This window comes from Cnephaeus nilssonii (assembly GCF_951640355.1).
Source record: "Cnephaeus nilssonii genome assembly, chromosome: 21".
NCBI lineage: Eukaryota > Metazoa > Chordata > Mammalia > Chiroptera > Vespertilionidae > Cnephaeus > Cnephaeus nilssonii.
The window spans coordinates 40698007-40953515 of NC_137092.1; the positions used below are offsets into that span (position 1 = coordinate 40698007).

The 255509-nt window shown below is 50.4% G+C and overlaps 4 protein-coding genes across 7 annotated transcripts; 3 read left to right on the plus strand and 1 right to left on the minus strand.

Moving 5' to 3' along the window:
- The first annotated feature begins 3337 nt into the window (after nucleotides 1-3337).
- On the plus strand, nucleotides 3338-12869 carry CREG1 (cellular repressor of E1A stimulated genes 1). The gene is made up of 4 exons (XM_079760589.1): nucleotides 3338-3762; nucleotides 7316-7435; nucleotides 9160-9348; nucleotides 12429-12869. The coding sequence occupies exons 1-3, from the start codon at nucleotides 3400-3402 to the stop codon at nucleotides 9346-9348; spliced, it is 672 nt and encodes a 223-aa protein (XP_079616715.1). The 5' UTR covers nucleotides 3338-3399; the 3' UTR covers nucleotides 12429-12869.
- A 6426-nt stretch (nucleotides 12870-19295) lies between these two features.
- CD247 (CD247 molecule) lies at nucleotides 19296-84857 on the plus strand. 2 transcript variants are annotated; one of them, XM_079761180.1, is made up of 8 exons: nucleotides 19296-19405; nucleotides 79286-79389; nucleotides 80259-80315; nucleotides 80758-80838; nucleotides 82653-82688; nucleotides 83235-83291; nucleotides 83866-83901; nucleotides 84721-84857. In XM_079761180.1, exons 1-8 carry the CDS (start codon nucleotides 19348-19350, stop codon nucleotides 84784-84786), a joined length of 495 nt encoding a protein of 164 aa, XP_079617306.1. In that variant the 5' UTR covers nucleotides 19296-19347; the 3' UTR covers nucleotides 84787-84857. The 2 variants fall into 2 exon arrangements, with proteins under 2 accessions (XP_079617306.1, XP_079617307.1); XM_079761181.1 differs by having other exon boundaries at nucleotides 82656-82688.
- A 4920-nt stretch (nucleotides 84858-89777) lies between these two features.
- On the minus strand, nucleotides 89778-222676 carry POU2F1 (POU class 2 homeobox 1). Of its 3 annotated transcripts, none has more exons than XM_079761177.1 (16): nucleotides 222596-222676; nucleotides 152646-152711; nucleotides 128524-128624; nucleotides 127583-127636; nucleotides 125765-125884; nucleotides 123422-123610; nucleotides 121081-121207; nucleotides 120001-120095; nucleotides 114805-114978; nucleotides 107680-107821; nucleotides 106194-106339; nucleotides 105148-105327; nucleotides 104189-104294; nucleotides 101893-102238; nucleotides 100815-100903; nucleotides 89778-98404 (listed from the first exon to the last, which is right to left on the minus strand). In XM_079761177.1, exons 1-16 carry the CDS (start codon nucleotides 222654-222656, stop codon nucleotides 98094-98096), a joined length of 2307 nt encoding a protein of 768 aa, XP_079617303.1. In that variant the 5' UTR covers nucleotides 222657-222676; the 3' UTR covers nucleotides 89778-98093. The 3 variants fall into 3 exon arrangements, with proteins under 3 accessions (XP_079617303.1, XP_079617305.1, XP_079617304.1); XM_079761179.1 differs by lacking the exon at nucleotides 222596-222676 and adding an exon at nucleotides 199248-200087; XM_079761178.1 differs by lacking the exon at nucleotides 222596-222676 and adding an exon at nucleotides 165120-165381.
- LOC307093247 (sterile alpha motif domain-containing protein 12-like) lies at nucleotides 134474-136019 on the plus strand. The gene has a single exon (XM_079761183.1). It carries the CDS (start codon nucleotides 134813-134815, stop codon nucleotides 135161-135163), a length of 351 nt encoding a protein of 116 aa, XP_079617309.1. The 5' UTR covers nucleotides 134474-134812; the 3' UTR covers nucleotides 135164-136019.
- Nucleotides 222677-255509: the final 32833 nt, after the last annotated feature.

The window sequence follows — 255509 nt, forward strand, 5'->3', positions numbered from 1 at the left end:
CTCTGCCGGTGGAAGTGAGGGCCAAGAGCCCGGCTTAACCGGAAGTCCCAGAACTAGACGCTCTGTGCCGGACTTCTGTTGTTTTGGCCTACAGACCTCCGGCACAGAGTGTCTAATAGGGGAGGATGAAACATTTGCGACTAGAGTCTTAGAGTTAGAGTCTAACTCCAAGACTCTAGTCGCAAATGTTTCATCCTCAGGAGCAGCAAATGTTTCATCCTCGGCATGTGGCCGCCTCAGCGCCTCAGTGCTGACACGTGTGTCATAGGTTCGCCATCACTGCACTAAATGAACATACGTGGTGAGTTCCCTGTGCGACGATTGCTGTGACAGAAACAGGCAGGACTGTCCACAGAGAGGAAGGCCTCTTAGAAAGAGTGGTCAAGGAGGCACCTCCAAGAGTGAAAACTGAGTGGAGATCTGGATGGGCATCCCTACTGAGGGAACAGCATTTTGGGCGCGGGGAATAGGCGGTGCAGACAGACCCTGAGGGGAGGTGCTTCAAACTGGGGGTTTGCAGACCTGAAACCCGACAACCTAGGGATCCCAGCTGCCTGTCACTACTTGAGCCAATTCAGCAGAGACAGGGTTGAATCATATATGAATGTTTATTCCAATTGTGGACGAAAGGAGCCACATGCTGACCTGACAAGCTCAGGGGAGGCCTGTGTGGCAGTCTTGCAAACTCAGAGACCTAAAATAACCACAAAAGATGGTTTGAAAATTAAATATTTAACTACAAACAGGTTATAGTGGGTAGTCATGTCCTAGTCTGATATTTTCCCTGACAAAGATCAACTTAGATCTTCTTTACTGAGCCCATTTGCCTTTTTGCCTCTATGATAACATATCTGTGAGATATCTGGGTAACTTGTAACTTCCTTTTTACCCCGGGCCCCTCAGGGCACAACAAATGGCACCGGGACATTCCCTCATTGTTATTGTTATCAAGTTAATTGTCAACTGTTAAAGTATCCTGTATCCATCTCTGTAAAAGAAGCACATGTCCATCATTTCACTTTTTACCCTACCCCAGAGCTCCCCCGCCCCCCCCCCCCCCCCCCCCGCTTTGCTTTGTCCCACCTCCTTAATCTGTCACCAATGAATTTCATGTAACTCACCTACGTCCCTTTTCTTTGATGGCAATGTATAAATATAGATGTAACCCTGCATTCTCAGGAGCATTATCTCAATTCATTGAGGTTCTGCTTCCCGGCATATGTCGACAGTTTGGCTCAAATAAACTCACTAAAATTCTTTACAGGTTTCAATGGTTTTTTTTCATTAACACAATCCTGCAGCAGGTCGTCCACAAAGATCTGCTCTGCGGGGGTGAGGGGTGGGGGTGGGGGGTGGGGGAGCTCCTATAAGCCAGCTTCTTACATTGGGTAGGACAAAGATTACATGGGGAAGTAGGCAAAAGGAATAAGAATGGGTATGCAAGATGGTATTACAGTGGGGAAATGGGCAGTGGGGTTGGGGCGGGACTCCATTGTTTGGGCAACAAGGTTGTTAATCTTTCCATGACAATAGGCAGTTCTTCAATGAGAATGGAAGGCATTCCAAGTTAGACTCCTGGGTCCAGGTGGGCATACAACTCCCAGCCAGGTTAGAATGTGTTTTCTTTAATCAGAACAAAACAATCCTGGATAACAGAGCATGATTAATATTTCTTATAATTATAGCTAGGTCCCAATATTCTATTTCTGCCCTCAAAAGAGTGACTTGTCCTGCTCTGATGCAGGAGAGCAAGCCCAGGCACTGTTTTGTGACGCAGCTGTAGTAGGGCCTGTTGTGGTTTTGTCCACCAGCACTAAGTGGTGCAGCAATAAACAACAAATAATAATTTTTTATGTTCTTGCAAACAAATTATTCCAACTATGAAACTTACAAAGGGCACATTAATAGAAAAATAGAATCTAGAGCCAGAAGAGATGTCAGATTGTCTAACCCAACTCCTCCTTTTACTATAGATGAAAAAACAGGCCCCAAAAGGTGAGGCGAAAGCCCCAGGGCCACCTGGCTCGACAGTGGCAGAGCGGGTTGGGACTCCAACTTTGAAATCACAGACATGTTTTTCCCTTCACAGGTTTAGGAGGAACTATTCGTCACTGGCAGGCACTCACACTATTTGGATGGAGTATTTGTTTTGAAAATGATACATCGGATTTTCCTGCTCTGAAATTTCTCCCACGTAGCATTCCATCTAGCTCGATGCTTTTCCAAATTCGGTCGTTGAAAAGGAAACCAACCTGGTGTAAGGGTTGTTCACAACCCCTTGACCTGAATGTGAAAGCTGTGGGTATGACATCCGGGCCCCCCGAGCAAATAGCTTGTTCCCGTACCCAAGTTCTGACCTGGGAACCTGGGAACCTGGGAACCTGGGCTGCTGAGAGGGAGCTGAGTGGGAGACGGGAAGTGGAGACTCTGACTCACACACCTGTGGCCCACCCTTGCTCACATGACTGGCCCCAGCAGCTGGGTGACATGACTTCACCTGTAGAACAACAGCCTCCAGGGCCAGAGCCAAAACCGCCAGCTAACAAACTCCTGCATGGCACAAGGGACAGCATTCATGACGACTAAGGTGGGATCTTGAGGCCAAAAGATTAGAACTCACTCTGAGGACGTAGGACAAAACTCACAATTATAAAGGATGTAGGTCAGGCGGTATGAGCTCAGACCATCCCAGAACATCAGAAGGAGGAGGCGCCCCTGAATGGAAAGGACCTTGTTGGGAGGAGAGAAGGAAACGGTACTTACGTGGGGTGAGGAGAGTCAGTAAGGGCAAGGCATTTGCGAAAGCATTGACCCCCAAGCCTGATGACTTAACAGGTCCCCAAATGGTTTGGATGAGTTCAAATTCGCGCACGGAAGACCGTCCGAGAGAGGCTAGGACTAGTGTATGGGCCCTAAACTTTGGGCCCTGTTCCGTATTCCTGCACCTTGCGCTTTGGTGCGGACAGTGAAGCAAACAGAAAAGGGAAACTTGTGTAGAAAATGCAGCATTTCCTCGCGGAGGCCAGAGACCCATATCCTAAGGTGCTCCAGGAAGGCGCCCGGGTCTGCGCGCGTGTGCGTGCGTGTGCGCGCGGAGAGTGTCCTTTCCCAGAGGACGACTTAGACATTTTTTTGAGCCCGGGTTTCTCGGGTGTCAAACAAAACAACTTCCCACTGGGGATCATTTCCCAATCTTTACAGATAGGCAGGCGGAGCTTGGGGAAGACTGACAGACCAAGCCCGCAGGTTGCTGGGCGACCAGGGACCCGCCCCTCCTCCCCCGGCTCCGATTGGCTCCTCTCGAAAGGGGCGTGACCTGCCCAGCGGTGGGCGTGGTCCCGACAGGGTTAACACAGGGCCCGGAGGGCGCGGGCCGGGACTGTCGCCGGAGTCTCCGCCATGGCCGGGCCAGTCCACGGTTCCGCGCGCGCGCTGCTCGCCGCCCTGCTGGCGCCGGCGCTGGTGGCCCTGGTGGCGCTGCTGGTGGCCCCGGCGCGGGGCCGAGGCGGCCGGGACCACGGGGACTGGGACGCCGCCGGGCTGGTGCCGCCGCTGCCGCCCCGCGAGGACGCGGCGCGCGTGGCCCGCTTCGTGACGCACGTCTGCGACTGGGGCGCGCTGGCCACCATCTCCACGCAGGAGGCGGTGCGCGGCTGGGCCTTCGCCGACGTCCTGTCGCTCAGCGACGGGCCCCCGGGCGCGGGCAGCGGCGTGCCCTACTTCTACCTGAGCCCCATGCAGCAGCTGGTGGGCAACCTGCAGGTGAGCGTGGGCACCGGGCCGTGGGCCAGGCTTTCCACTGTCACCTGCACCCGCCCGGGAGGGGCCGCCCCGGGCAACCACCCCTGACGCGGGGCTCCACAGGGAAAGCTATGCAGGGCGCCGAGGTTGTTGGGAGGTTAAGCACTTCCTACGGGTTTCTCTTGCCTACCCCGCCTTCGGAATTAAGAACCTTCCCTTCTGCACCAAGAAGCTGGTGTCCAACATGTGGACGGTGACAGTGGTTATAGCAACCTGTAGGCCTCCTGCGCACATTGCCACCTCGCGGAAATCCATCCCCCTCGCCCTTTGCCCACCTTTTAGGGCGGGGGACCCCTGCCCTCCCAAGAGAGGTGTCAGACCTGCAGCTGGAGCCACACAGAGTCTCCCATTGAAGCTCGATTAGGTGGAGGGTCTTTTGACAAAGATCCCAGATTTGAGGTTAACTGGGAAAAGACAACGAAGTTGGTAAAGATAAGATGAAAGAAAGTGATATTTTGATTAAAGCACCCACTATGCGCCAGGGGACCCTCACTTTCCAGTCCTTGTCTCTTGATGGCGCTTTGAGGAGGTGTTCCTGTCCTTATTTTGAGGCTTAGGCGGTTAAGGAACCCTCCCAACGCCAGTGGCCAGACAGGAATTTCACCCCAGGTCCACCCCTTTGCAGCACAGCCCACAGGCTCCGGAACTGAGTATGTCCACCAACCAGTTCTCCTTCGCCCACACAAGGTTCTGTTTTGTGTTTAAAATAAAACTGAGCTAGTTCCATCATTTAAAAATTGAGATTTCAGTTAAAAATCTAAACTTGTAACTTCTTGAAAAATTGGAAGATCGGGTGACAGTGGGAGCCGCACTGAGCAAAAACAGAAGCAGCTGCCTCCTTAGCCCAGGCACCCCCCCACCCCCACCCCCGCCACCTGCCCTTCGCCATCTTATTCCCAGCCCACTCTGCTCCGGAGCGTGTGCTCAAAGCAGGCTCATTCCACTCCGTCAGTGGGGCTCAACCTCAGCTGCAAATACAGTCACCTGGGAGGACTTTTAAACACGATGCCAAGGCATTTTTTTAAAAAATCCTCACCCGAGGATATTTTTCCATTGATTTGTAGAGAGAGTGGGAGAGGGAGAGAGAAACATTGATGTGAGAGAGACACACATCTTGATGGGGGCTCAAGATGGAGCCTGCAACCAAGATACGTGCCCTTGATCGGAGCCCTTGATCAGAATCGAGCCTGGGACCCTTCAGTCTGCGAGCCAACATTCTACAAGGCATTTTATTAAAATACATTTCACTAAAAAACAGCCCCCTCCCATCCCGATGCTTCCGATGGGGGGAGGTGTTGAGAACCACTGCTGTGCATGATATGTTTAAACTTGTGAGGAAGACAGGCTCACAGGGGCAGGAGCTCAGCCCAGGTCTGGCTGGTCTGGGAAGAGACAGACCCTGCCCAGGATTGCAGGTTTCCACGGCGGAGCGAAAAGGCAAGGCCACGTCAGAGTTAGTCTGACTCGGGTCCCATCATTAACCAGCCAGGGTTGGTTTACAGTTTCTGCCTGTCCTCCTCCTCCGACCTCTGTCTGCTCCTGTCCACCCTGCCCACCAGGTTGACACGAGCCACTTGGGATTGCCTTCTGTTCGGGAACCTTTACATCTGAAGCTTAAGATCCACCTGGGCGTTTGTTTAAAATGCATGTACCTGCTCTGGCCAGGGCAGCTCATTGGTTGGAACATCATCCTGTACACCATTTCACATCAGGGCACGTACCTAGGTTTCTTCTTTGGCCCACAGTTGGGGCTCATACAAGATGTTTCTCTCTCTCTCCATCTCTTCCTCTCTGAAATCAATAAACAGGCCCTAGCTGGTTTGGCTCAGTGGATAGAGTGTCGGCCTGCAGACGGAAGGGTCCCAGGTTCGATCCCGGTCAAGGCCATGTACCTTGGTTGCGGGCGCATCCCCAGTGGGGGGTGTGCAGGAGGCAGCTGATTGATGTTTCTAACTCTCTATCCCTCTCCCTTCCTCTCTGTAAAAAATCAATAAAATATATTTTAAAATCAATAGACATATCCTCGGGGGAGGATTTTTAAAAAAATGAACCACTCTGAAATGAAATGCAGGAACCCAAGTGGGGAAGGGAGACCAGAAATCAGCATTCTAAAAATCCCCACCCAACGCCAGCCTACAAAAGACCACCTTGACTCCTGAGCTTGGCCTTGAGCCACCCTCCCCCACCCGCTCCCCTCAGAAAGCCACTCCTTCAAGCAAGTTGGGTTTCTCACTGCTCTCAGCCAGCTCTGTCTTTGTGCAGACTCGGGTCCCTGGTTTTGAATACCTTACAAAGCTTCTGTGTCACCCCAGGCCCTACCGACGGCTCCTTACACTGAACTGGAAAACCGCTTAACTGTACTCACTTGGCAATTAGTTACGTGCTGCCTTATGATGTCTTCCGTATCTTTGTTTTGCAGTATTTAAGTTTTGTTTATGTCTGACTTTTCAACCAGACTATAAACTCACAGAAGGGGAGACCATGCCCAGTCCCCGCCCTCTCTTTCTCTGCCTTTCCTGGGTGCCTTGCCTAAGAATGTATAGAAGCAAATATTTGGCTAAGTGGTTTCAAGGAGATCTCTTCTGACTGACTGCTTTGATGGGTCACCATGACATGGCAGAATTTGCCGCACAAGACCCTTTGCCTTTAAAGAGCTCAGCAGTCGAAAATGCAGCGTGTGAACTTGGCTGTAGTCTGTCAGCAGTGCCTTTGGGGAAGCTGACTTCTAATAAGAAAGAACGAGGAATGTTGCTTGCCTCAACTTCTGAGTCCCAGCGTTCTCTTGTTTGTTTTGAAATCCCATGACCGCGTCTGCCAGCACAAGATCACCAAGAAGCATGACTCAGCCACTTTCTCGCTGAAGCTGTGGAAGTGGCTAGTTGAGCAACTGGTGTTTTTATGCACTAGTTTCACGTTAGCGTCTAACCCTTTGAGATCTGTTGACGGTATAGAGCAGCCTTGTGCTTGGGTGGTACTGTAATAATAACTTCTCTGGGGAATATGGGACAAGTTAAGGGTTTAACAAGTGTTAAAATAATTCTGAGTCAGTTTTTTTAACCCTCACCCGAGGATATTTTTCCATTGATTTTTAGAGAGAGTGGGAGAGAGAGGGAAAGACAGAAATACTGATGTGAGAGAGACACATTGGTTGGTTGCCTCTTGCACTTGCCCCAACCAGGGCCGGGGCCAGGGAGGAGCCTGCAACTCAGGTACATGCCCTCGACTGGAATTGAACCCGGGACCCTTCAGGCTCTCTATCCACTGAGCCAAACCGGCTAGGGTTCTGAGTCAGTTAAATTTAAAATGTGAGTGCCCCTCCCCCTTTTGGAGAGAGGATCAAGATTATTCTCTGTTCAAATAGACATTGTCTGGAGTGAAAGATGATGTTTCACAATCCATTGTTTTATGGAAGAACAGTGGTCGAGCTCTGGGGATGGTGTGTGAGCATGATGTCAAACTGATTGCCTCTCCAGACACAGTGTTTCACGAGAGGGTCTTCGTTTTCTCTCTCCAGGAGAATCCGTACGCTACGCTGACCATGTCTTTGGCGCAGACTAACTTCTGCAGGAAACATGGATTTGACCCCCAAAGCCCCCTCTGTGCTCACATCATCCTGTCAGGGACTGTAACCAAGGTATGTAGTTGCTGCAGGAACAGACTGGCTTTAGAAGAGCGTCATCTTGTTAACAACGAAGGAGGGACCGTTGGAAAATAAAATAAAACTGGCTTGTGATTGAGATGCAGAGTTAGAATATGTACTCATGTATGAAGTAATTTCACAAGCGCCCAAAGATTTCATTGGTTGCTTTCAAATAGGTGTTCAATCAGACACTCAAGAGCAAAAGGAAGTATTTCTTGAGGTCAAACAGATCTAATAGCTGGGAAGCCCCTAAGTAAGGAACATCTCAGCCCAGGCTCACTCTCCTGCCGTGTTCTACACTGGACAGCACGCGCCCTCCTGTCTCCACCCTGTGGCAGTGGCTTAGAGCAGAGAGCGTCCTGAGTAGGTTAGAAGGGGAGAATCCATTACTAAGTCCCGGCTGTGCATCCGGACAGTTTGCGGTGAGTGCTGGAGGGAGGAGGTTCAGTAAAACCCTGGGAAGCACAGAGGGCAAGGTGTCAGGAGCACTGACTGATGGCCCAGCCAGCAGATCGCTTCCTGACCTTGCTGACCCGGGTTTTGCGGCCCAGTTCTGTTTATGGTCTCCAAGTTCTATGTGGGGGCATCTCTGTGTCTGCGTGCCCATCACAGGCAGGAGGAGGGGCAGGCAGCAAGTGCTCCTGACTCCCTGTGTCTTCTAAAGACTCACCTTGGCATACCTGCAGCCCGTGTTTCCCACGCATTTGTCCTGGGGTGAATGAGCTAATGGGATATGTCATAGGCAACAGGCACATTTCATGCTAGTGCCTCGTGCCAGTCCTCTACCGGCTCAAAATGACCGTTTAGCAATGAAAACGGGCCCGCACTGGTCTCTCATGTCCACACCCATTCTCATCTCCATGTGAGCTCTTCATTGCTGCTGCATTATCCGAGCTTCCTTTATGCTTTCTTGTTTCCTTACATTTATGATCAGGATGTATAGTGGACCTTAAAAGGTCTCATCACAAAAAAAAAAAAAAAGAAAGAAAGAAAGAAAGAAAGAAAGAAAGAAAGAAAGAAAGAAAAAGAGAAGAGAAAAGCATTTTTGTAAGTATGTGTGCCGATGGATGCTAACCAAACTCACTGTGGTGATCATTTCACAATCTATACAGGGGCTGGCCAAAGTCACTTTACAGTCGTGAGTACTCAAAGCACAGAGTTTATTCTTGTCTTATTTTGAACTAGAGGCCCGGTGCATGGATTCATGCACTGGTGGGGTCCCTCGGCCTGGCCTGAGGGGATTAGGTCAAAACCGGCTCTCCAACAGCCCCCTAGGGGTCCCGGATTGTGATAAGGCAACGGCCAGGCCGAGGTACCACACTGGTGCATGATCAGGGCCAGAGAAGGTCCATGGGAGGGCTCTAGGGCATGTCCGGCCCATCTCACCCAGTCCTGATCGGCTGGACCTCAGCAGCAAGCTAACCTACCAGTCGGTGCATCTGCCCCCGGTGGTCAGTGCATGTTATAGCAAGCAGTTGAGCAGCCTTAGCATATTATTAGCATACTACGCTTTGATTGGTTGAATGGCCGACCGAACTACTGTACACTTAGCATATTAGGCTTTTATTATATAGAATTATATCTTAATTGAAAAAAACAGTACAAAAATCAGGATCTGTAACTAAACACTTAGGATGTGTGGAATGCTAGAATCACATTGTTAACAGACGAGAAGACAGTGTCCCCGCTGTGAGCATGGTCACTTCACTGTCTTTCAGGTGAATGAGACTGAGATGGACATTGCAAAGCAGTCGCTGTTCATTCGGCACCCCGAGATGAAAGACTGGCCTTCCAGCCACAACTGGTTCTTTGCCAAGTTGAACATCACCAACATCTGGCTCCTGGACTACTTCGGTGGACCCAAAATCGTGACGCCCGAGGAATACTATAATGCCACATTTCAGTAGGTGCGTGTTTATCCATCGCGCACCTTATTTCGAAGCCCTCGCCCGGGGTCCTAAGCCAGGAGGTGGCTCCTTTGGCAGTCTGGTAAGCCCTGTGGCCACACTCACAATAGTATTTTTGTAATGCATAAAATACATAGGATTACAAAGAAAACGACTATATTGAAGTCCATTCATAAAAATATGTCTTGTAATTGTGGTACAGTGATATGTTGGCTCTTTAATGAGCACGTTCAGTAACATGTTAAGGCACTTGCAGCAGCTCTGATGTGACAGGAAAGCATCTGTGTTTCTGTGGGTGACAGGCACAGGTACACCGTCACCAGGTGGTTTGCTGCCTGCATTCCTCATTGAAGGAGATGAGAAACTTCAGTCAGAGCTGAATGGAAAGGAGAGCTTTTCCTTCCACCCCCGTTCCCGGGCTCCCTGAACTCCGCCTACAGGCCAGACCCGTCTGAGGCTGTGCTGTGGGCTCAGGAAGAGCCAGTTCTGACCCGGGATCGCCTTTTCTCGTGAGACTCAGACTTGGGTGCCTCTGGACTGAGTGACCCCACCCAAGTCTGAGCACATGGTCCCATGCCCAGCAGCCCCCAGGCCTGGGGGTGCCTGTGGGCCGCGTGGGTCCCCCTGCCAGCCAGTGGGCACCAGAGGGGAGGAGGCCATGGGAGAGAAGCACAGGCCATGGGAGAGAAGGAGGGAGGAGAGCAGGACCTGAGGAGGTGTGGTCAGGTGCTTTACAACGAAGTCAGGGGTCAAATGAAGGAAGATAAGGGACCGATCTTTTCCCAGGTACACGGTAACCCTGGCATCCCTGCCATCCGCACGGCCTCACGGGCGGTGATGCAACCACAGTCACAACAGCACCCAGTGTGTGCTGAGCTGCTCTTACCTGCTGGGTGCAGTATGAGTTGCTTATATGTATCAGCTCATTGCTCTCACCGCGACCTATGAATTAGGTAACACAGTCCCTCATCTATGAGATGGGGAGCAGCACTGGCTTCCTACCAGGATGCTATGCTGACCCTCGGGTCGCCCCCTGGTGGCCGGCCAGCTCCTGCTCCAGTGTCACTCCTGATGCAGGGTCTCCTTGCGATGATGACATGACTGCTGTTGGCAGAGGCGAGGGTGGGGATACGAAGCTGGTAGGTGTAGCCACGTTCGGGCTTCTGCTCCCAGCACTATGTGTCCTATCTTATTCCACGTAGGCCAGGTCCACGTTGGACTGTTACATCTCACCACGATTGTACATTTCTTCACAGCAGAGCTCAGCTTTTATTTTTGATTCTTTAAAATCTTAAACACAGCCTAGGACAATGCATGGCACAGAGCAGGCATCTCGTAAATGCTGGCGATTTGCCAGCCTGATCATCTGAGACACAGATTCTCAGCTGCTTGTTTGAAAAGAGTCCACGCGCCTGGGGGAGAAGGGGCACAGGCAGGTTTGGGGCTGGTAAACCACCTCGCTTTATAGGGACACAGAGGCGCCATTACAGTGTGCCGGCCGGGCAACACAGCACCCAGGAGGACGGTCAGTAAATGACAGGCCCACTCTTCAAGGTTAAAGGGGATGTTCACAGGACATAAGGATCTCTGCAGTACAGTTATCTATATATATAAAAGCCTAAGCGACCGGCCGACCAGACAGTACCTATGATGTGCACTGACCACCAGGGGGCAGATGCTCAATGCAGGAGCTGCCGAGCTTTGGTGACTTGGCAGCTGTGGTTCTTGGGTGACACACCGGAACCAGAGAGGAGGGAGCCCGATTCCGGGGTGTGTCACCCGAGAATCACCCTCTCGCAATCTAGGACCCCTTGGGGGATGTTGGAGAGCTGGTTTTGACCCAGTGCCCACAGGCCAGGCCAAGGGACCCCACCTGTGCACGAATCCGTGCACCGGGCCTCTAGTCTTTGTATAAGTAACACGCCCAGGGGCGATGCTCACTTTAATAACAAAATGTGGATGTTTTCTCTAAGTCTCCATGCTGAGTGAGACACACCCAAGGTTCCCACTTCACTGCACAGGCGTGTGGCCTTTCTGCAGCTGAAAGATAAGATGGGGAGACCAAAGACGTGCCAGGGTGTGGCCCTTCTGAGGCAGGACGCAGAGCCTGGGAGGCCCTGCCACCATGCCGCCCACTCGGATTGCCACCAGTTCCGTCCACTAGTCCGGGGAGTGGACAGTGATACCCGTAGGGGCCGCCCGCACATTCTTAGGGACCCCTCCCAGGGGCCTGCAGGAGCTTCCGCCCCGTGGCGTCTGCCCAGATCAGACTTGGAGGATGTGACTTCTCCAAACGCCGCGAAGCCGCCTGCACCCTAGACTCTGCTGCTCTCAGAGGCGTCTTTTGAGGTGGCTCAGCACAGACGGCCCGGGTGGGGCAATGAGGGGCCTCGCGGACGTCGGTCTGCCTCACGGGGCTGCGGGGTCAGATGCCACGGGCACATCTGCACATGGAATGAAGGTCTGATGTTCACAGAGGTGCTTGCCGATGCCCTCGATGAGCAGTTCCCGTAGGATCCGCAGTTGCCTCCGCACATGGTTAAGTGTGAGCACCAGGCCTCATACCATCTCGGCTGTGCCCAGCTGGCCCTAGTGGGACAGGTAAGGAGAGGTCACGGATTACTAACCTGCCCGGCCTCCCATGCCGGGAGGTGGAGTTCCGGATAGCCGTGGTCTTGGCTGCAACAGGAAAAGGGTCCCAGCTGGACTCAGCACCATTGGGCACGGCTGGTTAGCACTCCTCTGCCCTAATGTTCAGGACCCTTCTGTCCTCAACTGTGTCTATCTTTTAAGCCTTCAGATATTCTGAGCAGAGAAGCACCCAGCCTGAAGGGCGCTGTGTCGGTGCACGTGGGCGCATCAGCCTTGCACAAGGGGGTGCTGGCTGGCGTGAAGATTGCTAGGCCCCTGGACACACAACTCCGGAATCTCAGGCGCTGCTCACCACACTGGAGTGGCGGAAGTTAGCTCAGAGTCTTAAACGGTTGGAAGTTTCTCTAGTCTTTCCCCAGAATGAATGAACTTGTAAGATGTCATCTCATTTAATGAAATAATCCTTTGTCCTCTCTCCTTCTGGTTAGGTGAAGCAGAATTTGGCGAATTTAACCACCCGGTGGAGTTCTCCGGATGTTTCCCACAGATCCGAGGCCTTCGGATTTCTCTGGAAAATGCCCCGATCAGCCTGGTTACAGCATCAAGTAGAACTGCTACTGAATTTCTTGGAAAAGGAGGTTGCTAAATTTTAGACATTTAAATTTATAGTTTTACTTATATACATGGTTTCAGAAGACGAGACGAGATCCCCCATAGAGGCGTGCCGGGAATCACTGCTGAGCCCGTCAGTGGCTCAGAGAAAGGAGTGGGGTGTACGTCATTATGTTCGAAGACAACAAATGAACTTACCTGACTGGTGAAGAAAAATGATTAGAAAAAGAAAAAGAGAAATGATTTACATTAAACTTGGTAAAACGGGTTTCTTTTTCAAAGTATCAGTAATTAAAGGCATTATTTTAATGACATGAGTTGGATTCATTTTCTTTCTTTATATATATATATATATATATATATATATATATATATATATATATATATACTAGAGGCCCGGTGCACGAAATTTGTGCACTGGGGGAGGGTGTCCCTCAGCCCAACCTGCACATTCTCCAATCTGGGACCCCTTGGGGGATGTCTGACTGCCTCTTTAGGCCCAACAGGGATCGGGCCTAAAGAGGCAGTCAGACATCCCTTTCACAATCCGGGACTGCTGGCTCCCAACTGCTCACCTGCCTGCCTGATTGCCCCTAACCACTTCTGCCTGCCAGCCTGATCACCCCCTAACCCAGTGATGGGCAACCTTTTGAGCTTAGTGTGTCAAACTTCGCCAAAAAACTGAGCATAACTCGGATAGTGTGTCACTTTGAGGAAAAAACTAACTCCAAGACTCTAGTCGCAAATGTTTCATCCTCAGGAGCAGCAAATGTTTCATCCTCGGCATGCTGCCGCGTGTCATCAGAAATGGCTACGCGTGTCAGTGCTGACACGCGTGTCATAGGTTCGCTATCACTGCCCTAACCACTCCCCTGCCAGCCTGATCGACGCCTAACTGCTCCCCTGCCAGCCAGATCATCTCCAACTGTTCTCCCCTGACAGCCCGGTCACCCCCAAATGCCCTCCCCTGCATATTCTCTCTTTATTAGATAGGGTTTTTTCTTTAACATATTGGACAGCTCTAACTGGTTTGGCTCAGTGGATGGAGTGTCGGCCTGCAGACTCAGGGTCCCAGGTTCGATTCTGGTCAAGGGCATGTACCTTGGTTAGGGGCACATACTGCAGGAGGCAGCTGATCTATGTTTCTCTCTCATAGATGTTTCTAGCCTCTATCCTTTTCCCTTCCTCTCTGTAAAAAATCAATAAAATTTATTTTAAAAAAACATATTGGACAGTGTACCTGCTGTGGTCTTGACAAAACAGTAAAAATGTAAACCCAAACTAAAAGAGTCATAAAATAAACTCCTTAAACAGGAATTTCATGAGACTTGGAAAGGTGATATCCTGTGGTTGTTTCTTCCTTTTTTTCTTCTCTTTCTTTTTCTTGATGTTTCATCTTTTGTCCTTTCTTATTTTTCTCCTTCTATTCCTTTTCTATCCTCTCTTTAAACTTTTCCTTTGGTAGAATCATCAGTACTTGACTCGCTCCCTGGGGGGCACGGGTGCCTCCCAGCCAGACACCTAGGGCTGCCTCTGGGAGGGGTTGGCGGTGTGGGGTTGAGGGCGCCTCCCATCCAGACACCCCGGGCTGCCTCCAGGAGGAGATGGCAGTGTGGGGTCCTGGGCGCCTCCTATCCAGACACCCCGGGCTGCCTCTGGGAGGCGTTGGCGGTGTGGGGTTGAGGGCGCCTCCCATCCAGACAACCCGGGCTGCCTCTGGGAGGGGATGGCAGCGTGGGGTTGAGGGCGCCTCCCATCCAGACACCCCGGGCTGCCTCCAGGAGGAGATGGCAGTGTGGGGTCCTGGGCGCCTCCTATCCAGACACCCCGGGCTGCCTCTGGGAGGCGTTGGCGGTGTGGGGTTGAGGGCGCCTCCCATCCAGACACCCCGGGCTGCCTCTGGGAGGGGATGGCAGTGTGGGGTCCTGGGCGCCTCCTATCCAGACACCCCGGGCTGCCTCTGGGAGGCGTTGGCGGTGTGGGGTCGTGGACGCCTCCCAGCCAGACACCCCGGGCTGCCTCTGGGAGGGGATGGCAGCGTGGGGTTGAGGGCGCCTACCAGCCAGACACCCCGTGCTGCCTCTGGGAGGGGATGGCAGTGTGGGGTCCTGGGCGCCTCCTATCCAGACACCCCGTGCTGCCTCTGGGAGGGGATGGCAGTGTGGGGTCCTGGGCGCCTCCCATCCAGACACCCCGGGCTGCCTCTGGGAGGGGATGGCGGTGTGGGGTTGAGGGTGCCTCCCAGCCAGACACCCCATGCTGCCTCTGGGAGGGGATGGTAATGTGGGGTCCTGGCTGCCTCCAAGAGGGGATGGCAGTGTGGGGTCCTGGGCGCCTCCTATCCAGACACCCCGTGCTGCCTCTGGGAGGGGTTGGCGGCATGGGGGTGCGGATGCCTCCCATCCAGACACCCCGTGTGGCCTCTGTGAGGGGTTGGTGGTGTGGAGTCGCGGATGCCTCCCAGCCAGACACCCCGGGCTGCCTCTGGGAGGGGATGGCGGCGTGGGGTCCTGGGCACCTCCCAGCCGGACACCCTGAGCTGCCTCTGGGAGGGGATGGCGGCGTGGGGTCCTGGGCACCTCCCATCCAGACACCCCGGGCTGCCTCTGGGAGGGGTTGGCGGCATGGGGTCGCCGGCGCCTCCCAGCCAGACACCCCGGGCTGCCTCTGGGAGGCGATGGCGGCGTGGGGTATAGACGCCTCCCAGCCTGACACCCGGGGCTGCTTCTGGGAGGGGATGGTAGCATGGGGTCCCCGGCACCTCACAGCCGGACACCCGGGCTGCCCGGGTCTCAGCGGCAGCCCTCCCTGGGACTGGGGAACTCCGGCGGGGCTGAGCGTACTGGTCACCGCCATCTTGTGGCTATGGGGGCCGCCATTTTGTCGCGGAGGTACGGTTAATTTGCATACTACTCTATTATTAGATAGGATATATTTTATTGATTTCAGAGAGGAAGTAGAGGGAGAGAGAGAGAGAAACATCAATGATAAGAGAGAATCATTGATCAGCTGCCTCCTGCACACCCCCACTGGGGATCGAGCCTGCAACTGGGGTATGTGCACTGACTGGGAATCAAACTGTGACCTCCTGGTTCATAGGTTGACGCTCAACCACTGAGCCCCGCCGGCTGGGCTGGATTCATTTTCTTAAGATGCTCCTGTTCCTTACTCTCACTGGCCACTGTCCACGCTTCGTGTCTTTATTTTAGCGTGCTGTTGAGTCAAACACTGCTTCACCGCTGCAAGGGAATCCTTCGACCCTTTCCCTTTGATGCCCAGCCCCTGGTGTCCTAGAATTGGGGCGAGGCGGAATGCAGCCTTGGTCAAGGCTCTGCCCCAGGGCCTCGGTGCTGACGTGCTTGTGGTGGAATTAGTTTGAGGCACCCATCTAGTTTTCCCCTCTACCCACTTAGTGGGAGTTCTGTCTTCACCACTTGGTGCCATGTAAAAACATACCTGTTACCACAGGAAAGACAACCACTGGGTCACAGCAGGTGGTACAGGTTGAGTGGGCAGAATATGTTCCAGTTATTGACCACCAGAGGGCACTGCAGACCACTTTTTGGGTAGCCGGCAGTTGCTTTTCACCCTGAGCTGAGGGAGACCCTGGGTGGTGACGACACTGGGGCAAAGGCAGCTCCCTGGTCTCATGTTCCCTCCCTCCATGCCACGCGCTCCGGGTCTCCCTGCACCCCACGTCCTGTAGAAGAGGGACAGAGCCCTGGCCTCAACCCGCAAGGGCATGAGTGTCTGGGACGGGGACAGCCTTTGGCCCAGAGGGCAAGGCAGGTTCTGATCAAGAAAAGAGAAAATGAAAAGTAGGAAGAGGGAGTGACCGAAGTGCCTTGTCCTGCTAACAGCCAAAGGCGACGGCTTATTCATCCCAGGTCCGTGGGGTGGAGAAACTCCCTGTGAGAGGGGGCGGGCCCAGGGAAGGCAAAGCACAGACATCCTGACCACCTCGCTCCTGCCACGCTTCCCTCAGTGACACCCACACGGAGGACCCGGTGAGGAGGACCCGGTGAGGAGGAGGGACGCTGTCCTGCGGCGGGCTGGCGTTCAGCTTTGCACTGAGAACAGAAACCACTGTGCTCTGTGTCAAGCTGGTGTGTCAGTATTTTTTAGGGAAATTCCAAACCATCACTTCAGAGCCAGGTGCTCTGAGAAGACAGTTCTAACTTAAGTCCTGTCAGGAATGAAGGGACAAATAAATCAACCAGTAAAACGTCATTTTTTCTTAGTTTTTCCTTAGTATTTATTGTAAGATGTGTGAAAAATATGGAAAATTTTGAAAGTTTAAAACATGACCACTTCACCAGCCAGCATAGCTGCTAACATTTTTATGTGTTTTCTTCCAATCTTGGCTTCCAAGAAATGTTTAAATATAACATTGAATAATAATGTTATTATTATTCGTGTATCTCACTTCTTTCACTTAGTCATAAGCTTAGGATACTGGAATCCATAGGATGGCTTGGTGGCTGCAGAATACTTCATCAGATCAGCAATGGCCTATATTAGCCCCTGTTGCTAGCGACAGAAGCCCTGGTCAAAGCCCTTTAATTCACTGACCTTACATCTTCCTTCAAAGCTCATCTTCCTGCCGTGGTCCTCTTCCCGCTGAGTTGGCTTTACTTGCAGTCAGCAACCTTAGAGCGAAGAGGTGGCATCCTCCCCAGCCTGGGAGGGAGCCATTCCTGAATGGTCACTGTGTCTGGGAGTGGGGTGCCCTCACTGGCGCAGCCCGGGTCCCGGTCCTCCCCTGCAGCTCAGGGTTCAGCTCATTCCCCGTCAGAACCATAGGGACTGGGGGAATCAGAGACGCTCCGTCAGTGGGAGGGACACGGCCAGGCCGAGCTCAGTGCTGTCACCACTCCCCGGTGTGGGGACATGAGAGTCACTTGTGATTTTTCCCTGTTGAAGAGACAGACTGTTTTATACATCAATGGTATTCTACACCCGTGTGTATTTCCTTAGAGAGAGTCCCAGCCACGGGAAAAAGCAGTTGGTACACGTTGCAAACTGCTCCTGAGAATTTCTACCGCTTAGTCCTACAAGCAGGTGTGAGAGTGCCCAGATCCGATATGTAAGAGTGGCAAGACTTTAGGTCACTGGTAACTTGGGACATTGAAAAACCCAATAAAGCCCTGGCCGGTGTGGCTCAGCTGGTGGGGCGTCATCCCGTGCACCAAAGGGGTTGCTGGTTCAATTCCCAGTTGGGGCACATGCCTGGAGGCAGCCAATCGATGTTTCCCTCTCACATCAATGTTTCTCTCTCCCTCTCTCTTCTTCTCTCTCTAAAAATCAATTTTAAAACTATTTTTAAAATAGATAACAATAAAAACCCAGTGAATACTAGTTGACTTACTTTCCTTTGCTTCAAATAGCAATTGGTAACCTATAGGTTGAGTTTTCTCAAAAATGTATACACATAGACTGTTCATCCATCTGCTGACAAATATTTTGGTGGTTTCCAGTTGGGGGCTGTTACAAACTGGAAACCACCAGTTTGAGCTGCTGTGACTCTTTTTTTTAAAAAAAATATTTTTATTAGAAGCCCGGTGCACAGATTCGGCCCGATCACCACAGGCCAGGCTGAGGGACGACCCCACCGGTGCACGAATCCATGCACAGGGCCTCTAGAGTGCATATAAGATCTTTGGTTAATCTCTTCCTGCCCTCCCCCTTTCCCCCTTCCCTCTGAGATTCATCAGTCTGTTCCATGTTTCCATGCCTGTGCATTGAGCATCTGCCCCTGGTGGTCAGTGCACATCATAGCTACTGGTAGAACGGTCACTTAGGCTTTTACATATATAAATTGATTTCAGAAAGAAAGGGAGAGAGAGTTAGAAACATCAATGATGAGAGAAAATCATTCATCAGCTGCCTCCTGCACACCTCCTACTGGGGATCGAGCCTGCAACCCAGGCATGTGCCCTTGACCAGAATCGAACCCAGGACCCTTCAGTCCGCAGGCCTACACTCTATCCACTGAGCCAAACTGGCCAGGGCTGCTGTGACTATTTATGTAAAGTCTTCCTATGGTTATATATTTCTTTTTGTCTTGCGTAGATACTTAGGAGTGGGTGGCTGGATCATACGGAGAATGTATGTTTAACTTTTTAAGAACCCGCCAAACTGTTGTCCAAGATGGCTGTGCCATTTTACACTCCCACCAGCATGTATGAAAGCTCCAAATTCAGGCCAAGTTCAGAACTGCAAGCTCACACCTACTCCATCAGTGTCCTTTATAGATAAGGACACCGAAGCCCAGAGATGTTGAGTGACTTACTCAAAGCCACACAGCAAGCAGGTAGCAGAGACGGCGTGAATGGGCAGGCAGTCTGTCTCCCCATTCAGCCTGACTCTGAAGTAGAGCCCTTGTCTCACCCACCACCATCACTTCAAGTCTAGGGAAACGGCGTGCTCCTCCATGCATCCGACCGACGTCACCAATCAAGGTAGGAATTAGATGAACATGAGACCAAAATTAGGGGGTTGGGGAAGGAAAATGAAACAATGGCTAAATGAGAGAAAGAGCAAAACTCAGGCAGGCAGGCAGGCAGGCAGGCAGGCAGCAGGCAGACACACACCCCAAACCCTCAAACCTCCAGCGCTTCCTGCCTGTGAGCCGAGGGGGTGTGAGCCTGGCTGCTGGCAGGTGCCTGCCTCTCAGAGGCCTCGTCCCCCACTTCCTGAGCAGGCCGCCCCAGTCGCCAGCACACACTCCCTTTGTCTGCGCGTCCTGCCCGGCTGCCCGGCCCCTGCATCCCAGCACATCCCGGGACGGACAGCATGAAGTGGGAGGCGCTTGTCATCGCGGCCATCCTGCAGGCCCAGCTCCCGGTGACAGGTAAGGCCGACATCGGTGGCAAGGCACTTTGAGAAAGTCTGTGACTGTGTGGGGGACCACAGGGGCTGGCGAGGACCCGGCGTCTCCTCCACACCCTGTCCTTCCGAAAACAATGGGCAGCGGAGCCGGGGGGGGGGGGGGGGCGGGGGGGAAGGGGGCCCAGCTGCCGTAGCGGCTTCACGGCTTCCACTCACACCTGCCCAAGGTGCGGACTTCTCCCGGGGTCAGGCAGGGAAGGACGCAGGGAGCCCGGTCGCAGGCCCAGCGTCGAGCCGAAGCTGGTGGCATCGGGAAGCGCCGGCCAGGCCAGGCTTCGTGCTGCGACGTGGTTCTAGTTTCTGCGTCTTCGTTGACCCCCTTGCTGGCTCGGTCCCTGTCCCTGTCCTGCTTCCTTCGCCAAACAGAGCGCATGTCGGCGGCCGGAGGCAGGGTGAGCCACCTCGACGGTCCGGGCACTAACTGGGGCTCACGGAGGAGGGACCGGCCTTCCGTGGGGCTCAGCTCTGCACCCCGCGGCCGGCGCTCCCCGTGACACCCCCACGCTAGGCTCAGGGCTCACCCCACAGGCCGCTCTCCAGCTGCGCCCGGAAGGCCAGGCCCGCGGGCAGGACGCGGGGACGGGAGGAGACATGCTCAGCCACCACCACGAGGGACAAACACCCTTGCCTCCCCCAGAGGCAGGGAGGCCTGGCACTTCCGGCTCAGGGTTTCGAGGGCTGAGCCATGGCGGGTTTTCTGTAAGATCGCAGCCCTTCTCAGAAAGGCCTGGGTGGGCATGAGTCACTCGGAGCTGCGGGTGAGGGCACCCCGGTGCGCCCGGAGCAGCCGTCCTGGCGGGCGGGGACCCAGCGCTGCTGGGAGATTCGTCACCGCTGGACTTGCCTCTCGGGCCACGGGGAGGTCGGGCAAAGGGGGCTTAGAAGGGACAAGAAAAGCTGGGGCGCTGGGGGCGCCACAAGCAGAAAACAAAGCCCCGCCCGGCACACAAGATGGGGCACGGCCCCTTGCACACCCGCCAAGCGGGAGCCGGAGGGACCTCCCCACCCTCTCTCAGTGCACCGGCCGGGGACGTGAGCGTTCAGCTCCGCACAGACACACAGACACACAGACACACAGACGGGCTCCTGGCAAAGTGCATCACGGAGCCCGAGGCCCTGCAGGAGGGACTGGAGACTCCGAGGTTCCACACCCCCTGCCGCCCGAGGGCAGGCTCCTCGCCGAATCCGACCTCAGGTCTCTCCTCTCTGCTCAGTGAAGTGACTCACCCCGACCCCCTTAAAACATCCACTTCACCAGGACCTGTCCATTTGCGTTTCCTCGGGAACGCCCAGGTCATTCGGATCAAAGAAATAATGACCCGGTCTGTACGTGAGGTCTCCCTGGTGAAAGTCCCCAAGGCCGCCCACCACCGGGTCTGCGGCCGGTGGGGACTGAAGTCACCTGCCTGTGCCAGGCACGCATGCTCGGCGCCTCTGACTGCCCGCCTCGCAGGCCCAGGCGCACGCGGGGTCTGTGCGGCTCTGTCCTTTGTCTGGGGAGGCCGTGCGGCCATGGCACAAGCCTCAGGAAACAGACTCCCAGGCTCCTGGTCGGCTCAGCTTGCAGGGAAGCAGCTGGATGGGGTGCAGAGTCAGGCCAGTCACAGTGTCTGTGCAACCTTAAGCAAGTTACTTAACCTCTCTGGGCCTCCGTTTTCTCCCCTCCAGAGTAAGGAGAACCTTCATCGCAGAGCTGTGACATGGGAAGTGACTAGCGTGCCTGATACATGATAGACAGGCAGGACGTGGAAGTTGTGCTAATTATCACCCTTGGCTGTTTCCTTGTTCTGGCACCAGGAACAGGAAGCGGAAGCCCACGGTCGGGATTTGGTGTGCTCTCGCTGTGTTGTGAAGCAGCCCCGGGCATTTGCCCATCTCCCTTGGGTTTCTGAGCGCGCTCACACCCGCACAGGGCGTGCGGCCCAGCCAGGCCCCACGGGGAACCCGGGAAAGCTCTGGCGGGTCTCAGGATGACCTCCCACTTTTATTTCTTAAGACACTTGCTCTGTAGGGATATCCCCCTAAGTGGAAACAAGCCTGAAAAAGACACACTGCATGGTTAGGGGAGGGTGTGCGAGACAAGGCCCCTGGCCCCGTTGGTCAGGGCGGGACCCAGACTTTGCAGCGGTGGCCGGGCGGGTGCGGTGCGGGTGCGGGTGCGGTGCGGTGCGGGTGCGGTGCGGTGCGGGTGCGGGTGCGGGTGCGGGTGAGGGCCTGGTGTTGAGGTGCAGTGTCTTGAGGAGCAGATCCCTGCCTTAGCTGCTTGGAGCCGGACTTGAGGGGCGCTTGTAAGCGATGCCAGGACCAGGCTTTCACCCCCGGCATTTTCGCCAGTGGTTTATTCAGCCTCCATCGCCGGGCTCTGCTTACCCGTGAGCCGCTCCATTTCCTGCCGTGGCCTAATTCTCAGGCCTGCTGGCCCCAGACCGCCCCTGCAGCCGTGATCCCCCCAGAAGCGGTCCTGGGAAGCGCCTGTTGAGTGGTGTATTTATTTTCACATTCTTTTCATCTCCGTCTTTAAAAAATAGATTTAATTTTTAAAAAATATATTTTATTGATTTTTTACAGAGAGGAAGGGAGAGGGATAGAGAGTTAGAAACATCGATGAGAGAGAAAAACATCGATCAGCTGCCTCCTGCACACCTCCCACTGGGGATGTGCCCGCAACCAAGGTAAATGCCCTTGACCGGAATCGAACCTGGGACCCTTCAGTCCGCAGGCTGATGCTCTATCCACTGAGCCAAACCGGATAGGGCAAAATAGATTTAATTTTTATTGGAAGTTCGCTTTTACTTTTAAGAGTCCCCAGGCGTTGCGCCCCCATTTCTCGGGAAGACTCAGGCGCTGCGGGAGTTTGTCCAGACGCGCTGCGGGCGTCCTGCCGCCGGCTGCCCCCGCGGGCCGCTGCTGGGCGGCACGAACAGCAGGGCGAGCTCATAATACACTTCTCGGCTTGGGCCACGGCTGGTTCTTACCAACACTGCGTGACGGCAGACGGAGTCTGTCTGAGCAAGTAGTCAGTCTGTTTGGTGAAGAAAGGACCGAGCCGGCCATCTGACTTGTTAGTTGAAACAAAATGGCCACCAAGTCCCTGCATGGCCACGGCCACGGCCACGGCCATCTCTTCCGCCTGAAGCCCCAGATTGTGCTCCTGAGGGAAGTAACGCCTCCCCCTCCTCCATGTGTCCCAGCCCGTAGCTCGGCGCCCGAGCAGAGTCAGGGCCTAAATGTCTGTGGAGTGGGTTAAAGCTGGGGGAGGAAGGAAATCGGGGGGTTTCTGTGTGATTCGATTAGCTTAAAGGCTTGTTTGGGGGGCATTGGAGTGGCGTTGTTGGGATCTAACCCTAGAGAATGGAATATCAAAGTCTGTGGTTTTTAAAGAGAAATTAAACTGGCGGAGGAGACAGCACTGAGTAAATAGAATGATTCGAAATAGTTGTAAGGATGGTTTAAGGTAAAATCCTACCTTAATGTTAATATGTTCTCCTTTGATCAGATGAAATTGCCAATATTTATTTATTCTGGACCTACAAAAATCATAATTTCATACGATTCAACTAATATATCTCAAAAATGAACAAACAAATGAAGAAAGGCGTTCATTTTTCAGACTTGGCTTTAACATGAGGGCAAAGCAGCCGGTACAGAAGGCCCGCCGAGGAGGTTGTTAACGATGAACTCATAGGCTAATGAGAGGACCCAAGGAGGAAAACAGAGTGTGTGGTTATAGTATAAATCGCATTGTTCAATTTTATCCAGTTGCTGGATTGCCTCAAAATATGGGAAGAAAAGCAACCACACGAGAGCCAAGCGTCACCTTCAGATTGGTCTGTGTCACTAAATAAATGCTCCATGTAGCACGGGTCTTTTTTCCTGTCTTAATTCGAGGAATTTTAACAAAAATACCATAAAAATCATTGGGAGGAAATTATAAACTTTTTAAGATCCATAATCTTACCACGCTAGCCCAATAACTTTTCACTTTCACTTCTTCATGTTCCATTCCATCATTCTTAACAAGTGTGTCCACACCTTTGAGGAGCTGCTGTTACAAAAATGGTCTCGTGTGCTTTTTTCTTTATATGGTGGCCTTTCCCACGTGTAGCCTTCACCGTGGCTTTAACTGCTTTGTAACCATCCATAGCTCAGCCCCGCGGTTCTCCACTCGTTCCTTCTTGTTGGACATTTGGGCTCTGTCTAATTTTTGTTACTACGGCTGACCCTGCCAGAAAAATCTCCAAGTAGGAAGCTTTGACACTTTCTTTTGAAGTGTTTCCTTGGGCTAATTTCTCCAGGACTGACAGTGAAGAGGTTGGATTCAAAGGACGTTTCTCAGTGCGCTTTAGACTTCCGTGCACAACAATCCCGCTGAGGAAAGAGCTTGTTTCTAAATCTCTGAGCCCATCGCATGGTGTCTGTCTCCTCTGGAGCAGGGGGCCTGGTGGGGGGAGAGAGGAGGCCACGGGGCCAGAAGATCGGGGTCCGAGTCCTGTTTTGTCCCCAGCCTGTCCCTGCCATGAGCAGCTCCCCCTCCCTCAGAGCCTCGGGCTTCCTCTGTCAGGTGGCGGCCCTCAGGAGAGTGCCGTGGGCTCCAGGCATTCTTGGATGTGCCTACACACAGTGCTCAAAACCCAGCAGCCATTGCCATGCGTGCCTCAGTTTCCCAACCTGCAAAAGAGAAAGATAGTCGCTTTCCCCGTGCAATGCCGTGGCAACCTGGTCCTCACCGGCTTCCTTGTTCTTCCTTTGTCACTAAATTGCAATGCGAATGTGGACAGAAACCTTCCTCGTCTGAGAGGGTGGACACCCTTCCCGCTACCAAATGGATGGCACGTGGTCTGGAAATTGCAAACTTTTAAAGGCCATTTAGGCCCCCCCCACCCCCCCCCCCCGCCCACGGCATAGGTGCCCAGCACACGGAGCGGGAGCCCCACTCCCTCCTGCAGCGCCCAGGGCTTCTCCCTGGTGTCCACCTCACCCCCTGGTTCCTACTCCCTAGCGGGGCCTCTGTGGGAAAGACACAGGACCAAGTTCCTCCTCTGCGGGCTTCTTCCTTTCGCTGTGCACGGGCTGCAGGTCTATGGAGGCCGCAGCGACTCTGTTGGTGAGCTCTGACTTGGACAGAAAGCAAGCTGTGGTCTGAAGCAGCCAAACTGCACCCTCTCCCCCCGCCGCCCCGTCCACTTCCCCAGCCTGCTGCGCTCGGTGCTACTCAGCAGCTAATTTTCAGGCTCAAGGGGGGGAAACTGGATAGAAAGCATTGGAACAAAGACGGCAGGGTCCCGGCCCAGGCCAGCCGCCCTCTCTTGGTACCGTCACCCTCCTGTTTGCCAAGCGCTGCCGACACTTCGCCGCCGTCCTATGGCCAATGGCAGAAAAGTCAGGGGTTTCTCTTCTGACAAGTGAAGAAAATGAGGCTTTGAGGCTTGTCGATGTGCCCGAGGGCAGAATGCGGCCCCACCAGTCTCTACAACCCCCGTTCAGGGTCCACGCTCTCGAGTCTTCTACGCCGCCGGCCCAGCCGGCCTCGGCCGACGTGCCGTGTCATCCACCGATGACTGTGCTCTGAGCGGACGCCTGAAGGCACTCCCGTGGTGAGCACTGATCACCACTCTCCTCTCCGTCTGGGGTGTAAGACATCATTATTTTGATGCTGAATAGCCTCATTTGCTATACATTTTCTGCCGAGTATGAAACATTTGGTGGTTCATATGGAGTTGCTTTTTCTCGCATTTTATTACAGTTCTGATCTCACATTTCCCCTAAATCTGGTAAAACGCACATTTCCCATTTTGCTGTTAATAACTATGTCTATCTGGGAGCTTTCCCTGGGGAGGAATGGGCCTCAGCTTGCAATTCGTCCGCTTCGTGTGCACCGGCGAGTGGCTGTGTTGCGGAGGCTGGCGGCGGCAGCGGGCTGGGGGGGGGGGGGGGGGCATATGTGGCTTCAGCTCAGAGCTGGGAGTGGGGCAGGTGCACAGGGGCTGCCGTGTCCCCGAGCACATCCCGGATTCTGTGCGAAGGGAGACAAGAAAGCCTCTGTCCAGACTCAAGTCTCCAGGGTCAGGGAGGTTGGGAGGCCACAGGCGCAGACGTCTCAGGCTGGGGGGCCTGGCCCCCTGGGAGCTCCCCCACATCCCAGCTGAGCCGCCGTCCTTGCCTTCCCTCTGTGGGTCTTTCTTCCTCCCAGGTCCCTCTGCTCAGGATCCGACTCTGTGCCCACGCCCACCTGTGCAGACCTGCCTACCCCTGACACTCAAGCCAGATGCGTGGGGGTCTCCCAGACCTTCTGTTGGCCTTGGTTCCGGAGTTAAGGTGGCAAAAGGAGGTGGAAAGTTATTGTTCTCAGGGTTCAGGGCTAAAAACCCAATGCAAATAGTTCCCCATGGCGAGGCCTTCTCATGGTGGAGGCCAGCACACACCTGGTTCAGCACAAAATGTTACCACCTCCCCAACCCCTACCCGGTCCCCCGACAGCGGCCATCCTTAGGGGTTGACCAGCACAGTAGCAATCCGGTCGCGTGGCTCCTGGTGACCAGCTTTGGCCATCGGGAGCCGGCATTGCCAGACCTGGAATTATCTTGAATATCTGATCATGCACAGCATCTGGTCAGCCACCCGCCTCACCGGCGAGTAAGCCAGGCCCCTGTGGTGTGCCCATCAAGCACACGGTTCTCCTGAAGGCTGGCCGCCAGCCGTGGACCAGGCCGTGGACGGCACGTGACCGAGAGCCCGGAGCCAGGACAGCCTCCCTCCCTGGCCTGGTGGGCCATGCTCCTGGGTTTTCTGAAAAAGTCTCCATTGGCTGAGAGGCTTGCCTCTTTACGGTCCGGTCTGGCTTTCATCACTTGTGAGCCCGTGCTGATTTCCACGCTGAGCTAGCCACAAAGGAGTGCCTACCGGGAGACACCGCCCAGGACGGTCTGCGTGAGGCTGGAGAGCTTCAGAGACGGCCCCTTTGATTGATTTCCTCAGATTAGAGAGACATTTTTTGCCTTTTCTCCCACGTAACTATCCACGCTTCAAAGCCCGGACCTATATAAAATACACAAATGCCGTCTGGACAAAATTAATCTTGTCCATTTCTTTGGATTCCAGTGGGAACAATAGAGATGGAGCTACAAAAGGCTGGCAAAGAGGATTATTCTTTTTCTTTCTATTAAGTGTAGAGGCTTCAAAAGAACAGCTCGGAAAGTCAAATAATTGTCCCCACCACCGCTCACCCGTCCGTCTCAGCTGACCTGGCCTGTGGCATCCCCTTCAGAAACGCGGCCGCTCCCCCTGCCCATGGCAAACAAAGCATTGTTGACCATCCCATCCACAGTTCCGGTTTAGAGAGCAGTGTTTGATTTTTACGGCAATGTCTTGATTTGGTTGGTTTGGGGAAAAACACACACACACATCTGCTGGTTTCTAGCTAGGGCTGTAAGTAAGCACAGGGGCTCAGACTAAAGCCGACCTGATCCCCGGTTCAATTTCAGGCCAGAAAATTCCCACCAGCCCTTTGGACGAGCACAGAAAGGCTTCTCCGGGCCGAGGGGGAGAGAGGATGCGGCTCTTTAGGCATCTTTAAATGGGGGGTTGAACATTTTCTAGCAGCTTTCAAGCCTGGAGTGATTTCAGTTAAAAAAAAAAAAAAAGGCAAAAGAAGAAAGAGAAAAAAGAAATCTAACCTCCCCTGATTTTGAGATGATTGCCAATTTGGAGGTTAGATTGAGTTGGTGGAGAGAGACCATGGGGTGGAAGGACCCCTGTGGGGGGGGGGGGTACCCAAGACACAGAGAGGGCCCAGCAGCCATGTCCCGGCTCCACAGGGCGGCTCTCACGCAGGTCCTCCCACGTGGGCAGCGCCCTCATCAGGAGCAGCGCTTCGGGGGGACGGGAGGGGGATGGGAGGGGCGTCTGATGCTCAGAGCTGTGTGTTCTCTCCGGGAGCCGGTCCTTCAGCCCAACGTCTTTCTCCGGCAACGCTGACCCTGTGTCATGGCCTCTCTCCCGTCACCGCGCTTCCTTCCCTTTGAGGTGTCAGCTCCTCTCGGAGGGAGGGTGCAAGTCCCAGGGAATGAACCGTCCAGTTACGCAGATTCAAAATAATGCGATACAAAAAGTGAACATGGGCTCGATTTGTGTGCGCCATTTAAAACCCGCTGAGGCTCATTGCACGTTTCCCATCACAAGTGGCCTTGGCCACCTCCTGATTAGGTGGGGTGGGGGCTGGGACGCTGCCCATGAACTTCACCTCCAGGGACAAGAATAACAGATGGAGCCTCTGGGGCCGTGGTCGGCAAACTGCGGCTCGCGAGCCACATGCGGCTCTGTGGTCCCTTGAGTGTGGCTCTTCCACAAAATACCACGGCCTGGGCGAGTCTATTTTGAAGAAGTGGCGTTAGAAGAAGTTTAAGTTTAAAAAGTTTGGCTCTCAAAAGAAATGTCAATCGTCGTACTGTTGATATTTGGCTCTGCGGACTAATGGGTTTGCTGACCACTGCGCTAGGGGATTTTCTCTGATCGACGTGGGGCTGTTAACATGTTCCAAGCTTTGCAAGCATCCTCACTGAGTGATTTTCATGAGTGTGGACTCCCAGTTATTGAATTTTCATAGAACCAACAGGACGGTTAATGTTCTGAAAGAGAGACATGCCCTGGGTGTCCTGTGGGTCGTTCACTGGCAGTGACCCCGAGGGGAACCCCAGGGCTTAGAAGGGTTTTCTTTCGTGATGCAATTCTGCCTGGGGTCCCCGCTTCCCCTGGCATCTCCTCCGTGATTGGGAGGGACAGAAAACTCAACGGCATCTCGGACGGGTCTGGTGAGATTGTCTGGGACCGTGGTGACCACAGGACAGGGACTCGCTGATCCAAACTCGCTTCCAACAATGACACCTGTCATCTAGTTGGGGAGAGAAGACTAACACCAGGGAGAGAAAATCAAGGGATTTCCCATTAGTGCAGAGCATGTGTTTTGACAATACATGTCATTGTCAGAAGCGTTAGCAGAGATAGGAGTACAATTCGGAGCGTGGCCATGCCCTCGTCGTGTGTTCTGAGCCAGCTCTGACACGGCAGGCGCTGTGCTGGGACCGGACCCAGGGGTACCCGCTGGCAGGAACCAGAGCCAGGCTTCGAACCCGGAGCCAGGCCCCACGAATCACACTACTGGGTGGGGATCAGAGCCTGGCGCTGGTCATAATCTTGGGGTGGGGTTGAGGCTTGTTTACCGTGTACAGAAGGGGGCTGGCAGAGGGCAGATCCGGTGGAGGGAGCAGGATGCCTCACCTCGGAAAACCAGGGCTCCTGGGAGCCCCACCATCCCTGGAAGCTCACTCCCCACCCTCGGCCCTCTTCTCCTCCAGGCCTGGCCCTGCCCTGCCCGTGGGCCAGCTGCTCACAGGACCTCCCTTCCCAGGTGAAAGAGGCCGCTCCCACAGGACTGGTTCTCTGCCGTTGATAACAAAGGCCCTGGGCCCCACTGATCTGCCAGACGGATTGCTGCACCCCAGAAAGAGGGCAGACATTTTGGAACACTGACTCAGGGAGGTTTTGTTTGTTGTTTCGCTGAAGGACTTCTCAGAACCGTCTCTCATTGCAATGCTGTGCAATTGGATTCTATCCCGTTTGGCACTTGTGTTTTGTGTCCCCCCCGCGCCCCCCAAAAAACACACCTACTAAATGGCCTGCAAAATACAGTCTGAGAAAGAGGCTCAGTGGAGAACTATACTGAGCGGGTCAAACGGAGAAGCTCTAAGAGAGGGGTCCTAAGAAGGCGGGCTGGAAGGGACGGGGCATCATGCGAAAAGGTGAGGATAGGTGGGAGCTAATGCAAAGCGGGGAGCCTGGGCGGGCAGCCACGTGCCACAGGCCCGGTGACGGCTGCTGCTCTGGGCGGGGACTTCTCGGCTGTGTGCCTTTTGAGCTGGGCTCCTGTTCTCCTCATGTCCCCACGGCAATCAGGACGGGCACAGGATTGGAGGTTCCTTTAGGGGCACAATGGGCAGGAGTGTCCCCCAAAACAGAGGGGTCAATGATATGGATCCTTTTCAAATAGCCCAGGTGTTCAACTCTGCAACCGAACCTCCCTGCAGCCGGGAGGATGTCGCCTCCTCTCCAGCGGAGGCCTCAGGCCTCTGTCCCCGTGGCCGTCTCTGGCCCTGCAGCCCCTCTGCCCTGGGCACCCGCAGGCTGGACGCCAGGTGGACGCCGGGGCAGAACCCGGAGCAGCTCTGTGCCTCCCGGCCGCTGCCCCGCGGTGGAGCTGCAGACGCTGGCCCGTTTCCTGGTGTTTGCCGGCACCGGGCAGCTCCGGGGAAATGGCTGGCGAGGCCCTTGATCGATTCCCCCCTTCCCTGCATCCCTCACACCCACTGTCCCCGGTTTCCTGGGGCAGCTGTGACCAAGTGCCCCTGCCTGGGAGGCTTGCAAGCAGGTCATTCTTTGCTCCAACTCTGGAGGCTGGATGTCCAAAGTCAAGGGTCAGCAGGTTTGGTTCCTTCTGCGGGACAGTGCGCGCCAGGCCTCTCCCCAGCTGCTGGGGGCTGCTGGGGGCAGGTGGGGGCTGCTAGGGGCAGCTGGGGCAGCTGGTGGCTGCGGGCAGTTTCTGGCACCCCTTGACTGGTAGAAGCATCACCCCAATCTGCACCTCATCTTCACACGGCCTCCCCGTGTGTATCTGTCTCTGTGTCCAACCTCGCCCCTTACACAAGGACACAGCAGATTGGGTGGGGCTCACCCTGAGGACCCGTCTTGCGGGATCACCTGCAAACCCTGACCCAGGGCAGGCGCCTTCGCAGGTCCTGGGCTCGGGACTCCCGTTTGTACGGGACACCATGCCACCCCAACACCTCCCGGCGCTTCCTGGGCCAGCTGCCGGGGAGCCGCCCTTGCCGCAGGGTCTGCGGCTGGAGGAGCCCAGCCTCACTCTCACAGCCGCCCCGCGGGGCACACATCCAGGTGCAGGCGCCCTGGCGCCCTGGAAAGGCTTCTCGCAGAAACCGTGCTTTGAGTCAACATTTTAATTGTTATCTAAGATCACACTCTCCACTTTCCCGGCACCATCTGGCAAAGTGGCCTCTACAGCCAGTGGCTGTTTGTTTGGTTTGCACAGTGCTGTCCCCAGGACATGGCTCGGAGACAAAAGGGAAGAGACGTGTCAGCATCAATAATGTGCTTGGCCTCATAGAGGGAGGACACTTCCAGCCAAGAGGGCATTGTTACCCAGAGCCCGGCTGCCCTGGTGCCCGGCCTGGGTGCCCTGTCCCCTCCCCGCCCTGGTGCCCGGCCTGGGTGCCCTGTCCCCTCCCCACCCTGGTGCCCGGCCTGGGCGCCCTGTCCCCTCCCCGCCCTGGTGCCCGGCCTGGGTGCCCTGTCCCCTCCCTGCCCTGGTGCCCGGCCTGGGTGCCCTGTCCCCTCCCCACCCTGGTGCCCGGCCTGGGCGCCCTGTCCCCTCCCTGCCCTGGTGCCCAGCCTGGGTGCCCTGTCCCCTCCCTGCCCTGGTGCCCGGCCTGGGCGCCCTGTCCCCTCCCCGCCCTGGTGCCCAGCCCGGGTGCCCTGTCCCCTCCTGCCCTGGTGCCCGGCCCGGGTGCCCTGTCCCCTCCCTGCTGCTGAGGGTGGAATAAGTGTATCAGCGGGAGGGCCCTCCAGCTCGGGAACACCAGGGTTGCCCTTTAGAAAATCGCCGCCAGCACATTCTGCGATCTCGAAATGAATCTGAGCGGTGATTCGCGCAGCAGGGCTGGTTCTGGGCTCAGACTGTGCCCCTGTGGGCTCCACACCCCCGTCCCCTGCTCCGCGGGCCCAGGAGCCCTGAGAAGGCAGGGCAGCAGCTCTGCGGGGCAGAGGGCCCTGTGGGGGAGGGGAAGCGGCAGCTGCTGGCCCCTCCTCCTCTGCAGTCTCCTGGGCTGGTGACGAAGAACAAGGTTTCCAGGTCACAGCTGCGGGGGGCCAGCTGAGGAGGGTGCTCCCAGGCCGGTCTGGGCTGAATGCTCCGAGCACGTTCTCCTTGCGGGGAGCACGAGGCCCTGGCACCCGGGAGCCTCTGAGACCCGGGGGCCAGCCTGGTCTTACAGAGAAAGGCCGTGTGAGTGCGTTTGCGTTCAGAATAAGTTTAATCCCTGTGGGACCTTCTTGTTTACACAACAGGTGTACAAGCCAGGACTAGGGGTGGCCTTGATGTTCTTTGCAGGTGCAAGTGTGTGTGTGTGTGTGTGTGTGTGTGTGTGTGTGTGTGTGAGAGAGAGAGAGGGGGGGGGGGGGGGACCAGGAGGCAGGAAGGGCCAGGGAGGTGTAGGAAGAGGATGTCCCTGAAAAGGATGTAATTCCCGCGGTCCCTTTGCTCCCGCAGGCGAGCTCGTGCCGTGGGAGAGGGTGGCCGTGTTGACCACAAGGCACACTGCGTCTGTCCTGCTGCTGGAAAATAGTTCTTTTGGGGAGAAGACCACCGGTATTTCCACACACGGTCCCATCTCAGAGCTCATTCAGTCTTATGCCAACCCAGTGAGGGCAGCATCAGGACTCCATTTTTGGTGGAAAACCTAAGCTCTGAGCAGGAGATTTGCCTCAGAACCTGTCACTAGTCACTGGTGCTGCCCGGGTTTGACCCAGAGTCCCTGATGCCGGTCCTCCCCGGGGCCTCGCTGTGCTGAGCCCACCAATCAGACGGCTGCAGGGAGAGGGGCTGGATCGGGGTCTCTGTGGCAGGTGGCAGGTCAGACAGCCTTGCCTCACGCCCCCCAGGACCCCAGGATCACTGCGCCCGGCAGCCGGCTCTCCTGCTGGCACCGCTGGTGCTGGTGCGTGGTGACTGGGGGCGCTCTGAGCGGCTCTGGGAGTGACTAGTCCCGGGAAGGCCTGTCCCCAGCCATGCGCCTCCCAGGGCCGGCGGCTCAGGATGCACCGGGAGGATTGTTCCCCAGGCTCTCCCTCAGCCCTGGCATTGCTCAGCCCACCTCTGCTTCACTGCCTGGGTGGCCACCCCAGCCTGCAACGCCCCCCTCAGTGAGCCCCGAGCCGGCCACCACCTCTCAGCTGACGGTGAGAGCGCGGGCTCTGGAGTCCCGTGCACGGGGCTCAGACGCCGCCTGCAGACCGTTCGGTGCCCCTGGGCAGACGGAGCTCTCTGGGCTCCTCGTCTGTCTCCTGGGTGACACCTCCCCCTGAGATGCACCAGGAGGGGTGGGCTGGGGCCCCGCGTCGGTGCCTGGTCCGCTGGCTCCTGGGATCAGTGTGTGCGTCGCTGACCCCTGACTCCCCTCGCCACCCACCTCCTGTGTAATTATTATTTAAATATGTTTTATTGATTTCAGAGAGGAAGGGAGAGGGAGAGACAGATACTAACACCAATGATGAAAGAGAATCATTGATCAGCTGCCTCCGGCACGCCCCCCGCTGGGGAGTGAGAGCACAACCCTGGCATGTGCCCTGACCAGGAATTGAACTGTGACCTCCTGGTTCATAGGTCAATGCTCAACCACCGAGCCACGCTGGCTGGGCCCATGTCTTGTATTATTAACTCATGCTCAGGTGGTCACCCCGCTTTCCTATGGGAATGCTCGAGGCCAGGACGCTGTTTCTGGTGCTCCCTCTGAGCCTTGGGACTCACCCTGGGCTCCTCCCAGGACACCAGGGTAACAGCTATCAGCTGGCCTTTCCTCCAAAGGACCAGATCGTAAACAGCTTGGTCTTTACCGGCCACAAGATCTCATTGGCAACTACCCATCTCTGCAGACTTAGCTCAAAAAATTGCTATGAGATATGAAACCGGTGAGCATGGCGAAGTTCCAATAAAACTTTACTGACAAAGCAGGCTGCCCAGCTGGGGGCCCAGGCCACCCTTCGCCAGCCCCGGGGAAGAGCAGTAGGGTCGATGCTCGGGTCCTCTCGTGCCCGAGTTCCCATCCACGTGGCTGCCCACCTCTGCCTGTTCCCGCCCACCGCCCTGGGTCACCGACGTGCCCTCCTCAGGCCCCAGGAGCAGAGAGCACAGGTGTGGAGCCTAAAACAAACATGACAGGTTTGCGGGGAGCACCGTCCAGGGTATCACCCTTCACGTCAGGGAAATGGAAAACCCAGGGTGAGTCGGCTGCCCGAGCGCCCGAGCGTCGTGATTGCGCGCTGCTTTGCTCTGTTCGTGGAGAGTTTAGTCATAGAAGTTTCTATTCTCAGGGACTCAGCACATCAACACATTGCTCATGTGTCCTCAAATGGCTGCTCCCATAACAAGCCTTTACAGCAAGAGGTGGTGGTTATGAGAAACCGCGTGTCAGGCTGCCGGGGCTTCCACATCAGCAGAGAGAAGTGAGTTCACAGCACACGGAGGTGGGCAGGCCCCTCATTCACACCAAACTCAGGGGGCCTGAGACGCGCCTTTTCTTTTTTAAGCTTTTTTTTTTTTTTTTTAATCACCCTTGACATTGTGTTGATTTGAAAGTAAAAATCCAGCATCCTGTTAGTTGAAGAAAGACAAAAACAGCCCTAGCCGGTTTGGCTCAGTGGATAGAGCGTTGGCCTGTGGACTGAAGGGTCCCAGGTTCGATGCCGGTCAAGGGCACCTGCCCGGGTTGCGGGCTTGACCCCCAATATAGGGTGTGCAGGAGGCAGCTGATCAATCATTCTCTCTCATCATTGATATTTCGATCTCTCTTTACCTCTCCCTTCCTCTCTGAAATCAATAAAAAAAAAAAAAAGAAAGAAACAAAGACAAAAACAGATGAGCACTAAGGAGCCATAAGTTGGGCTCAGTGGCAAGAAAGCTCGGGTGGCGTCGCGACCTTACCCCCTGTTAGAGGAAAGCTGTGTCACCAACATCGTCCGCTTAATCGTCATAACGGGAGGCATCGTCCCGGACGCAGTCACACCCTTTGGGCCATGAGTGACGTCAGGTGGATCTGCATTCCACTTCCCAGACGAGTATTCTCCCGTGCAGCGGGGAGACAGCGTCGCCCGGAGAAGCACGCAGAGGCCGAGGGGATGTGGGACCATCTAAGACGGGACCCCGGGCCCCACGGGGAGAAGCCCTGTGTGCGTGTGACCGCCGTCGGGGGAGCGGTTAGACCGCACTCTGTAGTCTTGCCGAGTGTTTCTATGTCAGTCACTTCTTGAGCATCACAGCCCCTGGCGATGTGTAGGTGCGGCCCCCGTTACTGGGGAGAAGGTAAAGCCCACAGGTCCGTGTTCCTCTCAAGGCCAGTTAGGCAGAGTTGGGAGTTTATTCCTTGCTTCTGGATCCCAATCGAAGCAACTGTCCTACTGTCTCAAGTGGGCAGTTGCCTACATTCCCATGGCCCGGAGGGGTGCCATGCAGCGGGGGAGCAGCCTTAGAGAAAAGAATACACTCAACTAAAATTTGCACACACGCTCCCATTATTACACATACTTTTTCATTTTCTGTTTGGTTTCCACTTAGAGGTTAAAGTTTCCATTCCTGATTTTAACCCAAAGAAAGGCTAAACTCCATGGGACGCTCTCAAACAAGGCAAACTGGAAAAACACACACACACAACGCCCAGGGCCGAGCCCAACAGGATGTGGGCAGCTTTGGTCACAGTCGACTCCTGTCTGGCCCCACCCCAGTGACAACTTCCCAGGAATAATGGCTGCTCTTTCTGGTATCTCGTTAGTCTGGAGTCGTGTCACATCCCTTTCGGTGAGTGCTTGGAGCAGGGTGCTTTGACCTCTGCCCTGTGACATGGGGTTGGATGGTCCTTTGCTGCGGGGCTGTCCTGTGCTTCGTAGCAAGTTGAGCAGCTTCCTTGACCTCCTAAGTTGTGACCACCCAACACCCTGGGGAGAAAGGCAGCCCTGGTTGAGAGCCAGGGGACGGAAGTCAGGATTTGGTTGGTCCATCACTGAGCAATGGATGAGGCCCTGCTGGACTACCCAGTCCAAGGTCACAGCGGTCATTGAGTTGACCAGCACACAGCTGATCCATTGCCAACCACGTTCCTCAACGTCATTTGACGAGATCGGGCGCTTCAGGGTGGTATGGCCGTAGTCTCAACATCATTTGAAACGACGGCCTCAGGGCTGCCCCGTGAGCCTGGCTTTTGGAATGGCTCTCGCCAAGGGGAGCAGCCGTGAACCGCAGAGGCAGCCACTCGACACCGGGTGTCCACGGTTCTGCCACGTGCCTCCTCTGCCTCCCATTACATTCCTGTCTCGATGGTGGCATTGAGGCAGGTCAGTCTCAGCAGGAAACGGAGGGAGCGTAGACTTATGGGTGACCAGACCTAACGTGGAATTCTGGCTTTATCACTACCTCGCTGTCACCTGGGGCAGGCGACAAGGCCGCCCTGGAACGCTCACCTCCTCTATAAAATGAAGGATGCTACCTGCCTCGGAGAGCTGAGGAGGAATGATAATGCGCACGAAGAGCCGATGGGCTGAGCGCGGAGCTCTGAGCCATGTGCCCTGAGGCTACGAGTCAGGAATGGCGCGGCCAGTCGCCTGCGGCTGGGCTCCAGGGACTTCTGATGACCCCTGAGGCACAGGCTCCTCTCCCGCTCTCTCGAGGGCCTCTCCCCCTGACCTCGCCCCAACATCCCCACTCCCCTGACTCGAGAGGGACCCGAGCCTTCCAGAACAGGAGGTTGGAAAGGCACGGGTTTGGGTAGGAAAAGCCAAAGCGTCGTTGCTTTTAGCAGCGGATCTGATCCGGGGAGTGAAAAGCAACCCCCGTCACTGAGCCACAGATGATGAAATACGAGCCAACCGAGGGGAGGAAGGCAGCGCTGGATCTGAGCGGCACGGGAACCTGACCTGGGCGCGGGCTGCGGAGAGGCTGAGGACAGGAGGGGTGGCAGGGAGCTGCCACCGCCCAGGACAGCCAAGGCTAAGTTCTGGGCACCCAGTGCCCATTTGTATTGGCACTCATCACCTATCTATACTGGCACCCATCACCTGTCTGTATAATGATACTGGCACCCATCACCTGTCTGAATTGGCACCCATCGCCCGCTTATATGGGCACCCATCACCTGTCTGAATTGGCACCCATTGCCCATCTGTATTGGGACCCATTGCCTGTCTGAATTGGCACCCATTGCCCATCTGTATTGGGACCCATTGCCCGTGTGAATTGGCACCCATTGCCCGTCTGTATTGGCACCCATTGCCCATCTGTATTGGCACCCATTGCCCACCTGTATGGGCACCCATCGCCCATCTGAATTGGCACCCATTGCCCACCTGTATGGGCACCCATTGCCCATCTGAATTGGCACCCATTGCCCATCTGTATTGGCACCCATCACCCACCTGTATTGGCACCCATTGCCCACCTGTATTGGCACCCATCACCCACCTGTATTGGCACCCATCGCCGCCTGTAGCAGGGTCTGTACCAGGCACCAAGAAGAATGGGCTAGATCCTCAGTCGACTATTTGGCCAGGATGATGTGGGAGGTGTCCCGGCATCACAGGTCTGGGGGTGGTAAAGGGCCTAGGAGACCCCTTTTGTCCCAGTGCCCTTATTTCACTGGTTCTGAGAAAGGAGGTGTTAGAACCCTGAGGCTAGGGCCTGAGCCAGAAGACGCTGTCGGTGGCATTCAGACTGTGGGTGGGTTCTCAGTGGAGAGTGGGTGAGTCCAATCAGCCCTGGGCTCTCTGCTGGGCCAGCCAGCGCCCTCGTCGGTCTTATTTTAGCTCCGAGTCCTGGGATAACAGGCATTTAGAGACCAGGACTGCTTTCCAACCAAAAGCCGGCAGCCTCCGCCATCCCGGGTCTTGGTTTAGCCAATGCTGCCCCTAAAAGCCGTAATTTACCCCCAAGAAGGGCTCCCTGCCGGCGAACACTAAAGAAAGTGGGAAATGAGCAAGGATGGCTGAAGCCGGCCAGCCCGCGGCATCCTGCTCGCATCGGAAACACACACCTAAGAAGATACCGTTTTTCACATTTAATGATTACAAGGTCAAAGCACACATCTTGTGGAAAACGCGGAATATAAAAAGGCAGAGAGAAGACAAAAATCACTTTTAAAAATTTCGCTGTGTGGGCGCCTCTCTCCTGGGCTTGAAGGCGCGCTTTGAGCTCAGGCTGCGTTCCCGCTCGGGTGCAGCGTGGCCACCTTCCCGGTGAAACATGTCCCTGTGTCGGGCTTCGTGCCTGCAGAGCGCCGTGCGTGAGCCCCGCTGCCTGCCGTCGGGCACTTGGACGGCTTCACGTGTTGACACGTCATGCGTATGGAGGGCGGCTGTGGGCATCCCTGGGCGTATGTCCACCAGGAGAATTGTCTCCCCTCCCCGTCCTGCCCCTGCTCCTGGGTCCGCGCTCTGGTGCCCGCGTGGCCCAAGCTTTGCACATCCTCCTCCTCGAGGAGCTTCCTAAACCCAGGCCCAGCTCCTCGGGACGGGGCTGTCCGCTCTCCGAGGACAGAGCTGAGGACTGTCGGTAGCCACGGGGGTCAAGGCCGAGCAGGGTCCTCAGAGCCTTCCTCCCGGGGGTTTATGATGGAGACAGGACAGTGGGCACTGTTCTCCTCTCAGGAGGTGCACGAGGCGCTTCGGAAGAGTCCCCCAAATGTCAGCCTCCTCAGTGGCTCAGCCCCGTTTAGACTCTGGTCCTGCCTGGTGGTGTCTCTGCTTGTCCTGCTTCCTCCTCCCACCCCTTGTCCGCCTCCCGCCCCCCTCCCCCCCAGGACAGCCTGCTGGGCCGCGGGCCTTGCTCGTGTCTCTCTCAGCCCAGCGCCTCTGCGCTGCTTCCTCCTGCCTGCCCTGCTCTGCAGAGCAGTCGCATGCCCGCGGGACGGAGCTTGCCCAGGAGGCCAGAGGGTAGGACCTCGTCGCCTTGGGACTTGGGGGCAAACGATTGCTTTTGAGCAGACCTGGAGCCAGACGGGCCCACGTGCTGACTGGGGAGGGTGGATGGATGGGGGTGGGGGGTGCACAGGGCCCCGGTGGCCCCGCCACAGCACACGCAGGCCCAGCCCAGGAGCGGCGAGCAGAGCTGGAGGTGGCCTCCCGGGCATCCCGGCGGCTCTCACCCACTGGCGTCTTGGATGGGAGGGAACCCAGGCCGCTGGGAACACTTCTGTGACCAACAACTCACCACCTGCTTTCTGCTTTAGTTCACGTCTCACCACGCACAAAAACAACAACAAGCTAAACCGGCCTCCACTGCTGTTCATTAATCTATGTCTTCAACAAATATTCACCGAGTATCTGCTATGTGTCAGTGTGACGACTCGCCTCCTCCTCCTCCTCAGCCCCGCCCGTGGCTGCCATCATTCCTGTCAAAGACCCGTGCGGTCACCACCACGATGCCCCATTGACAGGCGAAGAAACGGAGGCTCTGAGACCCACCCGGCGCAGAAGCAGCCGAGCTGGATAGAAACCAGGGCTGTCTCAGGCCGAGCCCGCAGCCCTGGCTGCGCTGGTGGGAGACGCCGCCTCGGATTGGACAGCCCTCGGGTCCGGCCCTCTCCTCGGGTCTGTCCGAGGGCAGGTCCACACGCTGCTCTGAGGACGCAGGGACCCAACCGGGAGGAACTGACCCCCGGCCCCTGGGGAAGCCGTTCGAGCCTCTGGCCGCCGACCTCTCTGCTGTAGCACAAGGCCCAGGAACGGGCATCGAACCACCGGTCCTTCTCGCTCTGGGAGCCAAAGAGCATGTGATCCCATGTGGTCACGGCCTCGCCCCTCATGCGGGGTTTGTGACGAGACCTTGACACTCAGCACTCATGTCGTAGTAACTGTTTCTCTGAAGGTAGGCATTGCTTCTCTCTTCCAAGGAACACACGACTCATTCCTGATCGTATCTGACCCTCAAACCAGCCAGTGACACGGGCGGGGTAAGGCCACAGCGCACAATACCACCGGACGATGCCCCAGACCACTGCCCGTGGTTCCCACTGGGCACCCTGCCCCACGCAGTCCCTCGTCCGACCCTCACTGCAGCCCCGAGGGGGAGGAGCTCACCTCCAAGTCCTAGATGGGCGAGTTCTCCCCGGGTCCTGCTCCCTGCCTGAAAGGCAGCCACTATGTTATTGAACTAAATCCTCCCGCCACTCAAGGTCGGCCTCTAGCATAGTCCACACACCTGGCCATGCCCCGGACCCCTTCGGAAGGACGAACCGACCCCCAATCAAGCACAGCTCTTGAGGTCTCTGATCCTGTTTTCTTCTCGGTGAGACGTGAGGTTTGGACAGCGATGGTCACAAGGCTCCTTCTCACACCGGCACTCAGCCATGCCGGAAACCCCCGCGTTCGCGTTGTGGCCGGAGCTGGGGTCCTCGGCCTTCTTCCTCGCCGTCAGTCAACTTCCTGCCTGTTCCCTGTGACACGTTGTCCTCAGAGCCCTGCCTTAGGGAAAGGAGGGCAAGGAGGGAGCTGTGGAGGGGGAGGGAGAGGAGGAGGACAACCTGCAAAAAGTACACCAACGCCGTCTCGGTCTGGGCCCAAGGTTCAAATCCTGCTCTGCCGTGGTCTAGCTGTGCGCCCTTGGACAAGTGGCTTGACCTCTCTCAGCCTCGGCATCTCCATCTGTAAAATGGGTGTAATGACACGGAGCTCACGAGGCTGTTGTGAGGCTCCAAAGATAACCTGAGGGCACCCTGCCATGGGTGGCCCTGAGAAACAGGTGCTGATCTTCCTCCGCGGGGCACAGGGGGAGAGCCAGAGGGAAGGAAAGGGGAGACAAATGAAGAAGCAGGGTGGGGGTTGGGGGCAGGCGGGAAAGGTTTGAGGGTGGCAATGGAATCCTTTTCGCCTGCCCAGAGGTGGAATGACTTGAATGGACTCCAAAAAATACCCACTCCTCCCCTGGCCTCCCTCTCTGCCCCCACAGCCCCAGGTGCTGGGAACGAAGTTATAAGCTTATAGACCGGGGGTGGGTGGGGGTGGGGGGATGGCGGGGCTGGCTCCTCCAGGCTGCTGCCATCCTGGGTGTCCCTGGACGAGGCCACCAGCTCCGCCTAGAGGGGCCCCTCGGAGACAGATCTGAGTGGTTTCCCACCTCCCACTGGGGATGCACTGTCAGTTCAAGGAGGAGGTTGGGGAGCGGGGTGCCGCCCCCTGGGGCTCACCTGGCCCGGGAGGTGTTTATGGTTCGAAGCAGAGGAGGAGGAAAGTTCCCTCCTCCTGGTGGAGGCTGCACAGCCGCCACCCGCCTCTTGCTTCCTTGTTTTGTTTTGCTTCTTTCTTTGTGCACACCAGCTTCTAAATTTCACAAGCTGCCGCCTGCCTTATCTCTGAACCAGTGAAACAACGTGGGACTCACAACAATAGGTAAAGGCCAACTGAAGAATAATAGAATAAAAAATAGAGGCCGTTTCCTCCTCCCCCCCCCCCCCCCCCCCCCCCGCTCAGAGGGGAGCCTTTCCGCGGGCCGACGCCTCTCCCAGCCCCTCGCCGCGCAGCCCGCGTCCTGCCCCACCAAGGCAGACTGTGCGCCTGTAGACAGGACACTTTTAAGGTGTGCACTTCTAAATGCCCCCCGATTTTTATTGTGGTAAAATACACATGGAATGGACCCGTCTTAACCGTTTTTAAGTGAACGTTAGTGGTACAAGCACCTCCATGTGCCTGTGCTTCCACCACCACCATCCGTCTCCAGGTTGCAAACCTGACGCTGAACCATTAAACACGAACTCCCCGCCCCGCCCCAGCCGCTGGCACCCACTCTCTGCTTCTGCCTGTGAACTTGGCTCCTCTGGGGACCTCCCAGAAGTGGAGGCATAAGGTGGTCTTTTGTAGGAGCTTCTTTCACTCAGCACAGTGTCCTCACGGTCACCCGGAGTGCAGCAGTGTCAGCATGTCCTTCTCTCTGAGGCTGAATCACGCCCATCGCATGTGTCCTCACGTCTGGCTCGCCGTCACCTGTGGGGACACGTGCTGGCTGTTGTGCACACGCTGCTGTGACCGGGTGGACACGTGTTTCCCGAGCCCCTGCTTGCGGCTCTTTGGGTCGGTTCCTGGGAGTAGACGTGCGGGATCGGGTGGTAACTTGTTTCGTGAGGAACTGCCGAAGCGTGTTCCTCGGCGGCTGCCTGTCTCACATCCCCACGGTGCGCAGGTTCCAGCGTCCCCGCGTCCTCACCAAAACTTCTTTCCTGTGGCTTTGTTTTTTTTAATAACGGCCATTTTCATGGCGTCATTTAAATTTGTTAAAGGGAAGAAATGACAAAACTAGGATTTCGGAATTTATACATGTAGAATAAAACATATGATTTTAAATGTGCAAATGTGATTTAGCGAATGGTTTTCACACACGTAAAAATATCACTGCTTGTCTGAGTTCCTTCAGAGATGTCAGAAGGAAGAGAGAGGAGAGGGGACAATGGAAAGAATGGGAGAAGGAAATTTAAGTGAAGAGGGGCAGGATGGGGGGAAACGGGGAAGAGCTTGGCGGGCATGCGGAATCACTGTTTGGAATTACGGGCCGCTGGCCCGAGGCCCGCCCCTCCCGCCCAGGTCCTGGGTACATGATATATAGTTGCTTAAGGGACGTTGACTGCTCCCTACCCTGTGTCCTGTGCTGGGGACTCAAAGACGAGAAAGCCATGGCTCCTTGCTTGGGCCGAAGGTGGGAGAGGGTGGAGACCAGGGCATTTGGCAGCTGAATGGGGCTGAGGGGCCGCCTTCTCGCTGGGCCTGGCAGGTCCGAGGCAGGGCCGGGGGCCTTCTGTCCTGTTCCGTGCATTTCAAAGCCCCTTTTGAAGAAGAAAATGCATCTCAGTCCTTCTCAGGGCGACCCTCCTGAGAAGGGGGAGCCCGGGGGGCTGCCTGGGCCTCGGGTCCAGCAAAGCCCGCCCCTCAGCCGCTGGGCTCTGGCCCTGGAGAGCCCCCTCCCAGCCCCTCCCTCGGGCCAGTCAGGCACATTTTACAGCTCCAGGGAGGCAGGCCGAGCGCCTGTCCGGTGCCACTCGGTTTGGTGCCTGCGTCTCCGAGGCACCGGCTTCCTGAGCAAACACACAGCTGTGGGGGAGCAGGGCACTTTGCTTCTCCCCCCCCCACCCCCCGGGGGTCTGACATCCATGGGATCCCGACCAAACCCGTGACTACAAAGGACATGAACAGAGCCCCCTAAGTAGACAGGGCGATGCGGCATCTCGATGCGAATGTCCCAGATCCCAAAGCAGGCAGGAAACCTCTGACTAACCGGGTCCAGACAGAAGCCGTGAGAACATCCACCCAACTGAATACACATCTTCAAAGAGGGCGATGTGGGACCACTTTTATTTTTGTTACTGGAGTGCTAATCGGACACCCCGCATGTTTTAAACTGTCCCTGCAGAGAATGGGGGCGGGGGATCCTTCTAGAAACTTCCCTTTATCTCTTGGCTTTTATTGCACAGAGACACATGCCTCTTGGGAAAACCCTGCCCCGGATTCTGACAAGGCTTGTAGCTGTCGGGTATGCAAACCTCGCACATCCGGCTGTGCTGCCCAGGGCTGACCTGCCGGCGGAGGGGCTGCTCGGGCCGGGGCTCCAGCCGCTGCCCCCTCGCTGCCTCTGGGAGGGGCCCACACCCGTCCTCCTGGGCCCGCCCGCAGTCTCGCCTCTTAACCAGGCTTCTTTCAAAATCGCCAACTCATTGTCCCTGAATAATAAATGTAACCAGTACCCAACTCGGTTCTATGTTCTTGGAACACGATTTCCTTGTCAGGAAACAATGTGTTACACATATTAAGGCCCTTTATTCATGTATTCCTAGTGTTTGAGGCACTTTCTTAGATATTAACCTAGGTTATCATTGTCCCTGGGTTTTTATTTGGAGCTTCCATACGTGGTACATGCAGAACGGAAATATTTGTTTGGTCCCATCAGAAAGGGTCTCTTTTCTTTGTATTTAAAAGACGTTGCCATTGTGTCTCCTTAGCGATAAAATCATTTTTTAAAAGATTTTGTATTGATTTCAGAGAGGAAGGGAGAGGCGGAGAGGGATAGAAGTATCAATGATGAGAGAGACTCATCGATCGGCTGCCTCCTGCACGCCTCACACTGGGGATCGAGCCCGCAACCCGGGCCTGTGCCCTGACCGGGAATCCAACCATGACCTCCTGGTTCATAGGTTGATGTTCAACCACTGAGCCACACCGGCCGGGAGATAAAATCATTCGTTAAATTCTGTTAGACTCTCTGGGAATACCGCCCGTAGCCGGGTCCCGGGGGCGCTCACAGAGCCTGCTCATGTGTCATCTTGTTCTCGAGCTTCCGAACCCTGAGAAAGGGACCGCCGTCCCCGCTGACAGACGGGCACTAAAGGCAGGGCCACAGCCAGGCGGTGACAGCGTGGGCCAGGACCACCTCGCCTAACTTCCAGGCCGGCGTTCCCCCCGTTCGGCCATGCTGCCCGTCAGGAGAAGACGCGGAGCGAGCATGTTAAGTGAGACTAGTGACCACGTGGCCAGCACCGCCAGGTGCCGTGACCGGGCTGGGCCCCGGGCTGAGCGGCCCCCGGCCTGGCAGTGGAGCCCAGGGCACCCCCTGGGGGAGGGGCATCCGAGCCGCTCGCTGGGCTGGCCCACAGCCCGGAGAGAAAGGAAGTGGTCGCGGAGCCCGGCCTCATCGCGTGGGAAACAGCTTGGGCCACGGGTGTGCCTGTCCCGTCGGACGCCCTGTCCGCAGCCCTGGTGGGTGCTGGCCGGGCCTGGGCCTGGGGCCCGGGCTCTAGTCTCAGCTCTGCCACCGATCCTTCCGTTCGTTCGGTTTTCAGTCAGCAGGTGTTCCCACGGCCCTCCTGTGGGTCCACACGCCCTGGCCCCGGCCCCCTCCGCTCAGCGCTCAGCAGCTGCGCGGCGGGTGGCCCTCGTCTGCTTTCTCACGGGGCCGGTGCAGGGACACCCCAGTCCGGCCCTGGCTGTGGTGAAGCGCGCTTTCTTTCCACTGACTTTCTGCTCTCGTTTCCGCGGCCTGGGGTGCCTCTTCCTCGCTGAGCCCAGAGCTGCGCTGCCCTGGGAGCAGGGGGTCCTCGGGGTCCTGGGGGGGGGGCGGGGGGCAGTGTGGACGGAGGGAAGGAGGCTCGGGCCATGGCCCAACACCCTGTCCTGCTCCCGCCCAGGCCCCCTGTCCGGTCCTTTTTGGTTAGTGACCTGGTTGCTCAGCTCCCAGCCAGCACCTGGCTGCTCCCCCCGCGCCCCCGCCCACCCTGGGCTGCCCTGGGCCGCCCTGGGCTCCACCGGGCTCCGCCGGGCTCCCCCGGGAGGGACGCAGCACGCCTATGGCTCCTGGGGAAGCACTAGGAGGAGCCACCAGCCGGGGCCCGGGGGGACCTGGGGCTGGAGACAGGACGAGTGGGGCGTCCGGAGCTCTGCTCCTCGTGCCCCCACCCTCTGAGGGCCTCCCCATGGGCCCGGCCCGCGCCCTGGAGTGAGCGGGGTGCCTGACGCAGGGAGCTCATGGGACTCGGGGAGGCAGGTGTATAACTGGCGCGTGTCCCCGAGTCCCCAACACTCCTCACCTTGGGCTGAGCCCCTCCTGCTGAGCGGGGAGGTGGGGGTGCAGGCAGGAAGGGGCAGGGCCAGCAGCAGCACCGGGCCCCTGACCCCTCACCACACAGGGACTCGGGCAGGGCGCCCTCCCGTCAGCACCCAGGCCCTTTGTGCCTCTGTTTCCGGGAAGCGGCAAAGGTGGGGACAGAGGCCCCACATGCTGTCGGGAGGCTCTGGCCAGAGGGCCCAGGTGGGGCCGCCTCCTCCAGGACGTCCACCCTGACCCCTGAGCCAAGGAAGGGGCTGGGGGCCGGGAGAGGCCCCTGCGTCGGAGCTGGAGTCCGTGGGGAAGGGGACCGGGCAGAGGTGGGCAGGGGCACCTGTCGCTGACGGGAGGTAACGGGATCAGGCTCTGATGACCGGTCACTCCCGGGGAACACGCAGAAAGCAGAGGGGCGGCTGCCTCTGTGCCCGCACACAGTAGGGGCGGGGGGGATGCTGGGGACAAAGCGGCGGCGGCCTGCGTGCTGACCTCCGATGTCACGTCCTAACTCTGCCGCCCAGTCCCACGCGCAGGCAGAGCTGGGACGCAGGTGCTCCTGTCCCAGCCCCACGCTCACCGGCCGGCGGGGCAGGCGGGAAGCCGCTGTCACTGTGGCCAGCCCAGGGGGCAAGCGATGCCTCGCGTCCCTCAAGAGGTGCCGAGGTGACTGTGCTGGAGGAGGGAGGGGAGCTCAGTGCAGCTCACGCCCCATTTCAGAGCCCAGGAGCGCGGCTGCCGAGCGCTGTGCGAAGGTGAAATGCGGCCATTGTCATGACTGCACATGTGTCCGCGGCGGCCGCCAGAGCCAGGCGCAGCACTGCGGTGGCACGGGCCTTGCTGCCTCACAGACAGCTCCCCTGCCTACTCGCTGTGTGACCTCGGGCAAGTAACTTAACCTCTCTGAGCCTCTTCTTCCCACCTGTGAGATGGGAGCATATGGTCCCTCTCCCTGAGCGGGCTCTGAGGATTAGATGGGATTAACATTTCTAACCAGTGCCAGGAGCACTGGGGATAGTACTAAATGCTGCAAATCCCACTCCTTGGTGGGAGGAACCAGCACGAATGGTTTAAAGCAGGAGTCCTCAAACTTTTTAAACAGGGGGCCAGTCCACTGTCCCTCAGACCGTTGGAGGGCCGGACTATAGTTTTAAAAAAACTATGAACAAATTCCTATGCACACTGCACATATCTTATTTTGAAGTAAAAAAACAAAACGGCAGAAACACCCGCATGTGGCCCGTGGGCCGTAGTTTGAGGACATGCACGGCTGGATGTGAAGCGGAGCAGGAGGGGAGGGCGCTGTTTTAGGGTCTAGCACCAAAGCCGGGAGGGGCTTGATTTCCTCCCCTGTCGTTTGTGAGCTGCTTGCAGGTACAGCGTGGGGTCAATAGGTCAGCTCGGGCAGCCCAGGAAGGGTCAAAGCCAGGAGCTGACTGAGCAGGGCTCTCTGTCCCCTGTTAAGTTAGCTCTTCAGCACCCTTGCTGCTTCCCAGGGTGGGGCAGCTCACGGCTCTCGCCCAGAACACGAGTCCGAGGATTCCTCCGGGCCACTGCGCCGCCCGGCGCTGGGGCCAGGCCTGGTCTCCGGGCTGCCGCGGCCCTGGAGCTGGTCCTCTGCGGTCTGGTCCCAGGCCCTGCTCTGAACGGCCACACCCACTTTCTCCCGGTCAGGAAAGCTTGTGGAAAGCAAATGAGCGAAAGTGATGCTAAGACAGGTGAGGCTTTGACTCCACTTTAAATGTTTAATAGAAGTGAGTTATTTATTTCCGAGTTCTTACAGGCTATTAGAACACTTTTCTCGTACCTCCTAACAGACCAGGGCCGAGAATCTCGGGCAACACCACAGCGTGCTCCCTGCCTGCCCGATGGTCAGCTTTTCCATAATCTGTGCAACGGGCTGGAGGCTAGATGTTGCTCGCATTACAGAAATTCCCGAGAATGTCTGACGAAGGCCAAGAAATCACAGCCAACCTCCAATTAAATGAATTATTCATAACTAAATAATCTCCGAAGTGAAATGACGAAGATACTTTTGTGTCTTTTATAGCAAAATAACAATCTGTTCATTGTCATTTTAAATATGTTCGTTTAACCACACATGCCGTGCTGTGTGTGCGTCTTCAGGTTCGATTGAAAGCAGGCAGGTCGAAGAGTTAAAAGGCTGACAAAGGCCCTGCACTCCCTCCTCTAGACCAGCTCTACCTTCTTTAAAATGGTCTGAGAGGCCGTTCCACCTTACCCTGGCTGATGTGCTCCGAGGCCTGCAGCCGGAGGTCTCGGGGGTTCTGGACTGAACTTGGGGAGATCTCACGTTGACTCAGGGGCTGGCTGCGCGAGAAGAGCCCTCTGGGGTGTTGGGGACAGGACTGGGGACAGGGTGGTCTCTGAAAGGTGACGTGGCTGCCACAGTCTTCGTTTGTATATAAAAACTGGTGTGACTCCTGGCAACTCTTTTCCCTTCACTTCTTATTCCGCTCGCAAAGCCGTTCCCCATGTTCATGCCCCGCCGAGACCGCCCCCTCCTCCCCAGCCGCTGCATGCTGAGCAGCTCGAACCCAACGCGGCGTGTCCAGAGGGAGCGACAAAACCGAGTTCTCTCGCTCTCTGCGGAGCCGTGTCTTCCTGGCAGGGCTACCCCGACGAGCCCCCTTCAACAGCGGGCCTCCTGTCTTTTCAGACCCCTCGACGTCTTGGCCTCTGCTGGGCCTGGGGTCAGGCCGCGGGCCGTGGCCATGGAGCAGCAGGGTCCTGCGGTGGCGTTTTGCATCAGCATGGACAGAGCTAGACGGTTGGTTTGGAGCACGGGAGACAACAGAGAAGGCGCTCAAGAGGCTTCATAATCAGGAAGCTCACACCCACGGGGGAGAGGCTCAGAGCCGTGGAGAGAGGCAAGGAGATAAATTGTGTGGGAAAAGGAATGGTGTTTGCAGGGACTGCGCAGAGCACCTCGGCCGAGGGGCAGAATGTGGATTGACAGGAGGGAGGTGGCGCCAGGTGAGGGGTGGGTGGCCGTCCAAGCACGGGAAGGGCAGTGTGGTGAGGCCGCATGGAGGTGCGCCTGGGGGGTGGGAGGGGCAGGGACAGGGGGTCCAGGTGGAAAGCTGAGTGATCAGAATATGAGACCTGAAGCCTCGTGGTGGAGGGGGTCAGCAATGTGATGCAGACGCTGCAGCTCCTGACCTGTCTGTGCCGGTGGGGACGGAGGGGGGTACGGCCGCCACGGGCTGCAGTGTGGCCCTCGGGTGGATGCACGGCCGCCACGGGCTGCAGTGTGGCCCTCGGGTGGATGCACGGCCGCCACGGGCTGCAGTGTGGCCCTCGGGCGGATGCACGGCCGCCACGGGCTGCAGTGTGGCCCTCGGGCGGATGCACGGCCGCCATGGGCTGCAGTGTGGCCCTCGGGCGGATGCACGGCCGCCACAGGCTGCAGTGTGGCCCTCGGGCGGATGCATGCTGTCACGGGCTGCAGTGTGGCGCTAGGGGGTGTGTGCATCATGTAATGGCCACCGTCCTTTAGTCACAGAATCACGGTCATGGAAACTAGGTCGGCAGGTCTCCGGGGCCTTCGAGCTAACCTAGACCGACCTCCTTTTCCTTTGATTTTTTTTTTAGTTTAGTTTGCATTCCAGTTAACCCTGTATCCTCCACTCTCAAAGTAATGATGTTTAATTTAGAAAAATTTAAAAAGTGCAGAGAGGAACAAAGAAACCAGCCAATGCTCCCCCCCCCCCCCCCCCCCCGCGCCCGCCGTCTCTGCAGAGCAGCCTCCGCCAGCGCCCTGCTCCCTCCACGCTGCGCGGCCCGCGCTGGCTCGCTGTGGTTGCTACGATGCAGTGTAAGTAACCCGACTGTCCACGCGCCTGCGCGTGAATATGGTTAGTGACGGAGCGGTTGAAATCCTGGTGGCGATCAGGATCTCACCACATTGATTCACTTACATAGAGTTGTGGAGAGTATTACAGATGTCCCCCACCCTTCCCTTAACTCCCGCCACCCAGCTCCAGCCCCCACTCACTACATTTGAAAGCAAACTATGCTTTTAAAAAATAGGTAGCATTAAAAATGTTTTTTAAAAAAATAGATACACAAAACAAATAAAAGTGTTTTTCCATTTATGAAATAATACACTTACCAAGAAAATATGCAATATTTTAAAATCTAAAAATTAAAAACATTCAAAATCCTACTGTCCAGAAATCACCTAATCTATTGTTGGTATTTTTTAAAATTTCTTCTAGTATTCTTCCCAAAAATGTGCATTGTAAACAAAGAAGCTACAATCACGCCATACAACGTGGAGCTTGCCGTCTCGGTTTAGCATCGCACAGAAGTTCCCATTTTCTGACGGCTGTGAACATGGTATTAACATTTATCGAGCACTTGGCATGAACCAGCCATTCAAAGCATTTTACATACATTAACTCATTTACTCTTCACAGCAGCCCTTGGACATGAGCACCACTTTTTATTCCCACTTCACAGACAGGAAAACGGAGGCCCAGAAAGTGGGATTTGAAGGTAAACGTTCTGACTCCAGAATCTGCACTCCTGTCCACCACACTGACTCTCCAGCGGGTCTTAGTGAAGCTTCTACTGGTCTCCTGTACACACCCACACGCTCACACACATACACACATTCACACACGTATACACACACACACACACACACACACACACACACACACACGTCCATGCCCTTTTCCATGACTCGGCCCTCTGCTATTGAGAGCATCCCTGAGGTCTCCAAGTCTTGCTTTTCCAGGCTTAACACCTCATCTCAGTCGTTCTTCACGGCTCGAAGGCCCCGCGTGCTGGCCGTCACTCAGCGGGCCGGCTCTGTAGCTGAGAGCTAGAAGCAAGCCCGGCCGGGGGAGCTGGCCCAGGACGTGTGCAGCCTCTCCGCCGTGTGCGCTGGGCAGCCGGAGGCGGGCGGGCTCCAGGTGTAACCGCTCAGGTGCAGTGAACAGACAGCTTTTCCCAAATTGCTCGCCCCTCCCAGCTCTCGGCCTGGCTCGTCCAGCCTTGTGACTGCCGGGTCCTGCAGAGCCCAGCCCACAGAAGGGACTTACTCGTCTCCAGGCCTTAGTGTGGGGGGACCCAAATGACAGCACCAGCCCTGCCCTTGTCTGGGGGGCAGGAGGGGATCAGACCAGGCAGCAGGGCTGGCAGCTGCCCAGCACCCACAGGTGACCGCCGAGCCTCAGCAGTCACAGCAGCGGGTCTGCCAGGGCCTGGGGGGCAGGAGGGGCGGTGAGGAGGGTCCCTGGGCCCGCCGGGAGGACTTCTCCTTCTCGGGGTCTGTTTGACAAGACAGGCAGCTTCATCGGCCTGTCATTGGGCGCTGACCATTTAAGGTTGGGGTCAAGGCAGGCTCCAGGTAAAATGACCAAGGTCATGGACTTTGTCCTTAATTCCTTCTCCCTTTGGGTGCCTTCTGGCCTGGCCAACCCCCTCTTCCTCCTCTCGGGGTCCTGAAGGAGGAGGAACCTGAAAACTAACTTCACGCCCAGGCAGTGGTGTGCGGGAGCTTGGTGCTGCCCGTCTGGGCGATTTCCACGTAACCAAGGCCTCTTCGGGACCAAAAGGCCTCCGTGCACAGGTATTTCCACGGAGGGAACGCTCCGCTGACCCCCAAACTCCAACGGGGTGGCCGGTGGCCTCGCCACCTGTGAGCAGGAAGAACACATACGACCGGCCCGGCAGCGGCCTTTCCCTCCCTGTGCCTCAACCTCCCCGTTTGTGAGGGGAGGGCACTGGCAGCGCGTGCCCAGAGGGTTTGCCGATAACGGATGAGGTGATGCCCACAGAGCTCGCAGAATTCGGTCAGGAGCACGGCTCGCTCCCACACGTGTGACATGACCACGTGTGTCAGCCCACATGGCACTCTTCCCGTCACGGCAGGAGCTCGCTCGCCCTCGCTCTGCGGTCGGTGCTGTTCCAGGCCCGGGGGCTACAGTGACCGCGAGGCTGACTTCTAACCCACAGGCTTTCTGCTGCAAACATATCACAGACGAGAAAATACCATAGAATGAATATACTGAAGTGAGATAATGAATATAAACTGTCATAAGATGAATTTTATAACAAAAAGTCCACACACATATATATTTTAGGATGTATAAAAAATCAGAGCTCTTTTTTTTAACATAACCACATTCCACTATCCCACATGCACAATCCTATATAATAAAAGGCTAATAATATGCAAATTGTCCCCTTAGGAGTTTGACCACTCACTATGACGTGCGCGGACCAGCAGGGGGCAGCATGGAATGAAGGAAGGCTCCGGTCAGCCACTGGCAGCTGGGGGAAGGAAGGACCCGGCTGGCAGCCAGCAGGCCCCAATCGACCCCGATTGCTGGCCAGGCCGGGACCTTACCCGTGCACAAATTTCGTGCACTGGGCCTCTCGTTTATAATAATCCCTCAATACCAGCTAATCCCTAGTCAGTGTGTACATTTCTCTAATTCTCTCTTTTTAAAAAATATATATATTTTATTGATTTTTTACAGAGAGGAAGGGAGAGGGATAGAGAGTTAGAAACATCGATGAGAGAGAAACATCGACCAGCTGCCTCCTGCACACCCCCTGCTGCAACCAAGGTACATGCCCTTGACCGGAATCGAACTGGGACCCTTCAGTCCACAGGCCGACGCTCTATCCACTGAGCCACACCGGTTAGGCCTCTCTCTTTTTCTAAACTCACTGTGTTTGTCTGAATTAGGAGCCACTGGCTCACATGCTTGTAGCTGTCGTTTCCTCCCCCGCCCCGCCCGCCCCGCCCGCCCCACCACCTCTATTTCCTTGAACCTGTTGGTGGAGGAAGCCAGACTGTGTGTCCCCCGTCGGGACTTCGCCCGTCACATGCCTGAGGTCCGTGTCGTGCTCCTCCGCCTCCTGGATCTCCACGAGGTGCGGCTGGACCTGGAGGCTGGGCGGGCCCGGATTGAGGTTGTAGGGGAAGCCGTTCCTCCTGTGGGTCCGGAGCTGAGCTGTCCCCGGGGCCTCCTCCTGTGACGTGGGACGTCTGTCGTGACCGTGGCCCGGAGCCGCTGTGAAACTAGGACTGAGCTCTTTCCCATTTGTTTGCCAGAATCTCTCTGTAAAGAGAACCCGCCTCATCCAGTACGCGGTTACCCCGATAAACACCCAGGCCCGATGCGGGTCCCTTCCCCTGCCTTACAGCCATCTGCTGTTTTCAGATCGAGGGGTGGCTGTGCGCCTGAGACCTGGCTGAACAAATCCTGGGGGAGGGTGGCCGTTGCTGAGGTCCAGGGACAGGTGTGCGGAGGTCCATCCCACTCTTGTGTGTGCTTGACATGTTTTATAACAAAAAGCAGGGTTTCCTCCCATAAAAACGTTAAGTCCTGGCGTGTTCCCTGATGTCTCAGCGGACAGCGAGGCGCTGCTGGTCTGGCTGGTGATGGGCGTGGATGGGCATTCCGCTGTGGTCTTTCCTTGCCGACGCTGTAGTGGCTCCGCCGCGGCCAGCTGTGCCTCTTGGGGCCGGCGCCGGAGTCCTGCCTGACCGGCCCGTGGCTTTGGTGGTTCCCGCTTTCAGTGACAAGGGTCCTAGTTGCGTCCTGGTTCCTGCCCAGACCTGGGCTGTCTGGAGCTAGGGGTCTCTGTTGTGCCCAATCACTGCTGCCCACGAGGCCCCGAGGCTCCAGCTAGACTCTGCCTCTGTCCATCTACTCCCCCACCCCCACCCCCAACCCCACCGCCACCTCCACCCCCACCCCCACCCCCACCCCCACCCCGAGGAACAGGTGTCTCCACCGTTGAGGAGCTGGTGGTGGGTGGAGGGGAAGGAGATTAACATCTGACTTTAGAGGCTCCCGCAGGCACTCGCTGAAGCTGGCCCCCTCCCAGCCCAGCCCAGCCCTGGAGGAGGGAGGAGGGAGGAGGGAGGAGGGAGGAGGAGGGAGGAGGCAGTGGGAGCACTCAGCATCTCTAGCCGCCTATACCTGGGCAGGTTTATCTGGCAGACAAAATCGGAGAGAAGCATTGAGGAGGAGGTGGGGGTACCTCCGTTCACAGGGCTTTATCTAATCTGCGGGGAGTGGGGTGGGGGGGGGCGGGCCTCGCAGAGCAGGCAGAGCCCTCGGGGGAGAGGAGGGTGCAGGGAGCCAGCGAGGACAGCCCTCAGCCCGGCCAGGCCACAGAGGGAGACAGAGCTGTCCTCACTCCCCAGGGCAGAGCTGGACTCGGTGCGTGTGACAAGGGGGCTGGTGCCAGCGAGACCACCCGCGCGGCATGAGGGGCTGCCACGTGACCAGGGGCCCCCTTCACAGGGGGTTCCACACAGCCCGGGAGAGGTCGTGGGGGCAGGGGCTCCAGTCTGACGGCGGGGCCCACGCTCACAGGGGGACCCGGGCCTGTGGGCACCGGAGAAAGACCGGCTCGCACAGGCCAGGCCCAGCGGCCCAGGCGCAGGGCCCCAGCCAGCCAGCCCTCGGGCCTCAGGGGCATGACCACCGGGAGGTGGGCGCCAGCCTGCACGGTGCACGCGCCTCCGAAGCGGCTCCCACACGTGCCTCTGCCCCGGGGCTTTCATTTCTTTACAGAAACTGCGAGACGTTAACACACCAGCTGCGGGGCTTTAAAGGCAGCGAAATCCTAAGAGAAGGGTAACGATGTCATCCATGATGTCATCCCCAATATGGCTCTGAAATAGCATGTCACCATAACTGAGAAATGAAAATTATTTAGAAAAGTAAAATATACAGAATTAAAAGACAAAACACAAACAGTGATCACGGCTGTGTTGTCACGGCCCCTTGAGAAACCCCACGATTTGCCTTCGCCATTTTGCTGAAGTCAGTCTTGCCCGACTCACTCCCGGGGACGCGGCGGGCGCGTCTGTGCGCACATTCAGCAATGGGTGTGATTCTGCCAACCCGGCTGCCGCTGAAACCCCGCTCACGATTTCCCTGGGAATGTTTTCAGTGCGTCATTGCACATAGTTCCTCCCAGAAAACGTAAGTGAATATATATTGGTCTCTAAATGAGGAAATATTTTCTAAGTGTAGGGTAGAAATAAAATTAACTACTTAAATTTCAATTTCTAAGTGTCTAAGACACCAAACGACAGGGCGATGACGAAGTTGGAAAATAGCCACAGAATGTGCGATGGGGAGGGTGAGCATCCCAGCAGGGACCTGCGTCTAGAAGTCACTTGTTAGGAAAGCACACCCAGACAGACAGACAAACAAAGTGAAATCCGTCCTCACCTGCTGAAGGCAGGCGATTTGAAACAAAGTGTTTTTGCAAATAGTGAGTAGAGTGGCGCACAGTATTTTCAAGATGAGAGACTCTAGGAAATGTTTTGTCTTTTCAATGTTAAAAAAGGTCGTCACCGCACGATTCATAGAGCAAGAACACGTGGTAAGGAGTGCGCATGAGCCATGCTCCACGCCACGGACGACCAAAGAAACGCACATTTTAAAACGACATTCTGTGTTTCGCTCACTGAGCAGGCTGTTTATTGGGTTTTGTTTGTTTGTTGGAGGGTTGCACCCAGTGTTGGTGAGGAAGTATTCAGAGTTTCTCCGTGCAGCCGTACACTGCCGCCATCAGAAAGACAAGTGGTCAGCCCTAAGCTTAAAGGTTTCCTTTGGGTACAAATGTCCATGTGCCTTAATTTATTTCTTAAGAAAGAAGTAGAGGGTGAAAAATATCTATGTTCAAGGATGATTCTTACAACACTGCTTCCAGCAAGGGGGGTGGCTACTTATATAAAACAATTACCTAAGAAGAGTAAAAAAAAAAAAAGGTAGCCCTAAGTAAAAACAAATAAACAAAAACATTAAGGATGTAACCCCAATTTTGAAAAAGAATGCATCAGAATAAACATTGAAAGAAAATACAGCAAAATGTTAACAGTGGGGTTGTAACTTATTTTCATGCTTTTCTATATTTTCCAATTCCTCTATTAATAACATTTTTACTCCTGAAATCACGAGTTATGCAGCACATAAAAATTCTTCCCCCAGTTTTGACCTGAAAGATCAAATCCACCCTAACTCACCCATTGGCCCCAGGAAGAGCGGGTTGGTGGGGTGAAGTCAAGAGTCCTGCTTGGGACCCATTAGAACTGAGTGGTCCATCGGACACGCGAGTGGATGCTCCAGTCTGGATTCCAGGGGACCTGGGGCTGTAGGTACGAATGTTGGGTCAACGGCAGATGGACCGTATTGTAAAGCCCTGTGAATGAATGGAGGGGTCACAACAGGATGAGGTTCAGATTAGAGAAGAATTCCAAGGCCTGAACCTTGAGTGTCTCCAAGAGACAAAGGCATCAGCAAAGGAATTGGTGTCTCGGTGACCACCACAGTGTCCCGGTGACCATCAGGGTGACCTGGTGACTATCAGGGGCCCACAGCAGGCAGTTAGTAAACAGTCTGCAAAGACTACAAACAAATGATCTCAGCATTGGTTTATTCTGAAGCCCCAGCTCACTCGCTCACTTTCCTGATCTTTCCCTCATCTATATCTATAATAATAAAAGGGTAATATGCTAATTAGACTGGACGTCCTTCCACACGTCATTCCGGATGCCTGCTGGCAGTCGGAGGAGGGAAGCCCGGGTCCCGGGTGCTGGAGGGAAGCCGGTGCCAGCAGCCAGGGAAAGGAAGGCCTACTCTTGCACGAATTTTCATGCATCGGGCCTCTATTATTGATTTCAGAGAGGAAGGGAGAAGGAGAGAGAGATAGAACATCAATGATGAGAATCATTGATCGGCTGCCTCCTGCACGCCCCCCACTGGGGATCAAGGCTGCGACCTAGACATGTTCCCTTGACTGGAATCGAACCCCGGGCCCCTTCAGTCTGCAGGCTGACGTTCTATCCACTGAGCCAAACCAGCTAGGGTTCTCCTTTCTTAAAAAAAAAAAAAAGGGTGGGGACACGCATTATTCTTAAGAATGAAATCAGGTTTGGAGAGCAAAAAGTGTCAGATTAGAAAATGCTGGCTCCCTGTTCGTGACCATCTTCCTAAGCAACAGCAACAGTGCCCACCGAGGTGAGCAGGAGGCCACGCGGCCGGGAGGACAGGCCAGCTGGGACCCCTCCTCCCGTGACCCCCAGATCTTACAGCTGAAATCAGTGGGTCTCACCCTCCAATTCAATGGCCCGTCCTGAGGACCCTTGCTTTGGATCAGCACATCTGGGCTATTGAAATGTACAAATCTTGCTTGCTGGATCTTTAAAAAAAGAGTGGTTTCCCGGAGCCCAGCTTTTCAGCGTTAGGTGCCCTGCTTTTGCCTGCAGTCGGCCTCCTCCCTGGGCCTGGGCCGCACCCTCCCTGGGGGGAAGGAGGGTATTTCACTCTGTGACACCTTCCTGCACCACAAGGAGCGGCGAAGCGGGGAGTGCTGGGCGGGGAAGTGGAGGTGTCAGGTGCGGTACGATTGTTGGTTACAATTTAGCACAAGGTAGGGCTGGGCAGGCAAAAGTGAGAGTCCGCAGCCTCGGTTTCCCCTTTGGTGGAGCAAGGCAGTGAGGGCGGAAACTCCAGCCCTTGCCCAGGGCAGCCCAGTGTGGGGTCCCGGGGACCTCCCTGGACGTGAGGGAAGGAAAGCAGCTGTGAGTGGGCCCTGCTGGGTCACCGCCCAGGTGTCACCTGGCATTCACCTGACGGCCGGCCTCCCCGTGTCGGGAGAGGTTTTGGCTCCGTGTCTGAGCTCCCCACAGACAGGCCACCGCTGTAAGAGGTTTGAAAATGGTTCGGGTGAAAACATGGACTCTGTTCAACAATAAGTTATAATAATGCTGCATATTTATGGGGCCTCCTTCCACGGAGGGAGCTCTTAGCTCTTCACGGACATTAACCCGCCTTTCTCATCGTGTCAGTCAATGTGTGTGGCGATTTCTTCCTTGTGCTGGGAGAGGAGCCCCGCTCTCAGGGGTGGTATTAATTTGGAGGCAATACATTTCCCTTTATTTTCCCCCACTGGATATCTTTTCTTCGTGGACACCACATAAGAAATTAAAAATGAACAGTGACGCCTGAACTGCGTGTGTGTGCGTTCACGTCTCTGTGGGTGAGGCATCTAGATAAATATTTAATTTTTATGGCCGAAGCCTCCAACCTTGGTTTTCATGGGCTAGAATTTATTAGCTACCAAACAATGGGCCCATTATTATTTGCTTTTGCACCTAAATGATTTAAAAGTCAATTATGAGTCGGCGAAGGGATTGGAGAGCTGTGGCATGTAATATGGCCCCAGAGATTTCTGTCTGTTACCCAATGTCTGGAGTGAGGAAGTGCCTGCTGGGAAACAGCCCGCAGGCTGACGGTGCAGACGTCGCCCGGCCAGACAGAGGCCCTGGCCCTGCCGGGTGTCCCTGGTGGGCTGGGAGTGGGCTGGGGTGGGCGGGCAGACCCGCCTCTGAGAACAGAGCGGCCCCCAAGCCCTCACTGAACACCGCACAGGGCCCCCACGAGGCTGTCACGCACTTGTCCCGCTCTGCACCCGGCGATCATTAGAGCGAGCTCAGCCGCCCAGGTCCCCGAGGGGGTGCAAACAGCGACCCCGTCCCATTTGCCTGGCTTCTGAATGGCCCAGGCAGAGGGGCAAGCTGGCGGTGGTAATAACCGATGTAACAGGGTATTTGTCGAACTGAAATTCCCCGGCTGAACACCTGTCCTCTGACTGTTCCAGTGGGAGAAGGGAGTGTCCAGGTGGTGCCGGCAGGCGGGGACAGCAAGGACAGTCCAGGTCCTGGCCTCCGCTGGGCTCCAGGAGTGGGTTTCACGCAGGTGAAGTCAGATCAGGTCCAGCCAGGAGCCGGGAGCGAGGCTTCGTTACCAAGCTGGGCGTCCACAGTGAGTGTGCAGGTGGCCACGGGAGCACCCACAGTGAGTGTGCAGGTGGCCACAGGGAGCACCCACAGGGAGTGTGCAGGTGGCCACGGGGAGCACCCACAGTGAGTGTGCAGGTGGCCACGGGGAGCACCCACAGTGAGTGTGCAGGTGGCCACGGGGAGCACCCACAGTGAGTGTGCAGGTGGCCACGGGGAGCACCCACAGGGAGTGTGCAGGTGGCCACGGGGAGCACCCACAGTGAGTGTGCAGGTGGCCACGGGGAGCACCCACAGGGAGTGTGCAGGTGGCCACGGGGAGCACCCACAGTGAGTGTGCAGGTGGCCACGGGGAGCACCCACAGTGAGTGTGCAGGTGGCCACCGGGAGCACCCACAGTGAGTGTGCAGGTGGCCACGGGGAGCACCCACAGGGAGTGTGCAGGTGGCCACGGGGAGCACCCACAGGGAGTGTGCAGGTGGCCGTGGGGAGCACTCACAGGAAGTGTGCAGGTGGCCGTGGGGAGCACCCACAGTGAGTGTGCAGGTGGCCACGGGGAGCACCCACAGTGAGTGTGCAGGTGGTCACGGGAGCACCCACAGTGAGTGTGCAGGTGGCCACGGGGAGCACCCACAGGGAGTGTGCAGGTGGCCACGGGAGCACCCACAGAGTGTGCAGGTGGCCACGGGGAGCACCCACAGGGAGTGTGCAGGTGGCCGTGGGGAGCACCCACAGTGAGTGTGCAGGTGGCCACGGGAGCACCCACAGGGAGTGTGCAGGTGGCCACGGGGAGCACCCACAGGGAGTGTGCAGGTGGCCACGGGGAGCACCCACAGGGAGTGTGCAGGTGGCCACGGGAGCACCCACAGAGTGTGCAGGTGGCCACGGGGAGCACCCACAGGGAGTGTGCAGGTGGCCACGGGGAGCACCCACAGTGAGTGTGCAGGTGGCCACGGGGAGCACCCACAGGGAGTGTGCAGGTGGCCGTGGGGAGCACTCACAGGAAGTGTGCAGGTGGCCGTGGGGAGCACCCACAGTGAGTGTGCAGGTGGCCACGGGGAGCACCCACAGTGAGTGTGCAGGTGGTCACGGGAGCACCCACAGTGAGTGTGCAGGTGGCCACGGGGAGCACCCACAGGGAGTGTGCAGGTGGCCACGGGAGCACCCACAGAGTGTGCAGGTGGCCACGGGGAGCACCCACAGGGAGTGTGCAGGTGGCCGTGGGGAGCACCCACAGTGAGTGTGCAGGTGGCCACGGGAGCACCTACAGGGAGTGTGCAGGTGGCCACGGGGAGCACCCACAGGGAGTGTGCAGGTGGCCACGGGAGCACCCACAGAGTGTGCAGGTGGCCACGGGGAGCACCCACAGGGAGTGTGCAGGTGGCCATGGGGAGCACCCACAGTGAGTGTGCAGGTGGCCACGGGGAGCACCCACAGTGAGTGTGCAGGTGGTCACGGGAGCACCCACAGTGAGTGTGCAGGTGGCCACGGGGAGCACCCACAGGGAGTGTGCAGGTGGCCACGGGAGCACCCACAGAGTGTGCAGGTGGCCACGGGGAGCACCCACAGGGAGTGTGCAGGTGGCCACGGGAGCACCCACAGTGAGTGTGCAGGTGGCCACGGGGAGCACCCACAGGGAGTGTGCAGGTGGCCACGGGAGCACCCACAGAGTGTGCAGGTGGCCACGGGGAGCACCCACAGGGAGTGTGCAGGTGGCCGTGGGGAGCACCCACAGGGAGTGTGCAGGTGGCCGTGGGGAGCACCCACAGGGAGTGTGCAGGTGGCCGTGGGGAGCACCCACAGGGAGTGTGCAGGTGGCCGTGGGGAGCACCCACAGGGAGTGTGCAGGTGGCCGTGGGGAGCACCCACAGGCAGGGTGCAGGTGGCCACGGGAGCACCCACAGGGAGTGTGCAGGTGGCCACGGGAGCACCCACAGGTAGTGTGCAGGTGGCCACGGGGAGCACCCACAGGCAGGGTGCAGGTGGCCATGGGGAGCACCCACAGGCAGGGTGCAGTTGCTCTGGGTCTGGCCAGGAAGCTGGAAAGGACGGGGCGCCTCTAGAACAAGAGCCAGCCCGGTGTCTGTGCCCCTTCACTCGCTGATCCAGGTGCCCCCGCTGAGCCCCAGCCGCCTGGTTAGTACTTACTTGACTGGTCCCACCCTTGAAAATGGAAATTCCTGGGCAGCATACATTACACACATGGTTACATGTGTGTACATGTATGTGTATACATATCCACATGTAGCTATGTGCATGTTCATATCCATATACACACATTTTTCCTCATAAATAAACTAAATTAAACTTAATTTTCAGTAGTTGGGTGATTCTCAGGGGGAAGTTGAGGTTAAAAAGGCAAGACAGGGCCATGGCTGGGTGGCTCAGTTGGTTGGAGCCTCGTCCGGTGCACCAAAGGGTTGTGGGTTCGATTCCTGGTCAGGGCATATACCTACCTAGCTGGTGGGTTCGATCCCAGGGCATGTACAGGAGGCAGCCTATTGATATTTCTCTCTCACATCAATGTTTCTCTCTCTGTCTTTCTCCTTTCCTCTCTCTAAAAAAAAATCAACATATCCTCAGGTGAGGATTAAAAAGAAGAGCCAGGCAGGGAATAATGATCCTATAGGTTGTCTCTACATGACAATTTCCCCAAAGTCATTAGTTCCAAATTCTAATATTTAAAATAAATCTAAAGTAGTCCAAAGGTAAACGTGGACTTCGCTGTAGTCCACAAAACTGCCCAGCACCTGGGGTCAGTCCAACGACCAACGCTTTTCCCCTAACGGGGGTCGGAGTTCACCTGGCAAGTGGTCAGAAAAGCGTGGGGGGCAGAGGGCTCTCTGCGTGTGAACCCTGAGCTGGAGGGACTCCTGAGCGCCGTGGTTGGGACGGTCCTGGGTCACCGGTTGGGACCCGTGCCGCGCCTCAGACCCCGAGCTGCTCCCCAGGCTCCGCGGAGGGTCACTGAGCTGCAGCCACGGGCCCCTGGCCCCGAGTGAATCTCGCGTGTGGGCAGCACGCGGGGCCGGGCAGAGCTCAGCGAGGAATCCAGGCAGCAAACAGCGCCGAGTTCCTCTCCCAGCGGCAGCTGGCGTCCACAACAAGGATGTTCCTGGCAGCGCTCGCCGTGAGGGCAGAAGAGAGGGTTATCTGCCCCTCCTCCCCCGCTGCTCCATCATCAATGATCCTGCTCCCCCCCCCCCCACACACACACTCACACACACACTCATGGCGGCCTGGAATCGCCTGGCAGCCTGGGCCCGAGAATGAATTCCTGCTGTGAGAGAAATAAGTCAGAAAGATCTCAGGGAAACCGGCCTTACAAGCAGCAGTGGGGACAGCCAGGTCAGGTCTCCGAGGGGCTCCCCACCTACGGCACTGCCCTGTGGGGGGGCGGCCACCCCAGCGAGGGTGGGCGCGGGGTTCTCCCAGGAGCTCTGATGAGGCTAATAAACGCCTGGTTCTCCGTGTGCCGTGGACAGGCCTTTGGAGGGGAGGAGGGGGGAGACGCTTGGAGAGGGAAATTGAAGATGGGAGACAAGATAAAGGCGAGAGAGCGAAATCAATCCAGGGAAATGGAAGGAAGAGGAGGGAGCGCGGGGCCAGGAGCGGGTCCCCCCTTTTCCAGGGCACGTGCTGAAGGTGAATATTACAGCCGGGGGGCTTGTCAAGGCTCTTGAAACGTCTTCCATCATTCTTCCCTCTGCTCTTTTTAACCTTAAATGCTTTGCGTTTAAAACAGAGACGATGAAGTTTCCGGTTAGCGGGGTCAGCCTTTGCCTCCAGGGGGTTCAGAGCCGGGACAACTACCAGGCAGAATTGGTCCCTTTGTCCCCGTCCCCCTTCCCTCTCCGGTTCCTACTCCCCAGCTCCTGCATCCAGGGGGGACACTGAGGCACAGAGCAAGGGCTTTCTTTTAGGGGGTCCCAGGGACTGGACCCCTAGGTGCCCAGGAGCAGCGCCCAGCCCCAGGCCGGAGGGCGCCAGCCCTGAGCGGGAGGGGCTGCTCCCAGCAGGCCCAGGGGACCCTCGGCCAGCTTTGCAGGAGGCCACCCGGGAGGTGCCAGAGCAGAACTAAACTCCTCTTGCCCGGGAGAAAGCCCGGTGAGCAAGAATCACCGCACAGCCAGTCAGAGGCAGCGAGTGGCTGTGAAAGCCAGGCTGGGCAGAGCAGAACTGCCTGCTGGGAAGTTGTAAGCGTGTTACTTCCGTTTAAGAAGGAAGCTTCTCGGAGGAAGGGAACTTAAAAACAGTTTTTATTGCCCAACGAACAGATGCTTGCCACCGGCCACAGTTGCACATTCTGGAGAAAAAAACAACACACAACCCCCCCCCCCAACACACACACACACACACACACGCACACAAACACACACACAAACACACACACAAACACACGCACGCACACAAACACACACACAAACACACACACACAAACACGCACGCACACACGCACAAACACACACACAAACACACACACACACGCACACAAACACACACACACACAAACACACACACACACGCACACAAACACACACACAAACACACACACACACACGCACACAAACACACACACACACGCACACACACACACACACACACACACACGCACAGGCAGCCGCAGGGGCTCCGTTCCGAGGCCCTTAGTAAAGGCATGCGTCAGGTGGCCAGTGCCAGGGTTTCTGGGGTGTCGGTTGTCTCATAGGATGAGGGGGCGCCTCCAGACTGCCTGGCTGCTCAGGGCTTGTTTTGAAAACAGACCAGCTTCCCTCCTTCACCATTGCCCTGCCCCCCACCGCCCCCCTCCTCCACACTCCCCGCCCCCCCCCCCCCGTCCCCCTTTTTAAGTTTGTAGGACGTCGAATTCTCAGAAAAGGAAATTCTTTAGCCAAAAGGAATCACCGGTTTTACTGTAAGTCATAATAGAGTTTGACATGCTCCTTAGTTTAATAATGTTAGGAAATAAATGTATGCAGATTCAGATCAAATCCCAGCCATTCATTTCAATGGGGTCTGTGTTTTTATAAAGTTTAAAAGTTTGATTTTGTTCCAAAGAAGGACTCTTTGAATGTGACGGTTAACTAATAAATAAGCACAATTTAGTTCCAATTCCCACTCAATTGGAGACTGACATGCAGGATCGAGAGAAAAGAGAGGCGAATTACAAACCTAGATTCTAAACATCCCACGACCAACGCCACGAAGCGGCCTTTGTGTGTGTGAATCAGTGCATGTGCTGCCCTGCCTTTCCCGGGGGTCTCCACGTCCAGAGGGAGCGGGAGGGGCCTGCTGACCGGTGTGTGAATGTAAGAGAGGAATGGGGCGCGGCCTCGGAGTCTGCCCGTGCGAGCGGCCCCTGGCCCGGGTCACAGGTCACGGGTCACGCTGCAATTCCCTGAGTGATTCCTGGGCCTGCGTGGACAGTGTGACCCCCGTGCCAGGCAGCCCAGAGCAGCTCACATATGGGGGTCACTCAGAAAAGCCACCGCAGACGTGGGGAGGGATGGCAGATGCTGGTGTCTGCCCAGCCTCCAGAGAGCTGCCTCGGGCGGCAGAGCCGTGTCCTAAGGGTCAGGCCCCGGCGACATGTCACCCAAGGCCCCTGAGGTGATGGGCCGTGCCGTCTCGGGAAGGGACGGGCAGTGCCGTCTCGGGAAGGGACGGGCAGTGCCGTATCGGGAAGGGCTGGGCAGTGCCGTCGGGGGAAGGGACGGGCAGTGCCGTCGGGGGAAGGGACGGGCAGTGCCGTCGGGGGAAGGGACGGGCAGTGCCGTTGGGGGAAGGACCGTTTGGATAAGGAGACGCTCCCGTCGCCTCCTGGCGGGAAGAGAACCGGTGGAGAGAGGACTGGCTCCACCCACGGGGCGATGACTGGCCTCACGGTGGACCTGGCTCACGACTCGCCCTGAGAGGCAGCCGCCCCGCTCGGGTTCTGCCAGGGGCGACTGGGCAGAAGCCGCCTGGACCCAGCACCCGCCCAGCTGCCTCCTCCCGCCGCCTCGCGGAGGAACGCACACGGCTTGGTCGTCCGCCATGAGAGTCAGCCGGACGGTGGGGGCCAAAACGGACGTTCACTACTTTCTCTCCATTCACAACGCTATGTTCTCATTTAACACCTTGCAGAACCGGGAAACTAGGGAAAGGCGGAAGGACTGAAATCGCCGCGGTTTCACGCAGCGGAGGTGAAGCCGCTGTCAACACTGCGGCGAGGCCTCCAGAACCTTCTCTCGAGCAGCACCCGGACCTGCTGTCCCGCTCGGAGCGCCGGGCCTGGGAGCGATAGGGATGGCGTGAGGCTTGCAGGCCTCCCTGGCCCCGGGAGGTCCTGGTGCAGCTGAGAGGGGACCCCCAGGCGCCCCGGCCCCTCCTGGGAAGGGGTGAGGCTGCTTTGGGAGCTGCACGATGGGAGGTGGCGGCCCTGCGGGCTGCTCTCACCCACCATCGCCCACGTCCCCAGCGCGTCCCCAGCGCCACAGCTGCAGGGTGGCAGGCTTGTGGGGTCTTTGATCCAAGCCAAGCAAGCACGTCACAGGCGAGTGCTCGCGGGCGTGGGCTGGGCACGCGGAGGGGTGCCGAACTGACAAACACATCTCCAGGAGAGCCGTGAGCCCCGACTCCCAACGCCCGCAGGGCGCTCGGCGAGCCCACGCCCCTCCCTCGCAGGGCTCAGAGGGAGGGGGCTTGCTGGGGGAGCTGGGCTTTCTCCGGAACCTTCCGTACCCGCGGGCAGTTACTTCTGATGCTCACTTATGTTTTCTTGAGCGTCCGAGACGTGAAGCTCCTAGTCGTAACATTATTTCTTCTTGTCAAACTTTCGGGGGATTGGGGAGAGAGGCGAGGACACAGGGGCGAGGGAGCAGCCCACGCCAGGCCCCGCCCCCAGCAGGGCCCGGGGGGGGGGGTGGGGTGGGGGGGAAAGCCCGCCTGATGCCCTTCACTCCCCATCACACCGTGTCCGGCGCTGGTGCGGGGCTGCAGAGCCCAAGAATAAGACGTGTCCCAGACCTCGCCGGGTTAGGCACAGGCCTGCCATCAAATAATTAGTGAGAAATGCATCAAGAATGATAGTGTCTGTAAAGTCTGAAATATTACTGTAAACTTATTTTTAAACAGAAAGTTAGCTACCTTTTCAAACAATATGCTCACTTATCAGCAAGTCCTCCTAAATTTAAAGCAATGCGCCCGGCTGTTTCAATGGGAAAAAGGTGTAAGAAGTGCACGCCGGAGTCCCTGGCCCCGGAAACGCAGGGAAACGCTGTGTTTCCCCAACCTTGTCTGCAAGGCCAACAACCGAATCCATCTCTCGAACGAGAGGAACCGCCCCTGACAGGCGTCTGCGGGCTGAGGGCACGTATGGAACGTGTCACGGGACAGTGGGCCCGTACTCTGCGGCGGCGAATTTCCCGCGTGGGCCCTGACCGTCGGGGCCCTGCAGGCAGACGTGGGTGCCCAGGCGGGGAGGTGAGCGGGGCCAGGCACCCAGACGCTTGCAGAGGAGGGGCCGTCGTGCTGAGCCCTGGAGAGAGAGCGTGTCTCACTGGAGCGGCGGGCGGGCGGGCCCTCCGGGAGGCGGCAGCCCGGGCTGCACGAGGCTGCGAGCTGGGTGGCCGCCCTGCTGCCCGGCCCGGCCGGAGTCAAACGCAGGACGGCGCCCGCTTAGAGCATGGGCCCCGCGTGAGAGGAGAGGCCTCCCCCCTCCGCACAGCCTCGGGGTGGCAGCGTCCCCGGCACTCACTCGTGCCCGCGCCGGGGCCGCCAGTGGGACGGCGGGGAAGGCGGAGGGCACACTTAGGAGCCCCAGGCGTGGTGACCAGTGCCCATTACGAAATCTCAGGCCATTTCTTCCCGGGGACGAGCTTGGAGGTGGTTCCTTACCGTCACCCGCGGTAGGGAGGCGAAGAAGCCAGCGTGAGGTCACGTCCCGCGCACAGACTGCGGGCAGCACTGGCGAGCCTGCCCTGAACCTGGGCCTCCGCCGGCTCTTTGGTGCGAACGGGGCACATCCATCCATCGTGCGTCGGCATTAACGACGGCGACAGGCAGTCACCGTCAGCCTGTCAACCATCCCAGCGGTTATGTGGGTACCGAGCCCGGGGCCACCCTGGGGCGTCCACGGTGGTAGCAAGAGGGACCGGAAGCCGGGTCTGCGCCCTGAGCCCCTGCAGCCAGCGGGCAGGGGGAGCCGCACTGAGGACCGGGCTCTGCGCGGGGAAGGACTGAGTCGTGGGAGGGGGAGCGCGGGCCGGAGCCAGTGCTGAAGCCGCGAGACACCCACCCGGCTCCGGCCGCCCCGCTGGCACCTCACACCGCTGTTCAGTCTCCCAGGACCCGGGCGGTGCGGCCCGCGGGCCCTGCCCAGCGAGGGCGGGATGGGAAGAAGGTGAGGCGAGGGGGGAGGAGAAGCTCCAGACGGTGCTCGTTCCCGTGTTTCACACAGAGCGGGTCCCCGTGGCCGCGTTAGGCACAGCGCGCCGTCCACGTGAGATGCCAGGCCAGGCCGACACGTGGCAATGAGCAGGGGGTGGGCTCCCGTGGGGTTTCTCTGACAGGAGGGGCGTGTGGGTGTGGGTGCGTGAAGCAGCTTTGGGGCTGCCCTGCTCCCAGGACCCAGCTGGCCGGAGGGAGTGTCCCTGAAGCCAGCGCCTGGGCACAGGGTGTGGGAAGGCCGTCTGGGCACAGGGTGTGGGAAGGCCGTCTGGGCACAGGGAGTGGGAAGGCCGCCTGGGCACAGGGAGTGGGAAGGCCGCCTGGGCACAGGGTGTGGGAAGGCCGTCTGGGCACAGGGAGTGGGAAGGCCGCCTGGGCACAGGGTGTGGGAAGGCCGTCTGGGCACAGGGTGTGGGAAGGCAGGGCCTGGGCACAGGGAGTGGGAAGGCCGTCTGGGCACAGGGTGTGGGAAGGCAGGGCCTGGGCACAGGGAGTGGGAAGGCCGCCTGGGCACAGGGTGTGGGAAGGCCGTCTGGGCACAGGGTGTGGGAAGGCAGGGCCTGGGCACAGGGTGTGGGAAGGCAGGGCCTGGGCACAGGGAGTGGGAAGGCCGTCTGGGCACAGGGAGTGGGAAGGCCGTCTGGGCACAGGGAGTGGGAAGGCCGCCTGGGCACAGGGTGTGGGAAGGCCGTCTGGGCACAGGGAGTGGGAAGGCCGTCTGGGCACAGGGTGTGGGAAGGCCGTCTGGGCACAGGGAGTGGGAAGGCCGTCTGGGCACAGGGTGTGGGAAGGCAGGGCCTGGGCACAGGGTGTGGGAAGGCAGGGCCTGGGCACAGGGTGTGGGAAGGCCGTCTGGGCACAGGGTGTGGGAAGGCAGGGCCTGGGCACAGGGTGTGGGAAGGCCGTCTGGGCACAGGGTGTGGGAAGGCAGGGCCTGGGCACAGGGAGTGGGAAGGCAGGGCCTGGGCACAGGGTGTGGGAAGGCCGTCTGGGCACAGGGTGTGGGAAGGCAGGGCCTGGGCACAGGGTGTGGGAAGGCCGTCTGGGCACAGGGAGTGGGAAGGCCGCCTGGGCACAGGGTGTGGGAAGGCCGTCTGGGCACAGGGAGTGGGAAGGCCGCCTGGGCACAGGGTGTGGGAAGGCCGTCTGGGCACAGGGAGTGGGAAGGCCGCCTGGGCACAGGGTGTGGGAAGGCAGGGCCTGGGCACAGGGTGTGGGAAGGCAGGGCCTGGGCACAGGGTGTGGGAAGGCCGTCTGGGCACAGGGTGTGGGAAGGCAGGGCCTGGGCACAGGGTGTGGGAAGGCCGTCTGGGCACAGGGAGTGGGAAGGCCGCCTGGGCACAGGGTGTGGGAAGGCCGTCTGGGCACAGGGAGTGGGAAGGCCGCCTGGGCACAGGGTGTGGGAAGGCCGTCTGGGCACAGGGAGTGGGAAGGCCGCCTGGGCACAGGGTGTGGGAAGGCAGTGCCTGGGCACAGGGTGTGGGAAGGCAGTGCCTGGGCACAGGGTGTGGGAAGGCCGTCTGGGCACAGGGAGTGGGAAGGCCGCCTGGGCACAGGGTGTGGGAAGGCCGTCTGGGCACAGGGAGTGGGAAGGCCGCCTGGGCACAGGGTGTGGGAAGGCCGTCTGGGCACAGGGTGTGGGAAGGCAGGGCCTGGGCACAGGGTGTGGGAAGGCAGGGCCTGGGCACAGGGTGTGGGAAGGCAGGGCCTGGGCACAGGGAGTGGGAAGGCCGTCTGGGCACAGGGAGTGGGAAGGCCGTCTGGGCACAGGGAGTGGGAAGGCCGCCTGGGCACAGGGTGTGGGAAGGCCGTCTGGGCACAGGGAGTGGGAAGGCCGTCTGGGCACAGGGTGTGGGAAGGCCGTCTGGGCACAGGGAGTGGGAAGGCCGTCTGGGCACAGGGTGTGGGAAGGCAGGGCCTGGGCACAGGGTGTGGGAAGGCAGGGCCTGGGCACAGGGTGTGGGAAGGCCGTCTGGGCACAGGGTGTGGGAAGGCAGGGCCTGGGCACAGGGTGTGGGAAGGCAGGGCCTGGGCACAGGGAGTGGGAAGGCCGTCTGGGCACAGGGTGTGGGAAGGCAGGGCCTGGGCACAGGGAGTGGGAAGGCCGTCTGGGCACAGGGTGTGGGAAGGCAGGGCCTGGGCACAGGGTGTGGGAAGGCAGGGCCTGGGCACAGGGTGTGGGAAGGCCATCTGGGCACAGGGAGTGGGAAGGCCGTCTGGGCACAGGGTGTGGGAAGGCCATCTGGGCACAGGGAGTGGGAAGGCCGTCTGGGCACAGGGTGTGGGAAGGCAGGGCCTGGGCACAGGGAGTGGGAAGGCCGTCTGGGCACAGGGTGTGGGAAGGCCGTCTGGGCACAGGGAGTAGGAAGGCCGTCTGGGCACAGGGTGTGGGAAGGCAGGGCCTGGGCACAGGGAGTGGGAAGGCAGGGCCTGGACACAGGGTGTGGGAAGGCAGCGCCTGGGCACAGGGTGTGGGAAGGCAGGGCCTGGGCAGCTGCTCTGGTGATGACGACACGGCCCGGCCATACCAGGGGGCCTTTCCAAGGATGTGGCCCTGCGGGCGGCCACAACCGCCCAGGGACCCCTCCACCCAGGAACCGCTCACTGGCCTTTTCTGTCCGTGTTTGCCCGTGTTGGCACAGATGCCCGGTCCTGGGCGGGCGCTCAGAGCACCAGGGAAAGCCGCAGGCCCTTCTGCCCGGCACTGCGGCCTGGTGCCCTGGCTCCTGGGCTGGCGGAGACCCCGCCTGGACACGGCCGTCCTGGGCCCGGACCCCACACAGATGCGCCCATCGGAGGGCCCGGGCCCGTGCGCCAGGAGAGCCTGAGCCGTGCTCCAGGGCCCCCCCTCCTCCGCCCAGGCTTGAAGTGAAAGCCGCAGCCTTGACGACACTTGGGGTCCCCCCGTGAGAGCAGAGGCCACCGTGCTCCCTCCCCGTGCTCTGCGGGAGGGGTGGGGGGTGGTGACCCCGCCATCAGCTTCCTGTTTCCTGGCCTCCGACGGGAGGCAGAGCCCGGCTGTCCTGCTGCGGCCACTTGCACGTGTGCCCGCGGCCCGAGCCCACGGTCTCCTGGCCACTGCCCCCCCCCCCAGGCGGCCCCGCTCTCAGGGCCCCTTGGGGAAAAGCCCCTTTGACCCCAGCCCCCACCCTGGCCGAGGATCCGTGCGGCCCCTGAGCACAGGCCCGGGCGTGAGGTTCAGGGAAGAGACCACAAGTGGGGGCGGGCGCCTGCGTGTGTGTGAGCCGTGCAGATGGGAGATCTCGGGGGACAGATAACCCCGGCCTGGATGGCAGTGTGACAGGAAACCTCGGGCGAGGAGACAGCTGTGGGCCGGAGGGCGGGGCTGTGCTCCCTGTAACCGCACGGGGGGGGGGGGGCAGTGGGAGCCTGGGGCCCACCCCGGCTGCATGGGCCCACCCGCTCCCTCCGGGGGGCTGTCCTTCCCGAATCTGCTCGGTGACGGGGAGCCTGGGTGGGCTGGAGAGCAGCGGGCAGCCCCGAGTGCACTTGGGGGCCATGGCAGGAGGGGAGCCCAAGTGGGGGGCCGAGGCAGGGGGGGCCGGAGCCCAGGGCTGCCGTGAGCCCTGCTCCCTCTGGAGAAGCGGAGCCTCCCTCTCCTTCTCCCTTTTCCGCTGGGGGGAGCCCGGGGGCCCCTTTAAAATCGGTGAGGCATCTGTGTCTGATTTAACACCCAAATGGCTCTTCCTCCCCCCAACTTTCGGGAAGCTGGTGCCCTGGGAAGGCCTCACCCTGCCGTGTCCCCGTGTCCGGGTGTCTGGGGGGTGACAGGCCCTGCACGGGCCCAGAGGTGGGAGGCATGGTCCCTGCTCCGGAGTCCCACCAGAGGGCGTCAGGCTGGAGACAGACAGGAGGATTGTGCTGGGGAGCCCCCAGGAGGTGCCTCAACAGCCTGGGGCGGGTGAAGGCTCGGGGACGGGGTGGGGACGGGACGGACGGCAGGAGGAGGGGCTCGCCGAGGAGGCATCATTCCTGATGGACCAGCTGCTCCCCAGCGGCCATGGTTCTGGGTCCATTTGCGCGAGATGTTCTGTACATTTGAGAGCCTTCCAAACCCCCGCAAGTCGTCCCAGAAACCCCTGGGTACCGCCAGGTAGGGGCGCGCGGCTGGACGGACGGGTCCCGCCCTCCACTTTCTGCCAGGCCTGAACTCTCTCACACCTGCTTCATTGATGGAGGGATTCACGCCATTCGTTTTAGCTTGGGTTGTTCAGGATGACAGAGTGATATCTTACCGGCGTTTCAGAGAGCACAAAACGGTGCCAGTGGGAAGTGAGTGAAATCCCCAGTCTCCCCCGCCTGGCTCCTCTCCAGAGTGGGTAACGTTTGCGTCTGCAGCCACCCAGGTATGGACACACACATATGTGCATTTTGGTGATAAAAACGTACATTTTAAAAAATGGGGTGGGCCTCTGGCTGCCACGTGCCTGGCCGTGGGGCTGGCTGTAGGCCTGTCCTGCCGCTCCCCGGGCATCTCAGCCAACCCAGGGGCCCAAGGCAACCGGGAGCCAAACGTGTTCCACCTGGCTTCAGTTTTCTGCTTTTACATTGTATGCATCTTTTTAACATGACGAAAGCCACGTGGATTTGTTGTAAAAAGAGAAACCCTTGCAACTGCTGCCCGTCTGGTTCAGAGGATCTAACTAATGCCCACCCCCTGGTCACCCTCTCACAGCGACTTCTAGCACCACCCCTCCCTCTGCAGCCTGGCCACGCCCACCTCCTCGCCCTGCAGACGCCAGGCCTGCTCACCACAGGCCCTTTGCACCTGCTGTCCCTCTGCCCTTTCCCCACTGATCCTCTCAGTGAGGCCTTCTGACTCCCTCTGAAAGATGCGCCCCGTCTCCTTGTCATTTTGTACTTCATTTCCCTGACCACCAGCGAGACTGTCTTTTTCTATGTTTATAAGTGGTCTGTTTATTCTCCCTCCTCAGAGAATGGCCTATTTATGTCTTTTGCTGTTTTTTCTCTTGGACTAGTTGTCTCTGCTTTCATTTTTCACAGTATTACTGACGAACTCTTAACCTGTAAAAAGCTTTAAGAATGAAGCTTTTCCCCCTAGCTGGTTTGGCTCGGTGCATAGAGCGTCAGCCCTCAGACTGAAGGGTCCCAGGTTCGATTCCAGTCAAGGGCATGTAACTTGGTTGCAGGCTCAGGGGCAAGTTGCATGGGGGAGGCAACCAATCAATGTGTCTCTCTCACATTGATGTTTCTCTCTCTGCCTCTTCCCTTCCCCTCCACTCTCTCCCTAAAAAGCAAAACAAAACAAACAAACAAACAAACAAAAATGGAAAAATATCCTCAGGTGAGGATTAACAATAAAAAAAAGAATGAAGCTTTTCATCACAGAATTATTTGCAACAGTGAAAAGTTGGAAACAAATGATCGTCAATGGTTAAATAGTGGCAAGATTATTACACAAGCATTAAGAGGGATTGTCAGCAAAACTATGAAAACAGAATATCAAATTATAATACAGTAAAGTAAAATTTGATTTTCTAGGGAAAATTTTTATGTAGCATGATTACAATTTGTAAATCAACGCCTTGCGAGGAGACAGTGGCTGTGGCTGATGTGTGGTTTTGATTTTTTTTTTCTACTTTCCTGCACTTTTATTACGAGATGATTTCCTTGGAAATAAAAGGTGACCAGAGAAAAGTTTTAAAAATGATTGCACGAACCATACAAGTTTAACAGAAATAAAAATACAAGAAGGGGAGTGTTTGCCCGTAATTCTGTTCCCCTAAGAAATCAGACAGCTCGCCTTCGTGCCGGGAACCCCTGTGAACGGGAATGTGCAGGGAGTGGTGACGGACGAGCAGCCCTGAACGAAACATGAGTATTAGAAATCCACCACCGAGGAGTGTGGGGGCCCTTCTCTGTGGAGGTGTGCGGGCTCAGGCGGGCCGCCTCCGCGGGCCCTGGCAGTGTGGGCCGGGCCTGGCCTGGGCAGCAGCCGGTCACACAGCCCCGCCCCTAGAGAGGAGGCCAGTGCAGAGTGGGGACACCGTCCGCGGTGGCTCGCTCCGGCAGAAGGAAGGACAGGTCTGGGCTCAGGCTCTGGACCTCAGCCCGTTATTGCCCCTGAGACTCAGTTTCCCCAGGCGTGAGGTCACAGGTGCTGTAAGGACTAAATGAGAAACTCCCGCGTGCTTCCTGGCAGAGATCTGCAGCGAGGGTCAGCGTCACTGTCCGGTGTCTCGCCTCTGCCTTGCCCGCTGCGGACGGAGCTGCTCAGGGAAAGGATCGCACCCGAGGGGGCGGCCGGGCCTCTGCCGCGTGGTCAGCAGGCGGCATCTCACCCGCACAGGCCCCACGGCCTCCTGGGGACACGTGACTTCCTGTTTTCTCATCCTCGTGGCGGTGGCCTCAGCTGTGGTGTCTGAGCCCGAGGGTGGGGCTGGGCAGGGTGGGACCCCAGCCTCACGGTCGGGGGCGCAGAGCTGGTCGGGGCCTGGACGCTGGCCGTCCTATCTGAACGGGGAGCTTTAGGACCCATACTGGTGCCAGGAGGCCTGCGGGCTGAGAGCAGACCGGGCGGCAAGCCCACCCCGCGCCCGTGTCCCGCCGGGAGGAGACTGTCCCACGGTCACACGCTCCTCCAGTAGCAGGGCCCGGACGGGACTCAACCGCGCTCCCTCGAAGGATTGGTTTTTGTTTTGACCCTAAAGGGCTTCCTAATCAGGGGACCCCAGAAACGGAGGAATGATGCTCTTTGTGCTTCTGGAGGCAGAATTACAACCAGCGCTGCTTTTCACAAACTAAAACCGGGAGTTCTCTGCCAGGGATTGATGGGCGGTGAGCTCCCTGTCGCCGGAGAATGCAAGCAGAAGCTCGAGGTGCCAGAGAGGAGGTTCTTACAAAAGGGGGGGCCAACCCCAAAGCACCGGGATAGAGTGCAGAGGCGGGCGGCCCACCTGCTGCTGCGGGCACCCACAGCGCCCTCTGGTGGCAAAGAGGCTGAGACCTGGGGGCCCAGCAGGCGCCGGGGCAGGGCACTTCCCCGCAGCCCCCTCCTGTCACTGTGAACACAGTCCCGGTAAGCCCCTCTTGCGGGGGGCAGGCTCAGGGAGGTGAAGAAAGTTGTCCCAAGACACAGAGCCGGGAAGAGGCAGAGGCAGAATTTGAGTCTCCGTCTTCCTGGCTCTCGGCTCTCCGTCCCCCTCTTCCCCGGTGGCCTGGGGGTGTGGCAGGTGTGGCGGGAGAAGCAAATGAAGCCAAAACCCATCCTCTGTGCTTTTGAGGTTGTGGGGGAGGGGCACTCCAGTGACAACTTCACAGGTGCCGTGACTAAGTGACCACAGCCGGCTGTGAACTTGGGGGACGGGGGAGCTCTGTGTCCTGTCCTCAAAGGTGAGGGCACCTGAGGCGCCGTGGGAAGGGACCTCCGGAGTCAGGGGACCCTGTAGGTCCATCCAGCTCCGCCGCTCTCGGGCGGGTGGCCTAGGGGAGCGCCCGTCACCCCGGCCCCCATTTCTCCTCCAACAAAGAAACCCGCAGCCCAGTCGCCGTCCCCGCCCACCTCCCGGCTCTCACGGGACTCAAACGCATCAGGCACAGGGAGGCATTTTAAATGAAGAAACTCTCACAAAAGGCGGGGCACTCTCGGGTGAGAGCAAGCCCGAAGCACTGGGATAAAGTGCAAATCGGGGTTCAAATGAGAGGCACCCTGAGCAGATGGGTGTGAGGGAGTCCGACTGGAGGCGACGGGCACCCAGGTGTCTGCAGCTCCAGGCGGACCGAGCCCCGTCCTCCCTGTGCCGGAAGCTCCCCGTCTGGCTGGAGACAGACACACAACACACTGACAGACATCTCCCGCCGGAGCCCGGCTCCGTCAGGCAGGCCTCCCCCAGGCCGCCCGGGGCCCGGGTCTTGCTGGGAGTGGTGCCGGCTCCTCTCTGGGAGATGGCCGATGGTGTGGCACAGCTCAGCTCTCTCCAATCATTTTAGACGCGATGAACCAGATGGAGACACACTGATCCTCTCTGCTCCCTGAGTCTCCTCCGGGCGCCTCCCTGATTCTGAGGCCGAAAGTAAAAACCGGGGAGAAACCAGGGAACTTTGCCCCCGAAGGTCAGGGCCTGGGCTCAACACGGAGGCTGAGCCGGGGGCAAGAAGGGTGAGCCTGGGCCTGGCTCCAGGGGCTGTGCCAGGCAGGACGAAGTTTCCACAGGGTGACGTGGGGGCTGCGGGAGAGCTGGGGCAGGACACCCCACAGATCACGCCGCGGCCGCGGCCTGCGTGCTGGCCCCACTGCGTGGCTGTCAGCTCAGGAGGCAAGCACCGCCCCGTGCTGCGCCCCATGGGGAGGGTTTCAAACAGGGGTGCTGCTGGCTGTCTTTGTGGGCTCACTCCCTCACCTGGGAGACATGGGGCTGTGGCCTGCGGGTCGTCACTGCTTACCTGCTGGGTGACAGCGGGAGTGACATCCGGGGGCTGGTAAACGGCCAGAACCCAGGTTCCCAGTTCAGCCCCCCAGATTTGTGAGGGGCATCGCAGCCAACATGCTGGCTGGTGATCTCATGGCTGTGAACCACTGTGGGTGCAGACGGGGCCCCTTCCTCCCCAGGGTGCAAACCCTGCTCCCCTGCAGGGGGCCTGAGTGTGCAAACCCCGCTCCCCTGCAGGGGGTCTGAGTGTGCAAACCCCGCTCCCCTGCAGGGGGCCTGAATGTGCAGATCCTGCTCCACTGTGGGGGCCTGAGTGTGCAGATCCTGCTCCACTGTGAGGGGCCTGAGTGTGCAAACCCCGCTCCACTGTGAGGGGCCTGAGTGTGCAAACCCCGCTCCACTGTGAGGGGCCTGAGTGTGCAGATCCTGCTCCACTGTGAGGGGCCTGAGTGTGCAGATCCTGCTCCACTGTGAGGGGCCTGAGTGTGCAAACCCCGCTCCACTGTGGGGGCCTAAGTGTGCAAACCCCACTCCACTGTGAGGGCCTGAGTGTGCAAACCCCGCTCCACCGCAGGGGGCCTGAGTGTGCAAACCCTGCTCCACTGTGGGGGCCTGAGTGTGCAAACCCCGCTCCCCTGCAGGGGGCCTGAGTGTGCAGATCCTGCTCCACTGTGAGGGGCCTGAGTGTGCAAACCCCGCTCCACTGTGAGGGGCCTGAGTGTGCAAACCCCGCTCCACTGTGGGGGGTCTGAGTGTGCAAACCCCGCTCCACTGTGAGGGCCTGAGTGTGCAAACCCTGCTCCACTGTGAGGGGCCTGAGTGTGCAGATCCTGCTCCACTGTGAGGGGCCTGAGTGTGCAGATCCTGCTCCACTGTGAGGGGCCTGAGTGTGCAAACCCCGCTCCACTGTGGGGGGCCTGAGTGTGCAGATCCTGCTCCACTGTGAGGGGCCTGAGTGTGCAGATCCTGCTCCACTGTGAGGGGCCTGAGTGTGCAGATCCTGCTCCACTGTGAGGGGCCTGAGTGTGCAAACCCCGCTCCACTGTGAGGGGCCTGAGTGTGCAGATCCTGCTCCACTGTGAGGGGCCTGAGTGTGCAGATCCTGCTCCACTGTGAGGGGCCTGAGTGTGCAAACCCCGCTCCACTGTGGGGGCCTAAGTGTGCAAACCCCACTCCACTGTGAGGGCCTGAGTGTGCAAACCCCGCTCCACCGCAGGGGGCCTGAGTGTGCAAACCCTGCTCCACTGTGGGGGCCTGAGTGTGCAAACCCCGCTCCCCTGCAGGGGGCCTGAGTGTGCAGATCCTGCTCCACTGTGAGGGGCCTGAGTGTGCAAACCCCGCTCCACTGTGGGGGCCTGAGTGTGCAAACCCCGCTCCACTGTGGGGGCCTGAGTGTGCAGGTCCAGCTCCTTGGCGGCTGCAGCCTGCTTTTTGGCGGCATCAGAGGGACATGCTTTGCCCGGGACTAAGCTGAGTCACCTGCACAGACACGCTGTGTCCGCCTGGTGTCCTCCCTGTGCCTGAGGCCTGGACCTGGGCACCCGCGAGAAGACACCTGCCCAGCAACACAGACGCTGAGTGTGCAAACGTGTCCACATCTGCCGGGTGTCTGTCCAGATGTGGGGTTCCCTTGGGGGAGGGGCTGTGCCCAGGGGGTGGGTCGCCCATTAGACCTGGGTAAGGTGGTGCGGGTGGGAAGTCGGGCCAAATGCTCTCACTTCCCTGGTTTGCTGAGTCTGCCTGGTGCAGGGGCCACCGGTGGCGGTAGAGGCCAGGTCAGAGGGGAAAGGCGGCGGGGTCAGGTCTCGTTCTGCAGCTCAGCTGGGAGCAGGGCTCTCCCGCATGAAGCGTCATCTCATTGATTCTCCCACAACCCTCAGGGTAGAAAGGATCACCTCCAATTTACAGAGGGAGAAACTGAGGCCCAGAGATGTGAGGTGATTTGCCCGACCACACAGCTACTTAGTGGGCGGGAAGGAATAGAACCCGCCTGGCACGCACCCCAGGCCTCTGTCTAACTCAGCACCCCTCCTCTCGTCACCGAGCAGAAGCTCAATAAACATTTAATTAATTATATAATTGAACTTGGCCCTGGGCCCTTCGTGGAACTTTCTGGGCCGCCCCGCCCCCCTCAGCCCATTCCTCCCAGCACAGGCACAGCTGGCCGGCAGGGAGCCCCTGCTCCCCACCCTGGGCCAAACCACACACAGCACCCTTGTCGCTGGTCATAAAACCGAGCTGCTCTTTGAAAAGAGAAAAGAAAAGCTGTCCTATTACTTACCTCTGCGGAGGCCCACAATTCCCCACCCCCTGGCGGCTCTGCACGGCACAAAGAAGCAGTCCTTCTTATGGGTTCTAAATCGACGGTCCGGTGAGCTTTCTGTTCTCATTTTGTGTGACAGGCACCCAGTGTTTCTCCCACCACCCCATAAATCACGGCCGACACCTCCTCTCCCGTCCTGAAGGGGAAACTCACCCCAGCTTTGGTGTCCTTGGCAGGGGGGGGGGGGGGGGGGGAGGGGCTGGCTCCTCTCCTGGAGCCCTTCAGACCCCACCTTTGGCCAGCGGGGGGCTTACAGCCCTGCCTGGGCCGAGGGCAGCCTGACCTTGGGCAGGACGGGCTTCCCCCCTGAAAATGCCGCCACACCCGGTGGACGGTGCCCTGGCTCTGAGGTTGGGGCTGAGGTCAAGGCAAAGGCGGAAGACGCAGCCATGGGTCGGCAGCACGTGCAGCCGGAGGGCGGACCTCCCAGCCCCGCTGAGGTGTGTGGAGCACTCCGTGGGGCCGGGCTCCTGCACGGCCTGTTCGCGGGATAAGGCGGATGTTGGGTGCCGGGTGGGGCTGGCAGTGGCGGGTGGGGAGGAAAGGGCAGGTGTGTCCCGGAGGCCGTGGTGTGGCCGTGGCAAGGCCGTGGCGAGGATTCTGGGCTTTGCCCTCGGGAATGGCCGTCAGGGCGTCTGAGCAAGGACGTGGGGGATTTTCAAGGCTACCAGCTGCCTGGGCCCTGGAGAGTCCGCATTAGGGAGGAGCCAAAGGTTTGAGGACAGAGTGACTGGGGGCTCTGGAGCCTCCTGCTCCCATGGCTCCTGGGAGAAGCCGAAGCGTCGCTCCTGCCAAGGGTGGGCAGGGCTGGGCCGGGCCCAGTGGAGGCGGCAGGGCGAGGGGGGTGCACTGCGGGGCCTCCCGGGCCGCCCCCACTTGCTGTGAGCTCTGCTAACCCTGAGGTTCTCCGGGCCTCAGTGTCCCGGGGCGCTGTGGTGAGGAGCTGACCAGCCACTGCATGAAAGCAGGTCTGGCACAGAGTAAACACGGAAACATCACGTTTCCACCCCATTTAGCAAGAGAGGCAGCTGAGCCCTGGCCGGTGTGGCTCAGTGGATAGAGGGTCGGCCTGTGGACTGAAGGGTCCCAGGTCCGATTCCGGTGAAGAGCACGTACCCAGGTTGTGGGCTCGATCCCCAGTGGGGGGCGTGCAGGAGGCAGCCGGTCAATGACTCTCTCTCATCATTGATGTTTCTATCTCTCCCTCTCCCTTCCTCTCTGAAATCAATAGAAATATATACATATATTTTTTAAAAAGAGGCAGCTGAACGAGGGTGAATAACTTGCCTCAGTCAGTCAATAGGGATAAGACACCGCTCAAGGGCACGCTAGCCACTTGCTCAGTGGCCACCAGAGGGCGCCTTGGCATTGGGACGCATCTGGCACCTCAACTCCTGAAAAACCTGGCAGGGTGGCATGCGACAGACAGACGCTGCACCCCGTGGTGCGGGGTGAGTTGCCACACACATTCCTAGTAGGAAGGACAGTGTAGGCTACAGCCCTTGCCTCCTACTCACAGCTCAATGAGCTTTCAAATAAAATCCAACTTTTATTTAACCAGAATATTCACTGTATCTCTTTCCCCAGCCCCCAGACTCCAATGCAGTGTCAGCTAAATGTGCACCCTACAGTCCGGCAAAGCTGGCGTGGGCGGGAGGCGCCTGGTAACTTGTGGTGGGAGAGGCTTGAGCAGCGGGGCCTTTGACTGCTGTGTCGCTGCCTCTGATGGTCACAGATGGCGGCTGGGTTGCAGGGACAGAAAGGGAGAGAATACAGAGAGGGAACAGCATGTGCAAAGGCACAGAGGCAAACCGTGTGGGAGAGCAAGGTGTGCCCTGGGAATGGTACATGCGGGGGTGGGGGGAGGCAGAGGAGGCGGAGGGGGCCTGAGGCCATGAACTAGGACTGGGAGCAGGAGGCTGCCAGGTTTAGGTGGCGCGGGGATCACCAGCAGCTCCTCCGTCTGCTCCTGAGGCCCCCGGGCCCAGGGGAGGGAAGCCAGCTCCGGACCCACTGTCTCCCAGTTCTAATCAAGTGAGAGGCTGCAATGCCCTCCTTCCACCGCCCGTCCTGTTCTGTCCCTGCGGCGAGGCCTCAGGGAGCCACACGGGAATTCCGATGGTGCCATCCACCCAGACATGGGCGTGTAGAGGCTGCCAGCGCGTGGCTCACACGGGGTGTGCGCACAGCTGGCTCCTGTGGCCCCAGGCTGCTGCCCTGAGCACAGTGGACAGACAGCTTCGCCGCCCCCCGCCCCCCATCTCTGCCTCCCTCCCAGCTGCCCAGGCATCGTGGCCCCACCAGGTGTCATGCCCGCTCTTGGGGTTCAAGGGGGTGTGAGGGAGGTGGGGTCAGATGGGGGACGGGGAGCAGATCCAGCGCCCTGTCATGGTCTCCTTGTCCAGTCGTGGGGCCACCCCGGGGTCGTGTCTGTCACCCGGGGCCTGGCTGACCAGTCCCATCTCTCGGCACAGAGGCACAGAGCTTCGGCTTGCTGGACCCCAAGCTCTGCTACCTGCTGGATGGGATCCTGTTCATCTACGGCATCATCATCACTGCCCTGTTCCTGCGAGCGAAGGTGGGTGTTCAGGCATGTGCGGTACCTACGGCTTGGTGTCCATGGGCAAAGCCCAGTGTGCACTTTGGGGGCGGGGCGGGGGGGGGGGCGCTGAGCCACAGAGTGGCCGGAGATCCTGGTGTAGAGCACCTTAGTCAGGAGCTCTGACCTGCGACACCCAGGTGTGGGGCGGGGGGTCAGGTGCCGCTGGCAGGAAATGGCCTTATGCTTCAGGCAGTTGGGAGCGGGGAGGTGGGGACCTGAGGTCTCCCCAGATCCGCTGTCCAGCTGCTGGTGCAGGTCCCGGCAGGAAGTGGGAGGGTGGCCCAGAGCAGGGTTTCCGCTGGGGCCTTGCAGGGCCTGGCTTTCTCGGAGGGGAGGGGGGCTGGGGTGGCCCTGGGGGGGAGGAGGAGGGGGAGGCTGCCGCCTTGTTCTCCGCAGCACCCACCTCGGGCTGTTTGGAGTCAGGACTGCGGGAACCTCTGAGACGCAGCGCGTGCCGCCTTCCTTTCCGTCTGAACAGCGCCGCCGGGTCTCGGTGGTGCCAGTCTCTGCCCGAGGCCTGGTGGGCCCTCTGGCTGAGGCGGACAGAAAGCGGGCTGTGCGCTGGCGGGGCCTCCAGACGCCAAGCCCGTGCCAGGCAGGCATTGCCCCAGGCGCACCATAAGGTGGACCTTGTGCAGCCACCGAGTCCCGGGGGCAGGGCCTGAGGATGTTCTCCGGGCCCCGAGCTGGGGAGGCACCGCCCTGACGCCGCCGGCCAGCACGGGGCTGCACGAGTCCCCACGGGAGGCGGGGACCGTCCAGCGCGGACGGCGCTCGGGGGCAGGGTGACGCTGCGGGCGGGGGTGGCCCGCTGGGCGCACACGCTCTGCTCTTCCCTCCTCCAGTTCAGCCGGAGCGCGGACGCCCCGGAGCACCTGCAGGGCCCCAGCCAGGTCTACAACGTGAGTCAGCCCCGGGCAGCCCCGTGAGGTCGGACCGGCCAGGCCCCCGGCTCCGGGTTCTACCTGGGAAACGCAGTCACTGTCCCAGCCTCGTGGGCGCTGTGAGCCCAGCTCTCAGGATTGGGTGCCTGGACAGCGCCCGCTCAGCGCACTGGCTGGTGCACAGATACAGGCCGGGGTGGGGGTGAGGAGGGGGTGGAGGTCGGGTGGGGGTGGGGCGGGATGGGGGTTGGGGTAGAGGTGGGGGTGGGAACGGGAGGATCCTCACTGGGGTGGCCCTCCCTGTGCATCAGGCTTCAGTCACTGATCACTGCCCCAGCCCGTGGTAAGGCCCCGATGTGCTCTGAGATGCTGGCGCCATGGGCCAGTTACCACCGCCACCCAGGCCCCGCTCCTTCCCCGGAGAGCCCCCACCCATCTCTGACACCTTCCGGTGTTTCAGGAGCTCAACCTGGGGAGGAGAGAGGAGTATGACCTTCTGGACAAGAGACGTGGCCGTGACCCTGAGATGGGCGGAAAACAGGTCGGACACTCCTCTTTCTGCCTGTGTGTGTCAGTGCATGTGTGTGTCAGTGCATGTGTCAGTGCATGTGTGTGTCAGTGCGTGTCAGTGCGCATGAAAGTGCATGTGTGTGTCAGTGCGTGTGTCAGTGCGCGTGAAAGTGCATGCGTGTGTCAGTGCGCGTGAAAGTGCATGTGTGTGTCAGTGCACGTGAAAGTGCATGTGTGTGCCAGTGTGTGTCAGTGCGTGTGAAAGTGCATGTGTGTGCCAGTGTGTGTGTCAGTGTGTGTGCGTCAGTGTATGTGTGTGTCAGTGCATGTCAGTGTATGTGTCAGTGTGTGTGTGTCAGTGCATGTGAGTGTGTGTGTGTCAGTGCATGTGTGGGTCAGTGTGTGTTAGCGTGTCAATGTGTGTATGTCTCTGTGTGTATCAGTGTGTGTGTGTCAGTGTGTGTGTCAATGTGTGTGTGTATATGTGTATGTGAGAATGTGTTAGAGTGTGTGGGTCAGTGTGTGTTAGTATGTCAGTGTGTGTATGTGTGTGTGTGTGTGAGAATGTGTTAGTGTGGGTCAGTGTGAGTATGTGTTAGTGTGTCAATGTGTGTCTGTGTCTGTGTGTGAGTGTGTGTGTAAGAATGTGTTAGAGTGTGTGTGTCAGTGTGAGTGTGTGTATGTGTGAGAATGTGCCAGAGTGTGTGGGTCAGTGTGTATGTGTGAGTGTGCATGTGAATCTATGTGTCAGTGTGTGTACGTGTGTGTCAGTATGTCAGTGTGTGTGTATGTGTGTCAGTGTGAGTGTATGTGTGTGTGTGAGAATGTGTCAGAGTGTGTGGGTCAGTGTGAGTGTGTGTGTGAGTGTATGTGTGTGAGTGTGCGAGTGTGTGTGTCAGAGTGTGTGTGTGTATAAGTGTGTGTGAGAATGTGTCAGATTAGGTGGGTCAGTGTGAGCAAGCGTGTGTGTCAGTATGTGTGAGTGTGTGTGAATGTGTGTGAGTGTGTGTGAGAATGTGTCAGAGTGTGTGAGTGAGTGTGAGCTGAGTGTGAGTGTGTGAATGAGTGTGAGCTGAGTGTGAGTGGGGGGCCAGGGTGGAGGAGAGGGCCCTTCAGAGCCGCACACCGCACTCCTCCTTGGCCCTCTCCCCACCTCGTGAGGGGCCTGGGAGGTGAGGAGGGGGTGGAGGTCGGGTGGGGTGGGGAGGCCAGTTTCCTGCGGCCCCTCCCTCCCCGGGGCCGTGGGTCCTGGCTGCCCTGATGTGCTCACAGCGGTGCCACCTGCCCAGGAGGACAGAGTTGGGAGGCCCGCAGGAAAGGCCCCTGGGTCCTGGGTGCCCTGTGAGCATGGCCGCCCGGCGGCTGTCACCTGTGCCGGGGGAGCAGCTGGGTGAGGCCAGGGCAGCGCTGCCTGACACCACCTGTGGCCCTTGACCTGTCGGTCACCGCTGTCCATGCAGCCCCCCACGCCCTCTGAGCTCCATGGAGGGCTGTTAGAATGAACAGGGGGTGGGGGAGACCACCTCAGCCCTCCTCCCTCCCTTCCCCTGGAGCGCAGGGCTGGGCGGGCGGGATGGGGCAGTGGGACCGGCTGAGAAGCAGCTGCCATGCTCCAAACGACCTTCCATCTTCGGCAAAAGCCCACGTGTCAGCTTGTGACCAGGGAGTGTACCTGCCAGGGACAGACAGGCCATCGGAGACACCGGGCCTGCCCGGGCAAGGCTGGCCTGAGAGGGGACATGTCCCCCAGCCCCGCTGCCAGGCCGGGGCGGAGCCCGCAGAGGGTGAGGGGGTGATGGGGTCCCCGGGGGCTGCTGCTCCACCTCTGACGCCCCTCTCTCCCAGCAGAGGAGGAAGAACCCTCAGGAGGGCCTGTACAATGTGAGTAGGGGGGCGCCTGTGCCTTGGGAAGGGGGCGGAGGAGGGGCAGAGGAGGGTCCTCCAGGCTCCCCAGGCCCTGGTCTCCGCCGGCGGGACGTCACTCCTGGGCCTGCGATGCCTGCGGCTCTGCGGCAGGAAGCCCCGGCTCCGCGGGTCCCAGGTGGGCCGGGGCCTGCAGGTCAGGCTGCAGCTCCTCTGGGGGGCACGTTCCCGGGGGCTGGAGCCTCCTGACCTTCCCCTCACGGACTGGTCAACCTCACCGTCGCGGGTGGGGTCTGGCGTTGCTGTGGGTCAGCCACGAGGGGACCCTTGCAGGGGTGACCACTTGCTCAACCACATGATTCCGGGGCCCCTGGTGAGCCTGCGTCGTCCTGCGTGGGTAGCCTTTGGCTAGAATGTCACCTCCCACCTTCCTGAGCCTCACCGACCTTCCCAGCTCGGGGCCGAGGGCTCGCCCCCAGGGGAGAGTCCCCAGGGCTGCGGGGAGGGAGGGCTGGCGCGCATGTTTCTGCCTCAGTCCGTGAGCCGTGCCCACTGCCCCTCCAGGCGCTGCAGAGGGAGAAGATGGCAGAGGCCTACAGTGAGATCGGGATGAAAGGCGAGGTGAGTGCTGGGACGGGGGCGGGGGTGGGGGGGGGGCTCCCAAGAAGGTCCTCGCGGTCTTCCCCTTGCGCCTGCCGGGGCCTCCGTCCCATCTATTCATACCACCTGCAAAAGCCACGTGGTGGCCGCAGAGGTGACGGTAACCCAGCTCCTACCCATCGGGCTGCACAGAAGATACGGACGAAGGGCCGATGCTCTTTGGGGATTAAAACCAGCCGGATCCCAGGGCAGCCAGAGCTCTGCCCGAGCAGCTCAGCCTGTCACCGTTAGCAACAGTGACGAGTGTCAGTACGGGGGACCGCGGGCGCCTTGCCACAGACAACTAAGACCTGGAACTGGGGCTGCCATGCCCGCAGCTTCCAGCCGCCCGAGTTGCAAGGGCTGCGGGGCCGTTCCTCCAGCCGCGGGCCCGGGCCCGGCACCTGTGTGGATCCGCGTGGCCAGAGCACACCCGGCCCGGAGCCAGGCCTCGCCTCACCTGCAGAGGCCCGGTCTGCCCACGGCCTGCGGCCCGAGTGGGCAGGGCCCCGGAGGCCTGCCTGACCCGGCCCTTCCCGTCTCCCCACAGAACCAGCGTCGGCGAGGCAAGGGGCCGGACGGCCTTTACCAGGTGAGTGCGATGCCCGTCTCCGCCACGCCGCCGCCCTCCTCCCCGGGCCGCCTCACCAGAGGCCCATCGGGCTCCTGTGCTCTTGCCGACACCCGGGCAGGGCGAGCCCAGGGCACCCTCGGGCCGGCCAGGCCTGCCGCGGGGCTGGGCTAGTCATCAGGCACATGACTGGGTCCCACCCGGGACAGGCGCGTCCCGGGCACTGGTGCCCGCACGGGAGCGGCTGCTGCCGCGGGCTGTGCCCCAGGACCCTCAGCCGGGGCCGCTCCTCCACGCCCGGCCCCGCAGCAGCCTCGGCCGCCTCGCTTGCACTCCTAGTGAGATGGCAGGAAGGTGGGAGACTGAGGGGACATATCAAGGGAAGGCACAAGTTTGAAAAGGAAGTGTTGCAGTCAGCAGCCTGGCTGTGGAATCAGGGGATAAGTGTGCAAAGCCAGGGCCTCCCGGCCGGCCGGCTGCCTGGCCGCTCCGGCTCCCCCCTCCACTCCCTCCACCTGCCCGGGAGTCCAGGTGATGCCCCCGGGCCCGGAGGGAGGGTGGGCCGCGTGGCGTGGCGGGGAGAGCTGTTCCCCCTGAGACAGGCTGTGAGGACAGGAGGCTGGCCGGACGCGGAGCTGCCGGGCCCAGCGCCCGGGGGCAGCGAGAGCTTCAGGAAAGGAGCCCGGCCCCACCCGCAGGGACAGAACCATCTCCCACGGGCGTGCGGGGCGGCTCCCGGGCCTCTGGGGGCGGGGCCGGCACAGGCCGTGCTGCGCACTCCGCTTGGGCTCCGGTGGCAGGGGCGGCTCCTGACCCGTCTTTTCCTTCTCCCTTCACCAGGGGCTCAGTGCGGCCACCAAAGACACCTATGACGCCCTCCACATGCAGACGCTGCCCCCTCGCTAGCAGCTCGGGACCCACCACCCACAGGGAGACCCACAGACGCCCAGATTGTAAACGACCCAGGAAAAAGCATGTACAGCCCAGTTCGCTCCTGTCCCCCCAAGTCCTCCTTCACACGGGACGCTCCATGTGGTCACATTTGGTCCCCTCCTGTCCCCAACCTCCATTCAGCGTCACCTTGCACGTGAGGGTGTGCGTCCCGGGGCCTGTCCAGTCCTCGGCTCCTGTCCGCCAGGGGCCCAGGCCCGGGCACTGTGGCTCGTACCTGGGGCAGCACACTCCTCACAGCCAAGCTGTTAGTCTGTTTTGTAAAGTCCCAAAGGAGCCCCAAACGCCAGCACCGTCCGGTAGTCTGTGCTGGGCACCTGAGCGGCTTGGCTCCTGCTGTAGATTTGGCTTCTGTTGTCAACCGTCCCCTCACTGCTCGGTGGCTCGTCACTGGGCCGGGAAGGTCCCGGCAGAGCCCCTGCGGACGGAGGCGCAGTGCGGGGCTGGGTCGGAGCTGCCTGGAAGGCTCCAGAGCCCGGAGCACAGGCCTCCCGCGGCCGGCATCCCTTCCCACGGTGTCCGGGTGCCAGACACTGGGCCTGAGAGATGGACACGCCTGTGCCTCCGAGAGCCCACACCTTACAGGGAGGCGTGTGGTGAGCAAACTGGTATAAGGCAGTGAACCGAGGCGGGCGCCCGAGCGGGGCAAGGCCATGGCTCCCTGGCACTTGTTCACGTCACACTGAGTTCAGGACAAACCCGCCACGTGAAGGCCTCGCAGGAAGACCCCGGCCACCGGGCCTGCAGAGCCCAGAGGACAGGGGCCTGGAAGGAGCCCCTCCCCGCTGGGCTTCCTCCATGCTGGTTTGCTAAAGCCTTGCTCTTTGCATAATAAACGCTTCAGTGAAAACACTGCTTTAGGCGGAGCTTTATTTCAACATCCGGGTCCTTGATGGGCATTTAGTCTCAGGAACCAGCCTGCCGCCCTCCAAGCGAGCATGGAGCATCGGTGCCCCAGGGCCCGGGAGGCTGTGGTGGGCGGGGCCTGAGCGTGGGTGCAGCGTGAGGTGACATGCAGGGGGCGGGTGGCGTGGGGACAGAGGGTGCAGGGAAGGGCCAGGCGGGCAGGGCTCAGCGTGGCTCTGACCATGGTGTGGGAGGTGAGCAGGAGAGGCCCCGGCCCTCGGCCCTCCGGCACTGGGACCGGCAGCACGTGCAGCAGAGGGAGTCTGGGACCCGTTTGTACTGATGACACGGGGTTTGGGGAGGATGGAGGACGACAGAGGACTCGATGTCAATCTCCCTCACAAAAGGTGACTGGAAATATCAATCCACCGATTTCTAAGGGGTAAAGGCTCTGGAATCAATGCCTTCACTTGTTCAAAAGAAAAGTTCGGGCCACAGCTGTTAAAGCCAGAGCATCAGGGACTCAGACAGGAATGCCAGGCACCTCTGCCAGGACACGCTGCTCAGCACGGCACACGGAGAAGGTGCTCTGCCCCTCACCTGGATGCCGGGGAACCCAACTCCCTGCGGCCAACACGCCAGCAGCAGCCACTCCGTGCCCAGCGGGTGGCAGGTACCAGGGAGGAGAAAAGAGCATGGAGTCATCCCAGTTGGGGACTTCACGTTTGGCCCCCGGTTTCAGCCACATCGTCTGAAAGGACGTAGTACGCTCTGCAGGGTCAGGGCATGGGCACGGGCAGGCGTGCGGCCAGCCAGCGCGGACGGAGGAGCCTGGCTATGGAAGGAACGCCCCGAGGGCCAGACGGTCCGCCTGTGGTGGCACCAGGCCGGGGCCGGGAAGACCCCAGCCTCACTTCGCTGCCTTTGCCGCCACTCAAGCTTGGCCGCTGCTGCAACTTCCGCTCACCCGCCTTTCAGAGGCTGACGCTGGTCATCTACCAAAGCGAGTGGACACACCCCACACCTAGGGTCAAGGTGGGCTGAGTTATGTGACCCATGGCTGGCTTGACACAAGCGTTTGACCCATTGCGTCAAGAATTTGAGTGGAGGCAAGGAGCGAGCTGGCAGTGAGCTCTGGGGCTGACATCCGGGTGTGTGTGTGTGTGTGTGTGTGTGTGTGTGAGCGCGTGCAGGATGACCACACAGAGCGGGCTGGGAGGATTGAGCTGCTGACAGACCGAGCCCCAGTGAGAACCGCCCTCGTCTTTGGAGAAAAAAGGTGGCAACAGAGTATTCAGCTCTCACTGGTGAGTCCCTCATGCCACTCGAAGTGGGTTAGAACATACCCACCTTCTGTTGATTTTTGTTAATCCTCACCTGAGGATTTTCTTCCCATTGATTTTTAGAGAGAGTGGAAGGGAGAGAGGAAGACATAGATTGGTCGCCTCCTGCATGCGCCCCGACCAGGGCTAGGGGTCAAGCCTGCGGCCCAGGTGTGTGCCCTTGACGAGGAGTTGAACCCATGCCCCTTCGGTGCACCAGCCCAGGATCTAACCACTGGGAACCTGGCCAGGGCCACACCCACCTTCTACAAAGGACAGGGAAACAGTGGAACCTGCCCTTTTTCCTCACCCCCTCGGACTGAGCAGTGGGCTTTGCCTTCTAAGGTCTTTCTCACGCTGGTGAGCACACCACTGTCTCTGCCAAATGGGATTCCTGTTAAAAACGTGAAATTGTTTTAAGGAAATAACGTCACCAACTTAAATGCAAGAAGCGGGAGGAGAAGCCTGCGCAGCGGTGAGCAGGAGCAGGCCGAGGCCAGCCCGCCTCACTGGGCTCACAGGATGGCAGCCCGTGGGAGGCACAGCTCCTTCCACCCCCACGCAGGGCAGCACAGGCCACGCCAGCCGTGCCACCTGCAGAGGCAGTAGCCCGCCCAGAGCTCCTCAGTGAGCTGGTTTCCCCAAAAGAAATCACCTTCAGGTTCAAGGTTTCCTTTCGGGGGAGAAGGGGCGCCTCTGACAGGAGAGCAGGGCCCGAGTCAGGATTGGCTTCCTCCCGAGGGGCCCCAGGGGACGTGTGTGCAGGGCAGTTTAGACGATAAAGTGGAAAAGTCAAGTTCAGTGTCAGCTCTGCAGTCCAGTCCACAGTGAAACGGGAGTCTTTGAGGAGCCTGCGTGTTTGATGGCAGCGAGCCCCGAAGTCTGGAGTCCACTGCAGCCGACGCCCGCCTGCTAACCCCCGGGGCCTGGCCAGGAGGCGGGCAGACCCTGTGCCCGGCACCTGCTCGGGGGTGACGGGCAGGGCTGTGAGCCGTCTGGGTGGGCATTTGTGTGAAGCACCCAGACACCAACACGACCCCATCAGAGAAACTCAGACAATGCGAAAACACTTGGAAAAATGGTTTAATGATGTTTTACAACAGAAATGAACTGTACAGTTACAGTTAAGTTTAATATATATATAAAAAGTTACAGCAGACAAATGCATCTACACAAAACCTAGCATTTCCTTCTGATTCAGCCGCCCACACAGCCTCTCCCAAGCCCACAGCCCGTGGGCGGCCCAGGAGGGGTCACAGGAAGGGCACTTTTAAGGAGACAGCACCACTTATGGCCCCTGACTCCTCAGGCCTCGGGAGGCATCAGCAAATCCCCCCAAATGCAAAGTCGCTTGTTTCCTGGGGGCCCAGAAAACAAGGTCCCCGTGCCATGTTATCAGCTGATTCTTATGAAATATTCCTCGGGGGGAGGGGGAGGGCTGGCTACCCAGGCGTCTGGGGCAGTAGGGCTACACAATAGCCACCCAGATCGCAAAGCCACCAGGAGAAATGGGGAAGGGGTCCCGTCGACTCCCCAGGAGTGGTCACTGCCTCGCTAGAGCTGCTGGACCATGTTGGAAAGAATCATACACCACATCTTAAGTTTCCACAAAAGAGAACTCAAACTCACATTTTAAAGTTAGGCACATAAAACAAAAATGTATGGGAGGCCAAGGGGCCAATTTCCCCTCGTGTCCCTCCCTTGACAACAGTGGAAAAACACCCCTGAATCAATATTAAAAAAGAAAAGAAAAGAAAAGAAAAGAAAAGAAAAAACAAGGTGAGGGAGTTAAAGACAGAGAGAAAGAAAATATCTTTAGAAAAACACGATCGCTGTCTCTTTAAAAGAAAACAAAGCCCCAGTGGGTGGGTCATCAGCGATAAGCACTCCAAACTGAACGGTGGGCGCTCACTACTGGACAGCATGTACACCAGAGCGTTTCATTTTTTTATTAGGAACTCCGAGGCAGTGAAAACTGTTATGTCAATACATACATAGACACACCCGAACATACAAAAATACTATTATTTCAAACTACTAAGAATAGGACAGTTCAGTTATTTTCATGCTATGACTTTACACGGAAACAAACGAGAAGTTAAACAACATTTTTTTAATATCCCAGAAATATACCAAAATATACATCTACGCTTTGGAACTGCTGAGGTTAGACGAATGCAGGTGCGGTGCGCGCACTCCGCAGTCTGTGGTGCAGGGCGGGATTCTCTTTGGTATCTGCGTCAGCCTAAGATTACTAACATTTGGGTTTTGCTTTGGGATAGAGCTTGTATGACCCTAGAACCCCCCTCCCCCCCAAGCTGAGATTAAAAAGATCCGTGTAAAAAGTTCCTTCATTTGCAACCCCCGCCCCCCAGTTAAAAAGTCACAGGCATCTACCTAGCACAGGTGTGAAACACGATGCATAGTTGCGCAGCGCGCCGCAGGAAGGAGACGGCCACAGTGGGAATGAAAGGTCCACACGCGCTCTGCACGCTCCCGCGAGGGGACAGCCGCTTCCGCGCAGTCCCAGGAAAGAGAAAGAGAAAGAAGGCTCCGAAGGGCCCTGGGCGTGCTCAGCGCCAGCCCGGAGGTTAGCACCCAGCAGAGCGGCCAGTCCTGCGCCAGTGTCTTCAGCCTCCCCACTCTGTGGAGTCCTGGGCCAGCAGCAACCCCCCTCCTCGTCCTGGGCTCAGCCCTGCCGGCCGTGACCGTGGCGTTGTGGGCGGATTATCGTGGCGATGGGTTTTGTCTGCCGTTCTGAAGAATCTGAAACGCCACTGTGCTCCACGGCATGTTCACAAGTCGGCAGGGCCAGAGCTCCAGGCCGAGTGCGCACGTGGGCACGCCCATGCGGAAGGCACACGCCTGCCCTTCCGCGGCCAGAGCCCCACCTGCCCGGCCGTGCTCTGCGCCAGCCAGGACGCCACAGACTGGATCGACGCTGAAGACTGCCCTTTTCTTTGGTTTTTTTGTTTGTTTTGAGTTTATACAATCATTAAGAAATCTTTGGTTTGGGTTGGAAATTTAAAAAGCAAAACAAAACCAAACAAAGAAACCACCCTCCCTGGCGTATCTCAGAGGAAGACCTGGCGGAGCTTCCGGGCGGAGTGGGGACCAAGGCTGGAACTACATTCAAAGAAAAGGAAACGGGCTGGGGTGCGGCTTCTGAGAGCCCACGGGACATGGGACATAAGATTGTCAACTAATAATAATAATAATAACTTAAATATTTGGATTTTTTTGGTCATGTCAAAGAACAAAAGTGAAATGTGTGTGCAGCAGTCAGCGCAAAGGGGCCTCTTTGGTGTTTTCCCTTCCACCCAAAGTCCCGGAAGCCAGCGGAGCCCGAGGCCTGGAGGGAAGGGGTGGCCTCCTGCCGCCAGGGAAAGGCAAGGACAGGGTTGGCGTGTGGCCAGCAGTCGGAAAGGTGGGGTAGGGGCTGACAGCTGGCCAGCCCCTACAGGCAGGTGTGGGGAGTGGGCCCCTGACTTGTGAAGACCTCTTGCAACAAAAGAAACAGAAGATTGCAATTTGCCCTCACTTGCAGTAGCTTTCAAGCAGCGACATTCAGAGGCGCTAGGTGGGCCCACCCCGACCCCAGATCCTGCGATGCTATAGGCCAGAGCTCGGCATGACTCACGGGAGGGAGGGCAGACTTGGCAACTCTGTAAGGTTTAGAGGAAGTTAAAGCAAGTTACTCAGTCACGAGTTAGAATGAGGTATACGACGCCCTGGCTGCGGCGGGAGAGGCCCATGCTTAGTCGCCTAGCCTCTGTTGCCACCAGAGGAAGGGACAGGCCGAGGACCTATGGTGGGAGGAGGCGTCTCCGCAGAGAGCGGGCCTCTTCCGCCAGCGGTGCGCACAGGCCCGCTCGAGCAGAGGTCAGAAGCTGGAAGCCCGCCTGTCTCCCCGACCTGGCCTCGGGACAGGTTTATATTGCAAAAAGGCCAGTTCCAATACGGCTGCAGGCCTCATGCTCACACAACGGGCGGGCACGGGGCGCCCCACGAGGCCTGAGCAGGTCACTGACCTGGCTAGCGCTGTCCGGAGCTTCTGAAAGTGCACTAATTTCCTGCCCGCAGCTCCCACTGAGATAGGTGGGAGCACAGGGCGTGTCTCTGCCTGGCTCTGTCCTTCCCTCCTGGGAGGCCCGACTGTACAGAAGCATCTGGAAGCCTCATTAAACAGCACTGTGTCCAGCCAGCTGCCTGCAGGGTCTGAAGGAAGCCTTCGGCTGCTGAGTGGCCATGAGCGCGGCAATGAGCAAGGAACTAAGAAAATCCAGGGGGCTTTGCAGCAGACCACGATGTTTTCTACAGGAAACTAGTTTTGGGGTCTGACCTATCTGATGGTGACGGAGCCCTGGCAGAGTGGGCAGACCCAGGGACCCTGCCCGCCCCGGGGAGTCCCATTCTGCACTCAAAGTGGTGTCCATAACCCTTGATCCCACAGCCTCTGCTTCGAGTGCTCTCCCTTCAGCGCCCTGAAGCCACGGCTGACACTGTCACATCCTGTCAGCACAGCTGCCATAAGCCCAGCACCCCGGCAGTTTCTGATGCAATATTGGGAGAGCAATACATTTCTTGCCCTCCCTCCCTTTCTGGGTCATCAATACCCCAAACAACGAGCTCCTCAACGCCCGGGAGCTCACGTGTACGAACACCTTGGAACGACACGGCGCCATGGGCAGAGCTTCAAGGAAGGTCTTGCTTCTCCACGTCACCTGCTCCTGAAACGCTTCTCTCCTACAAGTGGCGGGACAGTGACGGCACACCTCACTCACCTGAGCTCAGCTGCACTGCTCTACACGTGTTAGATGAAGGGGAAGAAAGAACCCTGCCCCCTCCCTCCCACCCCACGCCCCCAGCGAGTCCAAGAATGTCACAGCGACACTGAGTGGCCCATCCGTCCTACAGGCCAGCGAGTGGGACTAAAGGAGTCTCTTCCAAAGCCAGGGCAACCAACAGGCCTCCTTAGGAAGCGGGAGGGAGAGGACAGAGGGGAAGCTTTCCCAAATTTCAGCTTTTTGTTCCCATTCCCTCTGCCGGCTGAAACAGGATAAGCAAGGACGGAACAGTGTCTTTGGTATCCAAACCAGATCCCACTGAAGTTCCATGAGACAGGCGTTCCTTTAAAAACAGCCTTTCTGGACAAGTGCCTATTCTGGACTCAGGGGGCCGAGAAAGTCGGTCCCACAGTGCGGGCAGAAAGGCGCGTCCTTTTCCCAAACGTGCCCCCAAGAACAACACCCTCCTCAATCTCACCAGCCGACCAATCCCCAGAGGTCACACATCACCGAGGTGTGAGGCAAGCAGGATGGCTGTCAACTTCTTGGTTTGGTTTGCCTTCTTTTGCATTTTTGGTCTGGACAGAAGTCACCTTGGTCCGAGTGTGCTACCAGCACGTCCAACATGACCCAGGTGACAAGAAGAGCCGTTCACCAGGCCCACGCACTCACTCTGCTCTGCTCTCAACGTGGACAGGGCACTTCTGCCACCTCTCTACCCGGCATCCCACAGTCATCCTTCGCCTACGCACAGAGGTAAGAGCCGTTGGGAGAGGCTGGCAGGGTTGATCTGGGGGCACAGGCAGCCTTAGCAAGGGATGTCAATGCCCAAGGGGACGCTGAACCCATGTGTCACCTGCATGCCCCACACACTGCCCAGCAGGTCAGACCACAGAGAGGCCAACAAACCCCAAGCCCAGTCACAGGGACAATCAAGTCTCCTTTGGTAAGAGAGAGAGAAGGAAAAACAAACACACACGAGCAACGATTCCTTCTAACAGTCACCTTCTCCTCATCCCCCACCCCACCCCCCTTGAACCCCATAAACTGTAACCTATAAACAGGATCCCAATACATACAGCATTAATCATGTTTATCAATCTTAATAAACATCAGTTAACTAAATGCTACAGCTAGAATTATTTCCATATTTATAAAGTTTTTTCTTTTTATTTACTTGGTTTTTAGTTTAAAACCAGTTCTGCAACAATGCTAAACTACACTGAGGTATTTCATGAAGGGGCCAGTAGCCACCGTTACCCTCCAGCATTACCCTCACGGATTAAGGTGTCACCATTCAAAGGGAGAAGGAAGGGAGCAAAGGAGATCCAGGTTCCAGACCCACAGCTGCACCCGCGGCTCCTGCGTTTGGCCAAGGCCGAGAGGCAGAGGCAGGACGGCGCTGCTCACCGTAAGGGTGGTCGGAGCAGCAGCAGCTCACGGACCACGTGGACATCTGAACAACTCAGAAAACACCCTGCCCTCTGAGACCCTTCCACCATCTCACTGGGCGTCTCGGCATCCCATCTAATCTCTCTGGATTAAGGAAGAATGAGGCAGAACGGGACCTGCCTCCCCCTTGCCCAGGATCGCAGTCACGCGCCTGCTCTGTCCAAGCCCACATGTGCACGCCACCTCCGTAAAGCTGCCTTAGCGATTCCTGGTTCAAGGAGGGTTTCCTCCTTCTCCAAAGGCAGGGGCTGCTAAGGAAGATTTACCACTTCATAGTGTTGTCCTCAAAATGTCTCAGATTGAAAATGACCCCACAAAAGGCCAGGGCCAGCATTACTCAAAGAGGCCGCACACGGAACGCTCGTCACACACGTGCACAAAAGTGACTCATAAATGCTCGTGATCAAATTAACCCGTCAATTCACTCCCACTGGGATAAGTTTAAATTCCAGATCTTTGGTCTTTTAAAGTTTTCAGCTCTAATAAACATGGTTTGAAAAACAGAATTTTAAATTCATCAATTTTTGATGCTGATTTTCTGAGAAAGCATTTGACCAAACTCTCAAAATGAGCTGCTCGGCTCTTCTGAAACTGAAGGCTCAGAAGTGGCGCTGGGGGTGCCGGGCCCCCGCTGCTCCCCCAGCCAGGCGCCCCGGCCCTGCCTCTCCTGTCAGCACTGCTCCCTTTTCTTCCTCTCTCTCCGATTTTACTTTTTCCTCCGTAAAGGAAGTTTTGTGAGGAGGACGTGGCTGGGGAACAACTTTAGACTATGAACTACAATGAGTGTCTTCTGTAAGCCACATGTTTAGTACACACTAATTGCAATGTTCACTACTAGGATTTATAATGTTAAAAGTCGACATTAATTTCCCATATTTGCAAATGTAGTAATTTAAATAGAAAATTTAATGTTAAAGATTGGGCTGAATTTAAATATTGTGTCAAGCAAATATCTGTGCTTCTGGATAACGTAGACAAGGTTCCCCTACTTTTGCATATAAATGAAGGATAATAGGACAAAATAACATTAAAAATAAAAAAAGAGGTATAATTGTGCTTTTCCCCCCAACAATGAAGAATTATGTGGAACAAATGGTTTAAAAAAAAAATCTCACTAAAAGCCTTTTAACTAATCTTATTTTCCTTTCTAAAAAAAAAATTCTCTCTAATAATCTACCATGAAGTACAGACAGTTGTGGTCCTACACAGAGCAGCAGCCAGGGTCCTGTGGTCCCATCTCTCTGACAAGAAGCTGAGTGAATGGGGACGGTATTGATCTTTCTTATAAATAAATACAGGAAGTGTGTGACATCACATAATGGACTGCACTGCACCGTTTACATAATTCTAAAGAGCTGCCTCCACACCTTCAGAAACATTTCAGCTAATACAGTACTCAACCTATTTCTTCAATCAGGGACAACAACAGGGTTCCCGTGAGAAGCCCTTTTCTAGGTCTTTCTGCTTTGTCCCCCAGATTTACACAGGGCACACATCAAGTTCACGACCAAACTGCACTGCTTGCAATGCGTAGGGTTCCAACAGTTACATTCACCACTCCCTCGGGAGGGCCCATCGCCATAGGCAAATACAGTATCACTAAAATGCGTTAGAATGAGTCTTTGGTTTAACGTGTTAAGCAAATCCAGGGATGAAGTGAAACTTGCACAAACATTAAGGGGAAAGAAGACTGACACAATGAGTGGGATGGCCTGTCTGGCCCTTCCTCTCAGAAATGCAGAACTCGACCGACACCTCTTTTTGACCAATTGCCCCTCTTGCTTCCAGACTCCCACATAAGGAGTCGAACAGCTACATCCGAGTATCCAGCTCCAGAGATTCACTCAACTCAAAAGCATTTCTGGAGACGATAAAGATGACGAAGGACTGCAGGCTGTGCCACGAAGCAATATGGTCAGTGGGGTTCCTAGGGATGGGGCAGGGGGTCTAGTTAAGCTACCCACCCAGCAACAAGCTGTTTTAGTGTTTCTCGTACATGTATAAATGTACTTTTCATTTTGAAACTTGTTTTTACTTGTCTAAAGATTTATTTCTTTTAAATACAGGTTTTTATGCTGGTTTAATATCATAAAGTGATCCCAGGCAAAATTCCCTTATCCTAAACTGACCAGAGGATACAGACAGGGCTGGGAATGAAGACCATCACACTGGCTTGAACGTTTAGTATCCTTTTACATATTAAAGTCTATTGGTGAGTCTTACCTGGGAGAGGGAGCATCTTTGGAGCCACACAGGAAACAAACAAACCCAGTCTGTCCTGGCCCTTGCTGTTAGCCACTGGGCTGGAGTTCCTTGGGACGTGACACTTCCTTTGGGAGTCATTTTGGGAAATTAATGCTATAGCCTCTAACCCAGTATGGTGGGTATCAGCATTCCCCTCCCTGAATCTTGCCTGGAACCAGCCACTCCCAAGGGCGCAACCCATCCCCATGGCAGCTGCAGTATTATTGATAGTCCTACAATCATTAGCACAGACTAAAGTTAGAGATATCAAGTCAGGATAAAAGAATAAATTTAACTACATCAGAGAACTTGAGGGGCAGAGAGAGAAAAGTTAGTCACCGACACTGCCATTCTATTTACACACCAAACTAAATAAACTAGTTAAAAATCAAGTTCATGTCTGCCCAGAGGATAGTACAATTTACCAACATAAAAGATTAAAAGAAGCAGCAACTTTTATATAAAATTATTAAAGACAATGAAAAAGAAATTGTCAGTAGCATCTAACTCCTCAATGTGTCTGAACCGCACGATATAAACTAGTCCTTTAGTACAGCAGCTTGCTAAAAATTGACTTTGGTTCAAGCTTAGTTAAAAAAAAACAACATTAAAAAAAAACACCACACATAAAAAAGGTGGGTGGACATTTGTTAGTTTCCCTGCTTGCAGTTCACTGATTTTGGAGGGATTTTAGGGAAGGGGAAGGGTGAGGAGAGGACACCGAGGGTGGGAATTAAATACTTTGTGAAATAAAACAGGAAGACAGATGGAACAAAAGAAAAATCAACAAGGGGACGAAAATGTTTCTGGCCTTTTAACATCAATGTGCCTGTCTCCCACTTGGACGATCACAAACAGAAATGCACGACCTTCCCAAAGCCGCGGAGACATAAGTGCACAGAACCAAGCTCCCTCCAACACCAGCCGAGCAACGAAAATGACTTGTAAGCCCTCAGCCCGAAGCTCGGAAGGGGAAAGTGCAGCTGGGACAGGCAAGCTCAGCAAGCACCGGGGACAGCGGCCGGCCCTCGCCCTCAGTCAGACGGGCGGGCACAGGAGCGCACTTGCAGGGATCAGTCCAGGGGTTTTGGTATAGATACTACCATAACGAAAAGGGGATCCCATTTCCCAGTCACCTCGTTCCTCATCTACTTCTCGGGCTCATTTACACAGTCCAGAAACACTGCACACATGCTAGAAGCTCCTCCCTTCCCCAAGTACACCTGCCACCTGACCTGCCTCACAGGAGCATCACTAACCAGCCCAGGAGACACCTGAGTGAGGTGCATGCAGGTCCTGCTCAGTCCTCAGGCTCTCCAGAACCACGAAGCTAGTGCGTGCCTTCTCCACCAGGGGACAAGGCCGGTCTCGGGGTGGCGGGTGAGAGCCACCTGGGGAAAAGGAAGTCTGTGGCTAGAGAAGGTGTAGCCTCAGACTCTTCTCATCCCCCTGTTGGAGTTCAGTCACCGACGGGAGCAGTCTAGCAGGGCTCCTTTAGAGAACAGGAGGGAACATCCCACTCCCAACAAGTAAATTTGTTCTTGGCTAAGTTGAAGGAAGTTCGGATGAAAACCTTCCGCACAATGGAACAAACACACACACACACACAGCAACAATAGGAGCATTTTTCAGGAGATCAGAGTCACGAGAACCACCCAGGCAGGTGTCTGCAGTAGTCTTTGCTCTTGGAGCCAAGTCCCGCCTGCAACACGTGCGGCCCCGTGGGAGGCAAGGAGCGGTGCTGGTGCACCCCGGGACCCAGCCTCGGGTCATTCAAGGTCGGAGTGAGAGCTACAGTCCAGCAGGAATTCCTTCCTACACAAAAGTGCTCCAAAGGCACCACCTGACGGGGCGTGGGAGTGGGAGCGTCTGCGCACGCTGCCCTCAGCTTCTGCACCGAGCCTCTTGCATAAGTGGCAACAGAAAACCATTTCCTAGGACCTCTGTGAGTGTCAAGGGTAAGGAAACCAGCAAGGACATTCGCAGTGAAGGACGGGAGTTCCCGACCCCTCCCCACAGTGGGAGCTCACTGAAGCAGGATCCAGGAGCGAGACACGTCCAAACCAAATATATATAAAACATGACAACAACAATAACAGATACAGTAACGCGGGCCTGCCTAAATTGTACCAGTTAAGAAAGGAACCCCCAACACAATTGATACGATTATAAACACCTTGTTATGACTTAGTGGCCTGTACAACAGACCCATAAAAAATGATTTTTTTAAGAAAAAAAGGACTTTAGACAAACAAGAAATCCCCTTCCTACCCATATTAGAATTGGTAACCCACCTTGACTGCCACCGTGACCGCTGGAAATGATAAGTAGTCCTTTCACTTATTTTTTGTTTGTTTTTGATTTTTTTGTTTCTGCTTTTTTTTGTTTTTTTTTAAATTTTTGGTTAGAAAGTTGTCCAATCCATGAAGCAATCCTGAAAAGACAGTGTTTTATTATAAAATTAGGCAAATGATGTCCAGTCTCCATCCTTTCTTCCCGGCACGTGTCTTCCCTGCTCTCCTCTCCTTGGCCTCACACCGTGCGCAGCCGGAGGGAGCCGGGCCCCGCGCCGCCCGCTGGCCGCGCTGGAGGAGGCGGGAGGCGGCGGCACTCACTGTGCCTTGGAGGCGGCGGTGGTGGTGGAAGCAGCCCCACCGGCGGAGGCCGCAGTGAAGAGCGCGCTCTGGACGGACTCAGCGGAGGTGGAGGCGGCGTGAAGGCTGGCAACAGGCCCAGAGTTCCCCGCGGAGGCTGCGGCGGCAGAGACCAGGCTAACCGGGTTGCTGGTGAGCAGAGAGAGGTTCTGGGGGTTCAGGAACAGAGGGGCGGTCACGATGTTGGGGGCTCCTCCCGCATTGGCAAAGACCAGGTTCCCAGTTGCATCCAGTGATGTTATTGGAAGAGAGCCACTAGAAGCAAGAGCTACGGACAAACCCCCAAGACAGGTGGGAGGAGACCGTTAATACCATCCCGGAGAAGCCACGGACCACCAAATGACTCCAATCTCCCACAACCAGCTACAGAGCCTGGCCCTTCGCTGACTGTTTTTCTTAATCAGAGAGCCATCTCGTCCCACCTGAAGTTTTGTTATGATTTTGAAGGACCTAAAGCAGCGGTCACCAACCTTTCGGACCTCACCGGTTAGCGACCGCTGACCTAAAGGACTGAACGATCTAGTGAGCATGAGCAGGGCGGAGGGGCGTAAGGCCTGTCTGACCCACCAAAGCCGCATCTGCACTGGAGCTCCGCCTGACTTCAGTGCCCACCGACCTCATTAGGTAAATCCAGCGACTGTTTCTAATAAAGATCGCCAATGTCAAACCACTCCCTTCAAATGACAAACTAGCTCCAGCGATCACAGCACTGAAATATAGGCAGCTCTTACTAATCCACTGGCTATGAAAAATCTGAGCACTTTATGGCTTGATACACAAGATGAAAAGCCATCTTTCAAAAGGCTTTTGTTCTAAAATAAATTACCAAGTAAAGTGTAAGGTGTGACCAAGTGTGCCCCTCCTAACTTGTGCGGGGCATGGTGGGCGTTACAGGAGGGAGCAGAGATGTGGTGATGCCCACGTGGGCCATCGTGGATCAGGACTTGTTCTAGCACCTGAGAACTTTCTGTGATGAAGGCATCAGCAAGATTTTCTTTAAAATAAGTGGGCATTGCCGAAACCGGTTTGGCTCAATGGATAGAGCGTCGGTCTGCGGACTGAAGGGTCCCAGGTTCGATTCCGGTCAAGGGCATGTACATTGGCTGCGGGCACATCCCTGGTAGGGGGTATGCAGGAGGCAGCTGGTCGATGATTCTCTCTCATCGATGTTTCTAACTCTCTCTCCCTCTCCATTCCTCTCTGTAAAAAATCAATAAAATATAAATAAAATAAAATAAAATAAAAATAAAATAAAATAAGTGGGCATCGGCTGGCATGGCTCAGTCGTTGAGCGTCGACATGTGAACCAGGAGGTCAGGGCACATGCCTGGGTTGCAGCTCAATCCCCAGTGTGGGGTGTGCAGGCGGCAGTTGATCAGTGATTCTCTCTCATCACTGATGTTTCTATCTCTCTCTCCCTCTCTGAAATCAATTTAAAAAAACAAGTGGGCATTCTCACTTACTAAATTTTCATTATCTGACAACCCCCCAGTATCTCCCTGACCCATAAAACCACATGCAGATTAGAAGGATTCTCTAGGCTTTAAGACTTCGGTAGATTTCTCATGTAACATGTAAAGAGAGCTGGAGGGACTGAGGCGTCGTCCCTGACTTGGACACCATCACACAATGAGCACACACGGGGGCACTGGTGTGGCTGGAAGTTTTCTGAGATTCCAGGCGTAGGGCCGTGGACCTGTTCTAGATCTCCCCAGAGAGGTCTGTTCCCGCCTGCAGTGTCCAGAGAAGCACTTCGCCTCTGGAGCATCACTACCAGCCAAAGACACCTGCTGCCGAGAAAGTGGCTTCTCAGTCTTATTCCAAAAAGGAGTCCTTGGCTAACAAAAGCTTCACAGAGCTAACCACCGATTTTGCACAGCGCGAAGGTCAGGGGGAGGCCAGGCAGTCCAGCCCACGTCTGGGACTTGTTGGTGACCAGTGTTTTCTGTGGTACGTACACTGGAGGAATTATCACCCGCCTGACAGCACCTTTACCCAAGTGGCTAAGAGCTTATTTTTGGCCCCAAGAACTCTCACTTAAGCACAAACTATTTTAATTGAAAGAAAAAAACATTCTTTGATTATACAGGGATGTCTCTCAAGCAACTTCAGACAAGCCGAAGCCACATAAGGCACACCCTTCGGTAAACCCTTCAGGATTCAGACACACCTGAGACTGGGTGGCACGCGAAGGTCAAAGGGACCCACTGGCCTTGGGGAAGACAAGGATGGGGACAACAAAGGGCAGCCCAGCAAGGTGGACAGTGCTCCTGGAGTCCCCGATGTGCTCCAGGGGACTGCTCAGCCGTGCTCTCTTGGGGTGGAGATGAGGACGGGGATTTTAGTTGGTCAGGGTGCCTGGGGTAGGTCTTGGATGACTAAGTCAATAAACTTGTCAGGGATAAAGTCTGTCCCCAAGTCTATACACATAAGAAGGTCAATATCAGCATAAAAATTCTGATTTCTTACATCAAACTAGTAGGCTTCCTATTCTAACACCCAAACCACACCTATACTTCTCCACAAAGCTTTTTTACAAGACATTTTCTTGGTCCTTAAGTTAGTCAATATTATCAATTCAACTGTCTCCCCATCACCCTGACCTCTGGCAAAGTAGACTTCCTCCATTAAAAAAAAAAAAAAAAAAAGAGGTAAGTAAGGAAAGTAGCTGTACCGACCTTGAATGGTTGCCAGTGTACTGTTGCTCATCAGAGCTGGGCTGAGAGCACCGCCCAGGGTCCCTGGGTTGAGACTGAGTAAGGCACCTCTGCAAGTGAAAAGAGCAGACACAGCGGTCAGAGTGACATCACGCCCGAGGGGAAGCAGGACTCGCCGGCTGGGGAGGCAATGGAAGCAGCTGCAGCTCTTGTCCTCTCTACAGTCGACAGCCTCTGAGTCGCTGCTTTCCCTGAAGCTCACTGTGCAAACCAAACAAGACTATGACTGCACAGTGTCCAACTCGTAGTCACTGAAACTTGCTTTGCATTATCTCCTTCTCTTTTCTCAAAACAAAAGACAATGCCAGAGAAATAAATATATCTACAGTAGGTCCTCGGGTTACGTCGGAGATCCGTTCCTACGGCACGATGTAATGCAATTTTCGCCGTAAGTCGGAACCCACCTACATAAGCACCTACGTCACTCACATGGAGCACAGACACAGCAGTAATGAAGTGAAAGAGTAAAAAAATTTAAAAGAAAGATAACAATTCCTGACCATTACTTGTGGTAAATAAATAATAAAAAAACATAAAGCACATATGTACAAACGTCGAAATGACGGAACTTTTATAAATAAATGGGAGATGGTGACGTAACCATGAAACGACGTACGCTGAGTCCGACGTAACCCGAGGACTGCCTGTAGAGAGTAATTCTTACTGCTGCAGCCCCTACGCATGATTGAGAGTCAGAAAGCGGCCAGCTGCGAGGCCAGCAGGGAACAAGCAAGAACGAGAGTCGGGAGCTGTGAGCTCCCCCTGGCCCAACCCCGAGGCATGGCCAGTGTCTGCTGCTCGTGGCTCACCTGGAAATGAAGGCCTGACTGCTGCCCTTCCAGGGTGACCAGACACTTAAGTCCGCAATAATCAAGGTCCTTGAGCAGCTATAGAGCAACCCATTTCAAAGACATTAAGGCTTAAAGAGTGTTATTTTGAATTTTGCATTGAAGATGAAGATGGAAAGTCTCCCATAGAGTAAGCCCCGGGATGACCTCCTTGTGGACTCTCAGGTGGGAGCAGACGAGAAAGCCCTTACCCAGCTGCGAACTGAGACGGTGCCATCAGGCCTGGGCTCAGTCCTGCAGCGGCAGCCATGGCAGCGAGACTCGCGTTCGCCGGCAACTGCGCAGCTCCTTGGAGGGCGGCCGCGGCTGCTGTTTGCAGCCCTGACGCCGTCACCATCACCTGGCTGGTCCCGAGAGGAGAGGGCAGAGGAGTGGAGGTGGTCTGTGTTGTGCTGGTCTCACTAGCACTCGAGGCCTCAGAGGTGGAGGCTGAGGCAGTAGGGGAGGGGCTCAGCGAGGGGGAAGTGACTGCTGAGGAGGCCGGAGGCGCGGTGGAAATCACAGTCGCAGTGTTGTTGGCGGTGGTGTCTGTAGTGCCTGAAAAGAGGGCTGTGTTAGGAAGGAGCTGTGGGGAGTCTGGAGGCGGGTCTCTGTTCAGCCAAACCCAGGAACAACTGACCAATGACTCTACCAACCAGCACCTCAAAATGGGTACTTTTTACTAACCTCGTTTAGTGTGTCTAGAGACATGAACCACAAAAACAAACTCTTTAGAACCTAAGCTTAGAAAATAATGAACTAGAGGGTGTTGGGCTGGAATTGGAGACTCAGTATGGATGCATGGCTTTAATACACATGGACAGCTAGTGAAGATGAATGGTGCAGGTGTGTGAACACGTGAATGTACACACACGTGTGTATCTTACACACATTCCCGTGTTGTGTGCACACTTATTTCAGTTGAGATGCCCTAGAAGCAACAATGCATATCAGTGAGTGTATCTAATGCCTCTACTTTGGTTCCAAAGTCCTTTCCTCACTAACAGGAACTCAGAATCCTTGGAGAAATGGCTGCTTCCAGGCCTGGGCAGAGAAACGTGAAGATGAGCCTGAACATCTTGTGCCAAAAAATAAGGAACCACGTAAAGAAGGACAGGGGCATGTTAAAGGGCACAGGAGCCAGCTGAAGAGACTCCCACTGGCCAATCTGGAACAATTTAACCCTGAAATAGTGGTACAATTCTAACCTGTTGGATATAAAAGAATGTCTGAATTCATACTGATTACAGACAGATAAAGAGGGAAAAGGCAAAGTTCATCCTTAATTTAATAAATGTGAATAAAAACATTTATTCACTTTACATGCCATGGTTAGGTCATAGAGCCAAAGAGGTGTGATGAAGTTAAATATGAGTACAGAAAAATCCATTCCCCCACCTGGAGGCTAAGTCCAAGCTGCACCGTGAACCATCAGAAATCCGCCTGCCCAGTGCTTCATACCCATCATCAACCCGGCAAATAGTCGCAGAATGCCTTATACATCGTGTCACTAAGAACTGCTGGTGACAACACTGAGTTCATTTTAAGTGTATTTGAGAAATCTACTATTCAAAGGGTGGCACAGGGAAAATTTTAGTCATTCATTTTATAGTGAATGTGTCAGGCACTAAACAAGGCAGAGATTAAAAAAGAAAATCCAGGCCTTTTGAGAAGTACAAAGTATACTGGCAAAGAGAGAATAAATTATAAAACTATAATCATTTGTGACACAGGCAGGGGAAAGTTCTGTAGGGGAGCTCAACACTATTTCCAGGCGGAATGTACACCTAACCCGGAGCAGCCCCGCCACCATCAGACACGTGAGGCTGCGCCTGCTCACAGGCCCGCCAGCCTCCGTGGGCCGAGGACAGTGGATGGCGACCAGTGGAGACAAGGGCCACACTGGAAAGCGCCTTCTACAAAGCGAAGGGGCATCTGATCTGATGTTGTCTTGATGCAAAAAGTTGTAGCTAGTCAAGGTTTTTAAGAGGAGCTACTTGAAAAAAAGTGTTTTGAGAGATAATTCTGGGAGTAATAGAGAAGACAGAGTAAGGTGAAAAAGAACAAAAAAGGTGAAATCTTTGTGTGAAAGTATTATTTCTGACAAAATTAATTGTGCCTGATTTTTCTTGGAGTTCAGGTTTTCACATACAACTTTAAAAAAAGCAGTACATCCCTAGAGCTGTAATTCACAGCTTAATGGCAGATTCTCACAGGAACCTCTCATGGCTACCAGCTGCCTCACAGCTGCACAGCCTGGCTGCCGCATACCTGTACCAGAGACGTGGTTACCTGTACCAGATTACCTGTGCTAGAGAGGTGGTTATCTGTACCAGTGAAGTGGTTACCTATACTAGAGAGGTGATTATCTGTACCAGAGACGTGGTTACCTGTAACAAAGAAGTGGTTACCTATACCAGATTACCTGTACTAGAGAGGTGGGGACCTCTCCAGAGAAGTGGTTACCTTTAACAGAGAAGTGATTACCTGTACTAGAGAGGTGGTTACCTGTAACAGAGAGGTTGGTTACTGCAGCGCTGGTCAGAGGGAGGACAGGGTTGACTGTGAGGGTAGTTGCTGCACTGCTGGTCACAAGGCTTGGCGTGGTCGCCACCTAGAGGTCAGAAATGAAAATATTCAAAAGCATTAAAAAAAAAAAAACCACCTTAAAAATTCCATTTATAGACTTATTTTGCCTGTAAAAAACTTAGATTCCAGGATAGAATTTAAATACTATAGAATAAAAATAGAATAAAGTAAACGGGCCTGAGAGGAGAAGGTTTTTCATTCCTCCTGGAGCCTGGAACTGAGAAATGGGCGCCTGCTGCAAGGCTGCCGTCAAAGGCGGCTCTTCACTGGCGTGACGCATGGCTTTGCCCAGGTTTCACACAGAAATAATTTAAAAACCTCTCAATCTCAGTAATGTTGAGCCAGGTGTAATCTAAGTCAGTAGGAAGTATTATGCTAATTGTCCCCTTAACCTAAATAAGGAAACTATTCTGGAGGATCCGTGAATCGCGGCTTCTTGTTTTATTTTTGACTCTGGGGGGGGGGAAGGGGGGGGCAAGATTGTCCTGAATTTGTTTTTAATGAAATGATGTTATGGAAAAAATGTAAAATAAATTTAAAAAAACCTGAGAGTTTCTCTTTGAAACAACAAAATATGTCTACAGTTTTGTAAAATAAATAAATAAATAAATAAATAAATAATGTCTTCTTTCTAGTTCAAATAAATCCAAACACAAGTAAACAGCTGCACAGGACAAAGCTGTATCTGCCAACTGCTCCCCTGACTGCCTCTCACAGGGGATTGGAGGCCGCACCGCCCGCGCCCCCCCCGCCACCCCCCCGCCTTCCCCAAAATCACTGGGTGCTCTCACAGTAAATTCTATTATGAAATACAATGACTGAGCGGGTCACTTGTAAACTGTAAAAATGAGCCTGAGCTCTCCCGTTTTCCTCCTTACCAGTGAGGTCGGGCTGGGGAAAATTGCTTTGATAGGCGAACTGCTGGTCCCACCACTGCTGGGTGGGTTGATCCTCTTTTCCTTCTGGCGGCGGTTACAAAACCAAACTCGAATCACCTCCTTCTCCATGTTGAGCTGCTCAGCAATCATAGTGATCTCTTCCGAGGTAGGCTTTTGATTCTGAAGGGGAAAATCATCTCGTGGAATAACCTTTAGAACTACTGGCACAACCAAGCCATTATATAAACCAACAAACAGGGAGGGGCAGGCCGGGGAGTAAAGGTGGGATGTAAATGACCAACAGGCCCACCTTAACAAAATGTCTACAGACAAACATTCCAATGAACATAAGTCTATTAAATTTATTCCTGGTTAACTTAGAATAAGTTATTCTTGAATGTTTACTTTTGTTGCTGTTGTAAGCTTGTGGGGCAGGATAGGAAGTGCTTCCCAGATAAAGAGACTTCCCAGATAAAGGGACTCAGTGACTGACCAAGGACTCAGGTCCTAAGTGGCAGACGCTAGACTCCTGACTCAGTGCTCCTTCCACTATGCTCAAGCCTCTCTGAATCAGTCAGAATTTTGTTGGAAGCTTTGATTGAGATATTTCCTGGTGTAAAAACAACAACAACAACAACAAAAAAAAACACACCCAAAAGCCAAGTATCTGTTGAATTAACTTGAACTTGATAGGCTGACATTCAAGGCCCTCTGTGTCCTGGTCCCAAACTGCTAGTCTAGGCAGACACTAGAACTCAGCTAAACTGAACCACCCGTTTCCGCGCTGACCCCTCGGTTCCCCTGGACGCCTTTGCTCTCTCTTCCTTGCCCCTCCCTGTCTGGAGTCCCTGTGCCCCCTGGCAGCTGCTGCTTGTCACACGAAGGACTCCCGTGGATGTGAGCCTGTTCTCCCCTGAACCCCAGGCATGCACGCTCTGTCTAGGGTGTCTTATTTTCTCCACGATGGGATAAGCTGTGGCTGACAGACCTAATGTGAGCACCATACCAACAATCCCACGCCCACGAAAAGTAAAATCCCCACTGACCTCCAGGAAGCTCTTCTCTAAGGCCACACGGATGTTGGTCTCTATGCTGGTGCGTTTCTTCCTCCTACGGTTCAAGCCCTCGATACCCTGCCCTGGAGAATTCAAAGCACTTGGGCTGGAGAGAGCTGAATCCGATGAGAGGTTCTCTGTAAGAAAGGAGAAAACAGGAGGTCGAAGGAACAGCACACGTATTAACAACATAACAAAGCCGACCAAGACAGTTTATGCTGCAAGCGCACGAAAAGGTTTCCATACCGACATGGACATACAGCGCTCCTCGCTGCTCTAGCTGCGGTCTGAGAACGGTCGGCTGTCTGTCCCCGCTGCCCTCTGACTTGTCTGAGAAAGCACAGGGTTACTCTTTCTGCCCCGAGACTCAGCTCTACCTCTTCTGAGTTCTGTCCTTATTTTTTGATTTTGCTTGCTTATTTACTAGAGGCCCGGTGCATGAAATGTGTGCACAGGTAGGGTCCCTAGGCCTGGCCAGGGATCAGGGCTGGCCAGGGCCTCCCTTCCCTGGCTGCCGGCTGCCGGCCAGGGCCTTCCTTCGTTCCGCCCCGCCCCCTGGTGGTCAGTGCATGTCAGGGCGATCAAACTCCCGGTCTCCTGGTTGAACTCCCGAGGGGACAATTTGCATATTAGGCTTTTATATATAGAGATTAGCTCTAGGGATAAAAGAAAGCTTGTTGGAAATTATTGAACATTTAATATTTATCTCGCAAATGACTTCTCATTTTATTAGTATAATCTAGGGCAACACCTCCCCCAAAATCAAACAACAATGAAATACTTCTAAATTCTTGGTAGTTGAAACAAGCAAGGTTCTGTCAATAGTTGAATGACCCTGGGCATCTCGGAACCGGCTCTGTGATTCTTTCCACTCCATGCACACGGAGGGAAGGGCAGAGCGGTGGTTCTCACCTGTGGAGCTCAGAAAGGGTACAGGGTGTTTTTCAAAGACCTGGTTTTCCTCCCATCTAAACAGGAACTGCCGTCTAGGCAATCTGCACTTTCCTTGCAGCCCACAGACTGTGGTTCTGTGAATCAAACTTCAAATTTCCCAAAAGAAAACCTCAGTACAAAACACACAAGTTAACACTGGCCACTCAACTTCTCATGAATGTGGTCGTTTTTAGTAACAAAAGCAGAAATATCATCAAGAACAAATTTACTATAATTCATCAACAAAGAACCAATAAACTTGTTTTTCAAGTTTATGTAAATACATAGGCTTTTTTCCTCTTCCTTCAACTACCCCTAACCCTTTGGAAATGTTCTAAAACTAAAAACTGTTTTTCACTGTGTGCATTGCAATTACTATTTAAACGAATCTCTGATTTATGGAACCACAACTTATATGGATCCTCCCAAGACTGGCGTGCTTTAAGGCTCTGTAGTGCCAATAATGCAATACGAAATCTAAACCCCACTCTATACGACAGCCCCTGTAAGATTCCCACAGACAATGAGGCCATTTCTCACCCACCTGCATCATTGAGCCACTTCTCCAAAAGTGGCTTTAACTTGCACATGTTCTTAAAGCTGAGGTTCAAGGCTTCAAAGCGAGAGATGGTAGTTTGGCTGAAGTCATTTCCATACAGTTTACCCATCGCGAGCCCAACATCGCCCTGCACAGAAATACAGACAGGAGCGGGAGGACGAGCGAGAAGAGAGTCATCTCACCAACGGTGACAGCCTTCTCTCCACAGGCCCCCGTAGACGAAGGCTCAACAATGAGCCCCTTTGTAGGGTCCCATAGAAACACCCATTCCTAAGCTGGGCCCAGTGCTCCAGTGAGGAGTTAGGCCCCAATCTAACAACAATCAAAACTGTCCCATATTCTCTCCATTTTGAATCTATTCTTGCCACCTTATATAATAGTTAAGATTATCAAATATTTCTACTAAGTCCCAAAAGATGGTGTTAATATTCTAAACCAGCCCCTTAATTAATGTAACAAAGTGATTTAAGTAATCCTACAGAGTTAACACAAGTAACTGCCTGGATAACCTCAGGTATTTATGAACTAACCAACGTTTCCATAAATGACTTTAAAATCTAGAAATGATCCCTTACTTCTTTTCTCCCTGTAAATTATTTCTGGAAGCATTGAAAAAAATCTATTTTCCACCCTTAGTTTGGATTTCAAAGTTGGTTATAAAAAACAGGTATTCTAAAAGAATACTTTTATAACTGTTAGAAAGAAAGAAATTCACAGTGGAGAGGTATGACCCATTTAGTTAAACCTGCATGGACACTGCATGGTCCTCTTACAGCAATGGAACGATGACCCCTGAATATATTACACAGATGTCTTTCTCCTAAGCCTATAAGCCCTGAATGTACACAGTGCTTTCCTTCCAGCCAACTGAGTCGCCTTTAAAGCTGGAAAAAGCCACATCTTCACATTTTTTATTCAGGTAACAGAGGCTCCTGGAGTTTCAATGATTCACCCTCTCGTTCCGTCCGTTTAGTGACAGGGCACAACACTTCTGGGAAGTGCTGCAGAGCTCATCCATCGTGGGACACAAGGGACAGCTCAGGCCCAGCCACTGCCAGCAGTTACTGTGAACGGGGATCAGTCCAGTCCTTTGATTCCCCTACATGCCATCCTTGGACACTACACGTTTATTCGCACCTGTGCTAGGTTATAGTCAGGGAGAGGGAAGGATATTTTTTTAACTCCGTTTTCTCACTGGTAAGCAACTTGTGATACAACGTGTAACAGAGGAGAAAGCTGGGATGGAAGATGACATGAGGCATCGAGAGCACCAGACCTTCCCTGGGCTGTCACCCTGGCCTTCCCCAGGAGAGCCTCCAGCCCCAGGTGGCTATTTAAATGAAAATTATTCAAAACCAGTAAATTAAATCTCCAGTTCCTCAGCTCCACCAGCCACTCTGCTGCCCAGCAACAGCCACACAGGCATAGTGGCTGTCCTATGCCGACAGTGCCACTGACTGCTCTGGACACCTGTTTCCAGCACAGAAGTGACTGCTTATTGATTTCTGTTCGGTTACAGCACACAGAGACCCGGGATAGTGCAAGTGGCATAACTGCTAAGTCTATCTGTAGACAGATGTCTATCTGGATCGTTATCTCTGTCATTTAGTCAATCACAAACATTCACTAAGTGCCTGCTAGATGTCAGATACTAAACTAGGCTGTGTGTCTTGGTCACTTTACTTGTTTAGATTACAGCCTGCTAGAGAGTTGGGCCAACCCAACCTTGCAATTCTTTGCATATAGGGCCTGCTGTAGCAGGTAAGATGGAAATTGTAACTCTGACATTGTAACTCATAGCTCACTAGAAGGTTTTTCACAAACTTCTATAATATCTATGAAAAGTAACAATATTGACAAGTAAACAAAAATACCTATTCAAAAATCACATCATAATTAGAATAAATACCTTACGTTGGTGGCTATACCATCAACTAAGTAAAACTATGGCAATAAATTACAAATCGACTTAATTGAGATGTATAATACAGTCTTACTTTACGTTTAAATTATTTAATTGAATGAAAAGCAATAGGTCCTCACTTAGTTAATATACTAACGTTCATTAATTTGAGGTAAGTGTGGCTTGGTGCTTTTGTAACTCAAAACCATTGGGGTTATTCCTCACAGAAGTAAATGTTTGAAGCAGCTGACTTGTACATAATCTATATTATATCCCTTTGATATTTTTTAAAAAGCAAAAGGGAAATGGAGCAAAGATTGGGATTAGGAAATAATTAATGTGTCAAGTGAGAGGAAAGTATTACACCATGGCCTCCTAATTATGAAATGACATCTATAGTAACCCTTTCATAACCAATGATGTAGTCAGAAACAGCTAACAACATGGAGATTTCTCAAAGAGGAATTTTTTTTTGGTCTTAACTAATCACTTGAATGCTGTTTGTGTATAAATAAACTGGATACAAAGCAACCTTTGAATAACTACAACTGAGGTACATGCCTTAAACACAAAGGCTGATTTTCCCATCCTGCACCAGTAACATGTGCTTTAATCCAAATAGTCAAGGTCTGTGAAATATAGGCACTGCTATATCAGAGTCATTTTGAAAAATAAGGCACAGTTGTGCCAAATAATAGGATAAAACCATAAGCACAATACCAGATCACAGGGAAGCTCTTTGATATATAAGAGAGAGAGGCACACACACACACAACACTGGCAATATGTTGGGTCAAGTGCCACAGAAAGGCAAACCACTATCTGTGTAAAAGTTAAAGATTTTAAAGAGCCTTAACATCCTTGGCATATCGCTTAGGCAACAGTTTCCTAGGGAACCTCAGAGTATGCTGTGCTAATAGCTTAAAGCTGAAGCACTGAGGACTAGTCCAACCTGACACATATATTTAAGCGCAGTAACGTACTCTGCTCAATCTAGCTGTATCTTTCGCTTTCTTTTTAGGAATAAGCCAGATCATTCAATGTTTCCATCTTTCTTAATTGTAATTTGTTTCTTCACAATTGAAACGCCTCACAAATACATAACTGCATTGTCTCTAACATTATAGCTATTGAAAAAATCATTTTATGTTCCTAATATATAATTAGTTTCTTTGAGCAAAAATAAACTACCAAAGAAGTTAGGAATATAAGTCTGTTCATAAAAACACCAGGGCACATGCAGGGTCATCACCCTGGTGTCCGAGCAGCCTGAGCAGGTGGTACATTACTGTTCTTCCGACGCAAAGGAAATGGGACAGTACGTAAGTGGTGGCTCAGATTTCAAATAGTAATTACATTCTCTGGAAAGAAAACATCAGGTTTTTTTCTGATTCCATAAAAACACCCAATCCAATCTATACTTCAGTAATTTTTTCATCTAATGATCTTCTATTATCGATATACTATAGGCCCAGTGCATGGGTAGGGTCCCTAGCAGCTGCCGGCAGCCGGCCGGGGCCTTCCTTCCCTGGGCTGCCTGACGCCACCACTGCTGGCCAGGGCCTCCCTTCCCCCTGCTGTCTGCCCCGTCGCCGAATCCTGCCATGTTCCGTGCCGCCCCCTGGTCATCAGCGCACGTGTAACTCCCGGTCAGTCAAACTCCCGCCCGTAGGGACAATTTGCATATTAGCCTTTTATCATATACTAGAGGCCCGGTGCACAAAATTCGTGCACGGGGTGTGTGTCCCTCAGCCCAGCCTGCACCCTCTCCAATCTGGGACCCCTTGAGAGATGTCTGACTGCCCGTTTAGGCCCGATCCCAGCAGGATCGGGCCTAAACGGGCAGTCGGACATCCCTCTTACAATCCAGGACTGCTGGCTCCCAACTGCTCGCCTGCCTGCCTTCCTGATTGCCCCTAACTGCTTCTGCCTGCCAGCCTGATCACCCCCTAACCACTCCCCTGCCAGCCAGGTTGATGCCTAACTGCTCCCCTGCCAGCCTGGTCACCCCTAACTGCCGTCCCCTGCAGGCCTGGTCACCCCTAACTGCCCTCCCCTGCAGGCCTGGTCCCCCGCAACTGCCCTTCCCTGCAGGCCTGGGTCCCCCGCAACTGCCCTTCCCTGCAGGCCTAGTCGCCCCCAACTTCCCTCCTCTGCCGGCCTGGTCACCCCTAACTGCCCTCCCCTGCAGGCCTGGTCCCCCCCAACTGCCCTCCCTTGCAGGCCTGGTCCCTCCCAACTGCCCTCCCCAGCTGGCCATCTTGTGGCGGCCATCTTGTGTCCACATGGGGGCAGCCATCTTGTGTGTTGGAGTGACAGTCAATTTGCATATTACTCTTTTATTAGATAGGATAGAGGCCTGGTGCACGGGTGGGGGCCAGCTGGTTTGCCCTGAAGGGTGTTCCGGATCAGGGTGGGGGTTCCCTTGGGGCGTGGGGCCTGTGGTGGTTTGCAGGCCGGCTATGTCCCCTGGTGACCCAAGCAGAGGCCCTGGTATCTGGGATTTATTTATCTTCTATAATTGAACCTTTGTAGACTTGAGCAGAGCCAAGCCTCCTCCTTGCTCCGTGGCCACAGCCATTTTTGTTGGGATTTATTTATCTTCTATAATTGAAACTTTGTAGCCTTGAGTGGAGTCCAGGGCCTGCCAGGGTGTGCGGAAAGCTTGGCTTCCTCCATTGCCAGGGAAACTCAAGCCTCCTGTTCGCTCCGTGGCCACAGCCATCTTGGTTGGGTTAATTTGCATACTCGCTCCTGATTGGCTGGTGGGCATGGCTTGTGGGTGTAGTGGAGGTATGGTCAATTTGCATATTACTCTTTTATTAGATAGGACTAGAGACCCAGTGCACAAAATAGGTGCACTGGGGAGGGGGTGGCTCGGGGAGGGGGTCCCTCAGCGCAGGCCAGGCGGAGGGACCCCACCAGTGCATGATCGGGGCCAGGGAGGGACACAGGAGGGCTCCAGGGCATGTCTGGCTCATCTCCCTCAGTCCCAATTGGCCAGAACCCAGCAGCAAGCTAACCACCGGTCGGAGCATCTGCCCCCTGGTAATCAGTGCACCTCATAGCGACTGGTCGACTGTCTGTCCCCTGGTGGTCTGTGCACATCACAGCAAGTGGTTGAGCGACCTTAGCATATCATTAGCATGTTACGCTTTGATTGGTTGAATGGCCAACCGATGACTGGACACTTAGCATATTAAGCTTTTATTATATAGGACTAGAAGCCCAGTGCACGAATTTGTGCACCAGTGGGGTCCCTCGGCCTGGCCTGCGGGATTGGATCGAAACTGGCTCTCCGACATCCCCCAAGGGTTCTTGGATTGTGAGAGGGCGCAGGTCAGGCTGAGGGATCCCATGGTGCACAACCAGGACCAGGAAGGGTGTGGGAGGTTAGCCAGCCAGGGAAGGACCACGGGAGGGCTCCAGGGCATGTACGGCCCATCTCACTCAGTCCCAATTGGCTGGACCCCAGCAGCAAGCTAACCTACAGGTCAGAGCGTCTGTCACCTGGTGGTCAGTGCACGTCATATTGAGCGGTTGAGTGATCTTAGCATATCATTAGCATATTACGCTTTGGTTGAATGGACAACAGAACACTTAGCATATTAGGCTTTTATTATATAGGAGGTTATAAAAGCCTAAGCGACCATCCGACCATTCAACCAGTAGCTATGACACGCAATAACCACCAGGGGGCAGGTGCTCTGACCGGTAGCTATGATGCACACTGACCACCAGGGGGCAGACACTCACACAGGAGCTGCTGAGCAACAGCAACTTTGCAGAGGGCCCACTTGCACTCCGGGACTCCTCAGGGGATGTTGGACTCTTGGTTTCGGCCTGATCCCTGCACGCCAGGCCAAGGGACCCCACTTGCCGGAGGGACCCCCTCACTCGGCAGATGCCCTTTGAGCCCCGGCGCCATCCCAGGTAGGACTGGCTGGGGAGGGAACACGGGAGGTTGGCTCCAGGGTGTGTCCGGCCAGTCTCACCCAGTCCTGCCCTGCCGGCCACGTTCTAATTAATTTCCTTTCAATGTGCACAAATCCATGCACCAGGCCTCTCATTTTACATAAATGCCATTCAGTTTCCTTCCACTCCAGTATCACTTATGCGGTGAACAAGAGTAATTAAAGCAGTGCCTATAGGCCAAGTCTCCTTCCAAACCACTGGACATGTTCTACTCGAAATGCCCTGCTACCTGGCATTGAAAAAACTAATTTGGATTTTTCATCTTTGACAGATTCTTAATTCGTTTCAGTTTGGGCTTATTTTGTACGCTTCACACCCACGTGTGTGTTCATGCAAGCGCATGTCTCCACCCCCTACAAAAAACTATTTCAAACAAGCCTTTCAAACGTTCCCGTCGGCTACTCTGAGAGACTTGCAATCTTGACACACTCTACCTCACATATATAGCACTAAGGTCTAGAACCAGATGTTCTTCAAATAACTAAATCCTCAGTATAGTCATGTCATCCCCTAACACAATCTTTTACTTTCTTAGCACTATTGGTATAATTATAATTTCAGAGGCCTATGTTCTGAAAGAATCTTAAAGGTTTTTAACCTAGCATTAAATCATAAGTTTATAACCAAATATATACAACTAGTGTTCCCGTTGCAGGAAAAATCCTGCAATAGGGTTTCCTGCTGCACTCTACCCCGCCCCGCCTCCGCTCCTCCCTTGTCCCCCGCCCGCCTTCTCCGCCAGCCCGCCCCGCCTCCGCTCCTCCCTTGTCCCCCGGCCCGCCTTCTCCGCCAGCCCGCCCCGCCTCCGCTCCTCCCTTGTCCCCCGGCCCGCCTTCTCCGCCAGCCCGCCCCGCCTCCGCTCCTCCCTTGTCCCCCAGCCCCGCCTCCGCTCCTCCCTTGTCCCCCGCCCCGCCTTCTCCACCAGCCCGCCCCGCTCCGCCCTTCTCCTCCCCCCCGGCTTGCTTGCTTCTCCACAGCTTTGCTCCCTTCAGCATCTCTTGGCTTCTTTCTACGCTGTCTTGATATGCAAATTAGCCGCCATCTTTGTTGGGGTAATTTGCATACTCGTCCTGATTGGTTGGTGGGTGTGGCTTGGGCGTAGCGAAGGTGCGGTCAATTTGCATATTTGTCTATTATAAGGTAGGATAGTCTAATCTTACAGATGCAGGAAAACTAATGGACACATAAGCAGGCCGAGTAGGGAAATCCAAGTTCAAGGCGGGCTCATCTACCTGAGTGAATCCAAGTTTGATTCGTCTTTGTTTGAAGGTCTTGGCAAACTGCTCAAGCTCCTCAAGGTCACTGGGCTCCTCCAAGCTGGGAGTGTCGATTCGCTTTGGTGTTGCCTGGCTCTGTGGAAGTGTCTGAATTGGGGTTGCAGCTATTGTGCGTGTTGGGGTTGCTGGCTGTTAGAGAAGGAGAAGAACAGACATCCAAAAAGGTGTTTAGGTTGCAACTGGACCGTGCAGCAAGTAAACAACCTAAGGAAACAGCTGTATTGGGGGAGGATTATGAAGACCCTGTAACATGTAGTGTTTGTGGAGAAAAGCAGAATGTGAAATCATGTACACCAGAATCACAAGGTTAAAATGTAAGCACAAGTAAAGAACTTGTCTACCTAAAAATGAAACTCAGTATATTTGGGTTTTCAAATGGTCTGAATACATGTATTTTATGCCTTTTAATAGATTAGTCCTCATTTTTTAGACTCTACTTAATAAACATACCACTTAAACTATAAGTTTCAAAACAGCAGGGACTAATCTATCTTGTTTATCACTATCTTGTATATCTCCAACTTGTGACACAATATTATAAAAATATTACTGTAAGATTATTAAAGTATCTTAAAAGCAAACCACCTACAGTTTAAATAACTTAACAGCTTCATTTGTGTGTATTTCCTCGAATTTTCCATAGATCTATATTTCTTTTCTTTATTATCCTGTTTTTTTCCATTGATTTTTAGAGAGTGGAAGGGGGTGAGTGAGTGAAACATTAATGAGAGAGACACATCAACTGGTGGCCCCCTGCACCCCCGCTGCCGCGCCCCTTCCGGGACCAGGGATCAAACCCACAACCCAGGCACGAGCCCTTGACCGGAAATTAAACCTATAACCCTCCAGTGCCTATAGACGCTCCAACCACTGCTCAGTGGCCAGGGCAATTATGTTTTTTTTATTCCTATGGTTTTTCAGTCTTCCTAATTATCATTTTCAAAGGCTGACGGAAGCAATAGATCATAATTTATTTAACAATTTCTTCATTGCTGGACACTTCTTTGTTTTCACTAGCACAGGTGACACCACAACAAACGGTGCTGGCGTTAGTTCTCTGAGACAAACTCATGAGGCACTTTCTGTAACCAGATAAAGGGCGGCCAGAGACAATGGCGTCGCTTCTGATCCACAGCAGCATGTCGGTTCTCACCATCCAATCTCTCCCCAAAATCTGTCAGCAGTTTTCAAAATGTTCTGCTAACTCACTGTTGCCCTAATTCGTATTTCTCTTATTACACGAAGTCAAAATTTTCCCATGTGTGAATTATTATCTGTATCTCCTTTGATGTGAATTAGTTTTACATCAGAACCCATTTATATAAAGTATTAATGATCTTCTCATTCTTATCCTTAAGGAACTCATCAAATGTTACAGAATTGTGTTGCATTAATGCAAATTTTTCCTATCTGCTTTTCCTTTTATTTTTCAACATACCCAAATTTTAAATTATCAAAAGGAAAAAAAAGGAGGAAACTTTTTTTCCTTTCTAATATCATCTGTTGCTTCAAATCTGAAAAAACTTTCATTTATTTCTAACTTGGATAACTTTTTTTAATATTCTACCTGCTTCTTCTATGTATTTTAAAGTATTTAATTACTGAAATCCATCTAAAGTTTACTTGGGCACATAGGGTATAATCTTTCCTTTTTGTAGAAGAAATATAAAATGTCCTTATTATGAAAACACAGGCACTAGAAGACGTCCTTCTGAGTATCACTAGTGACAGCCAGGTGCTGCTGTGAGTGCGTCTCCATCGCTCAGCTGACCCTTCCTGGGACTGGTGCCCGGGTGGAGAGATCGCAGGCCAGGAGCACACACCAAGCCTGTGGCTGTGAGTTTTGCTCCTGTAGTTGAAATGGCTCCACCCCTTACTTGGACCTCATTAGTCATATGCTCTCTCCAGCTGAACTCACTAGCCCAGAAAACTACACAACAGGACTCACAGGCCTGCAGATGGGGTAAGCACCTCTCTGTCCTGTGCAGTGAAGACAACACTCATTTCTGACACGGTGTCACTAGGAATTTTTAACCTGGCCTTTGGGGAGGTGCCCAAAACAGCACCAGACACCTACGTGGCTGTACGCTTCCCAGTCTCAACTGTCAGACTAGTACTTCACCTCCAGGCTCGAAGTAGCTTTGCGCTCAAATAATAAAGGACCAAGCATCACTTGGGTCACCTTAGGTGGGGTGGTTATAGAGGCGTTGCTCCAGCCCCAGCAGCCTGAGGCTGGGCTGGCCCAGACCTCGAGGACAGAGTGGAATCCAGTGAGCAGGGGCAGGATAACACAACGCCACCATGTGCAGAGCAGGTGGGTCAGGAAGGAATTACTTGTGTAGGTCTTCTCAAAACTCCACCCTTACTTTTGTATTCAGCATCTTCACAATAAAATGTGCTGTTTACTGTGCAGTTTGAAGTGTTTTGACAATCACATAACTGCTACAAGTGATTCAGGATATTTCCATCACCCCCAAAGTTCTCGTGCACTCTGTGCTGTCTGACCCCACCCTGGGCCCCAGCCCTGGAGACCACTGATAGGACTTAAGCAAATGGAACGGTTCAGCAGGTGTCCTTCATGTCTGGCTTCTGGCACTTGAACGGTGCTTCTGAAATTCACACGGGTTCACTGCAGCAGAGCACATCTCTTTTTTTTTTTTTTTTGATTTTTTACAGAGAGGAAGAGAGAGGGATAGAGAGTTAGAAACACCGATGAGAGAGAAACATCGATCAGCTGCCTCCTGCAAACCTCCACTGGGGATGTGCCCGCAACCAAGGTACATGCCCTTGACTGGAATCGAACCCGGGACCTTTGAGTCCACAGGCCGACGCTCTATCCACTGAGCCAAACCGGTTTCGGCCAGAGCACATCTCTTGCTACTGCTGAGTAGCATCTGCCACGTGGCTATGCCAAATGACACCCAAGCTATTCACCAGCTGATGGGCATCTCGGTTGTCTCCAGTTTGGAATGACTATGAATAACAGTGCTTCGAACATTCACAGACAGAGTTTGGAAGAACTGCTAGGTCAGAAGGCATATAGATATTTAACTTTATAAGAAACTACCAAGCTGTTTCCTAAAGCATCTGTACTGTTTTGCAACCCTACTAGCTGTATGCAAGCTCTAGTTGCTTTACCTTCTCGCCACCCTTGGTACTGTCAGTCTTTTTCATCCTGCCCGTTCTGGCGGGTATGTGGTGATATTAGCATTCCCTCAGGACTCATGATTTGGGGCACCTCTACGTATGCTTACTGGACATTCACATATCTTCTTCAGTGAAGGATCTTCAAACATTTTGTATGCAATCCCTTTTTAGAACATCAGGTTGTCTCATGATTGAGTTGTATGAGCTCTTTATATATCCTAGGAACAAGTCTTTTATCAGATATAAGTTTTAATAATATTTTCTTCCAGCCTGTGGATTTTCTTTTTATTCTTTTACCAGAAGCTTTTACTTTTTACAAAATTCATCAATTTTTTTTCTTTGATGGTTAGGACTCTTTAGTACCATTTAAGAAATCATTACTGTGCCCAAGGACACAAAGACTATCCCTGAGTTTACTTCTAGAAGTTTATGTCTACAACCCACTTCAAACTCACCTCCGCACAGCGGGAGAACCAGGACCGAGGTCCTGTCTTCACCGTGCACGGCCCACTGGGCAGCGCCACTTGTTGAGAGACTTTTCTCTTCCCACGGAAGCCTCTGGCACCTTCGTGGGCAATCAGTTGTCTAGAGATGTGTGGTCCCACTGGACCTTCACACTTTCTATCCACATGTCAGTATCACACCGACTTCATTACTGTAGTTTACAGTAATTCTTGACATCAGGCAGCCTTTCAACTTTCTTAGTTTTCAAATTTGCCTGGCTATTCTATGTCCCCCACAATTCCATATATGTCAGTTAGAAATGGCATGTAAATTTCTAAGAAAGCCAGCTGCGTACTGATGGCATCGTGTGGGATCCATAGATCAATCTGGAGGAAACTCACATTTGAACAAACCAAGCCTTCTGCTTCATGAACATGTTAGGTCTCACCATCAACTTAGGTCTTCTTTAAATTCACTCAGCAATATTTTGTAGTTTTCAATGTAAAGGTCTTGCAAATGTTTGTTAAATTTATCCCTAGGCACTATAAATACTTTTTTCCCTTAATTTCAACTTCCAAATGATCATTGTGATTGGGAGAATACAGATTTTTTTTGTGAATCAACTTTGTATCCTACACACTTGCTAAAATCACCTATTAATTTTAGCAGCGTTTGTGTGGCTGCCTTGGAATTTTCTGCACAGGCAATCATGTCGTCTACCTATCAAGGTAGTCTTCTTTCTAATCTGCGTCCTTTCTTTCCTTTTCTTGACTTATTGTACTGCTGGAGCCTTCAGTACAATGCTGAGCAGGAAGTATTCATCTTTATGATGCTGAGTTTTTGGTGGATGCTTTTTTACAGGTTGAGAAAGTTACTCTCTATTCCTAATTTGCACGAGTTTTTATCATAAGTAGATGTTGAATTTTGTCAAATCTGGTAATGTGTGAAAACTTCCATGACTACAGACAGAGTCAGAGTGGAATGGGCCCCAGGGTCAGCAGTTTAGAACATCACCTAATTTTAGATGTGCAAATGACATGCTCAGTCACAGCTGAACTGGTCTAATACTCCCACCTCTCAGTGCCTAGACTGGTGCGTTTGTAGAGCTACTCTGGTAGAAATGAGCTAAAGCAACACCTGAAAGTTGAGAGGAGAGAAGACACAAGGGTCAGGGTCTCTGCAGCTCCCAAGAAAGGGCCAAGGGTGCTCGGGCCTTTGCTGAGGCACCAGGCCTCTAGTTCAAGGCAAGCTCTACTGCAGCGCTGGGGGAGGGTGGTCCAACAGCCAGAACTCATTACTCACTTGCCGCTAAGATTGTCATTCTTTATGAACATACATGAAAAAAAAAGGACTCCTTGAAGATTTTCAAAGACTACATCAATTTGGTAGTGGTGCTTTATCAAGCTAATAAGTCCAGCTTTGAATTTTTGGTCAGTTTTTGAATACTAGGATTTTTAAAATTAGGTTTGTGTGTGTGTGTGTGTGTTTAATTCAACGAAGTCCAAAAGCCCCTTAAAACAACAGGACAAGAAAAAGCAAACCCCATGGGAGAAGTCTGACCTGGGAGGTGAGGGTGATGCTTGGCTGCGACTGTAGGAGGTTGGCTTGGCTTTGCTGAGGTAGTTGCGTTAAAAGATTTTGCGCTTGCAGGAGACCTGTTAAAACACAACACATTATGCCAGGAACATCAGGACTACTTTGAACTCATAGCAAAAAGAATATGATCGTGAGATGGAAATTTCCAACTGATCTCCTGATAGTCTTATTGGTCTTACTAAAGTTCAATCTTGCTAATGTGACTTGGGCAAGGAGATATGAAACATTAGACTAAGATTGGTATGTCTTTAGTGTAACCTGAATGACCCTCTAATTGGCCAGTTCTTCACTTTCGGATGAAAGTGAAGTAGTCTAAATGGAAGCAGACTGACATTCCCAAGAGCTCAATCTCTCACCCAGAATCCTTCACAAACAACCAGAGAATTGTCTAGTTCATTATGCAAATGCCTGTTACCCTTTAAGTGTAACAGGCATTTGCATAACAAAAGGTTCTGGAGTGAATGGTCAAGAAAAAGGCTAAGCAACAGCAATGATAAGGAACCACAGAGAAGCACTAGCGGGCTGAAGCCTTGATACCCACCCGGACACCCTCTGCACTGATGCCATTGACCAGCTTACAAACATGATAAACTTGATTGTTGATAAAATATTCACCACTAAAAAGCGGTGAAGACAGTTTTTACATTCACAAAATGTGCACACCTTCTAATATAACACCCTCTTCTTCTCAAACCTTAAAAGAAACCAAATGATTGTTAGAAGCATATACCTGAATGCTTGGCCCACATTCTTTGAATACACTTCCAGGAAAAACTACCAAAACACCAGAAGCAATTTATCCAATTTATGTTCAGCATGTTGAGGGATTTCATTTAGACTTTTGCCAAACTCTTGGTTCCTCCTTAGTGATTATAGAAATGATGGCAGGGAAGAACTACCTTCAGTATTGTGGTACGCATGAAAAAAAGATTCTTCTTAACATGAATAGTGAGTTTAAAGGTCAATAAAATTTAAGGAAAACATTGTTCTAATGGGCAGTTTCAGGCCGCGTGCCCTGCAAGTGGACAGCTGTGACGGGCTCACCCTGCTGGCCCTGGGGCGTCTGTGAGATGATGAACTGTGCTGGCTGCAGGTTGGTGGTTGGATGTACCAGCACGAACTGCTGCAGGTTGAGATTCTGCTGCTGAAGTTGCTGTAGTTGTTGCAGATCCTAAAGCATTAGAATTAAAACATGGTTGGAGAGGGAGATAAAAGTTTGCTTATTCGTAACATTCTCAGACGAGGCGTTCTGTCCCAACCCAATCAGGCAACACTTCTCACTCCTGCATGAACACACACTCGGGTGTGTCCACAAAGCGAGAGAAAAAACGGAGCTCCTACAAGGACTATATTTGTTGGCAGATGTTGTGTCGTGACTTACAATGAGCCTAATTTTCAATGGTTATTTCCAATTCCCACAATAAATGGTTATAGTTTGTGTTTTAACATGTAGAGACCAATATGGGTTTTAAAAATCAAGTGGAGTTTAAAAATCAAATGAGAAAAGAATGTTGTTTTTAAATACTTGACTGATTTTTCTCTGAAGTAAAAATTGAAAGTGCTATCTGAATTTGCATAATCAAATTAAAAAATCTATAGTGATTTATGAAATTTGGCACCAGCTCATTGAATTCAACTGAGAAATCACTGTGAAATATTAAGTTACCCATATAAAAATCTGATCGATATCATCTTATCTTATTAAATAATGTCAACATAGGGTCTCACAGCTTAGGCACTAACATGTTTTTGGTGATGAAGGAAGTGGTCAAAATAAAAACGTCATCTTGATAAAGATTGTATATAATAGCCAAAAAAGTTAGTCTGACATGTCTTCCCTGCTCTTGTAGTTGCTTCTTTGTGCTGTCTGGTCACACTCCCGCTCCCTTTCAGTCCATTTCCAAGGCCTCCCTCGGGGATGAACACAGCTGTGCAGGACCAGGCTCATAACAATCTTCACAGACCTCACTGCCCTGACTACTCCTCTCTTCCTCTCCTTGAGACGAAGGATTTCATTCACCTCCCTCCTTGGTGGTACTGTCTATGCCTCTTAAATACATTTTTATTATCTCCGATACTTGGCTCCAAAATGTGAAAAACGAAACCAAACAATATCTTAACACAGTTCTGCCCAAGCTCCTGGGCTGCAGCAGGCGCCTCGCTGGCTCGCACATGGGCAGCACTCACTATGGCACAGGACAGAGCCAGGCTGCAGCCAGAGGCTAATGAAACGCAGTGACGTGACCAACCCCCTGCTTCAGAAATATGCCAGCTAATTATTCAAGAATTGTCACTTGATGCAGTCAGTTATTTAGAGCTCCTGTGCCTGCAAGGGCCCCACTAACAATCAGAAAGTGAATTTCCAATTAAAGGAAAGCTGCCCTTCTGATCCTCACTTCCTGTCCCAGCTCCCAGATTGTTCCTCACTTCCCACCCCGGCTCTGAGACTGTTCCTCTCCCTGCTCTGGCTCTGAGGCTCTGAGGCTGTTCCTCTCTCTGCTCTGGCTCTGAGGCTCTGAGACTGTTCCTCTCCCTGCTCTGGCTCTGAGGCTGTTCCTCTCCCTGCTCTGGCTCTGAGGCTCTGAGACTGTTCCTCTCCCTGCTCTGGCTCTGAGGCTGTTCCTCTCCCTGCTCTGGCTCTGAGGCTGTTCCTCTCCCTGCTCTGGCTCTGAGGCTCTGAGGCTGTTCCTCTCCCTGCTCTGGCTCTGAGGCTCTGAGGCTGTTCCTCTCTCTGCTCTGGCTCTGAGGCTCTGAGACTGTTCCTCTCCCTGCTCTGGCTCTGAGGCTGTTCCTCTCCCTGCTCTGGCTCTGAGGCTCTGAGGCTGTTCCTCTCCCTGCTCTGGCTCTGAGGCTCTGAGACTGTTCCTCTCCCTGCTCTGGCTCTGAGGCTCTGAGACTGTTCCTCTCTCTGCTCTGGCTCTGAGGCTCTGAGACTGTTCCTCTCCCTGCTCTGGCTCTGAGGCTCTGAGGCTGTTCCTCTCTCTGCTCTGGCTCTGAGGCTCTGAGACTGTTCCTCTCCCTGCTCTGGCTCTGAGGCTCTGAGGCTGTTCCTCTCCCTGCTCTGGCTCTGAGGCTCTGAGACTGTGCCTCTCCCTGCTCTGGCTCTGAGGCTCTGAGACTGTGCCTCTCCCTGCTCTGGCTCTGAGGCTCTGAGACTGTTCCTCTCTCGGCTCTGAGACTGTTCCTCTCTCTGCTCTGGCTCTGAGGCTCTGAGACTGTTCCTCTCTCGGCTCTGAGACTGTTCCTCTCTCTGCTCTGGCTCTGAGGCTCTGAGACTGTTCCTCTCTCTGCTCTGGCTCTGAGGCTCTGAGACTGTTCCTCTCCCTGCTCTGAGGCTCTGAGACTGTGCCTCTCCCTGGCCCAACTCTGGGAGCTACTCACTCACCTGTGCGATCTGTATGGGCTGAGACAGCGGGATCTGCGTCATGGGCGTGGCGGCGGAGGCAGAGATGGTGGCCCCGGCAGCGCTGTGCTGTTGGCTGGCAGAGTGCTGCTGCACCGCAGCAGCCAGCAGCTGTGCCTGTGCCTGTGCCTGCTGCAGGAGCAACTGCTGCTGGGCTGGCGTCAAAGTAAGCTAAACAAAATTAGGACAAACAATTGGAGAGAATTAAAGGAGAAGGGCCCCTAATTCAATCAACTGCTCTGAAGTAGGTAACTCAAGTGGTATTAGACCTTAGCTACCAACTTCACATGGTTATTTAGCATAAGGCTAAAATGTTCATCAGTGATCAAGCTACCGTTACCAGCAGAACATTTAAATGAAAATGGTGGACCTCACTCTGAACTTAAATCATTCAAGCTTGTCCAGGGCCCTAGGTTTCAAGCAAAATAGTAATTAACTAGTAAGCAAGAAGTAAGAAAAAGAATCAACGCTGACAGGCTATGAAAAGAAATGTATACCCAACAGAGCAGCAAGTGGGTATTCAGATGAATGAGGACTAAGTAAGCTGCATCTGACCATGGGAAAGGCTGATAAGGCCCAGCTGCTCCCTATTAGCACGAATCCTGCCCTAGTCCGTCATTTCCATTATGGCTGAAGATATGACTAAAGAATATGAGCTCCATTTGTTTCTTTTCCAAGTCTCCCTGCAGCCCCCTCCCTCCAACAGTCTTTTCTGTTATTGAAAGGAATGGGTCTGCAACTTTACATCCCCTTTCCCACATGTTATCTCTGTGAAAAGGTGGTGACAGCCCCTCTCTCTACATGCAAATAATTCCTGATGCCAGGTTTAATAGAGCTCCAGCCACATAAACCTGAAATCCCAAGTGTCCCTCACTATTACAGAAACTCATCACCCAAAGCAAAACTCAACCAGTAACAGAAGAAATATGTTCAGAGCATATTTAAACTTGCTTTCACAAGGCAACTTAGTTCAAGCTGCATTAAAGCAGTGTGCTCCTCCTTCCTTGTGGTGCCACGCGCTGATCAAAGGAGAAGGAAGGCTGTCATTTTCCGAGGAGCAAGGACTGCCACTCGGCGGCACACCTCCTCCTAAAGGGCGATACAACCTGTCTGTGCCTTAGAGACCGGATCCGAATCAAACGATTCAAAAGTCAGATTCCCTTCCAGCTATGTTTATAGAGGTTTCATACAATATATGAACATGTATTCATCTCTACTAATGGGATTTTGTAAACAATTTTGCAATAATTCTTAAAAGAGCCTTCTACTGCCAAAACATACTTAATGGAAATGAAGGACATACAAAATTTTGTGGGTTGATGTGATATGAATTGATTAATAAATAACTCTTCCTCACTACTCCTCAATACCCCACCTCCTCCCCCGAAAATAATGAGAAATTTTCAGCACTGGAAAAATAAATTTTTAAAAATATTTTTATTGATTTGAGAGAGAAAGGGAGAGGGAGAGAGAGAAACATTAATGATGAGAGAGAATCATTGATCCGCTGCCTCCTGCACGCCCCCAAATGGTGATTGAACCCACAACCCGGACACGTGCCCTAACCAGAATTGAACCGCGACCTCCAGGTTCATCGGCTGATCACTGAGCCATGCCGGCCAGGCTGGAAAAATATTTTAAATGGTGTCTTAGAGCAAAGACAGCTGAAAAGTTAAATGCTCAATATATTCACATAGGCCAACTTATTGCCAATAAAAATAAATGACATTAATTGAATACTATGTGCCCAGCACTGTTCTATGAGTTTTACATACAGTATTACCCTTAGTCTTTATCACAATACTGTGGCATGGGCATTAGCAACATCTGCATTTAAGCAAAGGAACACTGAGCCACAGGGAGATGGCATAATTAGCCCAGAGGGTAAACTGAGAGCCAGAATTTGAGACCAGAGGCTAAATTTTAGAACATCACACTGTAACTTAAATGTTCTTCTTTTGTAGGCATTATTCCCTTCTTTAACTTCTGCTCTGCAATGATGTCATAACGCAAATGGTCACTACTATTCATCAATGCAAGAGTCTCACCCACTGGACAATGATTCCACTGCATGACGAAGCAATAGTGGAAACGTGGGCTTAGAAACGCCGTCAGTTTGTCCCAAGCATCTGCAATTGTAGGAAAGATAGCCTGAAACGTAAGTAATTCCCTCCTCAGAGCTGCCTCCAGTGTAGAGAGTTCCCTAAAGACATAATGGTGCCAGGCCCAGGCCCGTTACTGCCTGCTACAGCAGAGTCCTAATCAACAGCTGGCCAATGGCAGTCTGACACAGAACGTCTATTACGATGCTCCCAGGAAACTTACCCCGGTTATCTGCCCTCCAGCCAGCATGAGCTGGGTCTGCGGGATGGCTGCCTGCACTGAAGGCTGCTGGGAAGGCTGGTTTGGCTGCTGGGAATCCCCCGATTCTTCATTAGATTTAGACTGAAGGTGGGAGGGGGTAAAGAGATTTCAAATTGTTCATTAAAAGAAATGCACTTATAACTCCATATTTTAAGAATTATTTAAAACATGAACTTATTCAGTCATGAGTTTTCTGGTTTCACTCTTTTCCTTTCTTATAAATCTTTGTATTTTCCTGATTTTGCATATTAAGTTTATAGATTTTTTTTTTGTTCCATTGCCAGCAAAGCTGCAATTATAATTTTTAAGAAGAAAAAATAACTTTGGTCCTCCACAAGCAGGCGGAATTCACCCTAATCCTCCCCTATGGGGAGGGGTGAGGGGAGAGCGCACTTCCCACCCCTCTCCGGGAGAGCCTCCAGTCCCACGTTCTGAAGTGCCTTTGGTGGGCAGTCTGGCCTTACTCCCACAGCAGGGAGTGGTTGCCTGGCCCATGGAACTTCCTCTAGTATCTAGAGAACTTTAATCTAGCATTGCCCATCAAGTAACACTGCAGCTTAGAGGGAAACGCTGCCCTCAGGAGGGAAAGAACTCAGTCCTGGAGGGGCACTGAGAGAACATTTTATGTTAAATTAACACTGGTTATACAGAGCATTGAAATGCTGCATAGATTTGCATATTTCCCACCACCTGTTTTGGGGACTGCAGCAAGGCTAATTAACATAGAGGCTCTGATTAATTCTGCCAGTCAGTGAGGTAATTACAGTGCAGGACTGTAAACAAGAGGCACTGGAGACACAGCCTGTTTGCCAACATCTCTCTCCAAGGGATGAAAGTTTACCATGGCAACCCAGGCGATTTTCCACCTCCTCTCCCTCACAAAGGGAGGCTGCACTATCTCCCTCTCTTTTCCCTCCTTGTTTCCATGTGTTGGTAGGCCCATATTCCACTGGGTTGCATGGAATGCTCAACCCGAGGTCTTGAGTCATTAGCAGCACTGAAACCAATCTTCCAGAAACTGTGTCCCCTCTTGGCTCTTAGTTACCTAAACATGCTAATGAAAGGAAGCAGCAGGCTGATTGAAATATTAAGGAGTCATGCCTAATACTTGAACTTGGCATGCCTTTGCCATGATTCACAGAAGCAATGTAGCCAGATTTAAGTTTTGTTTTAAACTTGTGACTGACTGAAGCACATCAATATCTATAAACAGGTTCCCTTACAACCCTCAGAATCATAACATTTCCGAGCAGAGAACAACCCTGGCAATTCTCTCAAGTTACCCACTTAAAGGCAGATCAGAAGACATGAGCCCGGAGGTTAAATGACTTGCTAAAGGTCACGCAGCTAGCAGGCACAGAATGAGAATCAAACCTAAGACCGGTTCCTCTGTACTAGAGTGTTTCTCTAAGATATGACGATGAGCAACAGAAAGACAGTTGGAAACAGAAGGACATTTAAGATGTTATTTGGCTTGGTGTTTAGGGATGCGCTACAGGTGTATAACTTGGAAACGTTTTTCCTGGACTTACACAGAAAACTTTGAGAACGGACTTTTCTTGATTGCTTTAGGTCACTCACAGTAGCAGCATACTGTAAAATCCATCTTCATTAGTGGCAATGATTACCTCTATTTGGATCTTCATGAGAATCAATAATACAAAAAGGGTACTATCCCTAAGTATTTCATATTATAAAATTATTGCCTGCTCATTCCATGAAATTGGAAAACTAGGGGAAAATGGAAAAATTGCCCCGCAAGCCCACATGCCAGCTTACCTGTACATTTAAAGACTGAGCAGCGGCCTGTAAACTTGTTCCTGCGAGCTGGACCTGCAGGTAAGTAACCATGGGCATCAGGGTCTACCTGCTGACACCATCATTAGAGCTGTCCTCAACAAGGACTTCAAGTGCCTCTACCAAGTGTGTCATTGAGCTAGAACTGAGGCTGAAAGAGGTTTACCTGCTAGGGTTAAAACTGTGCAGACAAGTTCACGGTCCCTCCACCTCCCAGGAGAAAATGCTGCTCCCACTGCTTTCTGGAGGGTGTTGCCCACACTCAGCATCACTGGGATGCCACACAGTCAGTCAGACATTCCTTACATCACATTCTGCTTGTATTCATAAACACTTAGATCTAAAAACTTAATTCATCTTCCACATTGTGTGAAAGAACACAAAAGAACAAGCTACTTACGTGCATTATTATTATAATCTATCAGAATTATCTGCTCACTCTAATTTCAAAATCTCCATATACACGGCAGAGTAAAAATCTTATTACATATGTGCACACCACAGAGTCAAGTCCTTAAGACATGATAGTCCTAGCTACAAGCTCCAGCTGAAAGGATTCTGTCCTACAAAGCGCACAGAAGGCTGTCATACTAATTCACACTCACATGTCATATGTTCAGAAATTCAAACCACAGTTACATTAAAATAAGGACCACCACTGGGACCATGATAATAATAAATGACTCAGGCAAACATCATCGATGGAGGACTAACATAATACTGACACATTCTCAGCTGTGGGGTCAATAGCTATAGTCAACTAAACTATAAGATGTGGACTAGCCATTCAGTATGGCATGATTAGATGTGATTAGCACCAGGCTCGATCACCTGAAGAAGTCCCACATCCTGAAAGACCTGCCCAGGCCCCAGCATCCAGGCCTCCATCCTTCCCTCGCTCACAGTCAAGCAGAACATTCTACCTGGTGGAGATGTCCGAAGAAAGCCTGGGCCTGGGCTGTTGAGATTGCTCCTCCAATAGGCACAGGCTGCTTCTGAAAGTCCAGACCATTCGTTTGTGTGCCTAGAAAGCAAGCAAAAGAACATAATTATGACAAACACAAGTTCAACTGAAATTAAGCACTAGACTTCAGTTACCAACATTTACCAGGCATCCTATCTAATAAGAGGGAATATGCTAATTGACTGTCATGCCCTCACAAAGATGGCGGTGCCCACAGCCAATAAGGAGGAAATGTGCTAATTGGATGCCACGCCCTCAAAGATGGCAGCTCCCAGTCCCCTCAGCCCAGCCAGAGCAGCAGGCGCGGCTGCTCTGCGCACCTGCCTCCAGAGTCCCCCAGTCCTCTCAGCCCCCCAGCCCCCCAGGTCCGGCCCAAGGCACAGGCAAGCCTCAGATAGCAGCTGCCCAGCCACCCAGGGCTGGCCCATGGTGCAGGAAGGCCTTGGATGGCGGCTGCCCAGCCGCCCAGGGCAGGCCCGAGGTGCAGGCAAGCCTCGGATGACGGCTGCCTAGCCTTCCAGGGCTGCCCAAGGCTCAGGTAACCAGTGCTGGCTGAGGCTTGCGCTGCCGGCAATGGCAGCAGCAGAGGTGTGATGGAGGCTTCGCCTTCCCCTGATTGTCTGGTCGCCTCCAGGCCCTGAGGGCTCCCGGACTGTGAGAGGGGGCAGGTCGGGCTGAGGGACCCCCCCCCGATCCAGTGCATGAATTTTCCTGCACCAGGCCTCTAGTCTATTTGTATAAGCACTTTCCAAAGTACCTCCAAGGTGGAGGAGAGATGCAAAAGAAAGAAAGTGCATTGCAATGATTTCTAAAAGCAGGACTGCAGGACAAGTACCCAAGCACAGAGAGAGCTTAGGAAACAGGAACAAAACTACAAGTAATAATTACAATCTAAGACAGTGTTGGAGAAATCAGAAGTGGATGTGGTGACTGGGAAACAGGCCCGACAAGCATGAGCGAGAGGTGCTTAGGAAGAGATTACTGTCATCTCACTGCTGTTAAGATGGTGGAGATGGAGCTGCAAGGAGGTACCGGGGTTCTCCCCTGGTCTCATCCTTCTCAGCATTTGGCTTCGACAGAAGAAATTCACTGGTGACTTTGACAAGAGCAAGACAAACTTGCTCTTAACTTAAACACATCCTATATAATAAAAGCCTAATATGCAAATTGTCCCCTTGACTGGGAGTTCAACTGCTTGCTATGACGTGCGCTGACCACGAGGGGGCATTGGCGGGCATTGGCGACGCAGTGGAGGCGCTGCTGGCCCCGATGGGCCCCGACGAGAGCAGGACCACGGTGGGATGATGGAGCAGGTGAGCGGGCATCGCCAGGCCAATGCAGGTGCAAGCAGGGGCCCAACTGCCCCGCCAATCACCCCACAGATGATGACCAGTGGCGGCGGCAGGGAGCGGGGCCACCGCCTGGCTCCCAGGCACTGAGGGAGCCAGGTGGGGGCCCAATCGCCCTGCTGATCGCCCTGCAGATGGCGACCAGCAGTAGCGGCGGGAGGGCGGGGCTGCCACCCAGCTCCCAGACGCTGAGGGAAAAAGGGCAAATAGCAATATTAAAATATTTCTTCTAAGTATTGCCCTTTCAATGTGCACAAATCTGTGCACCGGGCCACTAGTTAATAAATAACAACCTGATAGCTAAAACAGCCATTTATATGATAATCAAAATAGTTTTACTACTTTCTTCAATCCCAAAGTTTAGCTTGAGTCCTATAAGTAATTAGCAAGGGCTCTGCGATGACTGTAATTTTACAAATGTTAGAATCGGACTAACTTGTGGAAAGACATACCATCCTAATAACCAGAAGTACATCTAAGGTATTTAAGACGTGGTTTTCAATTACCATATCCACCTATTAGTTAGAACACATCAGAATACTTTACACTGAATAAAATAAAACAGACTGCAGGAACCTGAGAGAACCATCCAGACACATGATCGAGTACTGCCCTTCCACTTCCCACCACTGGAGCACCCAGCTCCTCGCCCTCACCTCTCTGTGTACACACAGCACAGCAGTTAGGAGAGTGAAGCAGTATTTCTAAAAGGTGGAATTTCTGCCATTATGTGTCCTAATTCCTAGGAAATATATCACTTTTCCTTGAGATAATTATAAAAGAAACTAGAGGCCCGGTGCACAAAATTTGAGCACTGATGGGGGGGGTGTCCTTCAGCCTGGCCTGTGCCCTCTTGCAATCTGGGACCCCTCAGGGGATGTAGCAGTGCGCCAAGTGGCAGGTGGCCAGGGAGGAGCCAGAACGGGGGCTGGGCGCCACTTGCACTCATCCCGGCCCATTGTGCCTGTTGCCGCTGCTCGGTAGTTCTGCCGCAGAGTTGGGAGAGGCTCCCGCTGCTGCAGCTGTACTCGCCAGCTGTGAGCCCAGCTTCTGGCTGAGCGGCGCTCCCCCTGTGGGAGCGCACTGACCACCAGGGGGTAGCTCCTGCATTGAGCTTCTGCCCCCTGGTGGTCAGTGGGCATCATAGTGACTAGTCAACCAGTCATTCTGGTCATTCCATCCTAATGGTCGCTTAGGCTTTTATATAGATACTAGAGGCCCAGTGTACGAAATTCATGCACGGGGGGTGGAAGAGTGTCCCTCAGCCCGGCCTGTATCCTCTCCAATATGGGACCCCTCAGGGGATGTCCAGTTGGACATCCCTCTCACAATCCAGGACTGCTGGCTCCTAACCACTCGCCTGCCTGCCTGATTTCCCCTAACTGCTCCCCTGCCGGCCTGGGTGCCCCCAACTGCCCTCCCCTGCCGGCCCGATTGCCCCCAACTGCCCTTCCCTGCAGGCCTGGTCACACCCAACTGCCCGCCCCTGCTGGCCTGATCTCGCTCCCAATTGCCCTCCTCTGCCGGCCTGATGGCCCCCAACTGCCCTCCCCTGCCAGCCTGGTTGCCCCTAACTACCCTCCCCTGCCAGCCTGGTCTGACCCGGCCTCCAGGGGAGGATAGTTGGGGGGGACCAGGCCTGCAGGGGAGGGCAGTTGGGGGAGACCAGGCCTGCAGGGGAGGGCAGTTAGGGCTGACCAGGCTGGCAGAGGAGGGCATTTGGGGGTGACCAGGCCTCCTGGGGAGGACAGTTGGGGGGGACCAGGCCTGCAGGGGAGGGCAGTTGGGGGAGACCAGGCCAGCAGGGGAGGGCAGTTAGGCGTCGATCAGGCTGGTAGGGGAGTGGTTAGGGGGTGACCAGGCTGGCAGGCAGAAGCAGTTAGGGGCAATCAGGCAGGCAGACAGGAGAGCAGTTGGGAGCCAGCAGTCCTGGATTGTGAGAAGGATCCCAGATTGGAGACATTGCAGGCTGGGCTGAGGGACATCCCCCACCCCACCCCGTGCACAAATTTCGTGCACCGGGCCTCTAGTCTTATATAATAAAAGGCTAATATGCAAATTGTCCCCTCGGGAGTTGGACTGACCAGTAGTTCGACCACTCGCTGTGATGTGCGCTGACCACCAGGGGGCAGCACAGAACGAAGGAAGGCCCCAGCCAGCATCTGGCAGCTGGGGGAAGGAAGGTTCCGGCTGGCAGCCGGAATGCCCCAATTGGCCCTGATCACCGGCCAGGTCGAGGGACCCTACCCATGCATGAATTTCGTGTACCGGGACTATAGTTAATAATATAAGAATAAACTGTGTTTTGTGTATACACAACTGTAAACTTATTTTTGCCCACTTCCTAATTCATTTTATAAGACCAGGAAAACCTTGATACCAAAATATGACAAAGACAATATGAAAAATAAAAAAACACCCAAGCCAGATTTACTCATAAATATATATATGGAAATAGCCTAAATAACAATAGCAAAAATAATCTAGAAAGATAAAATATTTTAACTAAGATGGACTTATTCCAGGAATGTAAGATTGGTTTGGAGTTTAAAAAATCAATTAATAAGATTTACCATTATCTTAAAGGAAATCCCTAAGATAAAAAATTCAATACCCACTTTTGATAAAACTTCTAGGCACGGGAATAGAAAGAAACTCCCTTAATTGGATAAGGAGCAACAAGCACTACCTTTAAGACTGAGGACAAGAGAAGGCCACCCGCTCCTGGAAGGCTTAGCCAACAAAGCAAGGCATGAAAACACAGAAGTTAGAAAAAAGAAACAAAGCTTTCTTCTCAGATGATTTGATTTTGTTTGTATATAATTATACTAAGGAATCTAATGATCTATTATTAGAATAAGAGAGTTTAACAGGTTACAGCACACAAAATTTATCTAAAAATCTATCAGACTATAGCAAGTCCTGTGAGCAAAAAATTGTAAAATTTTACTTAAAAATAATAAAGAAGACATAAATAAATGCTCATCTATATATATAAAAGCCTAAGCAACCAGACAACTGGACGGTCAGCTGGTAGCACTGACCATCAGGGGGCAGACGCTCAAGGCAGGAGCTTCCCCCTGGTGGTCAGTGCACTCCCACAACAGGAGCACCGCTTAGCTGACAGACGGGCACCAGACGCTGGGCTCGCTGCTGGTGAGCACAACTGCAGCAGCGCGAGCCTCTCCTGCAGACACTCCCCGTGCGCCCAAGCAGTGGGGACAGGAGCAGCGGGAGTGGCGCGGTGCCCTGCCCAGGCTCAGGCTCAGGCTCCTCCCCAGCCTCCTGCCACTTCATGCACTACTTCATGCTGTGCAGGATCGACGTGGACAGCAGGCTGGAGTCCGACAAGCTGGCAGGTCAGGCCAGGCTGTGGCAGCACAGAGGTCCACTGATCCCCGCAGGCCAGGCCGAGGGACCCCACCGGTGCACCAGGTCTCTAGTCCTATAAAATAAAAGTCTAATATGCTAAGTTTCTGGTTGTCCGGTTATCCGTTCAACCAATCAAAGCGTAATATTCTAATGATATACTAAGGCCGCTCAACTGCTCGCTATGACGTGCACTGACCACCAGAGGGCAGACAGTCGACATGACATGCACTGAACACCAGGAGGCAGACGCTCTGACTGTTAGGTTAGCTTGCTGCTGGGGTACGGCCGATCGGGACTGAGCGAGATGGGCCAGACATGCCCTGGAGCCCTCCCACGGTTCCTCCCCAGCTGGCCAAACTCCCGCATCCCTCCCCAGCCCCAATCGTGCACCGGTAGGGTCCCTCGGCCTGGCCTGTGCCCTCTCGCAATCCAGGACCCCTCAGGGGATGTCGGAGAGCCACTTTCGACCCAATCCTGCAGGCCAGGCCTAGGGACCCCACTGGTGCACGAATTCGTGCACTGGGCCTCTAGTTTATTATAAGACTCAACAGGGTAAAGATATAAGTTCTTCCCAAATTTATCAATGGATTCAAAGCAATTTCATGTCAAACAAGTTATTTCATCTCAAAGCAATTTCACCTCAACAAGTTATTTTCTTTCTCGTTTTTTTCTTCTATTTCTCAGGTGTGTATCAAGACAGGAAGACTGGTCACGGAGCAGTGACAGTTAGGGCCATGTGGGACTAGTACAGGGTAAATAAATGGATCAGATAGAGTCAGACACAGCCACACACATCAGGACATGGAAAACATGGTGAAGAGGCCCTGCAGGTCAGACTCGTGTAAAGCAATGGAGTTTCCCATAAATGGAAAACAAGGCATTCATATTTTTTTTTTTTTTGGGGGGGGGGGGGGGAGAGGATGAAATGAGATCAATTCATATCATACCAGGAAAGAAAATAGAAAATTTAAGGAAGACTAAAGGCCAGAAATGAAAACTTAAAGTAATATTATATGTTAGTTATCTCTTTAGAATCTAGCTATCCTATATAATAAAAGCCTAATATGCAAATAGGCCTGACGGCAGAACGACCAGTCGCTATGACATGCACTGACCATCAGGGGGCAGATACTCACCACAGGAGCTGCCCCCAGCCCACAGGTCCTGACCGGTGGCGGCGGTGGGGGGTGGGGCTGGCAAGCGGGCGGCGCCAGGTCAGCCAAGGCGGGTGCCAGCAGGGGCCCCCTGATCACCCCACTGGTTGCCCCACAGATAGGCCCTGATCGCCAGCCAGGCCTAGGGAACCTACATATGCACGAATATCGTGCACTGGGCCTCTACTATCTAAAGAAAAAGGAAAACAATCATTTTTCTAAATGGCCTCAGACTCTTTTGATAAAAGCAGGGAAATGGAGGAGGGGGATTGCACGGGGAAGGAGGAGTACCTCGGCCAAGAAAATTATGCACGCGTTAGGGAAGCTCTGAGAGAATGGCTGTGGAAGATGAGAAGCAGAAGCTTGTAGCTCCATGTGCCCTGAGGGGACCTCGGCTTTGGATAAAGCTCTCCACTGCGGTTTGAATCCACAGGGTATTGATCATCCTGCTCATGCTGAAGGCATTAAACGGCAAATTGAAGGTGAAGGTGTTGAGTCTCAACCCATTAAAAACAAACATTTCCAGAAGGTGCTTGACCAAAAAGGATCCCCCAAGCGACTGCAGGCAGAAGCTGAGATGGCTAAGTCATCTACGGTGAAGCTGTCAAAACCAGTGGCTCTGTGGACTCAGCAGGATGTCTGCAAGTGGTTGAAGAAACATTGTCCGAATCAGTATCAGATCTACAGTGAGTCATTCAAACAGCATGACATAACTGACATGTAAATCCTGTCGCACAGTTTCAGGTGATGTCCCTAGCTACTGTGGGAAAGGAGAGAGAGAACTATATAACCAGACATCCGGAGAAGAGAGACCATGGGGAGACAAACAAACAGCCTCCATAGGAAAGAAAAGCAGGCATCACCAGAAAAGGAAGTAAACGAATTAGAGGCAAGCAACCTATCAGAGAAAGAATTCAGAGAAATGCTCATAAGGTGGCTGAAAAGAATGGAAGACAAATTTGACAATATGAGTAAGAACCAAGAGGAAATGAAGAAGAATCAAGAAGAAATGAAAAATGACATCGCTGCTGTAAAGAACTCAATAGAAAGCATCAAGAGTAGACTAGAAGAAGCAGAGGACCGCATAAGTGAGCTAGAAGACAAGATGGAAAAAATACCCAAATAGAACAGCTTCTAGGAAAAAAAATTAGAAAGCATGAGGAGAGCCTAAGGCAGTGATGGGCAACCTTTTGAGCTTGGTGTGTCAAACTTCGCCAAAACACTGAGCATAACTCAGGTAGTGTGTCACTTTGAGGAAAAAACATTATTTCACAAATGTTTCATCCTCAGGAGTAGCAAATATTTCATCCTCGGCATGCGGCCACCTCAGCGGCCGCGTGTCATCGGAAATGGCTACGCGTGTCAGTGCTGACACGCGTGTCACAGGTTCGCCATCACTGGCCTAAGGGAACTTCGGGACAACACGAAACAAAACAACATTCGAATAATAGGGGTACCAGAAGGAAAGGAAACTGAGCAAGGAATAGAAAACCTGTTTGAAGAAATAATAACAGAAAACTTCCCTGATATAGGGAAGAAAAAACCCACACAAATCCAAGAAGCTCAGAGTCCCAAGCAAAATGAACCCCAAAAGACCGACGCCAAGACACATTAAACTCATCAGGCCAGAAGGGAATGGAATGAAATATACAAAGTCATGCAAAGGAAGGGTCTGAATCCAAGAATACTGTACCCAGCAAGGCTATCAATCAAAATTGAAGGTGAAATCAGGAGCTTCGCAGACAAAAAAGGACTAAGGGAGTTTATTACCACCAAACCAGCAATGCAAGAAATGCTAAAGGGTCTGCTGTAAAAAATAAGAAATAGGAAGCAAAGACGGAACACAGGGGTATAGAATAAAAATGGCGACAAATAAGTACCTATCAATAATAACTTTAAATGTAAATGGGTTGAATGCCCCAATCAAAAGACACAGGGTAACGGATTGGATAAGAAAACAAAACCCATATATCTGCTGTCTACAGGAAACCTACCTCAGAAAAAAAGACGCATACAGACTGAGAGTGAAGGGATGGAAAAGGGTTTTCCAGGCGAATGGAAATGAAAAAAAAGCTGGGGTAGCAATACTTATATATGACAAATTAGATCTCAAAGTGAAGGACATAACAAGAGATAACGAAGGCCACTTCATAATACTAAAGGGAGAAATCCAACAAGAAGAAATAACTCTGGTAAACATATATGCACCCAATACAGGAGCACCCAAATACATAAAAAAACGCCTGGAAGATATCAAAGGAGAGATTGACAGCAATACAATCATAGTAGGAGACTTTAATACCCCACTATCACCATTGGACAAATCCTCTAAACAAAAAATCAGCAAAGAAACATCAATCCTAAATGACTCACTAGACCAGATGGAATTAATTGACATCTTCAGAACATTTCACCCCAAAGCCACAGAATATACATTCTTCTCAAGTGCACATGGGTCATTTTCAAAGATGGACCATATATTAGGACATAGGCAAAGTCTCTCCAAATTCAAGAAGATAGAAATCATATCAAGTATCTTCTCAGATCACAGCGGCATAAAACTGGAAATTAACTACAATAAAAACAATCCAAAGAAATCAAACACATGGAGACTAAACAGCATGCTATTAAACAATGACTGGGTTACCAAAGACATCAAGGAAGAAATAAAAAAACATCATGGCAACAAATGACAATGAAAACACAATTCAAAATCTATGGGACACAGTGAAAGCAGTCCTGAGAGGGAAGTTCATAGCTCTACAAACCTACTGCAAAAAACAAGAAACAATGGTAATAAATTACCTAACCCAACAACTCAAAGAGTTAGAGAGAGAGCAACAAGAAAAGCCCAGTGTAAGCAGAAGGAAGGAAATAATAAAGATCAGAGCGGAGATAAACGACATAGGGACCAAAGAAACAATACAAAAGATCAACAAAACCAAGAGCTGGTTCTTTGAAAGGATAAACAAGATTGATGAACCTCTAGCCAAGCTCACCAAGAAGCAAAGAGAGAGGACCCAAATAAACAAAATCAGAAATGAAAGAGGTGAAATAACAACAGACCCCGCCGAAATACAAAGGATTGTTACAAAATACTACGAACAACTCTATTCCAACAAACTGGACAACCTGGAGGAAATGGACATATTCCTAGAAAAATATAACCTTCCAAAACTCAATCAGGAAGAATCTAAACAGTTCAACAGGCCAGTAACTATGGAAGAAATTGAAGCAGTCATCAAAAAGCTTCCGGCAAACAAAAGCCCAGGGCCAGACAGCTTCACAGGAGAGAGTTTTACCAAACATTCAAGGAAGAACTAAAATCTATCCTCCTCAGACTATTCCAAAAAATTCAAGAGGAAGGAACACTTCCAGGCTCCTTCTATGAAGCCAGCATCACCTTAATACCAAAACCAGATAAAGACAACACAATGAAAGAGAATTACAGACCAATATCCCTCATGAACATAGATGCCAAATCCTCAACAAAATTCTAGCAAATCGGCTCCAGCAGTACATCAGAAAGATCATACACCATGACCAAGTAGGATTTATCCCAGGAATGCAAGGATGGTACAATACCCGCAAATCAATAAACGTGATACATCACATAAACAAATTGAGAGATAAAAATCACATAGTCATATCAATAGATGCAGAAAAAACATTTGACAAAATCCAACACCCTTTCTTGATAAAAACTCTCAACAAGGTGGGAATAGAAGGATCATACCTCAACATAATAAAAGCTATGTATGATAAACCCACAGCAAACATCATACTCAATGGGCAAAAACTAAAACCATTTCCCCTAAGAACAGGGACAAAACAGGGATGCCCACTCTCACCACTCCTGTTTGACATAGTACTGGAAGTATTAGCTATTGCAATTAGACAAGAAGAAGAAATAACAGGCATCCAAATTGGAAAAGAAGAAGTAAAGCTGTCCTTATTTGCAGATGACATGATATTGTATATAAAAAACCCAAAAGACTCCATAAAAAAACTAATAGACTTAATAAATGAATTTGGCAATGTAGCAGGATACAAAATTAACGCCAAGAAATCTATGGCATTTCTATACACCAATAGTGAACTTACAGAGAGAGAGACTAAAAAAGCAATCCCATTTACCATCACACCAAAAAAAACTAAGATACCTAGGAATAAACTTAACTAAGGAGGTAAAAGACCTATACGCAGAAAACTACAGGACACTGAAAAAAGAGATAGCGGAAGCCGTAAACAGATGGAAGAACATACCATGTTCATGGATTGGTAGAATCAACATCATTAAAATGTCCATACTACCCAAAGCAATCTACAGATTCAATGCACTCCCATCAAAATACCAACAGCATATTTCACAGACATAGAAAGAACTCTCCAAAAATTCATCTGGAATAAAAAAAAAGACCCCGAATAGCCACAGCAATCCTGAGAAAGAAGAATAAAGTAGGAGGGATCTCAATACCAGACCTCAAGCTGTATTACAAAGCCACTGCTCTCAAAACAGCCTGGTACTGGCACAAGAACAGACATATAGATCAATGGAACAGAATAGAGAATCCAGATATCGACCCAAACCACTATGCTCAATTAATATTTGACAAAGGAGGCATGAACATACAATGGAGTCAAGACAGTCTTTTCAGTAAATGGTGTTGGGAAAATTGGACAGATTCATGTAAAAAAATGAAACTAGATCACCAACTTACAGCACACACAAAAATAAACTCAAAATGGATACAGGATTTAAACATAAGATGGGAAACCATAAAAATACCAGAGGAATCCACAGGCAACAAAATCTCAGACATATGCCAAAAGAACTTCTTCACTGACACTGCCCCTAGGGCAATAGAAGCTAAAGAGAAAATTAACAAATGGGACTACATCAAAAAAGAAAGCTTTTTTTACAGCAAAAGAAACCATCAACAAAACAACAAGAAAGCCCACTCTAAGGGAGAACATATTTGCAAATGCTATCACTGATAAAGGTTTAATCTCCAACATCTATAGGCAGCTTATGCAACTTAATCAAAGGAAGATAAATGATCCAATAAAAAAATGGGCAACGGACCTAAATAGAATCTTTTCAAAAGAAGACAGAAGGAAGGCCAATAGACACATGAAAACATGCTCAAAGTCACTAATTATCCGAGAGATGCAAATCAAAAGAACAATGCGGTACCACCTCACACCTGTCAGAATGGCTATCATCAACAAATCAACAAAGGACAAGTGTTGTTGAGGATGTGGAGAAAAAGGAATCCTCGTGCACTGCTGGTGGGAATGCAGACTGGTGCAGCCACTGTGGAGAACAGTATGGAGTTTCCTCAAAAAACTGAAAATGGAACTCCCATTTGACCCAGTAATCCCATTCCTGGGAATATATCCGAAGAAACTGGGAACACCAATAAGAAAGGATATATGCACCCCTATGTTCATAGCAGCACAATTTACAATAGCTAAGATTTGGAAACAGCCTAGGTGCCCGTCAGCAGATGACTGGATCAGAAAACTGTGGTACATCTACACAATGGAATACTATGCTGCCATAAAAAAGAAGGAATTCTCATCATTTGCAGCAACCTGGATGGAATTGGAGAACATTATGCTAAGTGAAATAAGCCAGTCAATGAAAGAAAAATACCACATGATCTCACTCATTTATGGATAATAAAGAATATTATAAACTGATGAACAAAAAGATAGATACAGAGACAGTAAAGCATCAAACAGACTGTCAAATTACAGGGGGAAGGTTAGGGAGAGGTGGGGGAGATAAGAGATCAACCGAAGGACTTGTATGCTTGCATATAAGCATAACCAATGGACGCAAAACTCTGGGGGGGTGAGGGCATGTATGGGTGTGGGGTGGGGGGGACAATGGTAAGGTATGTACACATATAATACCTTAATAAAAATTTTAAAAAAAGGCAGGGAAATGAACTTGTTTGTTCCAGTGGGTCTCACACTGAGTATCAGGATCACCCACACCACCAAACAGAGTTAAATCAGAGCAAAGAAGCTGGTTGCAGAGAACTGGGTTTAATGGAAAATATCTGTAAATATTCTGTTTCAATAGAGGATAAAAAATGATTTATTCTGAATGGTGACCTATACCCTGAATATATAGAAGGGCAAGGTGCTTCGGAGGCTACCTTGCTTTCAATGACATTGAATATCACCTGCTAATTAAACTGGGAACTTGCAGCGTATGACCTCCGACCTCTGTAAGAATCCAGCACACCTGAGACTCTATACTACCTTTGTAATTTTCAATCTATCCCAACAATGACGACTTCGACATATGACTGTAGGATTATTCAGCTCTTTCCTAAATCATTAACTTGTAAAAATACATATATATTTTATTAATTTCAGAGAGGAAGGGAGAGAGAAACATCAATGATGAGAGAGAATCATTGTTTGACTGCCTCCTGCACGCCCCCTACTGGGGAATGAGCCTGAAACCTGGGCATGTGCCCTGATGCCCTGATTGGGAATCGAACAGTGACCTCCTGCTTCAAGGTTCAACGCTCAACCACTGAACTATACCAGCCAGGCTCATTAACTTCTTAATAGGATTGGCCATCTTTACAATTCAACAGAAATTTCTCATTGAGAATGGATGCTTTTACCTTTATAGGAAATAGCTTTTGATAAACCCATTATTCCCTAGACACAAAACTTATGACTAAATAATGTATTATTTGCAGTTAGACAATTCTTTTTGCTTATGTGCATTTTCTATTTTTATATAATTATTTGGGTATTAGTAGCCCATTTGCAGGAAGAATCCTGCAAGCGGCCGCTGTGGCCGCGTGCGCTGCCGCTGCCACCGCCATTGCAGCCGCCCGCCCCGCCCCGCCCGGGCTTTCCCTCTGGCAACCATCTTGCTTTCCCCTTTTCCTCCCTCTTCCTTCTAAGTTGTCTTCAGTCTTCACTCCTCCCTCCCTCAGCGTATGCAAATTAACCGCCATATTTGTTGGGTAATTTGCATACTCGTCCTGATTGGCTGGTGGGCATGGCTTGGGCATAGCGAAGGTGCAGTCAATTTGCATATTACTGTTTTATTAGGTAGGATAAACAACAAAAAGAGAATCAGCATATATAATGTAGGAAAAGGTCCTGCTGTGGGAATAAGCGCTACACTCACATGTGTGCACAGCTCTGGCGTGTGGTGCCACAGCTGTGAAGAGGGCCCCGCAGGCCCTGCTCTCAGGTGTCCTCTGACCTGGACCTGGCCGTTCACACATTAAGGAAATACTCACTGAGCATCTATGTGGCAGGCTCTGTTCTACATGCAAGAGACATGACAGAGAAGAGGCAGAAACCACATCTTCACAGAGTTTACATCCTAGTGTGGGGAAATAGCCAACAAACGGAAAACACTGAACATTAGATGGGAAGAAATGTATGGACAATAAAGAGGAAAAGGGACAGGGAGTCCGGTGGGGTACTGCAATGGCTGGTTTTGGTTTCATAAAGAAACACACAACATGGAAAGTGCGACAACAGACCCATGTAGGGCATGAGCACAACAAAGAAAGGGGACTTTTCAGGGGAGAGAAGGCAATGCCAGTGGAAACTTCCTGGAGGTGACCTCTAACTTGAACCTAAGATGGAATTAACTAGAGATGGGGGGTGGGAGGGTCAAGCATCTGTACCAGAATCCAAACTAATGACCTGTCATGTCAGGTCCTAGGGTTACAAAGATAAACAAGTCATGTTCCCATACCACAAACTACTCAGTTGTGTGTGAATGACAGACAAGAAATAAATCACTATAACGTGGATTTATTAAGTCTATAAAAAAAAGTCATCTAGAAAAGACAGAGGAGGTGGAACAGACAAGAACAAGGAAGGCACCATCACCAACCTCAAGCACAGCAAGGCCAAATTCATGTGCTTGGAGGAAGGTGGGCAGTGCGTTGAGAGTGCCCACAGGGCCAGGAGGAGGGAGACAGGGTACAAAGGTGGCAGGGGTTGCAGAGGGAGGCCGGAGCCACTCAGGCGAGGGAAGTGGAAGCCTAATGGTTCAGATGGACACACTCTTACCACCCACTGCTCATCTCACTACAAGACTTTCTGACCACGACTGGGGGCAGCACCAGGGCACTGCTGGAGAAGAGGGAGGGTCCGTTCTGATCCTACTTCCAGAGGGAAAATGAGGACAGGGTTGCTACTTTAAAGGTAGACATTATTCAATCCATTAGGATGTCTACACCAGAAAACAAGGGAAATAAGTGCTGAAAGGGCATGGAGAAACTGGAACCCTTGTGCATTGGTTTGTAAACAAAAAATGGTTCTGCTGCTGCGAAAAGGAGTTTGGTGGCTCTTCAAAGTTATTACAAGACCCATCAATCCCATTGCTAGGAATACACTCCAAAGAGCTGAAAGCAGGTACTCAAATCCTTGGCCATGAATGTTCATAGCAGCTCTATTCATATTCACAATAATCAAAAAGTGGAAACAACCCAAATGTCCATCGACAGATGACTGGGTAAATAAATTGTGGTATATACATACTATGGAATAGTATTCAGCCATAAAAAGTAATATAGTACTGACACATGCTACAACATGGACAAACCAAAAAGAGGTATTATAGTGAAGGAAGCCAGGCACAAAATGTCACATATGTATGGCCCCACTGATCTGAAATATCCAGCACAGGTAAATCCATGGGAACAACACAGATGGTGGTTGCCAGGGGCTGGGAAGGCAACATGGACAGCAATTGCCTAATGGGTACAAGGTTTCCTTTTGGGGTGATGAAAAATTTAGAACTATATAAAACATTTCACAACATCATGAATGTACCAATGCCACTGAAATGTTCACTTTAAATGGTAAATTTTATGTTATGTGCATTTTAAAAAAATACAAGTGGCCCAGGATGAGTCTGCCAGCATAAACTTTCCTGCCCGCAGCAGCCAGCCCTGCCAGTCTCTGGCCACTTACCCCTGCTATTGGCCAAGTCACATGCGATCACCCCTGGGGGAACCATGTGTGAAAATAAAAATCACACTTCCTGAATGAGGGCCCAAGAGAGTCTCGAACATGCAGTTTGTAAAAGGTAATTTTCATCATTCAGAAGGTATATTTCGGATAATACTTTACTACATTTTCATCAGTAATAAGAAATCATAGACTCCTACTTCAATTAAACCTATGTAATAAAGAAAAACACATACAGTATTTTTTTTACAGATTTCTATTGTCAGTAAATTTAAGTCAGTCAAAGTGAAATTTACCAATAGCCTAAATTTCAGATGCTGTAAAGGAAATAATGACAATATTCCTGTGCCTGTCATTTCATCACCTTGACAAGCAAGCACAAATTCCACATGAAGTTCACAAAAAGTCAAGCAACCATGGAGCTTAACTAACATAATAACAGCTAAAAAGATGTTTAAGGAAAACTTGGCCTCTGTTCATATTTTTGTGTGTGTGTATGTGCATGCGTGCACATATGCAGTAAGCGAGTCATCATAAAATAGAAGTCTGGAATAATGGAGATCCAGAAGGAGAATCACTTTAAAAGTTCCATGTTCCTACAACAGGAAGTGTAATCAAAGTGATGCTATAAATTGTCTGCAAGATGGATGACTATTACTATCTGCTAACACTTTCCACTGCTGTTCTACTGCACACTCCTCACTCCTCAGTAATGGGACATCTACTCGCAGATGTCCCCATTGCATTCTTTCTATTTCCTGATTTCATTTTCCTATGAGTGGTTAATGCTTGCTGAATTATTTAAGTCTAGCTGGATGTGAGGTACTATTAAAACAGATTTTTATTAACTTTACTAGAGGCCCGGTGCACAAAATTCATGAACAGGTAGGGTCCCTAGACCTGGCCGGCGATCAGGGCCGATTGGGGCCTTCTGGCTGCTGGCTGAGGCCTCCCTTCCCCAGCTGCTAGCCGCTGGCCGGGGCCTTCCTTCATTCCGCGCCACCCCCTGGTGGTCAGTGCACATCATAGCAAGCAATAGAACTCTTGGTCTCTTGGTCGAAGTCCCGTGGGGACACTTTGCATATTAGCCTTTTATATATATAGACCAGAAGCCCAGTGCACGAAATTCGTGCACGTTGTCCCTCAGCCCAGCCTGTACCCTCTCCAATCTGGGACTCCTGGAGGGATGTCCGACTGCCCGTTTAGGCCCGATACTGGTGGGATCGGGCCTAAACGGGCAGTCGGACATCCCTCTCACAATCTAGGACTGCTGGCTCCCAACTGCTTGCCTGCCTGCCTTCCTGAATGCCCCTAACCGCTTCTGCCTGCCAGCCTGATCACCCCCTAACCACTCCGCTGCCAGCCTGGTTGATGCTTAACTGCTCCCCTGCCAGCCTGTTTGCCCCCAACTTCCCTCCTCTGCCAGCCTGGTCACCCCTAACTGCCCTCTCCTGCAGGGTTGATCACCTCCAACTGCCCTCCCTTGCAGGCCGGGGGCCTCCCAACTGCCCTCTCCTGCTGGCCATCTTATAATGGCCATCTTGTGTCCACATGGGGGCAGGATCTTTGGCCACATGGGAGCAGCTATATTGTGTGTTGCAGTGATGATCAATCTGTATATTACTCTTTTATTAGATAGGATAGAGGCCTGGTACAGGGGTGGGGGCCAGCTGGTTTGCCCTGAAGGGTGTCCCTGATCAGGGTGGGGTTCCCTTGGAGCGTGGGGCGGCCTGAGCGAGGGGCCTGTGGTGGTTTGCAGGCCGGCCATGCCCCCGGCAACCCAAGCGGAGGCCCTGGTATCTGGAATTTATTTTCCTTCTACAATTGAAACTTTGTAGCCTGGAGCGGAGCCAAGCCTGCTGCTCCCTCCGGGGCGGCAGCCATTTCTGTGGCAGTTAATTCACCTTCTACAATTGAAACTTTGTTGCCTTAAGCGGGTGAGCCTGGCCAGGGTGTGTGGAAAGCTTTGCTTCCCCTGTTGCCGCCGGCAACCCTGGCCTGCTCTCTCAAGCTCCATTCTGCCGCCATTTGTTTGAATTTGTTTATCTTCTATAATTGAAACTTTGTAGCTTGATAGGCCTGCAACGGCTATGGAAAGCTTGGCTTGCTCTGTTACCTGGGAAACCTTGCTTTCTGTGGCTGTAGCCATCTTGGATGGGGTTAATTTGCATACTCGCCCTAATTGGCTGGTGGGCGTGGCTTATGTAGCGGAGTGATGGTTAATTTGCATATTACCATTTTATTAGAGAGTATTCTCAACTGTAGAAAAATCAATACTGTGGCCCTGGCTGGTTTGGCTCAATGGATAGAGCGTCAGCCTGCGGACTGAGGGGTCCCAGGTTCGATTCCGGCCAAGGGCACATGCCTGGGTTGCGGGCTCGATCCCCAGTAGGGGGTGTGCAGGAGGCAGCCAACAGTGATTCTCTCTCATCATTGATGTTTCTATCTCTCTCTCTCCCTCTCCCTTCCTCTCTAAAAAATCAATAAAAAATATATTAAAAAAAAAAAAAGAAAAATCAATACTGTGACCAAGTCTTTTTCGGATCACTTAGACATGCCCCATAAAGGGAATACTGAGGACCAAGAAAGCAGAGAAAGTCCTTATTCTAAAATTTCTAACATCATATGAACATTTTTGTTGGTAAAAAAATTTTTACCAAACATTTACTCTGCTGGATCTTTCTCCTGCCCCCTCACCTAGTCAAATGCTCCTTCCTCATGTTTACCTTTAGGATATGAGCCAGTTAAATGGTGGCTGTTTCCTGCCTTTTTTAGAAACACAAACAAGTTCCTGAAAAGCTGCAGTAAAACTTCTAATCCTCTGATTTTCCCTGGTGTCAGGGTTCCTAGCTTGCACTATGACCCTTTGCTACCAATCCTGCTTGTACTGTTTATTGGTCGGATGAACTCTCTACTCTCAGATGTCCCCACTGCATTCTATTTCCTGATTTCTTTTTCCCAACACCACACAGTCACCTCTAATTGCGTCTGTTCCTAACCGTGCTTGGAGTACATTCTTCTACCTGGAAACTGACTTATCTGTATCCATTTTCTCTATCTTTAGCCCCTTCGCTCTCCCATTCCTCTGCCTTTCACCTACCAGTGCTCTGAAATGCAACACCCCTTTCTCCTTGGGACCCGATTCCTGAATCATCAGTCCTTTCTTTACCACTCCTCTCCCACTCTCACCTTCCCTTTATTTAATACTAGGGGCCCAGTGCAAGAATTCGTGCACCTTGAAAGGAACTGTGGGCCGCAAGGCTGTAATGGGCACGGGGTTGGGGGGGGGGTCTCGGCTCATCCTCCGTGCCCCCACCCGGCCGCTCCCACTGCGGCCCCCCATCCCCTGTCTGGCAGCAGATCCGCTCCCACCACCACCACTCCCATGCACTGACAGTGCTGGCCTTGCTTGCACCTGATGACAGTGCTGAGCCATTGGGGCCGGCGCCAGCAGAGGATGCGAGCAGCAGCTGCTGCCCCAATCGCCCCTCAGGAGCAAGGGGAGGTGGAAAAGCCCTGAGGGGCGATTGGGGCCGGCAACCAACACACACCCACTGACGGTGCCAAGCGACTGGCGTCAGCACCAAGCGCTGGCAGCAGGTGCAAGTGGCAGCTCTGGCACTGGCAGCAGGTGCAAGCGCCAGGCGGGACCACGGCACGTGGGAGCAAAGAATTTTCAGTAACCACCAGAGGCTTGCCCCGATGACAGCGACTGGTACCGCGCCTTGGTCTGGCACCCCCACTCACCTGCTCCACCATCCCACCACGGCTGACACCCGCCATGTCCCGAGCGCATCCCCTGGTGGTCAGCGCACATCACAGCAACTGGTTGTTCGGTTGTTCCACCATTCAGTCTATTTCCATATTAGCCTTTTATTATATAGGATTTTCTCCTCCACTTCCTAATGCTAATACTAATAAGTGCTATAACTGAGCATTGACTGAGCACCTACTCGCTTACAGAACATGTCAATTCTATGCAATGGATCATTATTATTTATTTCTCTCTTATAACTCTGAAAACTGTGGCATAGAAAGAAATAATCTGCCCAAAGTACACAGCTGCCTGAGAAAGAACCAGGCTCAGAACTTAAGTGGTTTGGTGTGTGAAAAAATTTAGAACTATATAAAACATAGTTCTTAGCCACTGTGCTATGCAGCCTCCCTTACAAGAGTCACCTGAGTTTGTCATGCCCCTTCCTCCACCACTTACTTCTCTATCCACAGCAATTTCTTTTCCTACCACTTACCTAACCCTTTCAAAGGTCCCCATAACTACTAACTCTCAAACCCACCAGTCACATTTTAAGCTTCTGTGTCCTGACTTCTCTGCAGACCTGAATACCCTGAATACTAAGGCCATAAAGTCACTGCTGGCTTCACCCTGATCTCTGTGGTACCCTTTCTTGGTCTACCTCAGCACTGTCCAATGGAAATTTCTGTGATGATGAAATGTGTTATGGATGTGCTAACCAGCATGGAAGCCACTAACCACAGGTGGCTACTGAGCACTAGCAGTGTGGCGGGCGTGACTGAATTTTGTGGCCTCCTACTGGTCAGTGCAGGCACTGCAGGGCTCCTGTGCTGGGCCCTGCAACCTTGCAGAAGAGCTCTGTCCTTGGTCCTTACTCTGCTCTTCCCAGCAGCCTATCTCCACAGAAGACCACAACCACCAACGCAGCCCAGACAGACGTCTTTCCTCAGGAACACCTCTACCTCCAATTGATCACTTCTTCACCTGCAAGCACCACTTCCTTGGCGAGTCTCCTCCCACTCAGGCAATCCCTACTCAGAGAACAGGCTGCAGGCGCTACCTCCTGCCTGGTCCAGAGGCAAAGGCAGGAATTCATTTTACATCACTCCCTTTCCTCTTTCTTTCCTCCCCCTCCCCCTCAATCACCCCTCTATGCTCTTTAAACATGACCTCTAGCTTCCACTGCCACGGCTCTAAGCCAGGATGCTATACAGTGGACCTGAGAGATTAGTGAAGTCCAGTATTTGTATGTCAAGCAACAGGTAAAGTATAACATAGCTGGAAAATTCTTTTATACTTGTCAGAAAAAAAATCACAGAAAAAGCTGCCAAAGCTGACGTCCTAAAGGGGGAGGAGGGTACAGACAATCTCACTCTGTGTGTAAGGTGGCCTTTAAATTTAAAATGAAGTGGGTACTATCTTAAAAATTCTAAATGTGTGCTCGGGTTATCTCTTGGTGAAAGGATCAGTTGCTGACTCATTCATTTATCAAAAGTATAATCTCAATTCAAGTGCCACTTAGTATTCTCATATATTTAATAATTATAGCTTCTGCCCCAAACACCTAACAAAAAATCCCACATGCACCAACGGGCAGGCAGGCAGTGCTGAGAATCTCGGAGAGGCCACACCCCTTGCTGACATCTGCCAGCCCACCAGGAACAGAGGAACCTGGTCCTCTATGCTCCCAGGCTCTCCCCAGAAGTGCTCCATGAGCCCTGGAACCACCCACTACTTAACTTCACTCAGAGGAACTCCAAGAAAACTCTGTGTTGGTATTTCACCCCTCGGGCTTGTCAGAACACTTTGGCCAGCACAGTGTAGTCCACACAGTGTAGTATGCAATAAACATAGAAATCAGGATCATACTAAAAGCAAGAGAACATTAGAAATAGTCCTTGGATAGACACAAGTTTGGAGGGAAAACAGTCCTTCTGAGTCTGAAATCGCAACTGCTCCACTGCTTTGATGAGAACTTCAGTGAAGTTCCTGAGTGAATTTCTGAGGCATCTCCTGAAAATGCAGCGATTCTATCTGGCAATGTTCTACAAGGAGGGAGCCTCAGGTCCCTGGTTCCCATGAAGAACAGCAGGAGTGCTCACTGGCACCCTGGGCTTTCATGATCCTTCTCTCACCTGGAGAAAATGATGTCTGACCCCGGCACTGATAAATCCCACAGGCAGCACCTCACTGGCTGCTAGGAACTTCTGGCAATACTAATTTTGGAATGTATGACATAAATATATATTAGGTTAATAAATTTCTTTGGCCATTTCAGTTGCCAGAAAGATCCTAATGTTATCCTGGGGGGAAATCATCTGAATGAAAAATCAAGTGCCTAGGGATGGGATAGGAGAGCCTCACTCTATCCATCATGATTCAGGTGGACAAAGGCTTACATTTCATTCACCACAAACTTAATGAATCAAAAGGTGAGTCAGTTATTTTAAAATAAGTTTTAATATTTCAAAACAATTAAATATCAGAAAAAGTAACATTTTATATTTAAAATGTAATGTCATTTTTTACCTTCATTAATAATAAAAATAATAAGTTTCCAAAAATAACACTAGTAAGTTGATGGTAGTGGTAATGGCCACCCTGAGGAAGGACTGGGATGGTCTCATGCTGAGCGTGAGTGACTGATACCAGGAGGACATCACATGACCTGGTGGGAAACCTGGAGGAACTGGAGACCATCAGGGTGGGTTTCTTCCTCCCACCTGAGCTTTCACTGACTTAGTTCTTCATGTTGAACATACATCACCCACCTCCGAGTTAAAATCCCACCCAGCTTCCAAGCGTCCGTTTACCCTCCACTACCTCCACAGCCTTCCCTGAACCTCCCAGCTAGAAACCACTTCTCCCTACACTGAACTCATGCATACTTCTTAGCAATCTTCTAGTACATTTTCACACACATGTTTTCCATAAGATAAATTTCTTATGGGGGAGTGACTCCGCCATACATTTCATGTGAAAACAGAAAGAGGGATTCATGAGCCAGTTTCAGTAGGTGCTCCAACTAGAATTTGCAGTTTTATTTTATTGCAGAGAAACCATAGGCAGCTGTAATCCTGCCTTTATTTCCTGGCTGTCTTTGTGCCTCAATTTCCGATTTCTTGAAACAATAGTAATACCTAGCTTGCAGGGCTGGCATTAAGAACTCAAACTGGCCCTAGCTGGTCTGGCTCAGTGGATAGAGCCTCGTCCTGTGGACTGAAGGGCCCCAGGTTCGATTCTGGTCAAGGGCATGTACCTCAGTTGGAGGCTCCATCCCTGGACCTGGTGGGGAGCATGTGGGAGACAACCAATTGAAGTCTCTCTCTCACATTGATGTTTCTCTATGTCTCTCTCCCTCCCTTCCACTTTCTCTAAAAATCAATGGAAAAATATCCTCGGGTGCGAATTCAAACTGCAGTCAGGTAATGCACACAGTGCCCCAGGGCAGGAGTCATACCGAGTGTTAAAGGTGTTCAGGGCACAGTAGGTCCTGACACGGCTGTTACCGTGCTGGGGTCCCAGGGGTCTGGCGCAGTGCAGGGCGCAGTGCCTGCCTCCAGTGCTCTTGTCATTCTGCGAGTTTCTCTTCCCTTGGAACGTGCCTCCTCTGCGCAGGTGTTCTGCAGGAACCGTGCCCTGCTCTCTTCCCGAGTATCTGAATGGGACCCACTGCCCTGTTTCTCTGTAACCAAGCCCCACACCTAGGCTGGGTGCCAACCCACCCGCACTGCCCGACACCAGTGCCACAAGATAATGAAAGGTGGGGCCCAAATGGGACAGAGAAACGACAGAGAGGAGGCCACTGCCAACAGTTCAGACAGTCGAATGCGGCCCTTCCGCTCTCAGAAGTGCACAGCAGGCCTCAGGGAGTCACTGAAGAGATATGTTAACACATCAGGGAGCCCACAGCTTCGTGTCACCTGGAGGGGCAGGTATACTTCAGAGACTGGAAGATTAACAAGGACCCTCAGGTTCAGGACAGTTTAAAATGAAAGCTGTGTAGGGAGGACGCTGCCATATTGGTTCAATTCATCGGCTTCAAGTGAAAAGGCTGTGTGGTCAGTGGGGGTGGGAAACAGTTCCCAAGAGTGACTCACATTCTTACTGTCTCCCGGAGAGGCACTTTTTAAAAATATTTTTATTTACTTCAGAGAGGAAGTGAGAGGGAGATAGAAAGATCAATTATGAGACAGAATCATTGATCGGCTGCCTCCTGCACGCCCCCCAGTGGGGATCGAGCCTGCAACCTGACATGTGCCCTTGACCAGAATCGAACCCAGGGCCCTTCAATCCACAGGCCGACACTCTATCCGCTGAGCCAAACCGGCCAGGGCGTGAGGCACTTTTAAATGGCGGGTCACAGAGGCAAGTCCTTGCGAGTGAAGAACCTGGCCCACTCAGAAACTGGCACTTTCTGTGCTTCCCAGCCCGTAATTCCCTATGTGGTTGAGGACTGTAATTTGTGTTTGACCAAAAACTGGGGCCAGCCCCTGTACTATCACCAGCAGATAGACAGAGTCAGATGTCTTCTGAGCCACGTATAGAGTTAAGTGTGGGCTGTGGAGACCATCTGCCCTGGATGGACAGCTTTCCTCTCTGGGGCCTCAGCTTTCTCATTTATAAAGTCACTAGAGGCCCAGTGCATGAATTCGTGCATGGGTGGGGTCCGGCCAAGCCCACCCCGATCAGGACCAATCAGGGCAGGGCCAGCGGGAGGTTGGCCGGCTGCAGTGCACATCATAGCAACCGATCGTTCCTGTCACTTGGCTTTTATATATGTAGATTTTCTCCTGCTAGAGGTTTAACCAAGTGTAATTTTTTTTAAATCACCAAATATAAGGATGTACTAAGAACAGGTGTGTGTTTTTAACTATGTTCAGACACTATCATAACTTTAACATAGTTTCTATTGAATGTGTGTGGGTAAGATTTACTATGTTGTTAACACCTGTAACAAGAGCAACTTTCTACTGAGTGTGTGGCTTGCATTGTGCTTAACACTTCCTCTTTAGTGCTCACAATGACCTCTGAAATATATAATCCCTCTTTTTGGTTGGGTCTCAAAAAGATGAGGGAAACTGCCTGACATCACAAAGCTAGTACCGTATTTTCCGGCGTATAAGACAACTGGGCGTATAGAAGATTTTCCTGGGTTAAAAAGTCGTCTTATACGCCGGAAAATACGGTAAGTGGCAAATCCATAATTCATACCCAGAACTACAGGGCCCAAAGGACAATGCTCCGAGCTGCTCTGTAGCTTCGCTAACAAACGGCAGCAAAAAGACAAGCCACGTGCAGGAGAAGTCAGGTATCTGAGGCAAAGACACCCCCATTTCTGCAGGTACTAAATTAATTTGACGGCTCAACACTCAAATCGGTCTTCATTTGCCCATATGAGTCCCGGTTAAATGGAAAACCTCCTCTTTTATCTCTACTAAGTCGAATGAAAAAGCTCGGTCCCAGAAGGGTGTCTTACCCGTGCTGCTGTCTCCACTCTCCATGGACGGTTTACCATTTTCTGGCGGGTTGTTCATTCTTGAGTCTGCAATAAATCAGAGATGAATGAAGTTTAAAAAATTGGGGGGGCAAAACTGTGGCAGAGGGAAAGGTTAAGAATATTGCCTAATGTCACAGCCCTATAGTTTGAAAAGACTGAATCAATGCTAAAATGTTGGAAATTGCAATAAAAGTTTATCTGAAAGAAATTCAAGAGTCCATCAACCTTGAAGTGATCCACAAATAAGGAGTCTTTCTAATAAATTTTAAGATTCTTACCAGAAAGACAGCAGAAATCTAACCTAAAAAGTAATAATAGGGTCTGAAATGAAAAGGGTGTAAATGCTTTGTAATATGAAGCATAAAATGTTAAAGAAACAAAGCTGGGGAAGCACCTCACCAAGGAAAACATGTTAGTGGCCAATAAAGTTTCTTTTCCCATAAGCAGAGATATTTGTTAATTATGACCAAACAACCCACTGATAATCTTGACAACAGACTGGATAGTAACTCAAAAAAATGGTACAAAGCATACCTAAGAAAAATATCTCCGAATCTACTCCTTCCCCCAAGAAACTAAGCATTTGTCAAAGTGATATGTTGAGTTCACATCTCAATCATAAGCCAGTACAAGGAGTTACCACAGGCATAACAGATACATCTAATAATGTCAAGACTGACTCACCACCACACACAACCACATCCACTTACGAATTATGCTGCCTTGACACTCCAAATGAACCCACTTCTGTGGCTCATATGTTTAGGGTTATCTTTTAATGAAGATGTCACGGTGAAAAGTTTTCATCGAGCAATGTTAGGTATCCCAGAAGACATGCAACAGATGGGACAAGAGCAAGTCTGCTTTCCTTTGACTTCTTCAGAAGTGTGAAAACTAAATATACATTAAATTAAATACAGACCTTATTCTACTTCTACAAACTCAAACTTAGCATATTTACAAATCAAATAAGTTTACTATCAAGCAAGTTCTGCCTTTTCCCCACCAGGTTAAGAACATTTAACTACTGGTTAGTAGAGAATAAACACTTTAACTATATTATATTTGATTTTTTACCAAAGAGTATATTTTGTCATATGCTTAAATATTTAAATAGGAAATCAAACCGATCAATAGAGCCCCAACCACGTTGCCACAGTGGCATTATGTACATGCACAAGGGATGAGAGAGCTTCAAACATTTCAATTCCAACCCAGAAGCTGGGACCAGCCATTCTAACACAGTTTTTTAAACACGTGCCTGTCTAATGTGCTTATACAGGTCTTTCATGTCTTTAGTTTGTTCTTCAGAAGTTCAAAGGACTCAGATTCTTATGTCTTTGGTCATAAATAAGGGTTGTTCTACAACTTCCTTTCCCACCCTGTCCAGAAAAATGTAAATGTCATCTGAAAGCACGCTAAGGTTTGAAAGAAACAGGTGTACAACTCAGTGAAAATCAGCTTTCTGAATGACTTCAACAAAAATCTTATGAAAGCCAACAAAGATCACAACAAGTGTAATAGAATATGCCATTAAGCATACACACTGCTCAATGCTTCCTTTAGACCATATTTTAAAAGGAAGTGGGGAAAATAATGAACCAGTTAACTTTCATTTTAAAAAGATAATTTTCTACCTATCATAAAAAACAAAGAAGGCACAATTCTTAACAAGTCATAAGCTCAACCTTGTACCAGACATATCCTAATTTTCCCACCCATAAATTAAAGATTATGTCACAGGTACTCTATGTGAATATTCTAACGATTTCCTATTGAATTGTCAAGAACTTCAAAGACATTTAACAAATTACTTCACGCACAATAAATAAAAATTCTGATTAATGGTACAACTATGGGAAGACTGTTTAAATATTTATTAACTAAAAATAATAGATATAATTTCTTATTCTAAAATATAATGCTAAAAATATTTCAAAAATATATTTTCCTTTCCTTTCTTAAGTTCCCAACTTCGCAAATGTAAGCTGAACTAAGTAATTTCCTTTTTGATATTTGGAGTGCTCCTGCCTGGGCACCCTGAGATGACTGTATGAGTCTAATACACATTCTGCAAGTTGCTCTTGGTGAATTCTTGGCATCAGTTTGCTGGTTCAGCCATTCACGTGGTTAACAGTGGCTTTTACGGTCTGTGCAGACATCACTACTACCCTGGGTTCAGGCCATGCTTTCTGTCTACCGACGAATTCAAACATTTTCAGAACTATCATTTTATTCTAACCTTGGAAACTGTGAAGGTGATGGGGGCAGCCTGGATTTTTCAAATGAGAAAAATGGCAAACAGGAAAAAAAAATCATTTGCAAAGATTTGTAAGATATATGAGTCCGGGAGTTCCCATCATCTGACTCTCCAGGTGACCAGAGTAACCCAAAGAGGTTTCCACAATTTTGCACACAAGCAGACAAAGCTCAACACAAAGTATGGCCACCACGGGCATCCACAGTATGTCTAAAAACCAAAGCACCTCCATCTCTTTTAAATCGTCGTCACCAAAGACATAATTTATATATTCAAGCCAGAAAGCCCCTCTCCAAAGGCTTGTTGCTCTATATAGGGATAACTCTAAAAATCTAAAAAACTCTAAAAATAGGCTTTCTAGTACTAATGACTGTTTTCTGAATAAGAAAAGCTCAATTTTTAAAATAAAAAGGCTAATATTGTCAAAATTTGGCAAGTTCAGTTTCTAAAATCTGGAAATTGATCCACAGCCCAACTGCAGTAACCAGGGCAGTCACCCAGATCTGTCCTCCTGGGAGCAACTCTGCACTGTGGCTCCCCCTGGTTTGCACTGAGTACTTTTGTTTTTTACAAGACATTTCAACTAAGTATGCAAAACATTTTTATTAACATACATATTATTTAGGTACACTTCAGACCTTGTTTCGGATCCAGAGTGTCTTTAGAACTACATGACACGCTCTCAATAGAAAATTAAAAATAAAAAATAAAAGCAAAAATGTCCTCCATTCAAGTTGAACTCAAAATCCACACTATTTACTGAAAGTCTCCTCTGAACCAGAAGAGCTAGTAGAAGTAAGGAGGGACCTACAGCAAATTCAAGTACTGGTGCTTTGCAAATGCTTCCCCCCTTCCCGGTTCCATCGGCCTCTCCTCTCCCGCAGCCGGTCGTATAGGTGATTAAGCGTTTCTGCAGAGCCAGCCCCACACCCGCTATTCCCATAGTAAAGCTGTAAGAAAGCTGTGCTGGTACCCACCTAGAATAAAGTCACTGCAGTCCAGCATTGCTGTGAAATCTTCTAGGCTCACAGTCCACAGCAAAGAAACAGGTAACGGATTGGGTGGGGTCAGAAGGTACTACTATTTCTGACAAAACGAAGGGAACTAGAGTGGGAGGTGGAAAGTGGACTGGGGGAGAAGCAGACTACAACTTCAGTTACACTATAGCCATCTTCAACTGAATAAGGAAACTTCAGTTGCTCGGAGGAGTTTTAGTCTTTCCTATCAGCTAGGACTGACATTGTCAAGGCAACTGAAGCATGAAAAGTTCCCCTTTTTGTAATAAAATAGAAACAAAGATTGCAGCTGGCAGTTTCCATAATGAAGCTTAATCAGTATGCGGGTGATTAGGGCCTTATGCAAATTTCTCCTCGTTAGCACAGCAGCCAGCACTTTGAAGTCCATGAACAATTCATTTACAGAATACACTGAGAGCCCTCCCTGCATAATTTAAATCACTGCATAAATATTTATCAGTTCATTTGCATATTAATTGGCAGTGCGTGAAGGGAAAAATTATCTCCTGAGTGCCAGCATAATAATTAGGAGGATAAAATGAGATTTCTTCCAATGGCCTGGCTTCTTGGACCTAACTTGAGATAGTGCCAGGGGAGTAGGGAGGGACAGGAGACAGAGTTCTGTTAAAATGCCACTGAAATGACACGTACAAATTAGAAACAACTCCACAGACTTAAGCACCTTTAATCTTATTCCTGCTGGCAACAATGACTTCAGTAATAAGAGGATTTGCAAAAACCTTTCTACACAATCCAAATAATCCCAAGGAAACAATTAGCAAGGTAGAAGCAGAACACAGGACCATCAAGATGGTGCTAGCCCCCTGATAGGGAAGGTTCCAGATTATTAACATGTGCCCTCAGGGGAAAGTACTGCTCACAAAAGGCAACAGTAAAAACCCAGAAGCAGGGCAGGATGGTAAAACCACAAAAGTTGGAAGTCCTGCTGGGTTAGATTAGTGGATCACCACATGATATGTGGGTAGCCTTCCCCATCAACCTCAATCAAAAGTGGAAGACAGCCCGGCTGGCATGGCTCAGTGGTTGAGCGTCAACCCATGAACCAAATAACCAGTTTGATTTCCAGTTAGGGCACAGGCCTGGTTGCCGACTCAATCCCCAGTGTGGGGTATGCAAGAGGCAGTTGATCAATGGTTCTCTCTCATCATTGAAGTTTCTCTCTCTCTCTCCCTCTCCCTTCCTCTCTTAAATATATATATTTAAGTGGAAGACAGTTTGTTACTTACAATAACAACCATCAGAAAATGGGGTGTGTAAATTGTGGAATTACCCAGTATTTCAAGTGGATTCTACTTAACAGATATGAATATATACGTGTGCATGTATAAAACCCTACTAAATAATACATCTACACAATTTAAAGTGAATTTACAAGGTAAAACATCAACTCAAACTTTTTAGGCATTATAATATGACAACATTGTATTGGAATCATTCTAGCTGGTTCAGATTTATAAAAAAAAAAAAATCACATGAAGCAGGCATTATTACCCCTTTAAAAGCAAGGACCCAGAGCCACAGAGGGCTGGAGCACTCTACACCACACCAGCAATGTGGAGTCGGGATTTAACCAGATTTCCTAACATGAAATCTGAGCTCCTGGCTCTTACACATGATGGACAAGCTGTATATTCAGGGGTGTGGCAGACGTGGGGGAAGGCTCGAGTAAGGCCAGGCTAACATAGCATGTTTCAGTGTGGCCAGGAGACCAACAATTGGTGACAAGGATTTGTGTTTAAAAGTCAAGTGTGTACAGATCCACAGGCACACGCACTGGGTGAGGAGAGTTCCCGGGGGCATTATCCCACTACTAACTGCTTTGATTTAGAACCAGTCTTTGAGCACACCAAGTGTCTGATTTTTAAAAATATGTCACTTTTGCCAATGTTAAGGTTGAAATTGAACTCAACGTGAATATGAGAAAATGAAAGACAAGGTTTTTATAAAAAATCTTTAAAAGATTTCCTTGCAAATCAGTAATAGCTAGAAACAAAACCAAGAATCTCTCTCAACTTTCAGATCAGAACTCCATTTATATTGCTAGTTTTTGTTTTATAGAATCACAAAGTGCATATGAGGAGAGGGTATGGGGAGAAATCGAACACTGCCCTGTAGTACCTGCGAGACTTAAGTGCCTTCCCCTTTTGAGCCTTACTTTTCCCATCTGTAAAATGACGCCGTTTCTCTCATGAGGTGGCTGTCAAGTAAGTGTGCTCACGCCTCTGTCAGGGCAGCTGTGCAAGGAGACATCGAGGCATGAGGCAGACATGGGACAGCTTTCAAGATCATCAATTTTATTCAATCACAATTCATAACACTGTAGTAAACAAGCAAGACTATATAGTATGGAACAGAATATAAAATTCAAATGAGTTTTAAGGCATAAGTATTGGACTATATAAGTTCTTCTTGGCGGTTAAAGATAAGACGCAATGATGAATGTGACTAGAACATAGTAGATATCAATAAATGTTTCCTTCCCTCCTCTTCTACCTTCATAAAATTTTAAATTTATTGCCTGTAATTACGAAACACCTCTGCAACTCTCCTCCTACCTCTTTGGGCCATATGTAGTAATACCCCTAAACTATTTGTCTTCTGTCTTGGAGCTACAGCCATACAATCACTGCCAACTAAGGAGTGTTTGCTGAAAGGTACCAAGTAGGGCAGGACCTCAGTAGGGTAATGAGCCTAGGGTACCACAAGGGGGGAGGAGGAGGCTTCTGAACAGCAGGGGCCTATTGCTCACTGAAGGCCAGTATTCAGAGGGGGAACCCATCCCCTCTACTGCAAAACATACCATCTTCACTCCAGGAAGAGGGAGAGGGCAAGAGAAGGACACAGCCCTGAGATGCAGCTATCCAGGGTGACAAGAAGACTCACTCTGTTTTAATAGGAAGGGGAATAAAACTCCCTTTCTGCCACCCTTGATCTAGGTACGCTGCACATTCTAGAAGGCAGGTTTCAATTCTACAAGACTGTCCAGGTCTCTCTAGATGGATTGAGGGAGGATGGCTACCATCTCTCCCCCTGCGCTGCCCCAACCATGGCACAGTCAGACCTAAAGGAAGGGAACAGAGAACTTATTTTACTCATAGTCTCAAATGTCCACTACATTTGGTCCTCTGTCTGAAATACAATAAAATGTAACCCAAAAAAGACAACCTTAAAAAAAAAAATCCAGATTTCCGGGAGGTTTGTGGGATTGTCAGTCATTCACATTTTAGCCTGAATTAATCCATTTCAATTGCTTTCATTTTATATCTAGTTTAGGAGTCCATATGTGATGTGACAGTTGTTTCCACTGGGAAAGAGAGCAATACTCTTATAATCTTACTAGAGGCCTGATGCATGCAATTCGTGTAAGAGTAGGCCTTCCTTCCCCCAGCTATTGGCACCGGCTTCCCTCTGGCACCTGGGACCCAGGCTTCCTTCACAGCCCCGGCTTCGTCTGGAAGGTCGTTTGGAAGGACAGAACGTCCGGTCTAATCAGCATATTACGCTTTTATTATTATAGATTTCATAAAAAGTAAATTGAGGCCTAAATAATGCCTCTTAGGTCATTTACTATTAAGTGGCAGAGAAAGGGGGTGGGTGGAGACAGGATAGTCAATCAAAAAGGTCAACTTAAAATAAATGCCAAAGCCCTGACCGGTTTGGCTCAGTGGATAGAGCGTCAGCTTGCGGACTGAGGGGTCCTGGGTTCGATTCCGGTCAAGGGCATGTGCCTTGGTTGCGGGCATGTCCCCAGTGGGGGGTGTGCAGGAGGCAGCTGATTGATGTTTCTCTCTTATCGATGTTTCTAACTCTCTATCTCTCTCCCTCTCTGTAAAACATCAATAAAAATAAAAAATAAAAAATAAATGCCATAAAAACACTATGTACATCATAACCATTTAATTTTAATGCAAAGTTCATAAATATACATTCATTCACCAATTTTTTGTCAGACCAAAACCTCTGCTTTCAGTTGAGTTTCCTCTTCTTCCTTGAATGACAATTATATCTTAATACATACCCTAATCTTTCCAGTTTCAATTTATTTAGCTTTGTTTTTCAGGCTTTTTCCATCTTCACATTTTATACTGTACATAATATGTATAGAATAAATATAAAGAACTCAAGGAAAGTTTCAGGAAACAATGCTACTTCTTGGATGTAATGCACTCCGATATATTTATTTTCTTTAACTGCTGTTTTCAACCTATTTAATTGACCCCATGACCCACATATTGAAAAACTGCTTTAAAAATAAGACAGGAACTTAAGACATGTGCAGCTTTCTGAGTGCAGAATCTTTTCCATTCTTTCCTTTTAGAATAACCAATCCCTAATATCATACAGCTCTCCTATTCAAGTCTAATTCAATAGCATTTTTAGTAATGACGCTTTATCACATATTTTCAATGCATTCAAGTTAAAGTTTCCACAGAAGCATCATTTTTCTTTTCCTTGGTTTATATAATCATTATTTAAATTGTATAATTAAAATAAGTGGTACAACAGACTTGGGACACAAGCAAGTCAACAACTCTTGGTCACTATACCACCTACGAGTGGAGGCAGATCTGCACAGACCACTAACGAGGAGCCCTCAGCATGCTGTGGGGCAACACAGAGCGAAGTCAGTGGCTCTAATCTGTCATTTAAATGGAGGTTTGTAGGGAAGGCCACCCCACTAGGAGGCAGCTAGTCTTAAGTGGTGTGTGCTTCTGATCCTTCTGTGGGCTGTGCTACCTTGTATCTCTGCAGCCTATGCACAGCTCATTGACTGCTCCATCTGACACTGGCATCCAGTAAACACATCATCATTACAGAATCCAACCCTGACTTCTCAGTGGTGAAAGTATGACTGTGGCATGGCTCTACTGACATTTTAGCAGTGGCTAGGAATACTGAACATTTTTTTATATACCGTATTTTCTGGCGTATAAAACGACTGGGCGTATAAGATTTTCCTGGGTTAAAAAGTCGTCTTATATGCCGGAAAATACAGTAGTCCAATATATCTAATCCATTATATCTAATCCCTTCCATATAGTCCAATATACCATATTTTCCGGCGTATAAAACAGCTTTTTAACCCAGGAAAATCTTATACGCCCAGTCGTCTTATACGCCGGAAAGTACGGTACCTACTTGCCATCCATAAGTCTTCTTTAGTGACGTGTCTATTTCTTCCTTTTGGATTTTTCTAAAAATCTCTATTTTCTAATGGGCTGTTTGTTTTCTTGTTAGGGCTAAGTTTTCAGAGTTCTTTATATGTTGTAGACAAGCGTCCTTTATCAGATAAGTGCCTTGCAAATAATTTCTGCCAGTGTGAAGCTTGTCTTTTGATTCTCTTTACAGAATTTTGATAAAGTCTAATTACTCAATTTTCAATTTTATAAACCCAGTTTCAGTGTCGTGTTTAAAATCTGTTCACCAAGCCTCACATCCTGAAGATGTCTTCTCTGTCTTTTCCCTAATGTGTGGGGTTTAGGTTAGGGTTTTATTTTTAAATCTTTTGTCAGAAAGACTACCCTTTCTCTGCTGAATGGCTCTTATTCTTTTGTCACAAATCAGCTGGCTGTACTTGTTTGGATCTATTTCTAGGTCTTCTATTTGGTTCTACTGATCATAGTGCCAATCACTCCACCAAACCCTCAGGCTTGATTCCTGCAGCTATTTACTAAGTTTTAAAATTAGAGAGACTGATTCCTCCCATTTTATTCTTCTTTTACAAAAATGTGTTAGCTATTCTAGTTCCTTTGCATTCCTATATAAATTTTAGAACCTTACCTATTAAAAAGCGTAGATTTTGATAGGAATTGCCTTACACCTGCATATCTATTTGGGGAGAACTGATACTTCCTATGTTGAGTGTTCTAATCCATAGATACAGTATGTCTCTCCACTTCTCTATATACTAGTATTCCTTGATTTCTTCCATCAGCATTTTGTCGTTTTCAGTATACAAGTCCTGAACATGTTCTGTTGGATTTAAAACTAAGTAGTTCATTTTTTAGCCATTTTGTTATGGGTAGGTCAGCTAGTGACAAAATTCTTTGTTTCATCTAAGAATGTCTTGATTTCCTCTTCATTCCTGAAGGACATTTTTTGCTGGAAATAGAATCAGGGATTTTGAGCTCTTTCTGCACTTGAAAAATGTCAAGGTAATGCCTCCATGGTTTCGATAAGAAATCTATCTCTGAAATTGTTTTCCCCATAGGCAAGGTGTCAGTTCTTTCACTACTTTCCAGATTTTTCCTTAAGGTTGGAAACTCAGTTAATTTTAAGTAAAATCTACCCGATATAAGACAATAATAGAAAATGAACTTTAAATGTGGTATTATAGGTATGTTGTCATGTTCTGTTAAAACTACCACTTTTGGCCCAACTAATGTGGCTTAGTGGTTGAGCGTCAACACATGAACCAAGAGGTCCCTGGTTCGATTCCCCATCAGGGCACATACCCCGGTTTTGACCCCCCATGGGGGGAATGCAGGAGGCAGCCAATCAATGTGTCTCTCTCATCGATGTTTCTTTCTCTATATCCCTCTCCCTTCCTCTTTAAAATAAAAAACAAAAACAAAAACAAAACAAAAACAAACTACCACTTTCGTGGCACTACTTAAGAGACCCCAAGCATCCCTAACTGGTTTGGCTCAGTGGATAGAGCTTCGGCCTGCGGACTGAAGGGTCCCAGGTTCGATTCCAGTCAAGGGCATGTACCTTGGTTGCGGGCACATCCCCAGTTGGAGGTGTGCAGGAGGCAGCTGATCGATGTTTCTCTCTCATCGATGTTTCTAACTCTCTATCCCTCTCCCTTCCTCTCTATAAAAAAATCAATAAAATATATTTTTTTAAAGAGACCCCAAGCAAAGCACTCAACATCTGTTATGAACTGAATCCCCCAAAAGATGTTACATGCCAAGCCCACAGCACCTGCACATGTGACGTTACTGGAAATACAGTCTTTCAGATGATCAAGTTGATGAGGTCATGAGGATGGGCCCCAGCCAATGCTATTGCTGTCCTTATAAGAAGGGGAAATTTGGACACAGACACATACAAAGGGAAGAGGGTGGCAGGAAATGGTTGCCCAACACCACCTGCAGAGGGACCCAATCCTGCTGACCCCATGGATCTCAGATTTCTGGCCTCCTGAGCTCTGAGACAATATATTTCTGTTCTTTGAGCTGCCCAGGTTGTGGCACTTGTTATAGCAGCCCTAGGAAGCTAACAACACCTGAACCCAAATTTTCTCACTGAAAAATTATTTGTTTTAAAAATAAAGGTTGTTTTTAAAATTAAGATGAGACTATAAGCTATTTTTAAAATAACCAGGAATTATAAAAATGATATATTATTATAATCGCTTGATAAATATTTAACAAATACAAGGTTTTTCTCCTGTTATAATAAAAAATGTTTAAGTAATGATCTTAAATATTTCTATGTTTTTTAACTAACTTTTAATTCATAGGCCAGAAAATCATCTTTACTGTAATGGTAAGATCAGAGTATTAATGTTTTAGTCCTCAAATTACATTTCTTAAGAAATTTAAAAATTCTTTTGAAAACTTTTTTTTCATTGATATTAAAGAGAAGAAGGGGAGAAAGAGGCACACATCAGTGAGAGAAAGAAACATCAATTGGTTTGCCTACCACAGTGCCCTGCTCCGACTGGGGATCAAACCCACAATCTGGGTTAAGTGCCCTGACCGGAAATCAAACAAGAAACCTTTTGGCATACAGGACAACACTCCAATTGAGCCATCAGGCCAGGGCTGAAACTTCTGTAGCCTTGGCCGGGTAGCTCAGTTGGTGAGAGCATCACCCAGACATGCCAAGGTTGCGGATCTCTCTCTCTCTAAAATCAATACATTAAATAAAATACTTCTGTGAGTGGTAAGAGTACTTTAACATAAAATCTACTTTCTTGGCAAATTTTTGGGTATATAATACAGTATTGTTAACTATAGTCTTCTGAAAACCTACAATTTGACCCCACCAAAAAAAATACCAAAATTGGCTGCCCCTCTGGCCACATGAGTACTGGATGCCACCCCAACTAGATTCAGGCACTGGGACAGTCTGCAGCACTGGCACTGCCCAAAGCACAGGACAAACAATAGGAAGGTTGACAAGCTGACAGAACAGGAAGCAAGGCACAGTTTCAGACAGAATGCTTTCTTCTCTATTCTCTACCGCCTGGACTTCCACACTTCTATGAGTATTAAAAGTGCCAGCCTGTACGAGGATGTTTCTAGCATGTGCCCAACAGGGTAGGAATTCAATAACCATGAGCCGCCCAGCCCTGCTAACTGAAGATGATGAGCAGCTGCAAGGGATGCTGGTCGTAGTCAAGCAACTTTGTAATCTCACCATAATGTCAACAGCATCAATAAGTTTCATTTCATCCGTGCAAGCTCCAGTTAGTCAGAAAGAATTTAACTAGAAAACAATGAAATCCATCAATATATCTCGCCTTTTAGAAGACCTAACATGAGTCCCCCAAACAGAAAGGTGCCAGGCATTCTAAAGTACATTACTCCTCATTTTGAATAGTATAGATTAAAATGCACACACATTACAATTTTGTGCTAGAAGATCTCCACACTGCTGGGGACAAAACATAGGATGTGAGCTACTCTAAATGTATTTTTAATATCTCATGCTCATATTCTGTGCATCCCGCCCTCTTGACCAGCCAGGTGGTAATTTAATGCAAGATTCCTGGGAAAGGTGAATTTCAATGGGTGAGTCAGGTTTTAAGGCAAAGAGTCTCCTGGTTTGGGCAAACTCTGGTATTCTGGGTATTAACAAAAGAAGAAGGAATTTCCTTTATACTCTCAACATTACAATTTCACTTAAGATGATGAGCTTTTATTTTCCCCAAGCCAGTCAGACATGTGAAATGTTTTATTAATTTTTAATAATACTCTTTGCTGTAACATCTTTTTTTCATTAAAGGTGTCTTAACTAATTTTGAAAGGTTTATTTTTAAAATATTTTGGGAGATTAATCATTGCTTGGTCAACTATAAAAGTAGAAACATGGAGACAAATGTTCAGTTAGACGAAATATACCTTTGGACTTGCTCAAAATAGTTTACTATAGTTTAAACATGTTTATAAGATACAAATACTTTTTAAAGGGGATATGACCTACCTTTAAACCACATTATAAAGATGGTGAACAGGATTTCCACAGTTAAATCATTCCAGAGGAAGATGTGGTCTCGCTGCACTTCCTCAGTGTGCCTCTAGTGCTCACAGCATCTTGGATGGGGGAATTCAGGGAGGAAATGATTCCACCATCAGGATCAGTTCATCAGTTAGCATGGAATGGGCTGATTTATAATTAAATTTTAATTCCAAATATAAACCAGCTTCACAGCTTAGTAATGGGCTTTGAAACCAGAGGGAACTAGGTTTAAACTCTAGTTCTCACATCCTAAGCTCTAGGATTTTGCCCCTAAGCCTGTCTCCTTCTCTGTAAATCAAGTACAATAATACCCTGAGGGTTCTCCTCAGGCCTAAATAAAATGTATCTGAAAACTTCCATGGCACTTAGTAGTTCATTCATGGTTGCTACACTGTTGTTAATAGAGAAAATATTGGATGTAAAATAAATAAAACCTTTGTCTTCTCTGTTCCCACATTAACATTTTAAGTTAAGCAAAAGGAAAATCCATATGAACTGTCTTTTGGTCTGTTTTATTCTCTTAGGCATGTTGAAGTACTTTAAAAAGAGAAGAATTTTTAAAATGCACTCTAGGAGTCAAAATATGTAGATTCTGCTCTAGATTCTGATCTCATTTCTGGCTAGCTGAACCTCCATAAGCAAGTTACTTGACCTCTCTGATCTTCACCTAGGTCAATTTGTATTATGATGACTAGATTAATCTTATAAGACTATTATTTACAAAGCACTTCAGAGATTATTGCTAAAGTTATATTATCACAGAACAAACCCTATTAGCATTAATTTCATAACTTTTTCTAAAGAAGCTAGAGCCTAATCTAAGAATAAGGGCCAATCCAAACTGTTCTCCATTGCTGGCTAGGGCACAGGCATTCCAAGCATCACTCCATCACAGCAATTCATATCAAATCAAACAAATTTCAGAGTTACAAATGAAATAGATATAAATTTGGAAAGTCATTTTATAGTCATCCCACAGAATTAAAGGCAATCATCATAACACCTGGATTTATCAGAGGCTACGAAATTAATAGCTTGTATTAGCAGAAAATATTTACCAGGTATAGAAAGACTGTATTCTTTCTTTGAATTGATTCATTGAAAACAGAGTAGTTTGGTAACTAAGAAGGCAGGAGAGTTCTTACTTTTCCAGTCTATGAATACAAAAAGAGAAAAAGGCAAGACTGAGTAAGCTGTATAAATAACATAGCACTTTCAGGGGGAACAATCACATACAAGGGAACATGGATTGACTGCCCATCAAGGTACAGTTTGCTGCCCTGGGCAGGCCCCTCTCTTGTGCCTACTTCCTCGTCTACTACACAGGGACCAGCAGCTGTCCTTACTGTGGGAACATAAAGGCCAATTAGAAAGTTCCTGGAACATGCATAAGGTGTTACTTTTTCATGAAGCTGGATAAAACAGCCTACTTACTATTTTCTTTAAAGGGTACATTTCACTAACACACACACATACACACGCACACATCCAACATGAACTTTTCTCCAATTTGCAAGTATCTACTTCAATTAGCTTTGAGTATATCCATATATATAAAAGCCAAGTGACCGGAATGACGGAACGACCGGTCGCTAGGACATACACTGCAGCGGCCAACCAGCCTGATTGGGGCCCCGATTGCCCCCCGCAACCTCCCACAGCCCCTCCCCCTGGCCGGCCCTGCCCCTGATCAGCCCCCCCACCCCGATCAGGGGCGGGGCCAGTCAGCCAACCTCCCGCAGCCCTTCCCCCCCCCGCTGGCCCGGCCCAATTGGCCCCCATCAAGGCGGGCTGGCTGGACCCCAACCATGCACAAATTTGTGCACTGGGCCTCTAGTCCTATATAATAAAGAGCTAATATGCAAATGGTTGTCATGCCCTCACACCGGGGCCAGGGACCTGAGGCCGTGCCCCCCCCTGCTCCGGCACCGGAGCCAGGATACCTGAGGCTGGGCTGGGGGACATGAGGCTGTGGCCCCTGCCCCAGTGTCGGGGCCAGGGGATCTGAGGCCGCATCCCCCACCCCGGCGCCGGGCCAGGGAACCTAAGGCTGCGCCGGGGGACCTGAGGCCGCGCCCCCTGCCCGGCGGGGCTTGACGGGGGACCTGAGGCTGCGTCCCCCACCCTGCAGGCCTTGACGGGGATGGGGCCGGCTGGGTCTGGGTCTCGTGAAATTTCAAGGCACATGCAGGGATGGGGACTTGACTCTGGGTCCCGCAGCGTGCCCCAGACTCTGACAGGAGGGAGATTTTCATATACATTTTACTAATTTTCTTTCATCTCTGACACTTCTATTATAGAGAAAGGGCAAACAGCAATATTAAAATATTTCCTAATTAATTCCCTTTTAATGTGCACGATTTCATGCACCAGGCCACTAGTACATAGATAATAAATAGATAGATGAATATCGGTTGCTATCATTGTAAAGTATTTTGAGAAAGATACAAGATCACATTTTTGTCTTAGAAAATGAGGAAGATCAACACTTGGTACCCAGGTGTGGAAATTCATTCGCCATCACTGGTTGACCACCATCCTCTTTGCCATGAGGCCTCCAAATTCTGTAGAGTTCTCCAGTAGAGAGTTCAGCAGCCTTAACCAAGGAAGAGTTGGTACCTGCACCGACTCTGGCCTGCCCTATTCACAGCTATGTCTGAATTTCTGTAACAGTTGGTGTAACTGGTATAAATTAGTGAACAGACTGAGTAGTGTAACTAATTAATGAAAACCACCTATGTTTTATATTACTGTTTCCAGTGCTCATGTAACTAGCCCATATAATTTTTCCTTATATATTTGTGATGTTCCTATTTCATAAAACACTGAATCAAGAGCTTAAATTCAATAGTGCAAACAAAAATAAAAAATGTAAATAGCTCAAACTGCCTTCTTAAAAAGGAGTTATTTTTTTGAGAGAAGGGGATCATACTAGCTTATAATGAAAGTAAAGTTTAACATAAAGTTCTGCCACAATTCTCCAACAGTGGTCCAAAACTTACTAAGACACTTTACTGCAGTATACTACTGAAAAGAAAGAAACAGAATTCTTTCTCTTGGGAAAAAAAAAGGTCTGATTTGTATGTACTTTTGCACTCGGATGTCGAGTGTGACTCGACACGGTTAGCATCAGTAGCAGCTCGTATGTCGAATTGTATTGAATGTATCAATAATTTGAAATATAAAAAAATCCAAATAAATAAGTTTGTATGAAAAGAAACTCCAGTTTTTTATTCTACTGCCGCGCTTTGTAAAATCTGGGGCATTTAAAAAATTAAATCCTGAGTAGAATAAAGGAATCGAGAAAAAAGCAAGCGAGTGCAAAGGGTTAAGTTCTTTAAAGTATTTTTTTAAGCATTAAATTGTAAGAGGATTTACCTAAAGCAAAATGAAAACACCTTGAGACAAATAAATACACAAAACAAATATAAACTTCAGCACTCCCCACCCCAAACTCTCCAGAGCAGAAACTGTAACAAGTAAGGAAAACCCGCCCACCCTCTCTTTCCCCTTTACCACAACGTGATGGTTGCAAACTGACAAACCCTTCCTGGCTATCCATTGGCTCATCTACAGGCCTTACATTCTTTTGAAATCTCCCCAATTTAAATAAGCCAGGTGTGGTCCTTACCACAGTAATCCTGCTAGACCTACTGATTATGCAGAGAAATACGCAGGGCCAGCAGGGCTGGCAACAGCAAAGAGGTTGTGCTGGCCTCAGAGTGGCTGAAAAAGCTTCAGTACTCATTGAGCGAAATAATAATTATTCTTAGTAAAGAACAAATACAAAAAAAGAAAAGCTTTGCTTGAATCATCAAGCAAAATAATGCAAAGTATTTTCCCCTACCCACACGTGGCTTTCAGTCCAGTGACAGTAATAATGTGTCTGTGAAAAGTTACAAGATGCCAATTACCAAACGATAACCATTGTTTTACTAAAGCAATATAATACTTTCAGAGTGTCCTCCCTGTGGGTAGTTAATATGGTGCATCTTTTCCTTAAATAAACTGAATAGGACCGCTGGTTGATTTTACTGAAAGTTATTTTTTTTTTGCAGCAGTGATTCTCAAGGGGCAGTACCTGGATCAGCATCACCAACATTACCTGGGAATTTATCACATTCTCAGGCTCCACCCCAGACCAATGGGATCAGAAACTACATGGGAGACCCCAAAATCTGTTTTCACCAACCCTGCAGAAGATGCTGCCACATGCTGAAGTTTAGAACCAAGATTTACAGTGTCTGAAATGTGAAACAGAAATGCTTTATCTCACTCCTTGGAACTAAGTGAGGCATAGGAACAAAACAAGTGTAAAGAACTCAATGGCCTGCGAATGGAGTCTGCTGGCCAGTATCTCATGGTTTACAATACACCAGAGGTCAGCAGTTCGTTATGTCTTTCCCACACACAAGAAGCACAGAGAGAATCCCTGTCCCTTCATGATGACTTAAGGAGAGCAGGGTCCCTGCAAATAAGATACTCAATCCACTACCACTCATAACTCACTTCCAATCACCGAGGCCTTCAGACACGAAGCAGCAAACCTAAACCATCTATTCCTTTATAATGAGAAAATAATAATTTTCCAAGATGTACTAGGTATATGTAGGGATAATCTGTAGTGTGAGTCATAAATTTTAACATTCCTCACTACTAAGAACTACTAATAAGAACTTAAAAAAAAAATACAAGTGTTCAGTTCTTCCTCAGTATCTAACCCATCAATGCTGCCTTCATATATTACAAGACACACTTTTCATTTCCCTGTAACTTCAGTACACCCCGTCACAATTGTTTCCCTATTTCCTTTAAGACATGGGTAGCACTTCAAAGAAATAGCTAAACTAGTGACATTTAAGTGATCAGAGATGAGCAGAGATCTAACAGAAGAAAAACAAAAACAAAACACTGGATAAATCAAATATACTATACTAGGGGCCCAGTGCACAAATTCATGCACTTGAAAGGAACTGTGGGCTGCGAGACTGCAGTGGGCACAGGGGCAGGTCTCGGCCCATCCTCTGTGCCCCTGCCCGGCCCCTCCCGCTGTGGCCCCCAAGCGGTGGCTGCTGCCCCGATCACCCCTTAGGAGCAGGGGGAGGTGGAGAAGCCCTCAGGGGCAATCGGGGCTGGCAGCCGCCACTCGCACCAACTGATGGCGCCGAGCGATCAGGACCAGCTGCAGGTGTGAGCAGGGCTGGTGCCAGCAGTGGGTGCAAGTGGGGCTGGCAGCAGGTGCGAGCGCTGGGCAGAACCACGGCCCACGGGAACAAAGAATTTTCAGTAACCACCAGAGGCTCGCCCCAATAACAGCAAATGGCGCCCCCACCCACGCTCACCTACTCCACCATCCCACCACAGCTGACGCCCGCCATGTTCTGCACTCTGCCGCCTGCTGCCGACCTGCCATATTCTGCACGCGCCCCCTGGTGGTCAGCGCACGTCATAGTGACCGGTTGTTCCCCCGTTCAGTCTACTTGCATATTAGGGTTCACACACATACATACACACACACACTAGAGGTCCGGTGCACGAAATTCATGCACGGGGAGGGGGGGTGTGTGTGCCCCTCAGCCCAGCCTGCACACTCTCCAACCTGGGACTCCTCGAGGGATGTCCGACTGCCCATTTAGGCCTGATCCCACTAAACGGGCAGTCGGACATCCCTCTCACAATCCAGGACTGCTGTTTCCCAACCACTCGCCTGCCTGCTTGCTTGCCTGATTGCCCCTAACTGCTTCTGCCTGCCGGCCTGATTGCCCCTAACTGCCATCCTCTGCTGGCCTGGTCACTCCTAAATGCCCTCCCCTGACAGCCTGGTCGCCCCCAACTGCCCTCCCCTGCCGGCCCAGTCACCCCTAACTGCCCTCCCCTGCCAGCCTGGTCACCCCTAACTGCTCTCCCCTGATGGCCTGGTTTCCCCCAACTGCCCTCCTCTGCAGGCCTGGTTCCTCCCAACTGCCCTGCCCTGCAGGCTTGGTCCCCCTGCCCCCCAACTGCCCTCCCCTGCAGGCCTGATCACCCCCAACTGCCCTCCCTTGCAGGCCTGGTCCCTCCCAACTGCTCTCCCCTGCTGGCCTGATTGCTCACAACTGCCCTCCCCTGCCAGCCATCTTTTGGCGGCCATCTTGTGTCCACATGGGGGTGGCCATCTTTGACCACATGGGGCAGCCATCTTGTGTGTTGGAGTGACAGTCAATTTGCATATTACTCTTTTATTAGATAGGATGCTATTATAATTCATGAATTCAAGGCCACTGAGTAGTTTTCTGCAGCTCAAAATTAAAAATGAATTGCTAAGTACCTTCAGTATTACACTTGCAAAATGTACTTTTAAAACTGTATTGTAAATTAATCAAACACCAGTCACATTTTTTTTTAAATCCATCAAATTCAAAGGAAGTGTTTGTTTACTTATTCCCAGGATTGTTTCATAATCTGTTTTATGATAAAATACATGATAAAACTTTACTCAAAGGTCAGATTCTTGACCTTATATACAAGGCAGAATACAGAAAAGAACACACATTTGACTTTTCTTCTGCTTGTCGTTTTCTTTTCTTAAAACACTAGAGGCCCAGCCTGCACCCTCTTGCAATCCGGGACTCCTTGGGTAGGGTTGCTAGGCCTGGCGGGCGATCAGGGCCTATCGGGGCTTTCCTTCCCTTGGCTGCTGGCAGCTAGCCCTGCCCCGCTGCTGGCCCCACCTCCCCCCCCACCAGTCACCTCCCTGTGTGAGCGACAGGCATGGGTGCAATCGCTTGGCTGGCCTGGGCCTCCCTCTGCAGGGCGATCACTGGCCAGCCTGCACACCCGTGCACAGAGTCGCTGGCTGGCTGGTGGCCTGGGCCTCCCTCTGTGGGGCGATCGTGGGGCGATGGCGTGGGGTCCCCCTGACCAACCACATCACACCCACCTTAGCTGGCCTGGCGCCAGTGTGTGTCATAGCATGGTTGTCCGGAAGGTCGGCCAGACGGTCGTTCTGCTGTTCAGTCGTTTGATCGATTTGAATATTACGCTTTTATTATTATAGATGTGTGAATTTTAGAGACGTTTTTACTTAAATGTTCAGGAACATTTTTGCTTAGAGTAAATTCAAATCTCAATTTCTAAGCTTAATATATTTCCATTAATTATTCTTCTGGAAAAAGAAATACATGAGAAACAAATCCCACAGTCATCACTCCTGTCTCATTCTACATCAGAGCAGCCACGCAGGATAAACGGAAGTCAGAAATTCTGACTCACAGGCTCCTCTTTCTCTGTTCGTTAAATGTTGGTGGCCCTTCGGGACCATCCGCGGTCCACTTCTCACTGTAACACTGATTTCAGAACACTGTCTTTGTGCCACTCCTGGGCCAGACTGATCCAAAATGCTAATTCTGTTGACCCTCATGCTTGACTGCACTACAAACTCATAGTGCATGCTGGCTGCTGTTCCCTCTCCCCCCACTTGGAGAAGGGCAATGGCATTTAGCCAATCACCTCAGCTCAGGGGAAAACCTCAATGTTCTGGATCCAGCATTTCATTCAATTCTGCCACTAAAACCAAGGACAGAGCTCCTGGGCCTTTCTGGGTAGTTGTTCTCAAGCTGCATAAAGAACGGTGAGTGGTTACTCTCCTTTCTCTGGACATGAACAGGAAGCATATTTCCCTGGCTGCTGGCAGCTGTTTTGCAACCATGAGGAAAAGAATCTGAGGGCAAAGCAACATATGGAGCTCAGTCCTATTGTCCCTGACACTCTGGTCTCTCAATCATGTGAGCCACGCTGATTCCCTGTGTTTCAGCCAGTCTCAGTTTCTACTACCTGAAGCTGAGAGCAACCCACCAATAACAAATATGCAAATTACTAAGAGTTACTAATTTGATATGTAAAGTAAAATTAGTTTTCAGACTACACTAAGGATTTGTTTTCTGCTAAAAAGTGTGGCTGCCACATTGTGTTTGGCATCTTTGCAAAACTCCTATTATATGTGCACATCCTGGATAAGTTGCAATTTCCAAAATGTGGTCTTTTGATTTGTACATGATGGTGTTAAGTTACAGATTTCAGTCTCAATTCTATTCTTTCTGCACATCTATTTAGTTCTTATAATTTTCTAGCCCATCATAAAACCTAAATGATTCCATGAGATGTCGGGCCAGCTAAGCCACCACGTTAATACACTCTAGGCACCGATCGCACCATGGGAACACCCACCTTGCTCCTAAGGGCCTTTCAGCCCTGGCAGTTTCTGTTCCTTCAACCCAAGATGCTTCTGCCCAGGTGGCTTCTTCTGGCTGTTCAAGTCTCTGTCTGAATGTCATCCCCTCAGCAAGACCTTCCCCAACTATTGGTCTAAAAAGCATCTCCCTTCTCAAGTTACGATCATGTCACCCTACTTGATTCTCTCAGCTCTTCTAATTTTAAAACGTGTTTACTTGCCCCACTAGAAGGCAAGCTCCCTGAGCACAGCACATATCAGTCCTATTCATTACGGCAACCTTAGTGCTTGTAGAACCTGACAAGTGCTCAAAACTATGTGTTAAATGAATGAATGATGGCTAAAAAGTCAATAAGTATTAGATCAGGGACATCGGTGTTAAGTCTACAATAAAACTTCTTGAAAGAAACTATTTCCAAAAGAGGAATATGAACTGAGAGAGTACATTTATTGATTTTGAATAAAGGCAGCCCCCGTAATAAAATCCTACTATACTCCTGATAGCATATCTAAATTTCAGCAGTTAAAATATGTTTTTGACTAGCAAATACTTCTTTTATAAAGTCAGGGCCATAAGGGAGAAAGAGTGGCTTCTGATTTGTGGTGTTCTTGGCCATTTAATTAATACTAATCTCTATTTTATTCATTCTCTTTATGTTTCTCCTAGATTAGCATGGGTTCTCAGAGATGATAAATTTAGAACTGTCTTCTAGTTAATTGATGTGAAATCTGAGAACGTTATGAGCAGAAATTCCAGATTCCCACTATAAATCCAGACTGACATTTAAGATCTTGGTAAATGGCGGTAAACTTAGTTAATACCTAAGTTAAAACTTGCTCAGCAGCCTGTAAGTAGACACAAATCTTTTAAGAAACTCAGCCATTCCAAATCACATCCCAGGGACTGACTGTGCCTCTGAACTCTGCAAAGTAAGGTGAATCCTGCTAGGAGTCCTACTGAGATCCCAGCTTCTCTTTGAAAAATCCTGAGTAGGAAGTCAATTCCTCTATTTGCCGTGGTTGAACCAGAAAGCACACTATTTCAGGAAACTGGTGAATTATCTATGTATTAGTCAAGCGTTTACTATGTGCCAAGGTGTTAAAACAGGCGTGTAGAGTTTAACTTAGATTTACCCACATTACCAATCCCTTTGCTCACCATTCTCTCTTGCATCCTCAGTCTTTCCTCCCCAGTTCAAGATCCTTCTTCCATAAGGACAGCCTCTAAAATTTCCTTTAGCTTAGGTATAATGGGAGCCAATTCAGTTTTTTATTTGTGAAAAAAAATGCCACTTCATCTTTATTCTTGAATAAAAGTTTAGCTGGGAAAACATGTTCAAGCTGATCATTATTATTTCTCAGCATTTAATAAGCTTGCTGTCTGTAGGCTTTCATTGTTACTGAGTACAGGAAAATGGGGCCTCGTTATGAGCAATTGTCTATTCCTTCCGTTTCCTTATTAAGACATTCTTCATATTTTACTTTCTGAAGTGTCATATAATACATCTAGGGGTAGAATTTTTATCTATCCAGCTTGGGGTTTCATTGTTTCCTGAAGTTGAGAACTTAGGCCTTTTGTCAATTCTAGAAAATTCTCAGCTAGTATGTATTTGAATTGATAATAGCTGAGAACTCTATTCTCACTGGAAGTCCAATTAGATTAATTTTAAGCCTTCTCATTCTATCCTTGATATCTCCCAACTTCTCTTCCACATTTTTATCTTTAATCTATAACCACTGCTGCTGCATCCGGTTAATTTCCTGAGTCCTGTCATCAGTCCACTCTTCAAAAAGGGTCCAACCTACTACTTCACTTGTTCACTGAGTTTCTATATTTCAGTGACTATTTCCTTCCTTTCTAGAGATTGCTTCTTTGCCAAATCTGCCTGCTCACTGTTATGCTTCGTTTTCAACACATTTATTATTAAAGTCTTTGCCCATATTTTCAACACATTTATTATTAAAGTCTTTGTAATTTTAATACGAAGCCTGATTGATTCCAATACTCTGAAGTCCTTGGCGGGGAAGAGGGTCTACTTCTATTGTTGGTTGTTTTGCTGCAAGTCTGATGTTGGCTGGTTCCCTCCTGGGTTCTATAGTTTGGGATTCAACTCATATTTGGAAAACTAACCTGAGGAGCCTGGGCTGCAGGTACATTCCTTCAGGAGGGTCACACGTCTGCCTCAGTCCCACTGGAGCACTTCTGGCCCAGGATCGTTTTTATTTATTTATCTATCACTAAATTAAGTAGATGACCAGAATGAACGCGAACTTCAGCCTGAGCCATTGAGTAAGTTGTGGGGCTACAGAGGAAAGTACAAGAAGGGAAAATGTGAGGTGAAGGGACAAGGATAAGTCTGGATGTGTTGAATTTAATGTGCCTATGGGAGAGTTCTGCAAATAGCCAAATTTGCAGGTCTGGGATAAAAGGGAAAGGTCCTTATCTTCTCCCTGATCTAAGTATCCCCACACACACTGCCTCACTCCAGAATGGTCCCACACACCAGGCCACCCTCCACTTCACGCATAGACTGTCACCTCTCTCCCCCACCCAAACCACAGTGACTTCAAAAACTGTCCTACAGATGAAATGCCAAGGATCTCTATGTCTTCAAGCTTGGACTTTTCTTTATTCAAGTCATAAACTAATCTTTCTTAATCAATCACCTTGCCTAGTGTGCAAAAGAGTGCCTCTAAGAGAGGAATACAGTGAAAAAAGATGCAAGATACATAGAAGAGCCTTGCAAACAGTTTTATTGCAACCTCTAATCCAAGCAAATGTCCATTTCTCCTTGCTGCCTCTGGGATGGGAGGGAGACACAAAGTGTGGAGCAGGCCAGTGCCATCTGAGGTTCCGGATTGCACAGTGAGAGGAGATGCTGGAGCTAGACTTACTTGAGCTAAGTGTGCACACGTGTTCACCGGGCGGTGGGTGAAGATGACATTATAAATGCAGGCTTCTATTACCCAGGGGCCTTTATTACCCCTGGTGCTAGGCCACTGTTTCTGAACCTCTGCACTGCTGACATTTAGGGATTGTTATGGGGACTGTCCTGTGCACTGTAGTATGTTTAGCAGTGACCTGGACCTCTGACAACTAGATGCCAGTAGCACTCATCTCCCCCCCAATCATGACAATCAAAAATGTCTCCAGCCATCAACTATCTCCTGAGGGACAAGTTGTGTCATTTGAGAACACTTCTCTAACACCCTCTTTTCTGAGCTTTCCTTTCCAGCTCTGAACTCTCCTCTTCAACTAATCCTGGCTCCTGGAAGGCTCTTCGACACTTGGCGGACCCATCCTCTATTATCCAAGCAACTCTTACCCCCCTTTCCATAGATCTCGGCACCATAATCCTGTCCCAGGATTCTTGACGCATGGATGCTCACACGCTCCTCGGAGGCGTTCTCACTGGGTGCACTGCAGATGCTCTCCTGCTCTTCGTGTCCAGTGTCTAGATCTCTAAGTCTTTCCAAGTCCTAGCGTTCTTCCACTTCATAGCTAGCATTTAGTGGGCCCTTCCTTACTGTGGTCCAATCACTGTCCTTAGCACTTTGCATACATTATCCTCAAAACAGCCAATTCACAGATGAGGCAACCAAGATGCAGAGAGGCAGGGAGCCCAGGAATGAAACGCAGGCGTCTGGCTCTAGAACCCACTCATGACCCCCAGACTACCTGCCTCCCAAATGCTGGTAAATAACTGCAGCTCCGCCACCTACTCGGGATTTCATCACCTGGGATCATAGGCAATCTCAAGGCTTTATCTGTTTTGTATTTCTTGTCCTTTTGTTTTTCCTATAAGAACATACGAAAAGCAAACTAGTGAGACGTACATTTTGCACAGACCAGCAGTTTCCTGTCTGGCAGAGGTGCAGAGGACTTCTTGTGAGCCCAACACAGGGCCTACCACAAAGTTTCTCAACAAGTAACTAGGTGAACGAATGCCCAACACATCTGAATTTTTATAATGATACAGACGGAAGTACTTCCATTACTCTGTTTTCCGATCCTTGGCCATCCCTCTTCTGGACCATCCTTTACTGAAGCACTGTGTCCAAATCTACAGACTAAAAACAATAGAGAGGTGTGTGACTCAGTGGTTGAGTGTGGAACCAGGAGGTCGCCAGTTCAATTCCCGATCAAGGCACATGCTCAGGTTGTGGGCTGATCCCCAGTAGGGGTGTGCAGGAGGCAGCCAATCGATGTTTCTATCTCTCTTTCCCTCTCTTTCCTCTCTCTCTAAAATCAATAAAAACATATTTTCAAAAAAAATAGAGAGAGATCATTACATACAAGAGTGGGAACTTTTTTTTCAATGTTTCCAATAAACTTTCATTTAAAATCCAGAACTAGTCTTTTGGCCACAGAACATCAATCTGGCCTCTTCAAATAATAAACAACTTTTAAATTCTCTTCCCTGCTAACAGCTTGAAAACCATAATCCTACAAGTGTAGACTGGAATATTTTCCCCAAACCCATTATTTTAACTTGTACATTATAGCTCTTTGTCCATTTCTCCTTATTCAGACAATTGCAGTCATAGACACTATGCTACTGGGGTAGCACTCCCCAATCTTTATATAAATTCTAAGTAAGACAGGTCTAGAAATGGACCTCTAGAGAAATATATCACTTAGGTTTCTTCACCTAGACCAGACTCCAATGCAGACTAACAACTCCACCCTCCTCCTACAGCAAACATGTCAAACTCACAGCCCGCGGGCCACATGCAGCCCACAACAAATATTTTTGTGGCCCAGACAATATAACAGTATGTAAGAAACATTTTAATAAAAATTTTGTAACTTAATTTTTACAATATCCTGTTATGCATAATCTATCTATATAAAAGCCTAAGCGACCAGCCGACTGGCCGGTAGCTATGATGTGTACTGACCACCAGGGGGCACTCAACGCAGGAGTGGAAACCAAAGGCATGGAAACAGAACAGATTAATGAATCTCAGAGGGAAGGGGGGGAGAGGGCAGGAAGAGATTAACCCAAGATCTTATATGCATACTAGAGGTCCAGTGCACATGCACTGGCGGGGTCCCTCAGCCTGGACTGCGGGAATTGGCCGAAACTGGCTCTCTGGGTCCCAGACTGCGAGAGGGCGCAGGCCAGGCCAAGGGACCCCGTGCACTGGGCCTCTAGTTATTAATAATGAACTACCACATTCGCTAATGACTGATTACTATAATCATGTTGTATTCACTTCCCTTATGCGCCTTACTTGCAGGCGTACCATTTCTATCCACTAATACTAGCAGCGAATATTTTAGCAACCGATTGCCACACATTAGTGTTGCACCGACTTGTTTGGTGTGCACAATAGGAAATACTTTGCTTTCAGAGAACAAGAAAAATAGGTTTATTTGTGTTACACTTATTAATTTGTGCAGTTATTCAGTGTCTGGTAAGTTAATGTTCAAGAAAAAATATTAATTTTTATTAAAATGTTCTATTATTTTATGTTAACGATTACTCATTTATTTCAGCCCTTTGTATTCAGCATGTCTCTATTGAAATAAACCTATGTTTCTAAGAAAATTGAAGCTTTTGTTTTTTTGCAGCCCACATAAAATTAAACCTTGTTTATTTAGCCCATGTTAGTCTTGTCCTACAGGGATGTGATCTTAACGCATTTATGGCACTTAGCTTGGTGGATGGGGTTGGGGGACACTACATGAATGCCGTGGATCAGATGATTGCATTAATGTTACCTGGCCCTTTAGAAACACTTAATAGTGTTGAGCCCCACATGTCCCTGCTCTATTGCTGCAATAGTGTGCACAGGAGCTAGCGCACAGGGACACTTTATATCAAGAGTCCTCTGGTAGGAGGACGGCTTAAAACCTAGGAGACTGACAATTTAGCACAATTAATTTCAGGAAGGGTCAGAAAGAAGAATGACCTTCCCATTTAGGCTAAGTTAGAAGTTAAAGGTTGAGGCTGTGGAAGAACACGCAAAGGAAACCAGCTCAATGACACATGAAGGTCAAGCGTTCATAAAAGCCTAAATTAAAATTAAGTTCAAACAAAAGCAAAGCAAAAGTGGTTCGTAACACACCCTGACCCTCACCTTAAAAAACACTAAGGGTCATGTAAAAGCCCAATGTCAACTATCTTTTCAAGGTCCCTAAGAAATTATATCTCTGGTGGACACAGGCACAGAACAACCGACTGTACAATGTTCTGTTGAGAGCAGAATTAATTGACACCATTGACTAGAAAAAGCACCGATTCCTGATGAACAAATACAAGAGCACAGAAAACAAACATTCCTAGTCTTAGGAAAAACTATACTGCTCACTCTAATGTACTGCCGGCAATCCTCTACGACAGCAAACTTGTTCCGTAGAGAGCAAACTTGTTCTGTAGAGCAGCGGTCACCAACTTTCGGACCTCACAGATCACCGGTGGTTCGCGGACCACCGGTTGGCAACCGCTGCTGTAGAGGATAGAAATAACCTCGTTAGTCTTCATGAATCCATCACAACTGCTCCACTCTGCCCTGCAGCACAAGAGCAGCTAGAGCCAGTACCTAGATCACACGGAAACATACCAGGGCAGCACAAAAACATACGTAGAGAACGCAGAAACAAGTGGGTGTAGGTGTATCCCAATAAAACTTTACTGGTAGACAGAAAGTTCTATTTCATACCATTTTCATGTGTCATGAAATACTATACTTCTTTTTATTTCTTCCCATTAAAAATGTAAAACTCAGTCTTGACTCCTGGGCCATACGAAACCAGAAAGCACGTGGAGTTGGCTGGAGGACCACCATGCACTACCCTCCCTGCATTATTCCCAACAATGTCTACAGAAACAAGCCGCAAGTATCTATTAAGTTTCGTTTCAAATATCTTGATGTTTCGTTAATTTCGCTTCTCATCCCCAGTTCCAAGCCTTCCACAGACACTTTCTGAAGTCTGGCTCATCAGACCCCTCCCCTCCTTGCACATCCCCCTCCCCCGGTACAGCTTGCAGTCCCTTGGATGTTTTTAATCAAAATCTACCCATGCCAGAAAACAAAACAAACAAAAAAACCCTGCCCATTGCAATTTTTTACAAATCCTACTTCCCCGAACTGGTGTGAAGCCCCAATCTCTACACGCTCAATCTTTCAGTAAACACAGGTTAGGCCAGCGCACTGCGCCGTTCCCTCGCAGCTGTCATTTGAGTCTAATTCTACGGTGAGGCCCGTGTGGATGCAGCAGTGAGGCTGCCTATTGCGAAGGCAGGTTTTAGTCACAAATACATTTAATGTTTAAAATCTTGCCAGTAACTGTTCAAATGGCTTCACAGGAAATTCAGAAAAAGGGCTGGGCTATTATTTCAAGGCCTCTCTTGTCACTTTCCCAGTAATGAGTTTCTTTATTCTTATCTTTAAAATTTACTACTTACTTTATTATTTTACTAATTACTATTATTATTCTTATAACAATGTTATTAGCACAATGTTTCAAACTTTAAAAAAAATAGATCTCTAAATTTAAAGCCACGAGGTCCTAAAATGTTAATTTAAAGAGTTAAAACAGTATAAGCCTTCATCTCATCCAAGTATAGTATCTGAAATATGTTCAAATCAGTATTGACTTAGAAGGTGCGATCAGAAACCTGGGAAGTGTCAAGAAGTCATTTATTTCAGGAAAGTGTGCCCATATGTGGGACTGTAACTGCCTGGTCTCTGGTGCAGGGCCTCTCAGATGAGCAGAGGAATACTGAGGCTGGTGCAAAGCCATGCAACGGGGGCAGAGCTGTGGTCAGAAAGGTGATGGCAGGAGATGTGCATTCAGTAAGTCGTGCATTCACTCTCCTCTCCCCCAACCTCACTGTCAATGACTGCTCCCCGTGACATGGTGCAAGGCCTCTCAGATGAGCAGAGGAATACTGAGGCTGGTGCAAAGCCATGCAACGGGGGCAGAGCTGTGGTCAGAAAGGTGATGGCAGATGTACATTCAGTAAGTCGTGCATTCACTCTCCTCTCCCCCAACCTCACTGTCAATCACTGCTCCCGTGACATCAGCATAGCTGTAGCAGCAAGGATGCCACACTTGAGCAGTGTGTGTTGGACTGTGAAGCAATTTTTCCTGAAGATTGATGCCTCCCCAAAGAACAGAAGCGGACAAACAACCCCACCTATGACCAGAGAGGCACAGCGAGATAAAATGAGAACCCCAGTCTCTCCTCTGAGGCTCCAGGCTGCACCTTTAGGAACATCCTGCCCAGACAACAGAAAATGTGATTCCCTACACAATACAAAGCAAGGAGCCCTTTGCCTTTTATTTGGCTGCCAAGTATATAAACCAAAGGATTTCTTGCAAACTACTACACCCAGAAAACCAGAAACCAAGGGCTGTGGTTCCTAAAAAGCAACATCCAGGGTCCATTCAAGTCAAAACATTTCCTCATGAAGTCAACATATTTATTATTATTATTTGTTTGTCTTTTACTTCAAGTGTATTAGCCAGGTTTCAATATGAACAACTTACTGACTATCCAATTTCTTTGAAGGAATAAAAATAAATAAAACTATAGTCCAAACCTCCAATTATCAGATAGTTCCACTTTGCAGTGAATTAAGGTTTCTGACTATTTCCACAAACTTGCTACCCTGATGATGTTTAAGTGATTAACTGAAGCAAACAGCTCAAATCATACATTCCTTTGCAAATGCAACTGCTGTTTGTCAGCAACATTAAAATGTTACCATAAGCAGGCTCATTGCAAGTGGGTAGAATATGAACTTCAATAGTTTATCTCCCAAATTTTGTTTGGTTCCACATAAGTTATCCCTTTTCTTATTTGCCATTCAAAGCTTTTTTCCTGTCATTTCTCAGCCCCAGCCCAGTGAAAAGACATGCAAGAGCACAAACTACGCTAAGCCATCCACATGACACCACAGAGCCAACATCCAATGTGGTGCAGGAAGATTAGCAAGTTTCTCAGTACTACAAGAACTGTGCTCAGCAATTAAACTTACTCCCATTTGTCTATTTTGTTAGAGAAGAGAAACTAACTCACCAATCTATAGCGAATGTGAATCAAAGTTATTTTTAAAATACAGGGCTTTAAAAGGCATGGGGTAGAAGAATGGCAGCAGCGTTGGGTTCCTCCCACCGACCCCGGATTCTCCGGCAGCGGCCCCCTGACAGCTCATTTTCTCTCCTTGTGGGGTTTTACCCGGTATGCACTGCTCTCACTGCCATCTCTCCCCTGTCGCTCTTTAAAAGGAGTAAAGCAACTCTCAGAGAATGCCTGAAGACATCAAAGCCCTGTAGCCTGTGTGTGGCCTGGAGGAGAGGGGGAAACCTGGGGTAATGAGGATCTGCCTATTTACCTTCTGTGCAGGGCATGGGGACAGCAAGAGAAATGGGGCAGGGTGCGCATTTGCTCAAAAGAGAACATGGCAGCCTAATGGGAGGCCTTTGTTCTTCCAAAGGGTCTCCTTTCCCCTTTTGTGCTTCACTTAATTCATGGCATCTGAGCTGCTCTTGAACTTGACAGACTGGGAGAAAGGAGGGGGAGTCGGACATACAAAGAGAAAGGGAAGGGAGGACTTCAAAGAAAATTCATTTTAAAAAATTAGTTCTCCTGACAGTTTTGATGGAAGTTTTGGGACTTTAAAAGAGTTACAGAGGATCATTCTGTGTTGACATAAATTCAAGTTTCCCAAAGATTGCAACAAGTAACAAAGTACTAGTATATAAATAAGAACTTGTTACATATTTTTCTGCTACACTATACACTGAGTGGCCATATTATTATGATCTCTGAAAGCATAATAATCTGGCCACTCAGTGTGTGTGTGTGTGTGTGTGTGTGTGTGTGTGTGTGTGTGTGTGTGTGTGTGTGTGTTAGAGGCCCGGTGCATGAATTCGTGCATGGTGGGGGGTCCGGCCAGCCTGGCCAGGGGGAGGAGACATGGGCAGCTGGCCGGCCTGCCTGCTGGTCAAACTCCTGGTCAAGGGGACAATTTGCATATTAGCCTTTTATTATATAGGATATACACTGAGTGGCCAGATTATTATGCGTTCAGAGATCATAATAATCTGGCCACTCAGTGTATTTCTTGAATAACAGTAAGAAAACAGCTGATTCTCCTCAATTACATGAAAACAGCAATATACCAGGAAGGGCCAGTAATGAAATGATTTCCCAGTTCAGGGGAACTTGACTTATTAAACACCAAGAACACTGCAAACCCACCAGCACCACCTGCAGGAGCAATGCAAATGAGCACACCACAACATATTTCAAGCCTAAGACTTTTAAAAAAAGAAACAGTCACAACTAACCTTTGGCATTCTCACTCTAAAGTGAAGAATTACAAACTTTAAGGCAGTGAAGAACAAAGCCCTAGGGATCTGTGGACAATGTTAGGTATTCCTGACTACAAATACAAAACTGCTGGAAGATCTCTTGCCATGTTATGTATTAATACAAAAAAGGCTGTCTCAAAACAATGAAAGACCTGGCTATAAAGCAAGATGACTATCCCATGGCTTCAAAATTATTTTTTTCTGATGTAAAACATACATTCATTTAAAACAATCAAACATGTCTGAAATGCAGGAATGTACCCTACTCCCATGGTTAGCTTAGTATTTTTCTTCTAGGTCTTTCTTCTATGCATATCTGACATATATAATTTTGTGCTGGATGCCATACGTACTAGTTTTTGGTGTGTGTGTGTGTGTGTGTGTGTGTGTGTGTGTGTGTGTGTGTGTTTTAACACCCACCTCCCCTAATTTAATATATTTTCTGCCTCCTTTCATGCCAGTCCACATATATTGTTGGTAGTGTATAGTAGTCCACTGGAAGGATGTACTAATGATTGGTGACCAATATGCTGCTGACAAGTATTTGGATTGTTTCTTTTTCCACTTCATAAACAAAGCTTTAAGAAATAGCTCTATGTATATGTATCTCTGCTTACTGGTGTAAATGTTTCTGAAAATTAATAGCTGCAGGTTGGATTCCTAAATTAATAGCTGCAGGTTAGATTCCTAAATCAAACAATTCCATCAAACATTTTTCAATCTAATAATATTATAAATTGCCCCCCCCCAAGTGTGCCAAGTTACGTTCCCAATACTACATGAGTGCCTGTGTCCCTAATCCTAGATAACATTTCAACATGTGACTCGGATGAACACTGCTTTTTAGAACTTTCACACGTAAATACTCTCCTTCAAATTGAGAATATAAAACATTTATTCCCAATATTTACTGATAAAAATATTTTATAGAAGCAGTATTACTTTTAAACTGTCTTTACAGCCAAGTATTACATTATAGTCATATTTCATTTCATCTTACAAAAGAATTACTACCCAGCCTCATTACTCATCGCAATGTATTCAGAAAGCACTGGATATCTCCAAATCTACCCTTAGAATAACATGTGATACCAATAAGGAGATTTAAAGAATTTGCTGCAGGTCTCAAAAGCAACTGTAAAAACAGCAGGGTCACATAAACAAATGAATAACCTTTTCAAAGGAACTATTGTGAACATAGAATGTTCCGTTAGATGTAGGAACATGAGCATGCATGTGTATGTCAGTTACAGTATATTTGTTTAGAAGTATGTGCACTCATTCTAATCACCTGTATAGACAAGAAGTTGTAAAGGTCTGTGGATGTTAACAGCATAACTGAGTCTGAGTTTTGATCCTGAAGCAGAGTTTCTCAACCTCTGCCAGCTGACATTCTGGATTGAAGCACTTTGCTGGGTAGGAGGGCTGACATATGCATTGTAGTGTTTAGCATAAGGCCCAGATGTGGGAGCATGCCTCTGCCTTTTCCTCTGTGAAACAGAAATCACTGGACACTGTGTCAAGAACAGACTGACGGGCTGCAAGGTTGGAAGCAGAGACCAGTTCATTCAAGGGAGATTTAGACCAGAGTGGGTAGTGGTGATAAGAGTGCTTGGATTTGGGATATATTCTCTTCTTAAATATGTCTTTACTAGAGGCCTGGTGCACAAGATTCATGCACTGGAGGGGGGTGGGGGAGTCCTCAGCCCAGCTTGTGCCCTCTCGCAGTCCAGGACCCCTCGGGGGATGTCCACCAGCAGTCAGACATCCCTCTCGCAGTTTGGGGCTATCATAGTCCGGGACCCCTCGCTCCTTACCACTCGCCTGCAGCAGAGGCAGGAGAGGCTCCTGTCACCACCGCTGAGCTTGCCAGCTGTGACCCTGGCTTCTGGCTGAATGGCGCTCCCCTTATGGGAGCGCACTGACCACCAGGGGGCAGCTCCTGCATTGAGCGATTGCCCCCTGGTGGTCAGTGCATGTCATAGCGACCAGTCATTTTACTGTTCAGTCGATTTGCATATTATACTTTTACTAGAGGCCCGGTGCATGAAATTCATGCACTCTTGGGGGGTGTCCCTCAGCTCAACCTGCACCCTCTCCAATCTGGGACCCCTTGGACATCCCTTTCACAATCCGGGACTGCTGGCTCCCAACTGCTCGCCTGCCTGACTGATTACCCCTAACTGCTTCTGCCTGCCAGCCTGATCACCCCCTAACCACTCCCCTGCCAGCCTGATCTATGCCTAAGTGTTCCCCTGCCAGCCTGATCATCCCCAACTGCCCTCCCCTGAAAGCCCAGTCACCCCCAAATGCGCTCCCCTGCTCCCAGCCAGGACCTGGGCAATGGCCTGGGAGACTGTGCACCTCCCCGCACCCCCACGATCTGCTCCCAGCTGGGACCTAGGTCTCAGCTGGGAGCAGATCATGTGGGGGGGTGTGCCATCTCCCAGGCCACTGCCGGGGTCTCAGCTGGAAGCAGATCCGCCCGGGTTGCGTGCCATATCCCAGGCCACTGCCCGGGTTGCGGCTGGGAGATCAGGCGGGGGAGTGTGTGCCTTCTCCCAGGCCTCTGCCTGGGTCGCAGCTGGGAGAAGATCACGCCAGGGGATGTGTGCCTTCTCCCAAGCCACTACCTGGGTCTCAGTTGGGAGCAGATCACGCCCAGGGTGCGTGCCATCTCCCAGGCCACTGCCCGGGTTGCGGCTGGGAGATCAGGCGGGGGAGTGTGTGCCTTCTCCCAGGCCTCTGCCTGGGTCGCAGCTGGGAGAAGATCACGCCAGGGGATGTGTGCCTTCTCCCAAGCCACTACCTGGGTCTCAGTTGGGAGCAGATCACGCCCAGGGTGCGTGCCATCTCCCAGGCCACTGCCCGTGTCACGGCTGGGAGATCACGCCAGGGGGTGTGCGCTGTCTCCCAGGCCACTGCCCAGGTTGTGGCTGGGAGAAGATCACGCCGGGGGATGTGTGACTTCTCCCAGGCCACTGCCCCAGTTGAGGCTGGGAGCAGATTGGGGGGAAGGAGGGGAGGGGGAGGAGGTGGTGCAGCCTCCCAAGCCAATGCCCCGGTCACAGCTGAGTGCAGATTGTGGGGGGGGGAGATGGGGGAAGGTACGTGCGGCCTCCCAGGCCACTACCCAGGTTGTGGCTGGGAGAATATCACGCGGGGGCTGGGGGGTGAGTGGGAGGGGGGATGGGGGTGTGCGCCTTCTCCCAGGCCACTGCCCGGGTCTCAGGCTGGAAGCAGATCGCGCTGGGGGTTGCACGTCATATCCCAGGCCACTGCCCAGGTCGCGGCTGGGAGATCACGCGGGGGGTGTGTGCGCTGTCTCCCAGGCCACTGCCCGGGTGGCGGCTGGGAGATCACGCGGGGGGCGGTGTGCGCCGTCTCCCAGGCCACTGCCCGGGTCGCAGCTGGGAGATCACGCGGGGGGTGTGTGCGCGCTGTCTCCCAGGCCACTGCCCGGGTCGCGGCTGGGAGATCACGCGGGGGGGGGGGGGGGGGGGGGGGGGGGGGGTGCGCGCCGTCTTCCAGGCCACTGCCCGGGTCGCGGCTGGCTGGGAGATCACGCTGGGGGGGAGGGGGGGTGCGCGCCGTCTTCCAGGCCACTGCCCGGGTCGCGGCTGGCTGGGAGATCACGCGGGGGGGGGGAGGGGGGTGCGCGCCGTCTTCCAGGCCACTGCCTGGGTCGCAGCTGGGAGATCACGCGGGGGTTGTTCGCAGTCTCCCAGGCTACTGCCAGGTCGCGGCTGGGAGCGATGTGGGGGGTGGCGGGGAGGAAGCGGCGGCAGCCCTCCAGGCCAACAGCCAGGGCCGAGGCTGGGAGCAGATCAGCCAAGGGTATTCGGGACCCTCCCAGGCCAACAGCCCCGTCGCATGCTGCCTGCTCTCAGCGGTAGCCCTCTCTGGGACTGGGGACTTCGGTGGGCCTGAGAGGACTGGGCACCGCCATCTTGTGGCCATGGGCACCGCCATTTTGTCGCGGAGTGATGGTTAATTTGCATATTACTCTATTGTTAGATAGGATTATATTGGATTGATTTCAGAGAAAGGAAGGGAGAGGAAGAAAGAGATAGAAACATCAATGGTTAGCAAGAATCATCAATCAGTTGCCTCCAGTACACCCCCTACTGGGCATCAAGCCCACAACTTGGGCATGTACCCTGACCAGGAATCAAACCATGACCTCCTGGTTCATAGGTTGATGCTCAACCACCGAGCCATACCAGCCGGGCTACTACCAAACTCTTTTCCTCTCGTGCCTCAGCACACTGGTCTCTGGTAGGGCTTTCTCACTGGGCACCTTGCCTATCCACTTCGGCTCGCACATCTGTTCTCAGCTTGAAATTCACTTTCTTAAAGAGACCTTCCTGACATGCCACTCTGACTTGGCCTCACTCCCTTCCCCCATTAATTCTCTCAAGTACCCCAAAGTACTTTTCCTTGAGGGGACCCACCCCAGTTGGTAACTGTAACTTAATTCTACTGAGTGAGCAATGTCTGTCTCTCAAGACTGTAGGCTATAAAGCATAGGGACCACTTCTGTTTCGCTCACCATCACATCCTCGAGGGATGGCACAATACAGATCCCGACCAAGTACGAAAAATACTTTTTGGTCAAACGATAGAGTTTTCCTCCCAGCTCTGCCAGATACGAGCGGGTCATTGAAGCTCTCAGGACAGCAACATACTTTGAATCTCCTGACTCTGAGAAAGGGTACAGAAACCAGAGTGAAGGAGACAAGGAAAGAGGACATGGCCAGGAGTCTCAGGGCCGTTTTTCTGAGGCAGCCGGGAGTGGTGGAGAGAGAAATGAGAGAAGGCCTTGATTGCTGGGCTTTGAAATTCAGGACTTTATTCAGCAGCCACAGAGCGGTGCTGAAGGCTTTTTGAGTGGTACAACGCCATCATCAGAACCGTGTGCCTGGAAGATTAATCTATCTGTAAAGTATAACTAACTAAAGAATCTGAATGCAAAAATTTAATTAGAATCTAACAGGTAAACAGGGCCTCGACTAGTTTTAAAAGGTAGTTGGATATGAGAAATACACAGATATTAATTAATGAAGATTCTTAGTATTACTTAATAACTAAATTAAGCCTTCATTTGTTTTAGTTATGTTTATACAGAAAACAAAAATGTGATCCAACAATGGAAAATACTTCCATTTTCCCATTCATTCATTACTCACAATTCAACCAGGTTAATCTTCCAAAAGCATGGCTCAGATCATATTACTCAAAACCTTTAGTGGCTCCCCACTGTCTACTGAACCAAGTCCAAACACCTTAGCCTGATATTTAAGACCCTACACAAACTGGCCCCAACTTACCTACTTTTACTCCCCTATATCCTAGCCAAATTCAACTACTTTTGCTCCAAACACTGCCAGATTTTTCTGCCTCTACCAGGCTGGGTGCACATCATTCTGTCTTCCTGAAATGCAATCCCACCCTCCACTCCTAATCCACCTATCAAAATCCTACCTTCCATAATCAGGACCGGCTCCCCGATTCCTACTGCTCTAGTCTCTGTCCAGCCCCTCCACATGGACACAATGCCTGCTCCCTCTCTTACAGCTGCCCACTCCCAGCTCTGGACCTCACTACAGTCTACCTTGAGTGACTTTTTCCTAACGATATCTATACATATAAAAACCTAATATGCAAATAGACCGAAAGGCAGAACAACCGAACAACTGGTTGTTATGACATGCGCTGACCACCAGGGGGCACACACAGAACATGGCGGGCGTTGGCCATGGCGGGATGGTGGCGCATGTGAGAGGGGGGCACCAGACCAAAGTGGGGCGCCGGTCGCTGTCAATGGGTGGGGGGAGCCTCTGGTGGTTACTGACAGTTCTTTGCTCCCATGCACCATGGTCCTGCCCGGTGCTTGCACCCGCTGCCAGCGCCGATTGCCCCTCAGGGCTTCTCCACCTCCCCCTGCTCCTGAGGGGCAATCGAGGCAGCAGCTGCCACTCCCACCCACTGACGGCACCGGCCCCTCACACCCACTGCTGGCACGGGTCCCCATCGCTCTGCCCCATCAGCGGGTGCGAGCCTGGGGCCGGCACCATCAACATGTGGGAGTGGTGGCAGCGGAAGCGGGCTGCTGGCAGTCAGGGGACCAGGGGGACCGTAGCAGGAGGGGCTGGGTGAGGGTGCAGAGGATGGGCCCAAACCTGCCCCTGTGCCCACTGCAGCCTCGGGCCCACAGTTCCTTTCAAGGTGCAAGAATTCGTGCACTGGGCCCCTAGTAATTATAATATCATGGATCTCCCCAATTAAAATCAGTTATAAACAACTTCAGCCCCCCTCCTTTTATGAAACTAAGATGTACGTGAAAACAAACACTGTACAGGCAGTCCTCAGGTTCCGTTGGACTTGAAGTTTCGTAGTTACGTCGCCATCTCCCATTTACAGTACTTATTAAAAAAAAAAAAAAGTTGCGTCATTTCAACATATGTACATATGTGCTTTATGTTTTTTATTATTTATTTACCACAAGTAAAGGTCAAGAATTGTTATCTTTCTTTAAAATTTTTTTTACTGTTTCACTTCATTATTGCTGTGTATGTGCTCCATGTGAGTGACATAGGTGCTTATGTAGGTGGGTTCCAATTTACGGCGAAAATCGAGTTACGTCATGCTGTAGGAACGGATCTCCGACAAAACCCGAGGACTGCCTGTATTTATAATTTGTAAATTGATTTAAGAGCCTATTCCTTTTGAGGGCAGGAACTGTTTCTGATTCATTTGAACAAAGTACGTACTTAAACAACCCTGTTGAATAAAACAGTCAAAAATTTAAGTTGAATATAAAATTTGCCCTTCCTCAGGTCTTACTCATCGAGCTACATTAGAAGAAAGAAATCTTCAGGCACCTGCACTTCAGTTAGCTACTATGCTAAGAGACAGAGGGTATGATAAAAGTAACTATAAAATACCATCCCTATCCTAAGAAGCTTACAATACTGTTAGGAACTTAAGACATATTTTAAAAGCAATCAAAAAGTAATCAAAGTGCTATCAAACACAATCAAATTCTAAATGAATGTAAACAGAGCTGGGACAGCTAACGAGTGCCATGGGAGGTCCAGAGCGCAGAGACCCAAGTGGCTGGCCGGGATGAAGGGTGCTTCTCTGAGGGTGGCTAGAGGGCAAGAAGAGGAAGATTACCCAAAGCAGTGTGTTCCCAGGTTGGTCCAACAGCCTCATCTGCCCTTTGTAAAACCATACACACCCTGGTTTTAAAAAGAGGAACCCCTGCAGAGCACCCATCTCTGCCCTACATGTCTGTGCTCACTCCTGCACACAGCAGTCTTCCACTTGTGCCCATACATTAATCCAGAAATCCAAAAACAGTCATTTTCTCTATTTCCTCACGTGCAATGTGATGGGGAAGGTGAGCGCAAAGATGACTGGTTCAGGAAGCCAAATTAAATTCTAAAAACAAACTCCAGAAATCTATACTGTCCTGCCTGACTCATTCTAACAATTGTGTCCTTAAGCATAAGTAACTGGACACATTTTCAATAGGTTACAGTTGACTAGAAGCCAGTCTCACTCCGGTTCAAGTTAGAGAAGTTAGTTACGAACTCATGCAAATGAAAGCATAATGGCTTTAAATTGAGACCCTGAAGCCACCTGGACAGGGTTCATAATCCCAGCTCTCAGTGGGCTTCCTCTGTGCCTCAGTTAACTCATCTCTAAACTGAAAACAAAAACAGCTAACTCATATACTGTTATGAGGACCAAATGAATCAATGCATTAAAGCCCTAAGTACAGTATAGTAACCTAGCACACAGTAAGCAACCAAAGACCTGCTACTTACTACCATCATCCAGGAAATTAAGGGCACTAATTCAGCAATAATACAATAGTAAACAAAAGGTGCCAGCTGCAAAGTGAAAACTGGACACCAGTTCTATATATGAAACTAATATTAAGGAAAACCTATATACACATGGAAACTAAACGTGGGACAGAGCTGGCCTTGCCTAAAAGCAGAAAAAAGAAGAAAGAATTTCAACAACTGTTTATGAAAATCCATTCACACAAAGAGGTCCTGACCTCACACCATGCACAAAAATCAATTCCAAAAGATTAATAATCAAAATGTGAAAAAACAAACACTTTAAAACTTTAAGAAAATATAAGAGAATTTGAACATGGAGACGAGAAAATTTCTTTAATAAGAAGTACAAACCATTTTTTAAAAGCCTGATAAATCTAACAATATTAAAATTAAAAACGTTTGTTCATCAAGAGTCCATTTAAAAAATGCAATGACAAACCACAGACTGGGAAATGATATTAGAACATATATAACCAAGAAAGGATCAGAATCCAAAAAAGTTCTACAAGTCACTGAAAGATAAAACAATCCAATAAAAAAATGAGCAAGATATATTAACTGGCAATTCATAGAAGAAACACATGGCCAATAAGCATATGAAAAGGTGTTTATCTAATTACTAATAAAGAAAATACAAATTAAAACCTCTAGGACAGCTGTTGCCAACCAGTGGTCCATGAGGTCCGAAAAGTTGGCAACTGCTGGTTTAAGGAAACCTTTGAAGCAGCAGTTGCCAACCAGTGGTCCGTGGACCGCTGGTGGTCCATGAGGTCCGAAAGGCTGGCGACCGCTGCTCTAGGATATAACAAGGATGTGGCGTAGTGAGAACCACACTCCCAGTGAGCACGCAGATTGATGCAGCCATTCTGGCCATTCCTAGCACAGCCTCTGATGCAACACCACTTCTAGTTCATGGATGTGCACGCATACCTTGCTCATGCACTGTCTCCCTCACTCACACCTTCATGGAATTGCATCCTGCCCAAGGATGTACAAACAACATCACCCATAGCAGCACTGGGTACAGTGTCAAAAACTGGTGACAGTGGAGGAAGGAATGCATCAGCATGTGCATACAGCAAAACACTCTACAGCAGTGACAATGAACTGTATAGAGGGTGTGCCGAACTGGCCACAATTACCCCCTTGCCTGCCTGCCTCCGGGACACTGGCCGTGTCTCTGCTGCTCCTCCGCCCAGAGCTGCATCCCTCCCATAGGGATGGCCTTGAACAGGGTGCAGCAGGGTCATGCTGGCCTTCTCCAAGCCGAGCTGAAGCCTCAAGCCTTGCAGTTTCCTCTTGCTCTCTCATATCCCTGCTCAGCAGCCTGGGGAACAAGATGCACTCACCTCCCGCAGGTTGAAATGCGGGAGTGGGAACAAGCTGTCTCTACCACAGCATCTTAACCTTCCTCAACCTTGGCCAACCCCGAGTTGGTCAAAGAGACATGAGAGAGCCTGGCCAGGGTCAGCAGAGCCACCAAGCTGACCCACAGTCTGAGGAGCAATAATAAATGTTGTTATTTAAGTCAGTAAGTTTTGGGGGTTGTTACAAAGCAACAGATTACTGATATGGGAATGGATTAAAGCTACCCATATTAATTTGAATAAATCTGAAAATAACGACATGTGTAAAAAGCTACACAAAACATATAAACATTATCATACTGTATATACGTTTTAAAAGGACATAAAAGCACTCTGCATCTGTATGAAGGGTGGCTCTCTCCAGGGTCAGAGGGAGGAGGTGCCATCACGAGAGGTGTCCAGGGGCCTGGAGCTGTCCAGTGCGACCTCCCACAGCCCCCTACCTAATCCTGCCTATAACGCCTTCCCTGCTTTATTTTAACACTTCACCTGGGCTAATTCTACAAAATCAGAATTTGTTTGTCACTGCCTCTCCAGCTCCTAGAACGACCACTGGCAGATATTCTCATTAAAGCTCGCCAGGTAACTCAGGCGCACCCTGGACTGAGAGTCACGGCCCTAAGGGAGTAAGTGGCACGGTAGCAGTTAACAAGGCAACTGGCAAACTACAGACCACAGGCAACATCTGGCCTGCTGCCTGCTGCTGTACGTCCACAAGCCAGACATCGTTTATATACAGAAGCACAATTAATTTGATGATACGGAATACTAACTTTGAACCCCAATTAAGCTACCGCCCAAAAGACTATTCTTCTCATTAGTAGACCTGTATTACAAAAATATTTATTTAATTATTATAATACTAGATGCCCGGTGCATGAATTCGTGCATGGGTGGGGTCCCTCGGCCTGGCCGGTGATCAGGGCCGATCGGGGCCATCTCGCCCAGTCCTGATCGGGGCTGGCCAGCCAGGGGGAGGGACCGCAGAAGGTTGGCCAACCATGGGAGGTTGGCTGTGGAAGCGCAATGACCGCCAGAGGGCAGCTTATGCGTTGAGCGTCTGCCCCCTGGTGGTCAGTGCACACCATAGTGACTAGTCGACCGGTCGACTGGTCGTTCGGTTGCTTAGGCTTTTATATATAGAGATTTTGAATTTCATCAATCAAATTTATTTTCTCTCTTGTTATCTAAGAATCTATATCATATCTTTGATTTTGCCTCTTGTCTACAAAGCCTAAAACATTTACCACCTGGCCCTTTATTGGAAAGGTCTGCCAGTCTCTAATTAAGAACAACAGCTCTACGTCAGCTCTCAGATCAAAGGGTCATGGGTTCGATTCCCAGTCAAGGGCACATACGTACCTTGGTTGCAAGTTCGGCCCAGGCCCAGTCTGGGCATGTGTGGGAGGCAACCAATCAGTAAGTCTCTCTCATGTTAATGTTTCTCTCTCCTCTCTCCTCTCTCTCTCCTTTCTCTCTCTCTCTCTCTCTCTCTCCCCCCCCCCCTCCTCCCTCCCCTCCACTTTCTCTAAAGATTAATGCAAAAAATATCCTTGGGTGAGGATTAAAAAAAAATAAATAAAAAAGAACAACAGCTCTAGCCCTAGTCAGGTAGCTCAGTGATTAGAGTGTCATCCTATTATGCCAAGATTGTGGGTTCGATCCCTGGTCAGGGCACGTACAAGAATCAACCAATGGCCCAGCTGGTGTAGCTCAGTGGTTGAGTGTCGACCTATGAACCAGGAGGTCATAGTTTGATTCCTGGCTAGGGCATATGCCCAGGTGGCAGGCTTGATCCCCGCTGTGGGGTGTGCAGGAAGCAGCGAATCAATGAATTTCTCTCATCATTGATGTTTCTATCTCTCTCTCCCTCTCCCTTCCTCTCTGAAATAAACAAGCAAACATATATGTATATATATATATATATATATATATATATATATATATATATATATATATATTTTAAATAATCAACCAATGAATGCACCAATAAATGAAACAACATATGATGTTTCTCTCTCTTTCTCTCTCTCAAATTAATAAATAAAAATGTTTTTTAAACAAACAGCTCTCAATGTTAAATCTTGTGTAAATTTAGGTAAACTGTTAAACTCTGTGTCTGTTTCCTCATCTGTATCTACCTGAAAGAGTTGTGCTTAGAAAGAGAAGTAATATACAGAGAACACAGCTGGCCAATAGGAAGAGTTCAACAAATACTAGATATTATTATTAGTGGAAGAAAACAAAATATAAACAAAAGTTAACATAATTATACAATCTTTGCAATTTCTCCTAAGAGCTATAGAAAAAAGGATTGAGATAGGTAATAACCAGGATGTCAAAAAATGCCCAACAATCACTATGTGGCACCTTCAGAAAAAGAAGAAATATGAAGGAAATATAAAGGGGGAGTTGCTGATTCCTGACCCTTAAATCATCTCACAAAAAAGATGAAGAGGCACCCGAGCTATGAGAAATACCTCAGCTCTGGCACTCACAGCTTAGCTTAAAAACTTGGGCAAGTTATTTAACTTAAGTCTCAACATTCCTCTTCTGTAAAATGGGGTTTAAAAACACTGTCTGCCTCCTAAGACCCCTGAATACTAAATGAGATAACAGCTAAACATGGGGTGGCTGCCAGCATGTCATTGGACACCCTAAGTGGGGCCATTATAATCATCACTAGTTGCTAAAGTCTTGTCTAAGTAGGTCCCTTAATGTTTCCTACAAAGCCAATCATTTATAGTCTGTGCTTTCCATTGTCTCCAATACTCTCTGCCTCAAATTGTGTTTAACAAAGCTTTTATTTAACTCCTCAGCAAATTTCTTTAGATTTGAAGCTACTATAGCCCTGTATATTTCTAACATTTTCAACTGAAAAATCAATGGTGGACTAAAAAAAAAAAGGTATCTTTCTAGGGAAAAGTATTATAGTAACTGACTTTAGGCCAAAATGCTATCCACTTCTCATCATCTGGACACAGGTATATATAATGCTACTACAGGGCTCTTCCATGTTAGTCTCCACAGAGCAAATAAAACAGAGCCCATGCCTCAAGAAGTTGTTTTTAAGTTATCTTTCTCATGCTCATATGAGCATTGGCTGGCTTTTCTGTTTAAATCAAAGAAAAAGCAGTGCCAATGTCAGATTGTAATGTGAGAGACCGTCTGATGCTCCAGATGAGAGCTGATTTGCCGCACTGCCTCTCTTGTACAGAGAGCAAATGGTTCCCCGCAGGGCAGTCTTCAGCTCACCTTCCTGACTTAATAACAATCTTATCACCAAGAGCATCCTGAGCAATAGACGGCCTCAAGAAGCCGCTCTGTTATAAATTTAGGAACAAAATAAAGGTCCTCGGGAGACATTTCCACAAGCACATCAGACAGTGGAAAGGGACGCCACATTCAAACAGGGCTGTACCGCCTTCTAAGTAGCTCTCTCCCTGAAGCCACTCAAAATGACTGCCTCCAAGTCAAGGCCTGGGTAGCTATAACCAGTGGACCCAGATCCTCGTGCATCAAAAGCGTGCACTGAGGCTCTTCTGAGCAGCAGTCACTGTACTGCTAGATCCAAAGAGTTTTTCAAATACAACAACCAAATCATCTTTCCTTTTATCCACAGGCAGCTCATCCAAAGACCATCATTTTTTCACTTTTCTGGAAGCCTAAGTGAGGTAATATGGTATAAACATCACTGAGCTGGAAGTCCAACATCTGAATTCTAGTCTCAGCCATCACTTATCAGACACTGGACCTTCAGGAAGTCACTTAGCCTCAGATATATTCACTTTACTTAGGGACTCAGCGTAAATATCCTCATCAATTCTTCATCTAAAACCCAGGTTCTCTTCACCATGTATCTCCTGCCTCAGCAACAAAAATCATGATCATTTCTTTCTCAGTGAGGACCCTATCAATTTCAAAGGAGAAGAAACCTTAACACAAACTGAGATGAGTTTTTAAAACAAAGGGAGGGGATTTATTGGCTCAAGTAACTGGAATAGCCAGAAGCAGAGCTCATTACAGAAACTCAAGCAGTATCTTCAGGACCTGGTATTTCCTCTCCCCTCTCTCCTTTTCCCCTTTCTCTCTCCCCTCCCTCCTCCCTCCTCCCTCTTTTATTTTGACTTTATTCTCAGGCTTCACAGGGAGCCAGATAACTGCAACCACTCTCCCTTCCAGCAAGGATGCCTGCCAGGATGCCTGGTTTAAGCTCTGCAAGGATGCCTGCCACCGTAGCTCAAACAGAAACAAAAGCTGTGATGGCTTCCCCTGAGAAAATGCCCACCACCTGAGCCCACCACTGACTGGGAACAGGTTCCTGAAGGTGCCAGCGGAGAGCGCACCACCCATCAGGCATGGACTGAAAGTGGGGAGGAGCAGTGCCTCCAAGCAAAACCAGGATGTCCTTTACACCTTCCCCTACTCAAAGCCATCCCCTCCACAGAGGCCCCTCACTCATCAGCTCTATCCCCACCCCTTATCTTCTTCCAAAACCTAACCACCCTCTCACATCTTCACCTTGACGTCGGGCACATCATCCATACATACTCTTTGGACAAGTGAGAAATCACCAGCTCCTCCTCGTCTCAATCCAACCAGTCACCAACTCTCAGTTCAGGCCTCCACGTCGCTCTTACCTGGTTACTGTGACTCCAGCTGACCGTCCTGCCTCGTCTCACACCACTCACCTCTGACCTAAAGTTCAAGTCTAGTTTTCTCCTCCTTTCTTAATACTTTTTAATGTCTCTTTGTTTCCTGTAGCATAAAAACTATCTCATTTCTGACCATGTTCACCTTATAGTTTAATCATGCCAACTACATGCAATTTCCAAAATTCAGTAAGCTGTTTTCACCTATCGTTCTATTTACACTGCTCTCAGGCCAGAATCTACCTGTACCCTCTGTGGATGCAGGGGTTCGCCCCTACTCTCAACACCTGTGAGGACAAGATCCAGCTAAGGTGCCCCTACTCCTATGAAACCTTCCTGAGTGGCCACTGGGACTTCTGTGTGCCCTCATCACTGGAGCCCACCCGGTATCTCCCACCTTCAAGAGCAAACACACTTCAGGATCATTAAAGAGCTGTGTCAAAATGCAGAGGCCTGAACCTAACCACACCAAACATACCAAACCAGACCAGGGCCCAGGCACATATACCTCGAAAAAGCTCCCAGGCAATTAGATCACCTGCCCCATCTCTAGGCAAAAACCACAGACAGATCCGCTTAGGGAAAGAAATTCCTATTAAATATGTCCAGTTCTTCAAATTGTTCCTGGCCAGTAGGGAAACAATAAATGTTATGGAATGTAAGTAAGTCTTACAAATTACGGTGACTTTTACTCACCAAAAATCACCCAATGGAAGGAAATGAACCATAACATACCATCTCTGGGAATTCCAATTTAAAATTCTTATACTTGTCAGTGTGTGGGGGGGGGGGGGGGCGGGGAGAGGGACAGATAAATGACCTGAGACACCATTTTCTCTGATAATTGAGAATAAAGCATCATCCTATATGTTCCATCGCTGAAACCAAGGATAAATGTTTCTGATTTCAGTTTCAAGGTTCTCTATGGTTATGAGTCAGACTCTACATAGCACTTGCTGCTTTGTAACAGTGAGTGAAACTCACACCACCTTCCGCGTAGGCTTGTGTGTAGCCAGACCCGAGCCACCTGTGGAGCAGCTCTGGTATGGCTGAAGCTTGGGCAGTGCACAAAGAAAAGGAATTACCGCTACATCAAATCTAATTTAATAAATACTTTCTGCTACCTTCAGGGCCAGATACCAGCTCTGTGCAGGAGGAAGGTGGCAAGAGGCACAGTGGCTGCCCTCATGGGGCTGAGAAACACACTCACTGCAGCAAAAGCACATTAATAATGTTGCTTGAATTTACAGTCAATAAAATTGAAGCTGCCCAATGTTTTTACCTGTATTCCACCATAACCTCTAAGTCAGATTAATAAGCTTATTAAACAGTTTTAAAAAGAATACTACAGCCCTAGCTGGTTTGGCTCAGTGTATAGAGTGATGACCTGTGTACTGAAGGGTCCTGAGTTTGATTCCTGGTCAGGGTACATGCCAGGTTGTGGGCTTGATCCCCAGTGGGGGGCGTGCAGGAGGCAGCCAAACAATGATTCTCTCCATCACTGATGTTTCTATCTCTCCCTCCCTCTCCCTTACTCTCTGAAGTCAATAAAAATATATTTAAAAAAAGAATACCAAGGCATTTCCTGGTTTGAAGCAACATTATAGAAAGTTTTTTTCTTCAAAAACTAAATAATGTGTGAACAGGTTTTAAAAAACCCAGTGCCACTCACCTATTACACAGGCGTCTGAAATATTTTGCCCAAGGACGTAACGAAGGCAGAAGAGATTCCATTCTACATCCTAGTCAGAAATCAAACTGACAAAACTTCCGAGATGCAGCTGGCGTCTGTGTCACTGAGGCGCCTTTTCTTCCAGTTGCAGCATAAAAGCAAGGAGCAAAGAGGGAAAATAATGCAGCAAAGACACCCAGCCAACTTTTCTATTCTTTTCCTCATTGAGACAGGCAAACCTAGCACCAAGTTAAAAAGAAAAAAAAATCTAAGAGGAACTTTATTGGTGTGTTTTTTAAATTAAAAAATCCTTAACTAAACACAGCTCCAAGTTTTACTCTGGAAAAAAACCCAAAACCTAGAAAAATACAGGATGGAACATGACAGTAGAAAAGAAAAAAAAAAAGAAAAGAATGACACCTTCTTGTTCAAGAGAGTCAGTAAATCAATATGCAAGTCAGAGACTAAAGTTCTATTTCTGACCCTCAAGTACAAACTCTTGGGCTGATGAGAGATACAAACATAATTCAAAGCATTAAAAGTAAATACTGCAGGCCTTTTTCTGAAGTGAAACTCTTTTAGCCTCATAAGTGAACTTGTGCCTTGATAGTCACACGTGTCTAAGTTTCATTAGTATTGCATGAGGAAATTCATCCAAACGTGCTCTTTGGGCCACATGCGCTGTAATGCAATAAAGCTAGGCCATTGCTTAAAAACCCAAAGGCCCATCAGATTATGTGAATTAAGTGTATACAGAAATCAGTCAATACCCAAAGCTCCTGGTAGCATGCCTGCCGGCACTGTCTTAGGCAGAGAACAGAAGAATGCCATGCGAAAGGCACAGGGCCCTCCCACATCACACTGAAAGTATGGACAAATCATCCCTGGTAAGGGGACTCTTCTGTGAGCAAGAGACTATCAAACTCAATTACATTCTGAAATCATTTGTTAAGCTTTTCTATTGGCCAGAAATACTCAGGTTCATTTTGCATTTGTGCTCGGCTATGAACATTCTTTGGTTTGGAGTTTGCAAAAAAGCAGAAAACCAGATCTAATAAAAGCTAACTTAACTACACAATTTTACAGTATATAGACAACAATCTGACTTGTGCTCTTAAATAATCAACAATGGAGTTTATTACGGTGCTGGTTCCTCTTCAGTGAGAAAAAATGATCACTGGCAACAGATTTGGGGATCTTAGACCCTCTCAAAAGTTCATATTAGTGCTTCCCGCAGGAGCTTCTTCCACATGGAAAATTGCAGGAGTAAGTTTGGACAGCACTTTGGAAAAGCACACTGCAAGTCCCTGGAAGGAGGCAGGGGGACAGCTGTTTGGTAGGCACATTCTAGAAAGAAAAACATCTGTGCTTCTTTCTCCTCATTTGCAAAGACAAAACACATGAAACCTGGACTGCGGGTGCTAAATATACTCGCCAGAGGTCTGGTCAGATAGCCCTAACAGCAAACAGGATGGCCTTCATTTGCAAGAAGCTTCTAAAGAGGCCTGTTACAAGACAAACAGTAAGAAAACATATTTAAAAACATGGGGAAAACAGCCCACACTTAGAAAAGAAATATATTTGATTTAAATAATTGATATATAAAGTAAAAACAGGAAAAATATTATCTTATACCATATCTGTTTTCTCTTAATTCTTAATAGAATACAGGTTAATTAACTTACACTATGCACTGTCAAGCCCGTAGCACCGTATACACAGTGATGACAAAATAATATGGTGTTTCCACCAACTTTGCAAAATCTACTATGTTAAGCAGGAAACATACCCTTAATTAGACCAACAAGCTCAGGCTGCCAAACCAGGAGAATTTCCAATAAGTGTGACCTTTTTAATGGAAAAATATATTTTCCTAGTACCCAATACAAGAGACATAAAAGAAAATCAAATCAAAAATTTCCCACTAATATATTGAAACTATCCCCCTATTTCTCTCTATACTCAGCGAAATATTGATAAATATTGAACTAAATTTACTAAAGTACAAATGAACCCAAGATTAGTCCTTAAGCTGAACGTCTCATCGTCCAATCATGGCGTTTTCTTCTCATATATCTCTCTCTCTCTCTCTCTCTCTCTCTCTCTCTCTCTCTCTCTCTCTCTCTCTCCACACACACACACACACACACACTCTCACAATCTCACTATTCCTAGCTGAAACTATTGTTAAATCTTGACCGATCTCTTGAGAAACACATTTTGAAATGACTAATATATGAATTTGCTTTTAGAACCCTAGCCAAATAAACTGAAGTCTGTATAAACGTATTGTTTTTTAAAAACATATTTTTATTGATTTTTTTTTGAGAGGAAGGGAAAGTGAGAGATAGAAACACCAATGAGAGAGAACATCTACTGGCTCCCTCCTACACACCCCTCATCAGGGATCGAGCCCACAACCCAAGCATGTACCCTGACCGGAATCAAACCAGCAATGTCTTGGTGCATAGGTCGATGTTTAACCACTGAGTAATACTAGCTGGGCAAGCATATTCAGTTTTAATCTAGCCTGAACCAAACCTAATTAGGAAAGGTAACAAAATTTGAAGAAATAAAATAATTCACAATAAAGAAAAAGGGTGTTAGTAAAATATATTTTTAAAATGATGCCCAGGACACCAAAGAGTGACTTGTGTAATATATTCCAAGTCCTCAAATGTCTTCTGTTTATGACATTGTTAAAAACCGTATTTTAGAGTTGGTTTGATTAAAAAGCATTTTTTAGAGTTGTTGATTAAAAACAGGCTTCCAGATGCACTGACGGTCTCTATGCCAAGGTCTCGGCCAAGGTCCTTAACATGCTAACTGCCCCACTATCCCACCAAAAGCACACATTTCCCAATTTCTTCATCCTTTTGTGTGTTTGTTAACCTTTCGGACTTGAAGAGGTTTCTGTCTTTACAGCTGAGGCTTTTACCAGGGTTCACGTTTATATTAAGGTGACCAGACAGTCCCGATTTTTAACAATTTGTCCCGCGTCCCGCAGCGTTTTAAAAAAGTCCCGATTTTTGGAAAGAATGCACGACAAGCTAGGGAACGGCGGGAGAACGGGAAGGGAATATACGGTTTTCGGTGGCCATGTGGCTATTTAGCCAGGATATGAGTTTTATATTATTTTTGTTAATTTTATAAGGTTAAACTTTAATAATAACAAATAATTGTTGAGAACTGATTATTGAGAACTGCTTATCAAAGTTCGCATTGTTGATCAGTTGTTAGAATTCGACCACCATTGTTTGGACTGAATGAACAATGGCATTTTTTGGGATTGGCAACGACGAAAACATTTGGTAACTGTCTCTCAGACGATACACATCGTACTGCGTGCTAGTAAGCTAGTTCAACAAGTGATGTCATTACAAATCAGCTATTCAGATAATTTAGGTAAGTAATTTATTTATTTATTTCATAAATACATAAATTTTCTTGAATTTAGCAGACAGTACTCGTATTTTTTATATTTTATAGTGGCGGCAAAAAGTCTAGCGCCGGCCTTGAAAGTGACACGACTTACGTTACGGCAAATTCATGACCTTTTAAACAACGACAGCAATCTACTAAAAAAATTCACTCAAATGAGAAATATGCCAAAGAATAAAATAATACTATACATAATTTTTTATTTATTATATTTGTAAATTGTACTTATGTTGAAATTTAAAAAAATATATTACAATACTATTTTTGCATTCTATGAAAATTTTTGTTGCTCCATATAGACCAAATTTTTAATCAAGAACCCCGCCCCCGCCCCCGCCCGTCAATGGTGCCCCGCTTTACCAATGTTAAAATCTGGTCACCTTAGTTTATATTCCCAAAGTGAACTGCCTCTTCATCCACTTTGACCATCTTTCTATTGGGGCATTTGTCACTTATTATTGATGTTTAAGAATACTTAATATATTAAGAATAAACTTAACTCTATTACTTATATATTTTCTCCCTTCTCTATTATAAAAACCCGTGGCCGTCACGCCCAAAGGCCAGAAGGCAACTGCTGAACGTTGTATGATTTCTTCATGGGAACAAGTAAGTGCTGCTCTGTTCAATTCTCATCTTCCAACGAAGGTCAATTTAAGTGCTCCTGAGAAGGAAAGGTTAGGGCAGGAAACTATTATCTCCTTTACAAACATCTTCAAGGTGGGCGGGGCTGCGAGCGCGGGTGGGCGGGGACTTGACACTGTGTCCTGCGGCTTGCCGGCTCTGGGTCTCAAGCGATTTCGCGTGGCGAGCCTCTATAACTTTATTTGTAGCATCTTTGGCAGGTAGAACCTTAAATATTTTACATAGTTAAGTCTACCCATCTTTTCCTTTTATGGAGTTGAGTATTGTGTCAAAAACCTTTCCATCCCTAAAACGAAATAAAAATTATTCCCCTTGTGTCCAAGTGCTTTTCTGAGTGTTTCTTTAAACATTCAAATCTTTTATCTCTCTGGAATTCATTTCTGTATATTGTTTAAGGTATGACCCAGACACACATATTTTCCCCCCAAATGAGCAGCCAACTTCCTACCACCACCTGGTCCCTCTACCTAATGCAGTTTAAACCACTGTAGGCTCCTAAACTCTGCTTAATGCTGACAGGGAACTTTCATGTCTGCATTAAAGTGATCACTTTTCAAAGCACATTGTTGTTCAAGGGCTCGGCATTCTGCTTCTAGTATTCTGCTTTCAGGTGCCACCTGAGTAGCCACCAATCTCCAACACCTGCTAGAATGACAATAATGGGGAGGGGAGGGGAGGGCGGGAGTATCAAATTCAGGCGTCCTCAAACTACGGCCCGCGGGCCACATGCAGGTGTTTTTGCCGTTTTGTTTTTTTACTTCAAAATAAGATATGTGCAGTGTGCATAGGAATTTGTTCATAGTCTTTTTTAAACTATAGTCCGGCCCTCCAAAGGTCTGAGGGACAGTGAATTGGCCCCCTGTTTAAAAAGTTTGAGGACCCCTGATCAAATTTGACTACAATGCCAAAATACAACCAGTAGCCACCGAGCAGTTTGCTGTGTGTACATACACCCGTACACCTGAGGTATGTGCTACGATTACCACCTGAGTTGCTGCCGAGGGACAGCCCTGTCCAGTGTGTTCTTGACTCTGGCAAAGCCCTGGAAAACGATTCATGTTTACATTAGGAGCCGACGCTGCCTAACGACATGGCAGACTCAAACGTGGCAATGGGGAGCTGAGAGTCACAAATAGTCCAAAGGATAAATTTCAACCTAGCCCCTTACTTAAAACGCCATTTTAGTGGACTAGTTATCCTGTGTTGTCCTTCTGTCAGTGGCAAACAATGCTTTTAGAGGACAGCACCTGGGCTGAGAATAGGAAAGGGAAGTCCAGAGAAGAAAATGTTCAAAATGTGCCCAGGACTGCTCACCCTAGCAGCAGAGAAGGTATGTCCGGCCATTAGCATAACTAATTACCATATTTTCCGGCGTATAAGACGACTTTTTAACCCAGGAAAATCTTCTCAAAAGTCGGGGGTCATCTTATACGCCAGGTGTCATCTTATAGGGGGGATATATCCCAAACTCTATATTTTAACTGGAAAAGTTGGGGGTGGCCTTATACGCCCAGTCGTCTTATACGCCGGAAAATACGGTAATTTCCTTGGCCTTGACCAAGGAAGTTCTGAAGCAACAACTCTAATTCTAGTTTGGCTTTCCCTAAAGCAAGTTAAGTACTGACGAATGGCAAGAACTCTACCCACTTTGCACTTGCATTTTCCATAACAGGTGTACGGGTTAATGCAAGCAGGCATTGTTTCTATGTCCTGTTCTCAGCACGTATGGCAACGAAATCAAGTTTCTGAGAACCAAGCCTGCCCTGAGCTGCCAAGGTAGTGGTACTTTTCAGGTGCCACCTGAGTCGCCACCAATCTCCCTGAACAACAAAACCATCTTCTCTACCTTTAATGACAACCACCAACAAATATAATTTCAAAGCCAGTGCAGCCCAATCTTTATTATTATGAAAAAACTTAACAGCCCTCACTGAGCCAGCAAGCCCTGTCCACTAGTGTGGACACAGCAGATGTATTTCCTGTCCTCGAGGAGCTTACAATCCATAAAAAGTTGAGAAAGAATGTTTATGGAAGCGCACTTAAAGGATATGCAATATCTCCATCCTTCAAATTTCTCCAAAATCTCTTCCCCTTTGAAGGCAGACTGTTCCGAATGACGCTCACCTCCTCACCCCAGGAGGCCATTAGGAAAGGAGCTGGTGCGTCCACAGCATCACTGCTGCGAGGAGGCCACTGTTGGTTCCTTCACACGGGGCCCTGTGTCCAAGGCCTCCAAGGAGAAATTTCCTTCTGATCTTAAAATCAGAAATGGTGCTTTTCTTCAAATAAGTTTGCTGGCTTCCAAATGGTATGCCATACATTGACTAGTCTTCTCTTTTGCACCATCTACTATGGACTTAGAGACATATTTGTGCCCCACTGAGAACAAATATTAGAGATCTGTATCAGGCTTTTATTTTGTTTTACATATTTGTTTTGCATTTCTTGCTATAGTTTATGAATCTCTATAAACCACCTTAAATTTGAGAGAAAATGAAACAAATGAGTAAAGTTTGCCTTAATGCATCGTAAGAAAAATTTTCTTTTTAAATTTAAGGAGTCAGAAAAAAAGTTAGAGTGAGAAGTCAAGGGAGAGAAAGGATTTCAAGAATATGATGTATGGATTTAAAATATAAAAACAACTCAACTCTCAATGGACTGGGGAAACAGGAAAGGGAAATGAAGAGGTAAGAGCAGGGAATTTCCCAAGCAATTTGTATTTATTTATAGAAATTAGACAAATGGTAACAGAAAAATGACTTTGTTTAAACTTAAACTTATTATACGCTTTAAGTCGGCGGTCGCCAACCAGCGGTCTGCGGACCACTGGTGGTCGGCGAGGTCAGAAAGGTTGGCAACCGCTGGTTTAAGTCATATAAAATATTTAGAAATACTTACTATTCCACTCAAAATGATAAAAATAAGTCAGTTAATAAAGAAAAAAATTGCTTCATAAAAATGGAAAAACAAACAGGTTGTTATTAACCTGTTTCTTATCTGAGCTCCCCCCACCCCCATATTAAGGAAAACCCTACACTTGGCAGCATGAGTCCACTGCCCTCTAGCTCTCTGGATGGGCTGGTCTAGATGGTGTTTCAACCCCACAACCGGCACAGCCAAATCGTGCTGTTGCTAGACAGCCTCTCACCTTCAAAGTCGCTGTCATCTTTCCTAGACACCAAGGACTTGCAGTGATGTCACTGTTGTATGTCCACTCTGGTTCACACTGTTGAGCCAGCTCCACTCAAACTGATCAGCTTCCAAATGTCTTGCTCCCCATGCCCCAGAGAGCCCCAAGCTTGCTGGGAGCTTAGACCCAGTTCCAGGCAGCACTGAGGAGATTTGGGTTGAGTCCTGTCGGTTCCAAGTCCATAGGTGGAAAATATACTCCAGCCCTAGCCGTTTGACTCAGTGGATAGAGTGTCAGCCTGTGGACCGAAAGGTTCAATTGTGGGGGCACATACCTTGGTTGCAGGCTCCTCCCTGGCCCTGGCTCTGGTCAGGGCATGTGCAGGAGGCAACCTGTCATGTTTCTCTCACATTGATATTTCTCTGTCTTTCCCTCTCTCTTCCACTCTCTCTAAAATCAATGGAAAAATATCCTTCGGTGAAGATTAAAAAAAAAGAAAGAAAGAAAGAAAATACGCTCCAGATCATCCAACACACCTTCCCACCCCTCTCCTCCCACATATTGAATTAAAAAATTAAAATGTCTTGCCATAGCCAGTTTGGCTCAATGGATAGAGCGTCAGCCTGTGGGAATGAAGAGTCCCAGGTTTGATTCTGGTCAAGAGCACGTCCCTAGCCCTAGCCTGTTTGGCTCAGTGGATAGAGCGCTGGCCTGCAGACTGAGGGGTCCCGGGTTCGATTCTGGCCAGGGGCACATGCCCAGGTTGCAGCTCAATCCCCACTAGGGGGCGTGCGGGAGACAGCCAATCGGTGATTCTCTCTCATCATTGATGTTTCTACCTCTCCCTCTCCCTTCCTCTCTGAAATCAATAAAGAAATATATTTAAAAAAAAAGAGCACGTCCCTAGGTTGCAGGCTCCATCCCTAGTCCTGATTAGGGCGTGTGTGGGAGGCAACCAATCCATGTCTCTCTCTCACATCAGTGTTTCTCTCTGTCTGTCTTTCCTGCTCCCCTTCCATTCTCTCTAAAAATCAATGGAAAAATATCCTCAGGTGAAGATTAACACACACACACAAAAAGTAAAATGTCTTAAGAGCAGGCAGAGTAAAAAATTAAGTGCACTTAGTTCTCCTCTGCTAAAAGCAACATTTTTGTGCAAGGATGAAATTTGGTTCCACTCTCCATGACCACAGTGCCACACAGCTCACCTGTTCCCACCCCAACTCTGCAATCCCCTCCCCATGAATGAGCAGCCAACAGATGGCTACAAGTAAAGCATCTGACTTCCAAAGGAGTAGGTACATGTCGCACCTACGGTTACCATGCAGGGTCAATGAGAGACCATTCAGACTAATGATGTTTTTCTGATCATATTTTATTCCTTCAAAAACGTACCATTTCTTTTAGACTGTGGTTACTCTGCACACCAGTTGGTTCCAGATAAGCAAGACTTGGCTGTGGTTGAAGTTCTGCTAAGTGGACGGGAAGTGAGGTACAGATCCAGGGGAAGGAGGGCAAATGTGTACAGTCCCAGGGAAGAGAACCTTGGCACCTGGGTCACGCCATAAAGACAAGCACTGTGCCCGCTCCAATCACACACTCAGAACACACCATAGCAGAGCCCTGCAAACTGTAGGCATTCAATAAATATTTGCTATGAATAAGCTGACTAACTGAAATATATTACCCGGTAAAGTGCTAAAAAAGAGCTAAAGAACAAGCCGCTGCCAGGAGGTGGTGGCAAGGCCAGGTCTGTCTGGCTCTGGAGCGGTGCTCTTCCCCTTCTCATCAGGAGACAGGCTGGCTGAGGTCTCATGTATAGAGGACCCCAAATCACAAGAAAAACATGCTCCATCTCCCTGGAAGGTCAATTTTACTCAAAGTTGAATAATTTTAAATATTTGGTATATAAAACAAATACCAATATATTATGAAAGAGAATATAGACTTCATAGTCATTTTCAATTACGTGGGCCATCATTTTTTTCATTCTGCGATGGCCCCAGGCTCTAAGGGACATAGTGCACTCTCCTCCTAGAGGTCCATGGATAGAAGAAAATCTAAGACTCAAAACATCGCTCCATAAATACTTGTTGAGCACCACACTAGCAAGCATGTGTTAAGTGCCAGGAATACAATGTAGTCCCTGACCTCAAAGACTTAAGCTATTCTAAAAAAGAGAAACAAGTTAGCCAATAATTAAGAGTGCTAAGATAGATGCCTGCAGAGGGTCCACAGAAACAGAGGAGCCTGTGGGGAATGTTGAAGAATTCCCAGGGGGTGGCCCAGGCCCTACTCTCATCCCTGAGCTGCTTCTTGAAAATGATACAGGAATTAATAATATGGGGGAGCTGAGGGGAAGTTACTCATGGAAAGAGAATAGTGTTTAATAAGTTATAAATTTTCAAAAAAACCCCACCAAAACAAAACAGTATTCTCAAAGGGCCAGAACTAGTGCAATACAACAAGAGAAAGAAATCATATTACACTGGAAATATATACAGAAAAAGAAATAAATTCATAAGATGCCCAACTTACAGTGCAAATATGAAAATGAAAACAATGAGATATTTGTTATCAACATGGCAAAAATTTAAACCAATACTATTAAATATCACAGATAAATCTGTACCATAGATAAAAATATAGAATGACTAGAGGCCCGGTGCATGAAATTCATGCACTGGAAGGGGGGAAGGGGTGTCCCTCAGCCCAGCCTGACCCTCTCCAATGAGATCAGGCTTAAACCAGCAGTCGGACATCCCTCTCACAATCCGAACCTGCTGGCTCCCAACACCTCACTCACCCGCCTGCCTGCCTGATTGCCCCTAAACTGCTTCTGCCTGCCAGCCTGATCACCCCCCCTAACCACTCCCCTGCCAGCCTGGTCCCCCCCAACTGCCCTCCCCTGCAGGCCTGGTGCCCCCCAACTGTCCTCCCCTGCAGGCTCAGTCCCCCCCAACTGCCCTCCCCTGCCATCCCAATCGCCCCCAATTGCCCTCCCCTGCTGGCCTGTTTGCCCCCAACTGCCCTCCCCTGCTGGCCATCTTGTGGCAGCCATCTTCTGATGACATGGGCACAGCCATCTTGTGACCGCATGGGGCGGCCATCTTGTGCGAGGATGTGATGGTCAATTTGCATATTGCCTCTTTATTATATAGGATAGGATACCTCTCTCAAGGGCAATCTGGCCATATACACAAAATTGAAATGTTGATGGATACTTATAACTATGGGGGGAAAATCTAACATATATCAAAAGAAATTTAAGTAATTAGGTTGGCCCATCAATACAATAAAATACTGTGCAACCATTATAAAGGGTGAGGTAAGGTGCGGAAGGTTGGGAAAGACTGTTTGGTAAAAAAAGGCAGGGTAGGCTAGTTTTTGAAGAACTGAAACCTGCAGACATGTTGATGTATTCCAGTCTTATAGGACAAGACAAGGTGACAATGCCCCTCTGCTGCCCTCACTGATGAACCTGAGAATCACCGGTGATCAGCTACGGCCACCCTAATAATTCCACAAGTACTTTACCATTTGTTATTTATGCCAGTTGTTATTCAACTAAATAAAGGTCCGAGATCTTTTAGAAAGCCAGCCTTAAAATTACCCAGAGATTATACCCAGCAAATAAAAAGGATCGTTTAATTACTTGGGTAAATTCTAAAGAATAAGGAGCTATGCAAAAACATACAAAGGGGGGTGGGAGCAAGTTATTGAACAGGCTGTACACTATGAATCCCTCTAAATTGTGTGCGCGTTCAGAGGTGTGTGTTTGCACACGCAGGAGCGCATTCCAGGAAAGGGGTGGGAAACGGAGCCAGCAGCACACTGCTCCTCACAGCACTGTGCAGTTACATGGTGAAGATGTGGTTGCAGCAGCAGGGGCTGGGATGGCTTCAACACTAGTCTATTCCCCTGAAATCACACCAGTTCTTCCAGCAATACTTGAAATGGTTCGTTCATCTTCTCAGCTAGGGTGAAATTTACTATATCTCCCCCAACATCAGACTTTTCACCAGTTCCTCCTAACTAACAGTGATTGGCACTCGAGTGTACCTACATTACAGTCCACCAGAAAACAGCATTCTTGCTGACTGCTTAAGGAAGGATGCGGGTGGAGGGTGTTCAGCAAGGTAGTGGAAAGAAAAGCATTTTAGGCACAGATCATCTGGCAACTTAAGATGATTTGGGGCGTGATTAAACAGGCTGTTAGGGCTGAGAGCACCAGTACCATGAATGACTTCTTATCAGAACAGAATCAACTGTCATGTGGCCTCAACTGAAAGCTACACCCTCATTTAATGACAGCTTGGTAAGGGGAAGGCATGGAAACAAAGCCATAGTATCTGTCTGTACACCAATTTTAAGTCACAACTCATTTGAGAAACATTAAAATATTTTAAACACGTCAATCAAAATAATATGTAACCACAGAAGGCCTAATTTTCTATCTAGCCAACTGGGTCACGAAAAAATGAGGTGCCCCAAATGAAAATGATCTGGATGCTAACATCTGCAAATAGCTTCAGTTTAAAATACAATTCTTCAGAGAAATCCAAAAGGCTCAGGATTTAAGGTTACCATGATCAGCAATCTGCATACAAACAGCTTCAAAATATGTTCATAATCAACGTCTGGAGATGGTTGAAAGCTAGGCTAGCGTTATATCTGTAAGCCAGTGTCCATCTCTCCAAACTGCAGACAGAAAGGAGTGCATAACTATTCTGGACCACATGATCTGGACCTGGGAACCATGTAAGAGCACTAAGGACAAACTCAGAAACAGCTGTTGCTAAATACTTGATCATTCAACTGACTTGAAGTAGCAGTTAGAGGTTCCATGACCAAAACAGGTCGGAGACTTGGGTGTGCACTCAGCACCTTTACAGGGCAGTTTTCTCACCTGAAAGGTGAGGGTGACAGCTGTACACACCTCATGAGGTCATTGTGAGGATTAGTATGAAAATGCTGTAAAGCGTTTAGTACAGTAACTGGACAAAGACTTAGTAAATGTTGTTTATTCTCATTAGAAATACATTGGTGGGAAGGTGTGGAATCTCCTCCAAAATTTGCCTGTGTATTTGGCCACTAAAAAGGACAAGGTCTTGAAAATCATCTTCAACTCTTCAGCTAAATCCGGCTCTTCCAGGACCAGCCAAGCCAAGCTTCAGCTCCTTGAAAATGCTGTTTTCACTGGTTTCCAGAATTATGTATGTATCGTACCTTGACAAGAACACTTTCAGCCCCACTTCCTACTCCCAGCCATGGGCAATTGACTTGCAGCATCCTTCACATTTCCGTACACACCACTTCCTCCGGAGCCCTTCCCAAACCTCCTGTGGATTTGGAAGGACCAGTCTGGATGGTTGACTGTAATCCAATTCAGGCTCCCATTGAGAACTACAGTTTCTGACAAGCTTACTGTCCTTGTTCATTCACATTCTAATAAGATGTTTCTAGTTTAAAATCTAAATATCACCTTCCCAGAGAGTCAGCTCTGTTGCTAAGATAGGATCAAGCCTATTGTGCTTTATATCCTATATAATAAGAGAGGAATATGCTAATTATCCGTTATGCCCTGAGGCATAACAACCAACCTGGTAAAGACTAGATCACGGATCAGCAGGAGGGTGGGGCAGAGAGCTACAGGAGGGGGCAGGGCAGCAAGCTATGAGGGGGGAAGGTGGGGGGGGGGGCGGGAGGGGTAGCTACAGGAGGGCAGGGCAGCAGGGGGAGAGCTACTGGCGAACTACTGGCCCAGGGATTCGTGCACAGGGCTACTAGTTCTTAATATGTCTGTTAAAACGGTATCAGATGAAAGCCAACCTACTCAAGGATCTGCTGTTTACTGGTCTTCACCCAAGAGATGTTTTTGAAGAATTCCACAGCTTAAAAAGAAAAAAGGATGAAAATAATCCCCAACTTATCAATGAGAACCCTCTGGGCAGAAAAGTTAAATGATTTTGTTCAGCACAGAAAGCTAGACAGATTTATAAACACAGTAAGGAGCCAAGGTTCCGGTTCTGTTTCCTTCCACTATAGAGCCATTTTTGTGCACTGAGAACCATTCAAGAGAGTCTAAGCAATAATCTTAAAATGCAACAAGTGCTCATTCAATGCTATCGAACAACTTGCAAAGCTTTTTAAACTATGGGTGTCCTCTACCATAGGAGAAACTCAAGGGGGAAGGCCTGGTCCTTTGCATGTTAAAAAAGTTGTATGGGTGCCCTGGCTAGGTAGCTCAGTTGGTTAGAGGTGTCCCGATATGCCAAAGTTTTGGGTTCGATCCCCAGTCATGGCACATATAAGAATCTACCAATGAGCCGAAACCGGTTTGGCTCAGTGGATAGAGCGTCGGCCTGCGGACTGAAAGGTCCCAGGTTCGATTCCGGTCAAGGGCATGTACATTGGTTGCGGGCAAATCCCCGGTAGGGGGTGTGCAGGAGGCAGCTGGTTGATGTTTCTCTCTCATCAATGTTTCTAGCTCTCTATCCCTCTCCCTTCCTCTCTGTAAAAAAAAAAAAAAAAAAAAGAATCTACCAATGAATGCATAAATAAGTGGAACAAACTGACACCTCTCCCTCTCTCTCTCTCCCTCCCTCCCTTCCTCTCTCCAAAAATCAATTTAAAAACAAAGTTCCATGGTGATTCTTATCCCAGCAAAGGTCAAGAACCCCTAGTTTAATCCATCAGCATTGTTTACTAAATATCTACTCTGTCCCCAGCAAAGTGTTTCTGAGACAAGAATTACTTATATTAGAGAAAATTAGAGGAAAAATAAGACTGAGTATAATGAAGTGCTGAATTTGCTAAATTCAGAGAAAGTAGCACAAGAGCACAGGCTAGGATGAACTGTGTGTGGAGCAAGAATAATGGACAGGTAGTTCCCTAATGATAAACAGGCTAAATTTTCACGTAGTGCAGCGTAGAGTCCTAAGGATCCAGGAACAAAGTAGCAGAGTGCACTTTCCTCCCTGGCCCTGCACCCACTTTCAATCACAACAGCTGCATGCTTACCTTTCATACAGGAAGCTTCAGCTTCAAATTCATTTAAAAAACAATTCTGATGGCTTTTAAGAGTTTGAACTCTCTTATTTACAAATGCAAAAGAAAAAGAAAAAAAAATCAGTGGTGAAGTAACTTGTCCCAAAGTCACAAAACTAACCAGTGGTCTAGAACAGTGGTCGCCAACCTTTCGGACCTCACGGACCACCAGCGGACTGCGAACAACCGGTTGGCGACTGCTGGTCTAGAACCCAGGTCCTCAGCTCCCGAGCCCTCTGCACACACACCGCACCCACCACAACTTTCCAAGGGAAGGACCATGTGAGCTTCTCAACAAAGGTTCTCACAGAGCACCCCAAACACCAGCCTGCCCAGAACCCATGGTTTGTTTCTGGTCCTGTGTCTCAAACCTGGATGGGACTGTGGAGGGGGAGTAGAAGGGAGAGGAGCCCAAGCAAGCAGCAGAGTAAAACACAGCCACCCTCCCAGGACAGCTCTTGAACACAGTTTTAAGATTTTTTTTTTAAATTAAAACCTGATCAAAGAAACGCTGTGTTTGTGATGGGCCTGTAAGGGGACTTCCTGGTGGAATTGTTCCGTCATGCTCTTCAAGGAAGTAGCAAAAGGTAAGAATGCATAGGCAGACGTGGGAGTCAGTTTATGTTGGCTACAATGCAGCAGCTCCGCTGTAGAATTTCCGAGGACCGTAGGGGAGTAGCTCCCTCTCCCAAGGTGTGGGCCACACCTGCGGTCAGATGCCCCGAATCATTGGAGAGCCAAAGCTCCTCTCTCCAGCAGCACATCTAACTCTTGTGCCCATGTAAGCAAAACTATACAGGACTTTAAAATGCTTTTGCTCTGCATCTGTTACGCCCACAGCACCCTCTGACACTGGTATTATCACCATCTCACTGCTGAGAGACAACCACAGAAGTCAGTGCCAAGGCCGAATGGGATGTCTAGAATTTAGTATTCAGACTCAATGCTCAGTCCACACACAGTGGCTTGAGCACAAACCTCAATCCTCACATTTCTATGTTGATCACACAGTGAATGTATAATCTAATAGGACCCAAGCATGTATGAAATGACATGTCTATCACTGAGTTCACTGTCTATTCCCCAAATGGCTCCATCTTCCACTTCCCTACTTCTGTTCATCTAAACTCAAAACCTTGTTTCCCCTTTGACTCTAATTAGCTGCTAAACAGTTTAAATTAAGGGCTTTGATCATAGCTCAAGAACAAAAAAAATTCAATGACTCTCTACTGCCTAGCAAATGAAATCCAAACTCCTTCACCAGCACCACAGCAGGGGAGGCCCCCTAACAGTCACAGCCTGGTTTCCACCAGTCTCCAGAACACAGCCTAGGTCCGTGGTCGGCAAACTGCGGCTCGCGAGCCACATGCGGCTCTTTGGCCTCTTGAGTGTGGCTCTTCCACAAAATACCACGGCCTGGGCGAGTCTATTTTGAAGAAGTGGTGTTAGAAGAAGTTTAAGTTTAAAAAATTTGGCTCTCAAAAGAAATTTCAATCGTTGTACTGTTGGTATTTGGCTCTGTTGACTAAGGAGTGTGCCGACCACGGGTCTAGGTCATCACTAACCTGCAAGTGTTGGCTGTTCCCCAAGCACATCAGTGTTTACTAAGCATGTGACCTTGGGAAAGTCACTTAATCTGGGCTTTATTTTACTCAACTATAAAATGGGTATAATAATACTTGCCTGAAAGGACTAACAGAAGTAATAAAAATGAGAGTGCTGCTATAAATGTTAAGGTACTATAAAAACACCGACATTATCATTATGTCACAGTTATGATAATTTTATACCTGCCTTGCTCCAGAAAGGATATAAAGTAGCTCACATAAAACACAAAATAACAAGAGTTTAAAGTGGAAGCAATAAAAGAAATACCAAACAAAATGGGATGGGGAATGAGACTAAGAAAAAATGCATACCACAATTGCCTATGTAATCTTTCAGGTTAATGATTTGGCCTGAACACTGTAGTTTGACTTGGAAAGAAAACTAAGTCAAGCAGACAGTGTCCAGAAAACTGAAAACAAAACCACTGGTCAGAAATAAACTAGTTCCTACTATAAGACCCAGCAAAAATTTCTCCTACAGGTTCTTATTCTGCGATGTAAACAGACAGCATCCTCATCATCTCCATCCTGGATGATCTATTTCATTACATCATATCAGATCGAAAGCCTCTTGAGGTCAGGTAATTGTCTTATTATGTCTGTATCTCTAACAGCACTTAAAGCAATTAGTCTACAAACAACACACCTCATTTGTTTTGAAATTTTTTATTGATTTCAGAGAGGAAGGGAGAGGGAGAGAGAGATAGAAACACCAATGATGAGAATCAGTGACCAACTGTCTCCTGCACACCTTACACTGGGGGTCGAGCCCGAAATCCAGGCATGTGCTCCGACCAAGAACTGTGACCTCCTGGTTCATTGGTGGGCACTCAACCACTGAGCTACGCCAGTCAGGCAACACAACTCCATTTTTATATACTGGTTTCCATGGGTCCAATCTCTCCCTTCCTATTTCAAACTCTCTTGCACACTACCATATCAAACCTAAAACATCACTTTTACCACAAGATTCCTTACTTTAACCCCCCCCCCCCCAGCCTCTCTGCACACAGAACAAAGACCTCCTTCTTCACCTTCACAGCACAATCTAGACCACGACCTCCCGTCTTCTCCTCCCTCTAATGTTTTTGCCCTTTTGAGCTCAGCTTAAAAATCTCACCTCCTACTGAAAGTCTGACTAGCAGCAATGTGGTGGAGGGAGACTGGAGAGGAGGAGACTGGCAGCCAGAAGTCTTGTGTTCTGACCCGTTACTCATCTGTTCAGAGACTGTGGGCAAGCCACTGACCGCTGTGAGAAGCTCTCAGCATCTACTAGCAGTCATGGCTTACGACCAGTGCATCTCCATTACCTTCCAGCTATAAGGTTCTAGGATGTGTGTGTTTCTACAAACACAGACACACCCTGATCTCTCCTCTGATCCTTATTATCTGTTACATATTTTAATATGTAATTACAAACACTGTCTTTCAATCTTCCCTAAGTAAACACATCAACTGTCCCACAGTAGAGCCTTATAGTCTCTTGCTGTTCCCAAAGATAACCAGCACAAGAGCAGGTATATAACAGACACTTTGTGTAAGCAAAGAACTGTTTAAATAACTATTTTTAAAAGATTGATTATAATATACTTGTTTGCTGCAGTATGAATCAGCAAAAAAGGGGGGCTTTTCCCCCCCCATTAAACAGACCATTAAAATAAGTGACTAAGACAAGAAAACAGCTAAGTCACTTTTCTCTAAAAAGTATATTCACTTAGTAGGTTATAAAGCCAGTCAGTATAACCTCATTACTTAAGGTGACCACCTGCCAAACACAACTGAGTTAGCACACAACATAATGTTTATTATCTTTGATTGCAAAATGAATGCCCACTAGCAAAATAAAAATAAGACCAACCATAATTTTTATTATTTTACTAATTTTATGTATACATTATTGCTATAGTTCCAACATAAAAACCAATAAAGTGACGCAGCAGATGAGGAAATAAATCACATGACAAACTGTACTTAATATTGCAGGCTGCATAAAGCTACTACGACCAATACTCATATTGAGCTTAGTTCTGTGCTTTTCACATTGTCTTTTTTTTTTTTTAAATTAATATTATGGCTCCTTTTCTGGATGAATACCCAGTTTCCTGGACAGTACTCAAAAAATAATCTGATAAATCGAGAGGCTTGCTGATTTTTCTTTTGCTCTCTACTAATCCTGTCAGCAAAATCTGGGCAACACTGAAAACCTGAGTGTTTGTTTAACTGGAAAAAATAAATTAAAAAGAAAAAACAAAGAAGCTATATCAGTCACTGAGTACAAACAAGATACCATATCAATACTCAATAAGTTAACTTCCTGTAGTTAAAACACACAGCTCTATAAACTACGCACATGGTACATAAAGAGCTTCTTCAATCAGAGATTCTGAAGCTCAAGACAATTCTCATTTCCAACTTGAAATATCCCGTAAATGGACCGGTAAGTCAGGCCTGGCTCCGCTTGTGCTATTTTTGGTCCCATTGCTATTACTGCTGAAAGAGTTTATAAGGGCTCACTGCCAGCTTAGACACAGTCAGAAAGATGTCAGTACAACATAAAACCGATTTGTTCCTACGAAGAAATATAAATCTACAAAATTATCCAATTATCCTTATTCACAAAATGTCAATAATGTGCAAAAACATCCAGTAAAAGAAGATGGAGAAGGAAACTGCTATTCTGTGAACCATAATTATTACCTCGTTCAACCTTGATTCCACTCTGAAAGATATTTATCTTATTTAAGCAACACAAAAAGATAATAAGGGAGAATTCTGGCCCAAAGAATGTCCTTAAAAGGAAGAGGAAGAAAGACTTCATCCAGGAGGGATGCAGAAACTCGAGGAAGGCAGATGTGGAACTAGCCGATCCACAGGCTACCTACCGCCCAATATTAGATTTCCCCGGAGAAATACATAATAAGCATGTTTGCTCAGGCATTTAACATTAAAGGAGGCAACAGCAACAAGAACAGGGGTGACCAAAAAGGGGCATGTTTTGTCTGTGACTTGTTCTGTTCTGTAAACAGTAATTATTTGAATAGTTCTAAATGCAATCACTTCCATTAGGAAAACACATCCCTGCTCAAATTGAGGTTTCACAGTCTTTATGAATTACAAAAACTGTGTAACTGAACCAATAATGTTGTATAAAAGCAAATTAATGACAGTCACACAACAGAGTTTTAAAAGAAAATTAATTTTAATAGTGGCCAAAAGAAGGTTAGCATGTGAACACTGGGGCTGTGGGTTTTCAATATTACAGTAAATACAAAACAAAAATAACTGGTAACAATAAGGCAGTCATCACCACATAATATTAGAGTCTTTCTGCAACAAAGGACATAGGTATTCATGAAGGTGAGTGACCAATTGAAAAAACACAACTAAATTCAAGACCCAGTAATACAGATTTAAGAAACTTTAAATATTTCATTTTGAGTGGAAAACACTTATGAAAGATAGCATTTAAATGTTCAGTTCTGGGATTATAGAACCACCTGCTTAAGATATTAAAGGCTCCTTTAAACACATTTGATGGCTTGATAAGAGCAATTTAACATTCTGAGCCCTCCACTTATTTCAGAATCCACTGACCAGGTGGATAACAGCTTAACAATGACTTCAACCCAGGCAGCAGTGAGACATTTCATTTCTGTTGCGTTATACCGCCTATCAACTCAGAAATCAGTAAATTAAAAATACAGCACAATACCACACCATTTAAACCTGAATAGCAGTAGTTGTTTGTATTTCCCCTGACTGCTGGGATTTTTTATGACAAAATGAAAGAAATTAGAAATTAGTTTGGGAAAAAGGTTAAAAATTACTTGTACAAAAATAGCTTACAAGAAGACTGGTCCTTTTAAAAATTAAAAGCATTTGGTCAGCTGTGACATGAATTTTCAGGACCTAAATTCAAAAGCACCATTGTAATAGGAGGGGCAAGGTAAGAAGGAAGTGACAATGGGTTTTCTGAAAACTTGTGGGAAGCCACCTGACAGATGCAAAAGCAGACAGGCATGGTACAACTTCTGGAGGCTCAAAAGTAACATAAAATACTCCATCCAACAAGCCTGGCTCACAAGCCAGAGTTAGGAATAAAGCAATATTACCACATTCCCAGGGCATTTTAATCCTCACTAAGATAAACTAGTTGTATATAAAAAAAAAAATGTCTAACAGGAAAATCTACTCAGATGTCAAAAATTATAAGTGAAATTTTATAAATTTAAAAAATCACTAATCAATCAAAATAAAATCCACAAACTTGTCCAGACTAAAACAAAACCAAAAAGAGTTATGAATTGTATTTTTAAAAACTGTTTGCAAAGCACATACTTTCCCGTTAAAGTAGTCTACTTTATTTTAAACACTATAATTTCAACCTAAAAGAACAACTAGCCCTCATTCTCTTTAACTTCACTTTATTCGTGGAAATAGATACAAGGAACACACATGGTCGGTCTCTCCTTTAGCCTGGGCTGTGCTCTGATTAAATCAAGAAACAGCTTAGAGTGTGGGGGGTCAGGAAGAAGCCATCTAAAATAAGCATGCACCTGGATCACTTCCAAGATGACACTTATTTAAGGCCTATAGTCTCCATGTGAGAATTTGAGGAAATGAATTTTTACAATAGCATGGAAAGCCAACCAGAATGTAAAAGGCCAGTTCATAATAGTCATCCTTTTCTGTATTACAGAAATTGTACCAGTGAAATTTTGTTTGTAAAATGCAATGTCCACTTTCTCCTCTTGGATAAAATACCTACAGCCTCGGTCGTGGTTAAATTGCAGCTATAAAGGAAATTGTCCCGAGATAAATGGTTTCCCTATGAGAGGGTTTCACTGCTACACTTCACCTCAGGACAATAAATCAAATTAACTGCACCTTGTCCTCTGTCCAATGACATCATCAGTTTGACCATATCTTGAGAGTCCCGTGCAAAAACATAGGCTACTTAAGGCACGAAATCATATTCCTGCTTTTTGTCCACCTGACCTCAAGCTTCAGATCTTTGAAACAGTCATTCACCTGAGCAGTCTTGTGGAAGCTACAGATTTTTTTTCCCCTGCTGCATTTCGGGGCCTGCCTACTGGAGATTAAAGAAGAAAAATGGTAAGAACTGGTTATTTGAAATTGGCTTGCTTTAGCCCATTAAATCTAGATTTTTGTTACAAATTAAACTTAAGATCAAAGTCTCACCAAATCTGTAGCTAGCAACTGACCCTAAAGGGCCTTAACATAATTTCAGAGGTTTAACACATCAGTGTTTAACAACACTTCTGATACTTTCCTCTCCCAGCCTGGGAAAAAACCCCATGAGAAGCAACACCATGATTTTAAAACACACTATACAAAATAAAATGAGGGGAAAAACTTCATCAAGGGAAAGACCAAAATTCAAAATTACTGTTTCTTCTACATAGTTGAAATTAATATACCTTTCACCGACCAACTGTCCTAAATCTACATAGAACAAAATCAATTCTGACAATTTTAACAAGAGGGGTCGGGTGTGCTGGGAGGGTGGTAAGTTCAGAGATCAGGGTGGACACAATGACAGTGTTTATTCCTCCATTTTACTCATTTAATCATGACACAAACTCTCAAAGAAAACAGAACCCCATTTCTGTTTTCGGGAGTGCTCCAATTAAAATAAGCAAGTCTGTGACAGTGACAGCACAAAATTAGTATCAGCCCCATTTTAAATTCCAATAAAGAGGTTGAAAAGGGAGCACAGCCCTGAGAAGTTCTGAAAGTGCTGTAAATTAGGATTTATAAAATACTTAGCTATTCCCCAACTGGGGGGGAAAAAAAAAAAGAATGGTTTCAAAAGTCCTGTAGACCCACCTTTACAAAGCTAGCAAGTGTTTAATTTGGGGGTTGGTGCCAGAGGGCAAGGGGCTCCACCAGAAAAAAAGTGAAACCCAAAAAGGCTTCATTTAGCCTCTGAAAATAGGACAGTTTCCTCCCCCCGCCCCCCCCCCCTTAGGCCCAATATTACTGCACACTATAAAAAAGTCTTTTTAAGAGAAAACAAAACAAGGCAGAGTTAATGCTCAGCTCGGGGCTGTGGGAAGGCTGGTGAGGCCTCGGGAGGGTCATCTGTGCCCGCGGAGTAGGGGGTGCGTGAAGATTGGGTGAGGGGAGTCATTTTGGTTATTAGTAAATAAATCAGGCTGCAGAGAACATGAGGCCTAGGCAACTGCAGGAGGAGCCAGGCCTCGCTCCCCCTTCTCTTCCCGGCACAGCCTGGGTTTGATCTCAGAGCCCTGTGGATTGCCAAGGAAAAAAAAAAAAAGAATCATATCGAACCACAAAAGCACATGGGGCGAATGTAAAATATAAACACGGCGTTGGGCTGTGAGTGGCTGTTATTAAAGGTCTGAATTACTAAACATGAGAGGCGGGGAAAGCCAGGCGGCCATTTCAATAATATAAACCTCCCCGAATTAGACATTATTCAAATGAGAGAGGATCCGCGCAGCGGCGAGCAGGGAGGACCCAGCCCCCGGCGGGCAGACGCGGCCGCGGACCGGCGGGGATCCCCGCCTCCCCACTCCCCACCGGAGGGAGACCGGGATGTTAGCAACTTGTTAGGCCGGGGGTCCCGGAGCCGGCCGGCCTCACCGCCGCGTTCCGGGGACCCGGGGGCGCTCCGGGGGTGCGTGGCCCGACTCCGGGAGGGTCAGGGAGGGGCGCGGGGGCCACACCACGCCGGCGCCTCCACCCGGCTCCTCCGGGACTGCGCCCGACCGGGACCCACGGGGCTGCTGACCGCCGGCCCGAGGACATGCCCTCCGAGGGGGGCTTCCCGAGGGTCGCCCGAGGGCGCGAAGCGGAGCCCACGGTCGCCCTGCGCACCCCGGGCGCGGGACTGCTCGAGTCAGGCCGCCCCCCGGGGGACGAGCGGGCGCAGCGAGGTGCGGGGCCGTGACCCCAGCCAGACCCGGGTCCCGAGCGGCGGCGGGCGCTCCCCGCGGACGCCCCCCGCCGCCCCGCCCCGCCGCGCCACTCCCGGGGGCACGCGTGCTCGGGTCCGGCCGCCGGGTCCGCCCGGGCACGCCGCCTCCCGGCATTGTGCCGCCGCCGCCCGGCCTCCACGCCCCCCCGCCCGCCCGCCGGGCCGCCCGCCGCTATGAATATGTAAAGCGTCTTCATTGTCCTGCTCGGCCCCGGCCCCGCCGCGGACCCGCTCGGGCTCGAGGCGGCGAGGAGGCGGAGGCCGGGCCGGGGCCGGCCGCCGGCGGGCCGGGCCGCAGCCCCCGGTGCCCCGAGTCCCCCTCCGCCCGGCCGCCGAGAGCCTCTCCCCCTCCGCTCGGCGCCCGGCGGGTGCTCGGCGCTCCCCGGCCCCCCAGCGCCCCGCCGTTAATTATAATAATCCTGAGTACTAATAAATTATGCTAAGTCGCGGGGGGGCCGCGAGAGCCCGGCTCGAGTATGAATATGAATATGTAAAATGCCGTAATGATTACCTGCTGCTGCTGCCGCCGCGGCTGAACTCTCATCTTGACTCGCTGCTCCTCCGTCCGCCATTTTGAATATTTTAACCAAAATCGCCGGGTCGATAAGCCCTCCCTCGCTCCGGCTCCCCTCCCCCCGCCCGCCCTCCACACCGCCCCCTCCTCCCCGCCCCTCCGCGCCTTCCGTCCCCGGGCGCGCGACAGGGGGCGCACGAGGCCGCCCGCGTGGAGGAGCCCCGCCCCTTCGGGCGCTCTGCGCACGCGCCTCCGGGCCGCCGCGGCTCCTTAGTCGCTGAAGCGCCCTCAACCTGCCAGTCACCCCTTTGCTCCACTTTCCCGTCTGGGCTCTGCACATGCGCGACTCTCTCCACGCGCCTGAAGGACAGTCGACGCATGCGCGACCTCCCGGGCCCCCTCCAGCGCGTAGCCAGTGCAGTGGGGTACGTGGAGCGCTCAGGCTTTGCACATTCCTCCCTCTCCTTCTCCTCTCCCCCTCCCCCCAGCTTTGCCCCGGTTTCCCCGGGCCCAGAGCATTCTGAAGGCAGGGCAGGGCGCCCGCGGCCCGGAGCGTGGAGACTCGTGACTACACGTGGGCGCACACTTTCAGGCTTTCCGCGCGGTTGAAACGCCGGCCACCGGGCGGGGCCGCGCCTCCGCTAGGTGACTTCCGGCCCTGCGGGCAGGTAAGGCGGAAATGCCCGCCGCCGGGCCGAGGCACCTGCTGATCCTCGCGCGGGCGACCCGCTCGAAATTTGAATCGGAGGAGTCCCCGCCCTCGGCTCTGCCCGAGCCGCCGTCCGCGGGCCCAGCGGGGGGCGCGTCCTGGGTTAACTTAATTAGCCCCAGTCCCTTCCGCTCTGCAGCCTCTGATTCCGCGGCCGCCGCGACCCGGGCGCCAGGCGGCGCGCTTTTCCCGCCCGACCTATCCTCGGGCCCGGGCGGATCGGACCGAGCGGCGGCCTCTGGCCGTGGACAGGCAGGCTTCCTCCCCTTCCCTAGCTGAGGAACTTAAGTTAAAACCCAGCAATAAAGTGGAAACTGATGGCCTATAAATAATAACGTCGAATTAGCAATAGCTTCATGAATTTTACTTTGCTGCGTATCTCAGCGTAAATATGATAGGTGTTTTCCATTGCAAATAATATTTCTTTGTAACCAGCCATAATGTTCTAAGACTTCTTTAACTTGAATGGTAAATTTCTCTGGACAAGACAGACCCAAGTGTAATTTCTTACTAATTCTTACTAAAGAGCTAAGATTTTTTTTCCAGTTTTTAAAATTTTATTTGTCAATTAGTTTACATTCAATATTATTTTGTATTAGTTTCAGGTGTACAGCACAGTAGTTAGTCAGAGGGTAAAAAGAAAAGTATTTTATGGTCAGCAAAGAAAAGGTTTTTTTGTGTTTTCCATTCTGAGTATTATTTCTTTAAATTCTTCATTGTTGAAAATATTACATTTTAAAAAATTGTCTGAGAAATGACTGTAAAGCTTAAATCAGGGTAGAACTGCAGATTCTACTCAAAAGAAAAACTCATCTCTAAGAGATGATCAGCAGTTTTAACTGCTAAAGTTTTAATCATGGGTATGAGTCAGCACCTTGAATTCCTTACACTGTGAAAGTACACTGAGATTAATCTGGCCACTCAGTGTGTGTGTGTTTGTGTGTGTGTGTGTGTGTATACATATGTATATACGTATGTGTGTGTGTATATATATATATGTGTGTGTGTGTGTGTGGTGTGTGTGTGTGTATACATATGTATATATGTATATATATATGTGTGTGTGTATACATATGTGTGTATATATATACATATGTATATTATATATGTGTGTGTGTATTGGAGGCCCAGTGCATGAATTCAGAGATCATAATAATCTGGCCACTCAGTGTCTAGTTAAAGAAAGCTATTGTTAGTTACAGCCAGTGAATTTGGGTGGGATTGATTTACTCATAGTAATTAAACATTAGGGTGTGTGCATGACTGTTTACACCAAGTAATTGGACCACCCTGTAATCCAATTATTTCAAACCACACCAGCCAACACACATATGAGGAAATGCAAAATCTAATCATGTTGCAATTACTCTGAAAATGGCTCTAAATTATATTCACTAGGCTTACTATAGGGGAAGTCAGAATCATCAACCTGTTTGAAACAAAGTTAAGTATATGCTTTGCTCTAAATCTGGAAACATCTCCACTATGGAATAGAACTCAAGTATCCTTACTTAAATTCCTGTCTTCTATTTAATATTTGTTTTGATCTTAGGTTCAAAGGGGACATCTGTAATACTTTCAACAATAAAGGTAATTTTTTAAAGTAAATTAATACCATCTTTATTACTTCATTTCAATAAAAGAAAGTTTTCATGGGATGAATTATTGTTTAAGAATAGCTCTGTGAGGAAAAAAAATAGTTTGACATAATATGTGTCAATGATTCATTTTCCTTTTAATGAAAATATTTATTTTTTATATGTGTGCCCAGGCCCTAGCACAATGCCTAGGCATAGTAGGTACCCATAAATACTTGTTGAATAACAAATAATAATACAGTTATATACGTCAGGAGTATTTTGAAAAAGTGATGGTCATTTAACATATTTATGACCATCTGCATTCTGCCAGAAGCCTGACTAGGTACTAAGGATATGAAAATGGGTAAGGCGCTGATTTGACCTCAGCAAACTCATATGAATCAACTTTTTTAAATCCTCACAACTCAGGGTAGGAAACCCATTAATTCCAATTTTCTAAAATGGGGAACTTAAGACATAGAGATGTTACAAAACTTGGCTGTATTAGGGTTCTCCCAAGGGGGAAAAAAAAGTAATAGGAGATATATATATATATATATATATATATATATATATATATATATATATATATATATATGATTTTCATTATATTTATTAATATGTGAATAGGATTTGTTATAAGGAATTGGTTCACACAATTATGGAGCCTGAGAAATCCCACAATCTGCAGTCTGAAGGAGTGAGAAGGAGAGAGAGTAGTGTAAGTTCCAGTCAGAGTCCAAAAGCCAGGTCCAACTTTATGTTCCCTCCACCATTATCCCACATCCTTTGTGACCATTCCCACACATATTCCCTAGATTCCTGTCTGTGTGAGTTAGAAAACGCAAATAGTGTTTTTGGAGTAGAGTGTACCTCCTCATGAGTCCTGCTAGGCAGCTCAGGTCTCATGTAACGTGGTGGCCCAGGGTTAAGTCTTCAGTCTCTACAAGGGCCAGTAGCAGGCCAAGAGCTCTTTCTCGAATGAGCAGTAGTGATTCCTAGAGAATGGCAGGGCTTTGCTCTAAAATCCTAAGGGTCTGAGCCGCCATTCACCTGCAAGGGCTGCCACCGGCTCCTGGCAGCATCACCTTCAGCCACGGACACTTCAAGCACCATGGGATCTGCTGGATCAGATGGCCGAGGGTGGAGCAGTTTGCACAGCACTCTGGACCTATTTCAAAGCCTTCTCTTGTTCTGGGCCTCATTCAACACTAACAGCTTTTTGTGTCACTTGGTAAATGGGTTGGAGGGACACCCAAATAGGAACAAATTGCCTTCAAATTCGAGGCAGCCCACCTACCCTTTATAGGAAGTACTGGGAACTCCATCTCCTCCTCCATGTCTTACAGTGCACCCAGAAGTTTTCCCAGGGAAGATTCTGATCCTGCCTCAGATATTGCCACGATCTTCATTGAGCAGGTGGAGAGGGCTTCCATTAAATTAACATCTCAACATTCATAAAGAATGCCATACCTACTGACTGTAGCTGACTGCTGTAGTTTATGTGTTTACTCTGAATGTACAATGTAGAATATTTACTTCTCAGAGAATGTACACTACAATCTTTACAAGTCATTACTTACCAGAAAGCTCAATATTGTCAGAAAACTGTCTGATGGATACATAGTCCATTTTTCCCTCAGGTTCAGAGTCGGCAATTCATGAGACTACTCTTACTACTGTCCCATCCAAGCCCCTGGCCAACTTCTTATGCTGAGCCTATACTCTTTCTTGCTCAAACCTGATTCTTCCCCACCAGCGCTTCAGGTTGTGGTTGGCATCTCATCAGCATTGGCATGCAAGATGAAATCCATTTGTAATTCCCATACTCTTAAAAGGCAAACTGTCAGAAAGCCATGCACTTGAAATACATTATTTTGTCCCCTTGTAAGATTCTTTCCTAGAATTATGTTTTGGACTTACGTCATCAGCCTACATTAAGATCAAAAGAAGAAAAAACTCTGAGAAATGTATCATATTTACTGTGAGAGTATTTTGGGGGTGTCTGCTTTCTTTCTGAGGACTCATTCTTAATATCTGATGGGCAGAGGTTAAGTAATGTGTGTCCCATTCATGTCCAGCTGTGTCTGGCCATACCTAGCAGAGTGAAATAGATCAGCAGATGTCTGTCTGCTTGAAAGTCTACAACAAACATGTCAAACTTGCGGCCCTTGAGCCACATGTGGCCCACGATAAATATTTTTGTGGCTCAGCCAATAAAACGGTATGTTAGAAACGTTTTAATAAAAATTTTGTAACTTAATTTTTACAATATCCTGTTATACATAATTATAACAAACTACAATGTTCACTAATGACTAATTACTATAATCGTTTTGCATTCATTTCCCTTACGTGCCTTACACACAGGTGCACCATTTCTCTGCACTAATACTAGCAGCGAATATTTTAGCAGCTGATCGCCCCGTTGTTAGTTTTGTAAAGGCAGTCCTTGGGTTACGTCGTTTCGTGGTTACATTGCCATCTCCCATCCTACATAATAAAGAGGTAATATGCAAATTAACCCTCACGCCATCACAAGATGGCTGAGCCCACAGTGGAGGTGAGGTTCCCGTAATAAGCGATCAGCGGGGACCTGAGGCTGCGTGGCACCGGGCCAGGGCAGGGGACCTGAGGCTGCGCGCCCCCACTTGGCGGGGCTTGACGGGAGACCTCAAGGCGTGCCCCCCGCCGCCCTGGTGATGGGCCAGGGGACCTCAGGCTGCGCCCCCCTGCCCAGCACAAGGCCAGGGGACCTGAGGCTGCACCCCCTGCCCAGCGGGGCTTGACAGGGGTGGGGCCGGCCAGGTCTGGATCTCATCCAATGGGGGTAGGGCCGGCTGGGTCTGGGTCTCACTCAATTTCGAGGTGTGCGTGTGTGGGCAGGGACTTGACTCTGGGTCCCGCGGGCTCCCCGCCCCCGACTCTGACAGGAGAAAGATTTTCATATAGATCTTACTAATTTTCTTTCATCTCTGACACTTCTATTATAGAGAAAGGGCAAATAGCAATATTAAAATATTTCCTCTAATTAATCCCCTTTTAATGTGTACAAATTTTGTGCACCAGGCCACTAGTTTATAAAAAAAAAAAAAAGTTCCATCATTTCAACGTATGTACATATGTGCTTTATGTTTTTTATTATTTATTTACCACAAGTAAAGGTCAGGAATTGTTATCTTTCTTTTAAATTTTTTTTACTGTTTCACTTCATTACTGCTGTGTATGTGCTCCATGTGAGTGATGTAGATGCTTATGTAGGTGGGTTCCAACTTACGGAGAAAATCATGTTACGTCACGCTGTAGAAACAGATCTCCAACATAACCCAAAGTACCTGTACTGACTTGTTTTGTGTGCGCAACAGGAAATATTTCACTTTTGGAGAACAGGAAACTAGGTGTATTTGCACTTATTAATTTGTGCAGTTACTCAGTGCCTGGTACGTTAATGTTCAAGAAAAAAATATTTTAAAATGTTCTATTGTTTTATGTTAACGATTACTCATTTATTTCAGCCCTTTGTATTCAGCATGTCTCTATCGAAATAAACCTACGTTTCTATGAAAATTGAAGCTTTTGTTTTTGCGGCCCACTTAAACTTAAACCTTGTTTATTTGGCCCGTGTTAGCCTTTGATTTTGACATGATTGGTCTACAACTTCTGGGAGAAAAACTATCCTGAATCACTCGGATACTGACCATTCATCCAAACCCATCTTGGTCTTTGAAGGGGACAGGCATTTGTGTTTGAAGCATGGTGTCCATCACTCAGGTTAAACTTCAGGCTCAGATTCCCATCAGCAGGCATCTGTGGATTCCTGTGGAGACAGCTCTGGGAAAGGAGGTGCTATTCAAAATATTTAATACCCAAAGCAATACAAGCATTCATCAAACAGAACAGACAACCAGCCCTTACCAGGACCATACCTGATGAACTTAAGCCCTGTCTATAAAGACCATTTCATGAAACTTTGAACAGGAATCGAGACACAAGGAGCTTTGCCGCACCTCTGATAGAGTTTAATGCACAAAGGAGAGAGAGAACTCGGACCAACTCGGAAAGGGACCAACAGCACCAGCCCAAAGCACCAGCAGTGTTCAGAACGGAATGCATGATCTCATTTACATATTAAATGTGGGGTGCCAGGGGTGACCTCAGACTAAGTGAGGAGGGAACAGGATGGTGTTAGATGAGTTCTAGCATTAGCTGGATCTGAGGTGGATCCTGTTCACTCACTGTTGTTTAACCTCCAGCAAGAGACTTGAATGCCCTGTGCTTGAGGGCCCTCCCCTGTAAAAGGGGACCACAGTGTTCCCTAGGGGCTTCCTGTTACTGCAGTGGTGGTAGGATCATGGGACATACCCAGAGGGTCCCACCAGAAATACCCACAAGGGACCAGTCCTGCAGGCATTGTCAGAGCACGAGCCAGTGACACCAGAGTCACACACGTCAGCGATTTGAGCACCAGCAGGGACAGGGAGAGAGCAAACTGGGATTTATTGAGCTATTTCTTTGTTACTTCACTCCAGTTCCATAGGTATCCAGAGATAAAAACTACAATTCCTTACTTGGACAAAACGTTAGGTTATTGAGCCTTCACCACTGTGGGTGAGGCACACACTCTGAAATAGGTATGGATTAGGTGATCTCCCAAGTCAGGCATGAACCGGGGGAGGGGAGGGTCAGAGCCAGTGGGAGGAAGGAGATGAAGAAGGTGTGGACAGCCACTGGCTTCCAGGTTGGGTGGCTGGGGGCCCCTTTGCAGTAAGACATAAAGAGGGGAGCTGGGTTGGCCGTGAGAACAGCACACTGGGGGTAGCCCTGCAGTTTCCCAATAGAGGAAATATAGGGTGGTACGTAAATGTACATTGTCTCGTTTACATATTATGCCATCCTTGGGAAGAAAGGATCGCTGCCACTCCTTGACGGTCAGAAGGACAGAGGTTCAGCGAAATAAATTTAGTAACTTGCCCTAAGTCACACAGGCACTGAGATCAACCCAGAACCCCCTTCTCCCAGCTTCTCCCACTAAGCGAGGGTAGCCCAACTCAGAAGAGAGAAACCTACCCTTTCTCATTGCCTGCTGATAGTTCTGACTGCTATTTACTTTCTCATCTATTTCATATTATGATAATGTTTTCCTGGAATTGGATGATATAATACTAGAAATTGAAGATGTTTATTCGCTTCAAAGATTACATATGCAGCCTTCCTGTCATAACCAAGGGACATTGCTCGCATCACTCAGGATTTCCAGTCTTCTCTGCGATGATAATGCTTATGTTAGGAAATGTCTTGTTTTTACTGAGCCTGCTGATCTTCCAAAGGAAAACAGGCGGAGGCAGGCCAGCGATACACCCTTTCGATATTTATCAAGTCTGGAGTCTGTCTCAAATTTGTTTTCTGGGCAGCGTTGCCTTTGGCGACCTTGCTAGCGGTTCTCAACCTGTGGGTCCCACAGGTTGAGAGCCGCTGCTGTAGAGCCTAAGACCATCGGAAAACACAGATATTTACATTACGATTCATTAACAGTAGCAAAATTATAGTTATGAAGTAGCAACGAAAATAATTTTATGGTTGGGGTCACCACAACATGAGAAACTGTATTAAAGGATCGTGGCATTAGAAAGGTTGAGAACCATTGCTCTAGTCTGCTGTTGGATCTCTGTATATTATTTTTTATTTCAGTCAGTGTATGCTTAATTTCTAGTTGGTCCTTTTTCATATCCTCGAGGGTCTTGCTAAATTTATCGGCCTTTTCTAGAAAATTCTTGAAAAACCTTATAACCATGGTTTTGAACTCTATATCCCATAGTTTGCTTTCCTCCATTTCTATCATTTGTGACCTGTTTCTTTGTCTCTGCATTTTGGCTGCTTCCCTGAGTTGATAGAGTTGCTTTGTGTGCTAGGGCTCAGTGGCTCAGCCTCCCCAGTTACCTGAGGTGGACACTCTTGGTGCACCCCTTTGTGGGCTGTGTGCACAGTCTTGTTGTAGTTAAGCCTTGATTGTTGTTGGTATCACTGGGAGGAATTGACCTCCAGGCCAATTGGCTGTGAGGATCAGCTGTGTCTACGATGGGAGAACTTCTGTGCTGGAGAAACCCTTATGAGGCAAGACTTGCTTCAGTGGGACTTTGGTGCTCACTGAGTCTGCCCCCTGAGTGTGTCCCTTATGGATCTGAGGAGTTGTAATCTGGATGGTCCTACTCTGACTCCTGGGTACACTGGCTCTTGGATCTCCAAGGAGGTGCTAATTAAGCCTCTGCCTGAGGCCACCCAGCAGGAGCTACGGAGATATCTGCAGATTCCTCTTCTTTGTTTGGGGTTTGGAGGTGCCCAGATGAGGCCCAGCTGTGAAGCAATGCAAGCTGCTGTGGGGCCTTGGGCCTTCTTTTGGAAGTTCTGGGGCTCTCTGACCCAGCTGCAGTTTGACAGGTAAGTTTAGATTTCAAAGGACCAGGCCATTCATATGCAAAAGCCTCTGCACACAGCTTGGATGGGGCGGGGTCTCAGGGCAGAGCAAACAACAATGGCTTCCCATCAGCCCTGCCCTAAGAGGCCCCTGGGTCTCAGTGTCCCTCGGTAATCGCTGCAAGCACCTCTGAGAGAAAGCCACCCTCAAGTTCCGCCAGCTACCAGACAGTCCAGTTTCTCCCCGTATGAGTCTGGGTCCCCAGAGTCTCACCCGGAACTGGAGTTCAGAGCAGTCAGGAGCTTGTGTCTCCCTGCATCTTGAAAAAAGCCAGCCACATACTCAGTTGCCAGCCCTGTCCGCGCACGCACGCGCCTCCGTACCTCTGCCTTCCGCACCTCCTCTGAGTCTCAGTGTGCTTTTCTCTTCCCTTCTAGTTGTAGAATTTCCACTCAGCCAGTCTTTCTGTGGTTCTGGATGATGTCTGTTTTGTCTTTTAGTTGTAGTTTTGAACTTGTTGTGCGAGGCGTCAAGTTCAGGTGTTTACCTATGCCGCCTTCTTGGTTTCTCTCCTAACAAAACTATTTTATTTCTTCATACAAAATTCATCTTCAAATTTCATCTAGGCCCTAAAATTTTTAATTTCCATAACACGTTGTTTGCATTATGCTTTTGCCTGTGATTGTGCAATCTAATTAATTCAGAATATTAGCTACAATTTCCTTAAAGCGAATAGGATAATGTTGATGGGGGTGAAAGGGATCACTTTGTCCCCTCTCCCCAGCATCTCAGTTGTTTATACACTAAAGTCTCGTCCTCTAGAGCCCCTCATCCAGAAACTTCAATTTGGGGGAACACAGCCAAGATGAAGTTAATTTAAAATCCCTCCAAATAGACCAAATAGTTCTCTTAAAGACTTGCACTTCATTCTCAGGCAAACCTTCTCAACTCCCTGTCAGAAGTTAGAAACCAATTTTTTCTTTTAGGCAGAATTTTCACACGAATCATGTGACTTCTAGACCCAAAGCAGGTTCCGTATCAAGTGAGAAGGATGATGGGGAGAGTCCCAGAAACTGTCTACCTGAGAGAAGCAAGAAGTGTCTATCGACAGCCCAGTAACAGTGGGAGAGAAAAACCTACCAATGTGAGCATTCAGAAAGCATGGCCGTCTGGACACAGTTTATCAGATCCTGGGGCCTCACCGTGCAGGTACAAAATGTAGTCAGTGCTCGTGAGTGCTTGGAGACACCGAGGAACAGGTCAATGTCATCTGTTTTCTCTGTTTAAGAAAGTAGCAAAATGTATGTGTGTTTGAGCAAACTTTGTATCGCAAAGATTAAAATGTTACACATTTTGCCCTACCCCATTTGGCTCAGTGGATAGAGCATCGGCCTGCAGACTGAAGGGTCCCAGGTTTGATTCTGGTCAAGGGCACATGCCCAGGTTGTGGGCTTGATCCCTAGTGGGGTCGTGCAGGAGGCAGCCAATCAATGACTCTCTCTCATCATTGATGTTTCTATCTCTCTCTCCCTCTTCCTTCCTCTCTGAAATCAATAAAAATGTATTTAATAAATAAATAAATAAAATGTTACACATTTTAAAGGGCTGTTTCATTCATTTGGAAATTTGACTTCTCATTATATCACACTTAGATGTCTCAAGACCTACTGCCTGTGTGTACAAATGAGAGCAAATTATCATCAATAATCCCAGCGTTCCTCTTTCCAGCGCCAATGGCCTTCCCTGCAGGGCATCACACCCCCCAGCCGTGTTGTCCTTCATGCTTTCCTTTGTATGGAGCCGCTCTGCCATCCCTGCCGCCTGGGGCTGCCACAGTCCTAACTCCTGGGCACACCAGGGTGCTTATGTCTTGCACTAAAAAAAAAATTTTAAAAAAATACTATATCTGACTGAAAGTCTTTTCTGACTTCGCACGGTTTATCAATCATCTGCTAAAATATAAGGTGAGTCAAAAGTCCCAGAGTGGCCCTAACCAGTTTGGCTCAGTGGATAGAGCACCGGCCTGTGGACTGAAAGGTCCCAGGTTCGATTCCGGTCAAGGGCATGTACCTTGGTTGCGGGCACATCCCCAATAGGAGGTGTGTAGGAGGCAGCTGATCGATGTTTCTCTCTCATCGATGTTTCTAACTCTCTATCCCTCTCCCTTCCTCTGTAAAAAAATCAATAAAATATATTATAAAAAAAAAAAAAAGTCCCAGAGTGGCCATCATAAACCAGTTCGCCAGCCTCAGGAACTGGCACTTACAAAGAACAGCTTCTTAATCATGTCTTTTGCAGTTTATTTTCTACGTGTTGACTCGTTTACATTTTTCAACAGCCCTAAGAGGAAGTTCTAGAGCCCACTTCATAGAGGAGGAAACTGAGGCCAGAGAGGGTGTCATCCCAGCACCCACACGTGAAAAGGTGAAGCCAGGGTGCAAGTGTAAGTCCGTTTCCCTGGCAGCCTCCCTGGCAGTCCCGGGGCCTTGCTCTGTGTTTGGGGACTGCTTTCACAGAGCGTGCTTGCTGTAAAAAGGCCAGGAGCATTTGGGGTTCATTGTTAGGATAATGCACGAAGGCAGCGTTGACAAGATACAAACCACCATCCGCACCCCGTATAGAACGAACAATCCATGCAAACGTCTTTAACTAGTGAATGTGATAGTAACAACCACAATAATAGCACCTTACACTTGTACAACATGGAGACTTTGCAAAGCACTTTCACGTTCTCTCCATATATTATAGAGTATCTAGACCTAAACTTTTACACAGATTCCAACCTGAGTGTCAATTCTGATGACCGGTAGCAGCTGCCTGGAATGTTGTACTGAAAAGGATCCTGAGGACCATTCTAGGATCAGTAAGAATCGGGCTGCAATTGATTAGTCATGTCTGCCCAGGCAAAGGAGTTGGGAGCAGCGTCATTAGTCCTGCTTGCTGTCTGTTATCTGTTCTAGAACGTTCTATACAAATGAATAAACGACTTGTCTCCAGTCAGGTAATAAGTAGCTAAGCTGAAACCAAAGCTTGGGTTCCCTTCAATCTGCTATCATTGCTATTAGACCGTGTTGTATGCAAAGACATCTAAATACCCTGGAGTTTAATACCAAACGGACTGGAATTTATTATGAAGTTTTGAGCTCAATGATGTTTAATCTAGAAAAGAATTGGGTGCTTTCTCCAGCAAAAGGCAAATAAAGTTTGCTACAGCTTGGGACTAGTCACGTAGCAATGGCCTCAGGTGCTCGGTGAGTACCGATAGCGCTGGCCTATCTTTAGCTGTGCGCCGTCTCCCTGACAACATCTGGAAAGTCCAAGCAGCTCAAAAGAGGAATTTTATTAGTGCATTGTTCACACAGCTTAGCATGAAAAGGAAAGAGAAAATGAGTGACTACACATAGGCAAGCATGACACAGAGATGACCTTTGGGACCGATGGCAAAACCTACCCGGCGCTGGTGGCTTCTTCAGAGGGAAAGTGGCCCAGGCTGTACAACCACCGATCGCCCTGGGACTTGTAAAGAGCAGTTGGACGCAGGGAGACGGGACTGTCCCCAGTGTGGGTCACCGGCTCGGACACTGTGGGCTCATCCTCTGTCCGCAGTGCTCCCTCTGAATACAAAGGACAAGGAGGTACATGTTATGTGGGCAGCTGTGACCATCAAAGGCCACACAGCTTTCTTCCAGCCAGAGCAGCCTGCCCGACTACTAGTGCACACTCCCCGACCCCAGGTGGTCAGAAGGTCCAGCCACCTCTGCGAGAGCAGACAGGGATTTCTTACGGCTTTGCACACGGCTTTGTGGGCTGTTTCCAAGGTGACGGGTGTTCTGTCTTGTGCTGTAAATAAAGGCAGGGGCACAGGATGGACCCTGGCCCCTCCTCTATTAGCTTCTGTCCGCGCAGCTGCACACTTGGTGGGAACGTGGGTCCAGAGCCGTTTCCTGGAGGCAGGCTGTCTTGGGGGGTGGGGGCATAGGGGGGAGGGATGTTTGTGTGTTTGGTGCACGTGGAACTTTGCTGTCAGTCGTGCGGCCTAGGAGTTGGCGTTCAAGGCTCTCTGATTCTCACTCTACACCAAACGTTTTCCCATCAGGAGAGGGATACATTCGAATGCCGTTGAAATTTGCATTATATGTTCCCAACTAGGTACTTGGCCTCCCTGAGGGAGGACTGTATGTCCCCAAACCACTGGCATTTGACTTGCTTTCGGCCACATGTGCTCCCAGGGGAAGCACCGTGTGCCATGTCACCGCTGGTGTGTAATAAGAGCGGGAAATAAGATTTGGTAGATGTAAGCGCTGAGACTTGGGGCGTGGTTGTTACCACAGCACCCCCGCCCCCAGCAAAAGCTGCCTGGCTCAGTACAGGTAAGCACAGGCCAGAGGAAGTGGGCAGGCAGAAGGCCTGATGGCAGTAGTGATTCAGCATTGAGGGGCCACTGCAGGAATGCAGGCCCATTGCTGCCAGACTTTCCAATTGTTTAAAGAGACTATCAGGAATCTAGATTTTGATGTGAATTCTACCAGTTTTTCAATATTCAAACTATATTCAGTCCAAATAATTCATATTCTGTAGCCCAGAACCAGGGCTCAGGCCACCATTGGCCAGAGCAAAACTGGTCTGACCATTGCTCTCTGCACTCTCATTCCCTCCTCTCTGCTCACCCCTTAACCCCTCCTGAAACCCCCTCTTTGTCCAGCCTGCCATCCTCCATGACCCCAGCCAGATCATCCAGCCTGGACTCAGAGTCTGTATTCCATTCAGCATCTGCATGTTTCTCCGACGTTGCTGGTCTTCTTACACACAAATTCCACCCTTTGAGAGTCAATAACCCACGGAGACAGGCTGTAGCTGACAATTCCAGCGTCCCCAGTGCCTCGCACACTTGAGAGGCACAAAATTAACGTCGTTTTACTGACAGCTTGTTGGTCCAGGACACCCACTTCTTGTTGGAGAGTCCTGTAGAAAAGGGGGAAGCTCAGGTGCAGCCAGATTCCACCCACTAACTTGCCTAGTTTTCACAGACTAAAGGGTGCAGCCATCAAAACCAAGCAAATGAACAGTAACTCAGGTTTGAATGCCGCACTCACATCTCTGAACACCAGGCCTCTTGTCTGCAGTGACAGAGACGGTTAGGGATAAAACGTCGGGGTTAATCCTATTCAGCTGGGATTCAGTTAAGCTTTCTGTTGTCCGTCCTGCTAAGACCCCAATTATAGCTTGTCTTATGCCTCAACAATCAAAATAAGTTATCCCGTTCAGTGCAGTTCTTTAAGAGGGCATTCAATTCCTCACGCTGCTGGTCATCCTTCCAAGCACGTTTTGGTGGGATCCTACCGTATGCCACAGGCAGTGCAGTGTTTGTGGGGAGCCCCAATGTGAGTTTGTTGAGTGAACAAACGAATGAGTGACATGCTTTCATACTGCAGGTGTTTCTCCAGCACAGAAAGATTAAATGCCCACCACTTTCGCCTACTCTTTCCTAATCCAAATTGTCTCACCCCTATAATTTTCACTGCTTATGAAGTAATTCTGAGCTAAGTCCTCCTAATTTCCCTGAGAACCTAATTTAAACAGTAGGAGAAGCTGGCTCTTTCATGAGCAAGTAGTTGTAACAAGTGTTTTCATACATATATATAAAACAAGTGTTTTCCTAAAGTGAGTTGTTCAGTGCATATATGAAAAGGGGCCCAATAGCATCCAAAGGTATCAAACTAATTATTGGAAGGTGTATGGCCAGGTCTGTGCTAGGGAAATAGTATCAGAGGCAAAATAAATCATGTGGAAGTGAATCACTTCCCTGTGGCAACTGAAATGACCTTAGCAATTCCCCCCACCGCACCCCACCCCACCCCACCCCACGATTTTGTCTGACATTTCTTTCAAATGCCAATGAGCACCTCACTTTGTCAAGTTAGATACGTCCAGGATGCTGGTATTACTCTACTTCGGATCCAAAAGGCCACATGTCTAGGATGTTCCAGGACACTCTCCTTTCATGTAATTTTCATCTTTTTAATAAAGGCAATTTGTTGAATATATAACTAAATATGAAGTCATTTTATATAATTGTAAGAGTTCATATAATTAGATTCACAAGTAAGAAAACATTCTCTTTACCATTCAATTCAATTCAGCCAATGTTTGCTGAGTACTCTGTGATACGCCAGTCCCTAAGTTAGGTCAAGAGGATCTAGAAGTAATATAACATAATCCCTGTCCCCAAGGGTCTTACAAAGTAAAAAATAAATTACAATTGGCTATTTACATATAACAATCAAAACATGTTCCAACCACAAGGGAGCATATAACTTCATTTAGTCTGGAGGCAGGACACTGGAGGGGAGGCTTCCCGGAAGAGGTGACTCCTTGACTGGGTTTTGAAGAATGAATAGGAGTTCACTAGTTGCATCAAGGGATGGGCCCTGACATTCCAAGCAGAGGAGTAGCCTGATTGTGTCCTGATTTCTTATTTAGGAAACTAGTGGCCCAGTGCACAAAACTCATGCATGGAGATAGGGGGGGGTTCCCTCAGCCCAGCCAGCACCCTCTCCAATCGGGGACCCCTTGGGTGATGTCTGACTGCCAGCAGTTGGACTTCACACTCGAAATCTGGGACCGCTGGCTCCTAATCGCTCACCTACCTGCCTGCCTGATTGCCCCTAACTGCCCTCCCCTGCCGGCCTGATCTCGACCCCAGCTGAGCTAATTGACTCTGGCAAATTAAAAACATTTTTTTTGCACAAAGAATTTCAGGTGTTTATATTAGTTAAGTAAAATAATCCTATTTAAAATGTTCCTTCTCATTCTGTACAAATTAGTTTTGGAAATGCCTCCTGTTTTTGAGATTGAAATAAAAACTTATAGCAACTTAAAAAAAGAAGAAGAAGAAAAAGAAACATCCCGGTGCCAGTGAAGTTTACATTCCTTTGAGGGAAGAAAACCAAATCAGTAAATACACAACGTGCCAATGTGATAACTGCTATGAAGAAACACTGACCGAGGTAGTGTTTTCTAGAGTGACGGAGGGAGAGGTCAAGGCCCCCGGCGAGGAGGTGACATTAGGCGACAGAGAAAGCGAGAGCTGAAGTCAGTCCTGGTCAGGCCAGTGTGCGGGCCCGAGGCAGTGTCTGTCACCTTGGCACCGGCCCAGAAAGTCAGGTCACTGTTGTCCTTGCTTTTCGTTTGGCTCTTGGCTTCTCCTGGTTCTTCATTCTCTTCCTTTCCCTCGTTCTCCAGCCTCCCCCCACATCTCCTTTCCCTCCCTGATTTCCTCCCTCTTCACAGCACCCAATCTAACACGACCTTGGAGTAAGCCCGACCCTGTCCACAAAACGCTGTGTTTTTAAAGGTGGGCGAAGGGAGAAAGAGGAAGCCTGTGTCAGGGAGTGACACTCAGTCCGTGTACAGCCACCGCGGGGGCAGCTCTCCCTGCTGAGAAAGCCCACCCTCGCCCTGGGCCACCTGCGGAGCACCCCCCCCCCTTCCAGGAGCCCGTGTTCCCACCCCCGAGCTGGAGAGGAGGGGGCCACAGAAGACACCTGTCTGGCCCACCAGCAGCCAGACTGGAAACTCACCAGAATCTCCCAGGAAAGGTTTTCTGCTTCCGGAATGCACACTGAACTGTGTGCAGCCGCTTCTGTGACAGGGAAATAGAAGCTGTGTAGCGGGTACACGGTTTCAGAATATGTTTTACATTTTATACAACAAAGTGAAAAACCTCCCATTCTTACAGGCAAAGACCACCACGGTCTCAATGTCAAGTGAGGGGTGTCTTCAAAGCTCTCAGGAGGGAGCTGCCTGGGGGGTGGCACCTGCCTCAGGTGGAGCCTGCCAGCGGGTGGAGAAACAGCCTCCCTGACGGTTTCCTCTCCTAAGCTCCCCTCCTGCCCTGACTCCACTCTGCAAACGCCACAGAGTCCTGCCCCTGCCACTAAGAATGCCCCCACGGGCTCTTTATGTCTCTGTCACCTTGTAGGGTGACAACTCATGGCCACACGGGGCCCCCTGCTGGCTGGCAGCTCTGGTCCCATCCACCTCTGTGGGATCTAGCCCACCTGGCAGGCCAGCAGTGCTGATTAGATTAGAGTGGCTGAGTGAGCGAGAGAGCAGGGGGTTAGCACTGAGGGGGCCTGTAGTCCCTCCCAGCGTGCCCTCTGACCCTCTCATGTCACTGCAAGGACTGTGCTTGAGGCGCTTCTTGTCCTGGAAGCCTATGCTTGGTGCTGGGGTTCACCCATCTCCTGGCCTCACCTTTCATTTAGACGAAGAGGCGTTTATAGGGTGCTTGATGCATTTCAAACAGCAAAACCCAACTCTGAGTTGACATCTGTGGCAAGTTGCTAACTCCTAGCATGTGGGGATGCATCTGCCAGCCTTGGAGTGGCGGCCAGGAAGCCCCAGGCTATTTATATGTCATAGGGAAAAAAAGAAAGGAGGAGGAAAGGAAGGAGGGAAGGAAGGAGGGCGGGAAGGAAGGAAGGAGGGAAGGCGTGAAGAAAGGAAGGAGGGGGACTATTTAAAAAGGAAACAAGCAGCTGGAAAATGATTTCATTTGTTCACTCACTCATTTGCATATTAATTGAACAGCAGAGCTTATTGAATGAATGTGTGAACAATTGGTTGAGGCCCAGGGTCACAGGCACTGGTGTATGTGCCGTAGGCCTCCCAGTATTTATGGTCCTGCACCCTTTGGGAACCTGTGGGATACGCAGGCCCAGGTCACATAGCTGGAATACCTAATGGCCGTCCCCCTGTTGCCATGGAGACCCCAGGGAGAAGAGGAGGGAGGTCCTCTCTGGTATCACCCAGCAGCTTCCAAAGTCCTTTCATCTTAGCCTGAGCTGTGGCCCTTCCTCCAGCTGCCAATGCCACCGCTGGGGCTTCAATGGGGCCGAGGGGCGTGTGCCACGGAGCAGGAGGACACGGGCCCTGCCTGAGGCTGGCTGAGGAGCAGAGCTGCCATGGAGAACATTGTGAGGTGAATTAAACTCTCATTTGGTTTTTATTTGGTTTCAGCAACCAATACAAGGGACAGCAATTTTCCAAGTCTTGTCACTGGTTGGAGGATAGCTCTGAGAACACCTGTTTCATTAACAGCAGCGGCAATAACAGCCAGTCCTAGACTGCGGAGGGGCGGCCTTCCAGGGCCCTCTGGGCACTCGAGACCTCATCTGCTCCCTTCCCACAGCGGCCTGGAGAGAGGGATTCTCATTAAGCGTAAGACTGACCTCTGCAGCCCTCCCCACTGCTGCCCGCTCAGCCACCTCCACAGGGAGGAAAGCCAGAGCGGGGCAGGGAGAGGGACAGAGAGAGGAAGAGAGGGAGGAAGAGGGATAAAGGGCGAGAGAGAGAGAGAGGAGAAGAGAGAGAGAGAGAGAGGAAGAGAGGGAGGAAGAGGAATAAAGAGAGAGAGAGAGAGAGAGGAGAAGAGAGGGGGAGTGAGGGCGAGAGAGGGAAGGAGAGGGAAAGAGAGGGAGAGTAAGAGGTAAAGGGAGAGTAAAAGAGAGAGGAGAGGGGGAGAGAGAGAGAGGGAAGCGAGACTGAAGTTTAGGTACTAGAAGTGATGCACTTGAATTCTGAGGCCCAAAGGATAAACAAAATACTGAATATCCATGTAATGGAATATTACTCAGCGGTAAGAGAAATAAAATACTGGGACTTGTTTCATTGTGGATGAACCTTGAGTGCATGTTAAGTGAAAGATCTCATCACAAATGACAGCATACTGTGCGATTCCATTTACATGAAATATCCAACACATGGGAATTCATGGAGACAGAGTAGAGTAGTGATTGCCAGGGACTGGGGGGGAGGGCGATGGAGAGTAACTCTGGTGAGTGTGGGGTTTCTTTGGGGGGCAATGAGGGCATTCTGGGATTAGATAGTGGGATCATTGTACAACCTTGTGAATATACTAAACATCACTGAATTGCACACTTTCAGTACGTGACTCTGGTCCCTCTCTAAGCCGAGCCCAGATTGGCTGTTAGGGCCGTGTCTTGTTGGTATTATGGTTCCGGTTTCAGCAGAAACCGGGCACAGCAGTGCGTCCATTCCACTTCCCAGTATTTATGGTCCTGCACCCTTTGGGAACCTGTGGGGTATGCAGGCCCAGGGCACATAGGTGGGTGCTATGTGCGCTGGGTGTTCGCATGGACTGAGCGTGTGCTTCTTGCCGGCACCTGGGTTCCAGGCCGCTGGGACCTCACCTCGGACCGTCCCCTCTCCCATTGGACTCCTGCCTCCCCCGGCAGGAGGCTCAGGGCCCACACTCAGAGGACACATGTCCACACGTCACTACACACCCTTCCCTCCTGAGAAAGAGGTGCAGGTTCCGGTAGCAGTGAAAGGGACACTTGTGGAAGGCTCACTGCTCGTGCGTGTCTGTGTGTGTGTCTGTGTGACTGAGTGTGTGTCTGTGTATGTTTCTGTGTGTCTCTGTATGTCTCTCTGTGTGTGTGTCTACATGTCTGTGTGTTTGTGTGCCTGTGTCTGTGTATCTGTGTATGTATCTGTGTGTGTCTGTCTGAATGTGTGTGTCTGTATGTGTCCATGCGTCTGAGTGTCTGTCTGTTCTTTCTAATCCCCGGGGGACCACCTCCGGCCGTTGGGACACTAGGAGTGGCAGGAAAGGAGGAGGCCTGGCCCGAGGCAGGAGGACGTTTCTGGTGGAGGGTGGCTGGCATTTCAGACACCGCCAGCCCTGACCACGTCATAACTGAGCTCAGAGAGTGAGGACCCTCAGTGCGGTCAGTGCGTCACCATCCCCCGAGCAGCCTCAGAATAAAACAGAACAGAGGCCCAGGAAGAATTTTTTATAGCCCAACCCCCAGTACACATTCTGCAGAGGGAATAAAAGGGCCCTTCAAGGAAGGACAGCCTCAGAAACTGCATTCTCTTTGAAATTAATTTTAAAACCCAGCGGGGGGGGGCGGGGGGAGTAAACCCTCTAGCACAGCGCGCACAGCGCGGGGGGAAGGTGGACGTCAGCAGAGGCCCTCTCCTCACTTGGTCTGAAAGAGAGACGGGGCGGAGAGAAAGATACGCGGGGTAAAGGAGAGATTTCACAAGAAAGGGGACGCTGCTGTCACTCACAGGTACCTGCAGAGTGACAGCCACCGCCTGCAGGACACACAGGGCCGCCAGGGGTGTGAGTGGAGCCGCGCTGGGGAGGGAGGTTCCAGGCGGTCCGAGGCCGGTGTCCCAGCGAGCAGCCAGCAGCGAGCAGCACGCAGAACCGGGAGTTCCCTAGGTGTCCCCAGCGGAGCCTGGAGGGGGCGACTGCGCTCAGGAAACCAGCCCACAGGTGACCAGCAGCCTAGGAGTTCCTGGGGTCAAGAACAAAATGTATGTTCCATGTGCACACAGGATCATAGTACACGCGGGGGAGGGCGTGGGGGGAGTCCTGGGCACCGGAAATGGAACCTGGGCGCCCCGGGTTCAGGGAAAGGGAGCGGTGGAGGCCCTTCACCTGGCCCGCCCCCTCGGGGTCCTGGCGTCTCGGATGCAGCTATTAGGCGGGTCTGGTGGGATCTGGTATCTTTCCACCAACTAATGCGTTTTGCTCACCTGTGACTTTATGCGACGCCGGACGACTCACTGGCAGGGTGACTGTGCCCGCACTGCTGGGCTCCGGGCGGCAGCCTGTACCCATGGCCATGAGCGCCAAACCGCACGCAGGAAGATGCTCTTATCCAGCGGCGGGGGAACTGCGCTCCCTTTTTATGAGTGTACATGTGACGTGTCCTTCAGTGTGGTTTTGATGTGGGGCAGGATGGTTAGAAGCTAGGAAATTCCTTGGCAAGTGGAATGAAGGAAACTGAGACAAAATAATTAAACAAGCCCTAACCGGTTTGGCTCAGTGGCTAGTGCATCGGCCTGAGGACTGAAAGGTCCCAGGTTCGATTCCGGTCAAGGGCATGTACCTTGGTTGCGGGCACATCCCCAGTAGGGAGTGTGCAGGAGGCGGCTGATTGATGTTTCTCTCATCGATGTTTCTAACTCTCTATCCCTCTCCCTTCCTCTCTGTAAAAAACCAATAAAATATATATTTTTAAAAATAATTAAACAAGGCCGAGCAATCAACAGCCTGCTAATAAATCACAGATCTTCTCTTCCCTGACAAGGACACTTAGGAGCAAACGGTTTACACCTCTACTCCCCACCCCGAGGGTGAGCAGCTTAAGTCACCCTGGTCAGGGAGATGAGATAGCAGGTTAGTGCCATCAGTGCCAGCCAAACCCCAGAACAAATGAAGTCAGGGGGAAAAAATGACAAAACAAAACAAAACAACCAGAGCCAACAAATCCAAGATAGAGGTAAAGCAATACAGCTGACCGGACAACGGTCCCAAACTCCTCTCTACACTCAGGTTGATGCATCGCATACTGAAGGGAACGCCTGGGAAGCTGGTGAGTTCTGCTGAGACCCTCCCCTGAGACCTCCCCTAAAATTCCCTTCTTTAGAGGCAGATAAGAACCCTCAGGAAAAAGGACCCAGTGCTCGCTCTCCCTTGAGCACACCTGCGCCCCCCTTTCCTCAGGAGAGTGCTTTTGCTCTCTTTCTCCTGAGCTCTAGGGGTCCCCATGAGACCTGCAACCAGGGAGCAATGGGCAGTGGCAGCTTGTCCCAGGCTCACCCCCTGAAGCCGTCTCCAAGGACTCTCCTGCCGCTGTGACTGCCTTCTCCGTGGCCACGCAGCCCAGCGGGCTCACTTCTCCTGCGGCTGGGACTGCCTTCATCACGGCCAGGCAGCCCAGCGGGCTCACTTCTCCTGCTGCTGTGATTGCCTTCCCCACGGCCAGGCAGCCCAGCGGGCTCACTTCTCCTGCGGCTGGGACTGCCTTCATCACGGCCAGGCAGCCCAGCGGGCTCACTTCTCCTGCGGCTGTGATTGCCTTCCCCACGGCCAGGCAGCCCAGCGGGCTCACTTCTCCTGCCTCTGGGACTGCCTTCCCCACGGCCAGGCAGCCCAGCGGGCTCACTTCTCCTGCCTCTGTGACTGCCTTCTCCGCGGCCACGAAGCCCAGCGTGGCTCACTCCTGCGCTGTGATCTTGCCTCTTCTGTCCCAAGCCCTTCCTTGGTTCCACTGCCCCAGCTTTAATCAATGTCCTCTCCTCATCACCTGGATTCGTGTGGTGAAATCTTTCCTCTACAAAGTCGAGAACCCACACATTCCAGACCGTGCTGGGCCACCTGCCTCGGTCCTGGTCCCTTTCTGGTGACAATGGTAAGCCTCACTTTCCTCTTCCTCCAGGTTGGCAGGACAGGTCAGGGGGGCCCAGCGCCCACCTCCAGCTGCCGCCGATGGCCCTGCCTTCACAGGCTGGTGGTTCCACGTGGCTCCCTGAGCGTGTTGACAGCGGGTTCTGCCTAGCAGTGAGCACGCCCCCGTCTAGCCGGCCTGGAGGAGCCCTCCCTGAGTCTGAGGTCTGTCGTGGCAGCTCTGTGGACACTCGAGGCAGCACTGCAGGGCAACACTGCAGGGGCCTGGGTCCCCTGTGACTCCCAGGAGAAGAGGGAGCCTCTCTCCACGCACCCTTGAGTGCAGAATGTGCCAAGGCCAGCGGCAAAGCCTGGCGTGGGCACCTGGAGGGCCCGGAGTAGTTCCCGCCGCTCTGGTTGCAGGTGGAGAAGCGGGGGAACAGGCCCAGCAGCAGGAGGCTGCCCCTCGGTGCCCGCCCTGGCTGTGGGCGTCACGAGGGGCACCTGGGAGCAGACAGACAATGGCAGGGGTGGCCGAGGACCTCGACAGCGCACAAGAACTCTTTGGGAACGCCCCTAAATACTGGTGGGGCTGTGGGGGCTCTTGGGTGGGGGAGGCCAGGAAAGATGCAAAGCCCCCGATGGTAGGGTGAAGCTAGACCCCAACACCTCCTGGTGGTTCCGTCGATGTCCCCGTCGCAGACTCTGGCTGATGAGGCCTTGGACACGCAGGCTACATTCTCTCTGCCATCACTTTAGGTCCACTCTTTACATGTAGAGTCTCCCCCAGCTGTGAGTTTACAGATTGCAGGAGCACAGAACAACGTGCCGAGCAGGTGGTGAGCTGGGGCCGAGCTGGGCCCGGCCATTCCTCACAGACGCTGGGAGCATTCATCTGACTCCCGGGCCTGACTGCACTTCGAAGCTCGTAGAACACGCGTGTGGAAACAGCTGCCCGCTTATTCATGCGCATCTAGATTCATACCCGCCCAGGGACGCTGCTCCTCAGCCCTGGCCGGCCAATTCTCTCTCTCACGAAGGAAGGAAGGCTGACGGGGAGCTCATTTGTCACCAACCAGGAGCATGCCAGGTGAGGGTGGGGTCGAGGAAGAGCTGGGGTGTGACCCACCTGTCCCTGGCAGCTGGCGGAGGCGTCTGGTCGCAGGGGGGTACCTGCGCAGGCCAGAATTGAGAGGGGACCCCTGTTGATGGGCCGTGCTGAGAGCGCCGCCCAGGCCTGCTCCTGTCATTTCCGACTCCCTCCTGCCTGGCACGTCACTTCTTGCATGAAGCAAACCAGCTTTCAAAAGCCAACATACCAGTTTGCTAAAAAGAAATGGTATACGGTCTCAATCACCAACTTGCCTAATGACCAACTTATCCAATGATTGATTGGCCAAAGCCTTGCTTCTATTGACTATGTATGGAGTGGACATTTATTAAGTAGAAAAGAAATAGTGAAATACAGTTGTTTTTGACAAAATACAAGAAAGTAGACAATCTACGATCTAATCTAAAACAAAAATAAACAAACATAAAACACTAGGAATGTGAACGATAATCTAGCCATAAACACTGGAAAAATGTTTAAGATTTATAAAAGTATGCTTTATGCCCCGGGTGGTGGCTCAGTGGTTAGACCAGCCCTCACACAGAAGGGTCTCGGGTTCAATTCCCGGTCAAGGGCATGTACCTGGGTTACAGGTTCACTCCTCACCCCCAGTTGGGGCTCATGCAGGAGGCAACCAATCTGTCTCTCTCTCTCTCTCTCTCCCCCCTCCCTTCCTCCCTTCCTTCCTTCCTCCCTTCCACTCTCTCTGAAAAGCAATGGAAAAAATATCCTCAGGTGAGGATTAACAAAAAAAAGAAAAGAAAAAAGAGTATGCTTTACTATTAAAAACAAATAGTAAAATACAGGTATTTTTTAAAATCCTCAACTAAAGACATGTTTTTTATTGATTCTTAAGCGCTAGAGATAAAGATAGAGCTATCTATCTATCTATCTATCTATCTATCTATCTATCTATATATATATATATGTATAGAGAGAGAGAGAGAGAGAGAGAGAGCAAGAGAGAGAGAAAGAGAGAGAGAGCGCGCGCTAGAGCTAGAGAGATAGAAATAGATCAAACCCACAACCTTTTGGTGCACTGGACGACCCTCCAACCAACAGAGCCACCCTCCAGGGCAGATTACAGCTAGCTTTTCTTTTCCTTTTCTGCATGCTCCAAATTTGCTTCAGTGACGTTTTCTTTTCTATTTTTTCCTCTTTTGGTAAGAGAGGGGAAGGAAATTGACAAAAGTATATGTTATTGAAAAAAGTATAAAGGTTTATAGCACCCAAGTTCACTTTTCTTTATCTGCTTTTTAAATATTCTCTAATTGATTCTCTGACTGGTCGATGCGTGTTCGTTTCTTTTGCCTTCTCCAACCTAGAAATTGTAATCTTACAGGAAACCCTCTGACATGGAGGGGATTCCTAGCCTCAATGTTTCTTTCAGAGCAATTAGCCCCACTGAGCGCAGCGGCTCTGCTCCCAGTGCCGGCGGACGTCACCCACAGCCGCAGCCGCGGCCCCTGAACTCCCTCTCACGGGCCCTGTGCCGGGCACCTCCTCTGCAGAGCAGCGTATGCACAGGGCTCCACGCCCCTGCTGTCCCCTTCAAAGTGCCCGGGACACCGAGGACCAGCAACTTAACGGAGGGAGCAGACAGCAGTGGCATCGCTAACGAAGGCCATGCTCACTTAGCACGGACATTCTCGTGCAGTGGGTGTTACTTCCTCATCTCTCACCCACAGCCAGCTTCCAGCCAAACCAGAAAATCCTCCCAGAAAACACCAGGTGCCTCGGAGTGAACAGCTCTCTCAGGAGGAAAAGAAACAAACGGAAACCAGGCCCGGCCATGATCGGGACATCCAAGGAAGGAGACATGAACGTCATAGACCATCCGATCTAAAATGTGTGCCCAGGCTCTAGCCTGTGTATCTCCGTGGCCAGAGGCTCGGCCCGTACACCGAAGGGTGGAGGGCTCTATTCCCAGTCAAGGGCACATACCCTGGCCCCAGTCAGGCGCATTTGGGAGGCAACCAATTGATGTGTCTCTCTCACATTGCTGTTTCTCTCTCTCCCTCTCCCTCCTTCCCTGCCACTCTCTCTTAAAAAATCAATGGAGCCCTAGCCGGCGTGGCTCAGTGGATAGAGCGTCGGCCTGCAGACTGAAGGATCGCGGGTTCGATTCCAGTCAAGGGCATATGCCTGGGTTGCGGGCTCAATTCCCAGTAGGGGGTATGCAGGAGGCAGCTGATCAATGATTCTCTCTCATCATTGATGTTTCTATCTCTCTCTCCCTCTCCCTTCCTCTCTGAAATCAATAAAAATATATTTTAAAAAACCAATAGAAAAAATATCCTCGGGTGAAGATTAACAAAAATAAATAAATAAGTAAAATAAAATTGTGTGCCAAGACTTTAGTGATGATATTAGGCTTTGATTTGGGGTCTGGGAATGGTAGATAAAATAAATTAGAAGTATCAGAAAAGTCTGTGGACTTCAAAATCCCAGGCCATACCCACCTGAGCGTTTGCAATTGGCAGGCCAAGCAGGGTGTGGGAGAGGGTGCTGGCTCCAGATTTAGGCAGAAATGGGTTTTAGGTCCAGTCCTGCCAGTCTAGATGTGTGCCCTTGAACAGTCTAGATGCGTGAGTTCTCTGAACTCTTTCCTTGTCTGTGAAAAGGGTGTAGAAATGCCTATCTCATAAGATGTTGTGAGAATGAGATAAAAGAATGTGTAACAAACATCGGGCGTAGTGCCCGTGGCATTCCACCAATGATGGTACCGAGCACGATTGGTGACATCAGGGACAGCGCACAATGCCACACAGAGAGGCCACTCAGACTGTGGAAAACAAGCACAAGTGATGGGGGGCTTTAAAGAGGCACCGGGTCCTTGCTGGGGAAAATACAGCACTTTCAGGTAATCATGGGGTGACACCACTGGGGGGCCAGGGGTTGTGGTTCCATCGAATCAAACTGACACTCAAGTTTATGGGGATCTTGAGTTCATATCTCCCACATTGATGCCCACCCTCCCAGTATGGCGGAAAGAAATCACCATCCCAGCAAAGGCGTGGGGTGGGGCGGGGAGAGGGTCTTGTTTAGAAATTTTAAAGATATTCTTGAGAAAAAACAGAATTTCACTTAAAAAGGTAATTCTAAGAATTACCCCAAAGAAACAGATAATTTTTTAGAAAGTTCCTTATAGCCAGAGGGTGAGTGTGGAAGTGAAAAATGTGGGAAATCATGTTGCTGACCCATAACACTAAAAAAAAGCCTACAATGTTGTAATAGGCACTTTTAATTATTGATTGTTTTCCTAGTTAAAAAGCTGAAATGCCTTCATGTCTTGCTTTGGATCTAGAACTAAAATCAACCAGGCGGCCCAGTGGAGAAATTGTGGGACTGGGGTCTAAGATATAACGTGGATTTCTTGCTCTGTGTTTCCTAGTTGGTTGACTCTGAGCAATTTATTTGACTCCCGGTCCTGGTTTTCCGTCTGTAAAATGGTGATTAAAATGCCTTCATTTGGTTGTTGCTCAACCACTGAGGTCACGCAGTCACGAAAGCGAAGATGTGCCGGGTTAGCCCACAGACAGGCTAGGAGAGGCCTGCAGACCGGGTGGGACCGGGCTCTGGAGGAGGTGAGGTGTGGAGGGATGCAGGCACCGCCTGGGGAACAGCCTGCACAGCCCAGCCTCTGGGGGAAGTCAAGGCAGGAATTTCTGCAAATGGACTCAACGCTTCAGACTTGAAGAAACATCATTTCATTTGACAACAAAAAGATGAGTGTATAATGTCTGATGTCATTTGATTCTGAAACATTCCTGACAGTTGCCTGACTTTATCATCCTATCTAAAAAAGAGGGAATATGCTAATTGACCCTCACGCTGTCGCAAAGATGGCAGTGCCCACAGCCAAAAAGGAGGGAATATGCTAATTGACCCTCACGCTGTCGCAAAGATGGCAGTGCCCACAGCCAAAAAGGAGGGAATATGCTAATTGACTGCCCTGCCCTCAAAGATAGCGGCACTCACAGCCACAAGAAGGCGGTGCCCAGTCCCCTCAGACCCGTTGGGGCGGCAGGCGGGCGGCAAGGCTGGGCCTGTGGGGGTGGGCCAGGCCGCTCCGCACGCCTGCCTCTGGAGTCCCCCAGTCCCCTCAGCCCCCCAGCCGCCCAGGGCCAGACCGAGGTGCAGGCAAGCCTTGGATGGTGGATGCCCAGCCGCCCAGGGCTGCCCGAGGCTCAGGTAACCAGGGCCAGCCAAGGCTTGCGCTGCCGGCAGTGGCAGCAGCAGAGGTGTGATAGGGTGTTGCCTTGCCCTGATCGCCGGGTCGCGTCCTTCCCCTGAGGGCTCCCAGGTGTGAGAGGGGGCAGGCCGGGCTGAGGGATCCCCCCATTCAGTGCATGAATTTTCATGCACCGGGCCTCTAGTAATGAAATAAACACAGCACAACCGCACCCCCGCAGAGATCACGAGTTATGAAATGATGTTCCTGGGCCAAGGAGAAGGGGAGCTGAATGCTCTCCGTGGAATTAATCGTCCCACGCACTTGCCTTCCATTGTGAGCATGACTGGTTCTGCCCGGCAGAGCGGAGACAAGGGGCACCGGGGGCCCTGATGGCCAACCATCCACCGGCGCGGCATTCACCCCGACAGGACTCGGTCCAAAGCTGGATCTCACTGACCCGGGTTCAGAGGGCCTCGTGCGTATCACACTGTGGCGTGCTGGAAGTACTTTATTATGGTAAGTGCCGCTCAGTGTACCATCATAGCAGAATCGATATTTTTGCGTCCAGTAAATGCTGTCACCTAAAATTCCGCAATTTTCATGACCAGATAAAAAGCCTTGGTCAGCCTGGCTGAACTGCTGATACACAGATTTTTTAAATATATTTTTGTCGTGGAGGGCCAGTGTGTCGAAAGGGAGCTGTGTTCTGTCTGTGACTCACGGCAGCTCAGAAATGTAGATCTTGAGGCTTAAAATAATAGACAAGAACGAGGGTCAGGAGGGCCTCGACTTGGTGTGCAAATGGCCTCAGCTTGCCTCGCTTATTCCTCGGACAAGCTCCAGGCTCCTGGACCTTTTGATGTTCGTCATCTAAACTTACTTTCTCGGTGCCTGTCTCATTTCAAAGGGACGTGGGCTAATCCATGCCACCGAGTTATCTCCAATTCACAGACCTTTTAACTGGAGCCGCTGCCTTAACTCAAAGGAATGCGTGCAAGGCTGGGATTTCAAGCCAGCGCCCCTTCTGGCTCTGAAGTGCCTTCTCTGTCCCAGAACTCCCTGGACTGCGCCCAGACTCTCCTCTGTGTTTGTATTCCAGCCCCCGGAACAATCCTGTCCCCCAGCAGGTGCTCCATAGGTGCTTGTGGGGTGGAAGAAGGGACGCGTGGATGAAACCAACGAGGAGATCTTTCATGGCGGGTCCCGATTGTCCTCGATTATAAATATAGCATAAAACAGGTCTACTGAATAGACCTGTCAATCTAAATGTTGGCTGTATCTGAAGTCCTCATTCATCTGGACCCCGTGGCTATCAAACAGGGACCGACTTTCCTTCTGTTTGAGAGACTGAGGATGAGAGATTTGCCTAATCTCTCTCTCTCTCTCTCTCTCTCTCTCTCTCTCTCTCTCTCTCTCTCTCACACACACACACACACACACACACACACACACACACGCTCTCCAGCTCTAAGCCATCTCCCCAGCAGCCTTTGTAATCAATCAGGAGCCACACAGCTCCGTGTGCCTTGCAGCTTTAAAAAGAGAAAGCTGCCCGAACGGCACACAGATACCGTCACTCCCGGGATGAAGGCTCGTCTCCAGGACCAGGAAGAGGGAGCTGCGGAAATCCTAACCTCTTTGAACATCCGTCCTTTAAGTGCAGCTCCTATCTCACCGCGGTCCCCGGGCCGGGGCTCGTCATGCTCCCCACACCCTCGCCCCGGACGGGTTATCAGTGAGCGGCGGACACGGGGGACGGGGACAGCCACTCGGGCTCGGCTTTGTTCAGGGACCGTACCTTCGGGATGGCCAGTCTGTCGGAAGCCCCACAGCCACATTCCAGATTTTTCTGCAAGAACAGTTTTAATCCCTCCCCGGGCAGTGACCCTTCTTAAAGGCAAGACGGGGTGGTAAAAAAAAAAAAAAAAGTGGCGTTTAGATCAGACATGGTTAAATGGTTAGAGTGGCAGCCCAGGGACTGAATCGGGTTCGGTTCCTGGACAAGGGCATGTACCTAGGTTGCAGGTTCATCCCTGGCCCCAGTCAGGGCACGTGTGTGAGGCAACCAATCTATGTGTCTCTCTCACATCGATGTCCCCCCCCCCCCCCTTCCTGCCTCCCTCCCTCCCACACTCTCTAAAAAAAATAATAATAAATGGAAAAATCCTCTGGTGAGGTTTAACAACAAAAATAAAAGACCAGACACGCCTGGGCTCAGGTGCCTATTTCCCCACTTCCCCGTGGGTCTGGGCACCACGTCTCAGGCTGTTTTCCATCTGCAGAACGGGGACGTGAGCAGTGGCTCTGTGGAGTTGTGTCCATCAGCAGGGCTGCATGGAGCAGGGCAGAGAGGTGGCCAGCGCCTCTCCAGATGGAATTCCAGAAAGAAGAACGAGAGAACGTGGGGGTCCTCTCACTAGGCCCTTTCTGGGGCCCCCAGGGCCAGGCCGGGGAAGCCACTGCCTTGTCTTCCTGTTTGAGAACCGCTGCCACTACAGCCACGTGCTCGGGAGGTTCTGCGAAGGGCATGTCCCGCCTGCTGTCTGCCCTTCGCCGCAGTAGTTCTGTGTTCCTCTGAGGAACGCCCGGCCTCACAACCGGCTCTTAGCTGCCCCCCACCCCCCCCCCGCCCCCCCGTCCCCGGTCCCCACCCCTGCCCGTGCATGCGGTCAGAGCAGGAGGTCAGAACAGGAGGTGAGAGCAGGCCAGGACCACCTTCTTCTGTGGTGGCCTCAGCGGGGCTTTCCTCTCCCTCCCGCCTCCGCCCCGCCTCTGCTCGGCCTGGGAGAGCAGACGCCTAGGAGAGCAGGCTTTCGCCACATCGCCCAGGTCTCTTTCTTATCTCTCTCTCTCTCTCATCAGTTAAAAAAACAAACAAACCAATATCTACACAGATCCTGGGCAGTGAGGGCTTACCTGGGGTGGGAATGACTGAGGGAGGGTGGAGTCAATCGGGGAAAAAGGAGACATATGTAAAACTTTAGACAATAAAAAATAAATAAAAAATACAAAAAAACAACAACAATATCTTCTTTAATTATGAGGCCGCAATAATCCTGAAAGGTAGACATTTTTATCCTTAGGGACCCGATCCTATATAATAAAGAGCTAATGTGCTAATTAGAACAAACAGCCAAACAACCTTCCGGACGACATTCCAGATGAAGCTGGGGCTGTGAGGGCCGGCAGGGGCTGTGAGGGCCGGCAGGGGCTGTGAGGGCCGAGCCCCTTGAATGAATTTCATGCGTCGGGCCCCTAGTTCCTATATAAAAGGCAGATGTGGTGAGGGTCAAAGACAGGTGCCAGCAAAGCGCGGTGAGACCTCAGACGAGGCAGGACACCTGTGGCAGGGAGGCTGGGAGAGGGTCACAGAGGAGAACCTCAGAGGCTGGAGGGCGGAGGGTGCGATCCGGGCGGGGAGGCAGAGGGTGCCGTGGGGACGGGAGAGAGAAGGAGGGAGAGCCTGGGGAAGGGCACGGAGTGTTGGGAGCTGCGCGCCGTCCGCACGAGGGCGACGCTGTGGTACGGGAAGTGGTGGGCTGGAAACGGAGGATAGGGTGGCCCTTGAGTGTCAGGGAAGAAATGTAAGCTTCATTTCACAGGCAGTAGGTTTCAGAAGGAAAAAAGATCCAGAATTGAGAACTTTGGGGAGATTAATGTGATTCTAGACTACGAGGGCAGGTGATGGGGGTGGGACCAGTAAGACGCCTATTGTGCTAGCCAGGAGGTGGCGAGAAGAGCCTGGTTTGGGGGTGGGGGTGGGGGGCAGGATGCAGTGAGGGGAGCAAATGCAGTGGGCAGTCACCTGGCCCAGGTGCGGGGCAAGGGGAAGGGCGGTGGCTGCGAGGTCCCAGCCCGGTGGCTGATGCCTTCCTGATGTACTTGGCACACTACTAGGCTAGACCCAGACAGCCTGACGACTCCCTAACTCAGAGACGCTTCACAGACCCCTCCCCGGAGGGACGGGGCCTTTCTCCCTGGAGATGGTCCCTATCCTCCGTGAGTCACACGGCGTGTTCCCCTGCCAGGCAGCATGGCACAAGGTGGGCATTCAAGAGATGGTGACCAAACTAGCTCAGTTACCTTGGTGAGTGGCTGAGGCCAGCGTCCTGGTGGCTACCAAAGCGGAATCCGCTCCTGCCCTCAGGAGCCCGGAGACAGAGGAAGTGAAACCAAGTTCCCGCGCTCCTGCCGAGGGGCCGTGTCCACCCCGCTCCGGTGACTGAATGCGGGAGCGGGGCCTGCTGCACCCGCAGCTGCTCGGTGTGCACGCCTCTCGCTCGCAGACGCCAGGGGCCACAGGCGACGGCTGCACGCTCAGCACCTCACGAACAGACGCTGCAATGACCTCCCACCAAACGTGGGTTGAGGGAATTAATTACACTGAATTTGGCAGGCATTTGGGGGGGGGGGGGGATGACTTAAAATGTAGGTTTTGCATGAAAATCACTTGTGTGTGCGTGCATGTGTGTGTGTGAAGCGGGTGGGTTCTGGTTTGCACACGGCAGACCTGCCGAGCAGCCAGAGCCGAGGGAACACTCGCCTCGAAAGCAGACAGTGCTTCGAAACGCGAGCCTGAGGCACAGCTCCCCGAAGTGGGTGACCCCAAGCCCAGGTGCACATTTGTATTCAAGATTCTGCTCACAAGAGCAACGTGGTGTGGAGGCTTGAAGGGAGGTGGTGGCGGCCTTCGTTACTTAATTGTCGTTGGTAATAGTTCTCCCAAGCGCACCCCAGGGATAAGAGTTTCAGGGAGTCCAAAGCCACCCATAGCCCCTCTCCCGGGAGGATCCCCGCACAGGAGTCTCCAGCACCCCGCCTAACGCGCTGGGTCACGGCTCCCTGCGGGCTGGCCGGAGGGGTGGCCCTTGCTGTGGGACGTGTCCACGTGCCCTTGCAGAGCCTCACCGCCAGGGGCCGTACCTCCTCTGCCCGCGAGGCCCACTGAGGGCAAGGCGGCACCAGCCCCTTCCCTCTGGGTGGTCCCTGTGGGAGGCAGAGGACGGAGACTACACCAGAGCGACTGGCCCTCTGGTCCTGCCTGTGGGCTCCCGGCAGGCTGGCTCCCAAGCCAGAGTCTCTGCTCCTGTGGGGCGAGCCTGCCAGATGCTGCTGATCGCTTTGTTTCTTCCGAGCCGGCAAGTTTAAATTTCCCTCCAGGATCTCATCTTTGAGGCCCCCCACTCTTCTCTTCTCTTCTCTTCTCTTCTCTTCTCTTCTCTTCTCTTCTCTTCTCTTCTCTTCTCTTCTCTTCTCTTCTCTTCTCTTCTCTTCTCTTCTCTTCTCCTCTCCTCTCCTCTCCTCTCCTCTCCTCTCCTCTCCTCTCCTCTCCTCCCCCCTCCCCTCCCCTCCCCTTCCCCTCCCCTTCCCCTCCCCTCCCCTCCCCTCCCCTCCCCTCCCCTCCCCTCTCCTCTCCTCTCTCTCTCTATCTCCTTCTCTCTAAACATATCCTTGGGTAACAATTAAAAACAAAAGTTTGCCCTAATATTGAAAGCACTAAAAGTGACCAGAAGGAAGAAGAAACATTGGCCAATAAACCCATTTAATGCAGATCCAGTGCATTCAAAAGGAACAGCCAGCACTCAGCATCACAGGGGAGGGTGCGTGTCACGGGCAGATTCCCTGTCTCCTTAGAAACCTCCGCTCGGAGCCACCCCGCACTCTCCGCCTCCTGGATGAGACCGGGAGTCTCCCACAAGCCCCGGCGACCCT

What these genes read in the sequence shown, in the direction of transcription:
- POU2F1 (XM_079761177.1), bottom strand. Translation starts at nt 222,656, where the DNA reads ATGGCGGACGGAGGAGCAGCGAGTCAAGATGAGAGTTCAGCCGCGGCG. An exon ending in TCAAACTTGGATTCACTCAG is followed by an intron (nt 107,822 to 114,804) that starts GTAGATGAGCCC and finishes ATTTCTGTGCAG; the next exon opens with GGCGATGTTGGGCTCGCGAT. An exon ending in CCGTCTCAGTTCGCAGCTGG is followed by an intron (nt 100,904 to 101,892) that starts GTAAGGGCTTTC and finishes TTTCACTTGCAG; the next exon opens with AGGTGCCTTACTCAGTCTCA.
- CREG1 (XM_079760589.1), top strand. Translation starts at nt 3,400, where the DNA reads ATGGCCGGGCCAGTCCACGGTTCCGCGCGCGCGCTGCTCGCCGCCCTG. An exon ending in AGCTGGTGGGCAACCTGCAG is followed by an intron (nt 3,763 to 7,315) that starts GTGAGCGTGGGC and finishes TTCTCTCTCCAG; the next exon opens with GAGAATCCGTACGCTACGCT. An exon ending in TGTCAGGGACTGTAACCAAG is followed by an intron (nt 7,436 to 9,159) that starts GTATGTAGTTGC and finishes ACTGTCTTTCAG; the next exon opens with GTGAATGAGACTGAGATGGA.
- LOC307093247 (XM_079761183.1), top strand. Translation starts at nt 134,813, where the DNA reads ATGTGCCCTGAGGGGACCTCGGCTTTGGATAAAGCTCTCCACTGCGGT.
- CD247 (XM_079761180.1), top strand. Translation starts at nt 19,348, where the DNA reads ATGAAGTGGGAGGCGCTTGTCATCGCGGCCATCCTGCAGGCCCAGCTC. An exon ending in CCCTGTTCCTGCGAGCGAAG is followed by an intron (nt 79,390 to 80,258) that starts GTGGGTGTTCAG and finishes TCCCTCCTCCAG; the next exon opens with TTCAGCCGGAGCGCGGACGC. An exon ending in AGATCGGGATGAAAGGCGAG is followed by an intron (nt 83,292 to 83,865) that starts GTGAGTGCTGGG and finishes CCACAGAACCAG; the next exon opens with CGTCGGCGAGGCAAGGGGCC.